Consider the following 288,358-nt stretch of genomic DNA (forward strand, 5'->3'; position numbering starts at 1 on the left):
CCTGTGACTCTTCTTGGGCTCTACAAAAAGAGTCCCCCAAATCAGCTTCTCTAATATCATTTCCCTTCCCTCTCAGCTATGGCTCCTTTACCACCCTTATCTCTGAAGCTGTATCCACTTAAGGAGAAAAGGTCCTATTTGGAAACAGCTCTTACTCTAACCTATGCTGGCTTTTCCAGACTATGCCTTAGTTAGGAAAAGACTTCTGGGGTCAGATATATTTCTCCACCAATTTATGGACATGCTTTTCCCTCTAGGTTGACCCCTAAGTTTCACCAATGAATGTACCTTTGAACCTCCAAGGACCAATTTCTCGGCTGAAGATGTTGAAATGGCTCAGATTTGGAAATTCCCGGGGGGGGGGGGGGAGGGGAGGGGGCTGGGATCCTAGAATCCACCAAGAAATGGGAATGGTCCCTTTGTATGACTTTCATTTGTGATGCTGAGAAATTGGTCATGGAGGCAAAGTCTAATTTCATTTTTGTTTGAACTTTTGAGGAGCCAGCGGAAGGGTTCCTGCCTGTTCAAGAGGCACGACTTCACTTAAAGGAAACAAAAATATGCTGACATGCCATGTCTGCGTGTGCAACTGGTAAGGAATTGCATGCACAATCAGGATGTCCTCAAAAGCAAAACCTTTCAAGAAGGCTGCCCTGTAAGCCTACAGAACCAGCCCAGAGATTAAAGTTATAGCAACATTCTCATGTCGTGATTTTCAAGCCCATCTTTCCTGTTTCCCACCATAACATTTTTTAGTGTAAAAAATGAACCACACCAAAGAACTATATTATGTGGAAACTTAAGACGTAACATTAATGGGAAATGATATTGCGTATATACCTTAAAACAACTCAGACTAGGATGTAAACAAAACCTCAAGATAACACTTTAAAAAGACAAACATTTATCCATTGATAATATACAACAGTCCAATGTGCATTTGCACTATCATGATGGAACATGGAAAATAAAGATTACGTGTGTTAAAGAAACATGTTACAAAAGTTGATTCTAGTTTGTCTATATACCTTATACAAGAGCACTGTTTGTTAATCTTTTCTATAGAGCGCGCTTTTGATTTGAATTTTTGTTAACATTCCCACAAATCTGGAATTTCACTTTTGGGGGTTTTAGAAAATGTTATGATGTTTTTTGTTTTGTTTTGGTTTTTTTGGTTAATATGTATGCTGCCACAGGCTTACTGTAGAGATGGTAATAGAGGAGAAATGGGAATATGTACAGAAAGACCATGTGCAGCGTCCCAAGGAGAGGTTGTGATACTCCAGGATTTTGCTGTTCAGAATTTTCACTGGAAGAAGAAAGAGAGATCAAAGGGTTAACCAACTACAGTCAGGAGACAGTTGTCCTAGCTTTGACTCTGCAACTAATTAGTTGTGATGCAGGTGTTCCCCTTAAAGCTCCTTCTCGTTTGTGAGTTTTCCTTTTCTCCCCTGGGTGATTGCAGATTTCAAGCTCCTTGAGGGCAAGGGATGTGTTGGCTTTGCCTCCTCAGTACCAAGGACAGGGCCCGGTAAGAAAAAGAAATTAATGTTGTGATATTTGTTTAAGCAGATCTCCTTCCAGTTCTGTGAATCTTTGGAATCTATGCCATAGTTAGTAGAACAGTAGTCAAATCTTTAAAAGCTGTGTCTACACAGTGCGCGTCATGACCGGCGCCTATTTCTAGAATCCAGATGTTCTGTCTATATGCTATAATAACTCTAGATTTTTAGAAACATTCATACATTGATTTTTACATTTTTTATCTCACTGTTTTGGAGTCATGTAGTAAGTAGGACATATCAGTGTTGGGATATAAGCATAAAACCGTGGCAAATTATATAATATAAATAATTTTGTTTTTCCTTTTGAAGAAATGCTCCTCTCTTAGTATAATAAAATAGATAACATTCTGTGGAAGCATCTTGAGATTGCTCCATGGAAGCATAGCAAAAGAACTAGCTATTCTAGTACATATTTCATTAAAAATTCAAGAAGAGGCACTGGACAGGAGTGGAAAGGGAATTGGTTTGGGAAGGATGAGAGCTTGGCTCTGGGCCCAGCTCTGCCACTAACTTACTGTGTGACCTTGTGAGAGGCCCTCACCCTCTCTGGGTTCATCTTACAAGTGATGGAGTTGGACTGGATGATCTCTAAGGTGCCTTCCAGCTTTACTATTTTCTATGGTCCTATGTTTGAAGCATGCAATCCACCCGAAAACCTATAAGCAGACCTGAGGCAGCGTGGCAGAGTGGAGAGAAACTTAGAGTCAAGAAGACCTGGGCTCTGACACTCACTGAATGGGTGAACCTGGGCAAGTCAATATGTCTCAACTTCTCTTTTTGGAAAAGGTGAAAATGTTGTTTGCATATTTTCTCCTCTATTAGAATGTGAGCTCCTGGAGGGCAGGGGCTATTTTTGCCTTTCTTCACATCCCCAGTGCTTAGCATGATATCTGCACAGAATGAGGGATTAATAAATGTTCTTGGATGAGTGACTCTCTTGGCATCGGTTTCTCATCTGTCAAATGAAGTTCCTTCCAGTCTATGACATTTGGGAAACCTTTGCTAGTCAGTGACTGCAGAAAGCACTGCATCTAGACTTTTCTCTGCATTCTGGACTTGCAAGAAGGACTATGAGATCACAGGATTTTAAAGTCAGGAGGGCTATTGTCTGAATCTCAAAGGTCAGATGGGAAATGCTTTGCCTATGGTCACATGGATAACAGGTGTCACAGCTTCAATTTGAATCCAGGTCTTCTGACTCCAAATTCAGTGCTCTTTCCTTGACAGGATAGGATTGAGAGTGAAGGAGAAATGACTTAAGAAGAAGATGATAAATGGTAAAACCACATCATTCACGGTTAGCAGGACTGGGAAGCATTTTTGCTGGAGTCACATTGAAAGCAACACAAAGCAAATAGCCTCTGAAAGCAGTAGCATCTACAGGGTAGTGGAAGGACATTATTTGCAACTTCTAAGCTAATTATCTTGGTCATTCAGAATCCAGTTCCAAAGTCGACTTTATTCTACTTCACACAATGCAGTGATAAAGAAAAAAAATGGTTTTTCAGGATTCAAGTACAAGTTTGAAACTTGTTAGCTTTTCCCCAATCAAAACCATCCTGCTGGAGATGAGAAGAGCTAAAAATCTCTTTCATTCAAAATGCATTTCCGGACGTGCCCAGCGCACTGGGAAACATGCAGTCCCCGGCTGGCATCACTCAACAAATTAATTGCATATTTTCTCTCTCCCCATTTCAGCTGGGAAATTTGAGATTACTGAAAGCATGCTGGAAGTTGTAAACAAATATCTATTCGGGAAGGGGAGCGTAGAATTTAGCAAATGCAATGACCTAGATACCATACATCACCTCTAAAACTGGTTATTGATTATAGGAATATGTAAAGAAACTTACTGTTTCTATTCGTTACGTTTACATCTGTGAAACAAACATGCTGCTACTCAGTTCATCTACTGATAACTGGGATATCTAGAGCGGTGAAAAAGAAGGCAAATTAAAATTGTTCCTCAGGATCACTTTGGTCACTGTCTTCACTGCTTGGGCACAGTCAACAAATCAGATCCACTCAAAGCACAGTTTGGGGCAAAATTAATCATTTTCTCTACTGGTTCATTTGGACAAAGACCTGATTAGAACATGGTTTTGTCCCCAATGAAAGTTTTGAACATTCTCCTTAAGATGCCATCCCAATAGCCATGCCAGCTAACTTTCAGTCTAGAGTCATGGCAGCCACAGTAGTGAGCTGCCAGCAGCTGGACCCATTACATCTTCCTCTTTGGGGCCACATTCATCCAAGGCTTGCAATAGGCAGGCAGTGATCATCTCTGGGACTACCCAAAACAAAGGAAACCCCTGCAGACAATGAAGACATTTTTGAGATTCACTTTGGAGGGGATGTACTTGGCTGTCACTGAGGACTACTTATGATAAGATCATCTTTCTGGGTCTTCAAAAGGTCATGGTGAGGTGCCACTCAGTGAAATTTACAACACCCTAACTCAGAAGTTAGGGTAACACCCTCCCCTGGCCTAAAGAGGAGAAGCTGTGGTTGAGGTCATAAGAGGAAGGAGTGTTGTATTCCTGAAAGCTCTGGGCTATACGTTTCAGGACTGGTATAGTGGCAACTCTCATGGCCCAATGTGGTGAGCAGCATCTCAGAAAGAGTAGCCACCTCACGACGTTTGCGGATTCATCTCCACAGCAGCAGCAAAGCGTGCAGGGTACTCTGGATGCACGTTGAGTGCAATCTCTAGAAACCCACGATAAGTGGGACATCAATACCCTCTCACCAATCCCCAAAGAATATACTCGGCCTACACTGTGGGCATCTAGCTCTGAACATGTCAAAGAAATCTATTGAAAGGGCCAAACCTGATTGGCTGTAGCTGTTGCAGCGAAGGGGACGCTGGTGGCAGGTGTTGTTGCTGCAGACACAGTGGTGGGCGTAGCACCGTGCATCATGGGCACTTTCAGGAGGGAACCATGGAAGCGACATACAGGAAGGTGGAGCATTTATGTAACCATGACAACATGTGGTGGATTGGGGGCGTGGCAGGTATCACAGCAACAAGCCATGTGACATCGTCATGAAGGATACACCAGGGCGCGCCATGCAATTCACAGTGCAAAGCAAGACAGCATTGAAGGGGGAAAAAAATTAAAAAGAGAAAAAAGGGGAAAAGCCCATTACAATTATCATTAAGGAAAACTAAAACATTCTCAACACTTAGTACATTTATAAGCAAAACAAAGATGTAATACACTGGAAGAGCCAAATTTTCAGAAGTGGGTACAGGGGCTGCACTTGTAAAAATGAGGATTTGCCATTGATGATTGGCTACTCAATAGTCGGGCAGGGTCACATACTTCAAGGGGTTCTTGGTTTGTCTGTTGACTGGCAAGTAGGGAGATAGTTCTGCAGGCTGTGAGCAGAAATGGGCAGGGATGGTTACTTCTGAATGTGCAGAGGGCCAGTTAGGTGTGAGGATACTTACCGAATTTGCAGACACAAGAGAGCAGTTAGCATGGTGACTATGGGGTTGGTGGGCAGAGGGCAGGGAGTTGTGTGCATGTTTTTACAGGTGCGTCCAGCATAGCCTCCTTGGAAAATTTGGCCCGAATTATGATTCATATACACAGTGGATTTTCATAGCAAATATCTCACAAAACATTGTCCTCATGGTACATATTACAGCTATGACCCCACCAGCTAACATGGCTACCAGCTGCAACAACATCCCTTTCAGTGTGTTGTCTCTCCTAGCTATAGAAAGGTCTTCCTTTTTTTAAATTTTTTTTTTTTAGGGTTTAACTCATTTGGGAAAATGTGACCTGGGGGTTACCTGTGACTGGCAAGAATGTGTATCTGATGATTTATCTGGGTTCCAGCTAGGAGCCTCAGCAAGATATGTGATTCAACCATGGAAATGAACAGGGTGGGAGGGTGGGAGGAATCAAAGTAGGCTATTTTACAGAAATCAAATATGTGTCTCTAATGGTCATTCCTGGAAATTCTAGAGTTCTCTTTTCTACTCAGGGACCCTAAAAACATCCCCATTTGGGGATTTCACCTTGAGAATGCAGCAGTTAGGTAGGCAGCAGCCCCACTGAAACATTCAGATTACATTGCAATGCATAATACTTAAAAGTATAAAGTGTGGGGGAACTTTCTAAATGGAACAACAAACAACCAAAAAATGTAAAAGGTACAGCCATACTTTACAAATACTCTGAGGTCTGGGCTTCTAATTAGGTGCACAAAACACTTTACCTAGTAGCAACAGGAATTAGGATTGCCTGGAAGAAAAATAGATTCCCCCCTCCCATTGAAACCCTATCATAGTGGCAGTAGCTACAGCTATTCTGGCTTTTGTTAGCTTAGAGCTCCCTTTCTTGGCTTTGTAGGTAGGACTTGGTCCATTATCCCTTCCCGGCCTGCCAGGTAGGCTATTGGAAGCCAATAAGGGAAACGAGTTTACTCTAATAGCTGCACTAAGCAGCCTGTCCACAGTCCCATTCTATTCCTGTTGTCCATGAGGGATGGAAGGTGCACCACCCAGCCCTTTAGGGCTGAGAGAGTTGGAGGAGGAAAGAAAAAGCAAGGGGGGCGGGGAAGAAAAGATCCACAGTGGTCACTGGGTCCAAGGTAGCTGTTTTTTTGGGCTGGGATTCTATTCTGAGGGGGACATATCTATTTCTAGCCTAAAAAAATACGTCTTGAGCCCAGTGGCTTTATATGGGCATGCCTATCCTGTATAAGATCAGAATAACAGGGATTCTTAGGAAAGAGTGAGATCCAATGGGGGTGGGATGGGTGATGTTGGTGAGAAGGAGCTACACTGAATATAGCATTATCATTTTCATTCCTGAAGACTCAATATTGAAATCATGGAGTTATGTCTATTGGTGTTTTCAGTTTAACTGCCCAGCCTCGGCTATTTCATTTGTAGATTATCATCATCATCATCATCATCATCATCATCATCATTATTTCACATTTTCAAATTATCAAAACAGTGGTGACAATCACATTGTTTACTTCCCAACAAACTAAATAAGGATATGCATGCATCCTCCTCCCTCTGGCTATTTCTTGGGCATTTAATCTTAGGGCAAAAGGGCATGCTATCAGTCATTTAGGGCTTGGTTTTCATTCCATTAAATTGCACAGAAATGGAAGGGTAAAGGGACCACTTCAAGCCTTGACCAGACAGAGGAGACCCAGCCATACCACTCAGCCACCCAGCTCTCCCAGGCAACACTAAAACAAGCAATTTCTATTCAGATCAGAAAAAGTTGATAATTGGTGTAGAAAGAAAAACCTACCAACACTTGCAGTGGGTGCCATGCACAGTACTGACCCTTTACACCATGCAGTGAAGCGTGGAAAGATGAACAAAAAGGGATATTTCATTAGTGAGCTCTCATGTTAGAACTGTCTTTAACTAAAAAAGCAGCTTATTGTCTTGGCAGCATTCAATTCAAGCGCATGCAAAAAAAAAAAAGTATTCAGTGATATTGACTTTAAATTCTTTGCTTTGAGAGCAAGCCCCACCCCCCATGCATACATACCTACACATGCATAAACAGTCAAAATAATTCTTGGATTCTTAGGCAGGAAATGCTTTTTTGATTATTTTTTTTCTAGTTGTTAAACATGTCCGCTACAATTCCTATTCAGTTGGTTCTTTGTTAAAAGAAGAGATATTTCTATTTTTTATATAATTTATATATATATATATATATATAGTTATATAATTTCAAATAATGTACAGATTTTTTTCAAAATGTGAAATGGGATTTGGGGATAATGTGATAATGTTTCTGTGACTTCACCTTCGACAAACTTTTCTACATTCTTTTTAGGACAGAAACAGGCTGCTAACATTTGGCTCCAAGTCCCTGAAGGAGAGGACTCCCTCTGCTAGACACATGTTTATTTTGTTCTTAATAAGAGGGAAGGGGAGCCTTCCTGATATTCTTGTTCTGAGGTTCCAGGTTTAAGCTCTTACCAGCTCCAGTGCCCCACTTCTCTACTCTGAGGGGATGGTTCTCTAGCTAGACAGAAGCTGAGATAAGCAAGGGAGATTTTACAGTTCAATTTTAAAAGGGAGGAGCACCTATTTTTCTGGTTGGTGACTTCCATCTTGCAGAAGTCTCTTGTATTCAAATGGCTCTGACATTTTAGGGGTCTATGAAGTATTAACTACTATCACCAAGTTTATCTTTTCAAAGGTGGAGAAGACTTTGGGGGCTAAGGTCTGTAGTGATTTTGGCCTAAGTAAGATAGAGAGAGAGAGAGAGAGAGAGACTCTATTTGTCCTGCTAGCCCATTTTGACTCTGAAAATGTTTCATATTATGAGAAGTTTATAAAACTAAGTGGAATGGCTGTATTTGAGAAGCCTGCTTTGGGTTTCTAATATTTGATAAGAAAGATCAGATAATATTTGATTAAAAATATCCATAAAGTACAAAGCAAATGTGAGTCTTTTGGGGATATAAGTAACATTGGTTTTTTTTTTTTTAGGTTTTGTTTTTTTTTTGGGGGGGGAAGGCAAATGGGGTTAAGTGGCTTGCCCAAGGCCACACGGCTAGGTAATTATTAAGTGTCTGAGGCCGGATTTGAACTCAGGTACTCCTGACTCCAGGGCCGTTGCTCTATCCGCTGTGCCACCTAGCTGTCCTCTATAAGTAACATTGTTGTAAGCTTGGATTGTTATTTGTGGTTTAGTGAAATCTCTCTGGACTTAGATATGTGACACTTACTAGTTGCATGGCCTTGGGTAAGTCATTTCCTGTCCCTGAAACTACAGAAGTAAAGTGGTAGAGGTGGGGTCTGATTCTTGATATTCCTGACTCCAAGCTCAACCCCTGATCCACTATACCAGATATGTTCAGTTCAAAAGAAGTCTGTAAAACTTCTTAATGTAAGGGGTGGCTAGGTGGCACAGCGGATAGAGCACTGGCCCTGGAGTCAGGAATACCTGAGTTCAAATCCGGCCTCAGACACTTAATAATTCCCTAGCCGTGTGGCCTTGGGCAAACCACTTAACCCCATTGCCTTGAAAAACTATAAAAAAAAAAGCAACAACAAAAAAAAATGTCTTAATGTAGCCTGTGCCAGACTAAAATGGGAGTGTTGAACAAAATCAAAATACAACATAACATAGAGAATGTTAATTTGTGAGTTTCTAAGTCAATATGGGGCCTGCAAGGATCCCTTTCTCTCTCAGTTTTGCAATGCTTTGTAACTATGGGGACATTCATACTTTTATGAACAATACTACCCAAGAATCCAGAAATTAATTTGAGATTTAACCAAATGAACTATATGAAGAGAAACATGAAGCAAATCAAAGAAAAGTGTTGACACTTTTCCAGTTTAACCTAAATTGCTCCGTATCAAGAATTCCGTGAAGCAAATAGGACTTCTTTTGAACAGTAGAGCAAGGACAAATTGTTGAGCCCCCATCCTACTTTTGCTTAAAGTTCTATCAATGACATTTCTATGCATTCTTTAGCCAAAAGCCTGTAAAAACAGTAATAGCCCTCTAAAGCTCTCTTACTATTTGCAGTTTGCTGGGCTACTAAGATTAGGCTAGTTAGGGAACAATAACTTACCTGTTGGGATGAATGTTGGTTGCTGCAGCTGCATGTTAGCTAGAGCCTGTTGGTAGTGGAAAACGCTTGGGTTGAAAACTGTGGTGGCACCGTTGTTCTTTTCAAGTGCTGGCCTCTTTGGTAAAGGTTGGAGGGCACCGGGTGGTAGGGCCTGTAGGAGGGAGAGAGATGCAAGAACATCAAGGAGGGTCAAAGAAGCGTGCAAAATAAAAACACCACTGAACAAAGCATGCACCGGCAATGTAAAGTCGGGCCCGTGAATCACCTGCAAACGTACCCATTGGCAAGGCAATAACACTAACTATAGTTGACACCACTTGATCTTACCCAAAAGGACAGCGAAGCAATGAGCAAGGCACAAAAAGAGGGGGAGGGGAAAAAGTTTACTTGAGGAGGTCTTTGTTGGGGATGCAGAGCTGGTCTCAGAAAGCCAAAGTAGGAGAAGACTCAAAGGTAGCTTTTCAATTTGATTTATGGGGCAAAGAGAAAAGAAGGGACTTTATCAGGGCAGGAGTCAACCAAAGGCAGTCATAGGCAATGAACAATTGGACCCAGTTTCTCAGGGAGCAGAGCATAAATGGCTGTTAAGAGAATGATAGGGTTATCTACCTTTAGGAGACCAGCCTGCTCCTGGCAAGCACGATCCCCCAAATAAATGCCCTTTGTTTGAACTCCAGCAAGTCTGAATTCTTTGGAGAGATGATCTGTGGCCTAAACTTCAGCATTTTTCCTGGACCTCAATTTTTGTGGCACTGTATGGGGATGTCTCTTAACTCTGGCTCTCTCCAACACAAGCAAAGAAAATATCTTTAAGTGACTTGAGCTGAAGATTTGCTCTGAGAACCACCAGACTACATGGGATATTTCCAGAGGAACAGATCTGAATTTGCTTTGCTGACACCACCTTACCTTTTGCGTCTTTTATTTATAAGATTCATTTACCAAGGGGGACTTTCCCCTTTGACAAAGCATCATCTATTTTTTTTCCCTCTTGCGTTCCTCTATCTGCAGTGTATTTCTGTGCTATTATGTAAGGAAAAGAAAGGACAGTATGGGAGAGAGCTAGTCTCGAAGCCCAGAAAGCCCTGGGTTCAAGTCTAATTGACAGTGTAAACTGTGAATAAGTGCCTTGACCTCTCAATTTTCTAAGGCAAGAGTTGCTGACCTGTGCTGGTGCAAGTTGGTAGGACTTTCCTCACCTGGGAGTTCTCTAAATGTATGAAATCATAGGTTCCCTATCCCTATCTTTATCCTAATATGTAAGCAAAGAGATAATACTCCTTTTTCAGTTACCATGCATAGTAATAATAATAATAATAATAATAGAAATTTCTATAGTATTTTAAGACTTGCAAATCACTTGATAGACATCAACTCATTCTAGACTCACGAATTGCACTATTACTAACTCCATTTTATAGATATGGAAAATGAGACTTAGAGAAGTCAGATGACCTACTTAGAAACACATCTTTTTGACTCCAAGCCCAGGGATATGTTGTGGCCCTCATCAACAACACATAGGTAGGAGGATGTGCACAATTTGCTACAGTAAGTTCCCAGAGGTCTTTCTTTTTGTTTTTCTTTAATTTGATAGTTATCTATGGTTCGAAGTGAGGAGAAAAGGCTTAAACTCTCAGCATTCTATACTCTGGACACCATCCTAATTTCATTAGCTTCTCATTCTCCCATTCAAAAGCAATAAAGGTCAGCTCTTGCGCAATGGGAACCTTTGACTTGAGATGAAACCTAACAAGCACAGTAGCCTTTTACCTGAGTTGAGATAGTGGGGTACGAGGCAAGGAAAGTGTGCTTAAGGAAGCTTCAGCTTTCCTCTCCTTTCTCTTCAGAAGAAGCAATTTTTTACTCTGAAACCTAGTCCTTAAAGTTGGAAACCTTGGGGCCAACTTGGATTCTTCTCTCTTCTCCATCTAATCGATTAGTACCATTCTCTCATATTCTTCATTAGAAATGTCTCTAGAATCCTTACCTATCTCAACATTCCTGTGGCTACCACCCTAGGTCAAGTCCCAAATACCTCCAAAGCTGCCCAGTGGATGTTCCTGCAGTCCATCTGTCTTATCCATTCTGTCAGACTGATCCATGTAAAACATAACTGTAATTCTGTCTTATTGGAGCTCTATAACCTACAGCCTGAGTCTGGCCTTCAGGGCTCTCCACCAACGGGTTCCATAACAACGTGATTGATGGCTGGTACTCTTATTATTATATAATACCGGACTGACTCAGAATGAAGACAATGGAACTCCTCCAGTCCTTTGTAGATTCAATCTCTTAGAACAGTAGAAAATGTATTTATTATGAAAATTATTTGAGGCAGTGTGAAATAGCTGTCTGAGGACCCCGACCATGGGACCCTGGCCAATTAATTAATCTTGCAGTTCTTCCAGGCCACTCTTTAAGACTTGAAGTTGCAGCACAGTTAGCTGTCAGTCTGTATAAGTAGGAGGAATTCCCTACACCAAAAAAATCATATATCTGGATTAAAAAAACTCAATGACCTAAAAAATGAACCATAAAATTTGTCTCATGGCCTCTAAGAACAGGAGGAAAAAGAAAGACAGAATCATTACTAAATGATTCCCTTCAAGAAAGGGTTTGAAAAGCAAGCAGACCTGAAAAGATTGAAGGAGGAAAGGCATTTGGACTGTCTTCAGATGTTTCAGAAGCAGGGACCTGACTGGTCTTCTCAACTATCAAGGCCTAAAGCACTCCAGAATCAAGGGCAGAAGCTCTAGTAAGGCACAAGGGACTCAAAATGAAGTGAAGTTTCTCGATAACTGGCATTGTCCCACAAGGGAAGCAAACGACTAGCTAGGGGTATCTTTAATGCAATTTAATTGAACAAATAGTTAATGAACATCTGTTACATTACATGCACTACAGTAAAAGATCCAAAGACAAAAGTCACAGTCCTTACCCCCAAGATTATATTCTATTGGATGGAAGCAACCTGTAAATAGAGAAGTAAATACCAAATATGGTTAAGATAAATGGGAAGTGATTTCAGGAGGCATTTCAGGGGAGCCTTAAATGGAGCTACTGGTCTTCTTCAGGAATGAAGGACAAAAAACATCAAATGGAGCTAGAGGTTTGAAAAGGTTGAAGTGAGGAGGGGACAGCATTCCAGACGTGGGGACTAGTTGTATAAAGGTATGGGGGCAGGAGATAGAATTCTGCCTATTGGGAACAGCCGGTAAGCCATTTTGGCTGGTACAAAGAGTGTGGTAATATGAAAGAAGACTGGAAATATGAATGGGAGCTGGACTGGAGGGCTCTCAGGGCCAGGATGTGGATTTTTGTACTTTATCCTAGAAGCCATCCAAAGTTTTTGAGCAGAGAAATAATGTGATCTGATGTGTATTTTAGGAATCTTAGTTTGGTAGCTATATGGTGGGTGGAATGGAGAAAGGAAGAGAATGGAAGCAGGGAGACCAATTAGAAGTCTATTGAATTGTCTAAGTGAAAGATGCTGAGAACCTGGACTAGAACAGGGGGTCTGTGAGTGAAGACAAAGGAACATACATGAGACATGCTGTAACAGTAGGATTAACAAGAGTTGGTGAGTGCTTGATATGGGGGAGAGGAGGGATGGAGAGGGAGGAGTTAAGAATGATTCCAAAACGGTGAACTTGGATAAATAGAAGAATGGTGATGTCCTGGACAGAAATAGTGAAATTGGAGGAGGGGCAGGTTTCAGGGAAGATATAATGAGTTTCCTTTTGAACATGTTGAATCTGATATGTTAATTGTATATCTAAATGGAAATAGTTCTCTAGCAGGCTGTGGGTGAAGTGGGTTGGGATATCAAAAGAAATATTAGGGTTGGCTATCCAATCATTGACCTAGAGATGATAACTGAAACCATGGCACCTTCAGATTTAGTGGATGGTAGGGAGAAGAATGATGGTCCAGCAGAGAAGGTGAGATGGAACAGTCAGCCCGGTAGGAGAACCAAGAGAGAGCAGCATTATAGGAAGCAGTAGAAGATAATTTCTTATCTGTCCATGCTCACGGATGATTGTCAAAAACTGCTGGAAAGTAGAATGAAGACTGAGATGAGGCCATTAGATTTGGCAGCTAAGAACCACTGGATTTCACACCGGTAACCTTGGAGGGAAGAGGCTAGAAGCTGGACTTTGAGATTGAGACGGTGAGGAAAATGAAGAAATAAGCACAGCGTGGGAAGACTTATAGAAGACAGAGCCTTCTTTTAGGAAGATAGGACCATAACCCTCCAATGGGCAAGAACTTCAAATGTCATCTAGTCCATTCTCCTCATTTCACAGAGGAGAAAACTGGGAAGAAAAGGCTAGTTTGAGGAAATGCCAGGCTTGAATAAAGATTTGGGGGCTTTGGGGGGGGTCAGGATGGGCATATTTGCAGATAGCAGGGAAGGAGCCAATGGACAATGGAGAAGCTGAAGATGAGTGAATAGGAAGGAATCATTGTGAGGTCAACCTCCTAGGGGAGATGAAAGGCGATGGGCATAAATGTCCGTGTGGAAATATTCCACAAGTTCACTGGAACTATGTAAGCAGATGATGACTCTACAGGGATGAGATGAGCAAGAGGGAATTCCTGCATCAGGAAAGAGGTTGGATTATATGCCATCTAAATTCCCTTATAATCCTAGACTTTCATGGCTTTTTTAGTTTGTAATCTTATTTATGCAGATAACAGTCCATTCTTTGATTATTCAGGATTGGGGGTGGGGGTCAGAGATAAAAATATGTAGATGAAATCCAGAACTATTCCTCCAAGCTTATTTATAGCATCTAGTTTCCAGCTTCTTGCATTTTGGGCAACTATTTATTAGAGCTGCTCAGAAGAAATGTTTTTAGAGAATCTTATCCTCTTTTTACTCTTCCTATTCACCCATGGCCAATAGAGTTAGGTACAGAGAAATGGCTAAAAGTGAGGCAGTGGGAGTGGAATCAGGGAAAGGCAGAGAGCAGGAGCAAGAAGCAAAGTGCTTGCCTAATCCCTAAACCGGATGTGATCAGCAGAGGCCCCAGTCCTGAATATTCACTTAGATTTGATGAGAGTCTATTTCACCAACCATATAAACCAAAAGACTCATAGAATCATCAGAATATTAGGACTGGCAGGAACATTAGAGACCATTTACTACAATTTTACATAGGAGGAAACTGAGCTCCAGAACAGGGATATGACTCACCCAAAGACACATGGAAAAATAACGATAGAGGCAGCCCAAGAACACAAACCAGTCAATTTTGTGTAATTTTGCCACTACATTATGTGCCCTCTCCCTTTTAGGGGGCTTTCTCTTCTGTAGTTTCCTTTCACTTGATTTCAGTGTGGTGTAGTGGACACAGCTAGACCTAAAGTCAGGAAGACCCAAATTCAAATCTGACCTCAGATACTGACTGGCTGTGTAACTTTGAGCAAGTCACTTAACCTCTGTTTGCCTTGGTTTTCTCAACTGTAAAATGGGATTATTAATAATACCTGTCTCCCAGAGTTGTGGTAAGGCTCCAATAAGATATTTGAAAAATATTTGGCACATAGTAGGTGATATCTAAATGCTAGCTATTATTATAAATTCTGCCTCTGTCACTGTGACTTTGGACAATTGACTTCAGGTTTCCAGCTTTTAGTCTCCCCCCCCAACCACCTATAAAGAAGAGGGCAGGACCATATAACCATTAAGATCCCTTTTAAGTTGAAATGACACTGAAGATCCACACTGTACAACGATACAATTGATGATAATAATTGGATATCACTAATTGAGTGATTAAGAGGCCAAACTGGACTCAAATTGACAATTGGACAATAATTGAATTCCATTTAAAAGGGGCTTCTTTCTTCAACATTTTTGAAAACAAATTGAATACCCTGCTTTCCCGTCTCCCCATTGCAAAGGCATCTGTCCACTCAAGTCAAAAGGTTTCAGAAAAAAAAAAATACTGTAACAAAAGAGATGCTTGGTAGAGGTCTATTGACTTAGAGGAGAGCCAGGTCCTAGGTCCAGCATGGTCACTGACAAGCTATATGACCCTAGGAAAGTCACTTAGTTTACTGGTAAGGTGGAGAAAAGGATCCCCTTTCTCCCTATTCAACAGGGATTTTGTGAACCAAGTTCTTTGTAACTACCGAGTGCCAGTATTATCCAAGAGTGTCATTGATCTTATTTTCATTCCCATGATTTTCTTGTTGCTTGAAACATTGTGAGCGAGCAGCCATGGCTTCTGACCCTCTTTAGCTTAGTTTTTTAACTAACGCTTGGAAATATCTATGAAAACCCTAGAGATTGAGGAGCATGCCCAGCCAGTGGCAACGTCCTTGGGAGGAAGAACTAACAGGAATCGGGACTGCTGTACATTCACCATTTGGTCCTCAGAGATGCCCATGTGGCAGATAGGACTCAGTGATTTGCAGATGGGCAACCAAGGGAGGTTTACTGATTTCCCAGTGAACCCTGTGATTGAGTGGCACAACTGTTCAATCTCCTGGGCCATCCTGCCTCTCCCACATCATGTATTATTTTGTAAACGAAGCATAATAACAACGCTTATACTTTCTCCCTCTCTGGGGCTTTGGAAACTTTAAACTACAACTTAGGAGTTATTATTATTCATGCTAGAGGCAGTATACCATAGTAGATGAGTATCTGACCTCCCATCACTAGCTATATGATCCTGGGTAAGTCACTTAACCTCTGTGGTAGGACTGATCCAAGGAAATATTTCATTAGTTATGGCAATGTTTAAGATGACAAATTCTTAATAAAAACAAAAGATATAAATTTTCAAATACTCTTTAATGGTTCTGATGAGATGTTCCAAGTTGTTCTGGCTATTTTTCCATTTATGCATCCTAATAACCAAGGCCATTTTATTCTGCACCTGCTCCTCTTTCAAATCTCTCAGGTTTTAGCTTCTAAGACTAGTATAAACCGTTTAAAATCCATTATCATACTGCTAGCAGAAAGAGTAAGGCAATTTCCTGGGACTTATTTTCTAAGTCATAGGCTGCTGATTTGTAATCTGCATTTGCAGTGGAAGTTTCCAAGCTGAGGAGATCCCCAAACATTTCCTTATTTGTGAGTTATTAATGTTAATGATAGCACTAATAATATGGTTTTTCTTTGCTTAGTCATTGGCATCAGCTTTAGAATAGCTCACATTTCTTAAGGCTTGCAAATGCTTTACATTTCTTATTTATTTGATCCTCATAATAGACTTGGCAGGTAAGTCCTAGATATGGCATCCCCTTTTTATAGATAAGAAAATGGAGATTCATAAAGAGGAAGTGACTTGCTCAGGGTCACATGTTTAGGAAGCATCTGAGGGAGAATTTGAACTCAGGTCTTTCTGACCCCAAGGCAAATACTGAAGAAACAATATCATATTGAGAAAACAGTCTGGGAGTGGGAATCACTCAGCACACATTTATTAAGTGCCTTCTCTGGGCCTGAACAAAATATTTTTGACTCTCCTGGGGCTAACATTTTAAATCTTTAGCAAACACCCAGATCAAAAATTTATTCAGTCTCTCTTTTATAGCCACAGAAAGAGCAATGGCCTCAGAATCAGAAGACTTGTGGGTAATTGTCGGCAAATCACATAACTTCTGTGGATGTCAGTTTCTTCATCTACAAAATGGGAGGAAATCAAACTTGGGCTATCTACTTCACAGGGTTATTGTGGTCTTATGGTAGGTATTTCCAAGGTTATAGCCCTCTGAACACAAGACTGATGAAAAAAAAGAAAAGAAAAAAAATCTCTCCCTCCCCAAACACACTCACCACCCATATTGCACACAACACACCACCAAACCTCTGTGATGATGAAATGGCCCTGATATCAATCATGTGGATTTCTGATTCTGAGCTCAGCAATCACATAATCGGTGAAATGCAAACCTTCTCAGCAGAGCAGGCCTTTTTCTGGAGGTCCGAAGCATTCCCCATGAACACGGGCAGCCCCCTTGCAGAGGACAAATAGCAAGGTCTTTCCAAACAGTGACATGCAGAGCAAGAAGAAGGATCCCCAGATCAAAGGTCACCTCACTGGAGTCCCTCTGGGAGTGGACAGATAGCTGCTGGAATCCTAATTAATAGGCAAGGAGCAGCCAAGGACCAAGGAATGAAGGCTGGGTGGTGTTAAACACAGCAATAAGATGGGCCATGCAGTCTTGGCGATTAGGGAATGGGGAAAACGAGGGCATCATATAATATGGCTTTTCAAAGGCTAGGCATGCATGGTCTGGGGCATTCACTTTGGTAAATGCCCCATGCTAACTGTCATCTAGCTCCTCACAAGCAGCTTAGAAGTGAAAAGAAGTGTGGTTGGAGCCCAATGAGTTTTCCAAAAGTTGATTTGTAAGTTGGGACAAGGAGGTCCAACACACTTGCAGAATGACACAAGGATTGTTCTTTTTTTTAATACTTAAAACATTTTTTTCAAGATAAAAACAACCCACCACCTCTTTTGCTCAGGATGTCGAAGTTGCCTTTAGAAGTAGGACAAACAGCAAGGGGTTTAAGGAAACTGCTTCCTGAATATTTTTTTTTCAGTTTTCCTGAGTTAGAAACATTTTTTCTGGGTTCATGGATTTTTTTTTTTTACTTTCTTATTCTTTTTTTTCCCCCCCAGAGCCTCATCCTGACATGCCGGAGAGGATTCCTGCTGGATAGCAGGCTTCCTTTTGCTTCCTTTTCCTCCAAGGCTAAAATATTTCCAAAAATTATTATGTAAACTCATTCCCAAAGCTGGGAAATGCCGTGACACAAAATCCATAAATGTTTTCCAACGAATAGCTGATGGGCATAGAAATAGGGTTGATTAGTTGTTGGGGACCCAGTTGCATGAATAAAACATGCTTTAGTTTGATTTGAGGATCAACTAGCACTTAGTAATGGTTTAGTAGTTTCCAAATCAACCCAAAACAAAACATGTCCGTTCCAAGCTGAGGTACCAGGGCCGCTAAACGAGATTTTCCAAGCTGGGGCACCAGGGCTGCTATACGACGCAAGGAATACAATGAGTATCTTCTAGCTCCCCAAAAGGACCTGGCATCAATCTTTCCACGAAGAGTAGGCCACCTGACTTGTGCATGGCGGGAAAGGGCCCACTGCTTAAATAAACAAACAAACAAAAATCCCCATTATCCTAGAATTTTACTGCATTCTCTTCTGTCACCCTACTAATAACCTGGCAGTCAGAGACTCCAAAGAGTAAGGAAGGCTGGTGCCCTCTTCAAAGTTCAGGACCCTTGGTTTAGGCTTTTTGGCTTCATGAGTAGAGGTGTGAAAGATCCCTTATAGGCTACAAGGAGCTCTTGTTTGGGGCTTGCCTTCAGTGGGCTTCTATTTCTAAGAAAGAGTGGATCAGGGGGACCCATAATAGTGTTACTTTGATGATTGCTGATGTCACTTGTGGTGGGAAAAGCCAGAGATCACATCATTGCTACCTTTGGGCCTGGGATACCTTTGACAAACCCCTTTTACCAGCAGTCACAAGAAGTGGGACAGAGAGCAGAACTAAAGCAAAACCTATCAGGAAAGGAATGAGGTGAAGAACAGCAGGCACCACGAAGGGACTCCTGACCATCCTGTTCAAACCTTTCAATTGTTCTATATTACAGGATAATGAATGTGCTTATTACCTTCTTGTGAAAAAGCAAAGAAAACAAACATCCTGGGGCAATGGAGCCCGCCTTACCATTGCAGCTGCAGCTGTCTGGTTTGCCTGGTGTTGAGCTGCCTTGATTTTGGCTTGCAGGTGTGCAGGGGGATGAAAGTACTTGCATTTCTCTCGGGAGCATCGGCCTTTGATATAATCCATGCACACTGTTACGGTGTTCTCATTTGCGTCTATCATGGCAACATCAACAGGGTGGGCATACCGGCAATCATTCTCACCTCGGGTGCAGTTTCCACGTTGAAATTCTCTGCAAACCTGAAAGAAAAGGCACAAGGAAGATTTTGACACATACATATATCCTTTAGGCCCTCTTGTGTCAAAGCAACTCAGAATAATGGGATGGGTGACACTTCAATACAGAGTTGCGAGCAGGCAATGGCATAAAGAAATTACTTAAAAATATGGACAGACACAGACTTTCAGTTCCTGTAAAAAAGAAAAGAAAATTAACATGCCAGTCTCCCCCAACATTACTTGTTGAACATGCATTGTCTTGAGGCCTGCATTTAATCTGTGGTCAGGACCAAAAGCTTGTAATGTTTGTACACAGTAGCAATTTTCCTAAGGGCTCCGATGAGTTTTTATTTCACATCAATGCACTACTGGTTTTCTACAACAGACCTGTGAACCGTGACTGCCTTCCATGACATTATGTCTGATTAACTTTCATTATGAGACCACAATGTGTTCTTAAGAGGTCTCCAATAGGGCCATCTTAGTAAAGAATCAACAGCTTCTTGCTTTGAAGTAATGGTTAATGACATATAAGGGATAACAGTGGGACTTCTATCAGGCCAAGTGCAGGTGGACATTTCATTTGGATTTCCCTTCCTAAGAGATTATTGGGGGGGGGGAATCTCCAGGACATCCGTCTTATGTTGGGTCAAAGGCTCCATTTAATTTATCACAAGGCTTAGCCAAGTGATGCTGTTTTCAGAAAGGGCCTGGCCACATGCTGGAAGAAAGTGATGTGGTTGACAAGTACTCAAGTTCTAGTAGTCAGAGGGTCACTTACAAACATAGTAGAACTCTGCTGTAATGTTGGTGCCAAGAGACAGGAAACATATCTACAATTGAGAGAGCCCCATAATTCACTGAGAGAGATTCACTACTAATCACTATGTATATCAGAAAAGAAGGTCTATGGCAGGGTACTTCAATGGATCCAAGATCTTGGGGAAGCTTTCTCTGATGGGATTTTTATCATGGGAATCAAAATTTAAAACATGCTCTCAACTCCGACAGTTTGAAGGGGCCTTTAGCAGTGGTTCACTGCTATGCTTTTTTTTAAACCTTTGTATAAAAGAATTTTGAACTATTGCATTATGAAAGTACTGTGCTTTCCATAAAAGGTAATGTATTCTTTAAAATTAGAGGGTTTTCCACATGTACAAAAATCTTTATGGCAGTTCTTTTCATGGTGGCAAAAAATTGAAAATTGAGGGGATGCCCATCAATTGGGGAATGGGTGAATTGTGGTATGGGGATGTAATGCAACACTATTGTTCTATAAAAAATCCTGAGGGATGGGAATTCAGAACAGCCTGGAAAGACTTGCATGAACTGATATAGCGAGAATTGAGACGAACCAGAAGAACATTATACATACTAACAGCAACATTGGGTGATGATCAGATATGATGGACTTGTTCATTTTAGCAGTACAGTAATCAAAGGTAATTCTAAAAGACTTGTGATGGGAAAAAATCATCCATAACCAGAGAAGGAACTATAGAATTGCCAACCCAAGCTTACTATCTTCAATTTTTAAAAGTTGTCTTATGTATTATGTTGTTTTTTTCTCTCTAATGTCTTTTCCTTCCATTTGGATTTGATTCTTCTTTCCATAACATGATTAACGTGGATCTATGTTTAGTATGGTTATATATGTATAGTTTATATTAGATTGCTTTCTGTCGGGGGGAGGGAGAAAAATGTGAAACTCAAAACCTTGCAAAGAATGATTGTTGAAAACTACCATTACATGGAGTTGGAAAAAAATAAATTACATATTTAAAATAAAATAAAATTAGAGGAGTTTCTGTATAAATACCTCAAGTTTATCTGTCCGTATCAATTTCTGACCAGCGGTGCCTCCTGGCACTGTGACAGGTGGATTTCCAGACATCAGTACAGGTGCATTTGGTAAAAGCTCTGCAGGAACCAAACCCATCCCAGGAGAAACATGACTTAGATAAGGGCTGAAAGCCATCGTGGGACTAGTCGCAAGTGATGGAGTCACAGGAAACGTGGTCTGCATTTAGAGGAGAGAAGAGAAAAAAAAGGTCATGGACATTTGAACTTCCATTTTTATTAATATTGCATCCCAGGGCCAAAGACAATTTTATCATCCTTGCCTTCAATAAATTCATTTTCACAGTAATCCTCAGACATGGGTTGCTTTTAACACAGCAAATATCATTATTTTTTAGGGGGAAAACCACACTGATGATGTTTAAGTCTTAATAATCTAATTAAGAAAGCAAGTCAGGTAATTCTAACAGCCCTGCAGCAGCCAATTAAACCTCTTTTACTGAGTTTCTTCTTTTCAAGCTGTTCCTTCTCACCTAATAACAATTTCACCCATAGTAATACGTCCCTATATATTTATTACCTTAAAATGTTCTGATGCTTTCCTTCTATCATATGCAAGTAAATTGGAAAGCCTGGAGGACCCAGACCCCTATCTATGATACCTTTTGTGTCCCTCACGATGTTCAGGTATATAACGGTTGCTTACTGATTGATTCAGTTCAGCATGTATTTGCAAATACCTACTATATATTGGGAACACAAAGATAAGCTTCCTTCAAAGAGGTTACATCTTACTGGAGGGAAACAACATAATATGCACATAGATGAACGAACAAGTCTTGGATATCTTCTACTAATATTTCTGCATGATGCTTCTATTAGAATCCTTAAAAGGTACTTCTATTAGGAATAATAATAATCATAGTTCATGATCAAAAGGAAGTTTATGTACTTTCGTAAAAAGTACTTATGTCATTTGAGGCCACAAGTATTATTGGATCCATTGGACACCTAAGAAAATGAAGGTCCAGAAATAAGGGTGATGTGGCCAAGGTTGGGGAGCTAGGCAGAGGCTGAGGCAGACCTGGAAACAAGGTCTCTGCGTCCCAAGTCCAAAGCTTCCTCCATGAGTAGGTTCTGGTTGGAGGAGTCTCAGAAAGAGTCTGTATGCCATAACAGGTGGAGTTAGTCCAGGAGGGACTGGACAACAGTATAGTAAGGAATACAAACTGGGATACAGCCTGGATTTGGATAGACAAAGAGTCAGTCCAGGATTTACAATCAAAAATTCTACAATTGCCTCCAATCTACATTTGAGGGCAATCTTATTCTCAAATAGTTTCATTTATACATACATTTATATGTATGTGTACATATATTCAAATATATTTATGTAGGGAACATAATTATATACATATATATGTATATTAAGGACAGGTGGTTTGGTATACTGATTTAGAATCAGAGGACCTGAGTTTGAATGGTGGTTTTGCTATTTACTACTTGTATGACAGCTTTGTCAAGCCTGTCTTTCTGTATTTCAGTTTCATCATTTGTAAAATGGGGATGGGGGGATGTTGAACCAGAGCCTTTCAAAAGGCTCCTTCCTTTAGCAGATCATGCTTCTTTGAGGTCTGCACCATTCTTTTACATGAAGTTTATTCTCTAGTTGTTCTGTATATATTTTTGTCTCCGTAGCATAGCTAAAAGTTCTTGTGGGACAAGAGTGTGCTTTTTCCCTCTCCTTTATTACTGGTGGAACATGATCCTATGGGGCAGGACATAGAACTTAGGTTCACTAATCAATCACTCATTGAGCCATGGAGAGAAAATATACAACATGCAGAGGAATGGGAAGAGTATTGGATCTGGTGCCATAAGAGCTGGTTTTGAATTCTGACTCTGCTGTTTTGACTATCTGTCTAATAAAAGTTCCTTCCCCTCCTTTAGGGCTCAGGAGGATGCTACTTCAAGAGGAAGAGTTCAGCTTGGGGGATCTCTAAGGTCCCTTTCAGCTTTGGTATTCTACGCTAATCCCTGAGATGCGAATATAAATTTCCTGAGTGAATAGTAAATCCCAGTTAAATATAGAACTTTCCTGGTGGTAACAGTGCCATGAAGCTGGGTGGAGCAGAGTAGGAGGCAGAGGATTTTTGATATATGTTAATGAATAGGGGCAATCTAGTTTTTGCCTGCTTTGTTGTAATGCCAAGCTTAGTTAGCTCCACCTTCCTGCTTGATAGCTCTTATTCAGTTGCCCAACAAATTCACATCTGAAACCCATGAAGTGGGACAGTCTCAACAAAGACTGAGGCAGTTGGCTGCCTATACAGCATTACTATAACATAAGGCCAGTAGGTCCCCAAATGTCTGCCCAACAGCTTGCCATATTGCTATGTGCTCCCAAACCCTCTGGGTCAGACATCAAGGGAGTGAGACGGGGGTGAGATGAGGAAGAAGTGTGCTATCTCCAACATACCCCATCAGTGTGAGGACCAAATGAGAGAAAGTTATAAAGGAATCCAGCATGTCTGAAGTGAATTGGCCCTTAGGGGTCATTTATTACAATCCCTTTGTTAAACAGGGGAGGAAACTGAGGCCTCTAAAGTGCCGGGGAAATGGGAACTATAGTTATTACCGGGAAGAAAAAAAAAGTTCTAACCTTTTCAATTGGCACACCAGAAGAGATTAGTTGATCAGATCAACCAACTAGGAACCAGTTAGGCAGCCCAGAGAGAGAGTTTAGCTTGAAAGGGACAAGATAAATAGGGAAGTTTCATTTGGTTTTGGGGAAACTAGAGAAAGGGATGGGAACAAGTATGAGTTGAGCAGGGGGAAAGTGGCAGCGGGAGCTTATGATCAAGTTTGCCTAGCTGCAAACTTACCTATGCAGAGTGGCTATAGACTGAAGTGATGTGACAGAACCACAGAAAATTATGCCAATTCTCATGTATGGAGTATTTCATATGGTGATCTCCTCTGATATACTCAACACCAGCCTTCTCTCTATGGACACTAAATGAAGGTTTATCTTACTTCCACAAGAGGATGAATGGAACCTGACCATGATCTCTCAACTGGTCTAGTTAAGGCATGGAGGTAGGACTCTAGCACATCTTACTGAATGAGATTGATAATTCCAGAAATGAGCTGATGTAGCATGTATTTTATTTAGCAAGATAGCAATCTCTTGGAAATGGCTAATCAAGCATTCTGAAGCAATAATGCTTTATCAGCCAAACTACTGATGGATATCTCTTCTCCCCAAACATCCAGAGTCTAAGGTGTTTCCATGGCTACTATGAACTACACAAAGGTATGTGCTCCTACTTTCTCATGGTAAAACTTTCAATGAAGAAGGAAAAATAATTTTTCTTCACTTGGACTCTTTGTGATAATGGTTTGTTAGATAAAAGAGAAGGAGCACCTTTAACTTTCTTAGTCATTTTGAGTATCCAAGAGGGTACAAGAGAATTGTGGTTAAGGGGTACACTTGGCATGGATTTTTCTGGATAAAACATAATTGTTTAAGACTATACTCTCCTTGGTGGTAAGCCTCCTGCCCATTTCCCTTCACCCTTACCACCGAAAGAGGAAAGAAACACCTAAATACTGAAGCAAGTATGTGAAATTGCTGGCAGAGTTCATTTAGAGAACTGAGTCAGACAGGGGGTTGTTTCTGCCATCCAGTATGAGAGTAATGGTGAAACTTAATGGCTTGGCCATAGACAATTAGCAGTGACCAACCATGTAAATTAGGCACTCAATGGGCCTAAGATTCAAGGGGTAATGAGAACTCCTGTGAGTATCTCCACAGGGTCCTGCTCTTATTCCTGCTTCCCATTGTCACCTATTGAAATCTTATTCATCCTTCAAGGTTCTGCTCAGGTGCCAACCCTCCATGAAGTCCTTCTCATTTGCCCTGCAATTAAGCGAAGCGGCAGAGTGGCAGACAATTTCCAGCTGGAAGGGACTCTAGAGGCATTTTACAGTGGAGGAGATACAACCAATAAGTGACTTGCCCCAAATCACACAGGTGATTCCCAGTACTGGATCTGGGATTCAAGTTCAGATCTTATGTGTAAGACTTATCTTCCGCATTTATTCCAAGATTATACTCCCTTGAGGGCAGTGACTACAGTGGAAAGAAGAGATTTCTCTGAAGTCATAGCTCCAACACGTCAGGGGCTGTGACCCCAGACAAGCCATTTCCCTGAGTCAGAAGATCTGGGGTGAAAATCCATTATTTATGACTTGTATGATCCTAAGTAAGTCACTTTATAGCTCAAGCTCAGTTTCCTCTTCTGTAAAGGGAAGAGGTTGATTTAAAGGTTCTCAGAGTCACCATCTCCTCTCCCCTTCCAGCTCTAAATCTGATGATTATTATGATCCTTAAAATTGAGTGTTTTTTTTAATCTTCCTCACAGGGTTGGGATGAAGAAAGTGCTTTTATATGACTTAAAGTATGGTACATATGTGAACACTTATTTATATCCATATCCTTCTCTCCTTCAGATATTTAGTTCAGAGTAGTTATTTAACAAACACTCATTGAATGAATGAATGAATTAATGGCTAAGACTGGTCATTCAGTAAGTGAGTTCTCTTTCTCAGCATTACCACTAGTACAGTATGACCATTTAATATTTCATTAAGATCTAGCCTATTGCATACCCACGCAATGCTGTCCATTTATAGTGCTGGGGGAAGGGGTGGGGGTGAATCTCACAGAGGAAGGTTTCTCTCATGCTGGTGGAATGTTATAAGCTAGTACACTAGGTAGCAGCTGTCCAAGTGCTTTCTTTGGAATAGACTGCGGGAATCACGGGGCTGACCAGGTTTGCCAGACATTCCCAGTACATGAGCAGCATATAAATTAAACTTATTTCATGGGATCATAGAAGTAGAGCTGGAGGAGGTTTCAGAGGCCATCTGGTCTAACTTCATTTTACAGAGGAGGAAACTAAGGCCAAGGGGAGGAAAGTGACTTGCTCACAGTCTCACAGATGAACACCCAGGTCATCATCTGACGTTTTCCACTGTATTAGGCTCTTTAGTTACTCTGAAGATCTTATTCTAAATTATTAGAACATTTCTTCAGAAATGAAACCAATTACTTGAATGACTTAAACTGTTCAGAAATTGGAATTCCCAGTTTGGGCTCATTTTCCCAGTGGCAGATATAACCTCCCAGCTCCAGCCCTGTTTATTGAGAGGCAGCAGATTTTTCCCTTCCCAACCCTGCGGCATAGGTAGGAACCAGGAGCTTCAAATTCATTATAAAATGGACATTTCTAGATTCTCACTACCGCCTCTGCCTCAGGGGAATTGCTTCCTTTCAATGAATTTTGTCGTTTTTTGGACTTGGCCCTGGCTAACAGCCACAGTTCAAACAGTCTTATGAGTCAAGTTTTAATCCTGTCTGGTACTGATATTAAAGCTCTTACTGTGTGAACCCAGGTCTAATGTGGGGCAGCTTTGTTTTAGAAAGGAAAAGACCAACATAGGTTGACTGTACTTTAGTCCTGGCCTGAACTTGCTCAGGAATTAGTAAAGGTTTCAGATCATCCCTGAGACTCAAACTCTTTCATTTGAAATGATGAGTAGACTTGGAGGGAAAGGACTGGCTACCCTTTCTCAGGATCTCCATGGGAAGAGGTGATCCAAAGGACCTACATGGGACTTGGAGGAGACAAAGTAGACTCAACTGCTAGGTATCTTGCTGGTATCTTTCTTTCTCTCAGGGTCACTACCTGTCTGCTTAGAGTAGAGAAGTTTGCAAGATTTAGATAGCACTCAATGTATACCATGGGAACAATGTAAAGACTGACAAATTGCCTTACATGGGGGTAGGGGGAGGGAAGTAAGATGAGGGGAAAAATTGTAAAACTCAAAATAAATAAACTCATTAATAAGATTTAGATAGCACTGAGAGCAAAGAATTCAAAGGCTAACTAGTCCAAGTCCCTCACTTTAAAGATTTAGAGATATGGCAGCACCCTATCTCTATGAGTTAGTAGGGACGAAAAGACTAGCACTTATATGAGTTGATGGGCAAGGGAGGGGTGGCTATATAGGAGGACAAAGATAGGATCAAAGCTTTTGAGCCAGAGGTGAGACTGGAAACCAAGTTCCCGGGCACCATTTTAGTTATAGATCAAACAATAATTGAGAATCAACATAGAATTAGAAGGGACCTCCAATGCCATCTTTGTCCAGCCAATTTCATTTTATAGATGAAGTTTAAAGTCCAAAGTGGTGAAGTGGGGTTCAAAACCATGCCCTCTGACATCAGTTCTCCTTCCCCTAGCCTTGACTATGTTCATCTCTCCCATGGCTTCATTAGACACTACCATTGCCTGGAATGGGGTACATCCCTATGTCCCTTCTAGAAAGGAGGCAGTGATGGCAGCTGTGGCTTACCAAATCTTCCCAAGGGAGGAAACTCCATGGAAGAATTCCATAGTCTGAAAACCACTACACTGGCTTTAAGACCTGCTATATTTACTACCATACCAGTTAGCTAAACAAACCAATTAGGGAGTGATTATTCAAAGGACAAAAGACTCATTCCCATCACAAAGGGTTCACTAAAGAAAGCCTGCTTCCAGCTTCCAGGGTTTGTCTAGTAAACCACTACCTATTCCTCTTTAGTGGTTTGAGTCCAGCTGAGTATATACAGATGAAACTCAATTGAATTCAACGAGCATTTTGGAAGGGCCTACTATGTGTCAGACACTGTGTGTGGTAGGTACTGGAAATACAAAGACAAAAAAAGTACCTTGACCACAAAGAACTTACATTTTAGTAGAGGTAAAACATGCATTGGCAATAAACCAGAATAAAATAAATTCATAGCAATTTGGAGGAGGGGTTGAGAAAGACCTTATGTAGGTGGCAGTACCTGAGCTGAGACCTGAAGGCAACAAGATATTCTGATAGTTGGAGGTTAGGAAGGTGGCACTGCAGTGTACTGCATCTGGAGTCAGGAAGACCTGAGTTCAAATATAACCACGTTCACTTCTTACCACTTCTTTGTTTTGTTTTTAGGTTTTTGGTTTTTTTTTTTTTTCTTGCAAGGCAATGGGGTTAAGTGTTACACAGCTAGGTAATTATTAAGTGTCTGAGGTCAAAGTTGAACTCAGGTCCTTCTGACTCCAGGACTGGTGCTCTATTCACTGTACCATCTAACTGTCCCCCCCTTAACACTTTTTTTTTTAAGTTTTTTTTGCAAGGCAATGGGGTTAAGTGGCTTGACCAAGGCCACACAGCTAGGTAATTATTAAGTGTCTGAGGCCAGATTTGAACTCAGGTACTCCTGACTCCAGGGCCGGTGGTCTATCCACTGCGCCACCTAGCCGCCCCCCTTAACACTTCTTAAGAAATCCCTTCACCTCTGTCTACCTCAGTTTTCTCAGCTGTAAAATGGAGATAGTAATAGCAGCTACCTCCCAGGGATGTTATGAAGATCAATGAGATCCTATTTGTAGAGTGATAAGCCAATGTCTAGCACCTATCAGGTAGTTAAATGTTTGTTCCTTTCCCCTTTCCTTTCCAGGCCTGTGCAAAGGGATGGCGGTGATAAAAATATCTCATATGACTATAGTAATGGAGAGGTGATAAATCATTCTGGAAAAATTGGCTAGTCAGGTTGTGATGGGCTCTAAATGACCAACAGAGTAAGAGACAGCATTGTATCCTCCAGGCAACTAAGATCCACTAAGGCTTCTTGAGTAGGAGAGTGGCATGGTTAGATGTTTCCTTTAGAAACATCTATTTGGCAGTTGTATAGAAAATGGGTTCAAAAAAAAAAAGAAAGGTTGGAAACAGGGAGACAAATTAGATGGCTATTGAAATACAGTCTGTGCAAGAAGTGATGAAGGATAGAAGTGAATTGATAGCCGTGTACGTGAATGGATGTCACAGAGAATAAGTCAATGGGACTTGGCTAATGATTAGATATAGAGGATGAAGAAGAGAAGAGATAAAAGAGATAAAAGTTGAAGCTGACTCCAAGATTGCAAACCTGAATGACTGGATGCATGGTGGGGCTCTCAACAGAAACAGGGAATTTGTGATGTCTATGCAATATGTAGGTGTCAGTGCCAGTAAGTATTCATTAATCTAAAAAGAGATCAGGGATTGATGTGGAGATTTTGGAATCAACTAGATGGAGATGATAATTGAACCTGTCTAAGGGAACTGATGAGATCAAGGAAGGAGACTGAATCCTGATTGGACAGGTAGGAGGAGAACCTAGAAAGTACAATGTTATAAAAACCTACAGAATTGGACTAATGCCTGCCCTTTCTGGCTCAAAATCTTTGATCCTATCATTGTCCACCTATATATCTGTCCTTTCCTTCCCCATTAACTCAAATAAGTTCTGGAGCAATGATGCTGCTATTTCTGCTAACACATGTAGAATTGGCCTCCTTAGCTCCATGATCCCTAGAAATCTTTGAAAAGTGGATATTGAAAGTAGGAGATGGATGGTTGGATACTAGTAGTCTGAGGTCCCTTCTAGTTCCAAAAGTCAGGTACAAATCCATAATGGCCTGGAAATTGTAAATAAGATTAGAGGAGTTGCTGCATTTTTGTTGGATAGCAAGAATGGAATATTTCAGTAACAAAGTCAGATCAACAGTACACCTCTTTGAGACACTTGGTGGAAGTCAGATTTTGGACCAGGCCAAATGATGTTTTTTCCAGGACTATTAGTTCTTGAACACACAGAGAGGAAATTGGATGGCCTTGTTCCCAAAGAATGAAAAAGGAACTGGTATAGGAAATATTTGAGTGTGACCCACTATGGAATGGCCATAACTACACAATTAGGTTCCATATTCTTTTGGGAGAGGAAAAAAAAAACCCAAGCAAAAACTATCATGTGGTTACTTACTTTTCAAAAAGGGAAAGACAACAAAACGGTGGGTTTTAGGTAAAAATTGGAAGAGCTCAAAAAAAGGAAATAAGGCACAGGAAACCTGGAGGCCATTTATAAACATCTTATCGGAAGCCCAGGATGAAGGTGGGCTGAGGATCAAAAATAGCAGGTACCCTGGGGGTGGGGTGGGGTGAAGATCATACACAGCAAGCTGGCTAAGTCAGTAGCGGCCACCACAGAGAAAAGATACCTTTCTAAAATGAAAACTAGACTCACAAAAGACGGAAGTTTAGGTGTAATCTAGAAATCAGAAGTCACCTTATATGAGACTGCAAAGGTAAAAGCTCTTTTAAACCCAAGGGCACGATGTGATTACATTTAGGAATAATATCAGAGACATAACAAGAAATATTTGTAGCTGGGGCAAATGATAAGGAAGGTACCCTCAGTTTGGTTTGGTAGGGTGATAGGTGGTGATTGGGGGCACTAGCCCCTGTTGGGCTAGAAGAAACCCAGAAACACTGGTGTGAGGCTATTATTGAGGAATCTTTTGTGGTGTATAAGGGAGCAGGTAGTGTGAGAAAGGATTTTATACCAGCACACTAAAGACCTGCAAATGCTGTCTGCACTCTTAAATTTGGTGCTCTGGTGACAACTCTGGTCATACCACCTGAATTGTGGACCTGCCTTTCATTAGAGATGTCATGGGAACTTGGGGATCAAGAGGAAATAAAGGGAAACTTGAAGTTGAAAAAGAAGACAAAAATGGAAGAAATTGGATGAATTCTTTTCCTTGGTCTTTCCTGAGGGAGACATTAGACAAATATACTGCATGGTCTACAACGAATGGAAAAAGTTGAAATAGCAAAATCATTAGGACTAGGACCAGATGGAACCCCACCTAGAATTTCCAAGGGGCTCAAGACAGAAACTGTTGACCAAAATGTGCAACGCTACAAATGACCACCATGTCTTGGAACTGGTGAACTGCCGCTGTGACTTGAATTTCGAGGAGGACCGGGAAGGTTGTGCTCCTTTGCTTTAGAGTTCAGAGAAATTCACAACTGAGAGAGTCGTAATGGGTTATGGCGGGAGAAGAGGAATATCTGAAATGTATCCCTAGCCACTGAGAGTGATATAGCAGGGGACAAGGGAGCGAAGGATCAAAGTAGGTCACCATAATACATTGTTCAGTGTTCCTGTCAAGACAGAAAATCCTGGAATGCATGAACTTCAGTGCAAAAAGATAAGATACTGCCTTTTAAATGAGAAAAGACTACTATTTCTCTCATCCACATGGCATATGCTTTGAATAATGTTGCCAAGAGTGGGGACTTGTTTCTACTTCCACTAAAGTTCTTTCCCTCATAGCATGGAGATGACTGTAGGATCTTGAGGGCAATGTGAGAGAAGAATGATCTCTGGCACATTCTACCAAAATGAAAATTACTGCCAATATATTGTTCATTGTCAACTGAGAAGGAGGTCTCCAGAGGTATGTACCAAAGAGCCAAACTTGACTCCATGCTGTTTAAGATTTTTATTCATGACTTGGATAAAGTTATGGATGACATATTCATCAAAGTTGCAGATGTCACATATCTAGGAGTAATAATTAACATATTGGATGACAGAGTAAGGATACAAAAAATTATCTTGATGGATTAGTGTGTTGAATCCAAGAAGATGGATCAATGTAAAGTCTGATACTTAGATTCAAAAAATCAACTTCCCAAGTACAAAATGAGTTAATTATGATTAGACTATAGTTTTTCAGTAAAAAAAACAAAGATCTGGGGATTTGAGTGGACCACCAGGTCAATAGAATTAGCTGAGTGACTTGGCAACTAAAAATTAAATGCTAGTGTGATTTGGGGCAACATAAGAGAGGCATTAACTCCAGGAAAGGGAATGACATTGATGAGTTGGAGAGTATCTAGAAGTCTACCACAACCTTGACTCCATGCCATAGAAGGATCAGCTGAAGGACCTGAAGAACAGAAGACCCAGGGGAATTAGGCTAGCTACCCTGAGTATCTGAAAGACAGTCCTGTAGAAGATGGATTAGGATTGTTCTGTTTGGTCCCTGGAGCCCTTAGTTGCCAGTGTTGGAGAGCTGCTGTGGCCAAAATCAACCGCGGTGAAGTGATGAATTCTTTTGGCCACAGCAGCTCTTCAACACCATCAACTAAAGGCTACGTCAAGGGAGGACATTATCCACACTGATGAAACCCCAGATCCAGGAAGTCCTGCTGGGGAAGAAATGACACTAAGCCATCCTTACTCCTTTCTCTAATTATCCCTGCAACCAGCATGATCTGTTCGCCACCTTGCTGCCTGGAGTTAGGGGGTGGAATATGCAGCCAAAGGACAGTAAAGCTAACAAGCCCACATGGGCATTGAAACTATGACTGTGGTTTCATTAATACTATGTTCCAGCACACCACAAAGGAGAGGGGAATGAGGTGGGCTGAGAAGATAGGAGATTTGAATCATCGCACGGGAGGGGATGGGTCAGAATGCTGAGATTTAGTTACCACCATCAAAGGAATTGGGGACTTGAAAGCTATGTGGGTAAGTACAGTAGTCTCTGCTTGGCTTCCGAAGTGAAGCATTTTCATTGAACTTTGGAAGAAGCTGGGTGACGATTTCACAATGTTTATTAATATAGTTGGGGGTGGGGGGGGTAGGAAACAAAGTGACTGCTTTGTTATTTATTTTGATTTTAAATAAAAGGAACTTCCAGCTGGGTGACATGTGCAGCCTCAGCAAAGCTATGGATCTAAGAGATCCTGTGTTTTTCTACAGGAGCACCAAGGATTATTGGATTCAACAATTCAGGTCAACAAACATTTCCAAAGCAAGAACTAGGTGCTAGACCATCTGCTTATGCCAGTGTATGAATGACTGAATGAGGTCATGTTTGGAGAGATAGACAGGTATCTAGCTACCTCCTGGAAAACTAGGTAGAAGATAGAAGCCCAACCAGAGAAGATAGAATCTTTCGGGAAAAGCAGCAAAACCTGTTTCCCAAAGAATATAAAATTTTGTTCAGGAAGGGCTGCTCCCAGGACAGGACATTCCATCTCCTGTCTCCATGACTTTGCACATGTTCTCCCCAGCTTGGAATGTACTCTTTTCCTCACCTCCGCCTTGTGGAATTCTTCGTTTCCTTCAAAGCTTAACTCAAGTGCCACCTTCCACAAGGGTCTAGCCTGAAGGCCTGGGTAGCTAGCACCTAGAACTCAGGAGTGACTTTATTATCTTCATTTCATGTTTAATTTTTCATGGACATGTCTCCTTCTCCAGTAGACTGTGAGCTCCCTAAGGCCAGTGACAGCTTTGTCCTAGGTCCTTTGCCACCTGGTATACAACAGAGGTGCACAGTAAGTACTGGGTGAATGAACACGGCACCAGCCGTATTACAAGAGAAAGAGGCCACTGAAGTTAGAGACAGAGAATCTAGGTTTGAGTCCTGCATCAGCTCCTTGATAACTGTGAGATTTGGGGCAGGTCATGTGACCTTTCTGGTCTCAGTTTTTGCTTCAAAAATGAGAGGGCTGTATAATGGCCTGTAAAGTCTTTGCTAGCTCTGGCTTGTCTTCAATTACTGCATAACTTCTGCAGCTAGGTGGTATAGTGGATAGAGCACTGGCCTTGGAGTCAGGAGGATGGGAGTTCAAAACCAGTCTCAGACACTTAATAATTATCTAGCTGTGTGGCCTTGGGCAAGTCACTTAACCCTTATTGCCTCACATCTAGGACCATTTCCAGCTGTCCAGATTCATATCTGATCACTGGACCATTATGGCTTTAGAGGAGAAAGTGAGGCTGATGACTAGTCAGCATAGCACACCCTCACTCTTATCCAATTCAGGTGCCTGAAGAACAAACATCGTCATCAATTTCTATTGGGTAGTTTAGTTCATCATCAATTAATGAAGACTTTCTAGTGATAGACTCTCAGAATTTTAGATCTGAAGGATCCTTAAATAATGTGAATAATTAATATTTAGATGTTATGCTTTTATTTTTATATTTATCTCATTTGAGTCTCACAATAACCTTGGGAGATGGAACTATAGACATTCTTAGCCTCATTTCATAAAGGAGGAAAACTAAGGTTCTAGGACTTGGTCATACATTTATGACTTGGGGCAGCTAGGTAATACAGTGGATAGAACACTGGCCCTGGAGACAGGAAGACCTGAGTTCAAATCCAGTCTCAGACACTTGACGTTTACTAGCTGTGTGATCCTAGGCAAGTCACTTAACCCTGACTGTCTTGCATCTGGTCATCTCCAGTCATCCTGACTGGATCCAGATGGCTCTGGAGGAGAAAATGAGGCTGTGACTTAGCACAGCTCTTCCTCACTCAAACCCAATTCACTTGCTTGCCACAGCATCACCTCCTTGATGTCACGGTCTTCTTCAAGAATGAAGGACAAATATCATGACTTGGACAGGGTCACACAGCTATAGCTGGGCCTTTAATCCAGGTTTTCTCCTTGGCCACCGCCCTTCCTAATATGCTCTGCTTTCTCTTAGAAGTCAAGCAGTCCCTCAAACTCAGACTTTGAGACTCAACTTGAACTAATAGCTTCAATCCTCAGTCAGGGAGCTAATGATCACTGCAGTGCTTGCACTCCGTAAGTAGGAGAACCAAGTACAAGACACTTATATGACTAACCAAGCAGCTCTGGTGCTCAGGAATTTACTTAGGAAATGAGGGTTAACATTGACCAAGGTTACACAGGTGTTAGGTATCAGAGGTGACATTTGAACCTGTGTCTTCTGATTCCAGAGCCAGCCCTCTGTTTACTGTACTACATTCCCAAGACAAGGTGCCTAGAACATAATAGGAGTTTCATACAAGCTTGTAGGAGAGACATGAATTAATCCACATAAAGCTGGAGGCAGCTTTGGCGCAGTGGAACAAAGTTTGACTTGAGACATGGGAGCTCTGGCTTCTAGTCCAATCTCTGCCTCTAGCAAGCACTGTGACTTTGAGAAAGTAATTGCCCACCTCCAGACCGTGATACTGTTTTCTATAAATTGAAGGGATAGGATCTGATCTCTCTGTTTTCTCCATGTCATGTTACAGTTGCTATCATAAATTTGTAGCATAAACTGCATTTAGTAGGAACCATAGAGAACAAGGTTTTCTGCTTTAAGCAAACTGCAATGTATATTGTCTAAGATGAGGGTGGGGAATGATCATTTGGCCTCCAATTAAATGATAAACAAAACAAAAGTCCAGGATTTTGTGTTTCTTTGTCTGGTGCCCATGTTCCTATATTTGATTTAGATCACAGAACAGGACAGGACCTCAGAGGGCATCTGTTTAAACCCCCCCCCCCCCACTTTACAGAAGAGGAAACTGTGGTCCATAAAAAGAAAGTGGCTTGTCCAGTCACATCCAGGTAAGTACTCTATGACAGAAGTAGGATTTGAACCCAGATCCTTTCAGGTCAAACCTAGAGTTCTTTCCACTGTTCTCTATTTCTCTAATACTTCTAAGATTTTCTTTAACTTGAAGGGGGGAAATAGCCATATTGTTCCCAACTCTCATACCCCACCCATTAGATTTCCCTTTTCATTATCCCTGTAGTCCTGGAGGACTGTGTTGCTTTCTTGGCTCATCTTGAAAAAAGTCCAAATAAATTTTGAGCCTAGTTTATAAAGAATCCATTTGGGGAATTGAGATGAAAAGAAGGAAAAATAAAGCTAAAAAAGAATCCTAGCCTCTGTCCTGATGACTCAGGCCCAGATGAAATCTGTGAGGCAAGTGTAGTCAGTGGTTATAACTTCTTGGATTGGGGATTTCACAACTTGGCTCCTAGAATATGGGTCGGGTCGAGCACCAAACAGAATCCTTGGGTTGGCACAGCCAAGGCCAAACTCAAATATGCGCAGTCAGCAAATCTCTTCCTTAAGGCTCCAGGTACTAACACTTTCTCCTGGGTTCAGTTCACTCATGTAGCAGAAACTGTAATAATGTTTGTCCTTCATTTTGGAAGAAGGCCATGACATCAGGGAGGTGATGCCATGACAAGCACATGAACGGAATTTGAGTAAGGGGGGGCTGGGTTAAGTTACCAACCTCATTGGATCTCAAAGCCAACAGAACCCCTGAAAAATTCCCCTTTAAGGACAGGTCTAGACCATGCTAGATTTCTAAATCCAAAAATCTTTTTTTAATAGCCCTATAACATATCCCCAGAGGGACCACACCCTATAGTAAGAGTTCCTACTTCCAGACCCTCTAAATTGTGAAATCCAAGCCTACAGAAGCCTGCCTGGGTTCTTTGGAAGAGTGACCTATATGCTTCCTGTTGACCCACTTGGGCTGCCTTGATACTTCCCATGGTGCTCCATCAGTGGAATAGAATTGTACTCCCAAAGCTTTTGGGCAATGGGCTGGAGACACTGTCTCCCTCTAAATATCTCTACCTCATTTAAGCAAGGGAAACAAAAGGCACCCGAGTTGAGGGGTTATGCCAGAAAATGCCAATTCACACCAGGTAAATGCAGGGAACTGGCTTGCCAACTGCAGCAAGCCCTGCCACCAGAATGACTAGGGCTGGGATTTATCTATTGTTCAGTCACATTGGACTGCATTTATTTTTGAGCCACTGCTCCAATTAAGCTGACATCCCCTTTATCAAGGGACTCATTTCTAGCAAATTGAATTGAACTCTGCAAAAATCTCTGTGTATCAAAGCATTTCAGGGTTTGATTGTGGATGCACAGTAACTGAAGAAATGAATCACCGATCAGTTTACCACATTATGATGGCTTCCATTAAAGCGGCAGCAAGGTGGAGAAGTCATTCTCAATGATCCCCTAGGGCCGTATCAGTAATATCTTGGAGCGTGGAATGTGTGCTGGGCTGTCAGTGACTTACTCCCTTTCAGCTCCAAGCCCCTCCTCCAATCAGGATAGAGGGAGGTCTGGGGTGGATTCAGGGAAAGCAGTCCCTGGGAGGTCAAAGAGCTTCATGGCTCAACAGCTTCCTCCTACCCTTACAGGACTTCACGGATCTTTACAAAATGCTTTCCTTGAGCACTCACTTGTTAGATCTTGGCAATAGCTCTTTGTGGTAAATAGTACAAATATCATGATGATGGTTGATTAAATTGGTAGCCAGGTTAGGAGTCCTACATTTTGAATCAAATCCCAGTTCTGACCCTTACTAGTTGTGTGAACTCTGGGTCTCAATTTCCTCCTCTGTAAAAATGAGATTGAATCAAAGTAGTTCTACACACAATATCTCATCTGATCCTCACCTTGAATTGTGAGGGAAGTTTGAGGATTATCTCCCTTTTCCAGAGAGGGTAAGTGATTTACTAGCTCCTAAGTGTCAGAGGCAAGGTGGAAGTCTTCCTGATTCCAAGGTCAGTATTCTATCCTCTATCCCACCCTCAAGTTCCCTCTAAGCTCAAAATCTCTGACTTTATAATCCCTATTTTTAACAGAAAAAGGGTGCCAGGCTCAGAGATGTGGTGGGACCTAAGGTCATATAGCACAGGCCACATAGCTAGAAGAGGTACAACAGGAACATAAACCTAGAGCTCCCAGACTCCCAAATCAGTTACTCTGTCTACTCCATCATGGTTGCCTCATCATTGGAGTCCAAGCAGGAGCTGCAGCCCCAAGGACTGAATCCTTTCTCTGTTACCACTTTCATCTGGGACTCTAGGGCCTTTTACTTCTCTAGAATGCATCCCACAGTCTTTGCCTGAAGGCTGCCAGGCAGGGGGAAGCTGCCATCTCCCAAGGCAGCCCCATTCCACTTTAGCAAGTTTCCTTACAGGGAATTGAAATCTTCTTTGTAATTTCCACTTACTGCTCCTAAATTTGCCCTCCAGGATCAGGCAGAGCAAGGCTAATCTCTCTTTCTCATGGTAGCCCTTTGATCCTACTGGATAGTTCTCCTGTCTCCCTTGAGTCTTCTCTTCTTTGGGATAAATATTCTCAGTTCTAGCATAATCTCAAGGCCATACCCGGCTCATCCTCCTTTGGATGCTCTCCAGCTTAGGCCCTTCTTAGAATGAGGCAACCAGCGGTGAACACAATGCTCCAGGTATACCCTCTTACATGGGGGGCAGGTCATGCAGGGCCATCACTTTCTTCGTTCTGGACATAATGCCTCTTTCTGGAGTCTAAGATAGGAAAAGCTTTGCCCACTGCAGTTTTGATCCCTTTGCCCTTTAGAGAGCTCAGAGTATAAACAATTTTTTATGAAGTTGAGATTTTGAACCTGTGTAACATTTGATATTTTTTCCATCTTATGAGATTGGTCCCAGTTTTTCTAACTTGGCAAGATTTTTCCACACTGTGACTGTCTTTCAGTCTTCTCTCTGTGTCTTTCTTTCTCTCTATATCTGTGTGTGTCTCTCTCTGCCCTTCTCTTTCTCTCTCTCTGCCTCTTTTCTCTCTCTCCCCCCCCTCCCTTTCTTTCTCTGTCTCTCTCGGCATTGTACCATCTGTAAATTTCATAAATATGCTGTATATTCATTTATCCAAGTAACTGATTTTTAAAAAAGCATAAACAGCACAGCACTCAAAATAGGTGACTGAGCATCTTCTGGTTGTTGTTCTTAAAGGCTATTGTCTATTTGAAAAACTTTCAAGTCAAAATCTGGAGGTGTGGGTTGGACTAAAGAAGCATTAGTCTTGGCCTCACTTTTCTTCATTTATAAAATGAAAAGAATGATTTAAACACCCAGGATTGGGGCTCCCTAAAGGAAGATCAGAGAAATGGATGTCTCTCTTTCCTTTGAAATTCACCACTATGTATGGATCTCACTTTTCAGTGTGTTCATTATGGAGATGATGCTGAAATGGGTAATTATCAAATCAGGAGGAGGGCTAGAGAAAGCACTGATATGCCTTCCAGCTCTAATATTCTCCAAGTTCTAAGAGGCTCCAGATTACATGGGCCTCATCTAATTTATTCTGTCATTGGTTTAGATGAAGCTGGGCAGATGGAATTAGAATAATCTACCCCTAAACTAAACTGGAGAAACAGGAGAACTATGGTTGAGGGTAGGGGGAAGCAGCTCTCAGCCCTCCCTGGAAGGTCTAAATGAACACGAGGCAGTATTATTATTTCAAAGCACAAAGACCTGGTGAGATCTCAACAGTCTTTTTCTTAAGTATCATGCATTTGGGAAAAATGGACAGTTATAGGACAATTATTTTTTTATGGAAAGCGTCTCTGTGAACTCTCGAGCTCACAGCAATGCTTTGTGAATTTCTGCAATGGGAATCTCTGGGAGGGATCTATAACACCATGAAGGTGTCAGGAAACTTGTTCTAACGGTATCAAATAGGTCTCAGGAGTCCACCTCTGGGAAGGCTGAGACAGAAGAGTGAGCATCAGGTTAGGAGTCAGCTCCAGGCTGTGTTTGAGATGGAGCTCCGATGGTTATTAGCTAGGTGAGAGTAAGGCTAAGTCACTTAGCTCTCCTGGACCTCAGGGTCTTCATTTTTAAAAAGGGAGAATCCGATGAGATTCATATTCTCTCTCTCCCTCCTCCTATCCTTTATTCTGCTACATTGTGGATTCTGGCAAATTTCATTCTTGGTGACATTCAAAGCTTTGAGAACAGTTCTGTATGTCTCCACACCCATGCTTCATAGGAAAACATCTGGCTCAAGTGAGATCATGTGTAGAAAGTGCATTATAAACCTTAAAATACTGTATCAATGCCAGCTGAAATGATTAAAGATTGCCTAGTTCCCAGTGAGTCCAACCTTCTTTTGACCTCTTAACTCAAGGTTTAATCTTTTTGTGTGGGTGTGTCATGAATCCCTCTGGTTTTGAGTCCCCTTTGGTTATGATGGTAACTCCATCTCAGCAAAATGATTTTTAAAAGGATAAAATCAGATATAAGGGATTGCAAAGGAAACTAAAGGTTAGTGAATTTGTTGAAATTTGCCCATGTAGCTTTGCTTTGTGTATTTTTGGGTTCCATGGGGGACAATTTCCTCTTCTAGAGCACGTGTGGTCCCTACCATTCGCTTGTCTCCATAAAGCTCACCATTTGATGCCCCATGGTGGCCCTTAGTTCCTACAGTTTGCACCAAAGCCCCCAAGTTATTATTGGTCCCACCATGTGAGATGGGCTTGGTAAGAGACTCTTTTCCCGTTTCCCAAAGACCCACCTGGATAAGGATGGAGAGGCATACACACACACATACACACACACACACACACACACACACAACACACACACACACACACACTGTAAATTTACATATATATGTAAATAAACTCATACACAGAGTATCAATCATATATCTTTCCAGATAAGAAGGTTTGTGTTACGTCATAGGGGCAAACAAGGCATTCCAGTTTCATTGTCTGTTTTTTAAACCACTAAGAACCCTGCCACCCAAATTTTCCAGAGATGTTGACTTCTTTTTTCTTTTTTTTTAAGTTTTTTTGCAAGGCAATGGGGTTAAGTGACTTGCCCAAGGTCACACAGAGTTATTTCTATGACTCACAATTGGCTGTAGCTGAGCTCCAGGGAGCATGAATTGCATCTGCTGTGCAAACATGGCAGCTGCAGTCTTTTGCTGAATCAGATTGTTCCGTCCGTTAATTTCGAGTTGGGTCTTCAGATGAGGAGGAGGGTGAAGATACTTGCAGTTCTCTCGAGTACAACGACCCTAAAAGCAAAAAGACCAAGCTTGTTGACATTTTAGATCTGGGAGCAAGTGCTTTATACATTTGAAGCTGATATACACAAAGAAACAAGAAAAATCTTAAAGCTAAAACCTCAACTTACTAAGCCCAATAAGGACTTCCCAAAACTTTTGTAAGCTGCAAACCTAAAATGATTATTTCAGCTAGGTAAAACTCAAAGTACCCCAATGAAACTCAAAAAAGTCTAGGTGTGTGAATACACTGTGTCAATGAATAATAAACTTTTTACATAGCTAAGTAAATATGAAGTGTCTGAAGCTGAATATGAACTCAGGTCCTCCTGACTCTGGGGCTGGTGCTCCATCCACTGTGCCACCTAGCAGCCCCACCACAATATACTTTTTTTTTAGGTTTTTGCAAGGCAAATGGGGTTAAGTGGTTTACCCAAGGCCACACAGCTAGGTAATTATCAAGTGTCTGAGGCTGGATTTGAACTCAGGTACTCCTGACTCCAGACCCGGTGCTTTATCCACTGTGCTACCTAGCCACCCCCACAATATACTTTTGCTGAAAAACTTTCATCACATATAATTGGAAAAATAAAATATCAATAAGAAAAAAAAGAAAAAACCCAATATACTTTTGCATGGAAACAACAGTCATGTCCAACATTTTAAGCCAAATCTACCAGTTTTACCTCAAAAATCAGATGACCTGAAGCCAGACTACAAATGGGGGCCTTGGTTCTTTGAAGGATCCAAATACCTGTGAGACACTGGACAAATCCCTTTCCCTAACTGAGATGTTATGATGCAAAAAGAGAACTAATTTCATCCTTTAAGTTATTTCCTAAGTTCACAAGATCATAGAGTAAGACCTTGATGGAACAGCTAAGTCCGAGGAGGGCAGTTTGGGGCAGTGGATAGAGCCTCAGTTTCCTGCTCTGTAAATGGGGATTAATGAGATTGTGAAGTTTCAATGAAACAAATGTAAAGCCATGATCTGACCCCAGCACACCTAAACTTGGAAAGCATGTATTGACCTTGACTTCCCAAGTACGTGTGAGCCATAACTGACATGAAATTTGAATGCAAGTCCTGCTACTCCAAATCTAGTTCTTTTTCCATTTTCTCAAGATCTTCATTTCAAAATGGCGCTGTGCTCCCTTTCCCACGTCCTATGTTTAGAGGAGTTTTCCAGAACAAAGGGACTCCTATTGAAATTGGCTACTTTCAGAACAGCTCCTTCTGTAGGGAAATAATGCTTGTGATAAGGCATCTGGGGCCCCAAGTCAACGACGCTCTTTGAGCATGATCATTTATCACATTCTGTAAAATCAGTATTCCTGAAAAGTCACCACCTGATTTTCAGGAGGAAACTGAACCTCATTTCAAATCCATCAGGAAAGCACAGGGGGAAGCCTCTGGCAAAAGAATGTGAGGTACAGTGTACTAATTGATTAGTCTCCAACATTGGTTTTCCACATACTGTGTTTGTTCAGAGCAGGATACACCTGTGCTTGCCTCCTCTGGAGCATCAGCCCCTTCCTCTAGATCTCACAGAGGTATGCTGGGCCCTTTTGGAACTACTAGTAGGAACCACTAGTAGATCTGCCAAGCCCGGAGCGACTTGAAGAAATCCCACCTGTGGGGTTCAATCTGAGTGAGGAGATGAGTCCCATACAGGATGTGAGGTCACACTCCTCCATACTATTTGATCTTCCTGGATCTTGAGAAACTTATCAAGAGAACAATGGCAAGGTCTGTGTGGGGTTGTACTGCCCAAACTTATATAATCCAGGGATTTGGGTCCCAAAGAATATTTTGATGTTCTGATCAAAGATACATATAAATAACTGAGGCTCAACTCTGGTTCAAACTGGTTTACAAGAGTTTGTTTGAATTTCTTTCTTTAAAACAAAACAAAAACAAAAACTCGGATTCCTTTTGAAGGTAGACCTTTCCTACTTAGGCTTGCTTCTGTCTAATTGCAGTTCCTAACACAAAGTCAGGGTCAATACATATTTTCCAAGTTTGGGTGTGTTAGGGTCAGATCAGGGTTTTACACACATTTTTTTTTCCCAGTGAAATTTTACAATCTAATTATCTCCAATTTACAGAGCAGGAAACTCAGACTCCATCTACTGCCCCAAACTGCCTTTCAGTCATTTTATGAGTTGCCTAACACATATGGAAAGAAGGTAAGAAGAAGAAGACAAAAGGAGAAGTAATAAGAACTGACGTTATAAAGTGTTTCCCAAGTTTTCAAAGTGTTTTCCATACATCGGTTTATTTGAGCCTCACAATATCCTTTAGAGGTAGGTACTATGGATATTATCATCATTTCCATTTTACAGATGAGGAAACTGAATCACTTGCCCAGGGTCCCAGAAGCAGGCTCTGAACCTAGTTCTTCCTAAGTTCAGGGCTCTGTCCATTGGACCCTGTGTCCTATTGGATGACTAACTGGCTTGAACTGGAGATTCTATTGTAGTTAGAGTCCTGGGTTGGAGTCCCAGTTTTAATGCTAGCTAGCTATGTAGTCTAGGACAAGTCTTTTTCCTTTATTAAGCCTCAGTTTCTTCCTCTGTAAAAAGGGGCATGTTGGACTAGAATCACCAAGTTTACATCTAGTTCTACCATTTGATGGTTCTAAATCAAGTGATCACCCTGAGAGGGGTTCTGACCAGATACACCACAGGGGAGGAGAGAAGAGCAACCCTGCTCTGAGTCTCTTCCCCTTCATTCCATTTTCCACACTAAACCTTTGGAGGCAAACCCTCCTTTTATTTCAGCAGTTAATGGAGAACAATTTGTTATTCTTTTCATTAAAAAAGAGGCATTGACCAGTTGAACAGAAAGGATCTAGTCCAACTTCATCTTATGGCTGAGACAACAGAGGTCAAGAGAAGAGGAGACTTGTCCACTGTTAGGCAGTTGGCTCTAGCTAAGCTGGGCCTGGACCTCAGGTCTTTGCAGCACCAGCCTCAGGTTCATTTCCAGCCACCCAGCACAAGTCTTCTTGTGCTAACTAACCCACCTTGTGGTGGAGGAGGCTGGTTGCCAAGGCCCAAAGCTGGGTCTCAAATTCAGCCCTGAGTAGGACTAACCCAGGGTCCATGTGGCCTTGGAGAATGCACCTGCACTGGGTTTGTCCTCTTTGACATAGCCTACGGGCATTATTCAAAGCATGAATAACATTTCACTAAAAACAAAGTCCATCCTTCCAAAATTTTTTTCTAACTCTCCACCCAGTCAATACTAAAGCAGCTGTAGCATAGAGGATGAAGTTAAATATGAGATCATTTGGGCAGAGCTGGTTCTATTGTTTTGATAAAACTGAGCATAGCTCTAAGGTAAGGGGAATAAAAGGACAATCCATTGTTTTCCAGGGGGATTGCTCTTTGTTCCTCCCATAACCAGTTTCAAGAGACAACTGAAGAATCTGATAAAGTCAAGGAATAACTCCTTGCTCTGACATGTGTCTGAGCAATCTGGCCAGAAGGAACTTCTTTCCGGTAGGAGCTGCCTAATTGGTCTCCTTGCTTCTTGTTTTTCCTCTCTTCAAGTCATCCTCCAGCAAAATTAGCTGCCTATCCCACCTGTGCTACTCCCCAGCTCAAGAAACTTCAACAGCTCTCCACTGCCTTGAGAATAAAATGGAAACTCTTTTGTTTGGCATCTAAAGCCAGACACAATCTGGCTCCGAGTTCTATCTCCCTATTCATTTCTTTTCATATTATTCCCACTCCTGCACTCTTCATTCCAATAAAACTAGTTTCTTTTCTGTCTCACAAGCGGAATGAAGCTGAGACATTTGATCTTATGTCTTGATGCCTTTGGTGTCCTTCCTTCCTGAAAGGCAGCCCTTCCTCATTCCTGCCCCTTGGGTTGCTTTGATAGGTCCCCTAGAGAAACTTCAAGCTCCACCTAGGTTCTTCCATGCAAGTAAAGTTGGAGGGAAGAACCAAAGAGAGGCCAGCCAGGTCTATTGTATGCAAAGCATTGTGGGAAGGGGAGGAGTTGCAGAAAGAGATGAATAAGACACTGTTAGTACTATCAAAGAGCCAATGGTATGGAGTATGGGGAAGTAAGACATGTATGCAAAGAGCTATAATTTAGAAGTGTATGCAAATAGCAATAACTTAGACTATAAGGGGTTTTTGAGAGCTATATTGGGGACAAAGGAGAATAGAAGAAAAGACAGAATTCCTGCTAATATGGGCATGTGGCCAGAATAACCTCATTTCCTTTTTCTTGACAAGCTAACTAGCCTGGTAGAAAGGGAAATTCTGTAGACATAGCTTCCTTAGATTTTGGCAAAGCATTTGGGACCAAATTCTTCAGAATGATAGGAGATAGACAATAGTACATTAAGGAGGATTTATGAGGTTAAATGACCGGATCCTAAGAAATGTCACCATGGCTCAATGCCAGCTTTGAAGGAGGTTTGTAGTGCAGTACCTTAGGGATCTGTTCTCGGATCTCTGCTGTTCACAATTTTCACCAATGACTTAAATGAAAGCATCATGGCAAGCTGATCAAATGTATTGGAGCCAAAAAGCTTGGAAGGGTAACTGATAGATTGGTTGGCAAGGTGAGAATCCCGAAAGACCTCAACAGGATAAAATGACTTGATCCAATAAGATAATACTTAACAGGGACAAATGTAAAGTTCTAGCTGGGTTCAGAAAATCAACCTCTCAAATATAGGATGAGGCACGACTAGGCAAAAGTTCCCATGGAAAAGATCTGAAGGTCTTTTGGGGTTTTTTTTTTTTTGGCAAGGCAGTGGGGTTAAGTGACTTGTCCAAGGTCACACAACTAGGTAATTATTTAGTGTCTGAGGCAGGCTTTGGATTCTGGTTCTCCTGACTCCAGGGCCAGTGCTCCTAGCTGCCCCAATCTGGAGGTCTTAATGGACCACAGGCTCAATAGGAATGAACACTGTGATGTGCAAGTCAAAAAGGTGAATGATATATTAGGCTGCTCTATGAAAGGCAAAGCATTGAGAATGAATGGGAATATAATAGGTGTGCTATGTTCTGCCCTGATCTAGCCAGATTCTGGGTACTGGATTCAGTTCTGAGCACTAAATTTTGGGAGAGACAGAGATGAGTTGATGCATGGCCAGAAGAGATAGTAAGAGGGTTAGAGCATAGGATCAATGGACAGAAACAGGGATAGTTAGTCCAAATAGGAAAAGACTTAGAGGGGATGCAATGGTGTCTTCAAGTCTTTGAGGGGTTACTGGGAAGAAGAAGCATCCATCATATTTGCCCTTTTTCACCCCAGAGGGCAGACCGAGGAGCAAAGGGGTGAACATTGCAAAAAGACAAATTGAGGTAGGATATAAGAAATCAGATTGTGGGCCCACAAAAGGTGTGTAACAGACATTAACCATCCATAGAACTGGAAGGAAAGTATGATCATGAATGCCAATGGGCCAGTTATAGGATAAGGGCCAGGGAAAATAGAGAGCTAACCCAAGAGCCCCATTGTTTCTCATATAATACCCAAAAGACAGGCAGACCTATGGGCAAGTTAGGGTCAATCTTCAGGAGAAGATCCATTGGAGAGCATGGAAAAGATATGGCAGGGATGAAAAGGTTTGGATGGGCTGCAATCCATGCCAGGGGAGGGAAGAGAATGAAGTTCTGAAGCCTGAACCTAACTGGAAGCCCGCTGCTAAGATTCTGGCAGATTAAGAACAACAAACCTTGTTCAAATTCCCCAACTCTCCCCACAGCAGAACAGCATGGACGCTTGCAGATGTCAAACTTTAGTTGTTGCTTTTCTCTTCATGGCTGGCGTGAGATGAAGGTATCAGGGGATCCTGGGAAAATGTGTGTGCTCAAACTACCCAAATCCACTTTGGAGCTTCAGTGCTCATTTAGGGGGAAAAAAAAGCCTGTGGACGACTGGCTGTGGGTTTATCGCCCGTGAATCTCCAACCTCCTGGAACCCTAATAAGTATGCATAATAAAGGCAAATTAAATTGGAAATACATGCAAGGCCTACAGTCGCATGCATCATTGATGCCTCTGGAGCATTCAGACTAATTGGAGAGCACCTCAGGATGGATAGGCAGCTATCAGTTATCTAGTGCAAAAGAGCAAAGAATGCCAGAGAGCTTCTGAAACAGAGGGAATATTTACACCAGCAGGGAGCCAGCATGGTATGAAAAGAGGCTTCAATGAAGAGAATGTTGGACTCGGAACCAGCAAGACCTGGGTTCAGATCTTGCCTCTTTTCCTTACTATTTGTGTGGCCAGGAGTTAGTCATCTAAAGCCCTTAAGCCTCAGTTTCCCTCTCTGTAAAATGAGGGTAATGCTAACTATAGTACCCACATCCCAGGGATGTTGGGGGTGACTAAATAAGAGAATACTTTGCTGCTCGTCTGGATAGAGATAGAGATAGGGATTAGACCTGAGGCTGCATTGGCTCCCAGTTGAAAAGACTCTACAAATGGAGACGGTTACCTTCTCTGCAATATAAAGCCTTAGAGAGTTATGATATTATCATGTTTACTTTTCCATGTGTGGCTGAGATGTGACTCTATTGTTGTCACAGTCCAGCAAATGGGTGGGCATTTTCTTGGGGCTGTCAGGATCATGCCCACAATCTTGTTTCCTCTCTTCCTACTCCCAAGCCCTAGAGGGCTACTGGAGCAAGCAAAGACTTGGTCTGATACTTCAAACCCTTCTCCACTATGCTCTGGCTTTCAGCCTGGCTCTTGAAGTTGGTGTCATCCACCATCATCAGTCACCAGTGGCATCACAAGGACATTTTTATGAGACTTCTAAGTTTAAAAATTCAGCTTACTGTAAGAAGTTCTCATTAACAGACTCTCTATGCCAGTTACTGTGATGGGGGCTGGGGTTACAAAGACAAAAATAAAATGGAAACCTCAAGAAGTTTATATACTATTGAAGGCAAACAACCTATATACAAATTAGTCAAGATAAAATACATAGTCATTTCTTTGACAGGCAGAGGGACACTACCAAATGGGCAGGTCAGGAAAAGACACTTGAAGGAGATAAACCTTGAATGGAACTAGGAAGGCAGAGGGAAGGAAGCAAACTTTCCTGGTTGGTTCTCCATCTTCAAACTCATCCTGGTCTCACCATCTTCATTCTATCTTCAATGGAGGCTACAACTCTCTCTCTAGGCTGAAGCTACAACTCTCTCTCTCTCTCTCTCTCTCTCTCTCTCTCTCTCTCTCTCTCTGTCTCTCTCGCCCTAGTCTTTGGAGTAACAGGCATCTTGGTACTATTTCTGCAGCTTTATTCCCCCTTGGTCTGCCAGGGAAGAACTATTTTCTAGTCTGAACCCCTGAACCCCAAGTAACTCCAACCTCAAATCCCTAAGGCCCCCACAGGAACAGAAATAGATTATACCAATGAAATGATATAGCTAAGGTCTCCTCCAGCTCCCTTTATGAAGCTGGTTCCCACCCACCCCACTACCCACTACTTAACTCTTAGTCAATTTGCACTCATGAGCCTAGACATTTACATAGATGCCCCTAAGCCAAAGGTGCTAACTTGTCTTCACTATATCCTGGAAGGTCTCACTTCACAGCACACAATCCACAATTCAAAATAATGGCAATGATAATAAAAATCATCCTTGCTCATTAAAATGGGATTTAGTCGTTGGCAGCCAGCCATAGAATGGCAAAAATCAGTTCATAAATCTGAATGCATTAGCCAAAATAACAGGGAAAAATGGGCAGTGCATCTGACAAATTATAGAACCACAGAACATGATTGCAAAAAAGTGACCTTGGAGAGCTTCTCATGCAACCTTTTCATCTGCAAGATGGGGAAACTGAGACCCAGAGAGAAGAAAGCCATACAATGTCAGAAATAATAAGCCCATCTTTTCTGGAGACAAGAGGCTATTTGAATTCCTCTATACCCAATATTTTCTGTTAATTTACAAATCATCATTTCTGTTAAATCTCTGGTTGAGAAGCCCATGAGAGCACATATTTCTCAAATGTTTTCAAAGCAATTTCCTCACAGCAGACCTTAGAGGTCAATCTCTTGGTGGGCCTCAGAAAAGAGATCTGACTTGTCAATAGTCATACAATTAGAAAGGGGCAGATCTGGGCATCCATACCCAAATCTTTTGACTTCAAGGTCAATGCTCTTTCTGTTATGCCAACCTATCTCCGAATGACAGCTTCAATAGCAACAACAAAAAACACCCCAAACCCTCAAGAACATAAGAATGAACTAAAAACAAGGGAGAATTTATGTTCTTTTCAATCACAGTTTGGAATGCCTATAAAGAGCAGGCTTCAGTACCAGAAGCAGTTCAGTGCAGGGTAAGAAAAAGAGTTCTGAAGCATAGAACCTGGATTCAAATCCCGGCTCTAATGCTTATTAGATGTGTGACCCTGGACAAGTCATTTCCTCATCTGGGTAAACTGTAGGGGCTGGATCAAATAACTTCTGAGGTTTCATCCGACTGTAGAACTAGGATCCTTGATGTGACCTTGGACCTCAGTTTCCTCCTCTGTAAAACGAGCAGATTGAATTAGATGGCTCTGAGATTTCTTGTAGTTCCACAGCTATGATCCTGTGACCTCATTTTCTTTTTTTTAAAGAAGGAATGGGGCAGCTAGGTGGTGCTGCAATGGCTAGAGCACTGGCCTGGAAGTCAAGAGGACCTGAGTTCAAATTTAATCTTTGACATTTACCAGTTAGGTGACCACGGATGGGTCATTTAACTCCAATTGCCTAAAAATAAATCAATAAATAAAAAGGAATGATGAAATATTACTCTCCTTTGCTTTTTAAATGGAGAACAAGAAAAAGTAAAGCTTCATCTAAGAGATAGTGCACAGGCATATCGTTGTGACTTGGTTTTAGATTGTGGTCAATTAAGGTAAAAATACACAGAGGAAGGAATCTGGAGGGGAGGAAAGGGAGAGAAAGGAAAGAAATCCACAGAGAAGGAAAGAGCCATAGCTTGAAAAAATGAGACAATGAGGCAGACACACAGAGATTGACACCATGAGAGGCAAACCTACAGAAAGCCAGTAAGAGAGAGGGAGAGAGGGAAAGAGAGAGAGAGAGAGAGAGAGAGAGAGAGAGAGACAGAGACAGAGACAGAGAACACACATACACACACAAACACGCACAGAGAGAGAGGGAGGGAGGAGACAGAGACTCAAAGAGACACACACAAAAGGAGAGAGACAAAGACAGAGAGACAGTCTTGAAGACACACACACAGACAGAGAGACGGAGAGACAGAGAGAGACAGAGAAACAGAGAGACAGAGAGAGGAGAGACAGAGAGACTTGAAGAGACACACACAGAGAACACACACACACAGACAGAGACAGAGAGACTCAAAGAGACATATACACACATATACATAGACAGAGAGACAGAGGGAGACAGAAAGAGAGAAAGACAGAAAGAGAAAGAGAAACAGAGGGAGAGACAGAGGGAATGGGAATCAAAGAAGGCAGGGGATTGGATAGGAGGGCAGTGAGGCTGGGTCAGTTTCAGGGGAGGTCACAGATTTATGTGCTTTCATTTACTGGAATCATGAACAAAAGAAACTATCACTTATTACCATTATCCTTTAGGGACAAGGAAAACAGTTCCTCTCCCTTTCTTTTCAAATGTCAATGTTTATTTTAAAAATAAGATTTATTTTCTCATGGAATTCTGTTTGGCACATACTAAAGGAAAGACAGGTTTGAGAAATTTGCTTTGGAAAGGTGCAGGTGTTTGAACAATTTACTGGCTAGTGAATGAAGGCACCTTGAAAATATTATGAGGGCAGTTTCTAGATGGTCTCACCTCTGTTTCTTGAGAGGCTCTGAATCCACATAAGCTGGAAGCTCTGATGAAAAGTAATTTATATCATTTTTGGTACTGTTCTCTACTCCCCTTCTCCCACGAGTTTTATTTACATTTTTTCCCCAATGGTTGGGCCATGGGGAGGACAGCATGTAGGATACCAAGTGTGCAAGAGAAAAAAATGACAAAATGTGGTGAAATAAGCCTTCCTCCTCTGTTTCCTGCTCTACTCTGGTCCTTACCTAGCCTTCAATGTACTCTAAGCCTCATGAGGACAAAGAATTGGGTTTAGCCAAACTTTGGATCTCCCTTAGTAGAGACAGAGTATACTGAGCCAACGTGGCATTGCTGGAAAATGATTGCCACCTCTGAATTATATGTTAATATGCTCAAAGTTATTTGTTTTCTGACTTGTTTTGGCATTAATTCCTGTTGCACAGTATTCTGAAGCCTTAGTGAGAAAACCAATGCTTTGCATGTCTCGTTGGCTCACAAAGGCCTAGCTAAGGTGCGCTTGTGTGGTAGTCTTGCCTCTGGAACCTCCTTAGGGCGTAACAGGCAAGAGCTTAGCAGCACCTGTAAAATATGTTGGGTCAGGTTCAGAAGACATTGGTAAGCTATTGAGGACACTGCTGTAACTCCCAGGTTGCTGACCAAGGCAATAAATAATATAGGCTGACATTGTTCACTAGTTTCCAATTTCCTTGACTTCAGTGGAATAAGGAAAAATTCCTTATTTAGATACTCATAGGAACAAAGGGTCATAGATTTATGTCAGAAAGGTACAATAGAGGCTAACTAGTCAAATCCTTTCATTTAAAGATGGGGAAACTGAGGCCCACACAAGTGGGTTGTCTGGGTGCTGAGGAACAGAATTAGAATTTGGTCCCAGATGCAGTGAATTCAGCACTGTCACTCTGTTCTGAGAAGGAGGTGGGGTGTAGAGAGATACTTGGAAACCAGGGAGGAAATTCTGAGCCTCACCCCCCCCCCCCCCCCCCCCGCCAAAGTGACCTCTTTCACAGCCTCTGGGAGGTCCATAGAAGCTCTCCTTCAATGTGGCCTGGTCAATCTCAGAGAAGCCCTGGAGTCCTTTTCTTCTAATTTAGACAGCAAAGAGACACCATGGGCATCTATATTGTCCGGGTCAAGGGGTTACTTGAGGAGTTGGGTTCAGTTTATCAGAGGCACTGTCTCTGGTCTAATCTACTGTGGCCCTCAAGGCTGAGAGAAAGTATATTTTTTATATTAAAAAAGGGGACAGGGGGAGAAAGGAAGAGTTACTAAACAGAGTGTAGGTGAAAATGATTTGTGCCTTCCTCTATTTCTTGTTTTTTTTTTTTCATTTTCTTTTACCCTTTAGAAAAACAGGTCTGGGAAATAAAATCATTCATTTCTGCTCTGGTCTTTTTCCCTAGTTATTAAGTTAGAAAAATAGGAAAGTGATTAAAAGTAGAAATTCATTAGTGCTCCTACACTCAAGATTTTCCTTCCCCTCTTTCTCTACCCCTTGCCTGGAAGGCCTCCCAATCTACTACCCTTCAGGGTCTCCCAGAAAGGCCAAAAGCAGTGGTAGGTGAAAATTGAAAACGAATTTTCAGAATGGCATATACATCCCCAAATCTGATGGTGGACAATGGAAAAAGTTACAGACCACTTTAAAAAGAAGAGGTCACAATCACCCACCTCCCCAGGATTCAATCCACTGTCTTGGTCTCTTCAGGCAAGTGCGGGAGAGATTGAAAGAGAAAGTAGCCCAGACCAGTCTCTAAATCCCACTTAAGTCACTGGGGTTATGGGTGTGTGGAGGCTATTGGGTATGAGACTGCCAGTGTACTTTGTTGTGGAAAATTTTAATAGACTCAAGAGCCCTGTGAAATGTATTTTTTATGATCAAGGGAGAGCTACTCCTTCTCTCCTTTAGAAGAAGAAAGGAAACCGAGGAAGCTGAAAATTCCAGCTTGTCAGTCATAAGATCTTAATATAAACAGCTGTTTGGAGAATGATTTGTCTCTTCAGAGAAATCTGATACCATGGGGGGGTGAAAAGGGAAAAAAACAATTTTGTCGAACATAATTACAACTGAATCAACTGTTTAAAGTCTTCATGGCATTGCTCTGCTCGGCTACAAATAGTCAACAGTTTTCTGTTAAGAAACACCAAATACAGGTACACATCAGAAGTTTGAATTGTTTTAAAAATGGGGTTGGGATGATCCATTTTTCTATTAGGCTTTTGAAAATTATGGTGTGACATATGCCAATTATTACATTGTAATTCTTGATTTCCTAGTGTCAGGGCATGCAGTTTGATGTATAAGGCAATCTGCACCTGTCTGGCATTCCAAATCTCACAAAATAGTGGGAGCATAGTGAAAAGCTCACTAGCTTGGGGCTCAGAGGACCTTGGCTCCAACCTTGGCTAACCACGTACCTTTTAGTTTAATCAGAAGGAAGTAAGCTCCTTAAGACGAGAGATTATTTCATTTTTTTGTATTTGTATATCTAGTGACAAGCAAATACTACTTGGCAAACAGTAAGTGCTTAATTAATAGCTTTTGATTGACTGTGATCTTGGGTGAGTCACTTGAACATCTATGGACTACATTCTGTTGTTTGGTCATTTCTCAGTCATGTCTGACCCTCTGTGGCTCTATTTGAGGTTTTCTTTAGAAAGATTTTATTTATTTTGAGTTTTACAATTTCTCCCTTGATCTTACTTCCCTCCCCCCACTCCCCACAGAAGGCAATCTGTTAGTCTTTACATTGCTTCCATGGTATATATTGATCTAAACTGAGTGTGATGGGAGAAAATCGTAGGATTTCTTAACAAAGATACTGGTATGATTTATAATTTCCTTCTCTAAGTAATTTTGTAGATGAGGAAATGGAGGCAAAGAGAGGTAGGGTGAAGTGACTTGCCCAGAGTTATGCAGCTCTAAGTGTCCAAGGCCAGATTTGAACTCAGTAAGATGAATCTCCCTGACTCCAGGTTCTAGCCACTGCATCACCTAGCTGCCCAGGTCTTACATGTAGCAGGTGCTTGGAAAGTACCGGTTAGACTGTATGAAAATGTTCACAATTTTACTAAGTGACTTACTCAGGGTCACACAGCTGCAAGGGTCCAAGGCTAGATTGGAACTCAGGAAGATGACTTTCCCTGACTCCAGGCCTGGTGCTCTACCCACTGTACCACTTAACTGTCCAGGTCTTACATGTAACAGGTGCCCAAGAAGTGCCTGTTAGATCATATCAAAATGTTCACAATTTGACTAGGATAAGCCACAGCATCAACAACGACCCCTCACTAACAGACCATTGCATTCTTAGACTATTGAAGCTGAAGGAGGCTTAGAGGTTATCTAATTCAATTTTTACAGAGGAGGAAGTTGAGGCCCAAACTGGGGAAAGTCCTTATCTAAGGTCATGAACAACAGAGCCTGGAATGAGAACTTGTTTCCTGCCTTCCAGTTCAGTGGTCATTAATAACATATAAGATTAATTGCAGAGGGCTTAATGCTAATTGCAGAATTTTAGAGCTCCAGGGACCCTCTGAGATTATCTAGGCCAGGGGTTCTTAACCTTTTTATGTCCAGGATCCCTTTAGCTGTCTGAGGATGTCTTTCTCAGAATCATGGTTTTAAATGCATAAAATGGAATACATAGGATTACAAAACCCCCGATTATATTGAAATATTAAAAAAACAAAACATGATCCTTGGGTAAAGAACACCTGAGCTGTCTAAGGCCCTAGTTTTCACATGGGAGGAAACTGAGGCTCGGGGAGGGAACCAGGTCTTAAGTAATAGAGCTGAGATTCTTTCCCCTTACCATTCCTCCCCTTGCCCCCAGGTTCTCTGACTCCAAATATAGGACTCTTTCCTCTAAGCACTGACTTCCTTCTCTTGTTATTCCTTTTTACTGTTTTCTTTTTTCTCTCTGAGAAGGGAACAATAGGAGGCACGTGATGGAAGGTGTTTATGCCTGTCTATTCCAAAAGAACTGCCAGAAAATCAGTATTATGGGCTGTGCCAGGGGTCAAACCTACTTTCCTGTTGTTCCCTTCCCATCTCTATATGTCAATGAAAGTCTGGTCTGATTATCCCCTGAAGGTGCTGAGAGTTCCCTTTACACCTGGTTCCTCAGTATAGGTGAGATTGGTTGCAGAATCACAAGGATATACAACCTAACTCTCAAGATTTGATCTAATCTCAGATACTCTGGGCTATTCTGGGGGGTGGTCATATCTCCTCTTGTCCTCTCCCCAAGGTGGGTCTTCACTACCCCCAGAATCCCCTTTCTGCTTAGGTTGGCACCTGGAGCCCTTGAGAGACCAAAGAGAAACCACAGTCCCCATCAGGTTTCTTTAGCCACTAATTAACCTACTGACACCCACCTGAGGTTCCCAGAGCACTTCCTGCCCCCCCCCCCAAGAACATTGCACCTGAGGGGAAGCTGCCCTCTCCCTCCCACCTGTTCAAGTAAGCTACAAGGAAAATTCCATGAAGCTGGTCAGCCAATTACTGCCCACAATGCTTTCTGGCAATAACAATACCTGGCCATTCTTGCAGGTGTCTGCAGCCCAGGCCGCCTCCTTGTAAGAAAAGGCAAGGTCTCTCCTTTTAGGGGCATGTCACCCAAGGGCCCCCACATCCATATTCATTCCCATTAAAAATTACTTTCCAAATGAGGAAGAATTTGACCTTGGTCCATGTATGGAACAAAGAAGCTGTACTTTGAATTTTCTGAAGTGCAAACAAATCATAAAAAAGAGGAGTCGCTGCTCACACTGAAACTGAGCCCCCTCCCGGTTTTTGTCTAAGCAAATACTTTCAATCATTCTCTAGAAAAATATTAACTCAATCTGTGCTCAATAACAAGTTACTCAAGAATGCACGGTCGTCTGCCGTGGCCGTGAAGATGGCCTTGGAGCTCAAAGCCTCTGAAATACAGGTGGGGCCGGTGAGCGGAGGAGGATGGAAGAAGGGGATCCTACCTGCAAAGCTCCTGCTGCTGCGTCAGGACAAAGAAGGGATATCTGAGCACTAATGGAGAGAGAGCCAAATCCCCCAAGACAGGCAACTTCACGATTCCTCATTGCTTTCTCCTTTAACATGCCAAGTGAGAACAATGGCGATCCCAAAAAGTAGAATGGAAACAACACTGAGATGGGGAATCTGGAGGCCTGTCTGGTCCTATCGCTCTGACTCTCTGAGGTCCTCAAGATCTAAGGATCATAATCCATGAGGGACCATAATGGAATAAATAATGCTAATAATTGTGTTATTAATGTTACTAATAATAACTCACATTTCTAGGATGCTTTCAAGTTGGCAGTGTACTTTTTGATCTCATTCAGGCCTCCTAACAAACCTGTGAGATAGTACTATTAGTAGCCTCCTTCCAGAGATGAAGAAACTGAGGCTTGGGAGAAGAACCCTTCTATGTCATCTAGGCTGACTGCCTCATTTTCCAGTCAACCCAGGGAAGTTAAGTGACTTGCCCATGGACACATGGCTAATGTCAGAGCTGGAATCTGACCCCAGAGATCATCTGATCCAAGACCCAACTTAGAAGGTAACACCTCTAAGAGTGTCTGCCTTCCCAAAGGTTGACTTTCATGCATTTGACGGACTCTTTCCCCTTCTCTACCTCTTAGAACATCTGAAGTCTGAGTTCAGGGGTCATCTCTTACAGGGGGACCTTCCTGATATTCTCCATTTATAAATTCCTTGAGGGAAGGCAGGGACTGCCTTGTCTTCTATCTCTATTGCCACAAAGGTTGGCACAGGACCTTGCCATAGTAAGCACTGGGACTGTATTGGAAGTCAGGAGACATAAGTCAAAATCTCAACTTTACAATTTACTATATGTGTGACCTTAAGCAAATCACTTCTCTTCTCAGGGGCCTATAAGTAAATATTTTTGTAATTGTTGCTATTATTCTTGTCATTAAGTTTTGGTTTCCTCTTTTGTTATGTGAGGGGGGTTGAGGAGATGGTCTTTAAGGTCCTTTCAGCTGTGACATTCAATGCTTCAAGGAAACTTGGCAAACAAATATTGAAAACATATGGAATTGTTATTTTAAAACAAACAAACAAAATAAGAAATAATTTGTGCCAAATGAGATGATTTTTTTTTGTCTTCAAGAAACAAAACCCACAAATAAGTTGGCCTAATTTTCTGATGTTTTAAAAAAAAATAGTCTCTTTAGCTAAAAGTGTCCCTATAGTTAACATATGGAACATACTTGTGGTCTCTCTGGGTATTTGTCTAATATAACAACATGAATGAAAGGGTTAATAGTGAGTTACTTTTGCTTTGATGGCTACATAATTTCAAGGGTGTGGGCATGATTCTCACTGGTGCTGATCACAACCCATCATGAACACTCTGCAGAGTTTTTTTGGTCCATAATTCCTCCACCAAGGATCCAACAATTGCTACAGAGGCCTTCCTATGGTTCTTTGGTGTGATACTGTGGATAGAGCACTGGGTCTATAGTCAGGAAAATCTGAGTTCAGATCTATCCTCACACACTTACTAGCTGCATGACTGGATAAGTCACTTGACCTGTTTGCTTCAGTTTCCTTATCTATAAAATGAGCTGGAGAAGGAAATGGCAAACTACCTCAAATTGAGTCACTGAGAGTCAGACATAACTGAAAAACAATAAAATGGTCCTTTAAGCACTTCTTGGATTGTCCGTCTGTTATCCCTTCCTCTTGCTCCATGACTAGCTCTCCTCCCTTCCTGGTCATATAGGTCCTTGATGGTATCTTTGATGCCATTTCTCTAATACAAGTCACATGTGTGACATTTGACTTTTTCAGTTTTCTAAGTGGGATGGCCAGACTGCAGTCTATCAAATGATCATAAATGACACTATATCATTCTAGGGGTCAATTCAGCCCAATTCAAGGCGGCATGGTTTAGTGCCTAAAACACTCAAACTAGATGTGTAACTATAGGAAATTCACTTATCCTCCCTCTGTGCCTTAGTTTCCTCATCTGTAAAAAGAAGAGGTATAGCCCTAAAGGTCCATTCCAGCTCTAAACCTATGATTCTATGAGCCTCAATCATGCACAATCAAAAGCAAAAACTAGGAAACTTTATCATCACTAGGGAATCCTTCTTCTCTTTGGACTTGCCATGTTACTGACAAATGTATCGGGTGGCCATCTGTTCCCCCATTTTATGTCTTGTTTAATGCTGATACTGAGCAGATAGATCAACAAAGTTATCTCTATGGTCAATAGCTCTGCTTTTTTTTCATTCCCTATTTTTTTAGAGTTAACAGATTGTTGGAACAGGTTTGGTTAGAGCTAGTACGAATGCCCACAGTGTCTTCTCATCTTGTCTCTTGCTTCTATTTTTGGGGCTGGCTTTGCCCTTCTTGCACCAATGGATGATCTTGACTGCCCATCAACAGGTGATGCCCTTAGCAATAACCAATAATGCCCATAGCAATAACCAATCATTTCCCTAGTTGTCACAATAATCATTTTCATTTTGTAAGATGCTGGACCATGGTCTACAACTTGCTTTCTGCAGAAAATATTCATTGAAGTGCAAGAGTGAAGCATCTAGGAGTCTTTTACTTCTCAAAAGTCTTTCAAGGTGGCGCAGTGGATAGAGTACTGGCCTTGGAGTCAGGATGACAGGAGTTCGAATCTGAACTCAGACACTTGGACTCTTACTAGCTGTGAGCTTGGATAAGTCACTTAACCCTGATTGCTTTCCACCCAGAGCTATCTCCAGTCATCCCAATTCCTATCTGACCACTGGACCCAGATGACTCTGGAGGAGAAAATGAGGTTGGTGACTTAGCACAGCCCTCCTCACTCAAATCCAATTCACGTACTTGTCATGGCATCACCTCCCTGATGTCATGGTCCTCTTTGAAAATGAAGGACAGAAACAATTCCCCTAGCCATCCAGATCCTTTTCTCTGTTCACCTTCCTATTGAAGTCACCAAATATCAAGGAAGATGTTTGATCTCATTTGAAGCATTGATATCAGTTTCTACATAAGGCCCTATATTCCTTCATCCTCTGAAATTTGCTGCAATTATTTTCAATAATTCATTCAATAATTCAATGCCAACTTACTCTTGCACCTCATGGGCACAATATACTTCACCAAGCATCTTTTTTGTAAGGCAATGGGGTAAGTGACTTACCCAAGATCACAAAGCTAGGCAATTATTAAGTGTCTGAGACTGGATTTGAACTCAGGTCCTCCTGACTCCAGGGCCAGCGTTCTATCTACTGGGCAACCTAGCTTCCCCCGGTCACCAAATATCTTATGGAACAATATGACTTTGATGAAGCCAATTTGGCTGATCCTTTCACACGCTTCTCTGAGAAAAAACCAAGAGCTATCCTTCCATAGTCTCCCTATCTTTGGTTCATAGGGAGAATAGCAATAAGGATGGAGTTCAGGTACTTCAGATCATTGAGCAACACATCAAGAGTGCCAGCAAGTCAGAAGTCTCTGTGATTTTTAGCAGCCTTGGCATCCCTTTTATCACCTCTCTGCTATGATCAGGGTATAAGGGGGAAATGGCTATGCAAGAATGAGGAACACTGAACAATTTTGAAAATTCAATTCATAGCTTACCATGGCCACAAAATTCATCAAGCAAGTGACCAACCTGCTTTTGAGGAACACTGCCCACACTTATCTCGACTCATCCTCTTTGGATGGAATGCACATTTTCTTGCTCTGCTTGTGGCTAGGTGGCACAGTGGATAAAGCACCGGCCCTGGAGTCAGGAGTACCTGGGTTCAAATCCAGTCTCAGACACTTAATAATGACCTAGCTGTGTGACCTTGGGCAAGCCACTTAACCCCTTTTGCCTTGCAAAAACCTAAAAACAAATAAAGTCTACTCTAGGACAATTACAGAACCAGAGATCACAGGATCATAGATTGAGAGTTTTAAGGGACCCAAGGGTCTAATCCCCTCATTTTCCACCAGTGGCCTAAACTTTAGGCCACACAGATGTTACATGACTATCCCAAGACCATACATTTAGTAAATGATGGAGCTAGGAATGCTTAACCTCTCATAGCCTCAGTTTGTTTTTTTTTTTGTAAAATAGGGCTTATGATTACCACAGCACTTACTCTAGGGGGTTTTCTGAGGTTCAAAAAAAGATCATGAATGTCTAAGGGCTCTGCATAGAAATTTCAATAAGATCTGTTTAGAGTTGGCATATAGTTGGCACAAGCTTTGAGAAGCCAGAGTCACCTGGTACCCATAATGAGACCTCAGAGAAAGCCTTTCAAGGAGTGGTCAGTTATTACTGTTCCCTGCTCTGCCTTAAAGTTATTCAGTGAAGCATGGTGCCAAGTTCATTGCATGCTAGCACAGTACTCAATAATGACGATAGAGAAATTGTTTCCAGTATTAAAAGAATAAAATGTGGTCACCTGAAGATAGTGATCAGATATGAGGCTTCTATTTAAAGAAGATGTAATAATTGAAAGGACTTGGGGAGGTAGTCAAAATGAACTTCTAAAATCCCAACATGGTCTCGTCCTTTTAAAGGGCTCACAAAAGCCATGAAGACTATAAAACATACAAGCCAAAAATAGAAGAAAACGTATATCACAAAGCATTAATTCTCTCTGGCCTTTGGTCCCCCCCCCCACTTTATTAAATGATGTCTGTTTGCAAAAACAAAAAGGGAGAGGGGGCTTTCAATGGAATTGCCTAAGCAGGTTCAGAAAACAGGGCCTTCAAGCTTGAGGGAGATTTCTCTGTATCCTGGGAGTGATAAGAGTTGGAAGAAGGAACTGTTCTTGGCCAAGTTATTTTCCTTAGAGTATATATTTGTGGTTCTTAAGATCATAGTTGTAAGGACAGAGGAGGAAACTGAGGGCCAGAGAGGATGGAATGTTTGAAGATGAAAGACCTGGGACTAGAATCTAAGAGTTCAAATCTACAACGCTTTGTATTTGCCCGTTAGGGAAGATGACAAGGGCAAATCAAACCACACTCATCCATTGGGGCATCTGTGAAATCAAGGTGATGTCATGAACATTTGTTTTAAGGGCTTTTTAATTTTAATTAATCCAAATGACAATAAGATATGTCCTCCTTTCCCATCTCCATCATATCTGCTAATTACCTACAAAGACAGCTCAACTCAGTTGCCACCTTCTCCATTGTGTTGGCCCTGATCCCTTTCCCCCCATGACTTCTCAAGTACTTTGTTTTGTCACCTTTCAAAGCATGCACTTCTAACCATGTCAGAGTTTTGCCAAAGTGGAAAAAGCACTGGTACTGAGGCAGAGGATTTGGGCTCAATTCTAATTCTGATCCTGTATAACATTTGATGGCTTGTGTGACCTTGGGGAACTCACTTGTCCTCCCTTGGTCTCAATTTCCCCCTCTGTAAAGTGTGGGGGGGAGGGAGGGGATAGTTGGATAGAGGCCAATGAAGTTCCTTCTGGTTCTAGACTTAAGATCTTATGTGTTACCTTGGACAAGTCCCTTTTCCTTTCTGGGTCTCAGTTTCCTCTTCTGTAAAATGAGAGGATTGAATTAGATAAACTTTAAAGTCTCTTCTGGTTCTAAATCTAGGATTCTAGAAGCCTCCAGACTATAAACTCCATGCAGGTAAAGCTAAGTCATATTTAATGCTGCACCTTCCCCAATACTTAGGATTGTGCTCAGCATACCATAGCTGTTTATTAAACGTTTGTTGGATTAAACTGAATATTTGACAGAATTATACTGAAAAATGAATTAAGGCATCTTAATTCACTTTTATCAGACTTGAGTAAGACCTTTTCCCACTAAAAATAATAATATAACATAATATAAAACAATAATTCAAGTTGGCTTACTTCCAAGCTAACCTCATTCTGCTATGCTTGTCAAGGCACACAAGGAGGGCTAAAGTATTGTGCCCAGTAGAAGAGAATGAGGACTGACCTGGAAAATGGATGACCACAGCTCAAGTCCAGGCATGATGCCACTTCCTAGCCATGTGTCTCTGAGCAAGTCAGTCATTAATCTTTTGGAACCACAATTTGCTCATGTGCAAAATGGGAATACTTTTATTGACCCCCCCCCCCCAAGCTCAGTGGGCTGCCATTCAAACAGTGCTGTGTTTAACAAACATACAAATTTTTTTTTTGTATTTGAGCCTTGCAGTAGCCTGGTGAGGAAATTACTGTGGTTCTTATTCTCCCCATTTTACAAATGAGGAAACAGAAATATTTTCTTGCCCAGGAAATTCACTCAATCATAAGTTAAAACAGAATCAGAAAGGTTTGAATTCTACACTCTCTCTCCATTTTGTGATGTTTCAAGTAAAATGACAGTGATTAGAGGGCTAGCTTTAGACCCAGGAAGACATGGGTTCAAGTCCTGCCTTTGATACATATCAGCCATGTGATTTTCCATGGTATATGTTACAGCGAGGAAGGCAGCTGTGACCTTTCACATCAGTTAGGATTTCATAGCAGATGTATTCTAGTACAGTGGTACAGTATATGTTACAGATTAGCTTCTGACCTGCATCATGGGGGGGATTCTCTCCACCAGTGAAGTTACAGGTCTAGAGACCCCCTTCCCCCCACCCCCCTAAATAATTATAAATACTTTTTAGATTTAGCTTCTCTGAAAATATGTTGGCCTTCCAGAGGGGCTTGTCGCTCAGTTAGAAGGGAAATCATGTCAAATTAGGTGGTAGCTGGTGACAGAGGCATGTTTGGGAAAGGGAGGAGAAGGGGAGTGTGTTATAGGAGAACAAACCCAAAGACCTGGTCAAAAAGCAGGCTGGTAAAACCCAGATGGCATGACAATGGAGACTGCTAGGGAGAGGGACTCCAGGACTGGACCAGCCTTGTACAGTTGGTAGCTATCAGGGGCCATCTAATGCATTATTACCATCTGAGAAAAGAGATCTTTTTCAAATATAGCAATGCCATTCAGGAGCAAGGGAGCAGGTTTAATCGAGCCACGAGGACGGTGGAGTGCTCTCTCCTTTCTACCATTATGTATGACAGTAAGTCTTGGAGTGAAGGGGGAAAACAGCAACCTCTCAACAAAACCATATTTCGAGTCCTTCTGAACCCCATTCCATTAAGAGAATGGGCAAATGAAAACATGTACCTCAGTCCACAAAAAGGCTCTTGGTCAGAGCCTGTTTTGACAAATCTCAGCAGCACTTAGATCTTTTTAGATAGTTCACACCAGGAAGGTGAAAGCACAGTCCAGAATTGGGGGGGGGGGCTGGGTCCTCCAAGAAGTTTTGTGGACTCAGTCTGAGTTAACAAGTATTTCTTAAGCATCAGCTATAATATGTCCAAGGCACTGTGTGATAGAAGAGAAAAACAAAACTGGGTCCTGACCTCAGGGAACTTCTAATCTATCAGAGAGAAACAACATGAAAAGACACAAGCACTCTACATGATGATTACTGGAGAGAGCAGGGAGAGAACTAATAATGACTAAGATGGGGAGGAGAAGAAATCAAGAAAGGCTCTCCATAGGAAGGGGTACCTGAATTGAGTTCTGAAGGAAGCAAAGGATACTAAGAAGTAGAAGTGAGGAAGGCAGATATGACCTTCCAAATCAGTTAGAAATTCATAGCATATGTGTCCTAGTACAGTGGGAGTCAGGAGACTCCTTGTTTGGGTCCTTCCTTGACCATTAGCTTAATGAACCTTTCCCACTGGACTGGGCCTCAGTTTTCCTTCTGTCAAATGAAGGAGTTGGCCCTCTAGGATCTCTTCTAGCTCTATATCTGTAATGCTGAAATAGATATAAATGCAATTATCTGATAGTTCCACACAGCATAATAAATGATTTTAGCATTTACATTTTGGGGGAAAAAAGATCATAACCCTTTGGTCAATGACACCAGATGACTTCTGCCTTGGCCAAGTTGGCCAACTCCTCAGGTCCCAAGCTTTGGCATTAACTAACTATTCAAGTCTCCAACTTAACACAAAATCTCATTTGTGATACTCTCATCCATTAAAGTGTCTAACCATAGACAACAGCCCTTCAGTGTCCAATCTGGAATCCAATCTCAGGTGAAAAAAAAAAAAGTGACCCAGGTATTGTAAATATTTGAAAGTGTCTATTCCACAGTACAGCACACACCCCAGAATCCTGAATGAAGGCTCGAAGCAGTCGATACCTGCCTGCCAGCCAGGCTGCCCACCCAGCCCAGTGAGCCTCCAGGCTGACTTTCAGAGACAATCCATTCAGGAGACATTTCTTAAACACCTACTGTGTTCAAGATATGAAGATATGAACCCTTTCATCAATCAGTGCAATGCCCTCAATTTCAAAGGGGCAGCCATCCAGCCTCTAAACTTTGGTCAGTAATTTCTACATGTGAAGTCATGTGGGAAGGAGTTCTGTGCATACATTTATCTGGTATGGGCAGAGATGTGAAGGATCAATTAAACTCACAGATTAGGCAGCTAGACACAAAGAATCTGAAGAATACATCCAGCGGGCTTTTACTGAGACAGATAAACATAGTATCCATACTAGCAATAACAATAAATCATTGCTAAATAATCTAGTATCATTAATAGTAAAAGCTAGTACAGTTCAAAGGCTGTGGGGTAGCAGGACTCCTATATATCAGCATAATGTAGTGGAAAGAATGCTGAGTTGAATCACGATCTATGTGATCTCTTGAGCAAAGCCCTTCCCCTCCCTAGGTCTCAGTGTCCTCACCTGTAAAATGAATGTGAATGAAAGTGTGGGATGGTGACCTTTAAGGTCCCTTTTCACTCTGAACCTATGATCTTTTGATCTTTTGTTGATTAAACAAGAATCACTATTAAGCTTAAGGTGAATAGAATATTAGAGTATGCTAGGTAGTCAGTCAGATGACCTAGGTTCTAGTTACTGTGCGACCTTGGGTAAGTCATTTGTGTCACACTTCTGTGCATCTCATAACTTCTGGCCCTACTCCAAAACAAGGAGTTTTGGGAAATAAAGGGAGCGAGCAGATATAAATATGCTTCAAAAACAGATTCGCTGGTCAGAAATGTTGAAGATTTCTATTTTTTCAAGTACTGCACTTGATTTTAAGGACAACAAATCAAACATTCCACAAAATTGATGGCCAGTAATTCCCAGCAGATGACAAAATGAATGAAATTGAGTTTCTTTATTCTATGTCTGGAATAAGCAACCATATGCTAGAAGAGTGGTAACTTTATACAATTTTCAATTCTAGATACATTTCCTTTAGTTCTCAGTTTGAAGTAAATGGGTGAAACACTAATTACACAATTTTTTTTAAGGTCTAGAGAATGTGGCCATGAATTTTGCCCATTACAACATTAGCAGCTCCTTTGAGGGCAGATTGAGTTTTCTTTCTTTCCTCCGGCACTTGTCTGAATAGATACTGAAGGAATGATTAAATGGATGACCACTGCTACTGTCCATGGACAGGTGGGGCTATACACCTTAACCTCAGCTTTGTGAATAAATACAAGAAGTTGACCGGCCTGTTCAACAACTCACATGATATATAGCACTTTAAGGTTTACAAAGCAATTTACATATGTTTTCTCATTCCATTCTCAAAATGATCCTGCTAAGTAGCTGTTTTTTTAAATCTCTATTTTACAGATAGGGAAGTTGAGGATCAGAGAAGTTAACTGACTTGCCCAGGGTGGCACAGCTAGATTATGTCTGAGGTGGGAATCAAAGCCAGATCTTTGTGATTTCAAGGCCAGTGCTTTAGACATTGGTACACTTCTCCATATTAGATGAGTGACATGACATGTGAATATATCTGCTTAGGATCTGAATTTATCCTATCAGACTTACTTTTAGGTTTAGGATGGATCAAGATTTTTTTTATTGGAAGGGTGAGGGGTAGGGCGGGGTAGCCTATAATAACCAAAACATTTAAAGAGGTTCCTATTATGTGAAAAAGTATGGCCTGCAATACTCTACCTTCTAGCATACAAAAAGCTCCTAATGGCTTTTCTCTAAGGAGTGCTCCGTAATTTGTGACTTTCCCACAATTAGCTTCATATTTTATTTATGATGTGTAATGAACTGCACATAGAAATCATGCAAGGCACTTTGCTGAGCCAGAAATCCAAGGCTTACTGGTAGAGACTTTCATAGTAGATTGAAAAACAAAGCCCTCAACTCCATCAGCCCACTAAGACCTTAGCAATCGGAATTACTCTCCTAGAGGGAGAGATATTGAAAATAAAATTCATTCTAAAATGTTGTCCTCAGTACTTTGTCACTGTGGGAAAGGTTTTTGCTCAAGAGGTCTTTCAGGCCAAAGACAACAGTGACTCTTCAGTTTTGCAACAAATACAAACACCTACAATGCAGCAAACTCTATTCTAGAGGACCCAGAAAGATGGTTAAAGCCCAATTCCAGATTTGAGGGAGTCAGTCTAATAGGAGGAAATGACAATCACTCAATTTCTCACCTCTAAAATGAGGGAGTTGGACTAGATGACCTTGGAGGTCCCCTTTCTGCTTTATCTCTAGTATCCTCTGGCATCTCCTTGTGCTTCTGTGACAACTAGCAGTGGCTACAAAAGGATTCCAGTATTTTTAAGATCAACCGATCAAACTGACTTGTGTGGAAATTCTCCTCATCAATGCAGATGGGTGCTATGATCTTAGGGAATTGCCTGGAGACAGCGTTGAAGTGACTTGCTTGGAGTCACACATCTGGTATGTATCAGAGGCAGGATCTGAATTCAAGTCTTCCTAATTCCAAGGTTGACAGTATAGCCACCACCCCAAGTTGCCTAATATTTATTCTTATTCCTAAAATAAGATTAGCTTTCTACTGTATATTAGTTTTCCAAATGCTGTACTGACAAATTCCTTTTTATCACCACAGAGACAGTAGGAATGATGGAGCTAGGCTCATAGTTCTTCTCCATTTTTTTTTGCCAATTTAACTATTGCCTTGCTTCCATTTTGTAGTGGCAAGTTCAACAGCCTGGCCAAGCAAACCATCCATAGATCAACATGAGCCCTATTGGTATACATAATCCATCCACAGTAGAAGCAAACCTCTTTTCCTCCTACCCAGTTCTTCAAAATGGCTTCTGAGAAAAACAAAAGAACAAAAGCCAAAGAAAAAGGCTATTTGGGAAAAGAGGGTGGGCGAGAGGTAGGAAGGGAGAAGCCAAGGAGCTTCATTAATAGCACCAAGGACAAATCTGAATAGACACAGTATTGAGCTGTTCATGTGTCTTAGATCTTGTCCTTTTGAAAATGAGGGGCTTCAACTATATGGATCTCCAAGGTACCTTTCAGATATAACATTTGATGACATATGAGTCTCTCTCTCTCTCTCATTCTCTCTATCTCTCTTTCCCCCTCCCTCTCCCTCTTTCCCTCCCTGTCTTCCTTCCTCCTTCCTTCTCTCCCTGTCTCCCTCCCTCCCTCCCCTCCCCTCCCTCCCTCCATCCCCAACTTGGTGTTTTTCCCCTCTCCACTCTCTTCCCCCACCTCACCTTGACTGTTTTACTCAAAGTTGCTTCTAACTAGGAATGGGGGCAATTGGGAGATTAGAGTCTTTTCTTCAGTCTTACTGGTAACTAAAGTATTTAAAACAGGAATGCTGAACTTGGGGACCACTGCTTTCTTACGGAGTCCATGATCTTGAATAGGAAAAAAATCTTTATTTTCACTAACCTCTAACCAAAATTTAGCATTTTCTTCAATTATTTAAAACTCTGATTTTGAGAAGGGGTTTGCAGGCTTCCCCCAATCCTCCTAAATGGGGTACATGATCCCCTCAAATTAAGGATCTCTGAGACTAGAATGTCATACTTTATTTTTTTTTTAAAATCTGAACTTCATAAGCACCAAAGAAAATGGGCATTTTCATACAGTGGAATAGAAAACTGCAGGGCTCTCTTAACAAAGAAGCTTGCTTTTCTTTGACTGTATATAGGATTAAATTGCAGCTTTCAAAGCTGTCCTGTTTGGGTTAGAATGCCATCCTGACAACATTACAAAGCTTTCTTTCCATTTCTTCTAAAATCAACCTATTACTTACTAATGATGTTAATGATGAAGATGGGAAAATAGTCAGGAAAGTGATCTTCCTACCTTTCCTGGTCACCTCCTTTACAGAGTCTGCTTTCATTTCCCTCACAAGAAAAGTGCTCTCCCCTTCTTGGACCTCTCAGCCCTTTGTAAGGATTTTAGGAACTTCCTAGATTCTATTGGGCATGACAGGCTCTTTCTGGGCATGGAAAAACAACCCTACTAGACTGTCAGCTCCTTGAAGGCTGGGACCAGATCCTATTTTTCATTATAACCCAGTCAGAAAATAAACCTCTTTCAAAGAGGGCTGTTCTAAAGCATATGGAGAGAGAAGATGGGGGCTCTTAAAATATCACACCTTAATCCCAAAGAAATATTTTTTCCTTTATAGAGACCTTTTTGTGGGGTGATTTCAGTCTGTAAGGGGAATCTGAAGTGACTTGTCCAGAATCACAGTTAGTATGTGTTAGAGTTGGAGAGCAGGGCTTCCTGTCTCCAAGATGTCCATCCATCCATATACCATGCTGCCTGTTTATATAGCTTAGCTGTAAATTATAATAGCAGGATCTCATGGCTCTTAGCCCCTGTCTCCCCCCACCTCCTCCAATGAATACTCTATATATTACACAGTGCTGAAATTTGCTCAAAAAACTCCCCTAAAACATATTTCTCACTATATGCCCAAGAAGGATTTTCCTCTAATAAATCCATACCTTTACTGAGCGCACACCATACCACCCACTCACATCTGAAACAAGCAACCCTTAGCCAAAACCAACCCTCCCCTTCTCCCCCCCCCCACAAAGGGGGAAAAAAAGGTCAGAGGAAGGGCTGGCTTTAAGGCAAAAAATTCTTTTCACATCAAATAAGCAAACAGCCCAATTCTGATCAGAGCTATTTCATGGTGGCTAAGCTGAAGCTGTAGAATCAACACAGAGAGATAGGCCTTGGCATCATTTCGTGACTGGCTCCTGCAGGAATGCCACTAGGAACACATGACATCTATAGTCACTAAGAAGCGATGTGGGCTTCTTTGGAAAGAGCCCTGACCCAGCTTTTCTTTCAAGCCAGAAGGTTTGCTTTACAATCCCTGCTGTTATAAGTGTGACCTTGGCTGAGTCACTGCTCTCTCGACCTTAAGAGTCCTCTTTTTGTCAAATGAGGGGGCTGACTTCTAGAACATTCTAAGATCCCTTCCAGGGATAGGTCTGGGACCCAGAAGAGTCTAGCACCAGCATCCATCACACTTTGGGTTTTTTCCATAGCAAAAGAAACATATATACTTGCTTAAGGGATTTGAGGACCTTAGACCTTTATCTCCCTTCTGTACAGGACCTCATCAGCTACATGTCATTTACTTCTGAGCAAAAGACCCCTATCCCCACTTCCATTTTGGAGTGTCCTTGTGTAATGCCTCAGGGGATCTAAATAAGGAAGAGCTTCCTTCACATTAGTAAGCAAAGAATTCAGGGATAGGCTGAGGATGATGCTGACCCTGGAAGGGATGGGAGCCCTTCTGGTAACATGGGGATCAGTGGAGAAAAATGATAAAAAGGAAGCTCTAATACACTCTCTCAGGGAGAAGTTTTTTCCCCGCTTTGGCTTTCTTTACTGGGTAGAATTTTTTTAAATCCATGTATTTTGTCCTATGACTTTTCCAGATTTTCAAATGAATGCTACTCTATTATCCAGTACCACTTCATTCCCACTGGAGCTGAACTAAATCCCAATTTCTCTTCCCCTGCCTCTCCTTCCCTTTACTTTTGCCTCTCAACTCTTTCTTCAACTTTCCTCCTTCTTTCCATGCTCTCTCACCTTTTCTCCTTTTTCCACTCTTTTCCCTCTTTCCTTCTTGTTCTCTCTTTCCCATCTTTCTTTCTCTCTTTCCCCCTTATCTCTCACTTTATCCTTTCTATTCTTTCCCTGTCTTCCCCTTTCTTGCTCCCTCCTCTGCAATCCTTTTCTTTTTCCCTTCTCTCTTCTCACCTTTCCTTTCATCTTCCCTTTCTCTCTCTTCTGTCTTCCTTTATTCTTCCTCTCCCTCCTTCCCCTCTCTTTCCCTCTTTCAATAGTCTTCCTATTCTCCTTTTAACTTTCCTCCTTCCTCTCCCCCCTCCTCTTTCCTCCTTTCTCCCTTTCCTTTCTCTTTCCTTATCTTTTCCCTCTTACTTCCTCCTTGCTTTTCTCTATTGTTTCCCCCTTTTCTTTGTCTTTTCTTCTTTCCCTCTCTCCTTATCTTTTCCTTTACTCTCCCTCCCCCTTTCTTCTCTCTTGTTGCCCTCTTTCTACATCTTTCCTTCTCCTTCCTTATGGTTTCCCCTTTCTCTCTCTCCTAGACATGTCTTTACTATAGAAGAGAGGCAAAGATTGTGAAGTGGGGGCAGCTAGGTGGCATAGTAGATAGAGCACTGGCCCCGGAGTCAGGAGTGCCTGAGTTCAAATCCAGCTTCAGACACTTAGTAATTACCCAGCTGTGTGGCCTTGGGCAAGTCACTTCACCCCATTGCCTTGCAGAAACAACAACAACAAACAAAGACTGAAGTGAAGGCTCTGTCTATGACAGTTGGAGATCCAGCATTTCTCAAGTTGGATGGCTTCATATGACGAGGACTTTACTCTGATAAAGTGAGGACTTGTAACTAGATCTTTTAAGAACCCAGGTCAACTTTGGAGATGGCTATTTTAGCTCGAACTTAGCTGTTAAGTTCTCTGTAGATTTATGAAAGTCACAATTGTGGTGACATTATGCCAGAAACTGAGATTAAAAAGGATGAAAGCAACACATTTACAGTAAAAATCTCAATGATGGTAGACCTCAATTACAGTAAAACCTCAACTAATGAGAATGCTTGCTGAATGGGAGTAGGTATGTGGGGCTCTGATTAATTTCATTTTCAGAATAGCTGAGAGTTGCCAAAAAAACCATTTTGGACTCAACTCTTGTGGTTTCCTATTATTCTGAAATGCCGAAGTCTACTTTCCTGCCTTAGTGAGAAGACTCTTCTAAGTATAAACAACTTTATATCAAAACAGGAGATTTTTTTTCAGAACTTCAGAGCTATTTATATTACTCAGAACTGATCATAGATGATGAAACCAGGGAATTGCCCTGGTTTCCTGCAGGTGACTTGCCTGTAAGGTGACTTGCCCAAGGTTGCACATAGGATTCTAGCTCTAGTGCTAGATGGGTCCTTAGAGGTCATGGAGTCTAATCCCCTCATTTTAATGATGGGAAACTGAAGCCCAAAGTAGAAATATGACTAGTTCTCCCATGTATGCAGTAGGCCAGGCCTGGAACCCTAGGTCATCTGCTCCAAATCCAGTGGTTTTGCCAGTGGACCTTGTTTACTTTCTGGAGGAGGTATAAAAGATGGATCTGAATATGGCCCCAAGACTATAGGACACACTTCAAAAGTAGGTTTTGGGACTAAATTTTTAATATGAGCTTGTTTTCTTTTTTCCTCTGAAAAGTCAGTGAATTGGGTCTAGTTAATTGATTTAACTGGCTACTCTTTTTTTTAACAAGAGAACTTTTCTTTACCCTTCCATCCTTAAAACCTTAAGGTTGAAACATGTCATTTGTATTTGGAGCACACAGCCTCTGATCAAGGTCTAAATAGATTTTTAACATATGAGGCCATGTCACCTTTTCAACAAGGCCCTTTTGCGAAGACTTGACCTTCCACTTTGCTCGGAAAGGCCTTATTAGCACTAATCATGCTTCCAAGAATATCTTAATTTATAAGCTGGCCATCTGCTGCAAAATCTAACTTCAAATATTTTAAGGCAAAACATCACACTTCAAGAGGAAGAGATCACATTAAGTATTTCTAAATGAAAATGTAGTGGGACCACTCCATAGCAAAACAAAATAAAACATGTTAAATTCAAATAGAAGGCAGGGCATCCAAAATATACCATTTGGAGAGTGGCCAATGGCATTTTACTGAAGAATACTATGGGGCATAGTAGAAATTGGCAAACGTGAGCAAATCCTGAGTTAAAGCATTAAAAAATCCCCACACCCATCTCTTTCCCCCTCTCCCTTTCTCAGTGTGGTCTAGCAAGTTCATAAGGATGTCAGAGATGGAAAATGTTTGGTTTGGTATACAAGGGAGTTGGGATGAAATAGAATTTCAAATGACTGAATAAAACTAATATATATTCCACCCTCTTGGACTTCCACTCCATTGTTCCTTGAATCCATCCCCTTCTTTATAAATGAACCCCACCAGAATTCAGGCTCTTTCAAGGCAATGTAGTGGGATGAACCGAGTCAGGAAAACTTGGTTCTCAATTCTGTCTTAGGTGATAATTATATACTTTAGGCAAGTCACTTCCCCTCTCTTCGTCTAAGTTTCCTCGTTTGTAAAACAAGAAGGGTGGATTGGGAGCCTCTGGGATCCCTTCTAGCTTCAAATCTCTGATCCTATGATAGAGAGTCACTCTATTTCCCCAGGTATAAAAACGAGGGGATTGGAATAGATAGCTTTTGAAGGTCCTCTCAGTTCTAGGATCTGATGTGTGACTTTGGGTAAGTTACTTCCCCTCCCTGGGCCTCAGTTTCCTCCTCTGTAAAATGAAGGGGTTAGACAAGAAGACCTCTGAGGGTTCTTCTATCTCTGGATTTTGGATCCCTATAGATCATCTTTCTCACCCTGGATGTTGTACTAGCCCCCTAGCCCCCTACCTGGTCTTCCCTCCCTCCAGTCTTGCTTCTCAACTCCCACTCAATCATTCAATTCAATCCAACAAGCAATGATTAAATGAATGCAATGAGCCAGACACTGAGTCAGGAGGCTACAGAGACCAAAATGAGGCCAAAATGAAACCCTCACTCCACTCAAGAAGCTTGCCTTCTATCTGGCTGCATGTAGGATATTATTGAAACACAATGGCATGCCTAAGACTTGCTGCTGCCATATTTCCCCTCCTCTCCACTCCATTGGGTAAATTATCATCTAGTAGATACTCTCTAAACATAGGATGGTTGAATGAATGAATTGTTCCTTTTTAAAGGAAACTCCCTCAGCAGCTCAAATGCTTCTAAGAGTTTGATTATAGCATTTACTGATCCTGGGGTTTTTGCTGTAAGCCTCACACTCCAAAAGTGGGACATTCTTGATGTTCAACGATACCAAGAAGGGAAACAGAGGCAGGTTGCTTTCCATGACTTGTCCAAACTCATGTGAGAATTTCTCACTGGGGCTATTATGAAAGAATTTTCTAAGCTGAGACTATTTGCTGGGCCATTCTGCCTTTTAAATATTTCACTGGTTACATCTGCACTCCACTCCAAAAAGGGCAGTTTGTCAAAACTGCTTTCTGAGGCTCATCAGCAAAGAGAAGAAAATGCTTCCAACGTGAAATTCTTCCTCTAGAGGGGGCACTGACAAAGAAGGGAGAATGATATAGTTTAAGATTCATTTGCATTAGCTCTTTATGTAGTGGCAAAGAATTGGAAATTGAGGGGATGCCCATCAATTGGAAAATGGCTGAACAAGTTGTAATATATGAATATTACAGAGTATTTTTGTTTTGTAATGAATGATGAGTGGCCAGACTTTAGAGAAGCATGAAAGATTTTCATGAGGTGATGCTGAATAAAGTGAGCAGAACCAAGAGAACATTGTACACACTAACAGCAACATTGTGAGATGAGCAACTATGATGGATATGGCTCCTCTCAGAAGTTCAGAGATCAAGGACAATCCTGAGAGAACTCCTATGGAAAAGGCCATCCACATCCAGAGGAAAAACTATGGAGTCTGAAGGCAAAGCAAAGCAGACTATGTTACCTTTTTTTAAAAAACCTCTATAATATTTTTTTTCTTTCTCATTATTTTCCCCCTTGATTCTAATTCCTCTTTCATAATTTCTCTTTTGTTAAATATGACTATACATGTACAAACTTTTACCACTTTGTCGCCATGGGGGATGGGGGAGAGAAGGGAGGATGGTAGAAAAATGTAGAACTCATAAACTAGCAAATGAATGAATGTTGAAAACTCTTTGCATGTAACTGGAATAATTAAAATTTCAATAAAGATTTAAAAAAAGAATTATTTGCCTTGAAAGGGAGGTTACAGAATGGCTTCCTAAAAGCTCTCTCTGATTCCTGGTGGCAAGTGTTGCCAAGCCTCTTGAGACCAAAATACAATATGCAGAGGATCTGGCCCTAGAGGGGCAGTCTTAGCCTCTTTTAAATGATGACTGCAGTAGGAAGGGTGAAAACCCCTTACTCCCATTGGTTTTTGTCCTATCCCTAGTATCTAACTTTTATACCCTATAACAAATAGCTAGATTTCACGTAGTTCTTGCAGGTCGACAAAGCATTTTGCATGTATTTTTATTGGATCCTTGTAATAGCTACTAATACCCTCATTTTACAAATGAGGAAACTTCGACTCAGAAACTAAGTGACTTGCTGAGGGTCATAAAAGCTAGTTAGTATCAGAGGTGGGATTTGAACCTAGGATTCTCTGAGACCAGCATGCGGTCAAATAGTTTTTTTTTTTATGTTTTTGCAAGGCAAATGGGGTTAAGTGGCTTGCCCAAGGCCACACAGCTAAATAAGTATTAAGTGTCTGAGGCTGGATTTGAACTCAGGACCTCCTGACTCCAGGGCCCGTGCTCTATCCACTGCGCCACCTAACTGTCCCATCAAATAGTTTTTACAGTAGGATCTTAATAATGTTTGTTGACCTGGGCTGAAAATGGGCCTGCAAGGACATTGCCAAGTCAGGTGGTCATTTTGACCCCAGGCTGGCCAAGTGTGCCTGCCAGGATTTTATCAGTCATGCCAGAAATTGCAGGCCCAGATTTAGAAAAGTGAGTTCATTTTATCTAGGCCTAAACTGTCAAAACTAGAAAGGGCCTTAGGAGAGAATATTAGCTAGAGCTGGGAAGTGCTTAAAAGACAATCTGCCTGACTCATTTTACAGATGAGGAAACAGATTCCTAGTGGGGTGGTAGCTTGTCTAGGATCACAGAGCACTTAGTCAGTAGCACTACCAGGAATATGACCTCAGTCTCTAGATTTGGGAAGCCAAAGGATCACATGGAATCACAGATCGAAAACTGGCAGAAACTTGAATGTTCAGGCAGAAAAATATACAGTGATCTAAAGAAACAGAGAGATCATCTCCTAGTAAGTCCTCGCTTCCCAGAGAAGACAGACATCCAGAGAACTCTCCTCAGACTCACAGGGTTGTCAGGATAATCAAATCAAATGTGATAACACATGTAAAATGTTTTCTAAACTTTGCAGTTCTACAGACATCTATTCATATTGTCTCCATGTCCTGATAGCTCAAAAAGAGTGCTGCCATCAGAGCATGCAATATTCATTCTTGGGAATCAAATTCACTCTCCAAGTTCACTTGTTCTGGCCAAACCCTCACTTGCCATTCACCAAAGGGCAAAGGTTCTTCAAAAGCCCTGAAAACTCTGAAGCTCAGATCTGAGGCCCTTGTCTCTAGTGCCATTAGTCTTCCCAGGTCACTGAGACAATGAACAAAGGCTCCCCAGATCAGAGAAAGTGAAGTACTAGCAATGGAGGAAAAGATTGCTGACTCGAGGCCTGCCTCCTATGTGTACTTAAGGGCAGATGAAAACAATTTGGATTGTTTAAGGTCACAGAGTAAAAGAATTTCCCTTGGTGCACTCCTTTCAAATCCACATGCATCTTTTCGGCAAATGGAACCAGGAAGGGGCTTGTGGCCACTGTGGAGTAAGCTAGCAAACCAAAAGCATACTCCACTGAAGCAGTAAAAGGTCTTGGATTCTCCCAGGGGACCTCTGCCTGGTCAGGACTAAGATCAGGGATGTGTCATCTGCCGCAACCTCTCCTGGTATATAAACAAAGGCAGGCTTTTGACATTTCCAAACTTATGAAGTGGTTCTGGAGGGGCTGGTTGGACTAGGAAGTCAAATGCTAGCTAAGAAGCGAGGATGCACACAGCTCTCGCCTCCCCCTATTTAAGAACAAGGCCAGAGGGAGCCACGTCTTCTAGATGACTTTGCAGCATGCGACAGTTGAAACTCACAATATTGTCAGAGAATGCTAGAGGAGTGAGTGCTGGCCTTGGAGTCGGGGACACCTCAGACACTAAAGTTTCTCATCTGTAAAATGGAGATAATAGTATCTCCCTCCCTCATAGATTTGCCATGATAATCAAATCAAATGGGATCACACATGTAAAGTGTTTCCCAAACTTTACAATTCTCTGGAAATCTATTCATATTGTTTCCATGCCCTAACTGATGGCTCAGAAAGGAAAGGGTACTGCCATTAAAGCATGCAATGTCCGTTCTTAGAATCTGGTTCACTCTCCAAACAGGAAAAGGTGATTTTTGATGCTATCACAATAATGAGAGATGATAGAGTTGCTGTAGTTATAGTAGTAGTAGTGATGATGATGATGAGGAGGACTTTTTTTATATTCCTTTGACATTTTTATTTCCATTGACTATCTCATGGGAGTCCTTCACAACTTAAAAGGTTCTTTCTTCACAATGACCATGCCAGATAGACTATGCAAAGATCATATTCTCCTTTTCTACATATGGGACTCTGAGGCTTGTTGAGGGGCAAATAACTTGCCCATAGTCTCAGGATCACAGATTTAGAGCTAGAAGGGACCGTAGGAGTCATTTAGTCCAATTATTCGTTTTATAGAAAAGAAAACAAGCCCAGAGAATACTTGTCTCAAGTATGACAGGTAGTAAAGAGGCCGAGGTAGGGTTCCATACCAGGTTCCTTGTTTCTAGAGCAAGCATTTCTTTTTAATACAAGATGCTATCACAAGGCTATGAAGTATTCAAACTCAAACCCAAGTCTTTGAAATTCCAGTCCAACATTGATTCTTTTTACTATCTTCTCATCTCCATCTAAGATCAGAGATCTGGAGTTGGAAGAGACCTCAGGATTCATCTAGTCCACTGCTCCTCAGTTTACAAAGAAAGAAGCTGAGGCCCAGAGAGGTTAGGTAACTTGCTCAAGATCACATGGGTACTAAGAGCCAAAAGACAGATTTGAACTCAGTTTCTCCCTTCAATCGTATTGCACTTTAACTAAATAACTAAAGAATAATTTGTAAAGCTTTCACCCCATAACAGAAAATGAAGCTTTTAAGAAACAAGAAGAAAAATAGTAAATTTACCATAAATAGTTTAGCAATGTACAAATCAATTAGTTTAAATCTCAAGGCAATCTAGGAAGTCCAAGCAGAGAAAAAGATTCAGGAAACAAAGGGAAAAGTTATAGGAACAAATGGAATCATTTACTAGCATTTCAGAAAGCATATGTCAAGAAGGACATAAAAAAGTATAGAAAGTATTATTTGAGCCCATAATTAAATCTTGTGGTGAAATGGGGCCCTGAAGTGAGAAGTAGAGGCACAGAAATGAGAATAGTGAGACCCTGAAGTGTGGCTTGCAATATTGGATTTGAAAAAGAAAAGCAGACATCCATAAGGCATTGGGGGCTGCTAATGCCCCATATGGAAGGAGAGGGAAAGCCCATTTGGAGATAATGAGGGAAGGCAGAGAGGGAAGGTTACTCTAGTATATATAACCCAAGAGATCAGAGATCAAGAGACATTCTAAAACAAATTGGGGAGAAAAATCTGAAAATAGTGAACATCACATGGTGATTGATCTTTAAGGGAAAGATGAATGCCAACATACATACATGTCTAGAATCAATAATCACCCAAATAAGGAGAGCTGACAAAATGTGAATAATCTAAAAAAATAGTTTAGACAGGAAAAAACTTACATGTTGTTCTCTCCTAGGTGATCAATAACCCCTGAAGGAGAGAGGAGTTCCATACCAATCATTGCAGGGTTGCCATATGACAGAAGATACATTTCGCACCAACCCAAGCCACATTTGCTTTTTTTTTTTTTTTAGGTTTTTGCAAGGCAAATGGGGTTAAGTGGCTTGCCCAAGGCCACACAGCTAGGTAATTATTAAGTGTCTGAGGTCGGATTTGAACTCAGATCCTCCTGACTCCAGGGCCGGTGCTCTATCCACTGCGCCACCTAGCTGCCCCTCCCAAGCCACATTTCCTAAATCTTTTTTCACTAGATTGAACAAAGTGGAGTTAAGTTGTTGCCTCCTCAGTGATGGGTAAAGGAGTGTTACCATTTGTCTCCGGACTGGGAATTTAGAACATGGAAACAATGACCAGGTTATCAGGGTAGCTCACAACACAATCAACTCATAATACATCTGAATGATATAATCATGCCTGTAGTGATGCATCTGAGATAGATCTCATTTTCCTGTAACTGGTCCAGTCTAGTTACTTGGCTTTGAACTTGCAGGTTCATTGCCTCCATGCATCTAGATTTTGAGTTATCTTAGTTCTCTATCCCATGGCTACATGGGCCTCTTTTATCCCTTTCATATCTTACAACCATGCCATTGCTCACAGGAATACATGGATGGCTTGGCATGAACCTATCGCCACCACTATAATTCAAAGTCCACTTCTACCGTTGGGCAGGTCATCTTTGTAATGTGGAAGTCAATATCTTTCAAGTCAATTCAATAAGTATTTGTTATGTGGCAGGTCACAATGCTAGGCCTGAGGAGAGACAAAGTCAGCCAGGAGACATTCATCACCCTCTGGGAGCTATAGGGGTCTTCAATAATTATTTTTACTCAGAAAAGTTAATGACAAAAGTGAATTTTCATAAGCATTAATAATATTTAGAAGGTTTATAAAGAGTATTAGCTCATTTGATTCTCCATTTTATGTCTGTTTGCGCCCTAAGGACAAGTCTAGCTAAGTGGGGAGAAACTCCTCACTTTACCCTCTCCCTGGACTCCAGTTTGTTTCCTCAACCTGGAAAAGGAAAGGGTTGGAGATCTCAAAGGACCCTTTCAATACAGAATCCTCTGATGCAGTATAGCTGAATTATCTCCCTAGTAACTTTGTGTCACCAGATGAGTAACTTAGTCTCCCTATTAGAAGTGGTCTCCCCATTTCACAGTTGACACAACTGATACACATTAAAGTATTTAGCTCATATAGTCCATTAATGGGAGTGCCTTGGTTGTGTTAAAGCCAATGTTTTAAGCTCTCTGGATGCTGCTGATGGAATTTTTGGACCATCTTTAATGTTCCTTTTTTTTCCTGAGGAAACCTTAGACTGGAAAGGGTGTGTGACTCAAAACATTCTTTGGAAGAAACAAGAAAGTGACTTTTTGAGCCAATTAAACTTCTCGGAGGTTCAGTTCAACACTTGTAAAGTGATGTTTAATGTTATAAAGAGCCCCAGAATGAGAGGATCTGACCTAGTCTCCTGGCTCTGCCCCTTATTCCCTGTGTGACTACTGGGTACCTAGCTTCTCACTCTGAGCTTCAGCATCCTTGAGAAAAGATGTGTTCAACCCTCAGCCCACTGGTCGCATGCGGTTCTCAAAGCCCATTCATGTGGCATTATTTCATTTTATAATTATTCTCATGGGTAATATGGGTTACATTGTGGTCATAAATTTAAATTCTATATGCAGCCTTTGACAAGTTTTTACTGGACCATGTGACCTAGAAGAGCTAAAAGGGTGGACACCCATGCTCATGGAGTTTGAACTAATGACTTCTCAAGACTCTTCCTGTTTGAAAGCCAGTGATCCAAAGGCTAGATATGGATCCAGAAGGCCTGGATTTGAATCTTGCCACTCCTACTTCATAGCAAAAGAAGTTTTACTTTTAAGATTATGACATTCATGTGAGGAGGGATCTGCAGAAGTTGGGGGAGGAGAACTTTGAGGAACAGGCCTTCCAAGAACTCATTCTCTCCTGGGAGGGACCTGTGAGACCATCTGGTCCAATTTTCTTATTTTACTAATGCTGGGAGTGGTATGGGATGGGAAGAATCTGAGCTCAGCTTCCGATCACCTGTTTTTTCTCCCTCTCTTTCTCTAAAGCTCCAAAGAGGCATTCTGTCTCACCGTCATGGGCAAAGTCCCTTTCACACACTCTACAATCCAGCCAAACTAGCTTTCTCACTATTCCTCATGCAATCTATTCTATCTTGCATCTCCCACATTTTTTGCACAGGCTGCTCTCCTCACATCTGGAATGCTTTCCTCTCCTACTTACAATCCCTACTTTCCTTCAAGGTTTAGTTCAAATGTCACACATTCTATATAAGCACATTGGATAGAACACTGGGCTTGGAGTCTGGAAGACCTGGGTTCAAATCTTGCCTGAGACACTTATTAACTGTGTGACTGGCCAAGTCACTTAACCTTTGTCACCTCAGATTCTTTACCTGTAAAATGGAGCTAATAATAGCCCTGCTATCTCATAGGGTTGTGGTGAGGTTCAAAAGAGATATTTATGGAGCGCTAAGCACAAAATCCAGCATGTAGTAGGAGCAATACAAATGCTCATTATCATTATTTACTAGTGTCCCCTGAAATTCTTTCCTCTCTATCTCTTTGTATACATCTTTCCCAATCCAATGTAAGCTCTTTGAGGGCAGGTGCTGTTTCATTGTGGCCTTTGTATTTCCATCTCCTTGAATAGAGTCTGGCACCTTGTAGGTGCTTAAGAAGGCCGATTGGTTTATTGATTGATTGATCCATGAGAAAAAAGCTTGGTGTTCCTGAAAAAGCCCTAATCAAAGCCCTGAGATCTAGTAATTCTATGTGCAATTGAATTCAACTTGTGATCCAGTCTCTTCTACTGATTGAGTCATATCCTTTCTCTGGCTCTCATTAAAGCCTAGATTTAGGAGCTCTAGGCTAACTACCCAATTTTTCACTTGGGGAAAGGGAGGCTCAAAGGGCTAGGTGTCTTGTGAAAGGTCACACAGCTAATGAGTACCAGGTCCAGAATTCAAGCCCAGAACTCTAGTCTTCAACGCAAACCCCATTCTCCTTTGTCATTTCTAGCATTCCTTCTTTTACCTTCTAGTGTAGACAGTTTTGTTAAACTCTTCATGAAGACTTGGCAACATGTGTATCTGAACAAAGAAACAGAGGATTAGCTAAGGAAACTAGGGGAGGGGGCTGCAACCCCCCCCCCCAAGCCCCCGGGGTTTCTCTGTGGGTTGGAGCTTCCTAGACTAGATGGTTTCAGAACAGGTCCCGGCTAGTGCTCTCCCTCTGGCTCAGGCTCAGAAGTACCATACCATGTAGGGTATGGCCATGGTTTTTCTATTTAATCATCTGACTCATTCAGCTTCTTTGGGCCAGTCCCAGGACCAGTCACCGTGTGTATTTTATAGCTATTCCAATACCACACCCAGAGGCAAAAAAAAAAAAAGGCAACCCAAACCTGCCAACATGCTTGAGCAATGAGACCTAGGACAAGATGAAGGCTAAATATAGTATTCTTTTCAAAGTGCTAGCCTTGCTTGTCCCCTGATCAGGACACTAATTATAAAAGGTGAGTTGAGAGAACGGCAACAAATAACTTAGGGATGAGAATCTCATAAACTATTAACTAGAGAACTAAGAGAAGTTGGGTTTTTTTTTTGAAGTCTTAAATTAAATGTTAAAGGCCAAGAGTATGACTGCCAGAAGAGTTTCATCTTGTACAGGCTGTCTCCAACTTCCCATTGGGTCAGGTCCAAAAGCTTATATGTAATTTGGTTGTTTTGTTTGAAACTTGGAACACATTTCCCATAGAAACAACGTTTTGCATGGTAGCTGGATTCCCAGGCTAGCCCAGGAAACCTACATTGAGCCATAGTGTACCTGTAGTGTTGTATTGGACTAATAGCACTAGAGACACTAACTCCCATGGGAAGCCATGCTACTATGAGAAAATGAGTTTGGGGTTCCTACTTCAGTTGTCAAAGATACCTCTTCCCTCACTGCAGCCCCGGAAGTGGATATACTCCCCTCCCCAGCACCTATATGAACTCCCTTAACTCTAAGCCACTCATCAATGACCTGGGGTAGGACTTCCAGGTAGGTGGGGACTATGAGGAATCTCAGGGCCTCCAGAAATCTGAATGGCTTCAGAGTTGTAACTAATCTCTCTTTTTTTAAACAGAGAAAGTTTCACAAAATATATCCTCAAATCAAAATGAAACTGAGGCTTTGGGGAGGTAGCATATAATATACCTAAGATCCCACAAATAGTAAGCATCAAAGACAGGAGCTGAATCCAGTTCCTATATTCTAGAGTTCATGCTCTTTCCACTGTTCTCTTGAGGTTACCTCAGGTACTAGGCTGGTAAAAAAAATAGTCCCATCTATCTATTTCCCATTCTTCTTGTCTAAGTAGTGCTAGGGGTAGCTAGGTAGTGCAGTAGATGAGCACCAGGACTGAAGCCAGGAAGAACTGAGTTCAAATTTGGCCTAGGCCACTTACTAGCTGTGTGATCCTGGGCAAGTCATTTCACACTATTTGCCTCAGTTTCCTTATCTGTAAAATGAGTTGGAGAAGGAAATGGCAATCTACTCCAATATCTTTGCTAAGAAAACCCTAAGTGCAGTCACAGAGTTGAACAAGACTGCAAATGATTCAGTAACAACTATCTAAACTTGGTTGTGTCTATGCTGCTAAAGTGTGGTCACTTCCTCATATAGATGCTTCCCTTGACTGGTCCCTTGACTGGTCTGTTAGCAGTGATTTTCCCCTCATAAGCTGCTTAGACATTCATGTCAATCTCATTTCATTTGCATAAAAAAGTGGCATACTGTGGGGCAGGAGATGATGCTATGAATTAGCTTGTGCTGTCCTGCTGAGATCTTCTCAGCTCACTTAAGTCACAATGATCTCTCGCCTCTCGTTCCATTCATTGCTTTGAGGACTACAGAGGGACTTTCGAATGGGCTGTCTTATGATATTCTTTGATCATCGTTTAACTTCTTCTGAATTTATTTCTTATCTCCAATGAGATAGATTGGGAGCTCTGTGAGGGCCACATATAGTAAGTATAGCACTATCTCCCTGACAGCCCGGAAAATCAAGGCAGGGGATAGAAATGAGATCAGGGTCATAGAGTCATAGAATGTTGCTATTGTTTGCCCTTCATTCTCAAAGAGGATCATGACATCAGGGAGGTGATGCCATGACAAGCACATGAATTGGATATGAGTGAGGGGGTGTGGTGCTAAGTCACCAGCCTCATGTTCTCCTCTGGAGCCGGATATGAACGAGACAACTAGAGATAGCCCTGGATGTTAGGCAGTCGGGGTTAAGTGACTTGCCCAAGGTCACGCAGCTAGTAAGTGTCAGTTTTCTGAGGCCATATTTGAACTCCCGTCCTCCTGACTCTAAGGCCAATGCTCTAGTCATTGTGCCAAATAGTTGCCCTTAGAGTCATAGAATAGGCAATCAATGAATAAGCATTTATTAATCACCTACTATATGCTAGGCATTATGTTAAGCATGGGGATATATCCTTGTCATGTTGGAAAAGATCTTGGAGGCCATTTTACATTTTACATTTTACAGAAGAGGAAACTGAGACCCAGAGAGGAAAAGCAACTTGCTTAAAGTTCAACATAAAGCTGGAAGGGATTTCAGAGATTATCTAGCTCCAAGCCCCTAGTTTTATAGATGGAGAAATTAAGGTCCAGGGATTTTGAGTCCAAAGTCACACAGATGGTAAGTGGCAGAGTCTGGATTGGAACCCAGACCCTCTGACTCCAAAGCTAATGCTCTTTCCAAAACTGAGGTTGTTTTGGAAAAAAAGACTCCAATGAATCTGTACTCTCGTCAATTTGGACACTCCCTTCTATGATACAGGTATGGTATACCACAGGTGCATGCCCTACTTTCCCATGACTCCCTATCCTGTATTCTACATTCCAGCCTAACTGGCCTGCCTGCTGCCTCACAGAACTTGGCATTTCCTCTCCTAACTCTGGCTTTTGCATAAGCTAACCCTCCCCACCCCCTCCACTTGGAAGACACTCCACCTAGTATCCTTGGAGGCTCAGCCTACATTCCCTTTTCTATGGGAAGCTAGGACTGGATGACCAACTAAAGGGTGCATTATAGTGAGGATTCTTTTAGGTTGTGCATTATACCACCTGACCTCCAACAACTCAGTCAGTGTCTAGGTTTCAGAATGCTTGCACATACCACTACCACCCAATCCTTAGGTTCTGGGATGGCACGAGAGGAGGATTCTACTGGGAAGAAGTCCCCAGGCACAGACAGAACCATTGTTCATTTGTCAAACTGGAAAAACTGGAGTTACCTATCTGTCCTGGATGACAGAGCACCAGCCCTTTCCAGGGACAGCGTGACAACTGACGTTTGAAGATGAGGCAAAGGATACTAACTAGATGCTTGCTTCTCCTTACTCTTTGGCGGACAGAACTCAGAGGTGGCCATTTTAGTCAGGGAAATGACAAAATCAGCTATATGCCTCTGGAGTCAATCAACTCATTGAACTGGTTTACCTTTTGCACTGATTAATCTCAAGGATACTCAGTGTCAGTGCTTTGAGATGAGAACACTATTGCTAAGCAATCTTTTATCAGAACTGTATGTAGCCCATGACATCAGTACTGAGGTGGGAGGGAAGTCTCAGAGAAATACTTATTAATGCACATGTTCTGATATTTGCTATAGTTGATGACATCCAGGAGGCCTGATGGAGGGACCCATAGACTCTAACCATTCCTAGGACTACAATGGAGTTATTACTAACAAGGGTAGAAATGGCAAGCCCAGTGCATGTGCATGGCCAACTCTTACTGGACCTGTAGCATGGCCTAACAATCATTATGTTTGTTCAACATTAGACCAACAAAGATAAAACCTCACAAATGTGTCTATACTCACAATCCTTCTTGCCTAATGAGGCAGCAAAAACTCACTGATATTTGGTTACTATGGATTAGGAGAGCCCAGAGTTAGCATTCTCTACCTCATCTCAATTCTAGCCTCACTTCACATCTGTCTAGAATCCATTCATTTTGGACTTAGATTTGGAGGAGGAAAGGATCTTCCAAGTTAATTACTCCAGCCCTGATCATTTTTATAGATGAGAAAACTGAGATACATCTATCTGAGCTCACTTAGGCAATGGAGTCAGATGGATATTGTGACCAAGTTCCCTCTGCTACACCCTACTGTGTAATAGTGTCCCAGTTAAATCTAAGACCTTCAACCACATAGGGAGCACCTAGAAGGGAGGGACTGAGTCCTTTACTATTTTGTGCTCCAGAAAGTTGTTAATAAGCACAAACTGCTAGTTCAACCATAGACTTTTGAAAAGCACAACTTCTCATAGTGTTTACTGTTCTAATTCTAATTCCATTATATTTCTTATTATTTTTGTACTTAACTGCTTCGGTACAGGAGTGTGCTATATTGAAAAATACAAGTTTTATCCAAGTTTTATTGCTGTTTAGTTGGTTTAGATTCATTTATAAGGTAGTTAGGAAGAAACTAACATAAACTGTAATTATAATTGATCCCCTGTGAAATTCATTTATTGGACAAATTTGGCATAAAATAATCAGCACTAGGAGGAAAGGAAAAAGAACCAACTTGTTTCAGCACCAAAAGAGTTAAGAAAGGCATAAAAACTAGAAATGCAAAGATTGAAGCATTCTGATTTTTTTTTGTCTAAACCACAGGCAATGGGAGGGTGCCTCTGATTTCATTGCTTTAGGAAACTTCTATCAACTTGTTTTAAATGTAGCCACAGACAGTTACCAGGGGTACTGAGGAGTATGGGAATTGTCCACAGCCAGAAAGCTAATGTATCAGAGGCAGAATTTGAACTCAGGTATTCCTGACTTTATGACCAGGCTACTTACTACCCATTATGCCACAGTGCTTCTTTCACTTCCAAAATATGTGAGAAATTCTGCTCTTGCAAAAGATGGAGTATTCCACCAGCAGTGTCCAAACAGAAAAAAATTATTGACATGTAGATTATAATCTTGGTTATAAAAGACCCAGTCATAGAAAGTGATTTGATGAAAACAATGGTAATACCTGTTTAACTAGGAGTGACATTTGCTGAAAACCCTGAGCCTGCATCAATGGTAAACTGTGTAATGACAAGGAATTGGCATTCAATTGAGTTAAGCAACGTGCTCAAGAAAAACTTTGTGGGAGAAATGACTGCAGGTGGACAGAATTGGCAATTGAGTCTCAAGAAACTACAGCATGATGTGAAATGGCTCTATTTTAGTGAAGGCTGAAATTGATCTTCAGGATTCATCAGATTTGTTAGTGATTATTGAAACATATAGCAATTGCAGACTCATTGATTTTGAAAGCATTCATTAGGCACCAACCAAGTACAAAATGCTTTGCCCAGTGCTGGTATATAGTCTTTCATTTACAGGACTCATTTAAGCAGTCATCAGATTTTGACCTTCCTGTTCTTATGATGATCCTCCATTGTGAAGCAAGCACAGAACATAGACCAACAATCATAATGAGTGTTGTAGTAACTAAGCCAATGACAAGTGATAGAATACTCAGTGCTAATGGAGTCTCCATAGAAGTCTACTTCTCATTATTTAAAAACATATGGACAGAGGAGCATGCTTTAGATAAATGTAAAAGATGCTTTAATTATGCACCTTTACATACACAAGGGAGACTGCAACTGCTGTGATGTGTTGCTCATTAATCATGGGGCAGAGATTAGCATAAATCATACTAAAAGATCAGTTTTACATGTCAATGGCATTGGTATTTTACCCTAAAGTCGATGTTGCTTTCAGGCCAATCATGAAACAGTCAGGATATAGGAAATACAGTGTGACTTAAAATGCTTCATGCAGTCATGGCCCAGAGAAATTTGGAGGGTTACATTATCTGAATAATAAATAAAAGATTTCTTTGCATTTTTAAAAAATATATTTCATTTTGGCATTTTCATGAAAATTATGCAAGAAATGACGATAATTAAGAAAATCATAAAACAAACTAAACTACCCATGGAAGTGATTTTCTAATTTGAAGTAAGCTCCTGTTGCTTGCACTCTGTGTGACTGCATTACAATACAATATATATTTGTAGAAGCTATTTTTAAATGTTGGATGCAGTTGATAGTTTATTTCACTGATCAAGTGGTCCCCTAATCACTCATTTGCTGTTACCTATTTACTCTCTTGATTAAACATTTACCAAGCTTTACACTGAAACGGCTGTATACACTTTATTAACTATCAACTTCCATATTCCTTTTCTTCCAGACGGTTGTTCTCTGGCATTTATTTTCCCATAATTGGGAGAAATGTACAAAGGAGATGTTTACAAAGTGGCAAATCAAAGAACTGGGTGATCACGTGTATCTCCTTCCCTAACCCCAAGTTGAAGGTCAAAGTGCTTAAGGTAGAAGCTGAACTTAGTGCAAGAAGCCCCAAGTTGGATGCTGTCTCACTATCACCTAAGTCACACGATCACAGCGACCTCAGAGTAGGAAGGGAGCTCAGTAGCCATCTGCTTTGACCCCCCGTGCCCCATCTCTGCCAAGGAGCCCTGTGACAACCTACCAGAAAGTGGTCATCTAGCCTCTCCATTGTGGCCTCTCAGTGGGCAGGCCTCTCTGCTTCAGGATAGCTCTTTAGGACAGTTTTCCCTGCCATCAAGCTTAAATTTACTTCTTAGAAACTTTCACCAGCTACTCCTGGATCTTAATGTAGTAATTCATTCTTATTCACCCTCTCTGAAAGACAATTTAATTTAGTACCTGAAATGTCCGTCTACCACTAAACAGCCAGGATATGTCCTAAGAATTACAAAGAAAATACCCTATTTAGTAATAATAGTCTACATCTCCAGAATACTTTTGCACAATGCTCTCACTGCAGCCTAGAAATCACCCTGTGAGTTGGACAATCTCAAGGGATTATAGTCTTCTCCCTTCCCCCATCTCCTTTAAACACATGGGCAATCTGAGCCTTAGATAGTTTTGGGGAATTGCCCAGGTGTCACCCAGCTAGTAACTTGGAAAGCCAGGGCTAAAACCCAGACCTTTTGACTCCAGGTCCTGTGTTCTTTCCATCAGACCATGCTGCCTCTGATCGAGAGCCATATCTCTGAATACCATACCAAAAAATGTGTTTTTGTAATTTTTGTTGATAAGTAAATATTCCATAAATGAAGTAAACATGTTAAGCTCTGTATTTATCATGTCTGTTTTAACTAGCAGCAGTGTTCAGACATTTTCAAGGCCAAGGAAAAGTCAACTTTTTCTGATTAAAAAAAGATTTTGTTCTTGGATGGAAAATGGTTTGCCATCAGGAAATGAGAAACAAAGAAATGTGCAAAAGCAGCTACTCAACGAGTCACTCATTTGATGAGATTACATTTTTTGGTATGTGAGCAAATAATGTCTTGATTATCCAGTACTGCTATAATGAAATGGAAAAAAAGTATGGATTTTTGTTGTTTTGGTGGGGGGAACTAGAGCGTATGAGTCTAGGATTGCTTTTGTGTGAGAAACTCCCTTCTCTGATACAGAGTGGTGCCTCATCTGGGGCACTGAGGTCAAGGGCCTTATCCATGGTCACCCAGCTGGTATGTAGCAAGGGCAAGACTTGAGTCCAGGATTTCTTGACTCTAAGACTGGTCTGCTATACACTGCTCAGACTACAAGCAAAATCAGATGGAAGAAGCTGGATCCTTATCCGCCAATTAACTGGCATGCATTTATTAATTTCCTACTCTGGGCAAAGTACTGAGTTAGACACTAGAATACAAAGACAGAAATGAAACAGTCCCCACCTTAAGGGAACTTCCAACATAGGACTCCACAAGTCTGACCTCTTCTGAAGAGACAGACATGATTTGTGAGTTTTTTCCCTAATTCATTAGTCAGAATTTAAAAGGAGAGAGAGGAAGACACACACACACACACACAGAGAGAGAGAGAGAGAGAGAGAGAGAGAGAGAGAGAGAGAGAGACAGAAAGAGAGAGAATAGATAAAGAAAAGAGATAGGAAAGGAAAATGACAGAGAGAAGAAGAGAGAGGAAGAGAGGAGACAGAAGAAAGGGGAGAGAGAAGAGAGGAAGAGAAAGGAGGGAAGAGAGGAGAGAGAAAGAGAGAGAGAGAGAGAGAGAGAGAGAGAGAGAGAGAGAGAGAGAGAGAGAGAGGAAGAAGGGGGAGGAGAAGCCATCCTCCACCCCCAGAGACCAGGGATTCATTACCCACATTTTTGGCTTTTATGTTTTGATAATCATCCTCTCTCTCCTTGGTTTCAGAATCATTCAGAACAGGATGCGAAAACAGCAGTGCAATGTTTTTTCACTCTAAGCTTCTGTCCAGAAACTGTGCATTAGTCCTCACTCTACCTCGTACAACATTTATGGAAGTTCAGGCTTCCTGCCCTTTGCAACGTGACTTTCCATATGAGGTGTACTTTACTCCAAAATAGGAAATGGGTCAACATGTTTAGTGGGAGTGCACATGGAACCAGGACATCTGCTAAGCAAGCCAGTCAGGAAGAATGTCAAGCGGACCTTTATTTATGGCCATTAACATTTCACTTAATGGTTCAAAAACACACTTGGGCTTGGATTTTTAAATGGCAACAATTTTCAAATATATTTGAAAGGAGGAGGTTCTCTGTGATCTTTTAGGGTCACATGAAACTATAACTAAGATAATCTTCAGTAGGTTAGCATCTCTTTAGAGGTGTTTGACAATGGTTACATTTACACAGGAACTTAATAGCTCTGCAATGTCCAGCAAGTCAATGTCTCTGGGTCTCAGTTCCCTTATCTGTAAAATTTGGGGTTTGGGCTAGATGTTCTCTAGGGTTCCCTCTAGCTCTAAATCTGTGATCTTATGATCCTAAGGAGACTGACATTTGTTATTAAAAAGAACCATAGGAGATCCATGGTCCTCTTTGAGTGTCAAAGTCAATTCTATTACAAGAAACCTCCTGCTTCTTCCAAGGTACAAAATATCTGGCAAGGTGGGGTTCTACCAAGTCAAGGGGGTCACTATCATGCTACCCATACATAATCACATCCTGTCTGGGAAAAGATAGCATTCACATAGGTTCTTCTCATATTCCTTTGCCCCCAAAGACTCTGCACTCCAGTCGAACTGGCTTTATTGTTATCCTTCAAACATGGCCCTCCATGTTTAGCCTCTGGGCCTTTGCCTGGAGTACTCTCTTTCCTTACCTCTAGCTCCAGTTTGTGTTGCCTCCTACTAGAGATCTTTCCCAGTTGTCCAGGCATGGCATGTGGCATGAAATCACTTGGTATTTAAATTAAACATTTTTTATTTCTTTTTTACTTTATGGACTGCTCTCCTTCCTCTCCATCCTACCATCCCAGCCTTCAATCTCCACCCTTCGACTCTCACTGGCATGTCATCTCCTTGAGGCCTCTTTTGATCTTGCCTTTGTATCCCCCAGTGCCCAATACATTTGTTTTTCAACTAGATTTCAGCCAACGATTTCATTAGTGGAGGGGATTACCAGAGAGAACCCTCCTTTTACCAACGCATACTAACAGCTGTTTTGTAACCTCTACTCTTAGGTCAAATGCCTTGCCCAGAGTTATACATCTACCAGTAGCCAGCATGTACCAGAGGCAGGATTTTAACTGAGCAGGTCTTGCTGATGCTGATGTTGGCTATCTATTACAACATGCTGCTTTGACGGACAAAGTAGGCACTTAAGATATATAACGGAAATCATTGTGTGTGTATGTGTGTGTGTCAGAAGAACAGGAATTTATATCTCTACCCATCCAACATTTTAGCAAGATAGCAAGGCAACGCATTGACATTCCCCTCATACCCATGTTTAGATAGGCCTCACCTTAAGAGAATCAAAGCAGGCAATCACACGACCATTTTCCACATGGCAGCTCCTCGATGGATGGGCAAACTTGCATTCTGCATCAGACCGGGAACAAGTACCTCTTTGAAACTCGCGGCATACTTCTAGAGTCAGCCATTTTGTATCTCGAACCAAAGATACGTTGACAGCCATTGTAAAAACAAAGGGAAACTAGCAACTGTACTCTTTCTTGGTTTTTGTTGTTGTTTTTATCTAAGGACAATGTCTCTGCTGAATTTAAAAAGGGTTAAAAAAGTGGATTCAAATGAACCGTGAAGAAACCAATCTCGTTGCTTTGGTAAAATTTTAGATTTGTCAGCACTTGAGTTTTCGTTTAAGTCCAATTGGGTCTACTCGAATGAGAATTCAATAGAAAGCCAATTGCAGAATGGAAATCTTAGCAGGAGAACTGAAAATCAGATTCAAGGCCAGCTCCTAAAAGTGCATTGGGAGGAGGTCCAATAGCGACTGGGGGGAGGGGGGACTGCGCCTCTGCCCCAAGTTACTTGGAAAGAGCTAACAGGCTTTCCAAGGGATTCTATGCTCTCTCCAGTTTAGATGGTTTCAATTATTCTCTGCAAAAAGCATATGTTGCTGGCAGCGCCTCAGTTTGTGGAGGGGCCTGGGCCCTTGGGGAGAAAACTTTTTTTTTGTCTTCCTTATTTCTGACTTTGAAAAAAAATCACGGTTGGGAAGCGTTCAAACAAGCGCAAGGATGTTGCAACTGTTTAAATTTTTTAAAAAATGGACGAGGAAGGGAAAATGGCCGAGCAAATGATGTGTACTAGGAGGAAAAAAGGATGGATGAGTTGCCGTCAGGATATGAACTAAAAGCAAGGCCAAATTTTTTTTAAAGGAAAGGAGTGGGGAGGGGGGGGAGGTTTGGGAGGGGCAGCTCTAGAGAGAAATCCAAGTAGTAGAGATTTCAGGAAAGGCACTTTTCAGTAACCTGCAGATGGAAAAAAAAAAGAAAAGACAAGACAAGAAAAGGAATCAGCTGAAACAATATAATTTCCTCCTTTCCAAGTTGTGCTTTTCTGGCAATTTCAAACAGGAAACCTCTAGATACTGACAGTGTAGCATGGTATAGTATGCCATGAGAGCTAAAAGGGCATTTCCCCACATGGAGCCGCGCATGGTAACAGGAAACAACCAATTAGGTTGACTGTTGCAATGGAAGTCTGGGCAGTGGCCCAATAAAAGAGATGGTTTCATATTGATCTCCTCTGGCAGACAGTCATTTTTTGTGCCCACTGCACAGAAAAAGAGAGAGAGAGGAGAGAAGGAAAGAGAGAAAGAGAAGGAAAGAAAAAGAAAGAGAGAAAGGAGAGAAAGAAAGAAGAGAGAAAGAAAGAGAGAAGAAAGGAAAGAAAGAGAAGGGAAGAGAGAAGGAAACAAAGGAGAGGGAGAGAGAGAGAGAGAGAGAGAGAGAGAGAGAGAGAGAGAGAGAGAGAGAGAGAGAGAGAGAGAAACCAAAACAGTAGCTTCCTCCAGTCCCCTAAGAGAGCCTTAACTAGATGTGGCCCAGGTGATTTGAGAGTGCATACAGGCTGCTGCCAGGCTGGGTCTGGAATCTGACTGGGCTGCCTGGCCTGCTCTCTGATTCTAGAAACTGCAACTGTCATGGGGCCGAATGCTGCCATCAGAATGCAGCTCGATTAAGATATGAGGAGAATCTCTGCCAACCAAGTATGGGGGCCTTTCTGGAATTGGTGTCATAGACAAAGATAAAACCCTTTTAAAAAGGCAGTGGTTTCTTCCTCTGTCCATAAAATCTCCCCCTTGCTGCAAAAAGGAGAAATCTGAGGAGTCAAAGGAGTTTCATTTTATTATAGGAATGTCTCGTTCAGTTCAGGCAGTCACACATTAACTATTGTGCATCCTTAAGGAGAGCATGCCATTTAACTTGGTGTTAACTGGGTTTCATTTCACATAATCCCAAGGTAAATGAAAATGAGAGGCTGATATGTTAATGTAAGTATAAGATCTACACAACTCCTCACACCCCAGCCCAACACACACACACACACACACACACACACACACACACACACACACACACATTTTCTTAAAGAAAAAACAAATAAAAAATTAGCCAAGTCAACTTCACTATTCAAGCAAGCACACTAATTACTAAAAACAATTTTCTTTCAATTAGACATACTTTCCATAACTTGTAAAGGGAGTTCATTTCCTATGTGTGCTTTTCATCATTGGGGACAACAGTCCTCCTTTAAGTTACATCATTACATCTGAGGTATTCCTTTAAATGCCCAAACTTTTCTATTATCACCATTTAGGCCTTTGATTTTTCTAAAATTTTACAATATGTGCATGTGACCTTGACTTCTTAAATAGAGAATTCTGAACATAATTTAATCTTTTCTTTATGATTTAGGATCACTATTATGAATATCCATCTACTGTGTGGCAAAACTGTTTTGTCTGCTTTTTTTTTTTAATATTTGTTTCTTTCCTTGACGGTGACCTATCAATTTTCACTTTCTCTATTATCCTGGACCTCCTCCACACACTTCTGATTTGCTGTTTTTCATCTATTAAGGACTGAGATACCAGATGAATGAGCTCATTAGAATTTTATGTTAAATAAGAGTCAATAAAGCTATGAGTGAGTGTCTTAAGTAGGCTGTGTTCCAAAAGATTGAGGTTGCCAAAAAAATAGATCTTCAGACAAGTCAGGTGTTACTCTATAGGCCAAAAATGAAGTCTGATGGGCTTGACTGCCCCAAGGTTTTTGAGATACCTTCTTAGGATTCATTTTAAATACCACAAACCAAAAAGGAAGAACATTAAATACAAAAATCCTTCCAAAGGTGTTACCCCAACACACTTTATCTGACTTGAAAAATGAAATGTCTCCAATAATCAAGACAGGACAACGGTTACATTTTTTTTTTGCCAGAGAAGACTGGAAATCTATACTAAAGGTAAAATCAGAATAAATCCCTAAGGGTGCGGCTAGGTGGCACAGTGGATAAAGCACCGGCCCTAGAGTCAGGACTACCTGGGTTCAAATCCGGACTCAGACACTTAATAATGACCTAGCTGTGTGGCCTTGGGCAAGCCACTTAACCCTTTTTGCCTTGCAAAATCCTAAAAAAAAAAAAGAATAAATCCCTAAGGAACAAGAACTGTATGGGTTAACAAACTTCTCATAAAAATGTCCACAGGGCTAGTCTGGGTAATAGAACAATCCCAGGCAGATGCTAATCAGGAAGCTTGAGAATGAAGGATAAATCACAAAGATGCACATTTCAGGAGATGGAAAACTCAAAAAAGGACTACGATTCCTAGCAATGAGCTTCATGTAAACTTGCATGGGAAAGAAATAACTTGCAAAGAAGAACATTTTACAAACTAACGGCAACACAAGGTGATGATCAACTACAATGGACTTGTTCATTTCAGCAACACAATAATAAAAGACAATTCTAAAAGACGTGATGGAAAATACCATCCAAATCTAGAGAAGGAACTTTGGGGTTTAAATATAAACCAAAGTAGACTATCTTCAATTTTATTTTTTAGGTTTTTGCAAGGCAAACAGGGTTAAGTGGCTTGCCCAAGGCCACACAGCTAGGTAATAATCAAGTGTCTGAGACCGGATTTGAACCCAGGTACTCCTGACTCCAGGGCCAGTGCTTTATCCACTATGCCACCTAGCTGCCCCATATATTCAATTTTTAAAAGTTATTTTATGTATCATGTTTTTGTTTCTCTCTAATGTTTTTTTGCCATTGTGATTTCATTCTTTCTTTCACAACATGATTAATATAGATATATGTTTGACATGATTATACAAGTATAACCTATATTAGACTGCTTTCTATTGGGGGAGGGATAAAAATGTGGAACTCAAAATGATTGTTGAAAACTATCTTTGCATATGATTGGGAAAATAAATAAATAATTTTTTTTTTTAAAAAGATAAGAGTTGAAATTCATCCCTATTTTCTGGTTAAGAGTATCTAACATTCTGGAACCCAGACCTAGAGCTTAAAGGAAACCTGTGGAGCATAGTGAGGAAGCTGGCTACAGCAGCTCTGGCAAGTTGGCACAGGTCAGGGGTGGGTGGGGTTGAGATAAAAAGAATCTCTCAATAATTTCTCCCAACAAATTTCTCCATGGTGACAATGGCCCTACTTGGTGACATGGACAGAACTTTCTTCCTTCCTTCCTTCCTTCCTTCCTTCCTTCCTTCCTTCCTTCCTTCCTTCCTTCCTTCCTTCCTTCCTTCCTTCCTTTCTTTCTTTCTTTCTTTGTTTCTTTCTTTTTTCTCTTTCTCTATCTCTATTTCTTTTTTCTTTCTCTATCTTTTTCTATTTGTTTCTCTCTTTCTCTTTTTCCTTTGCTTTCCTTCTCTCTAGTTTCCTTTACTTTCATCTAGAATTGCAGTTTCATTGATTAAAGGGAACTCCCAGTGAGCCAGTTCCTTCTACTGATGCCACAGCTATACTGCCATTTAGTCTTGGAAAGTAACTAGAATACTGAAATGTGAAGTGACTAGCTCAGGGTCATACATTCAGTATGTGTCGGAGGCCAGATTTGAAACCAGATGACTCCAAAGCAATCTCTCCATTCATTGCATCTTGTTGCATCTTGTTAACACTCAACCCTTGTCCTGTCTTAAATTGAACAACTTTGTTTGGGGCCAGCATTAAAGGGCTCTGGGAAATCATGTGAGTCAATATAATGGGTCTGAGATATGTCACAGGGACTTGATTTTCCTTGGAGATGCATCAGGAACCCCAGACCTGGATCCAAGTTCATTTGGTGACCTTAGACACTCTCTGGGCTTAGTTTTCCCACCTATAAATGAAGAGTTTGGTTGTTTTCACTGATTGCTAAAATCCCTCCCAGTTCCAAAGGCCTGAGCATTGATGGATGATTCTTCTCTAGCAGTGGTGAGGGCTGCAGATGTCAGCTATGTCTTCTCAACATGCCTTTGCCAAATGGAAAGAAGGCAAAGGGTAAGGCAAGGATAGAAAAGGCATCCAAATGGCGAAGTTTAAATCTCAATTTTTTCTCCATAAAAAAGACAACTCGAGACTCTCTACACATACACACATTCTTTTAGTAGCTTGCTCTCTCCGGGGGAGATTGCTGCTCGTTTGCTATTTGCCCTGGGCAAGTAGACAAGTGACTGTCTTCCATGAAAGAATACTATTACATAAAATATGGGAGAAAATGCCCTCACGGTTTACTAGGCAACGACAGAACACTTGAACAAGATTGCCAGTAGGATGTCCCCATAAGCTCAACTGAGGTGGATGAGGGTAGCAGTGGACATTAGAATGGTCTTTTTTTCAAAACGAAAGATCCAATATCAGTAGATCACTTTAAATTTCCATAGCTATTCATAGTTTCCTAAACATTTCACAAACACTAACAACACTCACAACACTTCTCACTTCAGTTTAGCAAGTACCCCTCATTTCTTCCAAAACCCAATTACATTGCCATCTCCAATAAAGACGTTTCCTGATTTTTGTAACAGGTAGCGGTCTCTTCTCTTGCAAGGACTTTGCATTCTTCCTATATTGAATTTTCCCTAGTATCTATCCTTCAGTAGAATCAGGAGCCATTATTTTTTTTTTTATCATGGTATTGGCAATGCCAGAAATTTAATAGTAAGTAGATACTTAATAATTATTTATGGGACTTGACTGAGGTCAAGGGCTATTCCATTCCTATCGACAGATCCTCAGGACCCAGGAAATAAAAAAATCAACTAAAATCAAGCATGCATTTATTAAGCACCTACTATATGCCAGATACTGTTGCTAGGTGCTGGGAATTATAAGACAAAGAAAAAATAGTCCTTGTCTAGAGAAGCTTATATTCTCTCAAGGAGATAACCTGTCCACACATAAGTAAATAGCAAATTAAATACCAAGAAACTTGGCAGGGGGAGCTTAGCAGGCAGGGGGATCAAGAAAGAGCTCATATAGTAGGTGATGGTTGAAGTACCATGGGATCTTACACAGAGCAAACACTTAATTAGGGCTTCTTAGATTGAATTGGCTTTGACATGAACTGTGAGTTGTATTTCTAGTTATGGGCACAAACGGATCCTGCTCCTGCCAAATATTCTTTCTTACCTGGTTCCCACTTATAACAAAGATGAGTATTTAAGATAGTTGTCAAGGGTTAGAGAAAGATCTTGTGACCTTGGGTTAATTGTTAAGGACAAGACACAGGAGTAAATTAGTTGACCAAATTCCTTTGCATTTTGCAAGCTCTAGGTTGAAGTTTCTACACAAACATAGATAAATTTGTGTAGTCTATATTTCAAAAAAGAGCTCCAATATAAATAACATCTTCTATGTAAATTAGAACACTAAAGTCAGCTTTGGTCAGACCTTCAGCATTTCCTGGGGGTATCAGAGCTAGGTCCCTAAAATAGGACACTCAAAACAACAAAGATGGGGAAGAAGAGTTTGAGAGACAGTCAAGGGGAAGGTCATGTAAGAGTAGATGTCATTCATATTGGTGCATACTCCCTACACTTTCTGCTCTTCTCTTCTTTCTCACATATCCTCCCATTATCCCTACCACTGAAATATCATGTCACAAGGCTAATCTCAACCTTATGTTTGGTGATAAATAAGACAGATTTGAAAAGCAATAGATATAAGATTCTACACTTGGATAGAAAATTGAGTAACCCAAGGATAAGATGATAAAAAGTATGGATTATTGTTGCTGTCCAGTCATTTCAGTTGTGTCTGACTCTTTTTGACTCCATTTTGGGGTATTCTTGCCAAAGATATTAGAGTGGTTTGTCATTTCCTTCTCCAACTCATTTTACTTAGGCAAACAGAGTGAAGTGATTTGCCCAGCTAGGAAGCATCTGAGGCCAGATTTGAACTCAGAAAAAGAAGTCTTCCTAACTCCAGACCTGGCTCTCTACTCACTGTGCCACCTAGCTACCACCTAGGCATAGTTAGACAACAATTTATGTGGAAACCTAAAACAGTGGCATTTTTAGTGTCTTGGCTCCTCAATAAGACCGAAAGTAATAGCATGGGTGACGAAAGAAAATGCTAATATAATCTGAGACTGTATTAATCAAAGTACATTCTCCAAGAAGATTAATAAAGAATTGCATATATATATGTATATATATATACATATATACATACATACATACATATATATATATACATATATATATATGTATATATATATATATATATGAAAATAGAAAAGATAAGAACTTTGGGAGCAAGTGATGACCAAACCATCTTAGAGTTCTTGATTAGATAAGAAGGAAGAAAGTTCAGGACAATCTGGTCTGAATTCTAGATGTTAGGAGAGTGTTTACAGATCTTCTAACCACAATCATGTTTTTGTGGCTGTCCACTGTGTCTGGAATGCTCTTCCTCCTCTGCTCTGTCTTATGTAAAAGTCTGTCTGATGTAAAAGTAGATGTCTCAGTAATGTCCTTTAAGTCTAAAATCCCTCCTTCAACTGGAAACCTTCCCTAACCCTTCTTAATTTGAGTGCCTTTCCTCTATATATATAACCTGTACATAGCTTGCTTTGTATATATTTGTTGACACATCATCTCTCTCACCAGATTGTAAGCTCCTTAAGGGCAGGGACTCTTTTTTTTGTCTGTTTTTATATCCCTAATGTGCCTGGAACATAGTTGTACATTAAAAATGTTGATTGATTGATAATGGCTTAAAAAAATTCTTAAGGGAAAATCAGGGCAAAGAGGGATGGGGCAAAAGAAAGAGCTAATTAATGACAAACACAATGATTCTGAGGAGGAAAGAGTGCTGTGTGTGTGTGTGTGTGTGTGTGTGTGTGTGTGTGTGTGTGTAAAGGAGTAGAGGATGGGAACACTATATAAAATGGTTTTAGATGCAAAGGAAACTCACAGTTCAACTTAGCTATTTTAAAAAGACATGCAAAAGAGATCCAAACAATTGCAGATAACTGAGGATAGAGAAAGAGACTATTATGATCCTTAGAGAATGTCCAGAGTGAATGCTATTTTTTTAGATGGCATTTTTAGATATAAAAGGGAGAATGAGTTGGATCAAAGAAGGAATTGGAGCACTGATTGGGGTTTATGAGTTGAAAACAATAGATGATACAGAGAATGCCATAAATTATAATTTTGCTTCTCCTTCCTCTACCAAGGCAAATGATCTTCAGATAACAAAAGATAGAACAGAACAATTTAATTGGAAACTACGGAGTTCTTGTGCTTCTTGCCTATGCTAGGCCTAGTCCTTTTCCCATTGCATCCTCCCCCAAATTCAGTTTGTTAAATAAAAAAAAAACAGGTTCCATGGTATAGTGGGAAAATTACTGGCCTCTGAGGAAAAAGAGATGGACAGGTTTTAGTCAAGGTCATACACTTTGCCATGTGATATTGAGGAAATCGTGTCAACTGTAGATCTCAGTTTTCTAATGTGTAAGATGCAGGGGCAAGATTTTATGATCACTCGGTTCCTGCTGAGGGAGCTGGAAAGTAACAGCTACCATCCTGTCTTTGAGGTAGTAAATAAAAGCTGGAAGAGCCCAGGTCTTTGGGTTGGTGCTTGTCAGGCTGGCCCATTCTATTATTGGAGTAGCTCTTGGTTGGCTTTCCCTGTGTGTTTGTTTTCCCCTGTATTCAGTGTGAGCCTTGTGTACCAGGCCATTCTGAGAGCTACTTAAGGTTTTGGGAACAGAGAACACCAAAGTGTTTGGGTGATGATGATTGTCTTTCATTCTTGAAGACCACAACATCAGGGAGGTGATGCCATGACAAGCACATGGATAGGATTTGAGTAAAGGAGGCTATGCTAAATCCCCAGCCTCACTTTCTTCTCCAGAGCCTTCTGAGTCCAGTGACCAGATAGGAATCAAGATGACTGGAGATGGCCCTGGATGTGAGGCAGTCAGGGTGAAGTGACTTGCCTAAGATCACACAGCTAGAAAGTAGCAAGTATCTGAGGCTGGATTGAAACTCCCATCCTTCTGACTCCAAGATTAGTGCACTATCCACTGCACCATTTAACTGCCCTAAAAGGTTTGCGTCGTAATAAATTGGAGTTGTGAGGTCAAGGACAGCTGGAAAATACTCATACTTTAGCAGTCAGGTATACTCTGAAGAAGATCCTGAAGCCGGGGTGGCTAGGTGGAACAGTGGATAGAACACCGGCCTTGGAGTCAGGAGTACCTGGGTTCAAATCTGACCTCAGACACGTATTAATTACCTAGCTGTGTGGCCTTGAGGAAGCCACTTAACCCCATCTGCCTTGCAAAAACCTAAAGCAAAAAAAAAACCAAAAAACAAAAAAAAACCCCAACCTAAAACAAAACAAAACAAAAAGAAGATCCTGAAGCCAGCAGTTTTTTTAGTACCCAAATGGACATCACTTGGATTTTTAGCAAAGGGTGGAAGAAAGAAAATATTTAAAGCCTGAATTCCTAAAGTAAGAAATCTCTTGGAAAATATTTTTAAGGCAAAGTCTTCCCTTCATTTAATAAAAGCAAAAACTTCCTGAGCATGACAGCCTTGTAGAATGCTTGATAGATGAACATATTGTACCTGGACTCTTTTCCCATAGGCGGGAGTTTACTTAATTTCAAGGAGTGCTTTTCTCTTAACTCTTGAATTTTCTGCTCTTCACAGACCTGTCATTTCCCTGCCATGAAACCCACTTAGTGTGTATCAAAGGAGCAATCCCAGTGGGATCTGCTCACTTTCAGCATACAACATTTGCCATTCATAGGAAGCCTAGAGAACCAAAGCCAGAGAACTTGACACACACGTACCAAGACAATTAACCCTCCAGAAGACACTTATTTTAAGGTGAAAAAACCACAAAGTCAATTAAAGATCAAGTTTTACTTGGGGTAGGAATAAAATTTTAAAATCAAAGGTGAGCTTGCCACAAGATCAAGATGGAAGTCCAGACTGAGCCTTACCTCCCCATCAACATGCTCCTAGACTAACCTTGCCATAATTTGTCCCCTTTTTCTCTTCATTCCTTCAGCATGTTTATATAGTCTACACCATGCCAGATGCATTTCCTTCTAAGAGACCTTAGAATTATGTCATAGCTACATTTATGGGCCGGGGCAAAGCATGACATAGGAGAAAGGATACTGGACTCGGACTTCAAATCTTGGGCCTTTCATGTATTCTTGACTAGCTGGGGACTAGTTATACACATATACACAAATCTATATATGCACACACAAAGCCATAGATATGAACATATAGATCACTTGTACATGAGAGGTAAAGGGCTGGGTCTCTCAGTCAGGAAGTCCTGGCTTCACATCTTGCCTCTGATACATATAGATCATGTAAGCCCAGGCAAATCACTTAACTTCTATGTAAGACTATGTGTGCATAGTATTTATTTTTTTAAAGGAGAATTTATTTTTTTTAAGGCAATGGGGTTAAGTAACTTGCCCAAGGTCACACTGCTAGGCAATTATTAAGTGTCTGTGGCTGGATTTGAACTCAGGTCCTCCTGATTCCAGGGCAGGTTCTCTATCCACTGCACTACCTAGCTGCCCCTGTGCATAATAGTATTTGTGAAACTTCTATGGTGGAGGGATCTTCTATATGGAGAGTTCCTTGACAACATTATAGATCTGAGCCAAATTTATATGCTATGTCTGTGTGTGTCTGTCTGGAATTTATACACATGCATATATGAGATATACATCTCTCTCCAATTAGCAAACTCTCTGAGGGCAGGAATCATGCATACTAATATGGAGCTTTCCTAGTCATCAGTATAGTGGTAGATATATAGTAGATGTGCAACAAATGCTTTATTTAGTTTAATTAAACTGGATTTCTTTGAGATAGTATAATCATGGGCAAGCATTTTGTCTGGCTGTAAGGACCGTCTCGATAAAGTCGACTGTAAGGCCCTTGAGAGTATGCTAGTCCATGTCATACCCTTCATCCCTCCCAGTGCTTAGTATAGGATTGGTCCACTAGCAGGTACTCAGTCATTATTTGGTGACTGACTGGTAAAGGTACCCAGATGACCTAGTCTTGCTCTCTATTTGGTTGGGGGATAAGCATCCCAAGGGCAGGGCCACTGCCCTCCAGGACTTTGGTGCTTCCCTCACTAAGCCAACAGCTCCAGGGCTCCACTCACAAGAAATAATGCTGACTCACATTTCCAAAGGCTTTCCCCCACACCCCAAAATTATTTCACATGACTGGTTCAATACCTAGTATGGAAATGAATGTAGGAGAGACATTCCGCCTGAATTTTTTCTGAAACATGCTTGAGTTTAAAAGAAATTCCACCTTAACCTCAATTCAAACCCCCAAAGGTCTGCAACATCATTTGAGATATTTGGAAAGCTTAAATAAAGGAGGTCTGCTCATTTTGGAACACTGGCCTGGTATTAGTCAAACTTCCAAAGGGCAAGAGTTATCATCTTTGGTCTAGCATCTAGCACCCTAGCACAAGGTAGGGGCTCCAGAAGTATACACTGAATTATGTATGGGCTACCATACAGACACAAGTCAATGTAGAGGGCAAGAAAGCTAGGTCCCAGGTCACATCCCTGTGACCTTTTCTAAAATGAAGCCCAATGTTTAAGGCATAAGCCATGACTGCATAAGCCTATGACATCTCTAATCTTGGCCCCTATGATCTGCATTTGCAGAAGACATCATAAGAAAAGGGAAGTGACCTCTGGAATCACTGGGAGTCTCAACTTCTTGACCCTTCTTGTAGAATCTTTGCAGTCACTCCTTCAGCATGTCTACACAAAGAAAACATGCCTTCCTCTGGGCACCTGGGCCTCGAGAAAGGACTTGTTAGTTCCCACAGGTTCTTTCTTGATCCCAGAGGCTAAGTGTTCCAAACAATTCTGAAGACATTCTAAATCCAAGGGTGCACAGATTTAGTAGAGAGTTAAACACTCACTCCCTGATAGAAAGTAACCAAAAAAGGATTTTCCATTAAGTGTTCTCCAGGGGGCTAGAAGGCCCTGGATCAATGAGGCAAAGATTGACAGGTCTGGGGTCATCTCTCACTGGAATTGTCTAAAATCTTGTCTAACTTTCCAATTCGGCCAGATATGTCATTCATTGCCTCACTGATTCAGGACCTTCTAGACCCCTGGAGGGCGTTTAATGGAAAATCCTTTGTCAGGGACAATAGTGAGCCCTTCCCAAGGTTAGGGAGTAAAGATAAGGGACTCTCCAATGTCTTCTGTCCATTTCTTGGCCTGTGGCTCAATCCCTGGAATGTACTTTCCTTACAGGGGCTGTGATGAGAATGGGGGTTGGATAGGAAAGGAAGGGGCTTTGCTTTGAGACATGAGAAGAAACCTTTCCAGGCAATATTTTTTCCCTTATTTAAAAAAGAGTTCATTCTATCATCTTGGAGTATTCAATTGAATCAACTTTGAGCAGGGAACTTACTAAACTGAGTACAAGATCCCAAAGGAGGCACTGGGAGAGATGCAGAGCCAAGTGAGATGCAGTCCCTGCCCACAAGAAGCTCATTGTTGGGGGGGGGGCAAGCAACTTGGATAAAATGAGGCAAGATAAATGTTTAAGTGAAGGTGGGCCAAAGGGCTAGGCCAGGGTGAGAAAGTAGGCATCGTTTCGAAGTGATAGAATTTATATCCATCTTTAAGACATTTAGGGAAGTTATAAATGTAGGAACCATTACAAAAATCCTTGATTGAGATTCTAGAAGTTTGGTTTTATTAAAAAGAATTTAGCAAAATAGTGATTTTGAAGGTCACCTCTGCCTTGCTCTCCTTCCACCCTGTTTCTTTGTACCGATCTCAGCTGAGCATGCACCATAAAAACACTGCTGATGCCTGCTCTAGAATATCATACAAAAACAATATCTGGGCAGGTCGTCCTTTCAATTCATATATCAGCTCCCCCTACGGTACCCCCCTCCCCCACACACAAACAAAGAAAACAGTGTTTCCTTTCTTTCCACTTGAAGCCTTTCTGACATCTGTGTTACCTCGGTATTTCTTGTGGCCATTTATTTTGGCTGTAGAAACACACGGCACACCTGACCCACGCTGCTTTAGTTGGCAAGTTGACAATATTTTTAAAAGGCACTCGACTCTTTCAAGTCTTCCAACTTGCTTGGGTTAAGGTTGTGTTTCCATGCTCGGATTTTGGTCAGGCTGCCTTGAAGCCACACAGGAAGAACCTCAAATTGCAGCTGCCAGCCATGATTTGTTGAGGGCCCTATGTAAAACCAAGCTACACGTTTGCTGAGATGGCAAGAATATTTTTCCTGCGTGTAGCACTTTTCATTCATGGACACAAATGAGTTTCAAGAATATTATTCTTTGTAATATTCTGTAAGGTTGATTGGATTATGCCCATTTAAAAGTTGGAAAATCAAAGACATGCTTTGCTGCATGAAAATATTCCATGATCTGCTTGAGGTCCTGTGGCTTTCAGTGCTATAATAATTCACTGTTTCCATAACTTAAACTGCATGGGCACTTTCCTCCCTGGTGGAGATATCCACCCATCCAGTCCTTTTCATCCTGTACAATTCCTGTCCATGGTCTTCTATAAATGCTCCATGGAAGATCTACCCAACACAAGGAAGGTTAGCTTATCAGAAAATCTGGATTCTTCTCAAGATTTGGTGGCTACAACTTGGAATGTGCCTTTGTTATCCTTTGCTCTTGCTGCTTGACTGGTCTACTTCCCTTTCCGCTCATACACATTCCTGATGATGTCTTACCATGTGTAAGTCATCAAGAATACACCATACCCTCCTTACACACACCATGTCTTTTCATTGCTGTTTGGGTAACCTACAATTTTGATTCTTCGGAGATTATGGTGTTCCATGATTCATGGCCACATAACATTACCAAGAGACAAGTCAAAATACTTGAATAACTCTGTCACATCCTGCTTCTCTTCTCTCCAATAGCGCGATCGATCATTAAGTATTTATTATGTGCCTAATGCTAGGGCCTAACTAACCTCTCTGTACCTAGCAGTTGAATTGCAATCACAGTTTATCACCGGGATCATGCTCAAAGTCTTTCCAGCTTATTAGGATTAGCCAGTTTTATACTCTGCTGCCAAGGCATTTGAGAATGTGCTAGGAAAAGGAGGGTCAATGAACATCTAGAAAAGGAAGCAATGATTGCAAAGAGCCAGCATGGCATCATCAGGACTGGATCTTAATACTAATTTTATTTCCCTTCTTTCAGTCTCAATAGAATGGTAGATCAAAGAGATGCTATGTGCAGAATTTCTCTAGATTCTGGTAGACTGTTTTAAAAACAAAGATCCTGATGCCATTCTTAGGTGGATTCAAAACAGGTTGAATGTCATGACCTAGAGTCATTAACACTTCAATGGCAACTTGGTAAGTAGAAGGTCTCTAATGGAATGCCACAGCGCTCTGTGCTATTTAACATCTTTTTCAGTGACTTAAAAGCAGAGATGAAAAACTTATCAAATCTGTAGAGGAGACAAAATTGAGAGGCAGAGCTCTAGCTCTATGATCCTTGGACAAGTGTACAATTGGTGGGGTTGGACTTTAAGCTCCCTTTAGCCTCTCAATCCTATGAGAAAATTCCCACCTCCAGATTTCCTATTACAAGGGCTTGTAAAGCTAGTGGAAGACCACAGGGAAAAAATGTTCCATAAGAGAAGTTATGCCTTTAGTTGTTCATCAATCCTGATTTCACAGACTAGAAAGTTTAATGAGTTAATCACAAAGACTACTAGACAAATACTGACTAGATAATCTCAAAAACTTTGTCAAAATGCTTTTTGGGAGAAAAATAAACTTATAATAAAGCTTTATTTTTCTGTCCCTCAAGTTATTTCATCTAGAGGCCCTCTTTCCTATTCCCACTGTATATATCACTGAAAATATGTGCAATAGAGCCTGCCTAGAGCTAATGGAAAAACCAGTTTCCTTTGGAAATGAGTTCATATTAAAGACTCAGGATCACAGGACTGGAAGGGACCTTTGCAATGGCGCCATTCATCCACCCACTTTCAGACCCACCTTCAACTCAGTCTGTGAGAATCTCTCTTCTCAAAGACCAACATGGATGCAGATTCTAAGACCTCCCCTGATAACAGGGTTCGGCTTAGTGCAGATTTGGAGATTTCCTTTCCTGTTAAGAGAATTTCGAGGATTCAGAGAAAAGGTAAAAATGAGGCACCTTTCCAAACATATTGTAGTGAATTTTAGGCAATAAATCACTAAAGGAGCTAGAAGACCTAGGCTCAAGTCATGACCTTGGACAGCCCTGGTTCCCTCTTCTGAAAAAATGAAAGGGGTGGCCTCTACAAACTCTATATTATCTTCTGGGTCCATGTCTTCTTGACTTTATTTTGAAAGTACTCACAAAGCTGCTTTCCTGCTGTAGATGGTAGTAACCAAGTCTCCTTACTCTCTCAAAGCTTATTTTAGCAAAGCTCAATTAAATGAGTACAAAACCCAAAAAGGACAGAAGGCTTGCAAGGATGGGTTTTATCATTTCCAAATGGAAGATCACTATAAACAAGGGAAGTTATTTGAACTTCCTCGCCCTTAGTACTGGAGTCAGAAAGACCTGGCTTCAAACCATATCTCTCATATAACTGGGTGACCCTGGGCAAGTTTGAGCCTCTCAGTCTCAACTTTTTCATTTGTCAGATGGATATAATAATAGTTCCTGCCTCACAGTGTTACTGTGGTATTGAAATGAGAAAATATATATATATATATATATATATATATATATATATATATATATATATATAAACATTTTGTAGATTTTAAAAAGTACTTTGGAAATAAGAACTGAACCTATAACAATAATAATAATTATAATAATTCGTTTGCCTTAGTAAAGGACAAATACATAAGTAACTTATCCTGATGGGGGGGTTCAATTTCAGTAAACCTTTCAGGACCAAAAGGACATGAAATGGTAGTAACATATTGAACACACATAAAATATCAAAGTACTCTGAGTGAGCTCTCAGCAGAGAATTAGGGAAGCCTGGGATGGCCAGGATTTTAATCTATTGATTACATTTGTTTTGATCTAAGGCCCTGGAAAATATTTGAGAGTGTTGGTCTCCATGTCAAGAGATCAAGACAAATCAGCATATTTTGGGTTTTGGCCATTTGCAGCCAAAGTTTGCAGGAAGGGGGTGGGGCTGAAGGTTCCTGACATTTCAACCCAATTAGCCTGGTTTAATTGGTTTTTCCTAGAAATGACTTCAACTTTATTGGCATCTCTACTCACTCTTGGGCTAGAGATATGAATCTCCGTGAAGGTAAAGCATACTTCCCTTTCAGCAGAGGTGGGGGACGAGAGGTGCAAAATGGGACATACTTCCCATTTTTCCTTCACTGGACTTTAATGTTTGGGGGGGGGTAAGGAGGAAGGAGAGACACTGGGAAGAGATGGCAATATTTTTTAAAAGTTCAATAAGATTTCTTTAAAACAAAAAGCCTTCCTGAGGTGGGTGGCCTTATGATTTTTCCCTGGAGAAACACTTAGACATTTCTGTAGCCACCTCTGTGAACCTGGATAAGACACTTAAACTTTCTGAGGTTCAGTTTTCTTTTCTGTGAAATGGGAGGATTGAACTAGATGGTTCCCAAGGTCCCTTCTCTAGGATCTTAGATGGGATCTTGGGCAAGTCCCTTCTCCTCCCTGGGCCTTAGTTTAATGCTCTGTGAAATGAGGGGGTAGAACTAGATGAACTATGAAGTCTCTTTCAGTTCTCCACCTAGAATCCAACACCTTATTGGGGCCAAGTCCCAGCACCTGGAAAAGGTCAGTCCTGGAAGCACTTCCATAGAACTATGTCTCCCTCATCCTCCAATCTAGGTTCCCCCTGGCCCCAAAACCTGGCAGAGACCAAATGCCTAAGTTGGTATACCAGGTGAGAGGTGTACCACTGTTGCATGTACGTGGGGAGACCTTTTCCCCACATCAATAGAAGACTGCAGATTGTAGCTTTGGAATCTCCCAGACTCCCCTTCTTTTAACTACCCCCCAATCTAAGGCTAGTTTTCTGAACTTGGGGCTGTGATCATGCCCTTCTCTGCTCTGCCTCTCCAACAGCTTCCAGAACAAAAGTGGGGGACCCCACTGCTCCACACACAGATAGAGCTATCAAACCAGGACCTCAACTCAGAGGTCACCGCCCTATTTGCTGGCACCTATCTGATTGACTGGCTCATTCCCCCTTGCTTTTGCAGAAGTCCTGGACTTTGGCCTTTATTTGCCTATCTTATTTGCCTTCTCTGCATAGACCTAAAGAACTTGCTTGGTCCTACCTGAATTAACTGACACCCCCCCCATACACCATCATCACCACCACCTCCAACCCACTACCTGCCTAGACCTGCCACATGCACCCTCTCTCCTAACTTGCAGCCACCCACACTTCAGTGTGAATTCACCTTTCTAACAGCCTATTCTCCCTCCCACTCTTTGCCCAAGGGGGAAAGTCTGGCTCAGAATAAAATATTCTTTATTTCAATGTCAAAGCAATGGGGACACTGGGAATTTTCCTCGAGTAAGGCCTCCAAAATTAAGTTTGGGAACCACAAAACCACCAACAAAACACAATTAGGACGGCCAATTTGCTGCAATGAACTTCTTATAGTGGGGCGCATGCCAAGCATCCCTTCTCTGGCTATCCTGTAATTAATTGGCAATCTTGGGAATACACAGAAATGTAGGGAGTAAAATCAAAATGGACAACAATGTCACTTTCCCCATCCCTGGGCCTTTGCAACACCAGACTATAAGCCATTGTTAGAAACCGGGCCACCAGTTCGTGGCGCTGCCTCTTCCTTAGTTTCTTTGAAGTCCACTTAAAAATCACAATAATAATTGGGTCATAGACACCAATTACAATCTCCAGAACCTCAATTTCCTTCCCAACTTCCTGGAGTTATAATACAAATACACACAACCTTCCAGCCATGGAAGTCAAAGGGACCTGAATTAAGTCTAATTTTCGAGTTAGCATCTCTGGTGCATGCCTGGCAAATAGGGGAGGAAATGCTTGACGCGCCAGTTTTAAAAATCATCAATTCAAGGGACTCTGTTGGCTAGAAATGTGGTTCCCAGCTGCCATGGAAAACACAAAGGCTTCTGGGCAGAGCGGGCACTTCCCCCATGACAGCAGGCCTCTGCTACTACAACAACAACAAAAACAACGACAACAAAAGCCTAACCAAATGAATCTGAAACTGTCAATTAACATTTAGGAATTTTGTATGATCAAATACAGATCATGGCCATAACTTTGGGTTTTACACAGAAGGTATGGCCTTCATATTTATCATTCTCAGTATTCATAGGGTCACAGATTCTGAGACTTTAGAGACTCCATATTCTTACAGAAAAGGAAACTGAGACTCTGGGAGTTGAAAAGAATGCCCAAGATCACAAAGGTGGAGAAGCAACAGAGCGAGAATTTGAACTCAGGTCCTCTGATTCTAAATCCAGTTTTCTTTCCATGTCCTTCTCTATTTTATAATTTGAGAGGCATCCTCCTCTGACCTCAATTTCTCATCTATAAGATAAGAGGGAAGAGCTACGAGGTCCCTAAAGTTCCTTTCAGCCCTGGTCCTTCTAGGTTAAGTGTCTGGTGAACCTTAAAGGGCTATGTCCCTGCTGACTATTCTTGTGAATAATTCTGAAATATCCAGAAACTGCTTTCTTTGGCTTCAGTGAAAGCTTTTAATTCAGGGCAGGGGGCATTTCTACATAAAGACATATAACTGTTGGTGGCACTGATCAGTGATGTTTGTCTCTGTTAACGATGGGCAGAGAGCCATGGGTATTGATCGGCCTTATCCAACTGCTAATCAGTTTGGCAGGAAGTCACAGCTAGGAAGTCCCAGTTCAGTTTACTTCTTAATCCAGAGAGAGACTAAGGGATAAGGGGCTGGAGAATGGTGAGTTTAGCATGCAAGTTGAGGATGGGTGACCTTGTGTCAGTAAAAAGAAGAGGTTTGACTTGATGATAGCAAGGGTCTCGTTCAGTTCCAAGTCTAGGATTGGGTATGTCCCTTCCTCTTTTGCTGGGATTCTGTTTACCCATCTATAAAATATGGGGCTGGACTAAATTATCTCAGGATTCCTTCCTTCTCTATATACCTCTTTCCCTCACTGTACAATAAGGTTACATTAGATAATTTGGAGGCTTCTTCCTTCTCTGATTATCTGGCCCTATTCCCTTCTCTGGACCTCAGTTTTCCCATCTAAAATAAAGGGCCTGATCAAGGTGGTTTCCTTCTCTAACTTATATGTTCCTTCCACTCTCTAGGTCTCAGTTTCCTCATCTGTAAAATAAGATATTTAGACAAAGTTACCTCAAATGTCCCTCCCTGACCCATCAGTCTATAAGTTTATGTCCCTTCCCTTCCCTGGCTCTTAGTTTCTCTAGTTGTAAAGTGAAAGAGTTGAACTGGGATGAACCCTCCAGTTGTGACATTCTGGAATTCAAAGACTCTAATCCCTCTCTCCCCTTTGGGCTTTACTTTCTCCATATATAAAAACCAGGGGGGAAAGTTAAGCATCTCGATTCTTCCACTTCTATGATTGACTTCTCTCTCCAGTGTCTGCCAAGTGACGAGCTTACTGGTCCCAAACCTGAAGTGTGAGGCTCAAAGGAATGAACAAGACAGAATTCTCTTCACTCCACAGGAAGACTGGAGGATAAGATCAGAGTCAAATAGCCTGAAGAAGAAAGTGGAATCAGCAAAGAAAATGCTAGAAGAAAAGCAGTCAGGCAGTCCAAAGAACTGATAGGAGCAAAAAAAAATGTGGAAAGCAGAAAGAGAAACGATGAGAGTAAGGGGATATCTACTTAAAAAGCCATTCCCCAAAGAAAATACTGAAAAGCAAAGAGAAGCCAGCAGTTTCCATTTTAAGGGAGGGAGGGAGAGAACCTTGAGAAGAGGAAAGAAAATTCCCAGTAGAATCAAAGGAAATTTTCTAGGACAGTTAAGGTGTTAGGTTTAGCAACTGAAAATCCTGTGAACAGAAATTAAAGGGTGATCAGGAAACAAGGTCAATATCCTATTAGCCTATCAATAACCAAGGACATGGAGATTTCAGAAGTGAGATTTAACTGACCGACAAAGTATGATCTAGAGGTACAAGGGGGCAGGAAAAGAAATTGATTCTATTGAAAATGAAAGTGCAATTTGTCCAAAAAAGTCTGAGATAAAAGGCCTAGACACAGCCTGATCTTAAATGCCAACTCATCCAAGTTGTACTTAATAAAGATCTAATTAAAGGAAGTCTACACTCCCTAGGCACACCATGGGCAGTACAGTCGGGAGTGTATGGGGTCAAACCCTCCATCTACCAAAAACATTCAAGCCTCTGACAGGCAAAGCATTTTCACATTAGCTCATTTCACATCACGCTACTGATGTAGCAGAAAACCCAGTCTTAGGGTAGTCATGTCAAACTAAAGTTACTTCTGCTCCTTTCGGCACAATAGATCTGAATCTGTGATCTCATTAGGGCAGGGACTTTCTCATAAGGAAACCCCTTCCACCAATGGCAATCAGGACCTCTTTGGCAACTTAGAGTCTTCAAGAGTTGCCCAGGGTCTCTGACTATTTAAATGACTTGCCCACAGTCACCAACCTAATATTTGTTAGAGGCAAGACTTGAACATAGATCGTCCTGACTCTGAAGTCAGCTCTCTAACCACATCACTATATTTATTTTTATTTTTATTTTTTTAGGTTTTTTGCAAGGCAAACGGGGTTAAATGCCTTGCCCAAGTCTACACAGCTAGGTCATTATTAAGTGTCTGAGACTGGATTTGAACCCAGGTCCTCCTGACTCCAGGGCCGGTGCTTTATCCACTACGCCACCTAGCCGCCCCCACTATACGTTTTAATAGTTGTTACTGTTATTCAGTTATTCCATTCATGTCTGATTCTTTGTGATCCCATTTGGAATTTCTTGGCAAAGATATTTGCTTGGTTTGTCATTTCTTTCTTCAACTCATTTTACAGATGAGGAAACTGAGGCAAATAGGATTGAGTGACTTGTTCAGGGTCACATATCCAATATTTTCTAGAGGGAAGACTTAAACCCAGATCTTCCTGATTCTGAGATCAGCTCTCTAAGCACTACACTATGTCTTGTAATAGTTGGCATTCAGGAAGCAGCTTGGTGACACAGTGGACAGAGCACCAGCCCTGGAGTCAGGAGGACCTGAGTTCAAATCCGGCCTCAGACATTTAATAACTGATTGCCTAGCTGTGAGACCTTGGGCAAGTCACTTAACCCCATTGCCTTGCAAAAGACCCCCCCCAAATAGTTGTCATTCAGTTATTTCATTTGTGTCTGACTCTTTTTGACCTCATTTGGGGTTTTCTTGGCAAAGACACTAGAGTGGTTTACCATTTCCTTCTTCAACTCAATTCAACTTCAACTTATAGATGAGGAAACTGAAGTAAACAAGGTTAAGTGACTTGCCCAAGGACACGTGAGGATATGTCTTTCAGATTCCAAACCCAGTGTTCTATCCACTGTAGCGCCACATCGCCATTTTAATAACTGAGTGACTGAGCTTTTATATATTGCTTTAAGTTTTGAAATGAAAATATAACCTCATGTGATCTTCACAGCAACCCCACAAGGCAACTGCTATAGTTATTTATCATCCCTATTGTAGAAAAGAGAAAATGGAGGCCCAGTATGGTGAAGTGATTTTGCTCAAGGTATTTGAGGAGGAATTAATTCATAAGTATTTCTGACTCCAAGTTGAAGGCTTTGAGCTTACTAGATTGGATGTAAGATGGCCAAGGGTAAAAAATATGGATAAGCTTGATAGTTTTAACTAAAAATGATTCCCCCCCCCTCCCTTCAGGTACGTGAATGCTTCAACTGTCTCATACAGATGACTCCTACTCCTCTTTGTGAAGTTATCTGGAGCTCTTAAATATATGCATTAATGTAGGTATGCTGATTTAGAACCATTAGCTGATAGAAAACACCTAGTCCAATCCTCTTAAGTGGCAAGTGATAAAACAGACCCAGAGAAGCTGATGGCTTAGTAGAAAGATAAATGGATTTGGACTCAGAGGAAGTAGTTTCATATCTGAACTTTGCTACATCATTTGTATGACACAGAGAAAGTCACTTTCCCATGCTGGGCTTCAGTTTCCTATTAGATCAAATTATGGAATGAACTAGTTCTGGAAAAGGCAAATGAAAAGGATGTCTTTGCACAATATAACGTTCAATATAATAAACATAATGCACAAGTCATACCACTATTAACTTGGCTGGCAAGGCCTTCTTTGAAGGAGAACTATTAAATGTAAACTGAAGGGAACAGACTAGGTGATGTCTAAGGACCCTTACAGCTCTAGACTCTAAGATTTCCTCATGTAAAATAAGAGGAACTGAATTAGATGACCTCTAAGATCTCTTCTGGCTCTAGAGTTACAATCCTAAAGTCTCTTCCAACCTTAAATTTACACACCTGTGACCTGAGTTCAAATTCTGTCTCTGTCACTTACTACCTGTGTGACCTCAGTCAAATCACTTCCCCTTCCCCAGAGCTAAGGTTCACTCACTGTATAAATGAGGAAGTTGGACTGAATATTCTCTAAGGTCCCTGTCTAGCTCTAAAACATAAGTTCCTATAGTATTTAAAATCCACACACATATACGTATTATTGATTCTTTTTTGTCTTTATATCACAGTATTTGGGGGGCGGAGATTCCCTTCTCCCCCATTCCCCCTTCGAGATAAAACAATCAATCCCTTGTAACAAGGAAAGACAACTTATCAAAAATGCCAATACAGTGATTACTTCTGACATGAATATGCACCATTTTGCACTTATCCTAACCTTGCCTATCTGCCATGAGAAAGGAGATACATTTAATTATTGTTTCTCTAAGACCATCACTGACTTTTTAGTTCTTCAGAGATAATTTTCTATTTACAATGTTATAGTTCTTTTCATTCTGCTTACTTCATTGTATCACTTCACTGAAATCTCATGTTTCTCTGAATCCTTCCTAGTCTTTTATTATGGCTATTTATAATGTTACATTATATATTATAATATTATCAATTATATCAATAGGTAACACATATCTCTCTATATATAATATTCTGCTATATTCATATACCCTAGCTATTTTCCAATAAAGGGCACCAGTCTGTTTTTAGTTCTTTGATACCACAAAGAAGGTTGCAAAAGTGTATATGCCAGTGGTGTTAAACTTATTTTTTTTTAGGTTTTTGCAAGGCAAACAGGGTTAAGTGGCTTGCCCAAGGCCACACAGCTAGGTAATTATTCAGTGTCTGAGACCGGATTTGAACCCAGGTACTCCTGACTCCAGGACCAGTGCTTTATCCACTATGCCACCTAGCCATCCCCAGTGGTGTTAAATATAAAACAAGGCCACTGAACCATACACAAAGACTTCTGTAAGTTGCATATTGACTTAAAACACATTAATAGCATCTATAGTTTATTGTACTTTGATTTTAATTATTTCCCAATTTCATTTAAATCTCATCCAAGGTCCCCTAGAGAGTGTTGCTTGATACCTCTGGTACAGACAATTTATTCACTTTTCCTATACAGTTACAAACTGACATGGAGAATTTAATAGACCGATTCATAGTACTTCCAGCAGTGTATGAGTGTGTCTGTATTCCCATAGCCCCCTTCAACCTTTTTATTTTGGGGGTTATCTTTTCAAATTTTCAGGGTACAAGATAAATCTCCAAAGTTTTAATCTTTTTTTTTTTCATTTCTCTTACAATTAGTGGTTTGGAGTACATTTTGGAAATCATAATTTAAAGCTTGTAAATTTTTTTTAAAAATCTGTTCATATCCTTTAACCACTTATCTACTGGAATGGCTATTAATATTAAATGTTTGTGTCAGTTCCCTATGTAACTTGGAATTTATTTTTTTTACTGATTATTTGACATGAATATGTCAAAGTAGGTCTGTCTAATTCTGTCTTCACTGATTTTATTTGTGCAAAAATTTAAATTTTCTACAATTTAAATTGTCTAGTTTCTATCTTATGAACTCATCTGTCCCTTGTTTTATTAAGAATTCTTCACCTAGTCAAAGATGTAAAAGATACTTAATTTGATTTTTTTCTAAATTTTAAAAATTATTTAATCTTTTAAATTCAGGTCTTAGATTAAAATTCATTGTAGTATATAGTATAAGATGTTGGTCTAACCCTAATTTCTGCCAAATGGTTTTCTAGTTTTCCAATCAGTGTTTGACAAAACTGTAGTACTTGTCTCATTAATTTGTTCTTGGGTTTAATCAAACACTTGACAATTATTTTCAGCTTTTTCTTGTTTATTTATCTAGTCTATTCCACTAAATTGATTTTTCTGGCTTTCAATCAGATTTTCCTGATTATTGTTTTTGTTTATTTGTTTGGTTTTTGTTGGTTTTCGCAAGGTGATAGGTTATTAAGTGACTTGCCCAAGGTCACACAGGTAATTATTAAGTGTCTGAGGCCAGTTTTGAACTCAGGTCCTCCTGACTCCAGGGCCACAGTTCTATCCACTGTGCCACTTAACAAACCCATGATTATTGTTTTTTTTTTAATAAAGTTTGTCTGGTAATTCTATGCACCCTTCATTTATGATCTTTCTCATTATTTCTATTTATATTCTGGACCTTTTATTTCTGATGTGAAGATCCCATGAAATAATGTATGCAAAACACTTTGCAAGCTTTAAAGTGCCATAGAAAAGTCAGCTGTTCTTGCTCACAGGAGAAATTGGCACTTGTCTATAAGGGCTGCTTGAGTCATGGATGTCTAGGAAGCATGCTTAATGGGAAATGGTGCATTCAGCTTAACAACTTCCTGAGAGCAAGAACTATTTCCTTTGTGCCTTTGTGTCCCCAGAACCTAGTATAGGAGTTTGCACTTAGTAGGCACTGAATAAAGTTGGGTGAATTGACCTGAATTCACTCTGGACCTGGAGGATTCCTTAATGAGAAAACTTTTATTAAGCTTTAACAAGAAAAAAAAAAGAAAAACACATATTACTAAACTAGGGGTTTGGGATGGGGAGATGGATTCTTTTTTTCTCTAGTCCAGAGCTAAGCTGAAAATTTGCTGAAACTTTCTTATTTTTTCCTATATAAGCCAAGATCAAACTCTATAAACTGTCCCCATTGTAAGATCATTTGCACAAAATTATGAGTTAGTAAAAATAGTAGAAGTATAAACTGTATGGTGCTAATTATCATTTACATTGTCGTTGTTCATGTAAAAATTTGTTTTTTTTTTCTGTCCTAGGTTTCTACCAATTCTGAGGACAAATATTAAGTTAGCTGCTCTGGGGTCTTTTTAAGGTAAGAACCCAGTTTTGTCATCTTACCGAAAGCGTATCATGAAAAGAAACCATAAGAATTAGGTCATGGACCCAGATTTGCCAACACTGGATTGTGTGTGATTTGGGGAAAATCAATTTTGATTCTCTGGTTTCAGTTACCACCTCTGGAAAAAAAGAGGGGCTTAGTTGTAATGCATTGACTGTCCCCTATTCCTAGAATGCACTCTTTCCTCATACCCACTTCTTGGGATCTCTAGTTTCCTTCAAAACTTGAGTTTCAGGAGATATCTGAGTAAGATGGCAACATGAAAGGTCATAAGGTATAGGAGTCCAATGATCCTACACATACAATAGAAATGACATAAAAAGATACAAAATATAATAATCCTTGGGAGCAAACCCAAGAGAACATTGTACACATTGACAACAATGTGAGTTGGCCAATTATGATAGATACTGCTCCTAGTGGATATTATATTCTCTTTATAAAAATTTCTCTTATGTTTTTCCTTCCTATCCCATGGTTTTCTTTCTTTTCCCTTAGTCCTCATATACAAAATAACTAATATGTATACATGTTAAATACAAATAAACAATTACAACTTTTACTAGATTGTTCACTGTTGAGGGGAGGGGGGTGGGAGGGGTGGGGGGTCAAAAATGTACAATTTATAAATATGCAAGTGGATTAATGTTGAAAATTTTTCATAAAATGTAATTGGAAAAATAAAATAAAATATCAATGAAAAAATAATTTTTAAAAAATATAGATATTAAAGCACTCCTGAAAAAGTAGATTTGATAATGATCAAGTAATACAAGGAAACATCAAAGAAAGAATGGCGTGGCCATAAGACTACAAGAGTAGCCAGAGAAATGAAGCAGAAGATTTTTAAAATGGAATTATGAATGAAACAAGAGTTCTGGAGTTAGGAATAATTAGGATAGAAAATAGTTTAGAACAGAGGTTGTAAACCCTTATCCAAGTAACGGGACTAAATGATTCCATGAAACAACAAGAATAGATGGTTGGGACTGAAGTTGTTTTGTTGGTATAGGGGACTCCCAGATGAGGAAACGAGAATAATGTGGACCAAATCAAAAGAAAATATAGGGTGTATATACCATCAAAAACAACTGGAAAACAGGTTGAGATAATTTAAGGCACTGAATTCTTTGAAAATCATGACTAAATTTTTTTTCTAAAGCCTGGATACCATGCTTCAATAAATCTTAATTGAAAATTGACCAAATTTACTAGAATCAGAGAGCAAAGTGAAACTAGAAAGGATCCATCAATCACTTCCTGAAAGAAACTTGAAATGAAAACTCCCAGAAATGTCATAGCTAAAAGCCAGAGCTTCTGAGTCAAAGAAAAAGTCCTGCAAAAGCATTCAGAAAAAAAGTACCTAAGTACCAAGGATCAGTGAAACTATGCTACAACTATTATAAATGAGAAAAAATCTTAGAATGTGATATCTAAAAACCAAAAGACCAAAGATTTGCAACCAAGAATAACTTACCCTGAAATACTGAGTATAATCTTATGAAGAAAAATGAATCTTTCATGGAATAGAAAGCTTTCAAGTATTCTTGATGAAAAAAATCAGTTCTGAGTAGAAATAATGAATTGTAAACACAGAAGTTAAAAGAAACCTAGAAAAATAAAAGTATTTGCAAGACTGGAAGGGTCTAAATAATGATAAAGTGCAAATGTCCCTTCATAATCCTAATGTCTTCAAAGGTCTCGGAATTAAATAAAACAAATCAAGGAACTGAGGGTAGTTTTGTTTTATCTCAAGAGATAAAAGAAAATAGAAGGAGAACAGATTACACTAGGGAAGAAATATGGGAAAAGTATTGAATTTACTATTTCTCATAATTGAGATACATAAGAAGAAGAGCATGCAAACAAAGAGAAATGGCTAGAGTGAATGGGAAACATGAATTTCACTCCAGCATGAACTGTATCATGTTAAACACACACACATATTCACAAAAACACACAAAACTTTGGTATAGTAATACACTAATCTTATGAAAGAAACAGACAGGCATAAGTAAAGGGGAGAGGGAGATTTGAAAGGTAGATCAGAGAGGTCAGAGAGGTCATAATCATGAGAAAAATAGAGTTCAATTTCAGAGAGAGGATTATACAGAAAGAAATAAAGTATAAAATCAGTATTCAGGGCTTGGTAAAGGGGAATTAGAAAGCCTATTTCAATCACAGCTCACTAAAGCAGATCACAGTCCTTCTTTCAACACTCTTCTTTGACTAATGAGCAAAGAGAGGAAATATAGAACTAACTTAAGAAAAGTTAAATATGATAGATCTCTTGTCAATTTCTGAATGGACTTATTTCTCAGTTGTGCATGATACCTTTACAAAAATTGCCAGGGTATGAGGGCATTAAAAACCTCATAAACAAATAAAGAACAGAATATTAAATGCATCATTTACTGATCATAATTCAATAAAAATTATGATCAATAAAAGGTCCTTGAAGAAAAGATTCAAACCTAAATGGAGACTAAATAATTATCCTGAGGAACTAATGGATCAAAAGAAGATTCATAGAAACAACAGATAATTGCAAAAAAAGAAAATGATAATGGGGGTGCATCAAAAGCCATAGTTATAAATTTTTTCACTAAATACTTTCATCAAGGAAAGAGAAAAAGAAAAAAAATTCATGAGTTGGGCACGCAACTGGGTGAAGAATACTAGAGAAGCCACAAATTATTTTTTAAAAAAATTAACTAATCACAAAAATTTTAAATTTCAAAAAGCAAAAAGATGAGCAAAATTTAAAGCATAAAAGCTATTATACTGGTAAATAAAACTTGGAGCTGTTTCTTTAAAGACATAATTACAAACTATTAGCTTATTTGATCTTTTTTATAAAAGAGAATGAAATCAAATTACTAGAGTCAAAAATAAAAAAAGAGAATTCAGAAAAAAATGAAGAAATTGTTTTTAAAATTTTTCCCAGTTCAACAACAAAATTGATCATTAAAATGAAATAGATTAATATCTTAAAATACATAAAATACAGATTCTCAGAAAAATTAAACAACACAATCTCAGAAAAATAATTTAACTATCCATAAATGATTTCTCAAAGAGAAAAAAATCCAGGGACAAGTGGATTTGCAAATGAATTCTATCAAACATTCAAAGATCATTAATTCCAATATTACACAAACTATTCACAAAAACAGAGAAATAAGAGAGCCTACCAAATTCCTTCTGAGACAAATATGGTCTTGATACCTAAAACAAGGAGAAACAAAGCAGAAAAAGAAAACTATAGACAAATATTCCAAATGAATACAAAATATAGAATAAAATTTTAGCAAAGAATTATATAGAAACACATGGAAAACTGTACAGTAGAATCTGAATTTATACCAGGAATGCAGAATTGGTTCAATATTAGGAAAATAGTAAGTCATATTAGTAACAGAAAAAGAAAAATCATGTCAATAAATATAGAAAGAAATTTTTTAAAAATACAGTATCTTTCTGATAAAACCATTAAAATCCTAGAAACAGATGAACTCTTCCTTAATATGAGAAATAGCATCTACTTAAAAGCAAGTACTTGCCTTAGATGTAATGTAGAAACATTATGCCCTTTCCAATAAAATCATAAAGTAAATGTTTTTCATGATTATTATTTGATACAGTTCTCAAAATACTAACTTATTAAAAAGACTAGAAGAAGAAATAGACATAAAGAGAAAAAATGATCCCCTTTTACATATGATGATTAAACTAAAAATTAAAGGAAACAATTACTAACATAAACAGAATAGCAGGATATAAAATCAACCCATAGTCTTCTACATAAGAAAGAGATAGAAAGAAATTCCATTAAAATGTGGAGAATTTAGGGGAATCCTACTTACCAAGGCGCACATAGAAATGAATGTGATTTCAAAAGGCTCTTCCTACAAATAAATATCATTTAGACCTAAAGAATAGGGTAATTGTTCATAGTTAAACTATGTTGATCATGATAAAAATGATACTGACCTAAATTAATTTAGTTATTCTTTGCTATGCCACATTTCCAAAATGTTACTTTGTAGAACCAAAAAATAAAATAACAAAATTCCTTAGGAGGAGTAAAAGCTCAACAATCTCAAGGGCGACAATGCCAAAAAAAAGTGAAACAGGAGGAAGCTAGAAGCATCAAACTCCATCAAAAAGTGGTGATTATCAAAACTATTTGATACTAGTTAAAAACTGAAAAGAAGATTAGTGGAACATATTAGAAACAAAATCAAAAAGCAAAGGAAAATAACAGTGTTCTAAGTTCCCACCAACTACTAGATAAGGAGTTAACTATTGAACACAAACTCAGGAAAACTACAATTAAGTGACAGAAATTAGGTTTAGATCACCATAACAGACCATGACACAATAAAATCCAAATGGATAACTTATCTAGACATAAAAGGTAATATAAACAAATGAGAGGAATGGAAAAGAAGGTATTTTCACAAATGTGGAAAGGAAAAGAGTTCTTGACTGAACTAGTATTAGGAAGTGTAACAGGAGATAATATGGGCAATTTTTTATCACAGAATTGAAAGGCTTAAGGCGCACGTGCGCGCACGTGTGCATGCACATGCAAACACACACACACACACACACACACACACACACACACACACACACAAACAACCAATGCAACTAAAATTAGAAGGGGAATGGTCAACGGGGGGCAAAAAATCTCTGCAGCCAGTTTCTCTGATAATATAGAGACTTGCTGCAGAGATTTTCCCATCCAGTTGACCATTAAAAAAACTTGATTTTGCAATATAAAAGCAAAAGGTATGCACCAATGCAAAAAAAGAAAGAAAAGAGCATCAGTGAAGTATTTAATGAAAATATACAGAAGAAATCAGAAGGAAGTTCAAAGAACAACACAGACAAGCAAGATAATTTTTGAACTAACATGCTGAATTGAGTATTCATTGTTTTCTAAGTAATGATCTTTTCTTGTTCTTAGCATATGGAAATTTTTTTTAGTGTTCCTCAAGGTCAGAATAATAAAAATTTTTGAAAATGTTATAACCTCAATTTAAGGGCTACCTTCCTCTATATGCTGTCTTTTCTGACCCTCTTCACTTCCATCCCTCAATTCCCCTGTGTTTATTTTGTATATTTCCATGGTTTTTCCTGATAGGAGAGAAGTTCTTAGAAACTGATTTCTATAAGTTGGGATATTTTATAATTCTAGATAATTTTCCAACCTTCCAAGGCAGTCCAAAGTAAAGTAGCAAAGAAATATTACAAGGTAACACATGATCAGTGAATGATATCTTCATGGATGTGGGAATTGAATTTCATCTTCCCAAAGGTTTCATATCTTCATCTTTTAAAATCAATGCCACTTTTGGACATAGACAAAATTGAGTTGTTGCCATCTGGTCCAACTCATATATGACTAATAATCCTATGTGACATTCACACAGACAAACAGGGACATTTAAGATTTGTAAAACCCTTGACATCTGTCATCATATTTGAGCCTCAGAACAACCAGTAAGGTAGTTGTTCATATTAACCCATTTTACAAATTTGGAAATTGAGGATCAGAGTTTCAGTGATTTGGTCTCAGACATGTAACTAAGGTCTAAAATTGTTTCTGAGCCCAAGTCTTACTGATTCTAAATCTGGTATTTATTCTATTCTACCACTAGACCTGAAAAGGAATCTCCTCTACAACATGCTGCAACTTGGTCATTCCCTGTGATAGAGCTTTCACTACCTACCCAGCTATCAAGTTATTGGATTGAATACTGAAATCTGCAGAGTGACGGTAGTCATATGCCCCAGATACACGGATCACACGTAAAACAAAATTGTCGATAGCAGATATGTGTCCATTTCTAGATAATTAGAGATGGGGGATTTCCATGCTACTAGTTTAACAAATATGATCCCTGATGGGAATTCAGTATTAGTTTGTTTAAAAGAAAACATTACTTCTTGAGGGGTCATAAAAAGCCAGAAAGGAAAGGGACCCTAGGGATGATCAAGCTCCTTTGATAGATGGGGAGACTGAGTCCCAAAGAAGGGCAGCAATTTGTCCAAGGTCACAATCTGGTACATAATAGATATTCAATAAATGTTTGTTGATTGATAGATTGGCAACAGTGTTGGTAGCAGGGACAGATCAGTCAGAGGAAAGAATATGTGCTGGTTGCTGTTTGGCATTTGAACAAAATGACCAAAGGTAAAAGGTCAAGTGAAATTGCACATTTCCTACTTTGGGGCTTTATTCTAGCCACAGCGACCATTCCCGTGAACTCAGACTAGGAGAGTGCAAAGGTCTAAGATGAGTAAGAGTAAAGAAGCCCCCAGGGAGAAACTATATGGCTGATGTAAGAGCATCTGCCGGGACTGTACTAAAATCTATCCAGTTATTAGCACCGTCAGTTAATGAGATGGCTAAAAGGGTTCTAGAGGCCAAATAAAGGGCACTGCTTCAAGGTGGTGGAAGCAAGCAGAAATTGCATCAATGGTCAATAAAAACCAAACCTGCCCAGAGACTAAAGGAAGCATTTTTTAAGCAAAAAGTCCTAAGGAAATTAGAAGCCTTCAGTAAATGCAGTGGGATTTGGTGTGATAGATGACAAATACAAAAGGAAGTTTTTAAAAATTAATTTCAGCTCTCTCACATACACACGCAGAGGGGGAGGGAGGGAGGGAGGGAGAGAGAGAGAGAGAGAGAGAGAGAGAGAGAGAGAGAGAGAGAGAGAGAGAGAGAGAGAGAGAGAGAGAGAGAGAGAGAGAGAAACACCTCAAAAAGGTTTTCTGTTCAAGGGAGGACTTGATGTCTCTCTTGGGCTCCATATTCAACCCATTGCTCTGCAATTCACTAAGTTTTTGACTAAGAATCTAGGTTATAGATTCATAAGAGCAGAAACTAGGAAGATAAAATAAGAACTGGGGAAGTGAGGGAAGGAGGATGAAGTTAGAATGCAATGGTTTCCAGGTGACTTTCCTTAAATGGCCCCTGAGTGAACCAGGGTAATGAATGGAAGTTACAGGTAGGGATTTTTAGCTCAATATAAAGAAGACCTTTTTGCTGCCCTGTCAAGAAATGGGTTATCCCATTGGATTGTGAATTCCCTGTCACTGGAGGTATTCCAGTAAGGTCAAGAGTGCTGAGATAGGGTTCCTTTACTGCTGGGAGGGTAGGTCAGCTACTCTCTAAACTCCCTTTTACTTCCAATCCTAAGATTCTAAGGAAAAGAGTACAAGAGGAGATCAATTTTGCTCCTTTCCCCCTCTTAACTGTGGATCTAGGTTATGGTGGATAGAGGGTGGGGCCTGCAAGTGAAGTACAAGATTCTGCTTTCAAGGAGATTACAGTTCAGTTGAGGAGAAGAGCCACCTGCTTCAAAGTGACAGAGAAGGAATTTGGAATTCAAAGACCTGAGCTTCAGTCTCAGTTTTCCCATTTCCTACTCATGTGACCTTGGGCAAGTCTTCTCTCTGGGCCTCCATTTCCTCATAATGACCTCTGAGGTCTCTTTCAACTCAAAACCTATCATCCATGAAATTTGGTCTCCTCCTAACATCCCATTTTCTTTCATGGGAGTGGCTAGAATTTGCCCTTAGAAAATCATGATGGACATCTTTGTGCAAACTGAGGGCAGGATGGTACAGTGATTGAAAGACTGACCTTGGATTAAGGGGCAGAACCAGAAATTGAATCCAGGTCTTTGGACTCCACATTCAGTGTTCTTTCCTAATTAGCTGTCATAGTCTGTTTGGAGAAACAAGGACTAGAAATATACAGAAAACAGAGAATTTTCTATTTCCTCTGGCAAAGATGAGACTCCCCTTGTAGTTTAGAAGAATAAGCGGGGGAAGCACATGGTGGCTGAAATCAATTTTAGAGAAGGATTGTTTGCATGGACCTTATTTATCTGCTGATCATTAGGACACTTAGCTAAAAGCCAGGAGGTCTGTCCATGTACACTAAAGTCCAATAAAAAAGATTGTGACAATAAAAAGGTTTCCATTTTTAACTGCTCTAGAAAACTCAGAAGCAAGACCAAAGTCATGAAAAATAATCATTTCATGGGCAATTCAGTTAGCAGGTAAATTCGGGGGTCATTTGTGTGATGCTGTCCTTTTTTCTCATTAAAGTAGAACTGTACAGTATCAGCTAAAGATAGCACAGTCAGAAGTGTCCTATTGCACTGACCAGCCAACTGCACTGAGGGTATAAGGGGTGAGACAAGGCTACTCGCAAAAAGCGCTGATGCCAGAAAGATGCCATCCTGCAATTTGAGATCTGGCTGGCAGCAAGAAGGCAGAATTAGCAAGGAAAATGGGAGGAAAGGAATGAAGCCAGAAAAGGGCACAGTGCAATGCAGAGGGCTGGTTTTGCATCCAGGGTTCAAATCCTGGCTGTCACTTACTATAGGTGTGTGACCTTGGGAAGGTTGCTTCAGTCCCCAGAGCCTCGGTTTCCTCATATTAGGTACCTACTTGCTAAAAGACACCAAGACTTGGGTGCTAAGAGGAACTCTACCATCTTCCTTGAGCAAATCACTTTTGACATCTGTAATAACAGTAAGCTATTTAAGATATAACTTCTTAACCTCTTTTTTCCTTCAATTTTTTTTTAACAGTTTTTAAGACCGAAAAATCACTATTGCTGAAATGAATCCTGAGGGCAGCTAGATGGCTCAGTGGATAGAGTTCTGACCTGGGGTCAGGATGACTCATCTTCCTAAGTTCAAATCCAACCATTTACTAGCTGTGTCATGCTGGGAGAGTCACCTAATCCAGTTTGCCTCAGTTTCCTCATCTGTAAAATGAGCTGAAGAAGGAAATGACAAACCCCTCCAGGATCTTTGTAAAGAAAACCCCAAGTGGGATCATCAAGAGTCAGACATAGCTGAAAAATGAACAAATAACATAAGGTAAAGCCTAGGGACATTCAAAATTCCAAAAGCATTTTAAATACCTACTACATATGTATGTATATATTATTTATTAAGTACCTATTATTAGATAACATGTAAAACACTTTGCAAAGTTTTACATGATTATTGTTTTTATCATCATTGTTATTATCATCGCCACGGCTATCGTTATCATCGTCATACCATAGTGTAATAGAAGAATGCCAGGCTTGGAGTAAGGAAGACCTGGATTTAAATCCTACTTCGGCCTCTGATTTAAACCTGATCCTGGGTAAGTGACAAGTTCTATGCGTCTCACATTTCTATTCTACAAAATGGAGATAATAATAATATGTACGTGCCGAGATTTTTGTAATGACCAGATGAGATAAAGTATATAGAATAGTTTACAAATATTAACATACTATATAAATGGGAACAGTCATTTTTATATTGGTGAAAGAAAGCAATGGAGAAAGGGCTATACCTCAGGGTTCCTTTCCCTCTGAGTATATTCCTAGGCCGTAGGCCAAAGAATAGTTGAAACAGAAGATGGGGGATGGGAGACTGTGACATAGAGAGTCAGGTGCAAGGTTATGGATGGAGACTATTTGCAAGCCAAGGTACCCTAGGCTCAACCATATATGTTGACAGGGAGAAGCAGGTGGTAAAGCCCAGAAAACCTGATGTGGTAGAGAATCCAAAATTTGGTTCTATTGAGGTTGGGGGTTCATTATATGATTCTTTTACAGCAAAACTGTATCTCTAAGGAAGCTTGTTGAGATCATTATAAAAAATAGCCTTTTTCCCTTAAGCCTAAATTGGTTATCCATCAGGGCAAGGTTGCCTAAAGAACATGCTGGGTAGCAATTCAGTTCAATCAACATTTATTAAGCATGTACTGCATACAGAGCACTGGGCTAGGTCTGAGAGAGTTACAAAGAGAAATGACATGGACTTTTCCCACTTCTTGGAGTTCACAGGTTAGGAAGGGATGGGAATTCTATGCAAACAATTATAGCATAGATATAATAGAACATAGTAAATGCAGAAGAGAAGAAATAAACATAGCTTGGCAATTTCCACATCTGTAAAATGGCGAGAATAGATTAACCTGTGATCATCAGCCATAGGATCATAGATCTAGAGCCATAAGAAAGCTTAGAAGATATCTAGTCCACCACTGAGACACACACACACACACACACACACACACACACACACACACAGAGACACACACACACAGACACACACGTTTTACAGATGAGAAAACTGAGGTCCAAGGGGGTGAAGTGAATTACACAGAATCACATACATTTGGACCAAAGTCCTCTGACTTCATAGACAAAGCTTCAGGAATAATTGATTCCATTTTATAGATGGGCTAAGGGAGGGTCAAAGAGGGGAAAGTACTTGCCCTAAGTTATACAGCTTAAAGGCTGGAGCCAAGACTCAAATTCTAACTTTTAGACCAGTGATCTTTTCACTATAATAATTCTTCTTAAAATTAAATTTGACCCTGGATTGTCTGCAGAAATAAATAAAATCACTGATATAGCCACCTCATTTTTCCTATCCATACAATGTTCTTGTTTTAGTGTGCTTTTTCTCTTCTGTACATAAATATTCTCTTGTGTTAAGCAAGGGGAGACAATTTACAGGTCAAGAGAAAGCACTGTGATTTCTGTTCTTTCTGAGGAGCTTGGGTGACATTTGGGCAAACCAGGTCAGGAAATCCCATGTAAGGATATAAATCTTCAGGAGGACCTAAAGGAACCTCATCATTAGTTGGCAGCTGTTTCAGTATGCCTCTGTACATCTGGCTATAGACCCAAATAGGTGTGAAGCAAGGTACAAAGTTCTGAACTGGAATGGGTAGAAATGAAGAAAGATCAAGGTTCCCCAAGGGAGATACAAAAAAAAAATAAGAGTACAATATGTTAGAAGATAAAAGATCTGGGTTCAAATTTTAGCTTGAATATTTATTCCTTAAAAAACCTTGGGTAAGTCCCTTCCCTTACTGTACTTCAGTTTCCTAATCTGTAAATTGTAGGGGTTCGTCTATTCCAGCTGTAGATCAAGGATCCTGTGATCCTAATTCTAAGGCAAATCCTCAACCTTCTTGGACCCAGGAGGATAGTTAAAAAGACAATGCATTATAGTAGCTGATTGATATTATTCCCATTAATTACTTATTTTGATAAATTCTCAAGGATGATACTTCCTCTTTGTAAGGGGTTCTAGGCTTGGCACTTGCCAATTCCTTTCTGTGTTGGTTGGAGCCAGGGGATTTGGAGACTATATTTTTGGTGAATCTCTAAACCCTATGATTAACCGACAGTAACAAATTTCCTGCTCGAACATCTTGGTTAAGGGAACTTCCCGTGATTAAAAATTAATAATAATCTTGCAAGTAAAAGCTATATTTAACCATTTACTTATTAGCCAGTACATCATTTCTATGTATATGTTTAGTGATAGAAGACAAATTGCCCAAGTAAAAGGAACAGTATTCTCATTGACTAGATAAGGAAACTGAGGTCTAGGGAGCTGAAGTGACAAAGGAGTAATGAGAAAAAAAATCTTGGGTTTGAACTTGGGTATTTGGGTTTTAAATCCAATGTTCTTTTCACTACTCTACAACTGAGTCAAAGTCCAAGATATTTTAGTTTAGTCACAGATTTTATCACACTGATAAACTGGTTATTGAGAGAATATCAGCTCCTTGAGGACAGGGACAGTTTTTGCCTTTCTTTCTCTATCTAGCACCTAGTCCAGGGTCTGGCACATACTTGGTGATCGATTTGTATAACTGTATACAACTAAATTAAGAGCAATCAATCAATATTTATGAAATGCCTACTATGTGCCAGTCACTGTCCTAAATATCAGGAATACAAAAAGAGGCAAAAGACAGTTCCTGTTTTCAAAGAGCTTAGAGTCAACATGGGGAGACAATATACAAACAAATGTAAACAAAGCAATATGTCAAAATGATTGGCAGAGGGAAGGTACTAGGGTGTAAAAAAGGATCTTTGACACCCAGAAACAGCTAGGTGGCAGAGCAGATAGACAAAGTGCTGGACCTGGAGTCAGGAGGACCCCAATTAAAATCAGAGCTTAGACTGCTTACTAACTGTGTTCTCAGACAAGCTGCTTAACCTGTTTGCCTCAGTTTCCTCAATTTTAAATGGGGATAATAACGGTAATTACCTGACAGGGTTAATTTGAGGATCAAATGAGATAAAGTTGTAAAGGTGATAGCAGAGTGACTGTTACACAGTTGGAGCTATGCAAATGCTTATTCCCCTCCCCCCTTGTAATAGCCATTCCCTTATCTAAATATTTACTTACCATCCCTTTACTACTATGCTCTAAAATCTTACCAAGAAATCAAGTCAAGATCATGGTTCTTTACTGTTTGCAGATTTCACTCTCTTCCTTGTTTGAAAATGATTACATATGCCCTTCTTCACACTGATGGTGCCCTTATTCTGACAGTGTCTTACCAGTCATATCTACAAGCTCTTCCTACACTGCCATGTAATTCCTCTGAGTCTGGTGATAAACTCATCAAGTCCAATTAAGAGTTTCACTCCATGTCCCCTTATATATGGTGGGTCTCTACTCTCTATCAATTGTGTTTGTTCTATCCTTTTCCAATCACAGATTGTTCTTGGTGAGGAAAACAGAAGCCATATCAGAAATGAGCAATTCTTCCTTCTCTCTGCTATCCATTATCCCATCCATCTCAAGAATCAGTCTTATCCCTGCTTTGATTCTCCTCTTTTCCCAAATATAGCTTTAAAAGCCACAACTACCCTCTATGTTGACCTCAGTTTTCTTCCATTGCCTCAGCTCACTCTAACTTAACTTCCCAACCCCCCTCCCTGGCAAGGTTCCCAACATTTCCATGCCAACAACCAGTTCCTCCTTTTTGGTGAGAATCAGAACCAGACTAGGGTTTCCCCTTGTTGGTTCCTCTACTGTTTCAAGGACAAAGCCATGAAGAAGTTATGAGGCACTCTGCTTTGGGTAGAAATAGAGCAACAGAAGATATCTGGCTCTTTAAAATATAACATTGCTCTGTCTCAGGCTTACCCTTTGTTTCCCAAACCCCACATCAATTTCCTTTCTGGACAGGTGAATTGTATGACTCTCCACTAACAAGCTTGTTTTTACCTACACTGATCTTTTTTTTTTTTAGGTTTTTTGCAAGGCAAATGGGGCTAAGTGGCTTGCCCAAGGACACACAGCTAGGTAATTATGAAGTGTCTGAGACCAGATTTGAACCCAGGTCCTCCTGACTCCAGGGCCAGTGCTTTATCCACTACACCACCTAGCCACCCACCTACACTGATCTTTACCCAAATTCTGGCTACCTAGCTCTCTTTATTGCTTCACCCTCCTGTAATCAACTTCCTCATTAGAAATATATCTTCTTACCATAAAAATGGTATTCCCTATCTTCCTACCCCCTTTGTCTATCTTGTCTATTTTGCAAAACATATATCTTGCATCATATTCTGTCCTCTGTCCCATACAAGTTTCGAGTTGAAGGGATTTTAGAAGTCATTTAGTCCTGCTGACTCATTTCACAATATTAAGGAACTGAAGCCCAGAAAGGGGAAGTAACTAGCCTAAGGACAAATGAGAAGCCAGTAGAAGAGCTGGGATTATAGCTAATTTCAGTGGTACCTGACTTGATCATCACAGAAAGGGCAATTTTATCCCTCCCCTTTAATTTTCAAAGCTCTTTTGATTCCATTTCTAATACAGTAGGCAAATGCATTCTTCCTATTCCCTGCTGTAGCAACTCCATCACTGGCCAAGAACCTGTCATTCTTATATTTGATGCTGTGGTCCGGAGATCCAAATGCCATTCTAAAATAGTCCCTTTAACCAGTTGTTTACCCCTTAAATATGCCTTTCTCTTCCAAATCCTTTGCTTTCTATCCACAACAGTGATTTAAAAAGGCATGTCTATTAGTCTTTAATATAGAGACTCTTATTCTGGGATCTGTGAACTTTAAAAAATTGATAATTGTTTTAACGTAATTGATTTTCTCTGGAATCCAATGCATTTTATTTATGCATTTAAAAACATCATTCTGCAGTCTATAGAAGGGATCTATAGGTTTCACCAGATTGCCAAACAAGTCCATGATATAAAAAGTTGGAAACTTCCTGCTTTGGGGAATTATAAATCCAATGTTAGTCAAATCTATAACCTGGCAGCCATAAAATTCCATCTTAGGTCATGAATTCTGTTTGGGTCACCACACTTGGGTAGGGATATTGACAAATGAGAAAAGGTCCACGAAAACTTAATAAGGAATGTTAGATTTACATTTAATATAAGGCAGAACTTTCTGGCCATTATAACTACCTGAAAATGGGACAGGCTGCCTTGGTGTGTGGGCAAGTTTGCTGTCAATGGAGCAGTTAAAGCCAAGGTAGATGACTTACTTGTTGAGAATGTTGTGGAGGGGATTTGTTCTTCTGGCAGAGGTGGAGCTACACAATCTGTGACCTAAGTCCAAACTCTGTGATTCTATATCTTAAAGAAATTATTTAATGACATTAAGATCAATAACAATTTTGATATATACGAAATGAACAATCTATTCATATTTAGACCTTTGTAACTTCCTGAGCTTCTTTTTTGAAGTGATTCCTTTTTTGCAACTAATCAGCAGTTATTTTTTTCTGAACACTTTTTAGCTACTGTGTCCTGAGAATGTTACTTCAGCACAGCTATACAAATACTGTTTCATTAATACAAAAGATAAGGACCAGAAATGTCACCTGATGGACAATCTAGGTTCATCATTGAGGTCAACAATTATTCATGAGCATTAACTGTGTGTAGCACACTGAGCTAAGTGGTGGGGACACCAAGACATCTCCCCCTCCCCTCAAGGGACTTATGACCTAGTTGTGAAGCTGGTAGGTAGAGGGGAAAAGAGCTAGCAATAGAATGCATTGGCTAAATGTCAAAAGAGAGAGATTCAGGGAGTGTGAGTGATGAATGGGAGAGGAAAGAAGAGATAGCACCAAGGCCTCATAGAGATCAGGGAGAAACTCTGAGGTGGAACAAGAGTAAGGTCACAAAATCAGAGATCTAGACTGACCAGGATTCAAATTCCAGCTAGGTCATGGACTTCCTGTGTGACCTTAAGCAAGTCACTTTGACATTGTGGGGCTTCAATTTCCTCCTCTAGAAAATTATAGAGTTGGACCACAAGACTTTCAAGGTCTTTTTTCTGGCTCTAAAATTGATGATCTTCTGCAATTTTTTGCCAGCCTAATGCCCACATTAGAACCAGACTGAGTATCTCCTCAATTTTTTTCCAGAAAGAGAGAGCATCTTTCTATGTCTCCTTCTTGGAAATGTGATTGAGAATTTAATCTCAAAAATAAAAGGGGGAAGATTAAGTCTAATAAATTCTTTCCCCCATTTTGTTTTTGAAAGTGTTAATAGAGATATCTCTCTAGGAGAAGTGAGAGGGTGAAATATGAGGGGAATTTAGGTGATGTTAAAGCAAAAGATAATGATAAAAATTTTTTTTAAAAAAAGACCACAGCAGGGGGCAGCTAGGTGGTGCAGTAGATAGAGCACTTGTGCTGGAGTCAGGAGGACCTAAGTTCAAATGTGACCTCATATACTTATTAATTACATAGCTACGTGACTTTGGGCAAGTCACTTAACCCCATAGTCTTCCAAAAAAAAATCACAGCCTATGATTTCTTTCTCTATCTTCCAAATTGGCTAGCATCCCTTAAGCACCAAGTGACAATAGAGTTTGGGTGAGAGGGGACAGCTCAGAAGACAAGCTCAGATTTTTTAAAAAGGCCCCTGAAGAATCAACAAGCTGCCTGAAAAGCCCTTTGGTAGTAAGTTATTTCATAAATATGAGGAATTACAATTATGAAGAAACAGAAAACAGCCCAATAGGCAAACTCTTTAAATTATTAGACTGCTCACCAAGCTTAAATTCGGAAAGCAATTTAAAGCTTTTCTTGCAAGCAGCTCTGTGAGGTAGAAAGTGGAAGCATTATCACAGATTACAGGATCAGGGAGTTAGGCTTGAAAGGAAGCTTAGAAGTTGCTTAGTCCAATGCTCATTTTACAAATGAAAAAGACTGAAGCTCAGGGAGATTGTTGAGTGACTGGCCCAGAGGAAACTGAGGCTCAGGAAGGGGAAGTAAATTCAGTTGTAGTCAGAAGGCAATTCTGGTCTACATGGAATGTGAGTGCCTATAAAGCAGCTGGTCTGTCCAGATGTTTCAAAGAAAGCATGATCCCCCCCCCACACACACACTCACACACTCATACATATACATGTACATTATAGTTCTGTCTTGATCTAGAAGAAAATTGATTCTGAGACTGCCTGAACCCAAGTGGTGATCCTTGATAGAACCGACTTTTTAGATAATTTCCTGAAATAACAGTGAAATATGACAAAGTCTCCCTTTTATTCCCGGTGCTTTGGGGTAGAATGTTCATCTTCCTCTTCTCTATGGGCAGATAGGATTGGACAAGTTTCATTTACCCTCCTTTGCCATTCAATCTGTACTATGTGGGGCTCAATAGAAAGAATACTGGCCTAAGAATCAGGAGTCCTGGGGTTTAGTCCCAGTTCTGTCACCAATTTGCTGGGTAATCTCAGGTGACTCATCATTCCTTGACCTGAGACTTAATTTCTTCCTCTTACAGGATCACATCTTTAAAGGTGGAAGAGACCTCTGAGGCCAACTAGTCAATCCCCCTCCCCTTCTCCCCGCCCCCCCCACCCCCCCGACCATTTCACAGATGAGAAAACAGAGAAAAAGTGACTTGCCCAAGGCCTCACAGCTAGTAGATATTGGAGGCAGGTTCTGAATTCTAAGGTTTCTTCTAGTTCCATCATTACATAACTCAATATTATTCCACCTGGAGTTAAAAGGAGTGTGGGAGTTTTGTTGGAAAAAAGTAACTTATGGTTCAGCACCTGGGTTCATTCTTGGGACTTCTCAAAAGTCTCTCTTTGCTTATGCCCCTAATCAAGGTTTTTCCCAGAACTCCCAAATTCTGCTCCTGTCTAGTTCTCCTCTGTTCAAATACGCAAGCTAACGTTATATATTGGATACAGAAGCATCTTTATTTTACCCCACAAAAATACAAAGGACACACAGGAATCCATAAACATAAAAGGCATATTCTTTTCCTGTAGTAAATTTTTACCCCACCCCCACTGGACTGAGTCCTGGTGCTATTCCATTGAGACTTCCTTGGAAGGCACGTGGGGTTGCCAGAGAAATAACCCCTTTCCTATGAGACCAGCCCTGTCCAAAAACTCACATCACAGTTCTGTTTGTTGCTTCTCCTGCTCTGTAACCACAAGGTTGCTGTCTTCTCTCTGGGAGGCTAACTCCCAGATTTCTATTTGTTCTGAAGACTGAAGTCAAGTATCTCTCCTTACTCCTCCAGCAGTCAGTGTCCAGAAGTATTCACTTATCTTCCACTGACCCTGACTGCTACTATTCCTGGGGCCATGTGGTTCCCTCCTTTCCTGGGGTCACATGGTTCCCTTCTCTGTGAGATTATAGGTTCTAACACTGCCAGCACACAAATACCGTCTCTGGGGCCAAGATGTTCCCGGAGGAGGACTCCGTGGATAAGCAGGCTCTCCCTCCCCTGAGACCCAAGTCTGTTCTCAACTCTCTCTCCATCTGGTCCTGCTACATATCTGTCTGTTCCTTTTTATAGGCCCAAATCCCAGGCTGCTGTTCAGATCTACACTAGCCTGACCAATAAATATCCTTCCCATCAGCCATCCTCAGTGAATAAATAACACAGGCCAAGGGTATTCCTCACTCATTAAGAAGTGTTTATGGGGATCAGCAAATAAAAATGTTTTATGGGGCTGGGGGGGGACACTATGGAACAGTTGAGAGAATTTTGGCTCTGGTGTCAGATTCAAATGCCATTGCTGATGATCACCACTTTTGTGACATCAAGCAAGACATTTAATTTCCCTGGGTCTCAGTTTCCTCCTCTATAAAGTGAAGAGGTTGGACTAATTGGCCTCTGAGATCCTTTCCAAATGTAGAGCAATAAGCCCATGAGCCTATCAAGGAGACTCATAGCTAGCAAGGAGAATATGCCTTTTATGCTTATGGATTCCTGTGAGTCCTTTGTACTTTTGTGGGGCAAAATAAAGATGCTTTTGTATCCAATATATAATGTTAGTTTGAGTATTTGAATAGAGGAGAACTGGACAGGAGCAGAATTTGGGAGTTCTGGGAAAAGCCTTGATTAGGGATATAAGCCAAAGAAAGTAACTTTTGAGAAGTCCCAAGATTGAGCCCAGGTGCTAACCATAAGTCACTTTTTTTTTCAGATTAAAACTCCCACACTCCTAAAGAAAGGCAATATACACACATACAAAAATAATTACAGCTCTGTGAAAACCTTGGTAACTTTGGGCAAGTCATTTCCCCTTTCCTGGGTCTCATTTTGTAAAGTGAGGGGGATGGATTAGATGATCTAGAATGTCCCTTCTAGTTGTAACAGCTTATCATCCTATGATTCGGATGCATGGAGTTCAGAAAATAGCTTTTCAATGTCTTAAAAAGATACTTTTGTTGGCCAAAAGTTGCATCGGAAGTCAGTCAAGGTTGGCTAAAACTTGGTTGGTCCATTACAAGTCACCCACAGAAGTTACAATGTGTATGCTTTGAGAGAGACATTGAGAGAGACTTCTGTGAATATCATTAAGTTGTCCATTGGGGACAGATCATTTGCTTCCTATTTCCCCCCTGCCTCCTTTAGCATATAAGGATGCATATATTTTTGCAGACCTGGGCTTGGAGAGGATAAAAATTAGAGATCATCTCAGAAATCAAAATGGATACTCAAACACAGAACCAAAACTTATTCATGGAAGCTAATGTTTTTCTGTTTTGTTTTAAATTGGATGTGAGTTCTGATTCCAGACAAACCAGAAGTGTGATATAATGATAAGATTGCTGAATTTGGGGGTCAGAAAATCTTGAGTTTGAATCCTCAGCAGGTATTTATTTCCTTGGGTCTCAGTTTCCTCTTCTGTTAAATGAAGCAATTAGACTATTTGACTTCTGAGATCCCTTCCAAATGTAGAGCAATAAGCCCATGAGCCTATCAAGGAGGCTCATTAACTAGCAAGGAAATACATAATCCAAGTCTTAAACAAGGGCAATATACACATACAAAAATAATTCACACTCTGTGAGGACCTTGGTGACAAAGTAAACCATTTAATTTCTCCAAACCTCCGTTTTCTCATTTGTAAAAAAGGAATAGTAATTACATCTAAACCAAACACAGTTATTGTAATGATCGCAGATTTAGAACTGGAAAACACCTCAGAAACCATCTAGTCCAACTATCTTATTTTACATATAAGGGAATGGAGGGCTAGAGATAGGAAATGATTCAGACAAGGTCACAAAGATAGCAAGTAACATAGCTAAGAATTCAACCTTAGGCTCTGTGATTCTAAATTCAGCAGTGTTTCTACTATATACATAAAGGGCTCAGTAGATCTTAGAAGTACTATATAAACGTGAGCTCTTCCTATAATTATACAGGGAAAAAGTTTCTCAGAATAACTAGCTTGTGTTAGATGCTAGAGGAACTATGTAATTGAATGTATTCCCATCTCTACCACTATGATTCTTCCAGGGGCCTATTTGAAAAATGAATGACTTTGTACTTAGATGTGCCTATTTGCCCCACTTACCAATAGTATCATGATAACAAAACATCATGATGTGAGAAAAAAGATCCAAGATCACCCAGAGATACAGTTAGCTGGAAACTTGCACTAAAAGGAACTTTAAAGAAGAAATTATATTCAGGTCAGCCATGTGTGAAGTGTATGATTTGAAGTTTCCTCCTTGGGGGTAACTTTGGTTCTACTCCTGGCTATGGTTTTTGCAAATTCTACGTGATAGGCTATAAACCTTGTGCAATCCTTCCTCCCCCTCCAAAAAAAAGAGAAATTGTAGAGTGAAGAGAAGAAAATCACATCAACTCAGGTCACAATTTCAGGCCTAATTTTCTTAAAGGAAAGCTTAACTTGGACAAAGTGGAATTAAAGAAGGTATCTGCTTCTTTAATGGAGAGTGAGTAGAGAGATTCTTTACCAGTGAGTAGGTATTTGGTGATGAATTCTTGGCCATAACAACCCATGCAAGATAGAAAAATTCAACTCAGTTCTATGCAGCAACTTTCCATCTCTCTAAGGAGTATGGCGCTGTGTGGAAGAGTGCTTGGAATCCCCCAATTTATATTAAGTTGGCTGGTTCTCCAGAGCTAAAATCCTGATCCAATGACCTTGAACCACAAAAGGCTCCCAGTGGTGAACTTATGGGAGCATACAGAGAAGAATATCACAGAACAGGCTGGCAAGGGGTAAGTCGTGCGATGCATCATTGGAGGGAATGTCCACATTGACAAGGTTCCAGATTTACTGGGAAATTTTAGTATTCTAGTACAGAAAATAGAAATGATCTGTGTTTTCCCCAATACATAAGGGAATGGAGACAATGAATGTGAGACATTCTTTATGTAAAATTAAAGTCAAGCTTTTCCAATTTGTTTCAGAAAACATTGTCTCTACCAACAGCTTCCCTTAATCTAAATTATTCTTGAATTTGTGCACTCTTTTCCCAGCACAAAGATTTCATTAAGCTATTTGGATTTACATTGATGGAATATTCTTAAATTCTTATCAACAAGTGCCTTTTCCCAGTCCACTGAGAGGCAGCATCAAGGACCTGAAATAAAATGAATGGCTTTTGGTTTGGAGCTTAATACAATTGCATCCTTGGGATAAGTTATCATTAGTTTAAATAATCAGTAGCTCAAGTGGGGAAAAGGCAAAGATTTGGGGTATTTAGCATGAATTAAAATGAGCATCATTTTCCCTTTGGGGGGGGTTGTAGTTAAAGCAGCAGCACTTAGTCCCGGTTTAAGCAATCAATCCTTTTGAGGTTGAAGGTCAAGGATTAGGTCCAAGATCTTTTGTCAAAATAGGAGGAAAATGTCTTTTCATCTAGTAGTGACCGGCAGTGGGAGGGAGGGAGATACTGAGTAAGGAAAAATAGGCCCGCAGCTGAATTTTTTACACTCAAGGTGAGCTGTATTCATTCAGAAGCAACAAACACTATTGGCCCCATTCTGGCAACCAGGTGAGGAATTTAGGACTCGGAGCAAACAAATTAGGCGTTTTAACTAAAAAAAAGCCCCTGATTTCTAACCCAAAGTCAGGTTACTGAGCATCATAGGATCATAGATTTCAAACCGGCAGAGACCTTAAAGATCACCTAGTCCAATCTCTTCCTTATCCATTGACGACCATAAAGGTTAAGTGACTTGCCCAAGGTCACACAGATAGTAAGTGACAGAGTCAAGTTTTAAACTCAGGTTGTTAGACTGCAAATTCAGCACTCTTTCAACTGTACCATAATTAGGATGGCACAAAGAGCTGTCATTATAGCCCCTTTAATTTCAGATGGTCTTGCCACACTCTTCTCCTCCCTCGGCTTCCCCCAGAAGAAACACTGTCTTGCCTTCTGGTCAACCTGTCAGTCAGTGACATTTAGCTAGGCTGAGCCTTAAACAATAGAATAAAGGGGGCAGCCAGTCAAGTATTCAATATCTTCCATCCTTTTTTTTCTTCTCATGAAGTCTGACCCATAGATTGAACAGTTTCACTGCTACCCACAGTACTTTCATGTCTACAATACTATTAGGGAGAAAACCCAACAACTTACCTCTGATTTGGCCCAACTCCAGCTGACTTTTTAGGTTTCCACCTGTCCTTGTTCTCTGACTGTGAGCTTAATCCTTGCACAAAGAATGAGCACTTGAGCTCTGGTACCCTGTCATATGCTGAAGAGCTTTGGACCATACTACACACATAGCATCTTGCATATTGACAGAGATGTTGAGCATATAGTAGACACTCAATAAATCCTTGTCAACGGTTTGACAATTCACTCTGTGAACCTTTGGGGAACTTAGAGAAGCAAAATTAAAAGCAGGACAAAGGAAAGTTCCATTTTGGTTTCAACGACAATGTAAATGGCAAGGAAACACTATATTCTCTTGGGGGAAATTCTCCCATTCAAGTCAACCCAACAAATATGCATTAAGCAGCCAATTTGTGAAGGGGCATGACCAACATCAGCAAGATTCAATTTAACACGTTCATATTGAACTTCCATGTGTTGTGTAGTTTCGCTAGGGATTGGGAAGGGACAGAGAGAAATACAGACTATTTAGAAATAGCTCGTACCCTCAACATGTTGCTGCTTTTATTCAGATGGCAAGATTATCATACAGAAAATTTCTGAGAATCAAAGATAATATGCAATAAAGAACCAATGAGTCAAGAGTCCTACTGTTTGGTACAGACAATATGAATCCCAGGTGGCTAGATTAGGAAAAAAGAAGAGACATGTGGGCTGGAGTTGTAGGAAATGCAATGCCACAGGAGGTGATACCTGACATGATCCCTAAGAGGGGACTGGGGACTTGAAGAGATGAAGAAAAGGTATTCTGAGCAAGAAAAATAGCAGGAGCAAATGGGAAGGTAGATTTTCATTATTTATTTAATTACTTATTATTTGAGGGCATGGACACCACATATGAGTGATGGTGAAAAGTAGTGAATTGAGGAAAGAGCTTAGATTCAAGAAATCCTAGGTTCAAGTCCTTTCTCTGACACATACTAGTTAATATCCCTGAACAAATCATTTAACATTCTATCGCCTCATGAGCTGCATAGGTGAAGGGAGTTTCTCCCTCAGGAGTTACCAACACCAATGAAATCACAGTTCTGGCCACAAACCAAACCAAACTCCAGAACATACAATATGGTGAACCTTTTTTGTTCATAGCTTCTCTAGCAATTTACAGAGACTGAGGTTTTGTTATGATCTAGCCCTATGGGTTTTCCAGATCACTAGGCTGGTAACTGAAAGATTTGCTTTGCAGTGTGATTGGTGTTTACAAGTTGTTATAGCTTGAATGGGAATCAATGCTCTCCAAAAGTGGAAGGAGCTCCACCAGGCTCTGGTGAGTTCCCATTACACAATGGGAAGAGAGGCCAGAGGGCCCCTTGTTGACTACACTGGAGAGGTGATTCTTGTTCAGGTGTGGATTGGGTTTGATTGTCTCTGAGGCCCCTTCCAACTTGAAGATTCAGTTATTTTATTATGAATCTTGGTACATGGGATGACAGAGAAGGTTGTTGTTGGCAAGCAATGGAAAATAAAATTTAAATTTAAAAGGAGGAGGGGTGAGTTGATTATGCAGAGTTTCAAATGCAAGGATGAGAATTTGGTTTTAATTTTATTGATGATTGAAAGCTACTACTTTTCCTATTCTTTTCCTTCTCATCTTCTTCCTCCTCTACCTCTTCCTTCCTTCCTCCCTCTTTCTTTCTTTCATTCCTCCCTCTTTCTTTCTTTCCTTCCTTCTCTCTTCCTATCGTTATTGAATTCTTGACAACAGCCAGTTTAGATCATAGCAGGAAATGTCTTCCACATTCGAGTGGAAATGTCTGGTAAGCAGCTGGAGATACCAGAGAGTGTAGTTTTGGTGAAACAACCTTTTCTAATACTTCCAACTGCTAGTGTTCTGCCTTCCTAAGTGAGATTTCTTTTATACATACTTATTTATGTACATGATATCTCCTCTGAAAGAATAAAGGCTCTTTGAGACCAGGGACTATTTCTTTTCTGTCTTTGTAGGACTGGTACACAATACAGTGCTTTCCACAGAGCATTTAATAAATCTTTGTTGACTGATTGACTTTATGGTGAGCATTATTGGTTAAAGTAAAAGCTACAGCCATGAGAAAACTGGACTTCCCCCAGGCGGAGTTGTAGAGGAAAGATCATATTTTCTCACATTTTCAGAAAAAAAAATTTAGACAGATATTTTCTCTTCTCTAAATCTTCCCTTTGGAACCATTACAGCAATGGTCAGAAGAATGTTCTACAAATGCAATGTCCTTCATCTTTGCTGGGGTAGAAAAAGGATTCAAATGTAGGTAGGGGTCAGGAGGGCAAGTTAATATCTATTTTTCTAATCCTGTTCAACTATCTCTCATTCCTTCCATTTTTATCTATCCTCTCATATCCCATGGGCTAGGTGTGCATGTCTGTTGGCTCCACAATACACCCTGACCCACATAAAGAGAAGTAAGCAATGAGTTAGGGCTGCAGCGGCTGCCTTACCAAAGCAAAATCTAAGAGCCCCAATACAAAATATGAAAAACATTAGAAAATCCTAAACTTAACACAATCTATTGATCTAGTCTTTTAAATAAAAATGAAGGTTTATTTAAACTTTAAGGAGGAATTGTTAAAGGGAGGGAGTACTGTTCAAAGATCAGATTAATTTTTTTCTGGGTTGTGTTACACTGGTTAATTGTGTTCTATTATACAAGTACCACTTGAAAACTAGGTTCTGTCCTTGGTCCTGACATGTCAAGTATTTTTAATCAATAACATTGATGGAAACACTGAATGTATATTTATTAGATCTACAGATGACAAGAAGTAAGATGAGATCATTGATATTTTGTGTAACAGAATCAGGTCTCCAAATGGAATTGGTGGGCCAGAATGAGCCAAAGCCAATAAGATGAATAAGAACAAATGTCAAGTCCTTTGTATGGGTTCAAACAATCAACTCGTGAGAGAAAATAGCAGTTTTCCCTAAATGGCAACTCACATGGAACAAAACCTGGGGAAATAATGGAGTAAAATTCAATATAAATCTACAATATGATCTGGTGGCAAGAAAACGAACACACATTACAAAAGGTATAGTGAACATCAGCCTCTCTCCTTCCCTGCCCTCCATGGAATTTGATCTGGTCAGGCTCTAACTAGAATATTGTGTCCTGTGTAAGGTGAGACATCTTGAGAAGGACAATGACAGACAAGATAGGCCATGTGTGGAGAGTGAAGGCAACCAGGATGATAGAGAGCTTCAAGTTCATGTTATATGAGTATCTGTTGAAGGAACTAGCAGTGTTTAGCTTAAAGAGAAAACTTGGGGAGGATATGGTAGCTAGCTTCAAGAATCTGAAGGGCTGTCATGTGAAGGAGGATCAGAGCTATTCTTTCTGGTTCCAAAAGGTAGAACTAGAACCAAAGGGTAGAAAGTTGCAAGTAGAAAGGTTCCAGGTCAACTTAAGGGAAAATGTCTTAAAATCTGAGTCATCTGAAAATGGGTGGGTTGCCTTGGGATGCAGTAAGTTCTCTATCACTAAAAATATTGCAGCAAAGACTGGATGTCCACTTTCAAAGAGGTGATAATGGAACTTGATGCTTTAGGGAAGGATTAGAGGAGATGTCTCCTAAAATCCCTTCCAAATCATAAAGTCTCTGATTACTTAAGGTAGCCAAGAGTGGGCAAAGATGAGCTCCAGAGACTCCCATGAATTAAAATCTGTAGGGGGGGAAAAACTGGCTTGGCAGGCCACAAATGGAAAACTCAGAGTATACAAAACACATTTGGAAACCAGAAAAAAAGTTTAGCAAATATAAAAATAGCATGCATAAATATACAAATATAGATCACTTTTTCTGCTTGAGAAAAAGGGAATGAAATATTTCCTCTCATCTGTGGACTCCTACCTGAGTGATATTTCGAACAAGTTAAATGGATAATACATTCCTGGAGCCAATGGTGTTTCCAAATGCTGGCTTGCCTTCCACTGGAAAGCTGCAGAGGCAGGCCTGTCGCAGTGGCTGGGACTGCCAGATTAAATAAAGAAATTTCAAGGTCAGTCCCATGCCTCATGTATCCCACATGGTTTTTAAAAAACCTTGTGCTGGCTGCTGGCACAACCCAGCAAACAAACAGACTAAGCTTCCTACCAGAGAGGCATCAGGAAAATGGGTACTGCTTGACGGTTCACTCTTTTACTATGTGGAAGGTGCCATGGTTGGTGAACATATCAGATGCCTATTCTCCAAATGCATCACTCGTTAGTCACTGAACACTTGTTGTCCTTCCAAACCACTTTCCAGGAATCCTGGTAAATCTGATTTTCTTGCCTTCCTTTTTTGCAAAGATATATCCACCATGATGTGACTGTCTATGAGCCAGGATAAGAACCCCACTTGTCTTTCTGGTGGGAAGTCTCTTTTTTCTTTAAAATATTGCCTCTCACAATAACTTGGTGGACACAATCAACAGATAAGGAACACCTGATGAAACCCTTCAGTCTTAAACCCCCTCCCAAGACACCCATATCATATGTAGAGTATGTTATACAGGGCCTGTAAATCTCAGTCAAACTTACTCGAAAAGGGCACTGGTCCTGGTTTGAGTTAGCTGGAATCTGCCCCTCCCACAGAAACTTGCCTATATCTTCCAAACTTGTCAAGTATTCTGTAATAAAAAACCCAGAAGGTTGAAAGAAGGGGGGAAAAGAAGGAAGAAAGCAGACACCCCAAAACAATGACTAATTCTGTTTGCCTAAAACACACACCCGACCACATGCTCAATGTGAAAATCACAGGCACTCACACTAAAACCGCCCACAGTGTCTTCTATCTACTCCATATTCTGCATGGCACTATAGATGATGGAGGTGGATACACACCTGCATCCATCACTGTTCAGGTATTGGAAGTCAAATGTTTAGAGGGGATAAATGAATACACACATACACATACCTATACATAGGTGTGTGTGTGTGGGGGGGGGCTTGTAGTTATGTACTGAAAATATAGCCAATCTCACCTCCCTAAATTATAAACTTTTCATTTTAAAAAATGTAATCACATTCAATTTCAGCTGATGGTATAATGCAAAGGTTGATGACACTGCAACATAACACAAGTTGATAGGTGCTTATTTTATCAATACTTGTTAATTAGCTGTGTTTTTCCCCAATTTCTAATAGAGATGGCTCACAGAACACATTTACGGTCCCAGAAAGGAGTGACTGACTCATAGCAGATGAGATTACTTTTCATCTGAAAAGCAATGACTAGGGTTTGAAATATCCACTAGCTATAATTCAGCAGAGACAAAAAGCCAAAGTAATTCCAAGCTTCTCAGGATCAGGCAGAGGATACAACAGAACCCCACAAGGCCACTCCCAATAGGATTTATTTATTTTTAAAAATAAATCAAAGAAATAGTCATGACATTGACTCCAGATCCTTAGGGTGCTTTTGATCTCCACCTGGGGATGATCCCTAAGACCATGCACACAAGGATCTAGAAGACCACAGGGTTAGGTTTTCTTCTTGATTTCTATGTCTCCAGGCTTTCTGGCCACACCTCTACCCACAAGTCTTTGGCAGCACAAGGTAATCTGTATTTCTGCTTTCATTCAATGAAGCAAAAAAAAAAAATGCCACTCAACACAGTTCTAATCCCCCAATTAAAAACATATTTATTAAACCCCCAATTCATGCAAGGGCAGGGGAAAATTTGGTATTTGTGAAAATGTCATAATAGTCTTTATTGCATAATTAACCCCCATCTTGCACCCATATTGTCCAAATGTGTTTCCATATTAAACATTTAAAAAATGGAAATTCTCTCTTTTTTTTTTCTTTTGGGGGATCCAGACCTATAAATTCATTACTGTTAGAAACTCTCAGTATGGAAAATCCCCTCCATCTTGGTTCTTGAAGCTAATACAATATTACTTTAAGAGACCTCGATATGAAGTGACTTGGGGATCAAGCTTAGAGTCAGGAAGACTTGAGTGCAAGTCAGCCTCTCAAATAGACTGGGTGTGGGACTCTGCCCCAGTCATTAACATTCTTGCTTCTTTGGGCAATTCTCAACATTCAGGTCTATATTAATGGAGAGAATTTTCACAATGGGAATAACGTACATTGATGAAATCCTAAATCCAGACCATTCTTCCTATTTACCCCTCCCACAAGTTTATCCTTAAATTAAAATTTTACATTGCTAGCTAAGTCCTTCTCCATTCAGCTTCATTTACCACCCATCTGACTTCCCTAACTTTTATAATTTAGAAAACAGACTTCCTGCTTTGGCCTCTGTTCATAGCTCACTTCATTTTCTGGTTCTCAGACTTGGACAATATTACTTTTTTCACTTATCCTCTCCTTTCTTGATCTCAAAGCACTTTCATGTTCACCTTTGATTAAAAAAAAAACATCCTCTTTGCTTATAAGGAGGGAAACTGAGACACAGAGTGGTAAAGTCGGTACCCAAGCTTAAGTCTCCAGCCCCCATCAGTCTGTGGCTTCTATTTGAGAATTATACCCAAGACCAAAAGAGCCTTTCTAAACACCATAACGCAATACTGAGGGTTATATACATACTGTCAAACCTCATTATTCTGGACTCTGCCAATTCAGTCTCTGATAACTGACCCTGAACTGCTCTGAAATTTCCTTTTCTACCAGCTATAAAGAAACGATTTGCTTTGCAACTGAATAATGTAAACAAGATTTGGAGGGGGGCACGTTTCATCTACTCAACCTATTTTTTTAAGGACTTTAGCATAGCGTTTGAAAGAAAATGGAAGCTACCCATTAAGATCACAGCTTTAGAGAAAAGAGGACCTTGGAGGTCATCCAGTCCAACCTCTCTCCTCATTTTACTCAGGATGAAATGAATCCAGAGAGGTGAAGAAATTTGGAAATTTCTTCTAGTTGGAAATTTGGTGAGCCCTAATTTGACCAACTGTCCTCAGACTCCAAATCCAGTTCATTGACCATTGGACTCAATACTTCTACAAGAACTTGGGAGTGAGGCATTGAAGGTTTTGTGACCAGATTGTACTTACAATGAATAAAACTGGATTTTTTTTTTTTTTTAGATTTTTGCAAGGCAAATGGGGCTAAGTGGCTTGCCCAAGGCCACACAGCTAAGTAATTATTAAGTGTCTGAGACCAGATTTGAACCCTTGGTACTCCTGATTCCAGGGCTGGTGCTTTATCCACTGCGCTACCTAGCCGCCCCTTAAAACTGGATTTTTAAAAAATGGGCTCTGATTCAGAATATTTACTGAGTCTAATGAGCCCTGCCTCAAGTGGTCAGAATCAGTGAGAAGTATCGGTATCATTACAATGCAATGGAAAGAGTTCTAAATGTGGAGATGCTGCATTTTGGTTTGCTGCTGGGTCACTGGGATGACCTTGTGGGACAGTCATTTCAATCTCCTGAATCTCAGATGAATCATTGAATAAATGAGGACATCAGATTAGGTGTTCTTTGAGGTCCCTTCCAGATCTTAGGTATGACTTTGGCCAAGTCACTTTCCTTCCCTTTAAGAGGGGTGGGGGTTATATTGATGGCCTTGGAGCTCCCTTCCAACTCTAAGTCTAGAAGTCTAGATAATAGATATAGAAATAGAGATAGAGATAGAGATAGAGATATATACATATATATATGTAAATAATCAGAAGAGGAAATTAAGCAATTTTCTTTTCTTTTTTTTGAGACAATTGGGGTGAAGTGCATTGCCTAGGATCACACAGTTAATGGCTGTCTGAGTCTGAATTTGAAGTCAGGTCCTCCTGACTCCAGGGTCAGTGCACTAACCACTGAACTGCCTAGCTGCTTCAGCCTAATAATAAAACCTAAGATTGCTGGGGGGGAGGGGGTATCTTGAAAATATGTTTATTGCCAACTATCAAAAAAGGTTTGCTGCCATATCTCTACAACTGAAGTGTGTGGTTACAATTGACACTCATTTCTTCATCAATAAGCTATTAACGGCACCAAGAGAGGACACTGGCACTTCTTAAAGACCTTTGCTGGGAGCTGGGGCAGAAGGACAAACCCTGGATTACTAAATATTAAAAGAGCACAGAGTGACACGGGCCAAGCCCACAACGAAACCTAATATTTGGTTTGTTGTGTGCACATGCCAGAGCATTCAAAACTATGAAGAAATCCAGGTCTCAAGCCTTCAGTGACTGCCCTCATTTCAGAAGCTCTAGCCAAGCAGCCGCTCCCTCCCACCTTCACTCCCTGCCCACCAAAAGGAAGGAGGAAAGAAATTCCATTTTCAAGGAAGATTAAACTATTGAGTCAAACCAACCCTGGTGGTGTTCCTTTTATCAATAATCAATTGGGAGAACTTCAATCTACGCTAACAATAGACTGGAGGGAGTTACCCATCCGCCCTTATTATGAGGCCACTAAAGACAGTGGAATAGATGGTTTCGCCTCTATAAACACTTACCATCTTTGAAGCTGAATTTGAAAGGAAGATGAGGCTTCCTGGGTTTGGGACCCTTCCCCCAACCCACCCACAACTTGCTCTGTATCAATAAGAGTCAAAGTCAACCTGTTTACAGGCTCTTAAACTGCCAGAGTTAGGATTAGTCTAGCCCATTCTGCTTCATTTTACAGTAGTGGAAACTGAGCCTCAGAGAGGTGGAAATGAATTGTCCCAGAAGACCTAACTACTTAGAGGCCTTCTGATTCTTCCTCTGGGGCTTCTTCCACTAAATGGAGACAGCATGAAATAATCGATAAAATGTTGGACTTGGAGGCAGGAAGCCTTGGGTTCAAATCCCACTTACTACTGTGCAACTATGGGAAAAGTCACTTTAGCTCTCTGTGCCTCAGTCTCCTCATCTGTAAAAATGGGACTGACCATATAGCACCCACTTCCCAGGTTTGTTGTGAAGGTCAAATGAGATGATGTGAATGCTTTGCCAACCTTAAAGCACTATAGAAATGTGAGTTATTACTAAATATGAGCTTCAACATGGGGTGGCCTCATCACTTTTCGTTCTTTTTATTGAGGCAAGAATGATGCTAAGGACAAGATTCCTTCAAAGGAAGGTTTTGTTTGCTGTTTGTAACTCTCTAGAACTTGAAAACAATGCCAAGCATTTATCATCATCATCAGCACCTTCATAAATAATGGCCAGATGCTGTTACTGCTGATCCAGTGAGGATTAAATTGGGCCCACTGTTAAACTAACCTTGAAAATGGTATTTCCCTCCACTCCGAGGAGCTCTCCTATTTTAGCAATTCCCTGTCCCACAATCAATCAGAAAACTCCTTGCCAAACATTAACTGCCCAACCCGGAGGTCATTACTGATACTTCCAAAGCCTTTAAGATTGCATTATTGACCTCGGGGTTGGGCAGTTAATGTTTGGCGGGATTAAGGTCTCTCCGCTTTGCCTTGGGTCCACAGGTTCCTTTCCAATGGGTCATTAAGTCAAAGGAAATACCATTCTCTGCCAGTCATTAAGGCCTGAAATATAAACTTGGTGAATCACTGTGAACTGGGCTGGAACAGAACAGAATGGAACCCCACTCTCTTTGGGGTGGGCCAGTGGGTCAGGGATGCTTGACAGAAAGATCAGTTCTCCCAACAAGGTTAATGCCACACCCATGACCGTGATCATGACCATAACTGTGAGTGAGCATGGAGCCTCTGCCTTGGGCTCCCCTCTCCACGTGGGCATAACAAAGGCAATGAACGGAGCTTTGCTCTCTGCCCAACCTCATTTAGAAAAGAAACAATCGATCAATGCTGGGCATTTCCTGACATTTAATGAATGTGCCTCTCCTGCCTGGATTTGGCCTGTTGGCCCTTTCAACCAGTCATTAACTGGTAGGAAATGCCCTCCTCAGCAGTTGCTTTTGTGTAAATAGAGACGCTTAGTTTCTGTGTCCCCCAGAAATGCCCGGGTGGTATCTAACACCCCAAAGCAACATGCTTCAGGGCCAAACCACGAAGAAAAGCATGCTGCCTGCTAAATTAAACTCAAACCACATGATCCAGTCTATAAAATATACAAAACCCGGAGCCTGGTGACAGATTTATTGTGGCCTTACAGAATAAAGCCAAATATCTTTATAGAGGGAAAAAGTACACACACACACACACACACACACACACACACACACACACACGTGTACATGCACACATGCCAAAGAATGCTGCTACTTTTGACCCAAACTGTCCCCAAACAGGAAGTAAAAACAAATTAACCAACTGCAGCCTCCCCAAGTTATGAAGGGGACCAGCGTAACCAACATTTCCTGTCATTGCTTGTCACCACCAGTGGTTCAGGATTGCTGGGCCTGTTTGCCCTCTTTGCTTAATGACTGAAAATAGGAAGGTGGTTTCTTTGGAACTGGAGGGGTAAGGAATAAGGGGGACCATTGTCCATTCCAGGCTTGCCTATGGAAAGTGAGTGTAACCTTGACAAAAGGTATTTACTTAACCTATGCTAGCAACACTTAACTAGGGCAACCCCCCTGGATCCGGTGCCCTAGAATAGCTCAGTATGATTCGCTTAAAAACATGGCCATGATTTCGACTCTGGAGAAGTCGTTCTGCAGACCCACCCTTTCCATGAGCTTGATCAGAAACTGATAAGGGCACAGTGGGCAGGAAAATATTTCTCCTGGAGAACTAGCTGGCCCAGGGCCTGGTGGGTTTGGTTGGTTGGTTTGAGGCTGGTTCATGCCCTCAGGATGAGGTGGGCCCCTCTCAAGTGTACTCCTGAGCATGTTGGCCCATAGATCTTATGCTTTGGTTTTCTTTTTCTTTTTCTTTTTCCGAGTTAGCACATGGATTTGGTCTTTGTGCTTTCCTCTCCCATTGAGAAACTTCAAGTCCCACTTAGGGCCTGTCAACATTGAAGGCCCTAAGAAAAGCAGCTTTTGCCCTGGAGTTTCCCCCATCAAGAAGAAAAACTCATTTTTGTCCTCCTGTGATAGATGGCTAAAAGCAGTTGTTACTAGGTCAGAATAATACCCCTCCCCTGCTCCCAAGACAAACGGGGATCAGAGCAGAAAGGGTAGTGGAGAACTAGTCAGCCTGTCAGTCAGAAGTGCCGCCAAAATCCCAGGACCTTCTCCAACCAAGGCGGGCCCTCTCTCAGGGAGTCTGCCAATCACAGGCCGCTGCCCAGGCTGGGTGCAGGGGCTGAACAGACTTCTTATTGACACAGCTTATGTCTGCAGCGTGCAGCTCTCTGCAAGGCTTTCATCAGCAGATCTGATTACAAGGGCACATTCACCCCCAATTTTATGTACCCAGAAGCCCTTGCACAAAAATGGGGGGCCTGGAGAGTAGGACCAGTTTTCACTGAAGATGGCCCTTCTCCATTGCTTGAAAGAGATGCTTGCTGACTGACCCAAGTGGGGAGGTTTCATTTATTAATTTCAATCACACGGGAAAACAAACCCACTGGGGGCTTCTGTCTGACTCTCTAAAAATAGCCAAGCTCTGAGAAGTCCAAAGGCCAGAGGCTAGTGGGTTGGCTTGGAGCCCCGACAAGTGGATATCAGGGACCCTGCTACTTCCTGAACTCCCCTTCCTGGGCCACAGAGGGAGGGATTTGAACGATAGAATGGATCTGGCTCTGGGTTTTGTTCAAAAGTCTCTTCTGAAAAAAAAATGATCAAATATTCCAGACGAATTGTTGAAAATAAAAACAATCCACAAAGAGTATGTGCTTCTGCCTTCAATGGAAGGGCCCCTGGAAGGGCCAAGAGTAACCCTAACACTACATGATAAATTAATTTCCTCAATTAGTAAAGCAAATAAATGTAGAATCATGCTACAGGATACAGAACCAGGCTGAAATTACCTTCTCCTTTGCTGATGCTTTATTTGATTTGGGATCTGGAGGAAGGGAAGAAAGGAGTTGGGTTGACTTCAATTCTTCCTAAGCAGCTCCTATGCAAGGCCCTAGGGACCAGGCAGCAGGAAAAAGGGTGACATGAAAACTGCCATTCTCCTTTCTTGCCCATCTCTCCTGAACAAGTTTTCTAGATGCCCCCCCAGCCTTTTTTAATTTTTTCTGCCCCCAACCTCTGCAAGCCTGCCCACTTCCTCCTCAGGCCTGCTCCCTTTGGCCCTGGGTCCATTGACATAAGGAGAGGTGAAGCTCTGTCCAAAGGGGTACGGTTATCTGGACACAAAAGAGGATTGTGGTGCCTCTGGTCTTGTCCACCGTTTGGACTTTGCTTTTCTGGGTGTCGTAAAAAGAGCAGCCATTCATGCCAGTATCTCAGGAAATAAAACCTCATGCAAATTCACCCTCTAAATAGGCAATCAGTGTTTCCCTGGAAAGGAGACAGGTCCCAGGGTCTTTCCATTTTCACCTGGGACAATTGCTTTTTCAGCTCCATAGGAGAGGAGCCTGCAGAATGTGGTTTGCTTGGCTGGGGGAGGCGGTTTCATTTGCAGGTCTGGTTCAAAAGGGGACCTTAGGCTCAAGAATTCACTGGAACACCTACAAAGCACATGACAGTCCTCCAGGTGGTACCTGGGCTGAAGTGGGAGGTGGGACATGGCAGATGAGATCACCTAAGTAAAGCATTCTGCAAACCTTAGGACACTAGATCAATTCAGTTTCTCATCATTATTACTGTTATTCCTGTTTGTAGTGGGGGGGGGGCACATCAGCTTCAGCTCCTCTCTGTGAAATGTGGGGGGGCGCATTCTTTGTGGTTCCTGACTACAATGGGGAAGGGGGCTATCATTGAGATTCCTGACTGCCATGGAGCATGGGAGCAGTATTTGGAAACAGTGACTGCAGTGGAAAAAAGGTGGGGGGGGGGGGTGCACCAGTGAGAGCTTCCTGTATGCAGTAGGAGTAGAGGGGGATACTAGATGGAGTTTGTGTCTGATGTGAGAGTGTGGGGTCCACCAAATAGGGTAAATGAGATTCCTGTCTGCAGTGGGAATGGGGGGGCACCAGGTGGGGCTCCTGTCTTCAGTGGGAGGACTTCAAAATGGGGTTCATGTCTCTAGCAGGGAAACTAAATGGGGCTCCCATCTTGAGAGTAGGTGGGGGCACAAGTTTGCTGTCGAAATTGAGAAAGTACTGGCTCAGGTTCTTGCCTGTAGTACAAGTGAGGGAGGTATGAAATCGGGTTTGTGTCTACAGTATAAGTGGGGGGGACAGCAGCTGGAATTTATTTTCAGTTGGAGAGGGGATCAGGTAGTATTCCTATCTGCAGTGGGAGAGGGGCAAATGAGTTTCCTATCTTCAGTGAGAGCAGAAAGGGCACCAGTTAAGATTCCTCTATTAGGAGTTTGGGGGTACCAGATGAGGTTCCTTCTGCAGGAAGAGATGGGGGCTACCAATTAAGACTCTTATCTGTAGTGGGAGGGGGAACCAGATGGGGTTCCATCTGCAGAGGGGGGCCACCAGATGGGGTCCTGCCTGTGTTGAGAGTAGGGGAATACAAGAGAGGAATCTGGGATATAGTATGGGGGGGGCGCAGCAGCTGAGATTTGTATCTTTAGTGGAAATTGAAAGAAGGGTGCCAGCTAGTCTTCATGTTTGCCATGGGAGTGGGAAGAACACCAGATGGGTGGGGTTCCTGTCTGAAGTGGGGTGGGAGTCACAACCTAAATCCTGTCTGTAGTGGGAGTGGAGGTACAAAAGGGGGTTCATAGCTCCAGTAGGAGTGGGAGCAATAGCTAAAACTTGTGCTTTCAGTGGGAATAGGCAACTAGTCTGTGGGTAATGAAGGGCACTAGATAAGCTTGCTGTCTGCAGTGACAGTAGAGAGGAATCAACTAGGGTTCCTATCTGCAGTTGGAGTTGGGGAGGGGGGGAGGAAATAGAGTTGGTAGCTACAGTGTCTGTGTGTGTGTGTGTGTGTGTGTGTGTGTGTGTGTGTGGAACCAGTTGAGATGTATGTCTTTAGTAGGAGGGGGGATCAGGTAGGTTTCCTATGTGCAGGAGAAGAGGGGTACCATTTGGGGTTCCTGCCTTCACTGAAAGTCAGTACAGGGTAGTTTATGTCTATAGTAGCAGTGGGGGGGGGGGCAACAGCTGGATTTGAATCTCCACCGGCGTGGAGGGATACCAGGGGAGGTTTATGTCGATAACAGGAGTAGGGGGGGTTCAACAACTGGGGTTCGTACCTGCGGTGGGGGGGGAGGGAACTAGGGTTTGTGTCTGCAGTGGGAGTGGTACCAGCTAGGGTTCACGTCTGCAGAGGGAGTAGGAGGGGCACCAGTTGAGATTCTTGTCTGCAGTGGGAAGGGGGGGCATCAGTTGGAAGTAATATCTGCAGTGGGAAGGGGGGCATCAGTTGACATGACTATCTGCAGTGGAAATATGGGGGGTACCAGTTGAATTTCCCACCCGCAGTGGGAATACAGGCGGGGGGGGGGGGGCACAGCTGGAATTCAACCCTTACAACTTCAGCCTACACTATCTTTGGTGATTCAGTTTCTTTGGTCCCTTAAAATGCAGGTGATGCTCAGCTACCCTATGGGGCTTCATTTCTAAAGTGTACTCGTTTCTGACCTCTTAAATGTAGACGAAGGTGGAGCGACGTAGACAAATAGAGTGATTGCCTTTGGGGGGTGGGGAGTGGGGGGAGGAAATCAGCTAATTTTCAGTGTTCCCAGAATCCGAGCCTAACAAATAGCCTGCGGGCTCTCCTTCAAGCCAGCCTGCTCAGTTCCTGATTTGACTGTCTTGGACAAGAGCAGCCTTTGGATGCCTAGGGTTTACTTAGAGACACATACCACAAACTACCTCCTTAAAACCAGAAGTCTCATCTCCTGGAGTGTCTACCTATGAGAAGCGGTTCCTGGGAACAGCCAGAACATTGCAACAATCAAAGTTAAATCAACTTTCTATCTCCTATAATGCTCATTTAAAGCGGGGGGGGGGGGCTACCAAGAAGATAAATGAGATAAACATACTGGAAGAAAAGCAGTATATAAATATACAGGATTCTTCTAGATTTATTGCAATTATTACTTTCGTATTAGTAGTAGAATTATTATTATTATTATTATTATTATTGCTGTCCTTCAGTATTTGACAAGCTAACTGCCTGGATTGGAAATCCAGGATTCCTCACTATGCCTCAGTTTCCTCATACCCGACAATCATGCTCCCCTCCTTAGCTCCTTTGGAAAAAAAAGGCAAGTTGGGATCCTTCAGGGAGAGCCCATTGCTGTCCTGTTCAGCTGTCTGGTAGTCAACTGTGACCTTTGCAAGCCTGGTCTATCTCTTTCCAATAAAAATGATTACAGGTTCTTCCATGATTGTATGTTTGTTCCGCATCAGTTTTTGTTGAACCACAGTCATCAATTTACTACCAAAAAGGACTAAGTGGCAGATTTATTGGAGCTTTTTACTGGTAGGCTGGAATGACCTGAAAAGAACTTTTCTTTAGGCAAAGTCATTAACACCTGATAAAGTAATTGATACCTCACTAATCCCAAAGCTCCCTGGCTGTGGTTCACATGGGGGCATTGGAATCTCTGGACAGTAGCCTAGCCATTTTAGGAAGATGAGTGCCACACCAGGCTATCTAAAAGTACACCCTGGCATAGACCTAATGGCATCCTCATTGGGCAGGAATTTTTTTTTTAACTGCGGATAAAATTACTCCCCCTCCCCCCATCAACAGTATATTTTATTTCCTTAGAAAATAGTCGCTGCCCCACTGGAGCTGAGTGAGACACGGTTCTATTCGTTTGTATTTTTCAATAAGCCATAGCGATATCATACTTATGAGAAACAACAGTCCCTTCCCCTCGACCCCCCCCCCCCCACTGTGGCGACAAACAAACAAGCCCTGATCTCTGTGATCTTTTTTTTTTCCCTTTGCCCTAAAGAGTCCTACACTAAAAGTCGCAGTGGGTTCCAAATGGGTTGGGTGAGGGTGGGAAGGAGAAGGCAGAGCTCAGCTCCTCTGTTCGGTTATAAAATGAACTTCACAATGTTGCTGCAGGTACCACAACATCCCAACTGAGGCAGGGCTGCATAGACTGGTGAGCCCCCTCTGCCATCTGATAGTTTTAACAAGCCAGAGACTATTACCTCACTCTAATTACAGGCTCAAATTACATGTCGAACATGTACGGCAATTCCTTCTTGCTTGATATGCCCCAAATCCCAATGTTTCTTCTCCTATCGCACCATTTCCTTCAAACCTGGGGAAAAACAAACGAAGCCAACCCACCTCGGTCTGCCTTTAAATGAACTGTCCTGGGAGCAAGGCGACGCTAGAATGCCAACTGCGATCTGCATCACCATCAGACTACCTGGGGAAGGTGGCCAGGGTCACAGCAGCAGACAGCGCCGCCAGCAGAGGCAGCGCGGCCCGGCCCGGCCCGGCCCGGCCCAGCCCCGAACCACACACACGCACACGCACGCACACACTCAGAACCACATAGCCTTCTTTCTAAGACGCTTTGATTACTTTTGCACACTGAGCAGCAGGGTGGATCACACAAGCCTACCGGTCACCAGGATGCATTACAAGTCCAATGGAACCCAGACAATGAAGTGAAACCTACACGGTGCTTTAAATGACACGGGGGGGGGGGGGGGGGGTCGGAGGCTCCCAGCGCCAGGTCCCGGGGCTGCAGGGAGCCCCCAGTCCCCCCCCCCCCCCCCCCGGCTACTGCCCCGTCTGCCCCCCTGCCTCTAAAGCTGCAGCTTCTCCCTAGCCGTGCTCCGCTTCCTGAATACAATGCGCCTTAGGAAATTCCTCGAGAGGACAGAAAGACACTGACTCCTCTGGCTCGGGGGCTCAGCGGGACTGGCCCACGCGGCTAGAAGTGAAGCGGGGGCTTCAGCTGCCGCGAGCCCGAGCGCACTCCGGGCTCCTTCCGTCTCCCCTTCCCCAGGGCTGACCCCCGCCAACTTCCCATCTCCCGCTCTCCCGTCCTCGCTTTTCCCGAGTGAGTCCTCCGCCCGGGAGGGCCGCCTCCCCGCGCCTCGCCCCCCCCCCCCCCCCCGCCCCGGGCCTCCCCCTGCGCCGCTCTGGCCCGGGTGTGCCGGCTGAGCATTATTGCGGTATGTGTCAGACCGGACACCCGCGGCTGTAATTGAGGAGGTCTCATGCGCAGAGGTCTGCAATGATTCAGCAAGGAAGAGCTGGGCGAAGGCAGAACCCGGGGAGAGCTGGGCTCTAAGTGTGGAGCTGGGGCCGAGGGGAGAAGTTGCTGCCTCGGTGGGCCGGCCCCGCTCTGCGGGGCCATGGGCCTGGCGCCCCCCGTCTCGGACCTCTCCGACCCCCCCTCCCCCGACAGTTGGCTCAGTTAGCGATGACAAGAGCAACCCGGGCCGTAGGAAACAGCACTTTAACTGGGCTCTGCCTCTTTGTTTCTAGGCAGACTCCAGTGCGGTGGCAAAGCTGAAGGAGTGCGCATGCCCTGGGAGATGTACAGAAACAGCTTTTGGTTCCCTCTCTTCACCCCTCTCCCTCTTCGGGTAACTATTGTGCCAGGGGAGTCTGTCAAGGACCCTCTCCGGCTCGGGGAGCTAGGAGTGCTTAGAGACGGGCGCAGGAGAGCCAGCCCGCGGGCCAAAGGGCCGCTTGGCGGGCCTGGGGGGGTCAGGGGGGGGAGGAAACTTAAAATGGAGGGATGCTCCTGTCTGGGGGTTGCTTGTTTGCTTGTTTGTTGGAAGTAGCTTCTGGCGCTGGCTCCATCGAGTCCGAAGCCTCGTCCCCCGGCTCAGGTTTCCCGAAAGCTCAATTTTAGCCCCCAAAGATCAGCCTCTACCCAGTGTCCACAGCAGCGTTGGCCAAGCTGCCCACAGGGGTCCCTGGTTTCTGCAAGCCGGGGGCGGGGAGGGGGAGATGGAGTCAGCGCCCCGTCCGAACGCTTTTCCGAAGGCGACGGAGCCTAATGCCTGGGCTGAGATGCCCGCGCTGTGGGCTGTGCAGCGGTGCCTGTCATCTGCAGCCAGTTCCCGGATCCCCCAATGGAAGGGAAAGTTCACCCACCAAGCAGCACTCCCCGCAGAAAAGGCAGGCGAGACGGAATGCCAGGCAGAGGGCACCGACCTGTGTCCCCTCAGACACCCGCCTCCCCATCTCTGGGAGACGCAATCCGGTCACCCACAGCCCAAACTTTCACTCCTCACTGGCCGCGGTTGGTTTCTTGTTTTCCCTAAGTGGAGGCTCCGGAAAAACTCCCCCCTCCCCAAAATCACTTTGGGAGGCTTCAGTGGCATCTAGCCGCGTCATCATTCTTTCCAGACCCCCATCGTATCTTTTAAAAGAGGAGGAGGGGGGGCGAGCCTTGCCCCGTTTGCTGAGCCGGAGCGCAGAGCAGAAGCGTCGGCAAGGAAGCCGCTTCCAGTTTACGGCACTGCGTTTCCCCCCACCAAATGGGGAGGGGGAGAAGAAGGTTCTGAGAAACAAACGTGGAGTTGCGCCCACGATTCCCTAGGGTCACGCCACGCAGCGAGCCCCCCCTCCGGGCTGGCGCTCTGGCCCCCAAAAGAGGGCAAAGGAAAGCAAAATGCCAAGAGTCGTCCCAAATCTCACCTCGCCAAAAGGTACATGTCTCCTGCCTGCGGAGGGGGCACAGCTGGCACGGCTCTGCCTGGGAGGGCGCAGCTCACTCGGCCCCTCCTGCCTCGCTCCCGGGGGCGGCTGGGTGGGGAGGGGGCGCCTCCTCCAGAACTTTGCTCCCCCAAAGAAAAGTCCGATGGCGCCTTACCTTGGGCGGACGGTCCGGTGCGGAGGAGCGGCGGCGGCGGCTGGCCGGCTGGGCAACTACGGGGCCCGGCTCTCAGCGGCGGCGGCGGCGGCAGGAGCGGCGGCGGCAGCGGCGGCGGCGGCAGCACATGCCATATGTTCGCTGCAGAAGCCAAAGCAGCACTCAGCGAAGTCGCCCAAGTGCCGGGGGAGGCTTCAGCAGGGGCGCAGGACGGCTGCCGCCATTTTACAGCCGGGCTTCGGAAATCGCTAGATCTAAGCAAATTAAAGCCCGCCCCACCTCCAGAACTTCATGCCTGGGACGTGCGAGCCAGCTCCAAGTCTGCAGCTCTGGGGGATAAAATGTCAAAGCGGGAACGAGCCCCGCGCCCGCCGCCGCCGCCGCCGTCCGCGCGCCGCCGCGCCTCTGCCGCGCGCCGCCCGCGCCTTCAGGGCTCCGCCGCCGCCGCCGCCGCCGCCGCCGCCGCGCGCCGCCGTCGCGCCCGCCCTGCCAACAGCGGCCCCGGGCTCGCGGCCCCCGGATTCCGGGGCGGGCCGGCGCGCCCGGCCAGGGGCCCCCCGACTCGGCCGAGCTGGCCCCCCTCCTCCCCGGCGGCCCCCCTCCCCCCCCCGGCCGACTTGGTTCAGTCCGGCCCGAGTGCACCTAATAGCTCCCAAGATCTATGTCGTACATGCTTGGAGCTGGGGCTGGCTGCTGCCATAGCAACCCGGGCCAAAGCCTCCCTCCTCTCTAGCTAAATGCATCTATCGATACTCTAAGGTGAGTCAACAAACCAATTAACACAAACAAATGCACGGCGGCACGGCCGGCCGGGGAAGGAAAAACACCCTCACGTCGCCCCGCACCCAGGGGCGCTCCCACTGCACACCGCCGGGACCCGGGGGGCTCAGCACCGGTAGGGGGAGGTGGAGGCTCGGCCATCGCCGCAGCCCGGCCCGGCCCGGCCGGGACGCCTGGGCTCGGCTTTGCCCAAACCAGCCCGAGAGTTCTGGGGGGGGGGGGGCGCTGCACCAGCCGACCCCTTCTTCGAGAAGCTTTCCCTTCCAGGGGCCACTGCTGATCCATGATGAAAAGCAACCCCCCTCACTGGGCGTCTTTAAAAGAAGCGCCGGAGGACGGCGACCAGGAAGGTGCGCAACCCCAAAAGTAGGTCCCCGGCTCCTGCAGCTGCGCCGCCTTGCCAGCTGGCCGGGCGGCTGGGGAGCTGGGGAGCTGGGGAGCGAGGGAGGTCCCGGTGCCCGGCTGCAGCAGCCCCGGCCCCGGCGCGGCTCACCTTGCCCTCCCGCAGAACTCCGCTCTCACCCTAAATTAGGTGAGTCCGGCCCGGTCGTGGGGATTCCACAGTCTGCCCCCCCCCCGTCTCTGTCTCTCTGTCTCTCTGTCTCTCTGTCTCTGTCTCTGTCTCTGTCTCTCTCTCTCTCTCTCTCTCTCTCTCTCTCTCTCCTTCTCTCTCTCCGGCTGTCTTTGGCGGTCTCTTGTCTTCTTTTAGGGTTCCACAGCGGGGCTAAAGCAGGGCTCCGCTTCTCCCACCTGGCGTATGGACACCCTCGATTCCTGCCATGGCACACTCTTGCCGAACACCCAGACCCACGTCCAGACCCATTTGGGGCTCCTTTGGGCACCGACCTAGTGCGTCAAAACCCAAGCCCTCAAGATCGTGTCCATTCCACCGGGCTGGGAGACTGCCCAGCAGCCCCGGCCCCGGCTCGGCTCCAGCCCGGGCTGCCCAGGCACTCGCCGCCTATTCCCGGAGGAGTAAGACCACTTCCTTGGATCGCTGCAGCCCCCCCCCCCCCCATACATTCGGTTCCCATTGGAACTTATCAAAAAACAAGACCGAGTTCAGGCAGCAAGCTCCCACTTCCTAGAAAAAAAAGTTTGAGCACGATAACAATCCCTAGCAGAAAAATCTAAGGTTATAAGCCAGCGAGCCAGAGCCAGAGCCCCAAGCAAAGCTGGCCGCGGGCTACTGCTCATCTAAAATACAATCGCAGTCATCTAACAGATAGAAAAGAAGACCTCCAAAACAATCAAAGAGCTCCAAAATACAAAGGAAAGAAAGCTACGGATTAGCAAATAGATAGGAGACGAGAAGAGACCACATACTCACAAGTTGGCTTACCCCCATCGTCTGCCTCTCTGTGAATACCCAAACCATTTTTCCCTCTGATAAGGGCTTGGGGGGCGGGGGCTAAGGGTGGGGGGAGGGAGAGCGAGAGCGAGCGAGAGAGCGAGAGCGAGCGAGAGAGCCAGAGAGAGAGAGAGAGAGAGAGAGAGAGAGAGAGAGAGAGAGAGAGAGAGAGGCTGTGCGTTGCAAACTACTTTTGTATTAAGTGGAGCTGGAGTGGTTAGCCCTGAAATGAGCTCCCCAACATTTTCCAGAGGAAAATCGAAAAACAAAGACGTGCAATATTATATTTGAAAAACTCACAACTTCGCATCTATGCAGCTAGATGTCTTTAGACTGTTCAGCATAATCACCTCAGCTATCGCCTGTCTGCATACATATCAGTAACAACTCATAGCACTTGAGTGTTTTGATGAGGAGGAGGATCATTATTTGTATTTTCTTGAAAAAATACCGTGGTGGTGGAGAAGCTCATAGCTAGATTGAGAAATGGCAATAGCAATCTTAGAGAAATTGATGACATTAACCCTTGGCGGCTCCCAAGCTCCGGATTTGATTTCACCCGTCCCTTCTCCCTCTCAGTTTCTCTATCTGTATAATGGGGGGGGGGGTGAAACGGTGAGGGATCCTTTTCCCCACTCCAAACGCCTGTGATCCTAGGACAAATCTGACACACAAGCCTCTGAAAAATCCAAGCGGTAGAGGCTCAGAGTCCAATTCCAGAATGGCCGGTGATACTTTTCATTTGTGCCGTGGCCAGCCCCGAAATAGAGCCCCCAAACTCATTTGAGGCAAGAAATCAATACCGGTTTGTTAGCGGAATTACATTGGTAGGGGGTCATTACAGGCAAGGGTGTAGAATTGGATAAATCCTGCCATAAAATCACTGGGAAACGCTTTCCCCCTCCTATTCTAAGGATCACAGAAATAATCTATACAAGCCTATGACAGAGCACTATCTCTCACCTGCCCTAGACGGAAAGAATTGTAGCAAAAAACCACCTAGGACCCAGAACTTTCTGACTCCTGGAAGCAAACAAAAATAAAGTTTTTATTTTAAAAAAATCAAAAAGAAAAATCTGCTGCCCCCTTCAGAAACACCAGCACCCGTCGCCCCTTGCCCTTACCCCCCATCCCCTCCCCTTACCCCCCACCTTGCCTAATGATCTCCAGAGTTCTCACAGTCCAATCCCTATCACATATGGGAAGTCATTTTGGCTATCCAGAAACCGCAGTCAGCTCTGAAGGGAAAAAAAAAAAGGCAAGGCTGAATTATATAACTTTATACACAAGGATCTAACAAATGAGGAACTGTTATCGAAGCAGTGAGCCAACAAAGGACTCTTTATTTATACTAACCCTAACTTTGGTGAGCACTGTTTTTTCCTACCTCTTTACTGTCCACAACGGTGTGTGTGCAGCCTCCTCTGGTGGGGTTGTAATGTGCCTATAGATCCACACATAGATAAAGAAGACACACCCCCCCTACATACATGTGTATGTTAATACGCCTGCATATAAACAAAGACAAATATATTTCTGCAGTTCCTGTAAACCTGAGCTTAGTTCACTGTTATGATTAGAAATTCAGAGACTGGAGACTCTCTGCATCGTCAAAACAAGGTCATGAATAGGTAATTTGCTAGCCACTCTGCAACCCAGGTTTCTAAGTTAGCCTCCTGCCTGGGGACAATAGACCACTTACAAATTCATAATAGGCCTCAGAGAATAGAGGTCCTATTTTCCTAAGGGGAAGGCAAGCTGCAGAACAATTGTGGGGATGGGCCAATTTTTATGCTTTCCTGATAAACCAAAAATAATAGTAAAATTGAAGGTGGGAGGGAACAGAGAGATTACTCCATTAGCAATGAAGGCCAAACCTTCTGGACATACAAACTACTCTAGTTTTCAAGGACTATGAGTTCACTCCTTCTGTCTCCCAACTTGGTAAAAAGATATGAAAGTACTGTGGGGAGGGGGGGGAGGAGAGGGGGAGGGGGAGGTAGTTCCAACCAGGTGGCCAGTGTAGTCTCTCCTCTCTCAATCTAGTGTATTTGGGATGCTAAAACAAATACATTCTTTAGTCCAATGTTCCCCTTAATGGAGAAATGTTTTGTCCTCATTCCTTTTGGGGCAGTTGATCTACTCTTGAGCTTGAAGTTTCTTCCCTCAAGCCTACCTTTCTTTATTCAATAGGAACCTTTCTGTCAAGCAGTCAGTGATCTGAATACAAAAAGATTGAGCACACCTAGAGACCAGTTCATTAAACAGTCTCAAGGCTAGAAAGATGCTTTCAATGTGATGAGACATTTTTACTTTTCCAGTAGCAACTGGACCATCCAAAATCAGCATGAAAAAAAGATGATGACCAGAAAAGGAGACCTAGTAGTCATAGATGGAGAGTGAAGAAAAACAGACAGATGGATAAAGCTGAGCCAATCTAAGCCAATGAACATTCAGAACAATCTGGGAAAACATAAAGGGCTGATGAGGTAGACTGGTATGGACCAATTATGATTAACAATGATAGAAGGAACACGGGATCAGTGAGATTACAGATCCACAATAGCTGATGATTAAATAGTTCTGTTTTGCAAAAAAGCTTTGCATACATTATTGAATCTGATCTTGACAACAACCAGTGAAGTCAGTGTTGTTCTGCCCCTACTCCTAGTCCTATTCCTCCTCCTCCTCCTCCTCCTCCTCCTCCTCCTCCTCCTCCTCCCACTACTACCTCTACTACTACTCCATTATTAGAGGCAGCATGGTACAATGGAAAGAGCACTAGGTCTAAAGTCAAATCTCCTGAATTCAAATCCCACATCCTATGGTTACTCTCACACTTCTGGGCCTCAGTTTTCTCAAGTGCAAAATAAGAAAGTTGGATTAGATGGCTTCTGAGGCCTCTTCCAGTTCTAGATCTAGGACATTGAGTAAATCACTTTCCCTTTTAGGTCTCAGTTTCCTTATTTTTTAAAATAATGGAGTTGGACTAGATAACCTCCAAGTTCCCTTTCTAGAACTATGATCCTGGTCATGGGAATATAAAGACCAAGCATAAAAGCATCCCCTGCCCTCAAAGACTTACATTCTACCTGGCCGAGTGATGCACTGGTGGAAAGCTTAAAGAGCTGGGGAAGGCTTCTGAGCCTTGGGTGGAACCTTTACTGGGGATTTACCAGAAAGATATGGCAAAGAAATCACATAATGTGGGAAGACATGGAGGAAGTGCAGTTGGCACCAGGGAAGGGAGTCTCTGTTAATGATGAACTCTCATCAATGGAAGTCTGGAATTTCAATCATAAAAATGGAAGATTGAGGATAAGATTGGAAATGTGGTAACTTCTGTAGAATGTTGTTCCAATAAATATAATTAACTTTGACTGGTGCAGGAAGGAATTCTCTAAGTTATGCAATGATTTGGTAACAAAAGGAGCACTGTAGTTTACAACCAAACAAATGTGGCTGTGTGTTTCAAGTTGCTGGATAGGTGAAAAGTTAAATACTCTCATATAACAGTGTGTTGTTGATTGGGGAAGCTTTTGAACTCCTTTATCACTTTATTAAAATCACCTCTTCCCTTTCCACTAAGAAGAGTGGTTCATGCAATCAATAATCTTTCAAAGTGACAAACATAATAGAATGAAGTACTTAGAACAGGGCTGTTCTGGAGTTGGGGAACCTTTAGCCTGGTCTGAAACTGAAGATTTCTTTTCACTGGCATATTGGCAGTGTCCTATCATGTACTATTGCTTGGACCACAGAAATTGAGTCCAAAGACAAATATATCTGCCGATCAGGTGCAATGGTTGTCCCCTATTGAAAGGAATCTCCCTATGTTTAACATAGTGATATATGTATAACCTATATTAGATTATTCACTGACAAGAGGAGGGGGGAGGCAAGGGAGGGAGGAAGAAAAATGTGGAACTCAAAACCTAACCAAAAAAAAAAATAAATGTTGAGAGGAATCTCTGGAGTTAGGATGGGAGCAGTTCAAGAACTCTAAATAAGTTAAACTTTGATCCTTGGAAATTTCTTTCTTATTTCCGTGAAGCTTTTCTTGATTCTCCACAAAAAAATCCAGTCACACAAAGAACTGGAAATTAAATGAATGTCCATCAATTGGGGAAATGGATGAACAAATTGTGGTATATGTTATGGAACACTATTTTTCTAATAGAAACCAGGAGGGATGGGAATTCAGAGAAGCCTGGAGGGATTTGCATGAACTGATGCTGAGTGAGATGAGCAGAACCAGAAAAACATTGTACACCCTAACAGCAACATGGGGGTAATGACCAACTTTAATGGATTTGCTCATTCCATCAGTGCAACAATCAGGCACAAATTTGGGGTATCTGTGATGGAGAATACCATCTGTATCCAGAGAAAGAACTGGAGTTTAAACAAAGCCTAAAGACTGTCATCTTTAATTAAAAAAACATTATCTTATTATGTAATTTTGCTGTCTCTTATTTTTTTCTTAAGGATATGATTTCTCTATCAACATATTCAATTTAGATCAATATATAGCATGAAAACAATGTAAAAAGTAACAGAATGCCTTCTGTGGGGGGCGAAGCAAAATTAGGGGGAAAAAGTGTAAAATTCAAAAATAAATAAATTAATTAAAAAAAAACTCAGCCACACCTTGGGGTACATTAGACAGAGACCCCATTGGGAATCAACAGACAGTACTAATCGAAGCTCTGTTACTAACTTGATGCAGGACCTTGGCAAGTCACTGAACCCTTTCTGGTTCCAAATTTCTTCCTCCATAAAATGAGAAATTGGTTTTGATTACCTCTAAACTTTCTTCTATTTTTTGACATTCAACAATTCTTTGTGTCCAAAGCAAAAAAAAAAAATTTAAGAACACTTAGAACAATGAAATAAGTGCTAGTTCCCAAAGTAAGCTTGAGCCATTGTAGGAGGCAGCCTATGTCTCTCCAAGAACAAGGTGTGGCAATCTGATCACTTGTTGAATGGCAAAGGAAGCCTCTGGCACAGATAGAAAATTGCACCATTTGTTCATTCACTCAACAAACATTATCCAAGGCCTTAAGTTTTGAGCTGAGAGTATTCAAATGAATTTGATATAGCCACAGGATCATAGTTTTAGAGCTGGAAAGGGCCTCAGAGATCATTGACTTCACCCTCCTCATTTTACAGAGGAGGAAACTGAGTTCTAGAGAGGAGAAGTGATTTGGACTGCATCCAAGGTAGCATTCAAAATAAGTCAGAACCCAGATCCTCTGGCTCCAGAACCTGAACTCTTGTTCCTGTCTCAGGAACTTACCAACTTGTAGGGAAAATATGGTATGTGCACAAATAAGAGTTAGCTATTACTTGAACCTAAAATATGTCGTGTGCATAAGCAGAGTGTCCAGGAGAGACTAGAGAGAAGATCAGAGCAAACTTCTTAAGGAAGAGATGTTTGAGTTGTGGTTCAAAGGATGGGTTGGAGTGAGATTCTTGGGAATAGAATGAGTTCAGTCAATTTCCTGTCTCAATTGCTAGATTTCAACCAATCTAGTCACCTGCCCTGAAGCCCATCCAGGGCTCCCAACCACAGGTACCAGTTATTGAGCTTCCATAACTCTCCCCAAGCCATCTTACCCAAGATTAGTGCCTAAGACATTGGGACCACCTAGGAACCAAGTACCCATCTCTGAACAATCTTAAGAATGTGTTTTATTCACAAATGCACATAACACAACTTTTACCAGACTGCCCCCAAGGGAAGAGGAATGAGAAGGAAAGGTGGTAGAAAAATGTGTAACTTATAAATAGGCAAGTGGATGAATGTTGTAAAACTTTCCATAACATGGAATTGTAAAAATAAAATAATCAATTAGAAAAAAATGTTTTATTGATGGCCATCTTGGGATCAGGAATTAAATCTAAATTTCTTATCCTTCCTGATCACTAATGTTTAAGAAAGAACTCTGATGATAGCTTCCCTAGGCCACATGTTTTGTCATCACAGCATCCTGAATAGTGTGTGTGTGTGTGGGGGGGGGCTTCCCTTGAAAATCCCAACTGTTGCTCTTCAATTCCAGCAATTCCAGTTTACCCTCTGCAGAAGTTAAAAATCTCCTTTTTCTGTTGCCTTTACCCTCATGCTCATCTCTCTGTCTGTCTGTGTCTGTCTCTCTGTGTCTCTCTGTCTCTGTTTTTTTTTTTTTGTCAGGAATACCTACCACTGTATGACCCTGGGCAAAACACTGAACTTCTCAGTGCCCTTCAGCAATATCCAAGGCTAGAAGTTGCCCAAAAAGCTGCCAATCTGCTTTAATAGAGGGAATTTCCTATACCAATTAAATCACAGATCCAATCCCCCCCCAGTCACTTTTGACTATCATTATTGTTAATAAATTCTCTTTTGTCTTTATCTTCTTCCTCTCCTACTTTTTGCATCTTCTTGTGCTAATGGAAAGCTGAATCTCTCTGGAAGATACCAAATCCCTAAATGCCTTCTTTGGGAACATAGGAAATTCCTTTTCTCAACACATTGGCCAACCTAGTAGGAATATGAATCCTCCTTGCCCCTCACTACTCCTGCCAAACTGCCTTTCTGCAGCCATTGCTCAACAATGTTATCCTCCCTAGAGGCTTGCTCTATCCACCTATATCAACTTGCTCAATGAGCCTCAGTTTCTTCATCTGTAAAATGGAAATAATAATAGTCCCTATGTCCTAGGAGAGAATAGTCCCTCTGTGCAGCTGAACAATGTTAATAAAGTGATCTGAAATATTGAAAGCACTAGAGAAAATATGAGCTCTTGTTATTTCTGTCCCAGGCATAGGCCCCTACGTAATTCTCCTTCCTTTCTTAAAGTTCAGTACCTACCTCATGGTCTTCCTATCTACCTCATCACCTGTCCCAATGTTTGGAGGCTTCAATATGTATGTCAATAGCCCCTCAAACACATTGATCTCTTGCTTAATCAGTCCCTTCCATTCTTTCTTTTTAAGTTTTTTTGCAAGGCAAATGGGGTTAAGTGGCTTGCCCAAGGCCACACAGCTAGGTAATTATTAAATGTCTGAGACTGGATTTGAACCCAGGTACTCCTGACTCCAGGGCCAGTGCTTTAACCACTGCACCACCTAGCCACCCCTAGTCCCATTCTCAAGATGACCCACATCTTAACTCTGCTTCCCTCCCCTTCTCCTCCCTCATAGCCATACCTTAGATCCTCCCATCATACAATCGCATTATTTCAAAATCTCAAAGTCTGAAGTTCCCCTTGCTGATCAGAATCTCTTTTCCTTCTATTTTTGCCACTGCCTTAGTCCTCTGAAGCTTATTCTTCATCCTCACCCCAGCCTCCAGGCAGTCAGTCACTTTACTCTTCCCTATCTCAGTTCTTCACCCCTGGCCTGGCCTTCCACCCATTCTCTACATAATCTTTACCTGGTTTAATGAGACGGTTTTCTGTCCTGGAATTTTATGACCATAGGCTCTTGTTTCATAGTTCTTATCATCACTTATATCTTGCCAAGTCTCACCCCTGAGTTACCTTCATCATTAAACTTTTCTGTTCCTGCCTTCAAGAAGCTGAACAACCACCATAGGAAGTAACAGCTATGCCAACTAGATCTTACTACCAATTCATGTTTTCTGATCATAACTGGGTCCACTCTGCATGGAGCAGAGGCTGCAAAGCTTTCCTGTATAGACAATCCTTTTCTTTTTCCTTTCTCTATCCCATTCCCAGAGTTGATATTTCTAAATGTCTCTTTCCTCAAGCTCTCTATGCTACCCTCTACCCTTTCTACTTTACCTCCTGGAAAAGGACCTCACTTCCTATTTTACTGAGAAAATTGAAACCATCTATCATGAACTACCTTTCTTTCTTGCTCTACCCGTAAAAATGCTGTGCATCCACCTCCATTCCTTCCTCCTTTGTTCAGTCTCTGAGGAAGAGGTAATCCTTCTTGCTAAGGTTAATTCCTTTGCTTGGGTCCATGATCCCATCCCCTTCTGTCTCCTCTACAAGCTTGTCACTTCATTGATTCCTTCTGTCTCTCTTTCATCTCTAATCTCTCACTATCTTTTGGTTCCTTCCCTGCTGCCTATAGACATGCTCAAGATTCACCCGCTCTTAAAAAATCCTTCCCTTTTTTGACCCATCCTCCCCCATTAATCTAGCATCCATTTCCCTTTCTACAATAAAGGCTCCTAACAAAACTCATCTACACTCACTGCTTCTACTTGCTCAGCTTCCAATCACTTGCCAACCCCTTATAATCTGATTCCTAACACTAACTTTGTTGTACAAATGGCTCGGAAGTCCAAGGCTACTAATGATTTCCTATTCCAACTCTTGGGACCTTTTCTCACTTCTCCCATTTGACTTCTCTGCAGCTTTTGACTCTGTTAGCAAACATCCTTTTCCCCTTCCCCATATTTTTAGAGACTCTTCCCTTCTTTGGCTAACATCAAAATGCCTATATGATTCTTCTCTTCTTAACTGACCTGTCTTTCTCTGTATCTTTTTTTTTTTTAGTTTTTTGCAAGACAAATGGGTTTAAGTGGCTTGCCCAAGGCCACACAGCTAGGTAATTATTAAGTGTCTGAGGTTGGATTTGAACTCAGGTACTCCTGATTCCAGGGCCAGTGCTCTATCCAGCGCCACCTAGCCACCTCAATTTCATCTATAGGTTCAGTTATCATCTCTATTCAAATTACTCCCACATCTATGCATCCAGTCCTAATCTCTCCCACATCATCAACCGCCTTTCATTAATGAGATAATCTATGTAAAGTGCTATATAAATGCCAGCTATAATGATAATGATGATGATGATGGACATCTCTAGGATTTAGGACAATGAAATAAATGATTGTGTTAAAAAGAACCCACTGAGTATCCTAAACTGAATAAAGCAAGCTAATTCAGTCAGACAATCTAGTCTCCAAAAGAACAAAGACAAAACTCATTAGCAGCTTTTGAATATTAACTGGGGCCAGCTCGCCCTAGGTTCAGAGGCAGTTAACTGAAAACCATTTCCATTCTGCCTCCTGGAGTAGTTGTTTGAGTAAGGGCTTCATCTTTCCTAACATTTTTTTTTAGGATTTTTGCAAGGCAAATAGAGTTAAGTGGCTTGCTCAAGGCCACACAGCTAGGTAATTATGAGGTGCCCGAGGGCAGATGCTGACTCCAGGGCAGGTGCTCTATCCACTGCACCACCTAGCTGCCCACTATCTTTCCTAACTTTTTGGAGACAAAAGACCAGCTCTTATTTATCTTTGTATATCCCCCTGGCTTGAGATACTGCCTTAGACTTAGCGGCTGCTTAATAAAGGTCTGGTGAATGAATGAATATTCCTCCTCTCCAATGGAGTAACTATGGAGTTGGGAGGTGGACTAGTCAGGGGAGCCAGTGTTAACTTTATATTTAGCTCTGAATATGGAATACACTAACAATAACCAGGTCCCTGGAAGAAAGATGTCTTCACTACATTAACTTCCACAGTGGCCAACAAATCCAATAAGCAACACCAGGGAAGATTTAAGATCTCCAAAGATGGACCCAGGATCATTGAAATAAGAGCAGGAGAAGATGGACATGAGATCTGACAGCTTGGAATATTTGGTAGACATTCTTAAAGTAGCATCCCCTCTGAGGAATAGAATGGCCCAGATAGAGGACAAAAATGGAATGAAGGCAGAGCAAATAAGAAAATGTGATAAAAAGCAGCACAACGAGAAGTCTTGAGATTCCTTCTAACTGAAACATCAGAGCAAGAGGATATTATTTGACACATTGATATAGCAAAAAGACAAGAAAAATAAATTAATGGAATAAGCTTTGACAAAAGGCAGACAATGTTTCCATTTGAGTAGGATATGATGGTTTACTTAGAAAAAATCTGAGATTTTTTTTAAATAATTGAGATAACCTTCAGCAAAACAGTAAAACACAAAATAAACTCACAAAGATTATGGGTATTTCTGTAAGTTGTTAACAGAAATCAAGAAGAAAACATGAATTCTATTTAAAATATAAATACACAAAAACGTCAGTGTTAATCTAGTAATACAAATAAATTCTACTGCAAAATACTACATTCAGAAAAAAGATTAAGCAATTGGCAAGAGATTCAATCTTCATGGCTAAGCTATACTAAAATAGTAAACATGACATTGCGATCTGAATGAATTAACACTATACCAACCACAATTGTAATTCTCTATAGAATTAGACAAAATAATAACAAAATTCATATGGAAGAACAAAAGACCAACAAGGTCATGGAAAGCAACAAGCAAGAAGAGGACAGAAATGCATATGGCATTTCAAAGTCTCAAATGCCATTGCAACAAAATCTCAAAACTAACTGGTTCGAGGAACAGTCTATCAGTACAATGAAATAGATATGGCACGGGTAAAAGCAAATGGAAACAGCAATGTAATAAATTCAAGAGCACAAACTACTTGGAAACAAACTCCTTATTCAGTAAAAAAAACTATTCAACAAACTATTCAATTAAAAAAAAAACTGGGTTCCAACTAGCACTTTCCACCATCTCTCTGTCTCTCACAATAAATTCCAAATGGATACATGATCAGCATGTGAAAAGACATACCATGAAAAATGAAAGGAGAATAGCATATCCCTTCTTTCCCAATTGTGCATGAGGAAAAATTCTTTCCCAACCATAGTATAGAGAATATTATAAAGCACAAAGTGGATTATTTCTCCAAATACACACACATATAGATTGTGAAAATATCTTTGCATTAAACAGCTCTGCTGAAAGCCTGACATCCACAATATATAGGGAATTAGGATAATAAGATTGAGTCATTCCCCAAAAGGAAAGTTGTCAAAGTATATGAACAAAGCATTTTCAAAAGGAGAAGCACCATCAATAACAATACTAAAATGTGTTCAAAATAACAAGAATTTGAGAAATGTAAATTGAAACAGCCCTAAAATATCACTTATTTCAGTGAAAATGGCAAAACCAAGAGAAGATGGAATAATTCGATATTGGTTAACACTCAGGAAACAATATCATTCAAATACCTTGATGGTGGAGCCATGAATTGGTCTGAACATTTGGGAAATCAATTTAGAATTATCTAAAAAAAGTTGCAAAATTGGTTCTACACTTTGATATGATTGTTCTCCTCCTAGAGTAAGACCCCAAGGAAGCTACTGACAACAAAAAAGTGATCCATACAGCTCATCTAAGACTTAGTCTCGGACAGTTACCCACCTAGGTCACTGAGAGGCTAAGCAACTTGCTCAGGGTCCCATAACTAGTATGCATCAGAAGCAGGACTTAAACCAAAATCTTTCAGACTCCAAGGGCAGCCTTTATCTCCTTATTATGACAATTTTACACAGGAGAAAACTGAGACTTAGAAAAGTTAAATAGCATGCCCAGGATCATGTAGCTAATAAGTACTTGGGGTTGAATTTGAAACCAGGTCTTCTTGGACTGAAAAGTTCAAAACCCAACCAAACAGTCAAAACTATCTTATATATTTTATTGGCTCTTTGTCTCTGTGTGGTTGGGTATGCTCAGGTTTGACTGTTATGTTAAAACAAAATGCATCACTTTAAGAACTTGAAAAAATAAAATTCAGTATATTAAATGTATTAGTTAAGATAGTTTGCACCTATTGAGGCAATATGGTACAGGAAGAAAAGTACTAGATTTATACTCAGATGGAGGACCTGGATTGAATTCTTGGAGCGTCCACGTAGTGTGTGACCTTGAACAAGTCACTTCACTCACACAGACCTCAGTTTCCTCCTCTGTAAAATGAGGGTGTCGGACTATTTGACCTCTTTCAGCTCCAGATATAGGATCCATCCAGAGTGTAGAGAATATTATAAAAGATAATAGTTTACATTGCATTTCACATTTCTGGCCCCTAGTTTCTCTGTCTGCACAATGAGGGGTTCAGATTGGCTAGTCTCTGAGGTCCCTTCCAGTTCGAGATCATGACTCCGTGGTTCCAGAGCACCTCCCCTTCCTGGACGTCAGTTTCTCTCTTTACTACTAGGGGGTCAGTTGTACTAGACAGCCTCTTAGGTATCTGCCAGTCCTGGGGGGCCATGATCCCACGTACATATGGGCCAGGGAGGGGTGGAATTTACCTGTGGCTGATAAGCATTGTTATTGGGATATCTAAGGGTCCTTGAAGGATTATGTAGGCCAAAAGGAGAACAGAAAGTGAATTTGACCAGTCAGGGAAAAAATTGAAGAGCAGGGCTGCAAGGAGACAGCATGGAGGTGCCAAGATGGATGAACCAGCATGCCCAGACTTGGGAGAAGGCCTCTGCCACAGGCCTGGAACCAAACCAATTATTTAAACAAGTGAACAGTCAACTACCAGTGCCAAGACAGGGCTTTTTTAATCCCGAGTAAGAGAAAACTTTATTGGCTAACCTGATGCCCTAATTGTATTCAGTAGGCACTCAATAAATGTTTATTGAATGAAAGAATGATGGGATGCCTTAACTGACTGAAATGAATAATTTACTCAGTCCTACTTACCCTGTCTATGTGGTGAGAGTTTAGACAAAACAGCATCCCAGACCTTGTGGAGTTTATAAGTGCAGTTGAGGAATAAGATCCAAAGCTACAAAATACTATTGCATAATTAACTGGAAAAACAGTTTCTTACTGGGTCCACATGAGATCAAACGAGCAAGAAAATAATAATAATGTTTGTCTTTCATTCTCAAAAAGAAAACCACAATATCAGGGAGGTGAAACCGTGACAAGCCTATGAATTGGATTTGAGTAAGGGGGTGTTGTGCTAAGTCACCAGCCTCACTTTCTTCTCTAGAGCCACTGGATCGGGTAGCCAGAGAGGAATCAGGATTACTGGAGATGGGGAGGCAATCATGGTGAAGTGACTTTTCCAAGGTCAAACAGCTAGTAAGTGGCAAGTGTCTGAGACTGGATTTGAACTCTCATCCTCCAAGGCCAGTGCTCTATCCACTGCACCACCTAATTTTCAGGCTTATTTTTACAACATTCCTCTCCACATACTCTAGTTCCATCCAAACTAAACTACTTAAGCATTGCCCAATATCAATCCTTCTCTCAACCTCAGCCTCATACTTTACTGGGTCCATTCCCCTTACCCCTTCCTTCAAGGTCCAGCTCAGCTGCCACCACCCTCTATGGAATCTCCCCTTCATAATCTACAAGTGATATACCCTCTTACTATCTCTATGTGATCATCACATTTTAATTTATATTATTTGTATACATTTATTGTCCCTTTATCCAGAGTATAAGCTCCTTGAAGACAGGGACATTGTTAATATTTTATCTTCCATTATTTTACCCTCAGAAGGAAGCCTTATGTGTACAGTCACTAGTCATTTCTATAGATCATCTACTCTATCCCCTTCAGATGACATGGGTGGAAACTAAGGCCCAGAGAAAAGTGACTTGCCCAAAATCACAAAACCCAGCTTTGGTTCAAGTCTAATGTTTGCTCTACTGTCCCTTGCTGCCTAAGTGAACCAAACTGAAATGTAAAAAAGAAGGCAGGATACTTAAAATTAGTATTTGCATGGCCCCCCCTAGAAAAAAAGAATGAGGTAAACAAAGTTTTGGGAGCTCCCCTACATGCCTGCAGACTCCCTTTTCTGCTTTTCTATCCAGAGTCACACTTCAAGTTGGGCCACTGGGTGGGCACCTTATCCAGCCTTAACTACACTATTCATGAGCTCCTCCCCTTTCAACAGCTTAGAAGTTTCCTATTATATTGGGGGTATGTTTTTTTTTCTTTCCACACCTTAGTAGCAGCCAGTCTTTCAGAGCTTAGATAACTACATCTCCTAGGGGAGCCCCATCCACCATTGCCCTTGTCATTCTGTGCTTCCAGTTTTGGGGCTTGTAGCCCAGCTTCAGACTCCTAGTGCTTTCAGGCTGCCCCCTTGCATACCCCTTTCTTCTCTCCTTCCCCCATTCCTGCCCTCTCCCCCTTAAACAGCCCTGGTTTGGGCCTCATTTTCCTAGGATATTGCTCTGCATCTGAGAAAGTAATCTGCATGTAAGCATTAATCAGGGCTAATAGGTTAATATGTCATCGCCTCCCAGGTAAAGAGGACTTCTTTCTTAATGAGTGTGTTTGGAACTCTCCAGCCCCTGCCAATGAGTGCCTGAGTATGTGTGTGACTGTGTGACAATGACTATGACCGTGACTCTGTGTGTATGTGTGTGTATATATGTGTGGATGGAGAGTTTGGGGGCAGGGGGCAGGGCCCCTCAGCCCCTCTGCAGGCCTGGAACCACTGTTTTTAGGATGGTCTGCGGGGTCTGGGAAATATAGGAGCTGAGTTACAAAAACTTGAAACACCCTTCAATGTGGAACCATAGAAAGTGCCTGTTTCCCCCCACCCCCACCCCACACTCCATCCCAACTTTGCTCCCTCAATTATCATGTTGGAGAGCACTGGTAGCACTGACCTCTCCCCGCTCCAGAAGTCATCTCCTGCTCTCCAAGGCTGCTGCCCACTGCCCAATGGCAGTAGGGAGAATAGCCAGCTTTGCTGTATCCCCTATAAACAAAAATGACTTATTGATGATTTTTAATAACATTTCTTTCCTTTCCCAATGACTCCCCTCACCTGCATCCCTGCCCTCAACAGATCCTCTCCTAACAAAGCAGTGCAGCTTAAGTAAAATATATAGATCAAGACATTGGCTGTGTCTGACAATGCATGCTTCATTCAGTGCCTCTTGTCCACTACCTCTCTGTCCAGAGATGAGAGGCTTACATCACCAACAGTTCTAAGAAGTTACAATGAGTTCCTGAAGTAGTCTGAATCATGAAGTCTTTCAATGTTGATTTCCTTTACACTGTTATAGTTACTATACACATCCTTCTCCTGGTTCTACTTACCTCAATCTGAATTGGCTCAAGTCTTCCAAAATTTCTTGGAATTCTTCATGTTTATCATTTCTTCTGGAAAAATTATCTTCCATTCCATTCCATCCAGCTGTCACAATTTGTTCAATAATAAATCAGTTGATGGACCCTCACTTTCCTTCCAGTTTCTCTCTCTCTCTCTCTCTCTCTCTCTCTCTCTCTCTCTCTCTCTCACACACACACACACACACGCACAGAGTGCTGCTACAAATATTTTTGTATTTATGAAATTTTGACCTCCTCATAGTAGTACTCTTCAGTCAAAGAGTATATACAGTTTGGTGACTTTTTTATATAATTTGAAATTGTTTCCCATAATGACTGGACCAATTCATAGTTCTATCAGCAGGGTGTTAGTGCATCTGTCTTCCCACATATCCTCCAGCATTTACCATTATCATTTTTTTCACCTTTGATAGACTGGTGAGTATAAGGTGGAAACGGAGTTATTTTAATTTTCATTGCTCCTATTCCATTATGCATTTCTTCCTTGAAAACTGCCTGTTGGCATCCCTTGATCATTTATCTGTTAGGGAAGGTATGCCAGACATTCTTTAAAAACAAGTAAACATTTTATGGGTTCCTTTTGTCTTGATGTTCCAGTCTTTTTATAAAAAGAGGCCTCTCCTTCTGCTGAGATTGAGCCCTCTCTTTTAACAAAGAGAAAGACCTCAGCAAAAATACCTAATGAAGAGCCTGTGTCTGACAAAGTAGGCAACATTCTTCCCTAGTAGTTCCTCATCTCTCTGATGTGAGGAGGGATAGGTGTCTCATTATTTGTTTTATGGAATCACCATTGATTGGTGGATTACTCAGAGTCCAGCTTTGGCTTGGTGATCTTTTCATTTTCACTGATGTATTGCATATATTGTTCTTTCAACCATTCCTTAATTGATGGACACCCACTTCATTTCCATTTCTTTGCTACCACAAAGAATGCTGCTGTCGATATTGTGGTAAGTATTGGACTTTTGCTTTGATCATTGACTATCTTGGGATATATACATGCTTCATAATGGGATCACTGGGGCCAAGGGTTTGCTATTCACTTGTAATGCATTTGGAAGAGCTTATGTTTCTGTAGCACGGTATGGTTTACAAAGTGCTTTTCTCCCATGAACCCTGTGAGTTATGTAGTGCAAGAATTCATCTCCCCATTTTACAGAGGAGGAAAGGGAGGTTCAGAGAAATGAAACAATTTACCTATGATCACACAAGTAGGCTCATAGGATGTAGAATTGGAAGGAACCTTAAAGGTAATTTAGTTCAACCCCCTCATTTTACAAATGAGAAAACTGACACTCACACAGGCTAAGTGACTTGTCCAAGGTCATATAAGTAGTGAAGAGAGGAGTTGGGATATGAACCTAGATCTTCCATTGCCCATTCTAATACTTTTCCCATTGCTCTGTATAGTACCTCTCCCAATAAAAACACTATAACAACATGCTATAGCCATGCCCCCTTTCCTGTGGCTCAGATTATGCTTTGTTATATTATCTTTACAGAGCATCAGAAAGGATTGATGCTCTGGTATGGAATACTACAAGGGGTTGTCAAGAGGATCTTTGATCTTAACCTGCCCCCTTGAAATTCTCTTATTCAGTTGAAAACATATTTGTTAAATATCCCCTATGTGTGAGACTGCATAAGGTAATGAGATTCAAGAATACAAAGGGAATAATCCCTATCCTCAAGGAATTTCCATTGTTTGGGGGACTTGGGACACAATCTCTATAATAAATAAGTACATGCCCATTGTCCATTGGAATTATGACCTGAGGAAGAATAGGAGAATACCATATCATTGAGGGCAGAGACTGTTTGTATTATTGTCTTTCTATCCACATCACCTTGTACTACATGTAACATATAGCAAACCTTAAGAATTGCTTGTTGAGGGAGCGGCTAGGTGGCGCAGTGGATAGAGCACAGTCCCTGGAGTCAGGAGTACCTGAGTTCAAATGCGGCCTCAGGCACTTCATGATGACCTAGCTGTGTGACCTTGGGCAAGCCACTTAACCTCATTGCTTTGAAAAAAAAAACCTAAAAAATTGCTCGTTGAATTGAATTTAAATCCCATTAGTTTGGGCATTTTTCCACTGACACAAATACCAACCAGTTGATGTTTACCCATCCTAAGCAGCCCTCATCCACATTTCTCCCAGGGAAGGGAGGGGAATTCAATATTCAGGAGGGCTTCCAGTCATTTCCCTATATATTGCAGGGATATCAATAGACCATGTGGAATAGCCACTAGCTAGCCCTTGCTATTTGCCTAAGCAATCCTTTTTTTTGGGGGGGGGGGTTGTATATTACTCTGATTACATATTTCTTTTTTTAATTATTTAAAAAAATTTTTAGGTTTGTTTATTTATTTGTTTGCTTTTGCCAGGCAGTGCAGTTAAGTGGCTTGCACAAGGCCACACAGCTAGGTCATCATGAAGTGTCTGAGGTCAGATTTGAACTCAGGTCCTCCTGACTCCAGGGCCGGTGCTCTATCCACTGTGCCACTTAGCTGCCCTGATTACATCTTTCACACTAATGCTGCATAATTCCTCATTTGTAATATTTGGTAACCTATTATCCACCACACACCTTAGAGGGACAGCTTGGTGTGGCGGAGTAAAAAAGACTGAATCCAAATTCAGACTCTTACTAGCTGTGTGACTTTGGATGAGTCACTTCAGCTCTTTGTGCTACCGTCTCCTCAACTGTAAAATAGGCCCAGTGTTAGCACCTAACTCACAGAGTTGTTATGAAGACCAAATGAGATAATACTCATATAAAGCACTTGGCAAGTCTTTGAATGCTATTTAATGGTAACTCCCAGTATTCTGATTTGTCCACCAGTTGGCCTTTCAGTGATCTTCAATTTCAGTTCTTCCAAAGCTGTTGTATGTTAATACTTACATTTCTATAATATCACCATCACACTATGGGTGGTACAAAGATAGGCCTTTGTGTCAGAGAGAAGATTGGGATCATTAAAAAGACTGCAATTTCCTTAAATCAATCAAAAGACACACATTAGGAGGAAAATTGAGGAGAGACAGTACAAACAACCTGGTGGAGAGGAGAGCAAGAAGAGCTTCACAGATGACCTGATATGAGGCTTGAAGAAAGACAGGATGTCCTAAAGGGGAAGGTGAGAAAGGGTACATTCAAAATATGGGAAACACCTTTCACAGACACACAGGAGGGGAAAACAGGGTGTCCAGTTTGGGGAATGGCTGGCCTTCTTTGGCCAGAAAACCAAATTTGTGAAAGGAAGTTATGAAATGTCTGAAAATCATGGGAGGAGACAGATTATAAAGGACTCTAAATGCCAGGCTAAGGGAGTGTTTTATCCTCCAGGGAGGGAATAGGAAGCTATTGAAGGTGTTTGAGCAGGTCTGTCTCATGGAAGAAGGATTCTTGTTCTGTTGAGCCTCAAAAGGAGAAACTAGGACAGTGGAAGTTGGAATGAGGCAACGTTCAACTCAATGGGAGGAAATGTGTTAAACCATTAGTGCCATCCCAATGTGAACAGACTGCCTTAGATAAAGTATTAAGTCCCCCTTTCCTGACATTCTTCTTATGAAGACTGGAGGAACACTTAATAGTATTTTATACAGCAAATTCATATTCAGGTATAGGATGGTCTCTGAGATCCCTTACAACTTTGAGGTGCTGTGTCACTCTGTGGGAGGAATGGAGAATTTGAATGACATCAGAATGGGTGAGAGGGAGCCAGCATGAGGGACAGCATAAGCAAAGGCATAGAAATGGGAAACAAGGGAAGATGAAAACAGGACAGAAAGTAGTCTAGTTTGATTAGATTGTAGAGTGGGCAAAGGGTAGCAATATGAGATTAGATTAGACAGATAAACCACAAGGGAGGCAGCTTAAGGAGGGTTTTGAAGGTTAGGATCAAAAGTTTATACTTTAGAATGATGGGCTCCTAGCTATAGAACTAGAAGTTTCTTCAGATCAGAGAAAAGAGAACAAAATTGAGGACCATAAAAGCAAAATGACTCAGGATCATATGATCATAGATCTAGATTGGAAGGGACTTCAGAAGTCATTTATTGCAACCCACTGATTTTATAGAGGGTCCAAGGAGTTACTGACACATGGAGTAAACATCAAAGGTGGGATTTGAAAGCAGGTCTTCTGATTCTAGAGCCTGAGCTCTTAATGCACTGAAGCTCTTTCAGTTGACGAACTGTCAATAGAGCTGACTTAGGATTTTTACTTAGACATTGATGAGAAGACAGACTGGAGGCAGGAAGGCCAATTTAATAGATTATTATAATGATCTAAGAAAGAAATGTAACTTCAAGTAGGACAGTTGTAGTTGGGGTGGAAAGAAGGTAGCAGATGTGAGAGATATTGTCCAGGTGGAATTAATGGAACTTGGCAAATGGTTGCACAGGATGGACTGAGGGAAAGGAAACAGAAGGGCCAAAGAGGACTCCAAAATTCCCAGCCTGAGTGATGTGTAGGAAAGACAAGACAGTGGCATCCTTGGAAATTGATCAGGGACAAATTGGGGGGGGGAGGTGAAAAACTATTTTGATGTTTGAAGTCCTGGTGGGGCATCCAAATCATCCTCTTATAAGAGAAGTTAAGGGACTTGAGAGATGATTGTTCATTCTCTGGGTCATCAGAGAGGATGAAGCGTATCTTAGCTGGAAAAGAAAGAAGGGAAGAAATCTAAAGAAGCAGAGGGAATTCCTGACCTGGGCCAGGAAGATGAAGGTTAGAAAAGCATGCCACAGAGAAGGGAGGAAAGAAGCAGGAGCATTAAACACTTACAGCCAAAAATGACATATGAACTTCTTCCTGAAGAGGAAAATGCTACCTCTTCTGAGGAATAAGCACTTGGTTTGTGTTGTAGGGGATCCATAGGCTCTGTCTATAGTGAGAAGTCATCTAGCAAGGGTTAGAGGAAGGAGAGAAAAGTAAGCAATAAAGCTTGGAGACTCCCAGCTGAAGGGTACCAAGGCAGTTATTTGTAGACTCAATAATAATAATAATAATAACACCTGAGAGTTTTTTCTAGCTTCGCAAGAAGTCAGAAATTCTTGTCAAATTTGATAATGACTGATAATTTCTGATATCTGAGGTGGGCACAAATGAAATATCTAGATATAATCTTGGGCAAACACTTGGAGATCTTTAGAGTCCAAACTTCAAAAGGGAAAGGCAGATTTGGGAAGTGAACAGTTAGTAAAGAAGAAGGTATCTGGGAAATGTGTGCCTATATGTTGTCTGACTACATTGTTATAAGAGAGGACTTTTCTTTGGGGAGGGGGAAGAATAATGGGAGGTAGTGTGATGTTCCCCCCCCCCAAAAAAAAGAATAAAAGAAAGAAAAGATGGCAGAGTAAACATTTTACAATTACACAGAAGAGAACAGAAGCAATAAAGAGTGACAGGGCAGTGTTGGCATTACCATGTTAAATTTAATAAATACTTAAACTATGTACATTAGAGACTCTCAGTTTCATAGACAATCCTCTTTTGTTATTTGTATGTGAAATTGTTCATGTTTGTTAAATTCATTATAATAAAAAAGGGAGGAAATAGGTTTTGGACTTCTGGACCTTGGCTTAAAATAAGAGAATGATAAGCTCCTGGTGTGGGATGGGTTACTAAGAATGATTTGCCTGGAATTTTGTAAGTTCAACACAAAAGACTTCAGACTCTGGAGGAAAGGGAAGGGAGAGAGCAACTTACAGTTATCCTCCAAGCTAGATATCACAGAGAGAAGCTACAGTGTAGGAAAAATTTACCATTGAATCTAAGAAAGAAACCAACAATAAAACCAATGGCCTCAGATGTATAGACACAAACATGGAAAACAAAATATAATGAGCAAGGCGAACTTGAGAGAGTTGATCTCTGAAGCATCATTGAAACATGATGGGATGGGACTCATGACTGAATATAGCTTTGGAAATGTATATCTTATTAAAATGGGAAAGGCAACGGGGGACATGTCAGTGTTGAATAGCACTGTATATAAAAGAGATAAATTCATGTGAGGAAGTCTAGGAATCAGAAGGGGAGGACCATGTTGGGAAATAACAGGGACAGAAACAGAAGTGATATAGTCATTGGAGAATACTATAGACCCCCTGGTCAGAAAGAAGTAATAGATGAGCAGTTTGCTAAACAGATCACAAGTCTAGCATGGAGGCATAGGGGACTTCAATTATCTGGACATCTGGTGAAGGTCTCCCTCTGCCAAAAGCATAACATAGAAATATGATAAAGGATTGGTAGGGGATTTCAATTATCTGAATCTCAGCTGGACATCTTTCTCTCTGCCAAAAGCAGAGCAGCTAATAATTTCCTGGCTTGTCTCCATGATAATTTCATTCTTCAAAAAGTAGAAATCAATAAAGGAGAACAGCTATTGGGGATCCATTTCTTACCAACAAAGAAGGAATTGGTTCATGGGGGGTGGAAATGATGGGAATCTTAGGGAGAAGCTACCATTCCACCTTAGCATTTGATATAGAGAAGGAGCAGAAAACTAGTAACAGTGATATGTACCTTAGATTTTGGAAGAGTAGAATTCAAAGGGTTCAAAGAAAATATAGGTGGGATCCCATGAACTAAAATATTACAGGAAAGTAAGCATGAGGAGAAAGGAACAAAATAAAATCTGAATTCACAAAGAGAATCTAAAGTGCTGTGTGGATGCACAGGAAGCCCATTGACCACACTTAAGTATGTACAGAAGATGGAAGCAAAGGTAGGCAGCAGAGGATGAATAAAAAAACCTAGCATGATCCTTTACGAATTGGGTCATTCATGCCAAAGCTCAGAATGAAGCTGGTGAAGAAGGCATTAAAAAGTATTGGGGATGACAGCATCTGGAATATTGTATTTGGTTTTAGGTACCCAATCATAGGAAGGAAGGAAATGGGGACTAAGAATTTATTTAGCACCTGTTATGATCCTAAACTCTTAGCAAATGGCTCATTTGTGATAAGGAATCATGACACATGAGAATTGGGTGAAGGAACTGTTGATGTTCAGCCTGGAAAGGGGATTGATGAAAGCATGCTAATTTTATTCAGCTGTCATATAGAAGGAAAATTGGTTTATTCTGTTTTGACTGCAGAGGGTAAAACTTAGGGCAATGGGTAGAAGCTGACAAGATATTTAGGCTTGGCGTAAGCAAATTCTTCCTAGGAATCAGAGCTATTCTAAAGTATAGTGGGTTGTCCTGGGATATTTAGAATTCTTTCCTGTCCTGAACCCAGCCTCTCCATGCCATTAAAAGTCTGGGAAGTAGGCATTTTAGTGAGTTCATGTCAGATGTCCTCAATCTTCTCAGTAAAGTAGGAAGCAAGAACAACTACTGAGACTGAGGGGATAAATGACAGATTAGTCATTTTCAGTATGAGGAATTAGGATTAAGGGAAAGAAGTACATAAGAGATATTTTTTTTTAAAAAGTGAATGTAGTATTCATCCGCTTCTGAAGGAGTTTTTGGTTTTGTTTTGTTTTTCTTCCTCGGGATTGTCCATAGCCAGTCTAATAGGGTTGTCCTAGCTCTCTGAACTACTGAGAAGAGCTGCATCGATCAGGTTTGATCAGTTGACAATATTGTTAATGTGTCCATTGTTCTCTTGGTTCTGCTCCCTTCACTCAGCATCAGATCCTGTAATTCATTCCATGCTTCTCTAGAGTTCAACTACTTAGGATTTCTTATAGAACAATATGCCACTGTGGGTATATGGAAGAGGGACAACAGACATGAATGAAAGGATGGCCATACAGCAGTGAGAGTGGAGTCAGTTTACACATCAGGATTTTAGACATTTCTTTGAATAGCAATTGACTGATATAAAGAGGAGGCCTAGAGTAGGACTGAAAATCAGTAGTGTGGGAATGGTGGAAAGGAACAGGGATAAAGAAGAAAGGGAACATCCTTGAAATGGCCTCTCATACTGCCAGTACTGGGGAGAGACTGAAGACTAGAACAAGGTTGATAGATTAGGAGAAGGCACTGCACTTCATCATCATACTTAGGAAAAGATAGGAGGTGAATAAATGAGTGGGGGAAGGGGAATGGAAAGCCAAGAAATGAATTTCCAGAGTTGAAGTTTTTAAAAAGAGTGCCAAGTTCAAATGACAGTGTGTATGGTGTAAATACTTTGGCAGAGCAATGAAACAGAATGGAGCTCAAGGAATTGTGAGGAAACTCTATTAAAAATAATAACTGAGAATAATAAGGAAACTTGTTCAAACTGCTGAAGAGACTGGTCCAAAGTCATCTACTAGGAAGTTCTGTGGTCTACAAGGGACCTCAGATGCTATCTAGTCCATGCCCTTCCCTAATTTTACAAATGAGGAATCTGAGACCCAGAAAAGTTAAGGTATTTGTCCAAGATGACACAGGATGAAAGGGGCAAAGATTTGAATTCTGGGCCTCTGACTTAAAACCAATCCAGCACCATTTTCCTAGCCTGTCAGCATTATTCACAGTATCCCCAGAGAGTTCAAGCTTTTCCACCACCCCCCTTTTTTCCTAGCAAAAATACCTGACAAAATCAGAGGAAAAACATGAGGAAAGAGAGTAGATTTAACTCCTTAGTATATATACCTATTGACGGCTGACAGACATGGACCCCAGGTCTTCCCCAATTGACTTTTTCATAAAGGGGCCTTGGTATCTCTTTTCAAGGTTACTTGATGCTTCTCCAAGTTTTCATCCTTCCTCATGAACTGCAGGAGGATTCAGAGTTATGGAGAGTAAAACAATCATTTCGATGTGGGCACTGTTGCTGAAAAATCCTTTCAAAAGAATTCCCTGTATTATCCCTTTCCAGGACTACAGCATTGACTCATAACAGAGGCAGAGTTATGGAAAATGGCCAAAAGCACAGTGGAGCACTGGAGTTATGTAAAAGAGGAGAAAATGTGTTTCCTCTAGCTTAAATACGATATTTCTGAAATAAAGGAAAGCACAGGCCTTAAGTGGGAATCTTAGGCAAATCATTTCTCCAAGGAATCTTCCTGGTACTCTAGAAAGGGACTATATCTGAAGTCAGAGGAACTGAGTTTGAATCATTTATTTCCTAGTGCTATGACCTGAGGCAAATCACTTTCCCTTTCTGAGCTCATTTCCTCCTCTATAAGGTGGGGGAGGAGGGAGAGATTTTACTTAGCTGATCTTTAAGAGCTCTCCTCACTCTAAACCAATGATCCTTGTATGTCTCAGTTTCCATATTTTGCAAAATGAAGAGGTAGGAAAAGCATCTATTGAATTTAACAAACATTTCTTGGAGGGCCTACTATATACAAAGGAGATGAGTAACTTATTTTTACAGAATTGCTTGGAGGCACTGAGAGGTTAAGTGATTTAGGAAGGTCACACTTAAGTATCAGAGGTAGGATTTGAACCTGGGCCTTCCTAACTCTAAGGCTAGACCTTTATGAACTACACAAGGCTGCCTCAGATGTCACATTAGTAACCTTGGGTTCTCCAAGGCTAAAGCCCAGGAAGCTTTAGCAGGCGTTCCCATGTTGGAAAGGTTTTGAGAATGGTCCCAGAAACTGGGTAGCCTAGCTAAGTACAGAGAGGCTCATCATCAATGGGCCGGCTGCTTGGTGATGTCTTCTTTGGCGATAGCAACCCATGTGCCAAGCACTGAAGATGCCAAGACAAAAACAAAACAGACTCTGCCCTCCAGGACCTTCCATTCCACTCTAAGCTTCCTCCCAGTTTGACCTTTTTTTTTTTTTTTCCTATTAGTTGGTTCTGGAAACATCCTCAGAAAGGCAAAGGAGCAGGCTCCATTTTTCAGGATCTGAGTTCTTCCTTCCAATTTAATTTGGCTAGTGAGTGAAATGACTTTGCTGCTTATGAGGGAGTCCCCCATGGACATTTGTTTACATGTGAAGATCACTACACATAATTACTGCCTCTGCCCGGGTAAGGCCCAGCTGGGATTAGAAGACGTGTTGCAAGGATCTCGGGAGGTGTGATCACCAGCTACTGCATGAGACCTGGCACTCCATTTCCACACACTGGCTGCTTCTACTGATGGAGTCATTGGTCTTCTTCCTTCAAAGAACTAAGATGAACTGAAATGGCAACAGAAGTTGTGGGGAGGAGACCATTAGGCTGCAAATAACTTTCACATTTGCTCTTGTTACGGTACAGTGCTCCCCAAGCCCCCACCCACGACTGTAACCTAACTCGTGATGACAATTTCAGTGTTTGCAATGGGTCAGGCCAGAAAGAATGGAAACTGGTCATTAACGAAAGAATTATAGGGAAAAACAAAATGTACGTCATATGAATAGAAATGAGAGATAAAGCTGCCAGAGTCTCTCTTCCACTGATTCAATGATCATATCTTCTAATTTAAAACATTGAGACATTTTGTTTTCACATCATCTTCATTCTCCAATATATCCCATCCCTAATCTTTTACTGAGTGTCATTTTTTTTTTTTTTAGGTTTTTCTTTGCAAGGCAAATGGGGTTAAGTGGCTTGCCCAAGGCCACACGGCTAGGTAATTATTAAGTGTCTGAGACCAGATTTGAACCCAGGTACTCCTGACTCCAAGGCCAGTGCTTTATCCACTATGCCACCTAGCCGCCCCTGAGTGTCATTTATTATGCCAAAGAATGATAGAGTGGGGGAAGGCAACTCAGCAAAACCAACATAACAATAAGATCTGATATAGGTATCTGATATAGGTACCAAGGGCCATCTCCAGTCATCCTGATCCATATTTGTCCACTGGACTCAGATGGCTTTGGAGGAGAAAGTGAGGCTGGTGATGCAGCACAGCCTCCCCTCACTTAAATCTAGTTCACTTGCATCACTTCCCTGATGTCATGATCCTCTTTGAGAATGAAGGACAAACAACAATAACAACCTTGTTTCACATTGAGTTCTTCACTACACAAAGCAAGAAGGGAGCTGAATTTTCTCAGTTTTTCTTTGGAGTCCAGTTTGCTCATTATAATTACATTATTACAGCTTTTTGTTCATTTCTTTTACATTCTTGTAGTCATGGTATTTATTGTTACCTTCTTTCTACTTCACTTTCTATCAATTTCTACAACTCTTCCCATACTTCTCTGAATTCCTCATATTCCTTGTTTCTTATGTGCAGTGATATTTCCTTATGTTTACACATCACAATTTCTTTAGCCATCCCCTTTGTTCTTGTTTCATTGATTCCATGGGGTATATATGCCTAGCAGTCAAGGAGCATTTATTAGGTGCCTACTGCCTGGCACCCCCCCCCCCCCCATCGTGCTAAGGGCCAGGGATTTAAATACAAAAAGAAAAGAAAATTCTTTCCCTCAAGGAGCTTACCATTTACCTAAGAGAACTCCCAACTCATAAAACAGGGTCAGTAAATGCAAGTCATTTTTATTTTTTCCTGAGGGAGTGCTAATACTTTGGGGGTGGGGATTAGGAAAAATCTGATCTAGGAAGTGGCATTAGATCTGAGCTTTTAAAGGGAGGCTGAGGTGAGGAGCAAGAGTAACCTGAGGATGGAATGCCAAGACATGAAGGCAAGGGAAGAAAGTTCTAAAATGAGAACAGTGAGGGAGAAGCCAGTTTGCTTTGAAATAACAGTAAAGTAACAGTGAAGGAGATGAAATAAGGGAAAGGTAGGTGGTAATCACCTTTGGCTGAGGAGCTTGTATTTCACTCTAGAGGCCACAGGGAGAAAAAGTTTTTTGTTTTATTTTATTTTATTTTTGAGCAGGAGAATGCTCTTTATGGTGGTGTGTTTTAGGAATGTTACCCTGGAGCTATGTGGAGTATAGACTGGGGAGGAGAGAAAAATGAGGCAGGGAGATAATTTAGGTACCTGTGACAGTAAGTAGTCCAGGGGAAAGGTGATGAGGGCCTAAGCTCTGAAAGAAGGAGAGAAGGGGATGGATGTGAAATTTGGAGGTGGAATTGATAAGACTTTGCAACTGACTGGATAGGAGGGAAGGGGGAGGGTCACAGATGACTACAACATCAATGACAATGACAGTGATGATGATGATGACAACAAGCATTTATATGACCCTTTAAGGTTGGCAAAGCATTTTAACAAATATGATATCGTTTAATTCTTACAACAACTCTGAGGAGTAAGTGACTGTAACAGAATAGTGGTACCATCAGCAGAAATAAATAAATTTGGAGAAGGGATGGGTTTGGGTAAGAGATATGAATGAATATGAGATGTCCATGGGATATCCAGGTGATGAATTTCTTTCAAACCTTTATTAGTGGCTCATGTTCATTTGATAAAAACCAATATTTGTGCTTAAATTACACTAGAAAGGAGATTGATTCTGTGTGTTTCTCTACCACAAATATATACTATATATGTATATGTTTCTAGAGGCATTGGGATACAGTGGAAAGAACACTGATGTTGAATCCCCAGTTCTGTCACTTACCATTTGTGTATTCTTGGGCCTTGTCCTTAGTCTTTCTGGGATTTAGTTTTCTCTTTTATAAAATTAGGAAGAAGGTTAGACTTGATGGTCTCTAAAGTTGCTTCCAGCCATGTATATGTGTGTGTGTGTGTGTGTGTGTGTGTGTGTGTGTGTGTGTATAATCACCTTGTGTTCACACTCAAAGTTTGGGGACAAAAGCTCTGATTTCATTGGCATAGAAGAGAATTCCCATTAAGGAAGCTTTCTCTATTAATTCAGATCAGCACATGTTCTTCAACTTACAGTCTTGGGGTGTTGCTCGAGGACTGTGAGAGGTTAATTGACTTGCCCAGGGCCACACATGGAGGTTTTGTCAAAGATAGGACTGGAACTGGGGGCTTCTTGGCTCCAAAGCCAGCTAGCTCTCTAGCCACTATATTATCCTGGTTCCCTAATGTATAGAGACATTTATGTATTTTATAAAGTTTCTTCCATCTCTTCCATAATGTGATACTGCAGATTAAATCCAGACTTGGAATCCAAGAGCTTTGGGTTTCACCAGTGTGCTGTAAGGTAGGTCTTGGGTCAATTTTCTCCAATTTTTTCCTCCCGCTAATTCAGAATTTTCATTTGTAAAAAAAAAAGTCTCTATGGCCTTGTTTCATAAAAGTGCCTAATAACTTCTAGAAGAAAAAGGATGAACTATTTACTGATTAGCTTAAATATATCATTGCTCTTAACAAATTATTATAAAAAGGAATTTTGAATAAAAAAATAGAAATGTTAGCTATTCAGCTATCATCAAATGAAACCCCTTAGAATACTGACAGTTTGGCTACATGAATCAATTCAAATGTGATGTATAGCTCATAAGGCCAGTCTGTCACCATGATAGTAGGAAAGAAAGGGGAAGGAATAAGGATTAAACATTTATTAAACAAACACCTGCTATGTGCTGGTACTGCATTAAGGATTTACAAATAGGGGCTCATTTGATTCTCACAACAATACTGGAAGGTAGGTGCTCATATTATCCAAACCGTTAAGGAAACTGAGGCAAACAGAGGTTAAGTGACTTGCTCAAAGTCACACAACTAGTAAGTAGCTGATCTGAGTCCAGTATTCAATCCATTACATCATGGTGATGATGATGATATTTGTCCTGTGTTCTCAAAGAAGACCATGACATCATGGAGGTGATGGCATGACAAGCACATGAATTGGATTTGAGTGAGGGGATACTGTGCTAAGTCATCAGCTTCACTTTCTCTTCCAGAGTCATTTGGGTCCAGTGACCAGATATGGATCAGGATGACTTGGAAATGGCCTTGGATAGGAGGCAAATGGGGTTAAGTGACTTGTCCAGGGTCACACAGCCAGTATGAGTCAAGTGTCTGAGGCTGGAATTAAACTCCCATCCTCCTGACTTCAGGGCCAGCACTCTATCCATTATACCACCTAGATGCCCTCCATTATATCATATTGTTCTCAAGAAATACACAATTTTCTGGTTGTTTCAAATCATAAGCCTTCATTTTGGCAACTAGGCCATAAACCCGTGAAGCCAATGGCAGTACACTCTCAAGTTACCTTCATAATGATGCAAAATTAATTTGGTTTCTGAAGACTGAAGTTAAGAAGAAATCTAGAGAAAAATAGGAAACTCTGCCTCCACTTTAAGGAGGTAAAGAATGAGAGGAGAAAGGCCTGGAATGGTAGCAACCAAAGTCTGAAAGCTGAATACTAGAAGCAAGGCCCAAAATGGTGGCAGTTGGAAGTAAAAGTATTTGCTTATATCATTGTTGGGGAGGGAGTACAGAGTGGCTCAGGACAAGGGTGTCCAGGACTACACTCTCCACAGGGGGATTCCCAGTATGAAAATGCCAACCAGCAGGTACAAATCTCCTGTCATTTCCCATCTTAGAAAGTTTCCTGGGGCCAGAGAAGTTCTGAGACTTGCCCAGTACATACAGTCAGCATGTTGGCAGAATCAAGTTTCGAACTCAGATCTTCCTGTCTCCAAGGCTGGTCCTCTCTCCACTATATGCCATGCTGCTTCACTTGCTTAAGTAATTCAGTTTAAAGAGGGGGGGGAAGTTGCCTCAATATCTCTTAGCTAGCTAAATAAGGCTTAGACTCTGGCCAGGGTATGTCAATGTTTTCCTCTTGGCTCCAAATTACATCCTGTGCGGGTTCAAGGACAGGAAACTGGAAGCTTCAGACGTTCTTGGGAGATGAGAATTAAATGGCTGACAAGTCCTAGTATTTGGCATATTGTCCTTCCTGTCCCTTTTTCCCCAATCTTGGCCTTGGACCTCTTCATCCTACGCCTCTGTCTTTGCATTCCCTCCCCAAATCTATCCAAGAGAGAAGGAAATCAAGACATTTTTTGCAATCTCCCTGCTCTCCAGTCCAGTCCCTAGATGACCTCCAAATATTCCTACAGCAAAATTCTGACCTAGTCATTCCTTTGTCTAAGAAGGCCTGCTGCCTCCTGAGACTGTCTCCAGGGTCAGATACAAAATTCTATGGCTGGCATTTAAAGCCTTCACAATCTGACTGCAGTCTTTTTTCACAGAATGATTTCACATTCCTTCCCCTTATTCACTTTGCATTCTACTTGGACCTTGGTTCTCTCCTGGGTAAACTGAGGCACTTGGGCTAGATGATCTCAAAGATCACTACTAGTTCTGATAATCTCGGACTTGGAATTGGAGGTTAGTAAAAGAAATGTAAATTCCGTTCAGTTCACCTAACTGTACCTTTTCTGAAAAAAAAAATCACTTTGTATTTACATTGAATCAGTTTATACGGACTTATCTATGTATATTCATTCTTCCCTGGCTTCTGTAGCAGAACATAAGGTTGATGAGGGCAAAAACTGTTTTCTTATTGTGGTGTTTTTGTATCCTTGGTACCTAGCACTCTGATGGATCTATTTTCTATTTGTTTGCTATTGTTTTTACCGTATATATTAACAATAACAATGTTTGTCCTTCATTTTCAAAGAAGACCACAACATCAGGGAGGTGATGCCATGACAAGTAGGTGAATTGGATTTGAGTGAGGCGGGGCCGGGCTGTTACCAGGCTCACTTATCCAGAATCATCTAGATCCAGTGGTCAGATGTGAATCAGAATAACTGAAGATTATAGAGTGACTGGGAGAGAGAATTCCTTCTCCCAATTCATATCAGCACCTTTTCTGAGTTGCTTGGTGCATGAGAGATTAAGTGACTTGCCCAGGGTCACACAAACAATATTTTTCAGAGGCAAGACTAGAACCTAGTTCTTTCTGACTCTGAGAGCAAATCCCTAGTCAGTACACCATGTTGCCTTGCACATGATACAAAAAAGGTATTTAAATGCTTGCTGAATTGAATGTGCATTTCTATTACTGCCCTCAAAGTCTAAGTCTGAGAGTTTCTGATATCAATAATAATAATAATAGCCTTTATGAACCATTATAAGGGTTACAAAGTGCTTTATATGTTTTATTTAATTTGACTTGGTAGGGAACTTAGCGGTCATTTAGTCCATGCCATTAATTTTGCAAAAGAGAACTGAGGTTCCAAGAATCTACGTGGCATACCCAATGCCCTCTAACTAGATAATGTTGACCTTATGAATGATGACTTTCTCAATTGTTCCAGAGTAAAGCTGAACATCCCTGGATCTCAGTTTCTTCCTCTGTGAAATGAAAGTTGTTGAACTAGATGGTTGCTGAGGTACTTTCCAACTCTAGAGCTCAGATCCTATAAGTAGTTGATTTTTCCTCCTCCGCTCAAGGTTTCCCTCAGTGTCTTCTCTGATGTCTCCTCAGGTTGTAGAGGGCACTCTGAGTTCTCCAAGTTCACAATGGGAGAAAATAAGTTCTGCAAGTTCTACCAAGCTGAAAGAGTTTGGAGTTTGTTTTTTTTTATTTTTGCAAGGCAATGGGGTTAAGTGACTTGCCCAAGGTCATATAGCTAAGTAAGTATTAAGTGTCTGAGGTCACATTTGAACTCAGGTCCTCCTGACTCCATGATTGGTACTCTATTCCCTGTACCACCTAGCTGCCCCAGTTTGGAGTATTATGATATATGATGTTTCTGCTGTCCTTGGACCAGTCTAGTTAGGTGTTGTTCTAGCATTTCATTCATGTCCTGCTCTTCCTGACCCCATTTGGGGTTTTTGTGTTTTGTTTTGTTTTTGGCAAAGATACTGGAGTGGTTTGCCATTCCTTCTCCAGATCATTTTACAGATGAGAAACTGAGGAAAATAGAATGAAGTGACTTGCCCAGGGTCACAAGGCTAGTGAATGGTTGAGACCAGACTCATGAAGATAAATCTTCCTGACTCCAGGTCCAGCACTCTATCTACTGCAGCACCCCCTAGCGGCCTTCTAACTATGTGCAGAGATATCGAAAAGTTGGATACCTAGTGATAGTGTTTGGAATATTTTGGGGTGGGCCTTATTAACCATCTCCTTATGCCAACTTTGATGGTAGAATCCAGGAGATTAGAGGACTGTAGGTTTGGAAGTCAGCAAGGTCTTCTTATGATCTGTCTCTGGTGTATAACATAAGACAAGTCACTTCCTTTTCCCAAGCCTCATCTTCCTCTGTCAGTCAACATGAGGAAGTTAAACTAAATGACTTCTACAATCCCGTCCAGCAAGGATCCTAAATTACTTCCTTTGTCTGGGCCTCAGTTTCCTCCTCTGTAAATTAAAGGGGTTGGATTAGATGGCTTCTGAGGTCCTTTCTAGCCTTAGCTCTGTGATCCTGTTATCCATTCTATGATTTAATCTAGCAAGACCTAGAGCTGGTGTCTAGAGTACTAATGAAAGTATGGGTCCAGTTCCTTCATGTAGCACTACCTAGGTTAATCAGTAAGCATAGTTTTATATTTATATATACTATAAAGTTTTATATATATATATATATATGTGTGTGTGTGTGTGTGTGTGTGTGTGTGTGTGTGTTTATACATAGTTCTATATAGTTCTAACAAGTTAATCTAATTTGCATTCGCCTATCTATTCAACTCTACCAATGTGTTACCTATTCTTGCTGGTCTGTCAGATCCAGGAGAAAGATTTCCCCCCACCCCATTCATTTTTTGGTGCCAGGGATCACTTCTAAGCTCTCTCCTTTTGTCTGAAGCAACCAACCAATCTCATCTTCTGCACTCAACAGCTCTGACCTGTGACTTTCGTCACTGAGACCTTGTGCTGAAAGCTTCTGGTTGCCAGGGTGACAGTTAACTGGGGGTGGTAGTGAAATATTATTTACACCTTTAAATTTCCTATAATGACAGGGCAAACAGCAACTTCAGTAGTCCATTTATCCAAATTGTAGGACTTTGCTTTCTTGACATGGAAAGTAAGGGTTGGCCCACCTATATTTGAGACCTCATTCTGTGGATAGCTTTTGTTTTGCCTTCCAAAAGGTAAAAAAAAACAATTCAGAAAGAGGAAGGGAGAGGAGGGAGGTAAAGGGAGAGAGAAGAAAAGAGAGAAAGAGGAAGAGAAACAGAGAAGAAAGAGAGGAGAGAAAAAGAGATTGGGAGGGAGGGAGGGAGGGAGGGAGAGAGAGAGAGAGCAGAATTTAGGGTTAACCCTAAATTCACTTTTAACCCTAAATGGTACACATTTGTATTCAAATTCTGTCTCTGTTACTTGCTGTATATATTACTCTGGGCAAGTCACTTCTTTCTGGGCTTCAGTCTCTAAAATTTAAAAACAAAAACAAAAACCCCCAAAAACCTGAGTAGAGGGTTTCCAAATTCCCTTCCAGCTCTAGAACATATGGGTGCCTGTGTATCTTCTCTTTCTCTGGGTGGCCTCAGTTTCCCCCTCTGTAAAATGAGGAGGCTAGACTGGATGACTTCTGAGGTCCCTTCCAGTTCTTGAGGATCCTATGAATGGTTTTTCTTCCATGGTCTGCAGGAAAGTATTCTTTCCAAGGCGTCCCAGAAAAGGTAGATTGAGGAGTAGAGCCATAGGGAGAAAGTTGAAGGGATTCAAAATAGGGGGAATATAATGGAGAAAGTTCTTGAAGCAAGATGCAATTCAGTCTTTGGTAAAGAAGAGAAGGCTCCTGAGCTTTAAGGGACTGGGATTTCTTCCCAGATTTTGACCCTTGGCTAACCTGGTGAAAAAACCTTTTGGACGCACAGCCATCAATGACTTGCACCAAAATAGCAGAGAAGGTCTCTTGAGACATAACTATCCAATGCTTACAATGAGAAAGAAAACCTTAATTGCTTAAAAACAAATTGTTCACAGTACACAAGTACATCTCAAATAAAAAGCAAAAGGTGAATGAAATGATGCAATTGAACAAAAATCCACATAGAATCATAGCACATGGGAGCTGGGGGAAACTTTAGAGACCAGAAAGTTCAACCCTCATTTTACAGATGAAGAAAGTGAGGCTCCGAAGGGGGAGGTCGATTTGCTCAAAATTATTCAGTTAATAAATGTGAGAGCCAGGACTCAAACTCAGGTTTCAACTCTCCATTTAATCCTTTCTCATTCTACAATGCTGCCTCTTTTATAGTTTTTTTCCTTTTAAAAAAATGATATTGTTTCCTTTTAAAAAAGCATTGCTATTTTTTCCATCTTTAGTAAGAGAATGTATGCTTCTCATAGGCAGGAAATGTTTCATCTTTGTGTTTATATTCCTAGCTCCCAGCACAGTGTCTAAGCTATGTAGGTACTTAATGATTGCTGAATTAATGAATCATCTCCCCATGCTTTTCCCTGTCTACCCCCCCCAACTTGCTTTTGTAATCAAGAAATACAACTTAGCAAAAACTGAACACATTGTTCATGATTTGTTTTTTTCTGCCTTCCCACTCTCCCACATAGGGAGGTCAACATTTAATGGATTTGTCAGTTCCATTAGCCTCAAAGGGTTATTCATTGAACAACCATTGCTTAAACTATTTTGTGCAGTTCCATGTTAGGCATAGAAATAGACAGTTCCTAACCCCAGGGAGCTTATGATCTAATAGGGGATAAGGCATATACTTCAATAATCCTAAGAGAGAACAAAATCTACAAAGTGTTTTAAGAGTTTAGAGGAAAAAGATGAGTTTCAGTTGGAGGTCAGGGGAGGATGGAATCAGAGGAGACCTCACAGAGCAGATAATATTTTACCTAGGCCATGAAGAATGGAGGATCATGATAGGATCATAGATTTAGAGTCTGAAAGAACCTGAGTGGTCATTTAGTCCAACCACCTTATTTTATAGATGGGAAACTGAGGTCCATAGAGATGAAATGCCTTGCCCAAGGACATGTGGCTAGTAGTCACACAGTCAGAAGTTGAATTGAGTTTCTTTGACTCCAGATCCAGCATTCTTTCCATTGTATCATAACCACCTCTTACCTCATTTCATGAAGAGGAAATTTGGGAAAATGCCTTCCCATGATAAGGAATAGAATGGGGACAGAGAGAGCTAAGTAACCAGCCCAAGACCATGCAGTACTAATCGGAAGAGAACTCAGTTCTCCTTCTAGTTGGGCTATTGCTCTTCCTATCTCATGACTTTATAATTTCTGTTTTCCCAAACATACCTCCTTAGTTTTTGGATGCTAATTTTCAGTAGAATGCAACCTCCTTGAAAGAAGGTCTAGTTTATTTTTGTCTCTGAATCAATCAGTCCCTAGCACAGGGCTAATAGTCATAGGATCATAGTTAGAGAGCTGGAGGAGACCACAGAGGCCTTCTAGTTCTACACCCTTATTTTATAGAAGAATCTGAGGCCCAGAAACATTAAGGGATTTGTCCAATGTTACATGTAAGAAGTGACAGGTGGGATTTGAACCCACATTGTAATATTTGATAAATTGCTGTTGCTGTTGTTTGTCCTTTGTCTTTGAAGAAGACAATGACATCAGGGAGGTGATGCCATGACAAGCAAGTGAGTTGGATTTAAGTGGGGGTGCTATGCAAAGTCATCAGCCTCACTTTCTCCTCTGGAGCCATCTGGGTCCAGTGATCATACATGAATTGGGAGATGGCCCTAGCTGCAGTGGGAAACCTTGACCTTTTAAAGTCTTCCTGGAGCTGGGGTACAGTGGTGGCGGGAAGAATCTTCCTCCTTTGTAGTTTGAATAGTGGACTGAGAATTAGGAGAGATCTGAGTTCAAATTCCACCTTTGACACTTCCTGGAAAAATCACTTGACCCCTCCAAATCTCAGTTTCCTCATTTGCCAAAAACTAGACCATTCACTCAAATATAATCTATAAAGGATAAATGTGAAATTTAGTCTTTCCCAAGTCAGTTTGACTGAGGCAATTGCTGATGGCATTTGAGAGGATGTCCAAGTGTAGTATGAGCAAAGGGATAGAAAGGCAACATGAAGGAAGATTGTAGAAGACCCCAAATGCCTGGCTGAGGAATTTGGACCTTATTCAGGAGGCAAAAGAGAGCCACTGAAGGCTACCAAATGGCGAGGTGACTTGGCTCAACTCTTTAGAAAGAGGAGTCTGGAAATGGCTGAAGATGATCAAGAAGGAGGAGGAAAGGCTGGAGAGAGGGCTGTTCGGGCATCAGTATCCAGAAGCCCACATCTGGCAGTCTCTAAGATGCTTTCTGCCAGGAATGACAAGCAGTCGCCCTGAGGCCATTTTCCAGATGTTGGTTTTTCCAAGTCAGTGCCTTTCTACTCAGAAGACAGCAGGTTCCCTTTTGAGGTGGAACAGTCCTGTTCCACTATGGCCATGGCCAATGGTGGTGGGCCTTTGTGAAGCCCAGTAAAACTCTCAGCCTCCTCCCCCTCCCCCTCCCCAACTTCTACAGTGTGCAAGTGGGCTCTGCGCCCCATGACAGAGTGTTGGCTGCATTTCAGTGGGAGAAGATGAAAGGCGCCACAGAACTGTGATTACTCCTTAGTACTACTTAGGACGATTTCTCCTGCACTCCATTATGGCTTTCTCAGCAGGCTTCTGAAGCTGGAGCTTTCCATCAGGCCCTTTTATTTTCGGGCCACCCAGATTTGAAAGTCCATTGGCCCCCACCTCTTCAGAGCCTTCGACTTTCCTTTTTTCTCTCGGTTGAGAGGTGAGTCAGTCATTCACTGGGTACAGACCAATTCAGATGGGATCAGACTATTAATATGCCAGATTTGGACCTGACTCCCCAATTCACTGATTCCTCAATTCAGATGACAGAAGTAATCTCCTTTACTGGCCTTCCCTACAGCACAGCACTGGCTGCTAGAGGATATAAAGTATTGATGACCTGGCTGGCAAGACTAGTCTCCCTCTTTTTCTTTCTTTTTCTTTCTTTTTGTTGGGGGGGTGGAGGGAATCTTCATTTGGTTACTTCCAAATATACATATCTACAGGATGGTCCAGAAGGCTTTTTTTTTTAAAAAAATGATTTTATTGATTTTTTTTGGTTTTATGCAATAATCATTTCTTTAGATACCTCTTTTCCCTTGTTACAGAGAAGAAGAAAAAATACAGTTAAACAAACTAAATTGACACAGTAACTGCAGCCTAACACTGAATGCCATTTTCATCACTCATGGTTCCCTCCCTCTCCAATGGAAGGACAGAAAAGGACCTTCCTTCTTCCCCAAGGCCAACATTGGTGATTATCATTACCCAGCATTAGGCTTTGGTTGATTGTCTTTTCATTTACCTGCTGCAGATGTTATATGTGTTCTTTTCCTGGTTCTGCTTCTTTTAATCTACATCAATTCCTATAGAGCTTCCCATATTTTCTTGAAATTTTCACATTTATCATTTCTTACAGCCCACAAACATAATATTCCATTTATATGCCACAATTTTTTGAGGGAGATCTTCTTTGGACATACAGGGAGGTAGGGGTAGGGTGGCGGGTGGGCCTCTTTTTTTTAAAAGGTTTGGACCAAGGTAAAGTTCCATTTGGATCCTTAGAGACATTGGCTACATTTTTGCCATGTGTAGTCTCCTCAACTTCCTTCTCTCCTGGAGCTGGGGTACAGGGCTGGCAGGAAGAGTCCTCCTCCTTTGTCTGAGGATCAGGAGAGATCTGAGTTCAAATTCAACCTTTGACACTTCCTGGGCAAATCACTTCACCTCTCCAAATCTCAGTTTCCTCATTTTCCAAAAACTAGTCCATTCACTCCAATAGAATCTATTAAGGATAAATATGAAGGTCTCCACTTGGGTTCCAAAAAGTCTAATTTTACAAATACCGGATTAAATATAATTCAACAAGCATTTATTAAGCCTAGCATAGCCAGGGACTATGCTAGGATTAAAAACAGAATAGTCACTGCCCTCAAGGAGCTTACAGTCCACTGGAAGAGGTATGATTAGTCATCAATTTCTCTGAAAATGGTCTAGGTTTTTCAGTTTAAGACAAGTTCAATAAAATTCAATAGTGTGACATGGTAGCCAAAACAGCTTACACAATTTGGATTGCATTGAAAGGGGAACAACTGCCAGGACCTGGGAGGTGATAGTTTCTACCCTGGTCAAACTATATCTGAATTATTATTGCCTTCAGTGATGGGCAGCCTAATTTAGGCAGGACATTGATGAGCTGGAAAGTTTCCAGAGGAGGGCAACTAGTTTGGTGAAAGGCCTAAGGGTTCATTGCCATAGGAATATTGCTTAGAGGGATTGGAGACATTTAATCTGTAGAAGAGAAGATTCTGGAAGCAAATGAAAGCTGTCTTCGAGAATCTGAAAGGTTATCATGAAAGTGAGATTAGACTTAGTTTGGCCCCAGAGGGCAAAATAGAAAGGATGGAAAGATATTTCCCTGGACCTACCTTTGACTGGATGGAAGTAAGTAAAGCATCTTTAGGATGAAAACTGCCTCTGGTGGTAGTCATCTCCTCCCCACCACCAGAAGTCACCAAGAAAAGGCTGTGTGACTACGTGGTGGGACTGTTGTTGGGGCTTCTTTTGAAGGTATGGAAAGGGGGCATCACATAGCATAGTGGAAACAATACTGAGCTTGGAGTCAAGAAGATCTGGGTTTAAATTCTGTCTCAAGCATGTACTGGGGGAATCCTAATAGCATCTACCTCCTAGGATTGTTGTATATATCAAATGAGTTTATATATTCAAAGATCTTTACAAATCTTAAAGAGTTATTAAAAATGCTGGTCATCACCACCACTATCACCACCACCACCACCATCATTATCACCACCATCATCACCATCACCAATGCTGCTACCACTACCATTACCACTACCACTACTACAACAAGTTAGGCTACATGGTCCCTTCCAATTTTGAAATCGAATGGTTTTGTGAAAATGGGCTAATAATATCTCTACAGTAACTACTTCAGAGGGTTGTTATGGAGTTCCCATATGATTGTGTATAGACAGCACTTTACAAGCCTACAAGTGATATGTCAATATTGCTGGACACAAAGTCTGAACTCTGACTCTAATCTAATGAACAAGTCAGTTCTTAGCTAACCTCAATGAAGCAGGTAGACAACTAGTTGGTTCAGTTGTTAGTACACTGGGCAGGAAGTTTTTAGTTCATATCCAGGCTCAGACACTCGCTAACCCTGTGAGCCTGGGCACTCATAAATACTTGTTCCCTTTCTTTCCCTCAAAGAACTGGAAGAAAATGGCACAGGAGTTCAGCTGGTTGAAGCTGAAGTCAGTTTGTCATGCCACACTAGAGACAGGGTCTCCAGTTTGTTACAAAATCAGCCCCCTCTGAGTTGAATGGAAACATGGGAAAAAGCTGAAGATGGTAGAGGGAGAATCTAAAAAGGAGATGGATAGACAAGGATGGAAACCACTTGGGGAACTCGAAGGCTAAAAGAAGGATGGGAGAAGTGACTCTAGATCCATTTGCCCTACCTTAAATTAAGTAATGAAAGGTCAGACACTTGGAGGCTCATGGCTTAAGAAACTCACTGAGCTAATGGCACCCAATTCCATGAAATTGATTTAAGAACTATCTTTCTTCTTCCAGAGGGTTGCCAGCATCAAGTCTGAGGACAAGTAAATGACCATCAGCTTGGGCCAGAACTTACTGCAGAGGATCAATTCACTGGAAGGGATTCTTTCCAGAAGGCCAATGCTTGACCTGGCTCAGAAGCAAACAATATCAATAGTAAGACATAGGATTCCAAGTGGACATTTTGGTGAGCATCCAGTCTTACCATTTCCTTTCTTCTCTTTGAAAAACTACATATTTGTTCATCTTCCTGGAATTTTCCCCTATATGAAATAAATTCTCAGTAAGCACTGAAAACTAAAAAACATGATCAATGTCAACAGTATTATAGAGGGTAGTGGCTAGAGGACTGGTCACATAGACTTAAATGCCATATACTCCAGACAATTCTCTAAGATTCTAAATTAGTGGAAAGAGCACTGAATTTGGAGTCAGAGGCCTTAGGTTCAAATCCCAACTCTCCTGCTTTATTAACCATATGACTTTGGGCAAGTCATTTCTCTCCCTGGGCCTCAGGTTCTTCATATGCAGACACTTATTATCTGTGTGACCTTGAGCAAGTCATTTTATCCTGATTGCCTCATATCCAGGGTCATCTCCTTTTGTTCTGATTCATATCAGGCCACTGGAGCCAGATGGCTCTGGAGGAGAAAGTAAGGCTGGTGACTGCTAATTCACAGCATTCCCTCGCTCAAATCCAATCCACGTGCTTGTCATGGTGTCACCTCCTTGATGTCATGGTCTACTTAGAAAATGAAGGACAGGGGCAGCTAGGTGGTGCAGTGGATAGAGCACCAACCCTGGATTCTAGAGGACCTGAGTTCAAATCCAGTCTCAGACACTTAATAATTACCTAGCTGTGTAACCTTGGGCAAGTCACTTAACTCCATTTTCTTGCAAAAAAAATTTTTAAAAAAGAAAAGAAAATGAAGGACAAACATTATGTAAAATAGAGCAATTAGATCAGATCATGCTAAAAGTCCCTTCCAGCTCTAGAACTTTGGTCTTAAGTTTTCGCATCTGCAAAATGAAGGGGTTGGACTAGGAAACCTCTAAGATCCCTTCAAATTCCAAGTCTATGAAATTTTATCAACCTCAATGGATGAAGTTTCCACAATGTTGATGAAATCAAAGTTTTAGACCAAATTTTAAAAAAAAATTCATAATAATAGTTATCATTAAGGTCTGCAAAGCCCTTTATAGACATGATTTTATTGGAACTTCGTAAGGATCCTGAGATCCTTGAAGGCGTATGCTATGGACATTATTCTGCTAATTGTACCTGTGAGGAAATCAAGGCTCAGAGAAGTTGTGATTTGCCCTGGGCATATAGTTTGGAAGTATTGGAGGCAGGATTTGAACCTGAATCTTTTGGCCTCTGGGATCAGTATGCCATGTACTCCATTCCATTTATTGGCATTTTTCTGCACACGACTTTTCTCAGAAAGAGGCAAACATGAAAAGTAGAGATAATGGATCTGGTAAAATGAAACAAACCAAGACAAAGCCCACATCCGGGGGATGTCCTGGGGTCACCACTGACTCAGCTCAATTTCCTGCACTTTCAAGATCAACACAGACTGAATTGTATCGGAAGAACTGACTTAGAACATGAAGACTCTTAAGCTGATGGGGTTGCCCAAGTGGCCATGTGGGTGGAGTCGGGGGCAGGCAAGGAGGATGGGGGATGACTTAGACCTCCTCCTGAAGCATCTCCAATCAGCCAGCAGAGGAGCAATGCATAAGAGGTAGTGCCTTATGTGCCTGCCCTGGTGCCCTGGAGTAGTGGGGATTGAGTATATTCTTACACCTTAGCACTTCCTCATTTCCAGCTGCCTCAATTTTATGGGCTTTTTCAATCAATCAATCAATCAATCAATCAAATCATTTTTTAAGCACCTGTGCTAGGCCCTGCATATACATTCTTTCAGGGAAGACATGTCCAAATAAAAAATGAATAATAGCTTAAAATTTCACAAAGATTATTTTTGGAACAACCTAACACACACATATATACATACATGTTCACATGATATATAGAAAACAATTATTTGGGTGGGGGCACCAGCATCTGGGGAGGGGGGATCAAAAAAGTCTCATGTAGAAAAGGTGATGTTTGAACGGAGTTTGGAAGGTAACTTGAGATTCTAAAAGGTTATGCATTCATATTTAGCCTATATCAAATTGCTTACCATTTTAGGATAGGGGAGGGAGAAAAATTTGGAACTCAAAGGTTTGTAAAAATGAATGCCAACCTCACACCTCTCAGACTGGCCAATATGACCAGAAAGGACAATGATCATAGTTAGAAGGGATGTGGGAAATCTGGGACACTAATACATTGTTGGTGGAGCTGTGAACTCATCCAACCTTTCTGGAGAGCTGTCTGAAACTATGCCCAAAGGGCCACAAAATTGTGTATCCCCTTTGATCCAGCAATACCACTACTGGGTCTATACCCTGAAAAGATGATGAAAAAGGGTAAAAACATCACTTGTACAAAAATATTCATAGCATCCCTGTTTGTGGTGGCAAAGAATTGGAAATCAAGTAAACGTCCTTCAATTGGGGAATGGCTTATTGAACTGTGGTATATGTATGTGATGGAACACTATTGTTCTATTAGAAACCAGGAGAGATGGGAATTCAGGGAAGCCTGGAGGGCTTTGCATGAGCTGATGCTGAGTGAGCTGAGCAGAACCAGAAAAGCACTGTACACCCTAACAGCAACATGGGGGTGATGATCAACCTTGATGGACTCACTCATTCCATCAGCACAACAATCAGGGATGATTTGGGGGCTGTCTGAGATGAGAATACCATCTGCATCCAGAGAAAGAACTGTGGAGTTTGAACAAAGACTAAGGACTATTACCTTTAATTTAGAAAAAAGAAACTGATATCTTATTGTCTGATCTTGCTATCTCTTATGCTTTATGTTTTTTCCTTAAGTATATGATTTCTCTTTCATCACATTCAATTTGGATCAATGTACAACATGGAAACAATGTAAAGACTGGCAAATTGCCTTCTGTGGGGGTTAGAAGGAGGGAAGTAAGATTAGGGGAAAAATTGTAAAATTGAAAATAAATAAAATCTTTAACAACATGAATGCCAAAACTTATCTTTACATATAATTGGGAAAAATGAAATACTATTAAAAATAAAAGGTGATACATTCTTTGCAAAGTGGACAGCCTCTACAAAGAGATGGAGATGGGGGATGGAATGCTATATATGAGGAACAGTAAAGAAGGCCACTGCAGCTGCACTGTAAAATGTGATAATATATAATGTGGATAATGTATAATAAAACTACAAAAACTACAAGGTTGAAACCCTGGTGGAAGGGCTTTACCTGCTCAATAGAGGATTTGCATGTGACCCTAGGGAGCCCCAAAGTTGATTGAGTAGGGGAGTGGCACATCAGACCTGTGCTTTAGGAAAATCTGCTTAGTGAAGGATTGACTGGATAGGGAGAGTCTTGAGGAATAGAGTCCAATTAGGAGTCTGTTGCAACAATCTAGGGGAGAAGTGATGAAGGCTTGTATGAGGGTTATAAATGTGTGCATGGAGAAAAGGGGATGAATGCCAGAGAGATTGTAGAGGTAGAATCAACAATGGTAGGTGATTGGACATGTGGGGGTAGGGGAAAGGAAGAATCATGGATGACTCATGCTGTAAATTAGAATGACTGGAAGCTCTGAAACCATCCCTACACCCCCTCCCCCTTTTCATCTTCATTAAATCTTTCTTGAGACCTAACAATTCACATTCATTTTTCCCAGTATTCTTGGTGAAAGCTTATCATGGAGTTATGAAGATAGGAATAGGGGACTGAAGGTGGGAAATGGGGGGGGTGTAAGGGATGCATTGAGGGGGCATCACATTTTCTCTTTTATTTTCAATTCTCTTCCTAAGAATGTCCAACATTTTGAGTTCCTTTGGTGAGTCATTCGAGAAGTGAGACATCAACAAGCCTGGCTTAAATCCTATCCCTAGGCAACCTATAAACAAGATTCAGAAAGTGATCAAGGGACAGACTCAACATAATTTGCTACAGTAAAAGTCCTCTCCTGCCCTTCTTCAGCTGAAGCTAGACTATTACCATTCATATCAACCTCTCAGTGTTGCAGGCCCAAATATAATAAATAATGTCTGAAAGGGTGTCATTGGGCTGGTGCCCCCCAAAGTAACCACTTTTCATTGGAGATGCACATCAGAAGGATGTTGGTGATTATGAGAAATAGTGGGCAAATTTATTTCCTAGCTCCCTTACCTCAACACATTTTTCAGAACTGTAAAATATAAATTGCACTGGGAGTCATTCTTGTTAGCAATTTCGTATGAGAATGTTAGCTTCCGAAGGCCACCTCTTATCTCTTCTAGAAACAGAATGAGCCTGCGGTTGACAAATTAGGACATGTGTGATGGAATACATGGCTTCAAGTAACAAACAAAGTCCTTCATTTCACATAATGCCTTGGATTGTAACTATTTCCCTTATGAGAGAGGCTAAAGTGAGTCACTCTATTCATTCCCACAGTTGAAAGGGAAGTATCCAAACCAAATCAAATCAAATCAATACAGCACAGCTCAAGGCGAAGTTTCTTTGGTCAGTTTTTTGGAGCTGAGAAGATACTAAGCTATCTCTTTGGGACTAAAGGAGATGTTTGTCTATCTAGTAAAGAAGCCCTTACTTAGAAAGAGGTCCTAATCCAAACTTTCAGTCCCAGGATGTTGGAACTGGAAGAGAACTTAAAAGGTCATCTTGTCCAAGTCACCTCAGTTTACAGAGAAGGAAACTGAGGTCTAGAGAAGGGAAGGTACTTAAGATGATAGGATGTTAGAGCTGAAAGGAATCTTCAATAATATCTAGCCAAAATCATTTTACAGAAGAAGAAACTGGGGTCCAAAAGAGGGGAAGTGACCTTTCATCATTAAATGTTGGAGCTAGAAGGGATGTAAGAGATTACTTAGATTATTAGAGATTACTGGTCTAGTCTCCTTTCAAGGAGGAGGGAATTAAGATTCAGTGGAGGAAGAGACTTGTTCAAGGCATTAGAACTAGTTAATGGTTTTCCAGCATTAGAAATCAGATCTTAGAAAACCTAAGCATTCCATTGTGCCTGAAACAGATTAGGTTATAGAGAAGCCACTCTACAGAACTATAAGCTATAGAAAAAGCACCAACCTGTAATGATAGAGGGAGTCCCTTTACCAGTGAAATCATAGCTCTGGTCCATAATTTATTATTTATAAACCTCCAACATGGAGTTGTTGATGGATTGATAAGGCCCTTATAGGTTTGAGCTATTGGCACTGTTGTGTAGGAGCCCTTAAATGAGGCAGATAGGGTGTCAGATTTGGAATCATGTTGACTTAGGTCCAAATCTCACTTCTGACACTTATTAGCTGTATGACCTTGGTCAAGTAACTGTGCCACTTTCAGCCTCAGTTTTCTCATCTGGGAAATGGTCATAATAATAGTACCTACTTCACAAAGCTGTAAGGTTCCAGATGATGTAAAGTGTTATGTAAATATGAGTTATTACTATTTTCAGATGAGTGAGAATTTAAAAGGTAGAGCCAATGTTATTCATTTATGTGTCTGTTTTCCTAAGCAACCATTTCAGGAAGGAACTCTTGCTTGCCATTCATTAACGAACTAACATACTCTCCTTTCCCCTCTTCCCCTCCCCCAAGCTTCCCCTCAAGAAAAAAAGCATTGGCGCCACAGAGGGTACCAGTAGTGACAAAAGGTTGAAAAAGTTCAGTAACCATTTGACTGCTGAGACTATAATAATACAACCTAGAGGAGAAACATGTGCACTATGGAGCAACCATGGGAGGGTTACAGTCTTATTGCTGAAGGACCAATTTCACTCCAAGCAAGAGGTTAACTAACTTTTCCATCCTTGTTGATAGTTGCTTAGTTTCTTGATCCCCAATGGAATCTCCCTTGGGTGTTGTGTTGTGAGGCTGGAAGCACACCTTCTGTACTTTCCACAATATGGGGTATTGAAAGGCAGGACAGCAACAAAGGGGAAGCCAAGAAGGAAAAACTTCTGTCTGCCACCAGGGCCTACTCGGGGGGATATTCATCCAGTCTTGGCCTCCTGGGGAGGAACCTGACAAGAGAGACCATTTCAACTCTTTCATCAGAGACCTGACACCTTAGCAGTTGAGTTCAATAGACTTGCAGTCGGCTAGAGTCCAACACTGATAGCAGTTCATATTTAATAGCACTTTAAGCCTGGCAAAAACTTTACATATATGATCTCATTTGAGCCTCGCAACACACCTTTGAGTTAAGTGTTGTGATACCCAATTTATAGATGGGGAACTTCTCTTAGAGCTGAAAATGAACAAGCTTCCAATTTCACATATCTGGAAAATGAGACCCAGGAAAATCAAGGGACTTTTTAAGCTCATGAATGTGCAGTTCTGTGTAACCAATAATAATTTCTCATAACCATATTGTGATAGAAGATTAATTCCTTTTAGAGAATACTAAAGAGAATATGCCTGAATCAGACCACCTTGCCTCACTAGTTAGAAATTAAGCCCCCCTGTGTTAATCACAAAATCTAGGAGAACAGTGTTTAGAATGTAAGGGGACCATCATCCCAGGAAGAGACAAGAGAAGAATACAGGAAGAGATAAAAAAATGATAATCTTTGTAGACCTTAGAGATGATATAATCTAGCCTTGCTCACTTTTTAGGCTCAGGGGGGCTGTGACTTGCCCAAGCTCATGCAGGTGGTAAGCATAGAGGTAGGATCTCTGACTCAAGAGGTAATGCTCCTTCTACTGTAGCATACTGAATTGAAGGTAAGACAGGAAGAAGCTAGATCTATGCCAAGGCTTTCCTAACTCCAAGTTCAGTTCTCCTGCCACCACACCATGAAGGGCCTCAAGTTACCCAAGGTGACCAAAGTAGTGAATGGTAGTTTTGGTTTAACCCTTCAGTCCTTTGATGTCAAACCCAACACTCTTGCCACTGCACTATGCTGCTGAGATCTCTTTCCCTTTAAAGACATTAGATGGTGAGTTTGTTACAGCTAAAGTCAATATACTAATGCTCAGCAAAGATCACATAAATTAGTTGTTTGAGCTTAGGCTGACTATTTCTTCCTCACCCTCATAGTTTGTCCATTTAACTGATACCAACTGTCATCATGAGGGGCCATAAGGTCACAAAATATCAGTGTAACTGAGCCTGACATCAGATAAATTGTGTGTGTGTCTACTATCTTCTTCCCAAAGCTAATTATTAAGTTGTTGCTTTTGAAGAAAACAACAAACCAAACAAATTTCTGTATAATAGGCTAGAGGTCCCTTAAGGATGCCAGTTAAGTGAATAGACTGTTAATGATAGGTATCCCAGATCAGGTAGGTCCATTTTTAATAAGGCGCTAAATACAACTAGAAAGACATTGTCAAACAAATATCCTTTTTAAAGGGGGAGATCAAAGTTGAAAATCCATTCAAAATCCCAAGCTAGAGATGTGTCACAAGGAATACAAGGGCAGGTTTTTCCATCTTCTTCCCTTTCAAATGCTTAAGACTTATGAAAACTCCAGTGGCTTGTCTTTTTTTGAGAGAAAATTGAATCCCAAGATGATTGAGAACCTCATATCATATATGAGATCTGAGTACAGTGGCCAAATATGTATCTGGGCTACTGGAGATGGCCCTGGATGCAGTGCGAGACCTTGGCCTTTTTAAACTAAGGTCTCAGTTTGACTGAGGAATAAGGTTAGGTAACAAAGACATGAGTCAAAGAATGGCCTCTTTAATTTATTTTAAAAAAAAGTCAATCTGGGAGGGGAAGAACCTCAGACTTTCTGGCCAAAACAGAAATAATGGCTATTTACAGTCATTCACTCTGAGCCAGTCAGAGTGCAATGACCAGGTGGGACTTGGCTTGGGTCCTATTGTTGGCCAATGGAGTGATTTGAGGCCTGCAAACCCCAAGATGAACTTAAGGAGCTGATTTCATGAATGCTATTTTGAGGAAAGAGGATACTCCCAGATCCCTTCACAATAACCCATGTAGGCATTAACCCAATAGCCTGTGTACTAGGCAGTACCTATATGTAGCTTTTTCTAAGAGGGAATCTCTTGGTACTGCCTTGATGGTTGCCCTCTCTGTGTGGCTATTTCCTCAGCACAAAGAAAGAGTAATTCAAGACTAGAGAAAGCCCCAAGTCTTGTAACCTAGGACCAGTCTGACTAAGTATAAAGAGGACTATCAACAAAGGGACCACTTCCCATAGTTTGGGGGCAGAGGAGTTGTGTTGCTGGAAGAAGGACTCATGTCCATGAAATCTTGGACCCCTCAGACTTCAGTGTGAAAGATCAAATGGTCTTTTTTTAAAAATTTTTAGAGGTTTTTTTTTTTTTTTACAAGGCAATGAGAAAGTTTTTAAACCAACTGAATGCTTTTGAATGGGTTATTCAGCACACTAGTGGAGCCCATTTATCATCAATTAAAAAGTAATATATAGTTTAAGGCTACAAAAGTGACACTGGAAAAAGTATTAGATTGGGCATCAGAGGAAGTGGGGTCAAATCCTGGTATTGTTACTTCCCACAAGTATGAGCTAAGGCAAATCACTTCTCCCTGGAGCCTCAGTTTTCAAATCTGAGGAGGAAACAAGCATTTTTTTTCATGGCAATGGGATTAAGTGACTTCCCCACATAGTTAAGTAATTATTAAATGTCTGAGGTCGAATTTGAACTCAGGTCCTCCTAACTCTAGAGATGATGCTCTATCCACTGCGCCATCAGCTGCCTCTTAACAAGCATTTCTTAAGCAAATACTATGCTAAATGCTTTACAAATATTCTCTCATTTGATCCTTACAACATTTGATCCTTACAACAACCTGCAAGGTAGGTGCTATTATTATTTCCATTTTAAAGATAAAGAAATTGGGACAGAATTTAAGTGACTTACCCAGAGTCACACAGCTAATAAGTGTCTAAGATTAGATTTGGTCTGAGGACTTCTTGACTCCAGTACTATCTTCTATACACTGTGCTACCTGAATTGCTTAAACAAGTCACTTTCTTTCCTTGGGCCTCAGTTTACCCTTTGTGAAATGAGGTAGTTGGATTAAATGACCTCCAAGGTCCCTTCCAGGTTTAGAGCTAGGAGTCTACATGTGACCCTGGACAAGTCACTTTCTTTCCTAAGGTCTTAGTTTCTTCCTCTGTAATATTGAGGTTAGACTAGGCTCCCTTTCAGTCCAAAATACCAAAAAAATATTTTTAATGATAGGAGGACACTCACAGTCCCAGGGATCAGGAAGGCTTCATGTACAAGGCTGAATTTAAAGGAAACAAGGGATTCCAAAGTCTCTTCCAGCTAGAATTCTATGATCCCATGATCCTAACTGAAAGGTACAGTTACATGTTAGCAATAACCATTGTTATATGCCAATTATATTGCATGGGCAATTGATTTTTCAAATAAGCTCTGTATATGTTTTTGAAATAAGAAGTATGTGTTAAATAAATAATATCCTAATTCTGTTATTCTCATTTGAAGACAATGGTCCTGACATCCACAAGACATGAGTTTTAAGTTGTTTTTCCAGCAGTGGTGATGATTTATGATGAAACATTTAGTACAATTTATTTTTAAACAAAAGGATGACCTCTTTCTTGCTAATTTCAAATTTAAAAAACACTATCATTTCCCACATATCTCTCAGTGATACCTCCATTACTATGGTCCAGAGCTATCAGTAGAGCCATGGAAATGTGTATGTGAGCTAATCCCAGAGCACTAGATTTAGAGGAATAAGACTAAAAAGTCCTCTTCTGTCAGTTACTACTTATGTGGCCCTCTTAAGGTCACTTCCTCTCTGAGCTCAGTTTCCTCATCTGTAAAATGAGGGGGTCGTATTCATCTCCACACAAACTCATCAAACACTTGGTATGTGACAGGTCTTCTACTTCCTTGTGTTAAGAAGGAGGGAGAGAGAGGGAGAGAAGGAGACTTCTTGTTTTTTAGGTTTTTCAAGGCAATGGGGTTAAGTGGCTTGCCCAAGGCCACACAGCTAGGTAATTATTAAGTGTCTGAGGTCAAATTTGAACCCAGGTACTCCTGACTCCAAGGCTGGTGCTCTATTCACTGCACCACCTAGCTGCCACCTAGCCGCCCTAAGAGGGAGAGAAGGAGAAAGAGAGAAAAGGAGGAAGGAGAGGAAGAAGAAGAAGAAGAAGAAGAAGAAGAAGAAGAAGAAGAAGAAGAAGAAGAAGAAGAAGAGGAGGAGGAGGAGGAGGAGGAGGAGGAGGAGGAGGAGGAGGAGGAGGAGGAAGAAAACAAGGAAGAGGAGGAGGGGAGGAAGGAAGGGAGAGGGGAGATGGTGAAGATGGGGATGGAAGGTCAGCTGAACTTTCAAGGAAATTAAGGATTCCAAGAGGTGAGGAGGAGGAGGAGAAGAGGAGAAGGCAGTATATTCCAGGGATGGAGTGCCCCAACATGTGAAAGTAAAGAAATAGGCAATGGCATATAGGTTTGGGAAGGGTAGCTAGTTAGCCATTTTGGCTGAAATATGATTTACCCATCAGTTCCTAAACATATGAGGACTCAAGATATTGCCCTAGGTCTTTTTTTTAAGGTTTTTTGCAAGGCAATGGGGTTAAGTGACTTGCCCAAGGCCACTCAGCTAGGTAATTATTAAGTGTCTGAGGCCAGATTTGAACTCAGGTACTCCTGACTCCAGGGCTGGTGCTCTATCCACTGTGCCACCTAGCCAACCCTGGTGAAACTTTTCTTAGAATCATATTTTTAAATGCATAAAATAAAACACGTAACATTACAAAGAAAAGAAATTATATTGAAATACTGCTTTCAAGACAACAAGAAGCAAGAACAAGAGTAACAGCAACAAGAAGAAATAGAAAGAGGAGGAGAAGAAAAGAGAAGAGGAGGGGGAGGAAGAGAAGGAGGAGAAGGAAGAGGAGGAGGAGGAGGAGGAGAAGAGGAGGAAAGAAGTTTATGGATTTCAGGTTAAGAACCCTTTAAAACTTTCAAAGTGCCATTATTTTCCTTCTTATTATAAACTATTATATAAGTACTTACTTAGGGGAAGGATTGAGTGCTGAACCTGGAGTTTAAATGCAGCCTCAGTTGCTTACTAACTGTGTGACCCTGGGCATGTCACTCACCTCTTTCAGTCTCAGTTTCCTCTTTGGTAAAATGAGCTAGAGAAGGATATAGTAAACCACTTCAGTGTCTCTACCAAGAAAACCCTAAATGGCATCACAAAGAGTTGTACAAGACTGAAAATGACTAAACAGCAACAAAAACAAGTATGTGGTATAGGGGACAGTCAACAAATATTTTTGCCATAGGTTTGTTATTCCATGGTAGTATTTTTTTTTCACTCAGGTAGCTAGGTTGCACAGTAGAGTGCTGGATATGGAGTCAGGAAGATTCGAGTTCAAATTTGACCTCAGAGACTTATTAGCTATGAAACCTTGGGCAAGTCACTTGACCCTGTTCGTCTCAATTTCTTTATCTGTAAAATGAACTGGAGAAGGAAATGGCAGATCCCTCCAGGATCTCTGCCAAGAAGACCCTAAATGAAGTCACTAAGAGTTAGACAGAATTGAATTAATTTTTTTTAACCATATGTTAGGCATTGTGCTAAATGCTGGGGATACAAAGAAAGACAAAAACAATCCTTGCCCTAAGGAAGCTAAAATTCCAAAGGGAGAGATTATATATAGCAAATAACTATATATAATATATGTAATCATTCACATATGCACATATGTAACATGCATGTATATTTATATATGTAAATATATGAAACAGATAGATCAAGAGGACAGGAAGGAGTCTTCTAGTCTCAGGAAGGCACTGGCAGCTGGAGAAGCCTGGCTAGGCTTTTTGATGAAGGTGGGATCTGAGTCTCATCTTGAAGGAAATAATGAATTTAAGACTTTAAGGAATGAGGAGGGAGAGCATTCCAGACATAGAGGACAGCTAATCCAAAGAAAAGGTCCAGAGACGGGAGATGGATTGTGGTGTTGGAGTTGCTGTAGATAGGCCAATGTAAGAAGATAGTGGAGTATGTGGAGGGGATAGTGGTGACAGGCCAAGGATCTTGGCTAGTGACCCCTTCCAGATGGGCCCAGGTGGGGGTGGGGAGAGTGCCATGAACAAATTGGATTTTCTTTGGACTGAAATGGCTCTTTGGCCTTTGGGCCCCAGGTCTCCTCCTCCTCCCAGCCTTTCCGCAGTCATGTGGTGTCTACAGTAGGCCCAGCTTGCCCTGACTTCCCTCATGGCTACTCTCCAGCCTGGGAAGAGTTAAGTTTTTCTCCGCCTGGCTGAAGGGGTGCCTAAGTTGATTGGGATTTTGGAGTCCTAGCTCCATCCATTTCAGCTTCCTTTTGCTACATTTTTCTCAGCTGAAGAAATCAGTGCTTTGAGTAAAGCTCGGGCTGCTGGCCACCAGGGCAGAATACAAAGCACAGCAGGGGTGGTAGGGCCTGCAAATGAATCAGCTGGGGGTTGGGGCTCTGCGCATGTTATGTGGCCATAATTAATTGCCTACCAGGCTCTGCCAGGGCACTCACAGTTTTTATGCTCCCTTACTGTGCTGTCAACACAGTTCAGCTCCCACAAGGTTCACCCTCTCTTCGGGGAGCTCAAGGGTCACAGAAGTTTTGGACTAGATGGGGCCTCACCATAAGCCTCAACATACATTTGGCTGAGGCCAACAACTCATGTTCTCTAAAGGGGATTGAACCCTCAGGACCCTGAGAGGATGGCAGTCAGTATCTTCTGGCTTGGCAGTTGAGGTGTGTAAGGAGGGGGTATGGGCCAGACCCTTCACAGAGGAATTCCATCCCTTTCCTTGGCAGCACAGAGAACCTAGAGAGGTTAGGGAATTCTGGGATGAGGGATTATGGAAACCCTTGGCTTCTCTGATCATTAATTTTTTTTGCTCAGAGCTATTGGGAGGTTTCCTATAATTCTTATGATAGTAAGTGAGAGGTGGCATTTATGGTTTTTCCTAATGCAGTTTGTACACTACGCAGCCCGAGAGGGCTTCCAAGCTTGGCTCACCAGCTGTTGCTTATCTGCAGTGGAGCAGAGATGTATCCATGGTGATCTTCTTGCTTCAGCTTGTGTGGGAACAGGGATTCCCATAGGACTTCATGGCATGGCATTTTCCTGGCATTCTCCTGGTACAGCTTGGTGGAGGGGTCACAAGCCCCCCAATTTAGGACAGACTTTCTGATATTGGGGTGGTACTGGATGGTGGGAGAAGGGCTTAAATCAGAGCTTGGTAAAACACTCTATTCTTGGAAGCTAGTGCTTTCCTCCATATACTCATCATGTAAATGACCAATGAACACTCTTCCCATGGGTCTCCTATTGATTGCACATTAGAGATGGTGATCACGGTGCTACATGGACAGAGACAAATCTGAAATGAGAACATTTGGCAAAGTGGTGTTTTTTCATCAAATATCTTGGAACTTTGGTGGGGACAGGCAGGGGGTAGAGGAGGCGGGCAGCAAGGACTAGGTAGAATTTAGAGAGCATCTTTAGGTGTATGTGGATGGAGAGTAGGCCAGGAATTCAATCATCCTTATTAGTCCCCATTATACAAGCAAGGTATCGCATCTCCCACTCGCCCACCACCACCACAAGGCTACATCTCATTCTTCAATTAGTGGTAGTACATTCTGTGCCTTTTCCATCACTTGATCTCATGTTTCTGTTCTTGTACATCAAAAGACATTTTGGAAGGGAATAGCTTCCCGAGTGTCTTCAGACCAAAGGCAAGAGACCTTTTTGTCCTTGAGTCCATTTTACTTCCCCAAACTCCCACCCCATTTCCCTTTTACAGGCTTAACAAAGCTCTTATTGGAAGCTTGCTAGTCCTTTTCAAGGCCTTCCAGAATTTTTTAACCCTCTCTCTTTACGTGTTTAGTCACTATATTTGGTCAGCCTTCTAGTCTAACTGGGATCAGGCTAGGTTAATTTACTAATTAATTAACTCCCTAGAGGGCAGGGTCTGTTTCATTTTTGTCTATTTCATTTTGGTGACTATTGAGGCTCCTAAATTTAGAGCTGGAATGGACCTAAGAGACCATCAAATTTAACTCCTCTTTTTACAGAAAAGGGAACTGAGATAGGACTGGAAGGGATCCTCAGAAGTCATCTTGTCCTGTGGTCATAGCCATATAATCTAACCCCTTCATTTTCTGATGTCCAAGAGGTTAGATGTTTTCACCAAAGTGGCACTGGTAGTGAGTGGCAAAGCCAGGGTTTGAAATCAGGCCATAGGGACTGTTATAGAGTCACAGATTTAGATCAGGAAAGCATCTTGGGAGTCAGCTTGTTCAGTCTTCTCATTTTCCAGAGAGAGAACCTGGAGCCTAAAGAGCTTTGAGTTGACCAAGGCTAGAAGGGCATTTTTTAACTTTGGTACCCATTCATGCTGGGCCTCCAATGAGATGTGTTAAGGGGTCTCAATGCTGCCTCTCAAGCTTTGTTTTTGAGATTGGGTCTCCCTATTACACTTGGGCCAGAAATACAGTAACAACTCATCAGCCAAGTCCAGATGCAAATAGATAGGGGTGCCTTAGTCAATTCCAGTTTTCCACCCTGAGCTGGTTTGCCCCTCCTTTGACAATCTAGTAGACTGCCTTTTCCCTTCCCCTTTCTTGGGGGCTAACCATATGAGCATCAGGCCTAGGGTCTTTAGGTCCAGTGTAGCTCAGAAACCCCAAATCCAAGTAACGCACCGGCCTCAGCCTCCCCTAGGAGCAGGAACGACTTGCACGTGCCAGCATTCTAACCTTTCTGGTTACTAACAGTGTTTTTGTCTCCTTTGACTCCGAATGCAGTGCTTCATAGGGACTTCAGAAATTCTTACAGGATGATCATCAGATCTTGGAAACAATCTAGTTATTACCTCTCTTCACCTTTACCTTTTTCAGTCAGGAAATGGAGGTAGACAAACATGAAATGACTTGCCCAGGATCACACAGTTAATGTCTGTGACAGGTTCTGAACTCAGATCTTCCTGACTGTTAAGTCTAACTCTATACACTGCTCTACATGGCCTCAGATGAACGTGACTGTTTTATCTCATCATTGTTTAGTCAGAAACTATAGTCCAATTCTTTCATTTCACAGCTGAGGCCCCGAGAAGGGAACTGACTTGCTCAAGGTCACAGGACTAACAAGTAAACAAGCCTCCCCCAGCCTATATTTTTTATTCTTTGGCACTCATTCATTTTGGAATTCCCAAAAGGAGTATTTAAGGATATTCAATATTTTCCTGTGAGTTATTAAGAATTTTTCTCTTCCCTTTACCTCCCCCCCACCCTCCACTGTCTAATATGTACATTTTTTCCCAAGCTCCTCATTCCCTAAATTAAACATGCACATAATCAATCACTTTGGACTTTCCCTGTTGAAGTTTATTGTGCTATGATCTCTAGGAAATTCTGGCTTAGCCACTGCTACTTCCTGGGACTTTCCTGGTCTTCCTTCCTTGGATTCCCCAATTGCCTCCTTGGAGCTCCACATTTGCAGGGGAATCATTCTTTTCCCTCCTCAGCATTTACAATTTCCAGGTAATTGCAATCTTCTCATTCGCTCCTTATGTGCTCCCCTAATGGGTGCTTAAGCCCGTTCTAGATACTTGTCTATTTCAGTGTTCCTGTGTAAGTCTTATGTACCCTGCCTCTTGCTAAATCCCATCACTGCTCTTTTCAGAACTCCTTCTACTTTGTGCTTATTTTCCTGGTATTGAAGAAGCTAGACAAAGTTAATTTCGTATTCCAGCAGAGATTTCCTTGGCATTCTTGAAAAATGGTTTGTCCAGTAATATAAGGGGTTTTTGCATAAAGCCTGAAGGAAGCACCAGTTGGGACTAGCCCAGCCTTTAGGTCAACCTCACTTCAATAACTGATTGGAGAATCTAGCAGTGTCCTCTATCCTGTTAAGAAGAGACATACTAAGAATATAATAAGTGCAGCCCCTGGATTCACAAAATGAATGAATTCCACAACAGACTAGGGAAAAGCTGAGCAATGGCTTATGTGAAAAGGATCAGAGGGGTTTGGGGGACCACAAGTATAATACAGCACCAGTCAGACAGGTTGGGCACACATGCTAACATACCTTTAGTCTGGACAAAGAGAGGTACTGTGTCTAGTCTAGAACAAGAGGGGACACAACTCCCTGGTGCTCTAGAATGCTCCTTGGAATATCACAATGGGAATGTCATATTCAGTTCTGGGAGCTACAGTTTTAGGTAGACCATTGATAAAGCTGGAGAGCATTCAGAAGAGGATGAGGAGGATGATGTGGGACAGGAAGTCATATCAAATAAGTATCCATTAAAGAAGCTGGTAAGAACAGCCTAGAGAAGATAAGATTTGGGAAGTGTGGGGTGGGGAGGAAAGTGGGGGAGGCAGGAAGTGCTGATATGCTAAAGAAGTATTTTGTTTATTCTGCCCCAGAGGGCAGAATGAAGAGGAATGGGACTGGGTTGGAATCAGGGTTGCACCAAAGCAACCCTGTTTGGTACATCAGTTTGATGTAAGGGAAAACCTCCTAACAATCAGAGCTAGCCACAAATGGAGGAGGTTGCCTTGGGAGGTAGAAGGCTCCTTTCACTGAAAATATTCAAGTGGGGGCTGAAAGACCACTTGTTGAGGATGTTGCGGGGGGGGGGGGGGGGGGGGCGGGGGGGCGGGGATCTCTGTTCAGCTACTTTAGTTGGATTTGATAATTCCTAAAGTTGCTCTGAGATTCTGTAATTTTTTTTATGGCTTTCAATAATACTGTGAAGGCATACTAAGTTGATGATTTGTTTGAGGTGCTTCCCTTGGATGTGACCCTGGGGTCTCAGTTCAAGCTGCCATATATTAGGGATTTTTCCAGGCCAAGCCTGGGGCTGGGGACTATAAATGGCAAAGACAAAAGGAAAGACACAACATCTGGTTTCAAGCATTTACCATTCTACTTGGGGGAATGTGTCATGTAAACATAGAAGATACTCTGAGGGAGGAGAAATCCTCAACTACAGGGAATGGAAGCAAGGGTTCCTGCCCTAAATGGTACATGAACATAAGGATAAAAAGAGTTAGGGATGAGGGCAGTATGCATTCCATACATGGGGAGCGACTTAGACAAAGGCAAAGAGGTGGGAAAGCAACTATGCTCATTTGACTAAAATGTAGCAAGTGGAAAGGCAAGTCACATTGGAAAGAGTCACTATTTAGAGATCCTTACTGAGTATCCCAAATTCAATTAGTCTGGAAAGGCAGGCTGGAACCGCATTGGGAAGAGATTGCAATGGAACATTTTCTGTTTTATCCAATTTGGTTGGTCTTTTCCTTCGTTATTGAAGAAGATGAAAATGTTATCACTATGTGAGAGACAAGTTATAATGTGTCCGACTGTGGCTGAACAGATCAATGCGAGCCCTTAATGCTCTACCACAGGTCAGGCACAGAGTCCATGTGAACACCCATATGTGTACTCTACACTTGCACATCTCACATGTCCTTTGAGCTACTTCCATTCTGCCTTCCCCATAGAACATAGCACCCTCTCTGAAGCAGGCAAGCCATGCTGTGCCAGTGTCTCCCATGCTTCACAATCAATTCCAAAGTTCTTAAGAGAGACCTTCAGAGAGTCCTTATATCACTTTTCCTGACCCCACTATGAGCACCTGCCTCATGTGAGTTCTCCAGAAAATAGTCTTTCTGACAAGCATACATTGGCATTTGAACAACGTGACCAGTCCCTACAGTTGCATTCTCTATAGTAATGTTAATTATCCAATGTAGGGAAATGAAAAAAAAAAAGAGTTCCTTATAGAAGCTTGAGAATCCTACAGGTAGTGAGAATTTTTTTGGAACTCTGTATCTTCCTATGAAAAGTATCAACATGCTCATTAATAACCTTGAGAAGATTGTGGACACTGGTACTGAGACATGCCCAGGAATGTCACTGAAGATGAGGTTATCTCCTGAAGTCTCATCTCTGTGGGTGAATCATTGACCTGGCCTGAATTAGGGTTGAATTGGCTGACATCTAGGTTTATAAAAGAAGTTTCATGTCAGACTTGTATCCCGCCCCCGCCCCCCCCCCCCCCCCCCCCCGCCTTTCCTAAGAACGGATGAAAAACCAGAGTCTTGAGGGACAGGAGATTGTGAATTGGCATGACTCTTCAAGGACCAACAAGTCATCCTGTTCTGAGCTTTCAGAAATAGTAGCCGCTGGAGCAGTGGTGAAATACTGAGAGCCCCTAAGCCAAGTTCCTGGACTCTTACTACTTGGCCCCAGCCTTGGAAGGTCAGCATCAGAATCACACTCTTGGCTACATTCCCAGGTATGGAAGAGGGAACCATGCAATCTAAGTGGTAGGTGTTCTTGAGTCCCAGATCAAGGAGGAGGAGAGTCAAATATTATTGAACCATACCTTCCTAGGTTAAGGAGTATGGGATTTCTGGGCAGTATGATCTCTCAGACAAGAGAAAAGGGATTTCTTGTGTAGTTCCAGGTTTGAGGTGCTTTACTTGTGACCCTCAGTTCAAAAGTTCTGAGGAGAAAAGGGCAATTCTTAGATGGGGCTAGCCTCTCCGAAAGAAAGGATGATTAGGAGTATTTCAAAGCTATGAGACATTCAGTGGAATCTAAACCACGAGAGAGATAAACAAAAGACTTAGACTGTGCTTTCTCCAATTATGAGTTATTTGGTTATTGAAGATCTGATGGGAATGGGGTTGTGTCTCACTAGCTATTCCAAGTGTATTTCCTTTGTGGAGAGAGTTCAAGCTTTCATAGTGGATCTATGAGTCTGGAGGATTCATAGACCATGGGGAACACTCAAAGAAGTAGAATGACATTGTTTATGGACAACTGTGTGTCCTTCAAAGATGTCCTGTTAACTGATATACATATTATCTTAAATAACTATATGGGATCCAGGAATCCTTCGATTTAGATACAAGTTATATTTTCAGATTTCTCAGAGAGGACTCTGAATGGGGGTAATAGTATAAAAGAAAGAGTGATTTTGTGGAAAAGCCCTTAAGGTTGAATCTGACCAATATACATCCAAATTTTGGGGTGCTGGGAAAGTTATACCCTAGAAACAATAGGTAGTTGATGATGATTCCTAGAGAGGGAAGAAGTATTTGGTCAGACCTGTGTTGTAGGAAGATTATTTTGGCATGCCAAAGTGAAAAGTCCCCTAAGTATCCAGAAGGAGCCTCTGATACAGGGATGACATTAAAATATGATTCAGAAACTTTTTAAAAGTAGTAGACTACACATATGAGAGGATTTCTTATAATTTTTTCACACCCCAAAATTATGGACCTAAGAAAAAGAAGTTGTCAATTTTTTGACACCAACATAACAACTCAAAGGGAAATTACAGGTTCACAAATAGTCTTCTCATTTTTCAGATGAGGAAACTGAGACCCAGAGGTGTTAAGTGACTTGTCCAATGTACTGAAATACAATAGTGAGAGTTGAGATTTGAACTCAGGTCCTGCCACTCCAAATTCTTCCTACTGAAGCACACAGCAAGCAGTCTGTGCTAGGCACCAGGGCTACAAAAACAAAAATGAAAACCCATCCTCTCTTCCTCTGTAAGATGAGGGGGGCTGGGCTATGTTCCAGTATTCTTTAGTGTTCAATGCAGCCTAGAGGACTGCTTGTCAAAGGATGCTGTGGAGAGAATTCGTGTCAAGGTACCTTTGGAACAAGACCATTTCTAAGATACTATGATTATCTAATTAAAGCTGGATTAGATGTCCTTGGAGGCCCCTGCCAATTCAGAAACTTTGGGGTTTCTAGGATTTCAAAACTCCCTTCTAGCTCTAAATGCTTTTTTTTTCATCAAAAAAGCAGCAACACAATGATTTCCCATGCCCCACCCCAACCCCAGGCTACTTTCCTAGGTGAGATGTTCACATGTTTTGCCCTCACATATTTGGTACTTTTCAATACCTTTACCATAATATGGCAGCAGGGAGAGAACAGAAGTACTCACAGGCTGAAACCCTGAAGTCTCCCCTCAAACAGTGTCCAACTCCTGAAGCTCAGGTTTGCCTGCTGCCTTGTTTGTTAAATGGGGAAGATCTCACCCCACTAACTCTCTGCATGGTATGGTAAAGCCCCTGAACCAGGGACTGTGATGCAGGAAAACTGCGAAGGTGATTAATGGCCTTGTTCACTCATTTCTGGATCATTAATCAAGGTATTATCAAACTGAACCCTAACATTGACCCCTCAGACTGGAGCAGAAGCACTGCTATTCATCAAACTGGACTGAATGATCTTTGAGGCCTCCTCCAGTGCTGGCAGCTAGTGCTCCTTCTGTGATGATGGTCTTTGAGGGGTCATAAGAATTTTCTGATTTTCGTATTTGAATTTTTTCCTTTTAAGGAAGAGAAAACACATAACTAGTGTATATGAGGCAAGGTAATGTGGGAGAATGGACATTGGACTGGAAAGGAGGAGACCTGAATCCAAGTCCCAGTTATTCACTGCCTCTGTATGTATATATGTCCTCTCAAGTCTACATTTTCCCATTTATAAAATATGGGGAAATTAAAATGTGATGGAAAGAGTATTGGATTTGAACACAGAGGGTCTGGGTTCAGATCCTGACTCTGCAATTAACAACTTATGGAACCTTAGACAAATGACTTCCTCTCTCTGGGACTCAGTTTCCTAATCTGTACTAGGTAATCTCAAAGGTCTCTTCTACCTCTAACCTTATGATTCAATGATCTTGAAGGTCCCTTTCAGCTTAAAAGCCCATGACCTTCAGGTGTCCCAACATCAGTGGGACGTGTGTCCGACTGTTAAGAACTCGGATAGATACTTTATGAATGGCTCAGGATGGAAAATTCTGCCACCCTGTCATGGCAACGTTTCTAATTGTTCATTTATTCTAGTCCTCCAAAAGGTATGTTTGATACTTTGTAAATTAACAAATGAAGGTGCACCCTAAGAAGCTGGATAGTAACTCTAAATTTAAAAAAAAAGGAACACCCAAGGTAAAGATAGCCCATTAGTTGTAGCAGTCTGAGAAACAGGAATGCACATACACATATACATGTATATATGAACATATGTCTATATAAATCAGACTGCAGCTAATATGTATATTCTATATAATATAGTATATATTTTATTATACACATGATTATATAATTATATATGTAATATATAGTATATGTATTTCATATATAAACATGTTTAACATAAATATATGTTTAATTTATCTAAATATATTAAACAACATAATACTATGTTTTACATAATATATTATATATACATACTATTTTGATGACAAATTAGTCTTTACAAAAATTCAGTGGAAACAAAGGTGATCTTGTAGAATAATTTAGGAAGTCTTTGTGAAAGCAAGGAAATTACTCAAAGCATTTCTTAGAGCATCTGAAACTCAGAAGCCAGTGGGAATAGAAGCAGCCACCTGTATATTAAAAACTTGTCTGAAAGTAGCTAATTGTTCCTCGGCTCTTCTAAAAGGGGAAAGTCGCCAAGGCAGCAAAGGAGTCTGTGACTGTTTTGTGCTCTTTTGGAAAAAGCTCAGGTGGAGTGTTTGTGTTGCTGGGAAATTGAGTCGGGGGAGCCTGGGAAAAGGGAGTGCTTTCACTTCAAGAGCTGCAGGGTTTGAAAAAATGTCCTTGCTTTTGGACTTGACAATTCTCCTTCAGAATGTCTGCCTAATAAGGTTGGCATTTATGATGCTGATGCTGTTTCAGACTAAATGAAAAAACCCATTACCTGTGAATGGGTTCTTAAATATTCAGAAAAATCAGAGCCTGCAAAGTATTTGCTTTCTTTTATGTGGTCGTTGATATGTTGGCTGTTTGATGTTGGTACAGGAGCTAATATGAATGGTTACACTACTCCTGGGGGGCTCATTTTTGGGCCTTCTGCTCTGCCAGGCCCTGAGCTTGTGATGACTCAGCTCCTAAGTGGCTCTCCCCCCAGCTCCAGGGGATGAATCTTGAGGACTCTGTTCCTATGCAATAAAAATAACAGAAAATTTTCACCCAAAGTAGATAGAATGATAACTCTTGAGAAGGCCACAGGAGTCAGTGACTCAGAGATAGATGATTCCCTAAAGTTCATTGACTGAGGATATTCTATAGGATAATGCATTATAAACATGCTCAAATCTGCCCCATCCCAAACAAAAGCCTTCATTTGACTGATCCTATCCACTTAGCAATTATGTGTCTCATCTCTTTCTACCCCTCATGACCTAACTTTTGAAAAAAAGATCTCCACACCTTTCTGCCCTCACTATTTATTTGAAATCAAGGGGTGGCTAGGTGGTGCAGTGGATAGAGCACTGGCCCTAGAATCAGGACTACCTGAGTTCAATTCTGGCCTCAGACACTTAATAATTACCTAGCTGTGTGGCCTTGGGCAAGCCACTTAACCCCATTACCTTGCAAAAACCTAAAAATAGAAAAGAAATCAAAGGCCACTAAGAGCATCCTTATGATCAAATTTGAATCTTGCTAAAATCATCTCTCTCGACTTTTCTCTAAGAGCATATCATGGCAATGGCCATTTCCTTCTCTTTGCTTACTTGACTTCTTTTTCTTCTGGCTCTTTTCATGTCTTAAACTACTTCTGTTGTCTTTCATGACTCGTCACTATTTCCTGATCCCCTAAGGAAGGGATTTGCTAAAGTTCTTCCTTTGCCTTTTCCCCCTCCGCATTCTCTACCCCATTCCCATGCACATTCTGTTCCACAGTCTCAGTTATTGCATTTATGTGGTTAACTCCCCAAACTTCTCAAGTCCCACCAAGAATGCATACCACTACCCTTCCACTTATTCAGGTTTGCAACTTCAAAATCACCTATAATTTGTTCATATAATTGAGTCCTCCCCTCTCCCACTTCCTATCCAAGCAGTTGCCAAGTCTTGATGACTCTCCTTTTGAATCATTCCTTGCATCCATCCCCTCTTCATCATTCATAGGCCACCACCACAAGATCAACCCTTATCATTTCTCACCTGGTCTACTTCAATAGCTTCCCAATTGGTCTCCCTGAATCCAGACTCTCCTCTCTCCACTGTATCTCCACACAGCTGCTAAGTTAATATTCCCAAAGTACAGGATGGATCATGTCACTCCCTTGATGGAGAAGCTTCAGTGGCTGCTACTTCCAGGATAAAACAGAAACCCCTGTGTTCACCATTTAAAGTCCTTTACAATTTGGCTCCACCCTGACTTTCCAGACTTCTCACATTACTCTCCCTCGCACTCTATGTTCTATCCAAACTGGTCTCCAGACCATTCCCAGTACATAATGTTCCATCTCCTGCCTCTATGTTTTTGTACAGGCTGTCCTTCATGCCTGGAACGCTCTTCCTCCTCCCTCTTCCTCTTGGAATTCCTAGCCCCCTTCAAAGATCAGCTCAGGTACCACCTTCTGTATGGTTTTCCCCTGATCTCCAACCCCTTACCCCAGCTGTTCATTGTCTCTTCTGCTTGCCAAGTAAAAAAAAAAATTATATACACACACATATATATGTGTGTATATCTGTGTGTGTATGTGAAAATGTGCATATTGTTATAGATCTCTATTCATCTCCCATTTTGACTTCTCTTCTAAGTTCCAGGCTCTCATTTCTCCAAGTGCTTATAGAATGTTTCCATCTAGATATTCTACTAGCACCTCCTAGCTAACTAAAAATCAAGTTCCTACTATTTTCCCCAAATACTGTTTGTTCTTGGGTTTTCAACATTTCTGTGTGTGGCACTCGTTTGAAACTTTGGTGCCATCTTTGACTTTCCCCTCTCCTTTTCCTCCTGTGCACTCTGTTATCAAGTGTTGTCAGTTTTACCTATGCAACATCTCTTATACCTGCCCTCTAATCTCCATTCCCATGACACTAGTCCATTACAGACATTCATTACCACCTGCCTGGATAATCACAATCATCTCCTAACCATTCTTCACATACTGTCAGATTCACCTTCTTTATGCACAGCTGTCTTCAAAGTTCTTTGGAGTATTTGCTACTTCCACCAAGATCTGCACCCATGGTGGTTTCCCTGGGTCACATCCTAGGCTTCTGGGCCCACTGCAGTGGCCCTCCTAGCCCCTAGGAGACTCAAGAGTAGGTGCCTTCCTCTAGTCCCATACAACTTGCCCATTGCCAGCAATGGCTGGGTATGGGCCCTATGCTCCAACATCATCCATTTTCAGGGCTAGTTGATTTGGCAGATAGAAAATATTCAAATAAGAACTTTGAAGGTCAAAGTAGAGGACGGTTCCATGTGAACAGCAGTTGAAAATGGGTTAGTTGGTCCTAAGAAATAGATGAACATCATTCCAAAGGGACAGGTGATGACCTTTGTTGCCCTCAGTCAATTGAAAGGGAGTCAGGTTCAGATCCCTGACTCCAGAGTAACAGAGACAGGGCACCTCAGGTGGCCAGTGTAGTTAGGTTACTCATTTGCTCCAAATCCTTCCATGCTCTCCATTTCCTAACAAGAAAAGTAGGGTTGGAGCCAAGATGGCAGAGTGGAGGCAGAAATTCCCAGAAGCTCTCCCCCAGACCACTGCAAATGCCTTAAAATTATGACTCTAACTAAATTCTAGAGTGGCAGAACCCACAGAAAGATTAAGTGAAACAATTTTCTGGCCCAAGACAACTTGGAAGATCCACAGGAAGGGTCTGTTCCCCTGGCATTGGAAAGGGCTGAAGTCTGAAGTGAAGCCTGGGCTGTATTGTGCTGATGGGAATCAGCTCCAGGCTTCTAGGAACAGCTAGCAGGGCACCTGGATCCCTGGGGGTCCATGGCAGCTGGGTGGTTTCCAGACCTCTCAGGCCAGCGATTGCCAAAGACAATTTGGAAGGTCAGTGGGAAAACTCTGCTGCACCAGAGTAAGCGGGGAGTCCAGGTCAGCCCAGGTCTTAGAGCAGCCCCACCCCACCCCAGGAACCAGAAGCAGGCCAGTGAAGCTACCCAGCAGCTGTTTCCAAGCATACAGCCCATGGACCATAAGGGGGTAAGGGAGACTGCAGAAGTCTCTCCTCTATCCCTGGGGCAAGACTTTGTTGCTTTGCCCATACTCAGATCCAGGCTGCACTTTGGGGCCCTACATTTCCATACTGGAACAGGGACCCTCCTCACAGCTCCAGGGCAGATGGGAATGCTCAGGGTCATCCACAGACCAGAGAACAGGCCAGGAGAGAAGTCAGAGTCTTTCATAAGACTTTGAAGGAACTGAGGTCCCTAGTGGGAGATGTCCCGCAAATCCTCAAAAGCTTGGGAAAGTGTGTCCTCTATCTTGGAAGCAGAGCTCCATCTTAACAAAGAGTTAAAATCATATAATTGACTGGGGAAATGAGCAAACAATAGAATAAAAAGAATCTGACCATAGACAATTACTTTGGTCCCATGGAGGATCCAAAAATGCATTCATAAGATGACAAAATCAAAGCTTCTGTATCTAAAGCCTCCAAGAAAAATAGGAATTGGGCTCAGTCTATGGAAGAGCTCAAAAAAGATTTTGAAAAATCAATTAAGGGAGGTAGAGGAAAATTGGGAAGAGCAATGAGAGTGATGTGAGAAAATCAGGAAAATTGAGTCAACAGCTTGATGAAGGAGATACAAAAAAAAATACAGAAGAAAATAACATTTTAAAACCCGTGTAGGTCAAATGGAAAAAGCAGTCCAAAAGGCCAATAAAGAGAAGAATACCTTAAAAGGCAGAATTGGCCAGATGGAAAAGGAAATTTAAAAAAAATCTCTGAAGAAAATAATTCCTTCAAATATGGAATGGAGTTAAGGGAAGCTGATGGTTTTGTGAGAAATCAAGAAATAATAAAACAAAAGCAAAATAATGAAAAAAAACTTGAAGAAAATTCAAAATATCTCATTGGAAAAACAACTGACCTAGAAAACAGATACAGGAGAGATAATTTTAAAATTATGAGGCTCCCTGAAATTCATGTTCAAGGAAAGAGCCTAGACTTGATTTTAAAAGAAATTCTCCAGGAAAATTGCCCTGATATCCCAGAAGCAGAGGGTAAAATAGAAATTGAGGGAATCCACTGATCACCTCCTGAAAGAGATCCCAAAATGAAAACTGCCAGGAATATTATAGCCAAATTTCAGAACTCCCAAGTCAAAGAGAAAATATTACAAGCTGCGAGAAACAAACAATTCAATTATTGTGGTGCTACAGTCAGGATTACACAGTATGTAGCAGTGTCTACATTAAGGGCTTGTAAGGCTTGAAATATGATATTCCAGAAAGCAAAAGAGTTTGAATCACAACTGAAAATCAACTACCCAGCAAAACTTAATATCCTCTTTCAGGGGAAAAGATGGATATTCACTGTAATAGGGGACTTTCAGACTTTCCTGTTGAAATGACCAGAGCTGAACAGAAAGTTTGATCTTCAAGTATAGGATTCAGATGAAGCACAGAGAGAGAGAGTAGATGGGGAGGACAAATCATGAGGAATTTAAAGATGTTGAACTGCTTGTATTCCTGCATGGGAAGATGATACTGCTAACTCATATGAACTTTCTCATTTATTAGAGCAGTTAGAAAGAGCATATATAGACAAGGCACAGGAGGGGGCTGAATAGGAAGGTATAATATATCATAAATATAGAGTTAATGGATGAGAAAGGAATGTACTTGGAGAAAGGGAAAGGAGAGGTAGAATGGGCTAAGATATTTTATGTAAGAGAGACAAGAAAAAGTTTTCAAAATGAAGTGGAAGGAGGGAAGTGAGCCTTTATTCTCATTTGAAGTGGCTCAGAGAGGATATAATATACACATTCAATAGGGTATAGAAATCTATCTTACCCTAGAGGAAAAAAAATGAGAGGAAAGGGATGGGAGAAAGGGGACAGGGGATGGGAGGGGGGGTGTAGGTGATAGAAGAGAGGGAAGATTGTGGGAGAGGGACTTTTGAGAAGGGACAGGGTGAAAGGTGAAAGAGAATAGTATAAATGGGGGTGGGGGGAACTGAATGGAGGGAAATATAGCTAGCAATAGCAACTGTAGGGAAAAAAGTTTAAACTTCTTAGTGAGGTATTCAAGGTCCTCTGTAATCTGAAATAGTAATAATAGATAACATTTTTGTAGTAATTTAGATTTGCAAGATCTCACTTGATCCTTACTCGAACCTTGTGAAGTAGATGTTCTTATATTCCAATTTTGCAGATAAGGCAACTGTGGTTATAAGTAACTTGCCCAGAGTCACCCCCTAGGGGTGTACTGATAAATGTTTAACAATAGGTTCTTAGAAAACAAGACATTTTTAAGTTTTGTTGTTGTTTTTCAGTCATTTCAGTCCTGTCTGACCCTTCTCAACCCCATTTGGAATTTCCTTGGCAAAGATGCTGGGATGGCTTGCCATTTCCTTCTCCAGTTTGTTTTACAGATGAGGAAACTGAGACAATCATGATAAACTGACTTGACCAGGGTCACACAGCTTGTAAATGTCTGAGGTCACATTTGAACTCATAAAGGGGAAGTCTTTCTGACTCCAAGCCTGGCCCTCTGTCTACTGCAGTGCCATATATATATATATATATATATATATATATATATATATATATATCCCAATGAACAACTCCCAAGACTAAAATCAAAGATAATGCAATACAAAACTTAACTTAGTTTCTTATCTTTTCCTCCTACTGTCTCTCTTTGTCCTGGTTGTACTCTTCCATCCTCTCCATCTTCATAATTTCCCTTTTGGTCCACTTGCTTCTCTGTTCTTTCCCCTCCTTTTACATTATCTTCCTCTCCTTTCCTTTCCCCTCTCTCTAGCTAACTTTCCCAACTGGACATGTTAATAGAATAGAATTTATATTGAATATAATTTTATCTCATAGTTTATTATATAAATTGTCCTTAATTTAATAAGCAGGTGAATAGAACATGATATTTACCTCAAAATGGTGGGGTGAGTGAAAGCAGAACAGCTTAGTTCTCTTACAACTATCCTAGCCAGAATGAAAATATAGCTTGATTAATGCTCAAGATATTTGAGGATAAACTATACCAAGTGCATTTTGCTAGCTTAGAACTACACAAAGAGACACCTTACAGAAGCCTACAGGTCCTAGGCAAGGAGTTCAGACAAAAGCCTAGCCTTGGAGTGCAACTCATAAAATTAAGGGGGGGGGAGGGAAAGCATGAGAAAGTAAAGAAAAAAACATAAAAGAAGTTTTAAAAAGTGAACATAGTATGTTTTGCTCACAGAAGAAGGGAAGATTGTGGTAGAGGGTAGCCAGATACAACACACTTTTGAGGAGGGAAAGGGTGAAAGGAGAAAGAGAATAATATAATTAGCAGTGGGGGGAAAGTTTAAACTTCTTAGTCAGGTATTCAAGGTCCTCTACAATGTGAAATAGTAATAGCTAACATTTTTTTTCCTCTGGATGTGGATAGCATTTTCCTTAACAAGGAACTGCTGAGAGGCATTGTATCCATTATAGTTGATCATCGCATATTGTTGCTATTAGTGTGTTCTCCTGGTGCTGCTCACTTCAAATCAGTATCAGTTCATGTAAGTCTTTCCAGGCTTTTCTGAAGTCAGGATTTCTCACAGAACAAGTTTTCAATTCTTTGGCACTACAAAAAGAGCTTCTATAAATATTTTAGTACATGTGGAACTTTTTCCATTTTTTAATGATCTCTTTGGGATACAGACCTAGAAGTAGTATTGCTGAATCCAAGAGTATGCACACTTTTATTGCCCTTTGGGCACAGATCCAAATTGCTTTCCAGAATGGTTGAATCAGTTCACAACTTCAGAAACAATGCTTTAGTGTCTTAGTTTTCCCATGTTCTCAACATTGATTATTTTCCTTCATCATTTTAGTCAATCTGATAGATTTTGTTTTTCTCCAATCAATTATGATTTAGTGCATTTTTTCAAATGACTACAATTTTATTTTTCTGAAAACCACCTGTTCATATCTTTGACCATTTATCAATTTATTATTTATCAATTCTTATAAATTTGAGTCAATTTTCTATATATTTTACAAATGAGTCCATTATCAGAAACCCTAGTTGTAAAAATTGTTTCCCCTCTTTTTCATTCCTTCTAATCTTGGTTGCATTTGCTTTATTTGTGCAAAACCTTTTTAATGTAGTCAAAATTATCCATTTTGCAATTTATTATGTTCTCAATCTCTTCTTTGGTTATAAACTTCTCTCATTCCATAGATCTGACAGATAAATAGTCTATACGACTGTTTCTTAGGCAGAAACAGCCACTTTTGATGACCACCACTTTATAATACAGTTTTAGATCTGGTATGGCTAGGTCACCTTACTTTGCATTTTTTCATTAATTCCTTTGATATTCTTGACCTTTTGATCTTCAAGATGAATTTTTTCTAGCTCTGTAAAATAATTTTTGGTAGTTTGGTATGGCACTGAATAAGTAATTTAATTTAGATAGAATTGTCTTTTTTATTATATTAGTTCAGCCTAACCATGGAGAGTCTGACTCTCATGGGTCTGACTTCATTTTTGTGAAAAATATTTTGCAATTGTGTTCCTATAGTTTCCAGGTTCGTCTTGGGAGGTTTATCTTTCTATCTCTTGGTGCTGGGCTTTGTTGATAATATTTAGAAATTCTAATGATTAATGTGATTTATTTCATAACCTGCAACTTTGCTAAAGCTGCTAATTGTTTTAAATAGGTTTTAGTTGATTTTCTAGGGTCCTTTAAGTATATCATCAAATCATCTGCAAAGAGTGTGAGTTTTCTTTTGTTTACCTCTTCTAATTCCTTCATTTTTTTCTTTTCTTATTACCAAAGTTAACATTTCTGATACTATTGTATTAGATACTAGTGGTGATAATGGACATCCTTATTGGAAATGCCTCTAGTTTGTCCCTATTACATATAATGCTTGCTGATAGTTTTATTTTATTTTATTTTTTAAGGGTTTTTTTGCAAGGCAAACGGGGTTAAGTGGCTTGCCCAAGGCCACACAGCTAGGTAATTATTAAGTGTCTGAGACCAGATTTGAACCCAGGTACTTCTAACTCCAGGCTTGGTGCTTTATCCACTGCACCACCTAGCTGCCCCTTGCTGATGGTTTTAGATACTGCTTATCATTTTAAGGAAAACTCCAGTTATTCTTATGGTCTCTTGTGTTTTTAATAGGAGTAGATGCTGTATTTTGTCAAAGACCTTTTCAGCATCTACTGAAATAATTATATGATTTCTGTTCATTTTGTTATTATTATGGTCAATTATGTTGATTGTTTTCCAAATATTGAATCATTCCTGCATACCTGGTATAAAACCTACCTGATCATAGTGTATTATCCTAGTAATAACTTGTTATCTCTTTGCTAAAGTTTTATTTAAAAATTTTACATGAGGGCAGCTAGGTGGCGCAGTGGATAGAGCAACCGGCCCTAAAGTCAGGAGGACCTGAGTTCAGATTTGACCTCAGATACTTAATAATTGCCTAGCTGTGTGACCTTGGGCATGCCACTAAATCCCACCACCTTGCAAAAAACAAAAAAAAATTACATTAATATTCATCAGGGAGATAGGTCTTTAATTTTCTTTGTCATTTTAGACTTTTCCTGGTTTAGGAATCAGCACAATGTTGGTGTCATAAAAGGAATTTGGTAGGATTCCTTCTTCACCTATTATTTCAAATAGTTTATATAGAATTGTAGTTAATTGTTCATTAAGTGTTTGCTAGAACTCACTAGTAAATCCATCTGACCCTGAAGATTTTTTCTTAGGGAGTCAAAAATTGTTCATTTTTTTCCTGAAATATAATTAAGTATTTTATTTCCTCTTCTGTCAATCTGGGCAATTTATATTTTTGTAAATATTTATTTATTTCACTTAGATTGTCAAATTTGTTGGCATACAGTTAGGCAAAATAGCTCCAAATTATTACTTTAATTTCTTCCGCATTGGTGGTGATTTCACCCTTTTCTGATATCAGTATCAAAACACACTCTGCTCCAGTCTTTTACCTTTACTTTGAGTGTATCTTTCTGCTTCAAATCCGTTTTGTTTTATGGGAGAATTCATCCTATTTACAGTTATGATTACTAATTCTATTTCCCTCTATCCTATCTTCCCCCCATTCGTATTTTTCTCTCTCCTTTCCCCTTATTTCTCTTCACCAGTGTTTTGCTTTTGACTGCTGTCTCCTTCAATTTGCCTTCCCTTTTATCTACCCACCTCTTTTCTTTTCCCTTTCCCCTTTTATTCCTTTTTTAAAAAATTGCATTTTTACTTTCCCTCTCCCTTTTAACACCTCCTTCTTCTTTTTTCTGTCCCCTACCTCCCCTGCTTCCCCTGTAGGGTAGGATAAATTTCTAAACCCAGTTAGCAATGTATGTTATTCCCTCTTTGAGTCAAATCTGTTGAGAGTAAGATTTATTCAGTGCTCACATCATCCCTTCTTTCCCTCTACTATATATTAAGTCCTTTGTCTCTTCATATGGTGTTATTTATCCTCTCTAATGCCCCCACCTTCTTATCTCTGCATAATCCTTTCTTTTCTTATGTCCTAATTGTTTTATGGCTCTCTTGAACCCACTCACTCTATCAAGTATATGCCTTTCAACTTCCTGATGTCAATTCTCAAGAGCCATAGACATACTTATATCAAAATCAATTTATACCCATACCCTCTTTTTAAGAACAATACCCCCATTGTCCCAATATAAATACAATCCTTAAGAGCTAAGTTTGATCACATCACACTCAATTTATACCCACACCCTCTGTATATTCCTTTCAACTGTTCTAGGAGATATACAATACTCGAGTTAAAAGATTGTAGACAATTTAGTCTTATTGATTAATATTTCTCTCTCTCCACACCCCACCTCAAATTCTCTTTATCTTTTTATAGATCTCTTGAGTCTTATATTTGAAGGAGAAATTTTCTGTTCAGTTCTAGTCTTTTTCAATTTGAAAGTCCTCTGTTTGCCTTGAAAGGATGTGTTGGGTCCCAAAATATTTATAGCAACTCTTTTTTGTAGTGGCAAAGAATTGGAAATTGAGGCAATGCCCATCAATTGGAGAATGGCTGAACAAGTTATTATATATGAATATTATGGAATGCTATCTTTCTAGAAGAAACCATGAATGGTGAGACTCTAGAGAAGCACGGAATGAATTACAGGAACTGATACTGAGTGAAAGGAGCAGAACCAAGAGAACATTAACATTAACATTAACAACAACATTGTGAGTTGATCAGTGATGGATACAGCTCCTCTCAGTAGTTCAAAGAGCTAGAACAACCTTAGGAGACTAGCTATGGACAATGCTATCCCCATACATAGGAAGAAAACCAAAACAAAACCAAAACAAAAAAAAAACCCTTACAGAATCTGAATGAACATTACATTTGCTTTTAAAAATTTCTCTTATGTATTTCTTTTCTATCTCATAGTTTTCTTTCTTTCTCCTTAATCCTAATTTTTCCTACTGAAAATGACTAATCTGTAAATAAGTTAAACACAAATGTTTATGTACAACATTCACCTGACTGTTCACCACCCCTTGGAAATTATGTAACTTAAAAATATGCATATGCAAGTGTATCAATGTTGAAAAACTTTCATAATATGTATTTGGAAAAAGAAAAAAAGAAAGAATATGCTGAATTTTGCAGGGTAGTTGATTCTTGGTTATAATCCAAGATCTTTTGCCCTCCAGAATATCATATTCCAGGTGATAAAGTGATAAGTCCTCTGTAATCTTGACTGTAGCTCCCTGATATTTAAATTACTTCTTTTGGGCTGCTTGCAGTATTTTATCCTTTAATTAAGAATTCTGAAATTTGGCTACAATATTCTTTGTAATTTTTATTTTGTGATCTCTTTCTAGGGGTGATTGATGAATTCTTTCAAGTGCTATTTTATCTTCTGGGGCAGTTAGGTGGTGCAGTGGATACAATGGCCTTTTATTCAGGAGGATGGGAGTTCAAATCTTACCTTAGACACTTGACTCTAACTAGCTGTATGACCTTGGGGAAGTCACTTAAACCTCAATCCCTCCCATCCAGGGTCATCTCTAGATCCTGATTCATATCTTACCACTGAACCCAGTTGTCTCTGGAGGACAAAGTGAGGCTGGTGACATAGCACAGCATTTTCTCACTCAAAATCCAATTCATGTGCTTGTCATGTCATCACCTTTCTGATGTCATGAAGGACAAACATTATTATTATTATTTTATCTTCTTGTTCTAGGATATTAGGGTAATTTTCATAATAATTTTCTGCGAGATATTGTCCAAGCTCATTTTTGATCGTGGCTTTCAGGTAGACCAATAATTCATAAATTATCTGTTCTGGATCTATTTTCCAGGTCAGTAATTTTTCCTAAGAGGTATATTTTCTTTTATTTTTTCAGCCTTTTGGTTTTGTTTGATGGACTTTTGGAGTCTTATAGTCAGTCCTGTCCAATTCTAGTTTTTAAGGTTTTATTTTCTTCAGTTAGCTTTTTTTCCTTTTCTAGTTTGTTAATTTTACTTTTATAGGAGCTGCTTTCTTTTTCCAATTGGTCGATTTTATTTTTTTAAATTATTGTCTGCTTCAGTTAATTTTTCATAATTCTCTTGCATGACTCTCATTTCTTTTCTCCATTTTTCTTCTTTCTCTTTGTTTTTTTTTTTAGGTTTTTGCAAGGCAAACAGGGTTAAGTGGCTTGCCCAAGGCCACACGGCTAGGTAATTATTAAGTGTCTCAGACTGGATTTGAACCCAGGTACTCCTGACTCCAGGGCCGGTGCTTTATCTACTGTGCCACCTAGCTGCCCCTCTCTTTGGTTTTTAAAATCCATTTTGAACTCTTCTAAGAGGTTATTTTGTATTTGAGACCAATTTATTAACCCCTTCAAGGCTTCATATTTTTGTCACTACTTTCTTCTGAGGTGGCATCCTTTTATATTAATTTCTTTTTTTAAGGTTTATTTTTTTTAGGATTTTGCAAGGCAAATGAGGTTAAGTGGTTTGCCCAAGGCCACACAGCTAGGTAATTATTAAATGTCTGAGCCCGGATTTGAACCCAGGTACTCCTGACTCCAGGGCCGGTGCTTTATCCACTGTGTCACCTAGCTGCCCCTAATTTTTTTTAAGAAAGATTTTATTTTTTTTAATTTTACAATTTTCCCCCTAATCTTGTTTCCCTCCCCCCACCCCCCACAGAAGTCAGTCTGTTAATCTTTACATTGTTTCCATGGTATTCATTGATCTATGTTGAATGTGATGAGAGAGAAATCATATCCTTAAGGAAGAAACATAAAGTATAAGAGATAGCAAAATTACATAAAAAGTTAACTTGTTTTTTAAATTAAAGGTAATAGTCTTTGGTCTTTGTTCAAACTCCACAATTCTTTCTCTGGATACAGATGGTATTCTCCATCACAGATATCCCCAAATTGTCCCTGATTGTTGCACTAATGGAATGAGCAAGTCCATTAAGGTTGACCATCACCCCTATGTTGCTGTTAGGGTATACAATATTCTGGTTCTGCTCACGAGATGGAATTTTTATTGTCTCTATAAGAATAATAGCTTCCGGGGCAGTTAGGTGGCGGAGTGGATAAAGCACCGGCCCTAGAGTCAGGAGTACCTGGGTTCAAATCCGGTCTCAGACACTTAATAATGACCTAGCCGTGTGGCCTTGGGTAAGCCACTTAACCCCGTTTGCCTTGAAAAAACCTAAAAAAAAAAGAACAATAGCTGCCAAAGGTTAGCATTTTGGGGCTTTTTTTTTGTTCATTTCAATAGCTGAACTCTAATCTTTTTCATGAAATCTGTCTGCTTATCATTTCTTAGCATAATAGTATTCCATTAAATTCATATACCAAACTTGTTTAGTCATTCCCCAATTGATCAATTTCCCCCCCCCCCAATTTCCAATTCTTTGCCACAACAAAAAAACTATGCTATAAATATTTTTGTACATGTAGGTTCATTTTCCTTTTTTATGATTTTTTGGGGGATATATACCTAGTAGTACCATTACTGGAACAAAGAATTTGATTTCTCTTTGGGCACAGTCCTGAATTACTCTCTAGAATGGGTGGATCAGTTCACAGCTCCACCAGCAGTGAATATAAATAGGATTCTTTTTTTTTTAGGTTTCTGCTAGGCAACAGGGTTAAGTGGCTTGCCCAAGGCCACACAGCTAGGTCATTATTAATTGTCTGAAACTGTATTTGAACCCAGGTACTCTTGACTCCAGGGCTGGTGCTTTATCCACCGTGCCACCTAGCCTCCCTCTAATTAGAATTCTTGATAAAGAATAGGAAAGAAAATGAGAACTCTAGCTGAAAAAATTGCAAGGAGAATAAATAGTTTAGTACAAGAGATGCAAAATCTTGTTCAATTAACATACATGAAAGAGATATCTCCATGAAACTAAACAAAAATACTAAAAGAAAATTGAAAGACTGATATTTGTCCTTCTCTGTGTAGTGTGGTATAGCTGACCTCAGAGCCAGTAAGACCTGGATTCAAGTCCCTCTTCTATGACCTGTATAAGGGGTTTACCTCCCAGTGCTCTAGACAACTCTGTAAGACTGAATTGTAGAGAAGGTGCCAGCTTGCATTGGTAGAGGTATCTCATTGTAACAGTGAAAACTCAGGTCCAGTCACTATCCCTATTTTTTTTTTTTTTAGATTTTGCAAGGCAATGGGGTTAAGTGGCTTGCCCAAGGCCACACAGCTAGGTAATTATTAAGTGTCTGACACTGGATTTGAACCCAGGTACTCCTGACTCCAGGCTTGGTGCTTTATCCGCTGCACCACCTAGCCGCCCCAGCTGTACCACCTAGCCACCCCCATCCCTATTTATTTTAACCAATGGTATTTTATTTTATTTTTTCAATTACCTGCAAAAATAATTTTCAATATTCACCTTTTTGTAAGCTTTTTGTTTGGCATTTTACTACCTTTCTCCCTTCCCTCCTCCCTCCCCATGACAGCAATTAACCTGATATAGATTATACATGTACAGTCATGTTCAACATATTTCTAAATTAGTCATGTTGTGAAAGAAGAATCAGAACTAAGGTGGGGGGACCATGAGAAAAAAGAAAAATATAAAGCATGTTTTAAAAAAGGAAAATAGCATGCTTTGGTCTGCATTAAGACACCATAGTTTTTAATCTGGACATGGATGGCATTTTTTATCACAAGTCTTTTAGAACTGTCCTTGGTCCCTGAACTGCTGAGAAGAGCTAAATCTATCATAGTTAGTCATCATACAATGTTGTTATTAATGTGTACAATGTTCTCCTGGTTCTGCTCACTTCATTCAAGATCAGTTCAAATAAATCTTTCCAGCTTTTCTGAAGTCAGGATACTCAGGGTTTCTTACAGAAGAATAGTACTCCATAACATTCATATACCATAATTTGTTTAACCATTTCCCAATTGATGGGCATTTCCTTATTTTCCACTTCTTTGCCACTCCAAAAAGAGCTTCTATAAAAATTTTTGTACATGTGGGTCTTTTCTCCTTTTTAAAGATCTCTTTAAGATATAGACCTAGAAGTGGTATTTCTGGATCAAAGGGGATACATAGTTCTATTGCCCTTTGAGCATAGTTCCAAATTGCTCTCCAGAATGGTTGGATCAGTTCAGTTCACAAGTCCACCAACAGTGCATTTGAGTCCCAGTTTTCCCACATCTCTGCTAACAATGATCATTTTCTTTTTTTTTGTCATTTTAGTCAGTCTGATAGGTGTGAGGTAGTAGCTCAGAGTTGTTTTAATTTGCATTTCCTCTTATAAATAATGATTTAGAGCATTTTTCCTACGACTTTAGACAGTTTTAATATCTTCATCTGAAAACTGCTTGTTCATATCCTTTGACCATCTATCAACTAGGAACCTCTCCCTATCTTTTAAAAATTAACATGAAAGCAAAAAATATTGCCCTTTTTTCTGCCCTCAAGTCCTAATCTGAGGTATCATCAAGAGGTGAATCTGGGTGCTCAAAGGATCCGTCCAGGAAGTGCAAGCTCTGGCAGGCCACTCTGAGTTGGAAAGACTTTGAGGAGAGGCCAAGTGATAGATGATATGTGCACTGTCCAAGGACCAGCCTAGCTAAGTGTCGAGAGAGGCTTGTTGCCAGGTCTGCTGCAGACTGATGAATTTTTTGGCCCTAGCAACTTTGAAGGCTCGATTGTGCTTAATTCTAGAGGGGTGGCAGTCTACATTGGCAGAGGGAGTGTGTACCCCATGAGAACACCTAGTCTTGAATCACTGAAGCATTTTACTGATGGAGCCCTCCACCTCTTGCTTATGCAAGCAATGACTGGATAAGGGAAGGCCCTGCAGCAGCCAAGGAAAGCTGTTGCTCCATTACTTGTGGCAAGTACTGTTTCTTTATTAACTTCTCTTTTTTTTCTATTCTTTTATAATTTCCATTCTCAGCTCTCCTGCTCCAGAGCGATAGAAGAAGAATATCCTTGTAACAGTTCTGTTGCCATGATAATGGAACCCTGCCATTCGATATTCTTAGTAGATGAGTGTTGGTGATGCCTGGAGGGTTTGTGATATAGAAAAAAAAAAACAGAGGAGAGAAGTAATATGGAAAAAGAGAAAAAGAGGACAGCCTGTCATTTGATTACTAAACTCCCTTTCTGGGGAGCTGTTAGCCCTCCGTGATATCCTCCAGGCTTTCTCTCTCCCAAATCCCCCTTCTTTTGAACATCTTGTGCTCTATTGCTTCCAATTTTAGAAACGTGGTCATTATAGCATTTGTCAATGGAGGACGTCTAGGATGGGAAGAATTTGCCTTGAATGATGGGATCACAAAGAACTTTGTATTCAGAAAATGAATAATTGAAATGAAGAGCATCCCAAATCAACTATTTTCATTTACTGTCACTGAATCCTCTCTTACCAATCCATTACTTAGCAATTAACCTATCCCCTTATAAGGCTGGTTCCAGAGCCCAGACCAACCCATGTTTCACTTTCCTATCCTATATAGCTGTCTAGCAACACCAAGCCAGCTTGTCATTTGCCTGTTGTCACTGTCATGCTTCTCCCTACCTGGGTCAACTACTTCTGCACTGGGTGACTATTCTGAACCTCCAGAATCTATACCTCTAATCTTTGAGGAAATCAAGCTACTAATCTTTGGCACTACCACCATGAGACACAGGTCCAGCCATCTCTATTCAGAATTTATTGAGTGCACACTTACTTAGCCCCCATCAGTCTAAGCCCACCCTCACATCTTATCCAGATACCTGCCTCGACTAGCTTTGCCTTCTGCCTGTTTCTGCTCATGTTGCCCTATACTCTCACAACCTTCTCTCGGCATATTGATCAAACCAACAATGCTACTGCTTCTGGAAAGGGCATGTTACCTGACCTATGGCCCAACTCACCATCCCAGTGATTTCCTATACTAAAGTCCCCATTCTTGGCCACAACTCTCCTAAGTATATTGTCTTCCTTTCACAGACTCTAAGTTTCATGAAGGCAGGGACTATCTCATGAGGGTCTGGGACATAGTACTTAACAAATGATTTGTCATTCATTCTTTTGACAAGCACAGATTATTTATCTTGCTCCAGTCATTGTGCTTTTTGTATTTGTATTTGTATTCTCAGTGCCTAGCACAGTGACTGATGCAAGATAAATAATCTGTGCTAGGCAATGGGAATATAAATACAAAAAGCATCCCTGTCCTTCAGAAGATTCCATTTAATCAGAGGAGATGACATACACAAAAAGAAATATATACAAAATATATTAGAATGAATGCAAGTAATTTTGGGAGGGAGGTCACTGACTGCTGGGGAGAGCAGAAAAAGCTTCAAGTAGAAGGTGGAAGTTAAATTGAGTTTTGAAGGAAACTAGGTAGTCCAAGAGGCAGAAGTGAGGAAGGAGTATATTCCAGGACAGTACAAAGGCGCGGAGGTGGGGAAATTACAAAGACCAGTTTGGTTAGAGCACAGAGTGAATGAAGGGAAATGATGTATATAGTAAGACTGGAAAGGCAGATTGGGAATGGTTATGAAAGCCTTGAAATGCTAAGCAGAGTGGTGTAAATCTGGTCCTGGAGGGGTTTATTGAGTAGGGGAGTGATATGGGCAGGTCTGTGCTTTAGAGAACTCACCTTGGCTAATCAGTAGAGGATGGATTGGGGCAGAGAGATACTTGAGCCAGGGAAACTAACTATTTCAGTAGATCAGGAGAGAAGTGATGCAGACTTCAGTCATACTGTGTGCATAGAGCAAAGTGGATAGATTGAGATGTGCAGTTAGAAACATTATTTGATAAGGATATACTGGAATAGCTTATCATAGGATTTGGAGATGAAAAGATGCTCAAAGGTCAATGGATCCAGTTCCCTCATTTGACAGATTAGAAGTCGGAGGACTAGACAAAGTGGTTTGGCTAAGGTCTCACAATTAATAAGCAGCACAGTACAGGTTCCACAGGAAGTATCATCTTCTGCTTTGCGGCTCCACCCTTAGAACCACGAGATCTTTCTTTCCATTGTTTCTTAATGTTGTCTCCCTCATTAGGACCTGTGTGATTTTTCTGTATATACCTATCCTCAGTGCTGAATATAATTTGTCATTCCAGAACTTAACAGTGCTTTACATACAATCAGTGCCTAATAAATGCTTCATTCATTCATTCATTCATTCATGATCAGCCTTGGGCAAGTCTCTTCAATTTCCTGACCCTCAGTTTTCTCATCTTTAAAATGGAGGAGTTGACCAAATGGTCTCTCAAGTTCTTCCCAGGTTTAGATCTGGAATCAATCAATCAATCAACAGTATCAAATACCTACTATATGTTAGACACTAGGGATACAAGTCCAAAGAATCCCACAGTCTCTACTTACAAGAAGCCCACATTCTAACTGGGGAGACAACAAATTCATAAACAAACAGACACAGCAGAAACATAAAAGTCACAAAAACAAATACAAAGCATTTCAAAGCAAGGGAACCTGGGCAGGAGCACTCAGATTTGGCTCAGGGAAAGTTTCATGCAAAACGTGGTTCATTCTGCAGATGAGGTCAGAGAAGATACAACTCAGTGGGGGACCTGGCAACCAGTTTCAAGCACTTAAAGGATTGTCACTTGGAAGAGGGATCAAAAGGGGATCGGCTTGGCCCCAGAGGGCAAACTGTGGAGCCAAGGGAGTGATGGTGCAAAGAGATAAACAGACTTGAAACTAGTTATCATGGTCCCATACTGAGTCTTATGTGAACTCCTCACCTGTAAAATAGTGAGAAGGATTCTAAGGGCATCTAAGGGCATTTAGCCTTTGAGCTATTTCTGTCCCAGGAAGGTTGAGGATATCCGGATTCACAGGGGATAGAATGGGCTTCCTGGGAGGCAGTGTATTCTCCCCTTCCCATTAGAGGTTTTCCAGCAGAAGTAGATGACTTCTAATCTAGTATTTAGTAGAAGGGATATTTTCTCTGGTATTGATTGGAATTCAGGGCCTTCTAACTCTCTGAAATTCTATGATTCAGAGAACCAGAGAGGAGAAATGACTTGCCCAATGTCACATTGCTAACAGGTAACTGACCTGGAACTTAAACTTCAAGGTATCCAATTCCGATTAAAGGAAGACTCAACTATAGGCAAATGAACATGGAAAGGAGCCTTTTCCCAAGTAACTTTAGCTTAGTGAATAAGGGAAATCACGATCAACTTTATTGATTAGTCATATAGGCAACATGAGGAAAAGTAGTTCAACCCACTGGTATGTTATGAACTGTCTGAGACAAGAGTTTCAGAAAAAGTCCAGTGCAGAGCCAGGATGACAGCACCTCCAATAAAACCCAAGGTCTCAAGACAGAGCACTGTTTGAGAATCCTGAAAGCATTTTCAAATCAATCCCACATTTGACAGGTAGCCAATGTAGATCCCTCAAAACTCAAGTGATATCCTCCTGGAAACATTTTTAAGAGTGAGTTAAAATTCGACAAGGCAACACTTTGCACTTACCTAAAGTAAATGTGGCATTTTCTAACTGGCCCATAAAACAATGCATCACAGTACAGGCAGTCCCCAACTTACTGCTGGGTGGTGGCCAACAATTCTTGCATGGAAGCCAGTTGGAGATTTGGAAGCCATTTTCCCATAACAACAATGATAGGCCTGGCGGTTAGATTTACTGGGTGAACCCATTAAAAATTATTAAGTAATAGTGAAGCTACAGTATTTAATTTGATTTAAGGAGCATTAGAGGAACTGGGTTCAAGTACTGAGTTGACTATGACACCCATGGGCAGGAAATGTAACCTCTGTGGGTCTCAGTTTCTTTAATTGTAAAACAAGGGAGTTAGCCTAGATGACCTTAGAGGGCCCTTGCATCTCCAAATATATATTTCTGGGTTTTGTTTGTTTTTGCAAGGCAAAGGGGTTAAGTGACTTGCCCAAGGTCACACAGCTAGGTAATTATTAAGTGTCTGAGACCAGATTTGAACTCAGGTTGTCCTGACTCCAGGACCAGTGCTCTATCCACTGTGCCACGTAGCTGCCCCTGGCCCAAATATATGTTTCAATAGTATGAGTAACAAGTAAGGAGGCTCTAGAGACAGGAAGACCTGGGTAGAAATCCCATCTCTGACTTCTCCTGGCTATCTTACTGGGAAAGTCACTTAAATTCACAGACCACAAGGCAACTGAAGTCTTCCAATTGCCAAAGCATTGTCAATCTGCATTGGCAAATGGAATTCCCTTTCTGGGACTTGCCCTATGCCAATAAAAACATGTTGGATGGAAAAATGTGCCCCCCCCCAAATGGAGGTAGATGCAAAGGTAAAAGCAACTTAATCACTGCTGTCAAGAAGCTTTTATCTTCCCTTGCAGGAAGAGGTGACAGCAATAAGTACACCCAAGATGATATACGTTCGTATCAAAAGGGACAATTGCAATTCACTAGCATTTTTCAGGATGTCGTATGTACTGAATACTGGACCAAGATCTGGTGATAAAGAGGCAAAAAAGAAATGGTCCTTGGCCTTGAGGAGCTATCATTCCACTGGGAGACATATAATCTAGACCCAGACAAAAAGGTATCAAATCTATGCAAAATCAATGAATATTAACAAAGTCAATAACAGGTGAGTGAACCAGCCAAATACTCTTGCAGGAGATGCCATATGAGCTGAGCCTTGAAGAAAAGTGGAGTTGTTAAGTGGTAGATGAAGAAGAAATGCATATCAGGCAGGGGAAACAGCTTGTATAAAGGCATGGAGGTGGGAGATAAAATGCCGTACACAGGAATCAGCAAGTAAGCCAATCTGGTTGGAATATAGTGAGTAAAGACTTATTAAAGTTTTCTAGGCACTAGGGAGCCAGTCCTTGCCTTCCAGGAGCTCATTTTTTGGGGGGGAGGAGACAACCTACAAATATTTAAGTAAACTACTAAGTATATTTAGAATAAAGAAGTAATTTCCAATGAAAGCCACTTTCCACATGAATGTGTGTGTGTGTGTGTGTGTGTGTGTGTGTGTGTGTGCACGTAGATCTGGAAAAATACCCCCTGTAGAAGGGGAGATCGAAGCTGAGTCCTGAAGGAAGCCACAAGAGCCAGAGATGAGGCAGATCATTCCAGACATGAGGGGACAACTAGAGGAAATGCCTTGAATCAGGAGATGGAGTTTCTTGTGCAAGGAACACTGGGAGGATCAGAGTTACTCAACTGGAGAAGGTGGAATAGGGCTGGAAGGGACGGTTGACACTAGATGGTAAAGGGTTTCAAATGCTAAACAGAGGAGTTAGTACTTGATCCTAAAGGTACTAGAGGACCAGCGTTGTTTATTGAATAGAGGAGTAATATCTACCCTGAAGGAAAATCACTTTGGCATCTCTGTGCAGGATGGGTTGGAAGGAGGATGGGCAAGGCAGAGAAACCAGACTGCAATAGTCTAGGCTGAAGTGACGAGAACTTGTCCTATGGTGGTGGCTGTGTGAGTGTAGGAAGGGTATAGAATCTATGAGAACTCCTGTGAGAGAGGAGGCTTGTTGGAGACCTGGAACCAGACCACGATGGATTTTAGTTGTCAAAAACAGGACTTGGTATTTTATCTTAGAGACATTTTTAGGGAGCCACTGAAGTTTCTTGATGATCACTGGGTCCACTGGAAAGATCTTCTATGGGATGTAGGACCTATCTGACTACCACAACCTAACAATGGGTGTGATGGTTAAAAAGGTTGGGGCAGGGCAGCTAGATGGTGCAGTAGATAGAGCACTGACCCTGGAGTCAGGAGGACCTGAGTTCAAATCCAACCTCAGACAATTAATAATTACCTAGCTGTGGCCTTGGGCAACTCAGTCCCATTGCCTTGCAAAAACAAAAACAAAAATAAAGGTTGGTCAAGAAGACTTGGATTCAAATCCTGCCTCTGACACATATTGGCTATATGTTGGCTGATTTGAGTGAGAAAATGTGGATTTGCCTCTCAGCTCTGCAGCTTGCTACCTGTGTGGCCCCTGAGCCTTATTCTACCTTTCAGAGCCTCAGTTCTCTCATCTGTAAAATCAGGGTTTTGGACTAGACAACAGCAAGTTCCAAACCTTCTCGGCTCTGGATCTATGATCCTATGGGATCATGCATCTGAAGTTCTAGCCTTGACCACCAGGTACAAATTGCCCTCAGTCAGGTGGAGGGGCAGGAAGAAACTTTAGGAACACTAATTCTTACTCACGTCAGTGCCCCCTGCCCAGGTCAGGTCATGGGGACACTTTTCAATTCTAGCTGAATCCTCATTTACTTCCTTTGTTTTCTTCTGCTGGTTTCTGAGACTGATCTACCTATTTCCTTTTCTGTTAACCAGAATTAAAAGATTTTCTCTTATGCCCTCAGCTCCTTCAAGGGAAAATGACTGTAGGTGCTAATGGACTAAACAAAGGATGGGAATGAGATTGATTTACATTTCAGAGGAAAACCAGATAGGCTCTCCTGGTCACCCAGATTAAAAGTCTGGATTCCACCTTTAAGAAGAAGCCAGGGAAAATGCAAAGAAGACTAGGCAGCAGTAGTAAAGGAGTTAGGGATCTGGGAGGTGATGCCAGGACAGGCACACGAACTGGATTTGAGTGAGGGGAGGCTGTGCTAAGTCACCAGTCTCCCTTTCTCCTTCAGAGCCATCTGGGTCCAGTGGCCAGTTATGGATCAGAATGACTGGAGATGGCCCGGGATGTGAAGCAAGCAGGGTGGAATGACTTGCCCAAGGTCACACTAGTCTTGCTACCTGATGACCTGCCAGTATAGAGTTCAGGGAAGGAATATCCAGACAGAGATGTGCTGGTCAATAAGAACCCACTATTCAATTTTCCATGTAAGCATTTGTCTTTTGGTCATTGGCAAATTCTATGAATCAGGTTTTATTTCTTTTTTCATTGTCTAAGTTTAAAAAAGTGAAGGAGAGAATAGTAATAATAATAATATAGGTTAAAACTAAAAGTATGTCCTGAGGGAGTGAAGCCAATTGTTAAACCTTTGTCAGCACACTACTGGTCCTAAGCAGCAGCTGGAGAAGGTAGAATGGGAAAGGAGGAGGAGAGGAAACTCTCAAGGAATTGTAGCAGCAAGGGAAGAGTAGTCTATGTAGTCATCCAATAGGACAGCTTATAGGATCAGAGATTTAGAGCTGAAGGACATCTTAGAAATCAGTTCAGCCCTCATTTTATTCCATGAGCCAACTGAGTCTGGGACAGGGAAAGTGATTTATCCAAGGTAATACAAGTCTCTACTTCCAAATCCATTACTCTTTTCACCATATAACACTGTCTCTCAGTAACTTTTTGTATATAGAATATGAGAGGCACTGGTATAGTGGTTGGAAAGGTTAGTTTTGTCATCAAGTGGATAGGGATTAAAGTCCTGCCTCTGACACACATTGCCTGTGTGATCCTGAGAGAGTCACTTCACCTCTCAATATTTTAGACAAGTCAAGTTGCAGAAGTTACAATCTACATGAGTGCAGGGTAAAGAAGGAATTTTCACACTGACTGAAGCAATCACAGGACTAAACATCCTCCCTCTGCCCCCAACCCACAAGCCAAACCTATATAAATTAAGGGTTGTCTGTGTGCATCGCATAATGTGAATTTCTTAAAACTAGGTCTGGTGAAATATAGATCTTTCAGTCTTTCTGATGCTATTTGTGTGTGTGTGGGTGGGTGGGGTTGGTGTTTGAGAGACCCACTGGCCAGGATATTGAATGAATGAGTCTGTCGTAGCACTGGTCGCATTTCAGCTGTCTCCCAAAGGGAAGGACAATGAATTGCTAAGCCTGGCTCTGACCTCATAGAAGTCTCGATTTCCATTGGTAACAGAATGCAGAAGGCACTCTCCACTCGGACTCACAGCGACATGTCCCCAGGGCTGTCTTTTTTGGAAATGAACATCTATGATGATGGCTCTGCTGATTCGTAGTACACTATCTAGATTTTCTATCCACTTTCATTCAGAAGATGAGCAGAAAAGACTTGCAAAGACCATGTCATGTTGCTACTTTTAGAAGGGGCAGAGTCACCACAATTATCTGGGAACACTGGATGAGGGAGGTAGTTCCCTGGACTGGATACCTTAAAGAGGAACAAATTCAGGATACTGTCTAGGACTCATAGCATCACAATTCTTTGAGAAAAGGAGAGTATCTAATGTGAAGAAAGAAATGCAGGATAAGTCCAATAGATGGGAAACTTGTCACAAATGCTACCATTTTTATTTGGGGTTAAGAAGACAATGAAATCAAATATATTTGAATGGAAAACGAGAAGCAGTCACCTTCTGTCTGACTTAAAGTCTTTTATACAAAGGAGAAGGAAGAGAGTAAGCCATATAAACAGGGTAAAGGGTATATGTGTGAGACACACACACACACAGATAGACAAACAGAAAGAGAGAGAAACAGAGAGGCAGACAGAGACAGAGAAACAGAGATGGCTAGAGAGGCAGACACAAAAAGAGACAGACACAGAGGGGGAGAGGGTCTTAGACAGACTGAGATAGAAAGACAGAGAGAGAAGGCTTTATAATAATAACAAGCAGCATGTATCTAGGGCTTTCAGGTGTGCAATGTGCTTTACATATTTTATCTTTACATCTTATTTGATCTTCACAACAACCCTGAGAGGGATTGAAGGAGGGAAGTATAAGAAAACCACAGTATAACAAGGTGGAAAAAAAACCTGATTTACTTTGCTCAAATGATGTCTGTCAAAGACTCAGAAGTTTTGAGGTTTTTAAGAAATAGCTTGAACTCCACAGGCTATATAAAATCAGGGTGAGCTCGAGGGGCCCCTGAGTCCTTAGGCCATCTAGTCTACCCCACATCTGCCCAAGAATCCCCTCTACAAGATCCCCAATCTAGTTAGAGAAACTTCTAATAAGGGGTAGCCCATTTTTGGCCATGGTAGCCCCCTCCACTTACCATTTGCTGCCCTAAGCTCTTTGTGTGTGTGTGTGTGTGTGTGTGTGTGTGTGTGTGTGTTCCCTGATTTTATCTGGGAGTGAAGAAGCAGTCTGATTCTTTGTGCCTTTCTGACCTGGAAGAGGGAAGGTCAAGGAGTAAGAAGTATAGGAAAAGGCTGAATTGAAGTCTTTTCAAGATTAGCACAGCAGTTTTCTTTCACGAGCAATGGAGTTGTTCTTCCAAAAAGCAACTAGTTAATTAGTAAGAAACTCAGTGAGGAAGCCTTGCTATCAACACTTTTTAAGGCATCAACAGAAAATAGCACTGTGAGGGCTTTTGATGCCCAAATTATCAGTGGCCTGCCCGGAGTCAAGGACCAAGGACCAGGTCAAGGACATGAAGTAGTTCAATCTTGGGAAACATTACAGGTGACAGGAAGGAACAAAGTTCTAAGCTCCTGTTATTATTACTATTGTTGCAAACAGGAGTCCTTAACCTCTTTTGTATCCTGGACCCTTTTGGCAGTTTGGTGAATCTAATGAACCACTTCTCAGGATTATGTTTTTAAATATATAAAATAAAATACAAAGAAAACCAATGATGTTGAAATAGATTCATCAAATATATATGTATGTATGCATATATGTGTATATAGGTGTCAACACTATATACACATACACACATATATGAATGTGTAAATATGAAACCCCAAGTTCATGGGCCCCTGATCAAAAGGAAAAAGCATGATTTAGTTAAGTAGTGTTTGATAACAGTTGAGCTTAAGTCAGGGTCTAAAGGTGTCTGAATTTTTCAATAAATTGTTCCCTATTATGTTTTAGTTTTATTTTATCTGGCAAATTATATAGTCATTAAATTATTTATGCTATTATCCTTAAATGAAGTGGAATTTTGTTTAAATAGAAAAAGAAAGATGAGCTGAATTATTTGCTGTTTCTACTCTAATTACTGTCATTGTGTGCAGATAGGAAGTATCATCAGTAAGATGCTGCTGCCCCCTTATACTATAATCTAGGAAATCTATATTATAATAATATATATATATATAATATATATACTATAATCTAGGAAAGTTAGACCAATGCACAAGAGCAGTTATCAGAAGTTCAGAAAGGTAGGCAAGACAAGGGTTAAGGAGCATGCAGTGACTGGAGGCCAGGAGCCATCAAGAGGGCTAGGATCCAAGTCATTAAGAAAAGAGCTGAGGAATATGCAGTTACAAGGAGTTGGAGCCAAGAAGGAGGTCAGAAATTCAGGTACTTGAGACAAGAGCCAAGGAACAATTACCAGAGGTCAGAAACATACTGGAGGTCAGGAATCCTGATTGGGAAACCACAGGATAAAGGGTGGGCAGGTATCAAACAAATCAGGGCAGGCAACAGGTCTGAAATCCAGGCAAATAGGCAAGTTGGGTCAAGGTGTCAGTCAGAGTCCTATAATGTGAACCTGAAGCAAATTCCATCCCAACTAGGACTTCCTTATATGACTCTTGCCAAGGCAGAAACTAGTTCCATAGTATAGGCAGGTTTGAGCCCCAGAGACACACAGGAAAGTGACTGCACCTGGCAAGGAAGGGAGTAAGGCTTAGAAGTGACTTGTGATAATTATTCGTGACTCGGGGGAGTCTATCTGCTGAGATTACAAACTCTTTTACATATACTACCACTCACCTGGTGATAGATAATAGAACTGCAGGCATAATATCTAGGAGAAAGAAAAAGAACAAAACAGACATGAATATAACTCTCTAAAGCCCACAAAATGCTTTGCATATATTAGCTTAGTTGATCATCAACAAAGCCCTGTGAATTAGGCAGTACACATGTTATTATTTCCATCTTACAGATGAGAAAACTGAAGGTCAGGAGAGATAAGTGACTTATCCCAGATCACACCATTAGTCAGGGTTGGAGTTGTGATATGGACCCAGGTGACTTCTGACACCATATCTTTTTACTCTGCCATGCCTTAGGCAAGAGTGATTTTGTAGAAACATGCATTTACTATAATTGCTACAATTCTGTACAAAGGTTGAGATGTTGACCCCTTTCCAGTTGATGGGACCATATAAGAATCTCAATCATGAAATAACCAACTCTCTTGCCACCCTAACAAGAATTAAAAATTTCATATGAGTACTTAGCCCCCTTCTTTTTCCACAGACCTCTTTAGTCAGCAGAAGAGTCTCTCATCTTTAAATTTGAATAAAACAATTTAAGTGAAGAGAGAGCTGACCTTAGAGCCAGGAAGACCTGGGTTCAAGTCCTGTCTCTTACACCTACTTATTGAGTGATCTTCAGCACTCCAAGAAAAATCACTAAGGCTAGAAGTTTCAGAGAAGGGACTGAACTGAAATGGTAACAGAAGGATCCTTATTGAGGAGTTCCCTGGACCAATATGGTCCTTAGACTGGATCCTATGCTTTATTCACAATGCCAAGGCTTTCATGGGTGCTCTTTCCTAAATTACTTTTCCGATGTTTTACTGGGTTGTGGTGATTCTGTGTGTCTTAAAAGATAGGATCTTCTGTTAGTGTCTCCAAAGTTGGAGAAGCTTTGTGTATGGGCATAACAGAAGACTTGAACCAACTTAGCTAAATACAGAGAGGCTCCTCATCACAAGATTAGCCTCTCCTGAGGTAGTGAATTTTTTCAGCCACAACAATTCACAAAATCATTTACTAAAAGATGCAGAGTTGCAACTCATGTTGGGGGAGAGAACACTCACACTTGATGAAATCACTGATACTTCAGATAGTGAAGAAGTCCTTAATAGCTGTTAGATTCCAAAGCATTTTGTACTGAGTTGAATTTTATAGCTATATTTACAATTCTGGAAGGAATGGAAAATTAGCTTAACTTGTTGAAATAAGATAGCCAATGTTGATGGAGGAACCAGCAAAAGCAACATCTGGGGACATTAGTGAAAGAGCAAACAGCTCTAAGCACCTCAGAATGACTATAAGTCATTAAAAAATGTTAAACTTTTTAATATGTAGTCTGTTTACTAAGGCAGGGAAGTACATATTATATTTGAATTTTTTCATCAGAAGTGATTGATTTTTTTTAGAAGTTTGGGGAGTCATTAAAGGAATAAGTTTCAGTATTTTGGAAATATTAGTTATATGTAATAGTTTACTCCCCATTGAAGCATTACTTTAAATGGCAAAATTAGATGCAAAATTAAGGAGATCTCAAGGGTAAGCCCTTAGAGATTTCTGCTATAAATTTTACTTGAAAAGTAGACTAAGACTACTTAATGGGGGGGAGAAGCATAAAATTATAGGGTTTCTCCATTCGTGAAATGAGAACTATTATAACTCAACTATATTTAATAATCAAGTTTTACTACTTTAGAACTAGCAATGTCAGAATGGCCAGTTACCAGCAGGGGGAGTTGAACAGTGATGAACCATACCAACCTTCCAATGGATAATATCATTCTCCTGGCATGCAGAGCTCACATTAGCCAAAGGCCCAGACCCTAAATCCATCTATTGCTCTCTTGTACAATCTAGTCTGAGGGTTCAGAAAGTTTAAGAGAAGGCTCTCAACAAGAATATAATAACATCAATAACATTTACATTTGCCCAACCCAGCCCTGAGGAGACTTGAGAGAATCTGGTAACCAGTAGCTTAAGAAATCCACAATAACAATGAGAACTTATATGACAATGCAAATTACACAGTCACCTGAGAAAATATGTGTCCCCAAACTCAAGCTCTCTCCCTGAATGTGAGGGAAAAAGCTCAATGTTACTTATAGCTTTAATTAAAAAGCAAGAGTTCTCGTGGGTAATGAAATCATCTCAGCTCCCAGGTACAGGTAGGTTCAGTTGTTAGCCATTTGCCTCTCTACAACAATTAACTGTAATTTATAAGACAAATGAAAATGACTTTTTCTGTTTTCAAAGGCCATGCAGGGATATGATTAGGCTCATATTTAAATATGGAGGAGGTCTTGCTATTGTTATTGGTAGTACTAGTTCCAGTGGGGTTATGGGAGAGGAAGGACAGGGAAGAGTGTGTGTGTTTGTTTGTGTGTGTGTGTGTGTGTGTGTGTGTGTGTGTGTGTGTATGAGAAAGAGATCCCCTTCAGTTCTTATGGAAAATCTGGTTTCTAGACTGATATATTAACAACATAGTTTATTCTGATTCTTTGTGCAATGCTTTGCCATATTACCATAAGACTTTTCATCATTCTTCAGCCCACCCACCCATCAACTACAGAATGACATTTAATCAGACTGACAATAGATAAATCAATGCATAATTACTGAATGTGCCCAAATCCTATTAAATCTCATCCTGGGAAAACAGCCAGCAATCTGGGCTCTATCATCTTTCTCAATAGTGATAGTTGCCAGTGGGCTGCAAATCATTTTGCCAGATACCTCTACTTTCTGTCTTTCAAGGGTTTTTTTTTATTATAGTAATAAAAAATGAGTCTAAAATCTCAATTGCATTGAACAATTAGAAAGAAATATTCTCAAGAAATGTATTGATCATCAGTTTTTTAATTGATAGTTACCATTTTGGTATGCTAATGCCACTTACATCAACTTTGGTAGATTTCCTTCAGTTTCAGACAATTAGTTTCTTGGCAATTGTGCTGAACAAGAATATCTTACTGACTTTGATCATAGTGTTACAGCCTGGCATCACTGGGGTTTGCCTTGTCTACTTTGGGAAGGTTGTCCAATTCTGAATGCAAGAAATGTGAGTCAATGAGACCTGGGTTTCAGTCCTGGCTTTGCCACTAACAAACACCCCTGTGGGACTCTAAACAGGTCCTTTCCCATTACTAGTCTTCAATTTCCTTTTCTGTAAAAAAAATGGTATTGAACTAGATGACCTCTAAGGTGGAAGACAGAATTGTAGAGCAGAAAGGATACTCTCATGAGAGACATTATTTCAAATACCACCTTTGATCATTACTACCTTTATGACCTTGGAGCAGTCCCTTCATCTCCCTGGGCCTCAGTTTACTTATCTGTAAAATGAAAGGGCTGGATTAGATGGCCTCTGAATTCCCCTATAGAGCTATGATTCCCACCTTAGGTAATTATGATGCTTCACAATTCTCCATCATAGAACAATCGTGGGAAGTAGAACCAATAAGACAGGCTTTTGTATCACTGAAGATAGGTTAGGAATCATTTAGAGTACTATGTAGTCTCTCATTGCTCATTTGTAGCACTTGTCTAAGACACATTTGCTGATGAACTAACTTCACAAGTTGACCCCCCCCCCCCACTGCATATCATAATATGGACAGTGTTCTTAATCTATTTTGTGACCTCAGTGCTGAGAAAAAGAGTTGGGCTGATCATCCATTGAGAGTGAATGATACTAGGTATACAGTCAAAGTATTTCACTGTCATCCACACCAAATCAGATGCACCGGAAGAAGGCCTTCAGGGCACTGATTGCATCCTCTGGGGATGATGTATGGGAAGACATGGACAAGAATTCCACAGATTGGCAGAGGGTATAGAGGGGTTGCACTATATACTAATGGAAGAAATTCTCCCACTGATGAGATCACAGATGCACAGATTTATTAAATGAACAATTAATTTCAAGTTGTTGGGCTATTTTTGCATATGGGCTAAATAAACATGAGAATTTGGGAATCCATGAAGATGAACAAAACTAGGGTAAGAATATTGAGTTCTTTTAACCATTCATTTCATGTAAAGATGTGGGTGGTCATAATAAAGTGATGGAAATTTTAAAAGGACTACAAAAATAAAATTCCTTTTGTCTGTTTCTACTAATTTTCCTAATCCTTCACACTTGGTTTTCTGCTAAGCAAAGCGCTATAAGGTAAAATTTCTATAATTAATGCACACAGGCAAATAACAATTCTAAGTTATTACAAATAGTATATGGTAATTAGTTTTATAAATTTAAGACTGACAAAGCTTAATTAGATGTTTCCTTATAAACTAACTCAGCTGCTTCTTGACCAAAAATGTATGACCTTGAACAAACAATTCTTTCAAAAGCATTCTGGGTTGTAGAATTGGGATCAGATCTTATCTTCCTCATCTTACTATGTTCATTGCTCAGAAAACTTTACTCTCTTTCATCATACTCAGGGATAGAATAAAACTGAACATTGATGCCTATGTCTATACCAATGTCTGATTTGTCTGTATACACAGAAGTAAGAATGAAATAATTAGCCAGATAATTAGAGTACCAAAGTACTTTGCCCCAAAATTAATGAAATGGAAATAAAAATGGATTTTGATCATGTAGTTCATGAATCATCAAGATAATTGCCTTAATTGTCCTCATTCTTTTGTATTGGTCAACAAAGTCAGTGATTTGACTAATCTAAAATTTTGCCTTCATTCTCTGGGCATCCCCATTCATAATGTCAGAGGGTTTGGACTCCTTGATATCTACAGTCCTAGCATCTCTATATCATAGGATGCATTTGTAGAAGCCTTTCTAAAACATATCTGTTACAAAATTGCCTTTCCCACCTCCTGTATGATAAACTAAGGGAAGGACATACACTGAAACAGTAGCAAAGTTCCTGGGAGCCTTGGTGCTAGGTTTGTAGAATTGAAAGGGCAAGAAGCAACTCCTATGGGTAGGCATGACCCATGGTAACATTCCCTTCCCATAATTGAAATGAACTCCCTCTCCCCCAAATCCCAATCAAACAACATCACTGTTTGAGGGAACTGAAGTACAGTGGGAAGCACAATGACCTTGGACACTTACAAGTTGTTTGACCCTGGGTTTCATCACTTCCTCTTTTCTATATATCGGGTGTGAAATAGTAATAAGAATATTGTACTATCTCCATCACAGAGTTGTGGTCAATGGATAATTTATGAAGGACCAGAAAAATGGAAGCTGTTTTCATTTGACAAAGATACTTACATGTGAAAAGCATTTTTAAATGACTTTTCACTTTTCCCAAAAGGAAAACTTCTCAAAAGAGCATATGATCCTAGATCCAGGACTAGAACCTCAGACTTCATCTAGTCAAAATCTCTCATTTTATAGATGGGAAACAAACCTGGGGAAGGGAAGGGATTCAGCCAAGGTCCCACTGAAAAACAGACTAGGTAACTGGCTAAATATGCTCATGGGTGCTTTTCAAATGAACTGTTATTTGGTCATATCTCTCACATCTTGTAATTGTGAAGTGAATGACAGAACAAGCAAGTGGAGACATTGAATTAGAGTTTAGGAGAGAGGTCAGATCTAGAGATTTAACTATAAATTTGAGGATGATTCAAAGAAGTAATGCTCTAAGAATGTAGTATGAACTCTCTGAGGGAGAAAAACATAGAAAGAGAAGAGCAGAGTAACTTCAAGGGATATCTGCATTTATGAGGAAGAGAAGCCACCAAAATGGAAAATCAAAAACAATGGTGAGGAATAAAAACATTGAACCCAATGACTCAGTGTTCAGTAAACATGAGAATGAATTTGTTGTGAAAGAACTTATTTGTCAAGAATTGCTAAGAACACTGAAAAAGTTTTCTGTCAGAAATTAGGTTTAGAGCAACAACTTACAGCCTACACTACATTCAAAAATGGATATGCAACCTGAATTTAAAGGTAACTACACTTTAAAAAATGAGAAGACAAGAAATGCAAGTGCCTTTTACAGTCATGACTATGGATGAAAGGTATTTTCCAAACAAAGGACAGAAGTGCTTAAAACAAATTAAATGGATAATTTCAATAACAAAATTGAAAAGATTTTGCAAAACAAGAACAATGTATACAATAAGGGATCCTGTTAATTGTGAAAAAAAATCTTTGCATCAAATATTTTTAATGAAGGATTGATATACAAGATGTACACAGAAGTAGCACAATTATAAAAGACCAAAAATCATTCCCCAATTGATCTGTTCAAAGGTGATGAACAAAAAGTTCTTATAAGAATAGTGGAAAACTATTAACAGCCATATGAAAGACTGCTTCAAATTTCTAATAAGAGAAATGTAGGTCAAATCAACTTGGAGACTTTACCTTAAAACCAGCAAATTGGCAAAGGTGACACAGAAATGTCAAAAACTGTCAAAAATGACAAAAGAAATGCAGCCTCTGCAAAGGACAAACAGGGGAATACATTGTTAGTGAACTGTGAATGAGTACAAACATTCTGGAAAACAATTTGGAATTATGCTTTTAAAAACAACTAACATGTCTATACCTTCTGATCAGTGATTCCACTGCTGGGCATATATTCCAGGAGGGTCAAAGACAGAAAGAAAGGTTCTACATACATCAAAATATTCTAGCAGCACTTTCTGTGGTAGGAAGGACCTGGAAACAAAGTAGATGTCATCAATTGGGAACTGGGTAAAAGAATTTGTCATACATGAATGTGAAAGAATATTAGTACACTGAAAGAAACAATGAGAATAAATTGAAACAAGCATGATAAGAGTGAAGAAAGCAGAACCACAGAGCAATGTTCCCAATAACTGCAACAATGTAAGCCGGAAAACTTCCTAGAAACAACTACTTGAGGAGATAAGGAGCTGTGGAGTTTGAACAAAGTTCAAGGACTATTCCCTTCAATTTAGAAAAACACAGATATCTTATTGTCTGATCTTGTTTCCTCTTAGATGTCTTGTCTCTTCTCTAAGGATATGATTTCTCTCTCATCACACCCAATTTGGATCAAGGTACAACATGGAAACAAAGTAAAGACTGACAGATTGCTTTCCGTGGGGGGGGGGGGGGGAAGGAAGTAAGATTGGGGGGAAAATTGTAAAACTCAAATAATATCTTTAATAAAAATTAATTAAAAAAAGAAACAACTACTTGAGACAATTATGTGGAGTTATAATACCCAAGATTGGATCTTCAAAAGAGGGAAAATATATCTTTCCTGCTTTGAAAAAGTGAGAAAACAATGTTTATGGAGTACTGGGCATTCCATCAGACTTGAGGAATGTGTGGGCTAGTTTTATTTAACTGCTTTCCCTCCCTCTTTATTGTCTTTTGTTATAAGAAATGACTTCCTGGACAAGGAATAGTGGGGAGGGATTTATTTGTAAATAAAGATAGTGTAAAAACAAAAGATATCAATTTTTTAAAAGTCAGTGGTAGAAAGAGTTTAAAAAAGGATGGACTGGCCAAAATCTTCAAAGAATAAAAAGGAATGAAGACTGAATACTGAAAAAGGTCACTAGATTAGGCAATTAGGAAGTGATCTTGCTAAGAGTAATTTCAGCATTAGTAGGGCCAAAAGCCAGATTGCAGGATAAGAGAATAGTGAGGGTAGCACAAGGTTTCAAAGCTTGGCAATTCAAGCACTGATTAAACCCCTTTTATATGACAAGCAATATGCTAGGGACTGGGGATACAAAGACAAAAATAGAAATATCTCTGCCTTCAAAGAGCTTATATTCTATTGGAGCCAATACAGCATATACACTAATAAGGAAACACAAAATCTATTCAAAGGAATATAGAGTAATTTCAAGGAGAGAATGCTAACATGAGAGTAGTGGGGAAACAGGAGAAACCTTATGCAGAGAACTGCACCTGAATTGGGCTTTGAAGGAAGCCAGGGATCTTCTGTGGAGATGAGGAGGGAGCATATTCTAGGCCCAAGGGACCAACCATTTATGCAAAGACATGGAGTTAGGAAATGGAATGCCACACATGGAGAATGGTCAATATAGGAGGGGAATGGAAAGTCTAGGAGGAGAGTAATAGGAAATAAAAATAGAAGGGTAGGTGGGAGTAGGAGAGAGAAATTAGATAACTAGGGAGAGAAGCTATTGGATCTGATTTATGATTCTTTTTTTTTTTTTTAGATTTTTCAAGGCAATGGGGCTAAGTGGCTTGCCCAAGGCCACACGGCTAGGTAATTATTAAGTGTCTGAGGTCGGATTTGAACCCAGGTGCTCCTGACTCCAAGGCCGGCGCTCTTTTCACTGAGCCACCTAGCCGCCCCCACAATTTATCATTCTTAACTAGGTAAGAGCTATTGATCATACCTCTCTCTTGCCACACGTAAAAATATACACACACTTTCAGCAGTCAGGGACAGCAGTTTGTTACACTGGGGAGGGAGCTAGAACTGGGCATCAGCATCACAGCAGATATGAGAGAAGAGTGGTGAAAACATGAGGCCACCGTTCAAAGTGGAGAGTATAAGAAAATTATCATAGCAATGGGGGTCAAGCAGAAGACAAAGTTGGGAATTCTAGCCTGGTAGGCCAAAAGGATTAGGGCTAGGGTATACATATAAAGTGTCAGGAAGAGCTAGGCTCAGAAAGCACAAATTCAAGATCAAGGTGAGAGCTTACGATTTTCAGCCAAGGAGAATTTGCTCTAGAGTTAAGTATATTTTGGTATTAGTGCTAACAACACTACCTTCTATTTTTTTTTTTAGGTTTTTCAAGGCAATGGGGTTAAGTGGCTTGCCCAAGGCCACACAGCTAGGTAATTATTAAGTGTCTCAGGCCGGATTTGAACTCAGGTACTCCTGACTCCAGGGCCGGTGCTCTATCCACTGTGCCACCTAGCTGTCCCCCTTCTATTTTTTAAAGTGATAGACCCTATAGAAGCTAGGAGTCTCAAAAGTAGAGATTGGAAGGATTGTCCTTGGAAATAAAGAAGGATATTTTCTTTAAAATAGGAGGGAAGAAAGAGGAACGGGGTATTGATAAAAATATGTTTTGATGGGAAGAGGAGAGTAGAAGGAGTTCACTGCTGATATTTATGTGTGTGTGTGTGTGTGTGTATGTGTGTGTGTATTCAATCATATATGTGGGTAGTAGGGTGGATTAGGAGCTTGAAAAGAATAGAGATCTTAAAGTATTGTTTGGGATAGTTTGCAAGGGAGTTAGCAAATGATGAGTAAGAGGACAGCCAAGCAGCAGTGAGGGCCCTAGCTACAAGCAGATCATGTAAATTGATTTTATTTCCATAATCTTTTTCATGAGAGGTAGAGTGGATAGAGATCTTGCCCTGGTGTCAGGAAGACCTGGGTTTAAGTCTTTCCTCTGACATACATTGACCATGTGACCATAACTATTTTTTCCCAAAACAAATTTATTTTATTTTGTTTTTGTTTTTTTACCCCAGTTACATGCAAAAGCAAGTCTCAACATTTACTTCTAAAACCTTGAGTTCCAAATTCTCTCCCTTACTCCCACTCCACTCCCCATATTGAGCAAGCCAGTTACTTGGTGTAGGTTAAAAATATGTAGCTATGGAAGACATTGCTACAATAGTCATCTTGTAAAAGTAAACATAATCTCCCCCACAAAGAAAGAGAAACCTCAAGAAAAATAAAATGGAAAAAAAGAGTGTGCTTCAGCCTGTATTCAGACACCATCAGTTCTTTCTTTGGCGTGGATAGCATTCTTTATCATAAGTCCATCAGATGGGTGGCTAGGTGGCGCAGTGGATAGAGCACCGGCCCTGGAATCAGGAGTACCTGAGTTCAAATCTGGCCTCAGACACTTACTAATTACCTAGCTGTGTGGCCTAGGGCAAGCCATTTAACCCCATTGCCTTGCAAAAAATTTTTAAAAAAATCATAAGTCCATCAGAGAAATTGCTTCAATATTTTCCCCCACAGTCGCTATTGCTAGCTGTATTTGCCTCCATCCTATTCCCCCTCCACTCCCATTTATTCTATTCTCTCTCTCTCTCTCTCTCTCTCTCTCTCTCTCTCTCTCTCTCTCTCCTTTCACCCTGTCCCTCCCTCTCTTCTATCACTTACACCCCCCCCTTCCCTCCCCCTTGTCTCCTTTCTCCCATCCCATTCCTTCCCTGTTTTCCTCTAGGGTAAGATAGATTTCTATATCCAATTGTGTGTGTATTTCCTCTCTGAGCCAATCCTGATGAGACTAAAGGTTCACTCACTCCCCTTCACTTTCTCCCCCTTCCACTCCATTGCAAAAGCTTTTTTTCTTGCCTCTTTTATGTGAAATAACTTAACCCATTCTACCTCTCCTTTCCCTTTCCTGGATTACACTTTTCTCACACATTCACTCCATCGTTTTTTATTATACTTGAATTTATTATACCTTCAAATTCAGTTCCCTCCTGTGCCTTGTCTATATATGCTCCTTCTAGCTGCCCTAATAAATGAGAAAGTTCATATGAGTTATCAGTAACATCCTCCCATCCAGGAATATAAACAGTTCAATATAATTAAGTCCCTCATAATTTGCCCTTCCTATCCACCCTCTCTATGCTTAACCTTAGCCCTGTACTTGAAGATCAAACTTTCTTTTCTGTTCTGGTCATTTCATAAGGAAAGTTTGAAAATCCTCTATTTCATTGAATGCTCATTTTTCCTCTGAAAGAGTATGTTTAGTTTTGCTGGGTAATTAATTCTTGTTGTCTTCCAGAATATCATATTACAAGCTCTATGAGCCCTTAATGTGGAGGCTACCAAATCTTGTGTTATACTGATTATAGCTCCATGATATCTGAATTGCTTCTTTCTGGCTGCTTGTGATATTTTCTTTTTGATATGGGTGTTCTAAAATTTAGCTATAATGTTCCTGGTAGTTTTCATTTGGGGAGCTCCTTCAGGAAGTAATCAGTGGATTCTTTCAATTTCTATTTTACCCTCTGCTTCTAGGATATCAGGGCAATTTCCCTGGATTATTTTTTGGAAAATGAAGTATAGGCTTTTTTTAAAATCATGATTTTCAGGTAGTACAATAATTTTTAAATTACCTCTTCTGGATCTGTTCTTCCAATGAGATATTTCATAGTTTCTTCAAGTTTTTCATTCTTTTGGTTTTGTTTTATGTCTTGATGTCTCACAAGGACATCAGCTTCCTTTAGCTCCATTCTACATTTGAAGGGATTATTTTCTTCAGAGTTTTTGTATCTCCTTTTCTATCTACCCAATTCTGCTTTCTAAAGCATTCTTCTCCTCATTGGCCTTTTGTACTGCTTTTTCCATTTGACCCAAACTGGTTTTTAAGATGTTATTTTCTTCAGTACTTTTTAGTAATTCCTTCACCAAGCCGCTGACTTGGTGTTCATGATTTTCTTGCGTTGCTCTCATTTCTCTTCCCAATTTTTCCACTACCTCCCTTACTTGATTTTCAAAATCTTTTTTGAGTTCTTCCACAGCCCAAGACAAATTCATACTTTTGGAGGGTTTGAATACAGAAGCTTTGACTTTGTCATCTCCTGAATGAGTATTTTGATCCTCCATTGGACCAAAGTAATTGTCTATGGTTGAATTTTTTTTATTCTGTTGTTTGCTCATTTCCCCAACCTATGACTAGATTTTAATTCTTTGTTAAGGTGGGACTCTGCTCCCTGGGTGGAGGATGTATTGTCCCAAAATTTTGAGATTTTTTGCAGCTGTTTTCAGGGACACCCCCCAGGGACCTCAATTCCTTCAAGGTCTTATGAGAAGTTCTGACTGCTTTCTTGTCTGTGCTCTGGTTTGTGGATAACCATTAGCACTCCTTTCTGCCTTGGAATCATGAAGAGAGTCCCTGCTCTGCTATGGTAGTAAAGCTCCTTTTCCTGAATCTGAGGCCCCAGACTGCAGCCTGGATTTGTGTATGGGCAAAGTGACAGAGTCCTGCCTCAGGGATAGTAAAGAGACCTCTATAATTTCTCCTCTCCCCTTACCATTCATGGGCTAAGCACTCTGGAAGCAGCTGCTGGCTGGATCATTTTTGGGTGGATTCCCTAGACCTGCTCCCTGTTCCAGGGGCCAGTTGTGTGCTGAGGCCTGCACTGGACTGGGCTCCCCTCTCACTCTGGTGTGGCAGTGTATTCCTGCTGAGTTTCCCAATTGTCCTTAGCAATCCCTGGGCTGAGAAGTCCAGAAACCACAACTGCTTCTATGGACCAAGGAGCTCCCAGGGACCCAGGCATCCCGTGGGCTGTTCCTGGATGGCTAGAGCCTGTTTGCTCTGGCATGGTCCAGCTTCATTGCAGGCCTTTTCCAATCATGGTGTAACAGATCTTTAGGGTTCCTTTTGCAAAGCAAATGGGATTAAGTGGCTTGCCCAAGGCCACTCAGCTAGGTAATTATTAAGTGTCTGAGGCCAGATTTGAACTCAGGTACTCCTGACTCCAGGGCTGGTGCTCTATTCACTGACCCACCTAGCCTCTCCTGTAACAGATCTTTTTCACAAATCTTTCAAGTTGTCTTGGGCTGGAAAATTGTTTCACTCAATCTTTTTGTGGGTTCTGCCACTCTAGAATTTGCTAGTCATTATTTAAAGGTATTTGAGTAGTTTGGGGGAGAGCTTGCAGGAGTTCCTGCCTCCATTCTGCCATCTTGGCTCTGCATAATCATAACTTTAAAGCAGGTATCAATCTGTATGGGTTGAGGGAGTCCACACATCAGGAGTTCCCTAAACCAGTGATGTCACAGATCTGGGGGAATGGGAGTAGGGGAAAGGAGGTATCTGCCACATTTATCCTCTTCTTTCTATTCACATGACTACAACCTGATTTTGAGGCCTTGGAACCTCTTAACTGGACCACTGTCAAAGATCCCTGATTTATCTTCCTGCCTTCAGTCTTTTCTCTCTCCAATCAAATCAAACACCAAAAGAACTTTTCAAAAGTGCAGGTCTAACAATGCCCTACTCAATAGCATTTTTCCCCTACTGAGTACTTATTGCTAGTAGGAAAAAAACCCCATCAATCTTCAACTTATATGTTTTACCTTTTGCTCAGGTACCACTCCTTGCATGAAGCTTTCTTTGAACCTCTCCCTTCCCCCATTTATTAATGCTCTCTCCCTTCTCAAATTACCTTATATTTAATTATGTGTACAGATTGAATCTATCTCCCAAGAAGAAGGTAATGCCTTAAGGGCAGGGAATGTTTTGCTTTCCTTAGAATTTCAGGATCTACCACAGTCCCTGATACATCAATGTTGAGTGGAACTGACTTTTTCCTTGACTTATGCCTGCCCTCAGCCCCACATTCCACTAAGTTGCCAAATTTTGCTGTTTCTACTTCCACAGTCTCATCTGTATCCATCCCTTCCTCTTCAGTCAGTTGCTATCCAATCCCTAATCATCTTTCACTTGGACTATTATAAGTTTCTGAAAAGATCTCCTGGCTTCCAATATTCTTTGTCCAAACCTTCCTCCATATGGTTGTTAACCTTACCTTCCTAAGCTGCAGGTCAGGACGTGCTTTTCCTTTGGTTGGTCATGACTCAATGTGGCATTTGTGTCAAGGACATTAGAAAAGTCAAGCAAGTGGAAGAGTAACTGATCAGATGACTCATCAGTATGGGTGCTGAAGCTACCAAGGCTGATGGCAGAAGAGAAATTGAAGAGAAATCTAAGTTCAGTGCCCAAGTCACTGAGGAAGATGGAGTTGAAGCCCAGGAAACCAACTGATGTGTGGTGAAATGGGACACAAGTAAATAAGAATTAGAATTCAAGGCAAACTAGAATGCCAGGTATGAATAGCTAGTGTGAGAGAAACAATAGACTGGAAGGTAGAGTAACAGATATGTTGGTTGAGATCCCCTGTAAGAGGGAGAAAACAGAGAAAGCAAAGTCCTTTCACTTGAGGAAGTTGGTAGAAGCCTTGCATATAACATGCACATGTTGATGAGGCTCAACTCTTTCACACAAGGATAAGACAGCTAGCAATTGTATCTTTGGAAGAAGGACTGGCTATTTAGATTGTAAAAACAGATCTTTTTTGTTGTTGTTTCATCATTTTCGGTTGTATCTGAATCTCCATGACCCCATTTCAGGTTTTCTCAGCAAAGATACTGGAGTTGGTTTGCCATTTCCTTTTCCAACTTATTTTAAAGATGAGGAAATTGAGGCAAACATGGATAAGACACACAGCTGTTAAGTGTCTGAGGTCAGATTTGAACTCAGGAAAATGGGACTTTGGTAAGAAGAGAAACTAGTACTCTATGGCTTGTGTTACCTAGCTGCTCTTAGATGGATCTACATTAGGAAAATTAGAGCCACAAGTATGTCATAATACCCAAAGAATAATCTCAACTAAATGTGAGCTACTGAGAGATGAGCAGTCATCCCTGGACCTCCCACATTTGTTTGAAAGGATGAAAAGAAAGCTTCATTAGATCCAAATTGTCCTCTAGTCCACAGAGTAAAGGCTGTCTTCAGTGTTTGGAAACCATCAGTAGAGCTGAAAATTATCCATTTATCTTAAACTGCTTACAAGCACTGGAAAAGATGCCCCATAAACACTTTTCATTGAGAGCCACCTCTACTTCGGAAAACTAAAGAACAACTCCTAGGCTCATTGAATTCTGTCTAAAAGCGCTAGGCAAATTCTTTGCGTTGGAAGTCATAGTTTCTGGCATAAACAGGGCTTTATTCAGCAAGAATCAGGTAATCAGTCAACCAACAAGTATTTATTAAGAGCTTACTAGTTCCAGGTGCTGAGGGATACAAAACCAAATATGAAATAGCTCTTGCCCTCAAGGAGCTTATAGCTTATATCATATATATATATATATATATGTGTATATATATATATATATATGTATATATACCGGCATACAAACTATATGCAAAATAATATTGAGTGTTCAACAGTGTCTTTGGGTAAACTTAGCAGGAAATATGTGTGTGGAGTTAGTTATGATGAGGTACTGGCAAAAAGAGAAGTCCTTCTCTAAACAAGCAAAATCAGTGAATAATCTAAGAGGTTTGAAATTAGGGCTCAGGGGAGAGTGTGTACCTGATCCCATAAAAGGGGAGGTTCTGCATAGGGAGATGTCTCTATAATTAAGAGTCCAGTCTGAATGCAAGCTCTCATGAAATGACCTCAAGGATAGCCCCCAAAAATGGAGAGTGCTTTTTTAAAATATCTCTAAATCAGCTATTAGTTATGGTCCTAGATTGGTTCAGGACCTCCTGTTGGCAGAGACTAGGATCTGGAGAGAAAGGAAGCAATAGTCTTGTCCTTCATTGGCTTAGAGAAATGTAGACTTTGAATAATTGTGGTGGCAGAAAACTTTCTTAGTTAGAAAGAGAAAGAGTTAAGGCTGGGCAGAGGGAGGTCAGTGAGATACCTCAAAGCAAAGTGGGTCAAGGTAATTGGATTGTGTTGCTATAGATGCAGGGGATGATAAACCAATTAGATTACAAGTTGTATAGAATTAAGGGAAAAACCTAGAATGATGTCAGGTGGAAGGTAGGGGAGATGTGAAAGTGAGGGGTTATCAGGTCTTCTGCTGGCCCCTGGGCTTCTCCAGTGGTCCTCCTTCCCAAAGTGGAGGGGACAATTAGATTCTTTGGAGATTACAGGCAATTTCGTTCCATAACCAAACCAAACCCTTATAAAGTAATGACAGTAATATCACAATGTTCTCAAAATTGTCTCTGCTTCATTCCCTGAGGTTCTGGGAGTCCATTTTTTATACTCAGAACAATTCAACCCAACTCAATTCCAAAGACATTTATTAACAAGGTACAGGAAGCTATTTCTATTTATCCTTTGCATGTGGTATATGTGATAGGGAATGCCAGAAGCTCTAGTCTTAGGCTGTAAATTGCCTGTGTTTCATAACAGATTTCTCCTCTCAGCTAAGTATTATAGCCAAAAGAGCACATGAGTAATCTTAGGTCTAATGTTTGTCCTTCTCTCTTGAAGAAGACCATGACATCAGGGAGGTGATGCCATGACAAGCGCATGAATTAGATTTGAGTGAGGGAGTGCTGTGCTAAGTCACTGTCTTCTCTGGAGTCATCTAGGTCCAGTGGCCAGATCTGAATCAGGACAACTGGAGATGTCCCTGGATGTGAGGCAATCAGGGTTAAGTGACTTGCTCAAGGTCACACAGCTAGTGTCAAGTAACTGAGGCTGAATTTGAACTCTAATCCTCCTGACTCCAAGACCAGTGCTCTATTCACTGCGCCAAGGTCTAGAGCTGGAATGGACCTCAGAAACTTCCTCTTTCTATCCCATCTTTTACAGATAAAGAAATTGAGGCACAGAGAGGTGATCTGCCTCGCTCAAGATCACATGGTAATCTTCAGAGGTAAGATGCTCCTAATTAAGACATATTAGGACCAATATGTCCCATGAGCTTGCCCAATCTGTTATACCAACCAAGTTACAAATTATTGTTTTTGGATTTTTCAAGGCAATGGGGTTAAGTAGCTTGTCCAAGGCCACACAGCTAGATAATTATAAAGTGTCTGAGGTCAGATTTGAACCCAGGTACTCCTGACTCCAAGGCCGGTGCTCTATCCACTGCGCCACCTAGCCACCCCTAAGTTACAAATTATTACCAAAAGTCCAAGGGAAATAGATTATAAAAATGTTCTTAGTTACCCCAGAAGTCATGGTCTTGACCGAGTCCCAAATGCCCTCAAACTTTTCATAGAATAAATGGGTAAAAACCTATCAAGGATCACAGAGAGGAGAAGGACTAACTCTGGATGCAATAAATACAATATGTTCCAACCTCTTATTGCCAAAGCTAGCCCTCCTCACTCTGTGAACTGTCAGCCTATTCCTTGTAGTCAGATATTGTTCCACCATAGAGAATTTCAGGATCTTAGTTGGAAGGAACCAAAAGGAGTCACCCAGATCAGTACATACTGGCATAGAAAGCACTTCTCAACAGCCCTGCCAAGTGGTCTTCAAGCTATTCCATCATAGGAAAGGGATGATTAAAAACAACCACAAGACTAAAGGCATTGAAATGATATTGAAAGTTTTATAGAGGCCAACACCTTTAAGAAGCAGCCCTTTCCAGTTCTGGATGGGACTCACTGTTCATTCACATAAGTGGTATTTATATAGAACTTAAAAGGTTTGTAAAACATTTTTCAACCATCATCTTGTTTGAGCCTCACAATAATCATATGTGGTAGGTGCTTTTATGATTCCCCATTTTGCAGATGAGAAGACCAAGGCTGGAAGGGTTGAATTGACTTGTGCAGTCATGCAGCTGCGAAGTTTCAGAATTAGGATTTGAAACTGGGCCCAATGGCTGTCCCACCCATTCACTAAGACACAGTTGGCTACCAGGAAGCTAAATCATGGCTCTCTTGCAATTATGCCTTGCTCCTCATCCCAGGGCCAAGGAGAGCAAGTTTGATTCCTGTTCTATATGATAGCCTTTCAAATACTTGAAGTTAGCCATCCTGGCCCCATTAAGTTGTCTCTTCTTAAGGCTAAACATCCCAAGTCCCTTCAACCAATCCTCATATGTGCCCGTTCTCCTGACAGCCTTCTTTTGGACACACTACAGTTTATCACTGTGCTCCCTAAATGTGGCACTGAGAATTAAGCCAAATATTCCTGGTGTGGATGGACTAGGAAAGAGTCTTAGTGGGACTGTCCTCTCCCTTGTTCTGGAACTATGCTTCTCTTAATTCAATCTTAGATCACATTTACTTTTTTGGGCTTCCAGGTCACACTGATGGCTTATACAAAATGTCCCAAAAGTCTTAGTACAGCTTTAAGCATTACAAAATTGTGCTTGCAGTCCGTAAATCCCCTAGATCTTTTTCCATAGGAAGGAAATGTAGCTATCTTTCTCAGCTATGCATCATCTGCAAATCTGATGAACATGCCATCAAGGTTTTTATATTAAACGACTAATAAACCTTAAAAAGCACAGGATCAAATACAGAGCTCTGGGGCAGTCCATTAGAGACTTCTTTCCAGGTTGACATTGAATCATTAATGTCATCCATAGCAATCCCCTAGTTATTACTCCACTTGTTATTCTATTTGTATCTGATTCTTTGTGACCCCATTTGGGATTTTCTTGGCAAAGATACTAGAATGACTTGCCATTTCCTTCTTCAGCTCATTCTAGAGATGAGAAACTGAGATAAACAGGGTTGAATGACTTGCCCAGGGTTACACAACTACTAGATGTCTGAGGTCAAATTTGGACTCAGGAAAAGGATTCTTCCTGACTCCAGACCCAATACTTTATTCACTATACCACCTAGCTGCTCAATTACTCTAGTAACTCTATTTAAAACGGTAATGGGATAAGTCTGGCAAGACTTGTTCTTGATGAGGTCATGCTGGCATCCTTTTCTCAAAGTTCAAACCATCCTTTGTACATTCCAAGTCAGCTGATGACTCTGGATAGAACACTGGACCTGGAGTCAGAATGACCTGAGTTCAAATCTAACCTCAGACACCGCCTAGCTGTGTGACCCCGGGCAAGTCACTTAACCTCTGAATGCTTGATAAAATGGATCCACTGGTTCCAATGGAGAAGGAAATGGCAGACTCCTTTGGTATCTTTGCCAAGAAAACCCCAAACAAGGTCAAGAAGGATCAGACATGATTGAACAAGAATAGTACATTCTAGAGTTTTGTCAGGAATCAAAATCAAGGTAATCAGTCTTTAGTTTATCTCTTACTTCTTTTTTTTTAGGATTTTGTGAGGTAATGGGGTTAAGTGGCTCGCCCAAGGCCACACAGCTAGGTAATTATTAAGTGTCTGAGGCCAGATATGAACTCAGGTCCTCCTGACTCCAGGGCCTGTGTTCTATTCACTGTGCCACCTAGCCACCCCATCTCTTACTTCTTACCTGCAGTCCTGCAAGCCTCCACCTCTCAATGCCTCTGATTTTAAAAATTGATCCCTGAAAGTGCCTAAGCAGACATTTTTAAGATTTTAGTACCCTGGGATACAGGGTGCCTAGGTTTGGTGACTTGAACAGTTTGAAAAGCAATAAAAGAAACCCAACCTTTCACCTTCCTATAGGACTATAATAGATACAAAGTGCTTTCCTCACAGTAGCTTTGGTAGGCAGCTAGTACACATAGAATTACCCCTTTTTTCAGATGAGGAAGTTGAGACTCATCCTTGCCCAAGGTCATTCAACCAATAAGTGAGAGAATTCAGATTTGAGCCAAAGGGTCTTGACTCCAAGCCTAGAACTCTTCCATTCTCTCAAAACTACTTTTTACCCTTCTACTAACATGGAGTTTCCTTGAAATCCTTTAAAAATTACAGATGATATTGGCATGTTTTACAAAAGAAAAGGAAATTTGCAATCCTAGCAGTTGCTGGACCATTTCTGGCTTTCCCCATTAATTAGTGCCAAGTCCTCTATTGAAAACCGTTCCCTCTGTTGCTTTGATTCCCCAGCACCCTTGTCTTTCTTTGTCAAAAGTCCAAGCATTACTCTTTGATTCGGCCTCCTTCTGCCCAGCTACGCCATGGCCATGACAACCAGCCTGCTTTCTGAGTGTTTTCCTGAAAACTGCAAGAATAACTTTTCTTCCTTCCTTCTTCTTCAGGCAAATTAATTCTTAAGGTACCAACATTCAGGAAACCAGCAAAATTAGCCCCAGTATTAGAAGACAGATAATGGTCTTGTTTTCCAGACATTGGATCTGCATGAGATATTAGAACCACACAGATACGACTAATCATTTAATTAGAAGGTAAACCGATGTATTCATGTTTTCATATGAACATACTTACAATTTTAAGTTTAACTATACAAAACATAGCAGGGAAAAAAAGTTAATTAGATTCAATTAAGTCTATGTACTCCATTCATTTAGAGTCTATTTAAATTCAATTAAACTTAGAAAAGAATTTGACAAATCTTAGAATCTCATTGATACTCTCCAAATTTTGGTTCACAATCTATTCTTTTGGAACTTGGGATGTTTATTGAGCTTATCAACAACTCTTTTAGCCTTCTGCTCCTCTATAGGCAACAACTTCTCTATATGTATCATATAATTTATTCAGTGGGTAGAGGACTGGCTAGCTACTGTATCGCTGAAGACGGATTTGTAAACAGTGATAACAATCCTTCTGCATTTTGGAACAAAGGACCTTTTGAAAGGGCTCCTTACAGTGCCTAGGAACATATGGGGGTCACAGATTGGAAGCTGGAAGGGACCTTAGCGGTTATCCAGTCTAACCTCCTTATAACCCAAGTCTTAATTGACTTCAACTTAAGTGCTCTATCCACTACTGCCTCTTTAGCTTATCTCTAGTGTGGCACCAATAAACTCCCTTAATCCAGGGTGGTTACTGACCTCCAACTCAACTCAGTAAACATTTATTAAGCACCTGCTATATACCAAGGACTGTGCACAAAGGAGAAAGGGACAAGGCCCTTTTTGCTGAAGCGTCCAATATTGTATTGTATATATTGTATAATGTACTGGTGCACATTTATTAAGCCCTTATTTGTTGAGCACAATGCTAGACACTCAGGATACCAAGCCAAAAGATCAATCAACAAGAATTTTGAAGCTTCTATTATATTTTAAGTGACAGCTAAGTAGCACTGCAGTGGATAGAGTACTGGACCTAGAGTTAGGGAAGACATCTTCTGAGTTCAAATCTGGCCTCAGACCCTTACTAGCTGTGCAGCCTTGAACAAGCCACTGCACCCTGTTTACCTCTGTTTCTTCATTTGTAAATGAGCTGGAGAAGGAGACAGCAAACCCTTCCAGGATCTCTGCCAAGAAACGAGGCTGCAAAAAGTTGGACATGACCGAAAATGACTGAATAACAATAATGTTCCAGGTACCATCTGAGTCTCTGTATGTAAACAATACATATCTGTGATTTCTATCAGCATAGGGAACTCTTTGAATGGGTATTCTTTTTACCAATGCAGATTATAAGCTATCTACAAATTAATAATGGTTTCAAAGGCGTTGCTTGAGAGCTCAAGTGACTTCCCCATAAAACACTACTGGTAAGAATCAGAAATGATATTTAAAACCATTTCTTCCTGACTCTGAGCCCAGAATTCTACCTAAAGCAACATACTGACTACATATACTAACAGTATTTTTTTAAAAAGTTGAAAAGTAGAAATCTATCAATTAGAGAATGGCTATACAAATTAGAATAGAATATTACTGAGTTGGAAGAAACAACTATTAAGAATACAGAAATGCATGGGAAGCTTTATGTGAATTGATATAAAGTGAGGTAAGCAAAATCAGGAAAACAATATGCATAATGTCTATGTCAATTTAAATTGAATGCTGTAAAATTACAATGACAAAGATTGATCTACAAGAAGAGATAGGAAAATTCACTTCCTTCCCTTCTTTGCAGAGGGAATGTGAGTTTGGAACACTACTATACTAGTCACTTCCTATATTGGTTAATTTTGCAGAACTGCTCTTTTATTTTATTTTTATTCTTTGTTAAAAGGGATGACTCTAGATTGAGGAGAGGGGTGGGATATATTGGGAAATAAAGGCAATGTAGAAATAAAAGATATCAATAAAATATAAAAGTGAAATAAAAATAGGAGTTGTTGATTAAATTGCAACTCTGAATGGCATGCAAAAGGTATATATTTGGTGTAGATCAAAGTCACGAGGATCTGTTCTAGTCAAATAATCATTATTTCTACCTTCACTCATGGATCTTGATTTGGGGTGTATCAGGCCAAGTTATGAAGGGAAAACATGTGATGCTATTATAGCGAGTGGAAATATTAAAGTTCACTCTGCCTCTCCTTTAAATGTCAAATTCACCAAGGTTATGATCATGGAAAAAACTTCTGTCTTTTTTTTGCAGGCAAAACATTCTACTTTTAATAGAGTTCTTCCTTCACAACCCTATGAACCTTCTATTTTATTTATTTATTTAAATCTTATTTAATATTTATTTTCCCCAAATATATGTAAAAACAATTTTTACATTCTTTTTTCATTCTTCTTCCCCTCACCCCCTACTGAAAGGCAAGCAATTTGACATATGTTATACAGACAAAAAACTCCAAGAAAAATAAAGAAAATTTTAAAAAGAGGATATCTGATCTGCATTCAGATTCTACCAGTTCTTTCTTTGAAGATGAGATGGACAGTACCTTTCATCATAAATCCTCCAGAACTGTCTTAAATTATTGCATTGCTGAGAATAGCTAAGTTATTCATGGTATACATCATACAATATTGCTGTAATGTGTGCAGTATTCTCTTAATTCTGATCATTTCACTTTACATCAGTTCATGTAAGTCCATGTTTTTCTGAGACCATCCTGTTAATAATTTCTTTTTAAAGTTTTTTTTTTTTTTGCAAGGCAATGGGGTTAAGTGGCTTTCCCAAGGCCACACAGCTAGGTAATTATTAAGTGCCTGAGGCCGAATTTGAACCCAGGTACTCCTGACTCCAGGGCCGGTGCTCTATCCACTGCGCCACCTAGTCACCCCTACCTATAGTATTTTTTAAGGTGTTATTTTCTTCAGTATTTTTTGGTGCCTCCTTTACCAAACTGTTGACTCTTTTTTCCATGATTTTTTTGAATCACTCTCAATATTCTCCCCAATTTTTCCTCTACCATGTCTTACTTAATTTTTAAAATCCTTTTTGAGCTTTTTTATAGCCTGAGACCAATTAATATTTTTCCTTGAGACTTTAGATGCAGGGATTTCTCTGAGGGTGTCATTTGATCTTCCTTGTCATCATAGTAACTTTCTATTGTCACATTTTTTATATTCTTTGCTCATTTCCAGTCTATTTCTTGAATTTTAACTCTATACTTAAGTGGGACTCTTCTTCCCAAGTAGGGGGGACACTGTCCCAAGCTTCAGGGTTTGTCAAGCATCTGTTTTCAGAGGTAATTCTGGGGAACTGTAAGTTTTTGGCTCTTTGAATGTTGTCTGATCCAGAAAGGAGTGTGTTTACTACTTTCCTGTACAGTGCACTAGTTTGTGAGCCACCACAAGCTCTCTTTTCAACTCTGGAATCATGAGCAGGGTCCTTGCTCCTGCTCCTCTGTGGTGACAAGCTTTGCTATGCTAATTCTTCTCCTTGTACTTGGACTAAGATCCAGGACTGCAACCCAGGACTGCGACCCAGATTCATAAGTAATGCAACATAGTTATGCCTCTGGTGCCAGCAAAGGGTCCCCTGTAAATCTCGCTCCAACCTGTTATCCAATCCCCTTTCACTCTGTGGGCTGAGAGGTCTGGAAACTGCCATTGCTGTCACTGATTCATTCACAAGGAGACCAGCTCCTGGTCTGTGGGCCTTGTCTGCAAGGGCTGGGTCTGTGCTGGCTAGCCTATGCTGGACTACACTTCTTACCCTGGTATGACAGATTTTCCTGGTGACCTTATAAACTGTCTTGGGCTGGAAAATTGTTTCCCTTCATCTTTTTGTGGGTTCTGTCACTCTAGAATTTGTTTAGAGTAATTATTTAAAGTTATTTGGAGGAGTATGGGGGGAACTCAGGAGAGTCCTTACTTTACTCGACCATCTTAGCTCTGTCTTCTCCTTCTGACTTTTGAGCTAAATAATCCTTCTTTGTGCTACATGGTCTGGTTCTCCATAGCTGTCATCTATTTTTTACTAACTGATAAGAAGTGAAAAATTAAGAGAAGGAAAGGCAAATGCTCTCCAAACTCAACTACTAGTTGAAATATGTCATATTTTGATAGTATAGTCAGGCTCTTGGCTGTCTAAGAACCATGTTCAGTGTTCTGAATCAGATGTATTCATATGATTGAACATCCTAAATTTAATTAACCTTTTATGAGGGAAAATGGGGGGGGGGTGTTCGTGTATGTCAGTGTATGTCCACAGTCTCCTAAGTATTAGTATTAACTGCAACGTAAGCCTGAAAATACATTATTAAAGGCTTTGTCATCTTCAGATAAGAATCCAACAAAAAACTTCAAAACCATTTAGAAAAAATATGGAACTTTTAAAATGCACTCAAGTCAGAATGTTTGGGTGCAGAAGAATTAGTTGCTCCTTCTTGAGCCCCATAAATCCATCACCAGGATGCAGAAATTGACAAATTGACTAGTGCCAACATATAGAAGTTTCCTGCCTACCCAGGGTCTGAGCTATAATATGAGGCTTGGGAGAAATATTCAGCAGCAACTCATACCTGAGGAATATTCTGGAATAAAGAAGAAAGTCAAAATTATCTTAAGCATAACAATATCATCTAGGAAGTTCTCATATTAGATACTTGGAGAGAACATTAATTATATGAATAAGGACCATATTCATCTTTTGTGATACCAACTTTTTTTAAGACTAGTGACAAATCTTCACTGGGTTTCTTATAAGGAATTCAAAGAATCTGCTTTTAATTGGATAATTCCATTGGTTCTCCCCATTCCCTAGAGGATCAAAGTATTCTCCTGACTGCTTTTGCTTTGCTGTAGAATTAATACCACATTTATGAGGAAATACACTCTCCTTCATTCCTTGGAGACATGAGGACTATGGGAGCAGAATGTTGAATACATTGTCAGATCTAGAAGCTGTCTTGGCTGTTTTCCCTCGTTAGTAGGAAATTCATACTAAATGATGGTGAAGGTGTGTGTGATCTATTTGGAAATGACCATGATATAAAAACAAAATGCAGCAACAAAATGATAATTAGTTTATTCCCCATTTAAATATTGTAGAAAATTTTACATTTATTTTTACAAGTTTTTTTGAGTTCCTAATTTTTCTCCCTCCTTCCTCTCCCCTCTTCTGAAAATGGTAGGCAGTTTGATATAGTTTAATCATGTGCTATAATATATAACTTATATCCATATTAGTTTCAGCTGTGGAAAAAGAAACAGATCAAAAGGAAAAATAACCATGAGGAAGAATAAAGTAATTGAAGAAAATATGCTTTGATCTGCATTCAGAATCCATTAGTTCATTATCTGGATATGGATAACATTTTTCTTCATGAGTCCTTTATACTTCTCTTGAATCATTGTATTTCTGTGAAGAGCTGGGTCATTCACAGATGATCATTATATACTGTGTACAGTATTTTCTGCTGTTCATTTGGCTTTGCATCGGTTCATACAAGTCTTGCCAAGTTTTTCTGAAATCTGCCTGTTCATCATTTCTTTATCATATACTTATTCTATTACATTTATATATCACACCTTGTTTGGTCATTCCTCAACTAATGGGCATCCCCTCAATTTCCAATATTTTTGCCACCATGAAAAGGGTTGCTATAAATATTTTTGTACATGTAGTTCCCTTTCCCTTTTTTTTATGAACTCTTTGGGATACAGACCTAGCAGTGGTATTGCTGGATTAAAGCATATGCATAGTTTTAATGCTCTTTTGTCAGAATTCCAAATAGTTCTCCAGAATGGCTTTATCAGTCTACAACTCCTCGAACAATGTATTAGTTTCCCAGTTTTCCCACATCCTCTGTAGCATTTATCATTTTCTTTTTTGTCATATTAACCAGTCTGATAGGTATGAGGTGATATTTCAGAGTTGTTTTAATTTTCATTTTTCTAATCAATGATGATTTGGAGCACTTCTTCATATACCTATAGATAGTTTCGGTTTCTTCATCAAACTGCCTGTTCATATCCTTTGACCATTTATCAATTGGAGGTGGCTTATGTTCTTATACATTTGACTCAGTTCTCTATACATTTGAGAGATGAGGTCTTTATCAGAGACACTTGCTATAAAGATTGTTTCTTTACCTTTCTGCTTTCCTTCTAATCTTGGTTGCATTGGGTTTTTTGTACAAAAGCTTTTTAATTAAATAATTAAAATTATCTTATTTTATATTTTGTAATGCTCTCTAGCACTTGTTTGGTCATGAATTCTTCTCTTCTTCTTAGATGGAGAGGTAGACTATGTCTTGTTTGTTTGTTTGCTTTTAGGTTTTTGCAAGGCAAATGGAGTTAAGTGGCTTGCCCAAGGCCACACAGCTAGGTAATTATTAAGTGTCTGAGATCGGATTTGAACCCAGGTACTCCTGACTCCAGGGCCGGTGCTTTATTTACTGCACCACCTAGCCGCCCCGAGGTAGATTATTTCTTACTCTTCTGATTTGCTTATAGTGTCACCCTCTATGCACCCATTTTGACATTATCTTGTTACATAGTATGAAATGTTGATCTATGCCTAGTTTGTCTCATTGTTTTCCAGTTTTCCCAGCAGTTTTTGTCAAATAATGAGTTCTTTTTCCCAAAGCTGAGGTCTTTGGGATTGTTAATTAGTTTTTTAAAAAAAGAAATATAACTTCATGCGACAATTACCTTAAACATGATGAGATGAACATAAGGGTCATGTTCAATATAGATCAAAATGGAGAGAGGCTGGAGGTCAACGAGACAAGTAAGATGGAGGACTAGACATTTTCTCCATTCCCCACTAGCTCTCAAGAATTTCACAAAAGAAGAATTATGCACTACAGGTAGAACAATTGCAGTCAACTCTGCAGGACAAGAAACCATGAAGCTGAATAAGATAACAACCTTATGAATTAATAGCAGAAAATGGTAACCCCATAATGAGTTCTCTAAGCATCTCTCTTACCAGCCTCCTCCCTCTGGCAGGGTGCCTAAACTAACCCATCTGCTTATGCTCTGGGACCCAGTCAGGCATTCTCTCTGCTTTTGCCAGTCTCTGCTGACATGCTTTCCCTGCCTTCACTTTAGTGGGGTTTTTAAGGTTTTTGTAAGGCAATGGGGTTAAGTGGCTTGACCAAGGCCACACAGCTAGGTAATTATTTAGTGTCTGAGGTTGGATTTGAACTCAGGTATACTCCTGACTCCAGGGCTGGTGCTCTATCCACTGCACCATCTAGCCATCCCTTCACTCTAGTGTTCTGCAAGCAATGTACCTCAGCTGTATCCAGTCACATGTGGAGGTGATGGGAGCATAGGAAGACACTGTACTTAGTGTGGTCTTTAGGTCAGGGAACCTCTTTGACCATAGAAATTCAGGTCAAAACATCTACTCCATTGCCTGCCCTTGAGCCTTCAAAAAACAGTAGATACAAATTCTGACCAGCCTGAAAACTAAGGAATAGGGGGAACTGAGGGAAGGGACTTAGTACACCCATTTGAAGGAAAGGAGACTGGTACACAATTGGAGTCAGTTCTGTCCCTGGAGAAGTTCCTTGGGTCAGGGACAGAGGCAAGAAAAAAAATGAATTCTCTAATGGTGAAGGAGGTTGAAATAATTTTGAGAATCAAACTGAGAGTTAAACCCTCCATCAAAGGAGAAGGAGTGTGACAGTGAGTAGCAGGGGAAGAAAGAAAAAAATGTAAAATCACCAAATATCTCAGGAGGAAGAGAATTCAGTTAAAAATCTAGAACACAGCAGGTAAATCATTAGTCTGTTACTAAAATAAGAAAAGAATATGAGTAATGAGATTTATAAAGATTTCAAATATATTTAAAAATATTGTAAGACAAAGGATATTAAATAAACCTGAGAAAGAGAACCCTGTGAATTTCCAAGAGAACATGGAATTGTATAGCAAGATCTTCCAAAATGGTTAAAAAATGTCAGATCAGAACCTTGAGAGAATTTAGGTGAGAATAAATGGCAGATCTATGTCTTGAACAGCAGAATAGAAAAACTTGAATCTATGGTAACAAGTGAAACAGATGAAGAAAAAAGTGAAAGCAAAAACAGTTTATTGAGAAAACAAATATACCAAAATTAATGACAATCTGGAAGAGAGAATCAATAGAATTAAAAGAACACATGACTGCTATGCAAGAGAAATATATTCATTTCAAAGACAAGATATATAGGAAAAGCTTTTTTCTGACTTTATTTTTAATCTATTTAATGTTCAAATGCATTAAACTAGCAAGAACATCAATAGTTCTGAATTCCAAAACTTTTTCCTTTCTTCCCTTCCCTCCCTGCCTCCCCAAGTCAGCAAGTGATTTGATAGAAGTTTGTATAGACAAAACTTAAGGATCATAGACCTCCTAGAAGAACACAAGTCAAAAAAACCTGATGAGGCAAGAAATTATGTAAGAAAACTGCCTGGAACTTTAGTACAGAAAATAAGGCAGCAATAGAAAGAATCTGTAGAAATACCTTCAGGATTAAAACAATAGCAATAGCAGTAACAAAAACAACTGTTTCAAACTCCAAATCACCTAAGAGTTAAATCTCACAACTTCAAAACAAATTCTACAAGCTATCAGGAAAATGCAATCTTTCAAATATAAAAGAAAGAAAATTTGAATAAAAACAAGAGATTAAGCTTTTTGGCCCAAGTATTCCTTGCAGGGGTTTAGTTTAAGATTTCTCTTAAAGACCATATTCAGTTGGGTACATAAAGGAGCACAATCCACAGAGATTGTGAAGACATGAAGTTGGATAGATTGAGTGAAGCCAGGTTATTAAGGATTTTGATAAAGAGATTGGGCTTTATCAATAGTGATCCATTGCCAGTTCTTGGGAAGGATAGTGACATGACATGGATGTTTTTAGGAAGAATACTTTGGTAAGGTGAATTACTAATCAAGGAGAACAATTGGAGCTGAGCATAGTAGTTCAAGTATGAGATGATAAGGGTCTGGACTAGGGTGGCAGCACAGCTTCTCAAATTCTTTCAGATTAAGTCTACCTAAAACTATACTTTGTTCAGAGGTAAAATCACTTTCAGTTACATTTGAAACCCAAATGTTGGAGCGGCTAGGTGGCGTAGTGGATAAAGCACTGGCCCTGGAGTCAGGAGTACCTGGGTTCAAATCCGGTCTCAGACACTTAATAATTCCCTAGCTGTGTGGCCTTGGGCAAGCCACTTAACCCCGTTTGCCTTATAAAAAAAAACCCAAATGTTTCAATCAGTCAAATGGGTCTGTGACCATACATGGTTGCCTATCTGGCAGAACTATTGTCAATGTACTAGCTTAAGTTTGCCATAGGGTACCACTCAACATTCCCAAGGCCTTTCTTATTTGCAATGGTACCAGTAGGTATTGATGATATTTATTCTTCATTCTTGAAGAGGACCATGAGATAATAGAGGTGATGCCATGACAAGTAAGAGAATTGGATTTGAGTGAAGGAGTGCTATACTAAGTCACCAGCCTTACTTCTTCCTATGGAGTCATCTGGGATCAGTGGTCAGATATGAGTCAGGACAATTGGAGATGGTTTTGAATGTGAGGCAATCAGGGTGAAGTGACTTGCCCAAGGTCACAGCTAGAAAGTTTCAAGTGTTTGAGCCCAAATTTGAATTCAGATCCTTCTGACTCCAGGGCCATTGCTCTATTAACTATAGCACTTAACTGCCCTACCAGTGAGTATGGAGTTTTCAGGAAGGACTAGCACCTCTAGTGTGAGGTTTGTCAAGTCTCTTTAGGGCTGCTTATCCACCTTTTGGTGTCCAACTTTCATCTAACTCTCACCTGTGGCTTCAAAAAGCTGTAACATGTGCAGCAGCCTACCTCAGTGAAATGATCTCTGCAGATGAGCTAAACCAGATTGATGGTCACCATCAGGCCTCAAACCTGTCAATGAGTTAGGAAAATGTCTACCCCAAGTATGTGAAGACATCCCCCTGAGAAATGGGCACATGAGAACAATTTTTTCCAATAGACACAAAAACAGCTGAAGTAGATGCTGTGGAGCACTTAAATCTTTGTCAGATATCAAAGACACCAACGTCATCTACTGCATCCTGAGCCATTGCCAGTCATCCTGACTTTTGTCTTGCCACTGGATTTTAATGGCTCTGAAAGAGAGAGTGAGGCTGATGACTTTGTGCAAGTCTGCCTCACTTAAATCTAATTCACATTGTGATGTCATTGGCCCTCTTCAAAAATGAAGTCAACAAATAACAACAAAATAACTAGTGGAGCACATATACTATCCATAAATTATCCCTTGCTCTCACCATGTGATCAATAGATTTTTTTTTTGCTCATACTTGTTTCTGATAGCATCTTTTTTCCATTTCTCCCTTCTAGTTCCTTGTTTGTAATGTGTTGCAGCCTGTACATGCCCATCTTTCGCCTCCCTGTTGTCCTCTATTAAAACTAATTTTCAATTCTTTGTAGACTGTAATATTCTATGACTCATGATCATACAAAACACTGGTAGAATATTGGCTGTGAAGATGAGCTTCTGTTTCAGGGAAAAGTTTGAGGTAATTAAAAATATTGTACAATATCTTAAAAGAAACCTAGTCTACTCTGCTGTTCAATTTTGTGTCTAAAATATTGTCCATTTGCAGCATCTATCCAAGATAAACTCACTCATACTTATGGATAAGTTCTGCAGGTAATCCATTTAACTTCATATAATAATTTGGATAATAACCACTCTTTATCTGCTTGATTTCCCCCATATAGATGGCTAGAACAAATTACTTTGAAATAAAGGAACAAACTCTTTCGAACAATTATACATTGCTCTGAAGTAATTCTACAATATCCCAGTGCTTGATGCAATTGGCACAATGTTATCCACAAACAGAAGCATTTAGTGGACATTATCATCTATATGGAATTTCTCTTCAAAACTTAGGCTCTGGAGAAAGGAAACTTAAAACAAATCTGAGGTAGTATCTCACACCTATCAGATTGGCTAATATGAAAAAAAGAAAATTGACAAATATTGGAAGGGATGTGGAAAAATTGAGACAATAATGCATTGTTGGTGGAGCTGTGAACTGATCCAAACATTCTTGAGGGCAATTTGGAACTATGCCCAAAGGACTATAGAACTGTGCATACCCTTTGATCCTAGATCTTAACCCAAAGAGATAAAAAAGGTTTTATAAGGACAAAAATAAAACATCTCTTATTGTGGTGGCAAAGAATTGGAGATTGAGGGGATGCCCATCAATTGGTGAGTAGCTGAACAGGTTGTGGTATGAGATTGTACTATAGTAATTGATGAGCAGAATGCTTTCAGAAAAACCTGGAAAGACATATAAACTGATACAAAGTGAAATAAGCAGAACTAGGAGAACATTGTACATAGTAACAACAGTATTATAAGATGATCAACTGTAAATACTTAATGATTCTCAGCAATACAGTGATCCAAAACAATTAAGAAGGATTTATGATGAAAAAATGTTATCCACCTCTACAAAAAGAACTGATGGTATATTGAACTATACTTTTAAAATCTTCATTATTCTTGTTTTATGATCTATGTTTTTATAATATATGGCTAATATGGAAAGTCTTACATATTACATTTATATACATATATATATTATAATCTATATCAAATTGCTTGCCTTATCATTGAGAGGGAACGAGAGGGAGAGAATTTGGAGCTCAAAATTTTTTAAAACAAATTAAAAAAATTTGTTTACACATAATTGAGAAAAAAGAAAATTAAAATTAAAAGAAAGTTAAGGGGCGGCTAGGTGGCACAGTGAATAGAGCACCGGCCTTGGAGTCAGGAGTACCTGGGTTCAAATCCAACCTCAGACATTTGATAATTACCTAGCCATGTGGCCTTGGGCAAGTCACTTAACCCCATTGCCTTGAAAAATCTAAAAAAAAAAGTTAAAAGAAAAAACTTGGACTCTGTGCTCTATATTTTCTCTAATGGTAGCAAAAACTTTTCCTAATTCTAGTTTTCTTTTTTATGCTGTGACTGATATTAATGACCAGTGCATTGATTATGGCCATCTCTGTTGCTATATTTTTCATGCAAGCTTGAATAATTTTGACCTATGCATAGGAAACACTTTTAAAGTGAAGTTTTGTTCTTTTGAGTCAAATGCTTTTTTATAGTATGCAAACAATAAGGCCAGTGGAATCTTGCATTATATATGTGTACATATAATGGGAAAGATATGATCTACTGTAGAATATTCCTTGCTAAAACCTGAATATTCCCTTTGAATAATCTCATTGAAGGATACCTCTTATGTGTGTACAGATAATATTTGATATGGATGGGAAAGTAAGTATATAGGCTGATAGGATGATAAGATCATAGATTTAGAGATGGAAGAGATGTTAAGAGACATCTAGGCTTAACCCCTCATTTTATAGATGAGGAAAATGAGGCCCAAGGAAGTTAAGTGACTTAAAGATAGTAAATGGTAAAGTTGGGATTCAAAGCCAAGTTCTCCAACTCCAAATCCAGCATACTTCATTATAGATGTTTTGTTACCTTTTCTGCAATTTTCCTTTCCTTTAAATATCTTGAGAATCAATCCCTCAACACAATCCCAATTATGTTACTGTCGGCATGGACATGCTCAGTGTATACTTAGTCTAATCCAGCTGCATTTTCCATCTTCATTCTCATCAGCGTTCTTTTTTTTTTAACTCCTCTAGAAGGGCATTTGGGATTATGATGTTAGAACCTAAGAGTTGTGGCTCTGTTGTCTTTGATATTGAAAGAATTTTGTCATAATTAATTTGCAGATCTTTCCCATCATTTGTCTCTTGTTCTCTTATGTTCATCCTTAAATGTCCTTAGGATGATCCTGCTTAGATTGATCTATCACCAAGCTTTCCTTAACTGTTTCTGTTTTATGAAGCAATATTGTTCTTAATCTGTCTCTGTAGATTTAATAAAAGAGTTTATTTCCTAAACTAGCATTGCCCTTGTCACTATGTTTCTTCATTTAGCAAGTAAGTGAATTGTTTGCTAACTAAGGCACTTTTTAGCTCTTTGAATCCTTCCATTTTGGTACTTAGTTTATATTGATTCAAGTTTTTTATGAAATTATTTTAATCAGTGTTGATGCCCTTTCTTCCATTCATGTAAATTTTTTGAAATCAATAAGTTACATCAAGGTTGGGATTTTCCAATTGAATAATATTTCATTTTTATTCTTTCTTCTAGCTTTGTATTAATTTTTATCCTTGTTCTAACAAGTCTGTGACTATGCACAGATGACTGATTCAGAAGTAACTCCCATATCATTATTGACTTTCAATACCCCTCCATCCTCTGCAACAGATGTTTACGCATAAGCTTCAATTATTTTCATGGTGTTTTTTTGCAATATTTATCATAAATACTGCACTATGAGATGACTGAATGTCCCATTAAATAATGTTTCTTATTGCCTTTCGACACATGATAAAACCAATTTCATCAATTCCTTTATGTCAAATATGATGATGATCATCATCATTATATGTAGGCATAAGAGGTTTTTCCAACTAGCCTTTGCATTCAGTCATTTATAATCTCAAATTTTCCAACATGTAGTTGTATATGTATATGTGTATATGTATGCCATTTTCCCCTGTGCCTATCTTTGTTTTGAAGGTACCATGTCTAGGTTGACTTGGTTTGGAGGAACATGTCACATTGTTTAAGGGAACTCTTTGCCTCTTCATCTTTTTCAAAGATGTTGTCACATAACCTGAAGTCATTTTCATGGTGACATTGATTATTAGTGCTGCAAGTTGAGATGACCAAGTATTCTAGGAGATGATCATTCTTATTGTCTTTGTATGCAAAATGAAACCAACTGCGTTAATCCTTTGACCCCCATCCTCTCTCCAAGGAGGATTTGTGAGACATTTTTCTATTAAGCTGCAAATTCTTTGTGTCTTTGGGTTTGAGAATGACGATATTTATCAGTTTATGATTCTTCAATAGCATGTTAGTTAGTCAAGCAAATAACAAGTAAATATTAATTTTCTATAGTAGGCCAGGTACTTTGCTAAGAACTATATTTGCAAAGAAAGGCAAAGACATGTTCCCTGACCTCAAAGAATTCTAATAGGGGAGGCAACAGGTAAATAACTCTGTGCAGACAAGTTATACAGTATAAATGGAACGTAACTTTAGAGGGAAGGTACTAGTGGGGTGGGGGGTGAGGTGGTGAAGAAACTGGAAAAAGTTTTCTGCAGAATTTAGGATTTGATCTGAAGAACATAACAGACATAAGGGACAGCTTAATGAAAAGGCATGGAGTTAGGAGTTGGAGTATCAGTTGTAAAGACCATCAAGAAGACCGGTACAGATGGATTACAGAGTACAAAAAAGGGAAGTAAAATATAAATAGACTGAAATGATAGGAAGGAGATAATTTGTGAAAGGCCTTAAAAGCCAAGCAGAGGATTTTATGTTTTATTCTAGAGGCAATATGTAGCCTCTTGAGTTCAGTGAGTAGGGTGGGTGATGTTGTCAGATAGCTTTAGGAAGATCACTATGGCAACTGAATAAAAAATGGACTGGAGTGGAGAGAGATAAGATAGAGAGACTAATTAGAAGGCTACTGCAATAGTTCAGCATGAGATGATAGAGGCTCACACCAGAGTGGTAGCTATGCAAATTGAAAGGAGTGGTTCATTGAAAGACATGACATAGCAACAGACAGGATATGTGAGATGAGTGTGAGAAAGAAGTTGAGAATGATTCTGAGGTTGTGAATTTGGAGATTGGGAAGTTGATGGTGATAGCAGTACCCTTGAAGTAATAGGTAGACAAGGAAGAAAGGAGAGTTAGAGTGGAGGGTGGATAATGAGATATGTCAGACATGTTTCCAAGAGGCATTTGGAGATGCATGACCATAGCTCAGGAGAGATATTAGAGCTATGTATATAGATGTGGTTATCATCTGTATAGACATGAAAATTAAACCTATGGACACTGCTCACTCAAAGGAGGTAGAGCTTATGTAACAGCTAATAATATTACTAATAATAGATAACATTTATAAAGTGCCTACTATGTGTTAACTCCAGTCATCATGATCTGTAGCTAGTCTACTGGACCCAGATGACTCTGGAGGAGAAAATGAGACTTAGCACAGCACCTGCCTCACTCGAATCCAATTTGCTTATTTGTCATGGCATCACCTCCTTGATGTCATGGTCTTCTTCAAGAAAGAACAACATATTAGATTCCTTTTTGTCAGGGGGAAGGGGGAGGTAAGGGAGGGAGGGATGAAGGGAGAAACGTATAATAAGCTCTTTTTAATTATTATTTCATTTGAACCTCATAAATACCTCAGGAGGTAAATGCTACTATTATCTGCATTTTACAGATGAGAAAACTGAGGCAGGGTCACACAGCTAGGAAGTTTCTGAGACTGGATTTGTACTCAAATGTTCTAGACCCAGTACTCTTTTTACTGTATCACCTAGCTAACTTAAGATACTTGTTAAGATCCAAGAGTAGAATCAAAAGCCCTTCCATGGATGGTATCTACATGAATTCAACCAAAAATATATCAATAAAGAATTGTTGAACAAATGAGCACATCACATAGATAGATTTGTTTATGGAAACAAAGGAGTTTATTTACTATGACAATTCAGGATCAGATCATCACTACCAGAAATTACAGACAGCTTATCCTTAAGGATCCCAGACTTATTTTTCAATGTGGATTATATCAGGAAACAGTTAAAGACTGCACAATACATCACTTCAGGCTGCAATAATTTAGTATCTACATCAAAACCTACAATATATGATCCAGTAGCTAGAATTAGACACCAGAAGCTTGATACCTTTCATAAACTAACATGACAATTCCTGATACTACAAATACAGATCTGAGAATTCAACCACAAAACTGAACTGGAACTGGACCATAATCAGAAACAGAAATGTTGCCCCAAATCAACTGGACTTAACTCACTGATCCATAAAAATTAGAGAACTATGTTTTAAAGGGACATAGTTATAAGGAATAGTCAGAATCTCCATTACATGGAATGAAATGCTTTCAAAATACAGAGATCTAGCAAAAGAAATCAAAACCATATGGGGACAGGAAGAGGAATGTATCATCCCCATCACATTCTCTGCTACTGGAGTTGTCTCTGAGTTGCTTCCGCTGAGCCTGTAGAAAATGAGCTTACCTACTAATATTTTTGTTCAAGGACAAAAAGCAGGCCTCGTACCCATTTGCAAAATAGTATGCAAAACATTCAACATAAAAGAATAATTGCAAGATTGAGACTAGTTCCAGGACCATTTCTATCTGAACTCTATCAAAAAAGATAAGAACAAAATAATAATGATAACAGTAATAATAGTAATAATAATAATAAATAATAATCATGAGGCAGAATGGCATAGCTGATAGCTAGCCTCAGAGCAAGAAAGCCCTTTATTATCATTTAACCTGGGCAAGTCATTTAAACTCTTCAAGCTGCAAATTTCCTCAAATGTAAAATGGGGAGAACAACAGTTCCACCTCAAAGTGTTGTTGTAAAGTTTATATTAATGTTTGCAAAATATTTTTCCACCTTTAAGTGCTCTACAAATGTGAGTTGATGATGATGATGCTTAGCTAGGGTATGTTGGATATAGAAATAGTCTATAAGTCAAGAAGAACATGTTCAGATTCTGTCTCTAACACATCACCTTGGAAAAGGCAACCTCCTAGTGACCCCAGGAAACTCTCTAAGTGGCAAAGAAGGAGCAGACCTACATTGGTAGAGACAGTTCTGTACTGAAAGCTCTGGACACCAAAGAAATCCCAAATCCAGTCCAAAAATAGTTCTTCTTAAGAGTGTTTACATTCAAAAAGTGCTTTATGGACATTCCATCTCTAAAATAATTTGATACTGGAAGACTTCACTATTGAGTGAATTTCAAGTCATTCTCCAGAAATTTTGTTATGAATAGATTGGATACGTTTTCCTGTCTATAATTTTTAAGGTTTCTAGAACAACAGAATCCACTATACTTGCTGCTTTCCATTCAGCTAATCAGATGAAATTGTACTTGTTCATTTCCATTTAAATTTTCTGGCCTCTCATGTTTTTCATATTTAATGGAGTAACAATACCATTAATTCAACATGCGGAGTTCAAGAGTGAATTAAAAGAGGATAAGTTCAGCAAATTCTTAAGAGGGGAATCAATGATTAGCAATTAATTGACCTAGCTCATTAGCTTGTGTAATGACTCTTCAGGCATTCAGTTTGGGGAGGCAGCAATGAACATAAAAGGAGATATTTTCTTCTCCAAGATCTTCTGAAATTCCAATAATTCCCCTGTATCCCTTGTTTCCATTCCAATTGCCATACTTTTTCCCTACTTAAAAGCCTGCCAACATCACTGATGGCTGTCATACAGAGAATATGAGTTTGTTTATCCTCGTGAAGAAAATTGGTAGCTAGTCACCATATTGGTTGTTAAAAAACTATTTCAGGATGGGCCACCTATTTTCCAGCCCCTCTTCTTAATGTCCTTGGTAACTCTCCTCTGAATGCACTCCAGTTAATCTATGTCCCCCTAAAAATGTGATGCCCAGAATGGAACACAATACTCCCCATGCAGTCCAATCAGGGCAGATGGCTCCTTTTCTATGACTGGCATGCTACATTTCTGTAAACACATGCTAATCTCTTTTGAGCTTTGTTAGTAGCCACATTATGCTATTGGACCAAATCAAGCTTTTTGGTCCACTGAAAGGCTAATTTCTTTTTCAAAGGAATAATTGCCAAACCATTTCTCCTAGGCCTATCTTCATGCAATTATTAGTGTTGTTGGACCAGTTTTGAACCAAAATGCAGGCCTTGATATTTATTCCCATTAGGGTTTATCTAGTTGATTTTGACCAACTTGATCTCATTTTGAAGCTTGGTTCTGTTGTCTACATATATGAACTATCTTACTCTGCTTTTTGTCATCTGACAATATGATACCCATATCACCGTCTTCACTTTTTGTCTTCTCCCCTTCAGCTGCCAGACTTTTATACTTGCTGTCTTCAAGTCCTTCCTACCCAGTTTGTCTATAATTGGACTCTAGCTTCCCACTTTGCCATTCTATTAGACCACACCTCCATCTCCACTTTGACTTTTGGAAGGGAAAAAAAAACCTCTGTGATTGTTGTTTTTCTGTTTTTATTCCCCTTGACCTCTCTGGATTGCTAAAAGCTGCTGCCCCTAGCTTCTCTCTTGACACCCTTTCCCACCTTTAGCTTCTGTGCCACTGATCTCTCTGGGAGTTCCTGGAGAGCAGGAGCTATCTTTGACCTTTCTTTGCATGCCTATACCTAGAAGGCACTTAATAAATGCTTACTGACTAAGTACCTTCCCATTTTTCTTTCTTCTTCTCCTTGATTTGTTCCTCATCCTTTCCCTCTACTTTAAATGTAGGTATTTTCCAAGTATTTCTTTCCTCTGGTGTGCCTATCTTCTTTCCCTTAGTGGTCTCTCTCATCTACTCCATAACTTCAATGACCACTTTTAAGAAGATGACTGCCAAGTGGATCCCAGCCCTCCAACCTCTCACCAGGCTCTTCATCTGAGATTTCTGACTGCTAGAGAACTCTGCTTGAACATCCTGCTACCACCACAAACTCAATATGTGTAGTAGAAAGAATATTGGATCTGAGACCTAAGTTCAAATTCCAACTCTGCCACATAATCAATTCCATGAGTAAGCCATTTTCCCTCTCTGGGTCTCAATTTCCACATGGGTTAAATGACCCCCAAAGTCTCTTTCAGCTCTAAATCTATGATCCCATATTGAAACTAGAACTAATCATTTGCCACTGAACTCCAAAACTGGAGAGTTGGAAGGAACTTTACCTAGTGACCATCTGGACCAAATCATATTTGGAAGAAATTCCCACTACAACGAATCCAGCAAGTGGTTGTTCAGTCTTTTCTTTAAGACCTCCAAGGAGGAACAACATCTTTCAAGGCAGCATATATCTTGACCCCTATCTTCACTCTCAGGGGCAGGATTTATGGGAATTCTCTCCCAAGGAGCACTGGTACTTCCATTCTGTGCTCTATGCATACCTACACAAATTGACTTTGAGTCATCCTCATCTTTTCCCTCTCTCTTCCTCCTAAATCTGGTCAGCTCCAACATCTTGTTGATTCTGTTTTCATGATTTCTTTCTTATCTATGCTTCTGAAACTACCTTAGTTCCAGGGCTTCTTTCTTTTCATTTGTCCACCAGTCTTCTTGCCTCCAATTTTCCCCTTCCCTAATCCATCCTTCTTAGAAATTATTTGTTGTGGTGGATAGAGCACTGGTCCTGGAGTCAAGAAAACTCACCTTCCTGAGTTCAAATCTGGCCTCAGACATTTACTAGCTATGTGAGTTTGGGCAAATAACTTTACCCTGTTTGCCTCAGTTTCCTCATTTATAAAATAATCTGGAGAAAGAAATGGCAAAGATACTCCATTATCTTTGCCAAGTAAACCCCAAATAGGTCACAAAGATTCAGATATGATTGAACAACAGCAACAACAATTCATCCTTCAAACTTATGCTCAAGTGACCTTCCTAATGAACCATTCTCATCACATCATTCTGGGGGCTTCCAGCTGCCTCTTGAATAAAGTATCAACTCCAACTCCTCATATTTGAGACCTTCCATATTCCTGTTCCAACCTAGCTTTCCATTCCCAACACATAATATGTCATTCCATATAATGTAGGTTCCAACCAAACTGAACATTTTCCCTCTAAACATATATAAATACATACATATATGTATATATAAATACATATATGTATAGAGATAGCATAAGCAAATGTAGACTACAAATTTACACATATGCATAGTTTCCAATTATATGTTTATATATTTAATATGCATATATATAGTATCTGTCAATATGTTTGTAGGCTCCTCAAGAGAAGAGTCTATACTATATTTATTTTTATATTTCTGCATCATAGTACAGTACCTTTCAGAATAGTTGTTTAATAGATATTCTTCAATTGAATTCAACTGAATGTCTTTATTCAAGTAACTGATTAAGAATATTGATTAGGGGGCAGCTAGGTGGCGCAGTGCATAAAGCACCAGCCCTGGAGTCAGGAGTACCTGAGTTCAAATCCAGTCTCAAACACTTAATAATAATTACCTAGCTGTGTGGCCTTGGGCAAGCCACTTAACCCATTTGACTTGCAAAAACCTAAAAAAAAAGAATATTGATTAGATCAAAGAGAGGAATTTCCAGGGCAGAGCCAAGATGGTGGTGTGAAGCTAGCATGCTCACAGAGCTTTATCCTTTACAGCTTTAAATGAAACCTCTACACAGATACTGAAGCTGCAGATCCTATCAAAAAAAGAGCAAAACAAGTTCTCAATTTGGGACATCATGGAGAATCTTCAGGTCTGTTTCTTCAGGGGTAAAGGGAAAGGTTAGCTCAGTTAGATGGGAGATCAGGAAAGGTAGAAGGAGGCTTCGAGCCACAGCACAGCCTAGGTCCCAGTTCAGCTAGATAGCAGCCCAGATCCCAGCTCAGCTAGATAGCAGGCCAATTCATGTTCTTGTCATGGTATCACCTCCCTGCTGCTGTGGTCTTCTTTGAAAATGAAGGACAAGAAGAGACTTCAGTCCAAGATGGCAGAGAGAATACAGGCACTGTGCTAATCTCCTGATCTAATCTCATAAATAATATGAAACAAACCTCTTAACAGAAATCCGATCAGCAAAACCCAGAAAGAGAACCTAGGAGAAGAACATTTAGCTATATCCATCTAAAAGGTACCATAGACAATAAAGTAATTTCAATACAAAATATGTATGCACCCAATGGCATAGCATTGAAATTCTTAGAGAAGTTGATAGAGCTACAGGAAGACATTATCAGGAAGACATAGACAGCAAAACTCTACTAGTGGGAGACCTCAACCTACTGCTCTCAGATTTAGATAAATCTAATCATAAAGTACACAAGAAGGAAGTTGAGGAGGTAAATAGATTGTTAGAAAACCTAGATATGATAGACCTATGGAGGAAATTGAATGGGATAGAAAGGAATATACTTTTTTTCTGCAGTACATGGCACTTACACAAAAATTGACCATGTACTAGGGTATAAAAACCTAACGATCAACTGCAGAAAGGCAGAAATAGTGAACACATCTTTCTTAGAAAAAAAAGCAATAAAAATCATATGCAATATTGGACCAGGGAGATATAGACCTAGAACTAATTGGAAACTAAATAATCTTAGAATGAGTGGATCAAGCAATAAATTATCAAAAGAATTAATTATTCCATCCTAGATGATGACAATAATGAAACAACATCCCCAAATCTATGGGATACCCTCAAGGCAGCTGTCAGGAGATATATTATATCTTTAAATGCTTACATAAATCAATTAGGGAAAGAAAAAATCAATGAACTAAATATGCAACTAAAAAAATTAGAGAAAGGACAAATTAAAAACTCCCAACTAAATACCAAATTAGAAATCAAAAGAAAGAAAATTATTGAACTAATATAAAACCAAGAGCTGGTTTTATGAAAGACCAATAAAATTGATAAACTCTGGTCAATTTGATTAAAAAAAGAAAGAAGAAAACAAAATTACTAATATCATAAATGAAAAAGGTGAACTCACCACCAGTGACGAGGAAAGTAAGGTAATAATTCAGAATTATTTTGCCCAACTCTATGCCAATAAATTTGACAATCTAAGTGAAGTGGATGAATATTTACAAAAATATAAGTTGCCCAGGTTAAATGAAGAGGGAATTAAAAACTTAAATAACCCTATCTCAGAAAAAGAAATTCAACAAGTCATTATTGAACTCCCTAAGAAAAAATTTGCTGGGCCAGATGGATTCACAAGTGAATTCTATCAAACATTTAAGGAACAATTGGTTCCAATTCTATATAAACTCTTTGGAAAAATAGGTGAAGATGGAACTCTGCCTAACCCTTTCCATGACACCAATATGGTGCCGATACCTAAACCAGGAAGAGTTAAAACATAGAAAGAAAATTATAGACCTATCTTAGCAAAATGAGTACAACAAGTTATCACTAGAATAATACACTGTGATCAAGTAGGATTCATCCCAGGAATGCAGTGTTGGTTCAATATTAGGGAAACTGTTAGTATAATTAATTAAATCAATAACAAACCTATCAGAAATCATATGATTATATCAATAGATGCTGAAAAAGCTTTTGACAAAATGCAGCACCCATTCCTACCAAAAACACCTGAGAGTGCAGGAATAAATGGACTGTTCCTTAGAACACTAAGCAGTACCTATCTGAAACCATCAACAAGCATTATATGGAACAGGAATAGGCTAGAGGCATTCCCAATAGGATCAGGGTGAAACAAGGATGCCCATTATCACCACTACTTTTCAATATTGTATAGGAAATGTTAGCTTCAGCAGTAAGAGAAGAAAAAGAAATTGAAGGAATTAGAATCGGGAAGGAAGAGACAAAACTCTCACTCTATGCAGATGACATGATGGTATACCTAGAGAATCCCAAGAAATCATCTAAAAACTACTAGAAATAATTAGAAACTTTAGCAAAGTAGCAGGATATAAAATAAACTCTCATATATCTTCAACATTTCTATATATGACTAGCAAGATACAGCAGAAAGAGCTAGAAAACGAAATCCCATTCAAAGTAATTTCAGGCAATATAAAATACCTGGGAGTCTACCTGCCAAGGCAGACTTAGAAACCTTTTGAAAACAATTACAAAACACTTTTCACACAAATAAAATCAGATTTGAATAACTGGGCAAATATCAACTGCTCATAGATAAGCCAAGCTAATATAATAAAAATGACAATTCTACCAAAACTAAACTACTTGTTTAGTGCCCTACCAATCAAACTTCCAAAAAATTACTTTAATGAGTTAGAAAAAGTTGTAAGTAAATTCATATGGAGAAATAAAAAGTCAAGAATTTCCAGGGATTCAATGAAAAAAAGTGCAAAAGAAGGTGGCTTAGCCCTACCTGATCTAAAGTTATATTATAAAGCTTCAGTCATCAAAACTGTTTGGTATTGGCTAAGAAATAGAGTGGTGGATCAGTGGAATAGACTAGCTGAAATAGCAGGAAATGATTATAATAAACTGCTGTTTGATAAACCCAAAGAGTCCAGATATTGGGATAAAATCTCTCTCTTCGGGGGCGGCTAGTTGGCGTAGTGGATAAAGCACTGGCCTTGGAGTCAGGAGTACCTGGGTTCAAATCCGGTCTCAGACACTTAATAAGTACCTAGCTGTGTGGCCTTGGGCAAGCCACTTAACCCCATTTTCCTTGTGAAAAACCTAAAAAAAACCT

General features: G+C 40.7%; 1 protein-coding gene across 13 annotated transcripts; it reads right to left on the reverse strand.

Moving 5' to 3' along the window:
• Positions 1–887: 887 nt before the first annotated feature.
• Positions 888–157,995, reverse strand: MBNL3 (muscleblind like splicing regulator 3). 13 transcript variants are annotated; one of them, XM_074201009.1, is made up of 11 exons: positions 153,321–153,406; positions 141,697–141,785; positions 90,022–90,991; positions 40,281–40,445; positions 20,898–21,098; positions 18,863–19,099; positions 9,147–9,297; positions 6,851–6,886; positions 4,397–4,491; positions 3,419–3,493; positions 1,221–1,309 (listed from the first exon to the last, which is right to left on the reverse strand). In XM_074201009.1, exons 3-10 carry the CDS (start codon positions 90,193–90,195, stop codon positions 3,437–3,439), a joined length of 1,116 nt encoding a protein of 371 aa, XP_074057110.1. In that variant the 5' UTR covers positions 90,196–90,991; positions 141,697–141,785; positions 153,321–153,406; the 3' UTR covers positions 1,221–1,309; positions 3,419–3,436. The 13 variants fall into 13 exon arrangements, 12 of the variants coding, with proteins under 12 accessions (XP_074057115.1, XP_074057110.1, XP_074057116.1 ...); XM_074201015.1 differs by lacking the exon at positions 153,321–153,406 and adding an exon at positions 18,117–18,275 and having other exon boundaries at positions 141,697–151,997; XM_074201008.1 differs by lacking the exons at positions 141,697–141,785; positions 153,321–153,406 and adding an exon at positions 157,937–157,995.
• Positions 157,996–288,358: the final 130,363 nt, after the last annotated feature.

This window comes from Macrotis lagotis, chromosome X, assembly GCF_037893015.1.
Source record: "Macrotis lagotis isolate mMagLag1 chromosome X, bilby.v1.9.chrom.fasta, whole genome shotgun sequence".
Taxonomy (NCBI): Eukaryota; Metazoa; Chordata; class Mammalia; order Peramelemorphia; family Peramelidae; genus Macrotis; species Macrotis lagotis.

Bases quoted from the DNA above. Each gene is read 5' to 3' on its own strand.
- MBNL3 (XM_074201015.1), bottom strand. From the start codon at position 90,195: ATGGCTGTCAACGTATCTTTGGTTCGAGATACAAAATGGCTGACTCTA. The intron at 40,446-90,021 runs GTGAGGCCTATC...TTTTGCTTTTAG, and splicing joins CCTGCTTTGATTCTCTTAAG to GGTCGTTGTACTCGAGAGAA. The intron at 18,276-18,862 runs GTAAGGCGGGCT...TGTTTATTTAAG, and splicing joins AGACAGCTGCAGCTGCAATG to CAGTGGGCCCTTTCCCGCCA.